Source organism: Stegastes partitus, unplaced genomic scaffold (assembly GCF_000690725.1).
Source record: "Stegastes partitus isolate 25-593 unplaced genomic scaffold, Stegastes_partitus-1.0.2 Scaffold31, whole genome shotgun sequence".
Taxonomy (NCBI): Eukaryota; Metazoa; Chordata; class Actinopteri; family Pomacentridae; genus Stegastes; species Stegastes partitus.
Genome location: NW_007577762.1, coordinates 1 through 231679, shown reverse-complemented (window position 1 = coordinate 231679; position 231679 = coordinate 1). Strand labels below are relative to the sequence as shown.

The 231679-nt window shown below is 40.5% G+C and overlaps 6 protein-coding genes across 8 annotated transcripts in view; 3 read left to right on the top strand and 3 right to left on the bottom strand.

Moving 5' to 3' along the window:
* The window catches only part of col24a1 (collagen type XXIV alpha 1 chain), a 96695-nt gene extending 52399 nt beyond the window's left edge, over positions 1-44296 (top strand). Inside the window, exons 20-60 of the mRNA XM_008299596.1 lie at positions 785-838; positions 925-978; positions 2154-2198; positions 2411-2464; positions 3358-3402; positions 7501-7554; positions 8846-8899; positions 10889-10942; positions 12363-12416; positions 15928-15981; positions 16167-16211; positions 17509-17553; positions 20284-20337; positions 21043-21096; positions 21250-21303; positions 21486-21539; positions 23328-23381; positions 23645-23752; positions 24454-24507; positions 24871-24978; positions 25723-25776; positions 26452-26505; positions 26646-26702; positions 27661-27714; positions 28681-28734; positions 29095-29148; positions 30504-30557; positions 31455-31562; positions 35209-35316; positions 35458-35565; positions 36737-36790; positions 36903-36965; positions 37256-37309; positions 37513-37548; positions 39178-39213; positions 39581-39607; positions 40442-40507; positions 40684-40852; positions 40952-41061; positions 41857-42093; positions 42855-44296. Of these exons, the coding sequence (XP_008297818.1) occupies positions 785-838; positions 925-978; positions 2154-2198; positions 2411-2464; positions 3358-3402; positions 7501-7554; positions 8846-8899; positions 10889-10942; positions 12363-12416; positions 15928-15981; positions 16167-16211; positions 17509-17553; positions 20284-20337; positions 21043-21096; positions 21250-21303; positions 21486-21539; positions 23328-23381; positions 23645-23752; positions 24454-24507; positions 24871-24978; positions 25723-25776; positions 26452-26505; positions 26646-26702; positions 27661-27714; positions 28681-28734; positions 29095-29148; positions 30504-30557; positions 31455-31562; positions 35209-35316; positions 35458-35565; positions 36737-36790; positions 36903-36965; positions 37256-37309; positions 37513-37548; positions 39178-39213; positions 39581-39607; positions 40442-40507; positions 40684-40852; positions 40952-41061; positions 41857-42093; positions 42855-43001 (2856 nt within the window). The 3' untranslated portion in view covers positions 43002-44296. The remainder of the gene's footprint in view (positions 1-784; positions 839-924; positions 979-2153; positions 2199-2410; positions 2465-3357; positions 3403-7500; positions 7555-8845; positions 8900-10888; positions 10943-12362; positions 12417-15927; positions 15982-16166; positions 16212-17508; positions 17554-20283; positions 20338-21042; positions 21097-21249; positions 21304-21485; positions 21540-23327; positions 23382-23644; positions 23753-24453; positions 24508-24870; positions 24979-25722; positions 25777-26451; positions 26506-26645; positions 26703-27660; positions 27715-28680; positions 28735-29094; positions 29149-30503; positions 30558-31454; positions 31563-35208; positions 35317-35457; positions 35566-36736; positions 36791-36902; positions 36966-37255; positions 37310-37512; positions 37549-39177; positions 39214-39580; positions 39608-40441; positions 40508-40683; positions 40853-40951; positions 41062-41856; positions 42094-42854) is intronic.
* Positions 44297-47766: 3470 nt separating this feature from the next.
* Positions 47767-89870, top strand: znhit6 (zinc finger HIT-type containing 6). The gene is made up of 10 exons (XM_008299584.1): positions 47767-47939; positions 48479-48544; positions 53263-53369; positions 53549-53634; positions 58497-58600; positions 72692-72760; positions 72930-73010; positions 75555-75635; positions 84732-84856; positions 89043-89870. The coding sequence occupies exons 1-10, from the start codon at positions 47824-47826 to the stop codon at positions 89399-89401; spliced, it is 1194 nt and encodes a 397-aa protein (XP_008297806.1). The 5' UTR covers positions 47767-47823; the 3' UTR covers positions 89402-89870.
* A 10857-nt stretch (positions 89871-100727) lies between these two features.
* ccn1 (cellular communication network factor 1) lies at positions 100728-103487 on the bottom strand. Its single transcript, XM_008299574.1, has 5 exons — positions 103265-103487; positions 102858-103101; positions 102172-102516; positions 101858-102060; positions 100728-101744 (listed from the first exon to the last, which is right to left on the bottom strand). Exons 1-5 carry the CDS (start codon positions 103310-103312, stop codon positions 101442-101444), a joined length of 1143 nt encoding a protein of 380 aa, XP_008297796.1. The 5' UTR covers positions 103313-103487; the 3' UTR covers positions 100728-101441.
* Positions 103488-112505: 9018 nt separating this feature from the next.
* On the top strand, positions 112506-201402 carry ddah1 (dimethylarginine dimethylaminohydrolase 1). The gene is made up of 6 exons (XM_008299563.1): positions 112506-113351; positions 175180-175279; positions 178463-178536; positions 185548-185667; positions 192502-192645; positions 198669-201402. The coding sequence occupies exons 1-6, from the start codon at positions 113058-113060 to the stop codon at positions 198783-198785; spliced, it is 849 nt and encodes a 282-aa protein (XP_008297785.1). The 5' UTR covers positions 112506-113057; the 3' UTR covers positions 198786-201402.
* A 919-nt stretch (positions 201403-202321) lies between these two features.
* On the bottom strand, positions 202322-211941 carry mpl (MPL proto-oncogene, thrombopoietin receptor). Of its 3 annotated transcripts, XM_008299550.1 has the most exons (13): positions 210850-211424; positions 209755-209875; positions 209100-209275; positions 207649-207806; positions 207224-207371; positions 207003-207117; positions 205982-206151; positions 205382-205524; positions 204634-204787; positions 204265-204346; positions 203936-204023; positions 203645-203776; positions 202322-203566 (listed from the first exon to the last, which is right to left on the bottom strand). In XM_008299550.1, the coding sequence occupies exons 1-13, from the start codon at positions 211010-211012 to the stop codon at positions 203327-203329; spliced, it is 1890 nt and encodes a 629-aa protein (XP_008297772.1). In that variant the 5' UTR covers positions 211013-211424; the 3' UTR covers positions 202322-203326. The 3 variants fall into 3 exon arrangements, with proteins under 3 accessions (XP_008297772.1, XP_008297767.1, XP_008297759.1); XM_008299545.1 differs by lacking the exon at positions 210850-211424 and adding an exon at positions 211704-211941 and having other exon boundaries at positions 202322-203776; XM_008299537.1 differs by having other exon boundaries at positions 202322-203776.
* A 6930-nt stretch (positions 211942-218871) lies between these two features.
* Positions 218872-231113, bottom strand: LOC103370719 (tyrosine-protein kinase receptor Tie-1-like). Its single transcript, XM_008299854.1, has 13 exons — positions 230756-231113; positions 229960-230250; positions 228929-229122; positions 228623-228769; positions 228444-228507; positions 227465-227575; positions 224984-225174; positions 224490-224603; positions 223168-223238; positions 222128-222168; positions 221915-222011; positions 221735-221834; positions 218872-219911 (listed from the first exon to the last, which is right to left on the bottom strand). Exons 1-13 carry the CDS (start codon positions 231111-231113, stop codon positions 219840-219842), a joined length of 1851 nt encoding a protein of 616 aa, XP_008298076.1. The 3' UTR covers positions 218872-219839.
* Positions 231114-231679: the final 566 nt, after the last annotated feature.

The following is a 231679-nucleotide window of genomic DNA, read 5'->3' as shown; positions in this document are numbered from 1 at the left end:
TCTATCTGTCTGTCTGTCTGTCTGTCTAAATAATAAATGCAGCCTATTGAGGCTGTTTGTGTTACAGTTAAGTCCTGTTGGTTCATATTTTTACAATATTGTGCATTCGTATTAATAAGATCTCATGTTTTGTGTGATATAATGTTAAATTAGTCACACTTCACATCCAAATAGAATTTGAGGTTTGGCCTTGGACCCCAATACCTTACAACTTCAATCTATTGAATTAAAAAAATATTTAGAATTTGTCCCTTGGTTCTCCGCTTCTGCCATATTCCTCCAGCAGTCTGTGTTTAGATGGAGAATACCTCACCTTTTGTCAAAGGGGTCAATGTTGATGCTGCAAAGCACGTGACAAGTACGGACAATGTCAAAGACACGTTGCACTCAAGAGTGCTAAATGACCAAAGGTCACATAGTTCACAGCCAGGAGCTAAATTTTCTGAAATGAGTGAGTGTGTAATGGCAGGCCCGTTTGAAGGTATTCAGCTTCTATCAGCTCAGAAGTAATCCATCACTATTTTTATATCTATTTTCTATAAGCCTGCCTCCCCATAAGCTCTATCTTCAGTGATTTGCAAGTAGGCGTTGCTATATTAACACACAAGTAAACCCATTATATACCTGCCATTTTAAAGAGATTGTTATCCCGTGTCTCGTATATTTTACCCAGAACCGCACTGATTTATGTACATGTTTAGCATGAAACTAAATAATGCCATGTAAGTCATGACAGGTGACATAATAGTATGCAATATTGATGTCTCTGTCTTGATTCTGCAAGGGATTTCCTGGGGACATTGGAGTGCCAGGGCCCAATGGTCCACCTGGACCAAAGGTAGAACAACATCTCTCTTCCTCTATTCATTCACCCATCCATTTATTTCATTATTTCATTAATTCATGCATTGGACTGTGTTTCAGGGTTTGCAAGGTGCAAGAGGACCCCAAGGCCCGCCAGGGCCCAAAGGAACCCAGGTGAGACAATCAAACACCCAACTCAGTGCTACATGTCTGCTCAGCCTTTGTTTCCATGGCACAGAGAAATGGAAAATATGGCTCATTAAGGGTTTTCCATTTGATCCTTCAACAAAGATAAGATTAATTATCACATGGCATCTTATCCCGCATCAAGTCAAATCGCAAACTGCTCAGATGCTGGGGGAGTGTTTTTTTCTGCGATATCTCTCGGGGCATGTTCCACCGGGTGAAGTCATGATTCACTATCGGGTGCTTATAAAAACAAGGCTGAAATTTTTTCCAGCCCTGGAAAAAGGAACAGAAGTCTTTGGAAGGTGTACAACACACACAGCTTTCTATTGTGTTGATTGTTAGAGTATTGACCTGGCACCCATTCAGAAAGGTGAGGAGTTGGCCAGTGTGCTCTACATCACACACACCTTCGTCAGATAAAAGTGCAGTCACAAGCCTTAATACCCAGGAGCTTAGAGGTGGAAAGTAACAAAGCACATTTACTTAAGCGCTTGTGTAAAATACACAAGCTTGGTGAGATCACAAACATTTTGAGTAGTTAAGTAGATTACATTTATCTGATAATTGTAGTTTCTCTTGTGGCTGTGGTTTCATATGCTGGGGGATCACAGCGAGGTATTTTTAGAAACTTAGAATTCTCTCACATGTATTAGTAGGAGTGCAGTGGCCAGATTTTAATTTTTTGAGTCATCCAATAAGTGTACAGTATATTCTAAGTTTTGAACCAGTGATGATGTGATCATATTGTACACATCTTAAAACTATATTACTATTTGTCTGTGGAACTCCTACTTAATCATGTTCATACCTGTACATACAGAATGTAAAGAAGGATTATTACTTTTTTACACCACATAAAGACATTTTTGTCACAAATTACACTCCCAGTGCACATAATGAATGCATGTATACTACTACTGAGTTGGTGTCAGTATGTGTCTTAGGATTTGAACTTATGCAGGAATTACGGTATAAATGTGGTTACTGTAAACAATGAGCTTTTTTATACTTAAACATTTTCTAATACATGTGTGCATTTTCTCTTTTTGTTTGATGCTCCAGCTGTATTCAATCAACAGTATTGTGTACAATTGAGTGTGTACTTGTGCGTGTCGCTCTGTTTGGGGAAAAATTGTGTTTAAACTGTACTGTTTCTGCAGGGTGATGAAGGACCACTTGGCCCACCTGGCAGCGCTGGCCCTACTGTAAGAACTCCCAAATTCACACAGTGGATATACACAAACACACAAAGACACACATGCTCATATGTTGAGCCTTTTGCAGGTGGTTTGAATGAAGCATTTCACTTAGAAGTTCCATCAGGAAGCAGCTGGGAGGAGATGAGATAAATGTTATGAGCTTTACGACTGTCTTTTGATCATTACTTGTTTGTATGTGTGTTTATGTGTCTTTGTAGGGGAGACCTGGAAGGAAAGGCTACATAGGTGAACCTGGCCCCGAGGGTTTAGAGGTGAGTCCACGTTTATAACTAATAACTTTTTTTTCCCTTAGAGATGTGTTAATACCTTACAATGTACTTAGTTTATAGAACGGGTAGTAATAACTAAAGTACAAGTAATAAGGAAAATTATGTTTGCTGTCAAGTTGTGTAGTGATCAAAAATCATTTCACAAGTTCCCTAATAATTTTAACTTCAGTGTTTTTATTACATACCAGAGTAGGTTGTGTATGTAGCTAACATATTTTGACACTGTAGGCATGTCAAATAGCCAAACGAAAACACCCCTTAGTGTTAGCTGTAACACCTAGCACTTGGGGTATATTTATTTAGTATTAGCTTCTGCCATTCAAATCCTAAATTATCCACTATATTTACTTTCGTCAATACTTCCATCTGTAGTACACGCTGATGACTGTACTTTTGCCCTCAGTTTATGTTATTTTACCCTTAGTTTCAAGGTCAGTAGCACAGCATTCTTGGCATAGCCCTCATTTATTGGCTTTTGTAATTGGCCTTTGAACCCGCCGCAAATGCTGTGCCATGATCAAAGTATCATGTGTTTCAAAATTGTATTATTCTGAATTACGGTCTGTCCCATACCTCTGACTACCAATGTCTCCATGTTTTTGAACCCCATATTGCCTATACTTAAAGTATTGTAAACATGCTTTTAATTAGGAGAGAGAATTATTTCTCCCAGGGCCATCATCTTAGTTGATGGCAAACCACAGTAAGAAGCAACATCAAATTATTCACAGTCCAATGCAGTCCATGTGTGTGTTCCTTTTTACACTTGTAATATCCTGTAAGCACTGCTCATGTAGCAGTGCAGGATGGTGGCCGAGATCTTCTGTAATTACAGGAAGCTAACCAGTATACCGTTTGATGTTGACTGCTTGCAGGGAGAGAAAGGGGACATGGGAAATGTTGGAAAAATCGGACCGCAAGTAAGTCGCTTTCACACTTCTAATGACATTAATTAACATTCATCAAGCTGGGAAGTTGTAGCTTTTCATTAAATCCATTTGCAAGAGTGCTGGGGTAGAGCCTGTGCTGCAGTTTTCTTTTTTATTAGTTCCAGTTCCTATCCTTAAACGTTTTTAATAGTTTACTTAAAATTAATTAGATTAAGATAATGAATACAGTGCTCTGCAAAGTGTATGACTTGCTCCAGTGTGGCAATGTTGGAGGAAGTCACAGGAGCACTTTTGGTGTCTTGATGTCTTCCTGACCCATTTTTATTGCTGAGAGAAATGTGGATCCTGTCCCACCAAGTCGTGTTTTCATCATGAAACTGGCAGAAGACCACAGCAGAATCACAGATCTTCTGTGGAAGTGACCTCATTTGGGTTTGCACATTTGTTTATGGCTCAAAGCCTGCAAAAGTGTGTTTTATGTATGTTGCCTAAGAATCATGATTATGTTGCTTGTTGTTAAATTATAAAAACTTAAGGTAAAGCTAATGGCCAAAAGATGTTGGTCTTTATCCAGTGGCTTTACAAGTGTCCAGAAACATCTGTGTTAGGATTATTTCTAAAGCAACCAATTGATTGTAAAATCATAATTTTATATACGTCTGTTTGTTTTATGCATCAGGTAATGCGTTTTACTCAACACAGACACGCTAGAGAAATGCTGGGACATTTCCCCTTTGTAAAATCCTCACATGGACACAACTGCTCTGAACATCCAAAGTATGCCTGTCCGTCCCAGAGGCCCCTTAATGTTAATATTTGCATTCTGTACATAGTGGAGGCAACTGAATGAGCCATGTCGGACTGTGTTGCTGCAGTGCACATATGAGAAGCATTAGGCAGTTACTGAGTAGAGGGGCCTTTGAAGCCAAACAGGAACCATGGGGCTATGCAGAGAGAGAAAAAAAACTCTAGAACATATGGTGACTCTAATGAATGCCATTACATCACTTTCCAGATAAATTAGACGTGTAAGAAACTGAGAAAGATTATTAACCCAGGGCTGATGCAATAAGGCCTAAGTCCACCTGTCTTCACTGAGTGGCCCTGCATCACCACCAGGCCTCACATAAACTGTTTCAAGTGAAATTTTATTGGACGATTTTAGAGCATCGTATATTTCAGCCAATTTAGATAGGCTGCTGACTGTTCCATTTTCATGTCACTTTCCAGTCCACAACTAATAAAATATTAATCAGACCTCAATTATCAAAGGCAACTGCAGGTGCGCTTTGAATTGCAGTTGACATGTCAGCCAGTGTGCTTTGATTTCATGTCACTGACTCTGTGTGAACTTCCATGGGTGTATGAGAAAGAGGCACGTGTGAGGGAGACCCTTAATACTCTTAGCAATTTGTGGTTCGGGTTGGATTTCTTCCCCAACTGTAAGGTTAATGGGTATAGCAGTACTTGTGTAACAGGGCTGTACTGGCTGAGAAACCAGATCACCTTTAAAACATTACTGTTAAAGCTCCAATGTCAAGGCCCTGTCACATGGAAAAGCCTGTAAAACCATTTCCTTCTGGTAAATGATACAGGGTACCACATTGTCCTACTTCATGTCCCAATTAAGGGATTTGAGGTCAATTTAGAGCTCCTGTTCCCATGCCTGCAGGCTCCATCCCTGCTACTAAACCAGTACTCAACTGCTTTACTTACATTCAGTTGGGTAATACTTTTAATGTGAGCAAAAATGAGTAACACTTTCCAATTATTCGACTTTTAGCTAAGTTAGCGAATAGGCAATGGAACAACATCGCATTGTGCTTTTCTGAGCGATCTGTTTCTTGTCAGTCACTTTGCTTCACTCTCTGATTTTTGTTTTCTCTCTAGTTCTAGATACATACAGGTATGCAAAAATAGATTAGTACTACGTGATTTTATGATGGTAGTAACAGCAGTCATGTAGACTCTTGTGACCTGTTCAAGATTAAGTGTGAATATATCAAGTGCAACATTGGAAATTGGTCCACACAACAGAAACAGCCACAGTCTGACCACAGTGGCTTTAGTGGTTGGCCACCATGGTCTGCCATTGGGCAGTCAAATAAATTATTAACGCTAAAAACAGTTACTCAGTGTCCTGGTGGCTTAGTGCAAAAGCTGTGGTGTTGTGCACTGGCGGTATTGTGGCTTTAGTTTGTCTCATGATAGGTGCTTGTGACTGTATTGCTTCTGTCTTTTCTGTTTATTGTCTCTGTTCATGCTTTCATTGTTTCCACACTAGGTTTTGTTTTAGAAATGTAAACACAATAACAATTTTAAGTTTTAAAAAATACAGTTGCCTTTTCTAGCTAGAGGTCTAACCAGCCACCCATAAATCTTCCTGTTGGTCCTGAACTCCAGATTGTCCAGTGGAGAGGCTGGCAGTGGTTCAAACCATAGCCCCTGTCCCAGATGACTGATCTGGAAATGGTTAAGCTTCTCTCATAATTTAAGCTCCTACATTTAAATTAGCTTGTGCATTCCCCATAGGGACTTCTTTACAGAGTAGTTAGCATGTTTTGGGGGGCCATCTGTTTTGAATTTTTGCATGGTGTGAAATTAGTAATCAAGTAGTAATTACCAGCCATTGTTATTGTGCCCATGAAATGTTTTTTTCCTTCTTGCCAGACAATTGTTTAGTCCCATAAGTCAAAACAAGGTTGCAAACTTTTCTGGCTTTATTGAATAAGGGCAGTTGCCCATATATTGTTTTTCTGTGGCAGGAAATTTCTGGCAGGATGCTATGACTGCAAGATCACGGCTAAAATGATAACCGCAATTATTTTGATCAAGACTGAGATCACAATTATTTCTAATGATCATACATTTTCAGTGGCAATTTTTTTTTTAACCTCATATTCACATGTAAACAAACCGAGCAAAGCTTTCTTTTCCATGTTGTTACATTCCTGCTAATGTACAAACCTGTGCATCAAAATGAAACTGAAAATGAGATTCATCTTCACCATCTTTTGAGGCAATATATAAACGAAACTGTACCCCAAACTCCTCTTTTGCTGATCAATAGATGTTACCATTTACTAATGTTCTAACTCACGTGCAGGCTATGGTAGAGGCTTTCTAGGTGGCTGTGCACAAAGAAGCCTCTAGTCTCCCCACTTAATTACAGTAGCACAGCTATTCAGACAGGTGTGTGACCAAATGTTTCGTTTATGAGGATCCCCATTAGCACCAGCATAAGCATTGGCTATTCTTCCTGGGGTCCACAAATGTTACTTTATAAGGAGTGAAAGAAGACGTTCTAATATTAGATTTACCCAAAATGGCACAGCGATTTTCTCTGCATGTGCAATGTTCAGTTTACTGAGTTGTCTGTTAGCGCAACATGCATTTTCAGTGACAGTATTGTATGTTGATTTAATTTTGGTCAACCAAAATGGGATAGATCAACATGATCACAACAAGCTTGTCTTCCAAGTTCTTGATTACCAAAGGGAACCTATTAGTCCTGCCCATATTATTGGTAGTCTAAAAAGGAAGGACCAGCACTTTTCTGAGAAGTTTTACATTTGAGATTTCAACCACAAACACTTGTTGCTGTCTAACAAAATAGAATGCTCTGAAAAAAGTGCTTTTTCAATGAGTGGCAACATGTGGCCACATACACTCTCTCCTCACTGAGAATAATTATAAAAAGATGCTGGTGCGCAGAAAATGAGACCCTATGGAGAATCGTCTTAATCGCTTATTCCATATGGGTTGTAAAACAGATTTAGACTCTATAAAGGTACGCCATGTTAACTGCCAAATAATCATGTGCTTACATTGGCTTTTTACTGTAAGAGTCGTAAATGTATAAAATATGTTTTTAGTATTGCAAGCCGAGATGTGAATCTTTGTTGTTCAGAAGTAGCAGCAGTGAAATTATATTCAGCCCAACGTACAGGTTTTTCCTTGGTCTTGCTTACGTAAGTGTTACATCGTCCATGACCTCTTGCATTCTAGATGTCATCACATGTTGAGAAGAAAACGTTTAATGAATGAAGATCAGGTCTTCACACTGACGTAATTTCGTGTGAAGTGTTTATGTTTCACAGTGTCTCTCCTCTCGTCTCTCCTCTCCAGGGTCCAGTGGGCCTGATCGGGATAGCTGGGGTGATAGGAGTTCCCGGTGAAAAGGTAAAGAGTGTGTTTCTCTGTCATTAAGCTGTCAGACAGCATCAGCTGCTTGCTTGTCAGTGGTAGACCCCTATAATTAGGCCTATGCTAAGCAGCCATGGCTCGAGGCCCCAGAGGCCCCAGAGGCCCCGGAGGCCCCGGAACACATGCTTGTATAAACACTCAACACTCTCACATCCACATCAATAACAATATTGTCAAATCCACGTCACCATTACTGTCTCATGCCCCCACACCTCTGCTGAAGCAAGTAATTTCAGGGAGGATTCAAAAGAAAATTTTAGTTTACTAGTTGACAAGCCTCTTGAGACAAGTTTACCTGTTAATATTGTCAAAGTATGACTTGTTTCTGACGAGTGTCATTAGACAATGGGCATTGCTGACTTGCTTCTCATACTGTTGCTTATTTAAGTTCATATTCACTTGTAAAACCTGAATGTCGATAGCAACACATTGGTAATGGCAGTTTAATAATGCTCAAGATGCTTTCCCCATGTTTGACTCCTGTTGTATCTCAGCTTAATAAAAAAAAATAAAAAATTTTAAATGCTACACGCAGTTGTGCAGCATGTGAAGTCTGGCTGTTGATTATTGACAGACCTCCAAAAGAAAAACCTTCTTACCATCTCCATTGTTCACTCCCTATATCCCAGCCTGTTGCCCTTTCCTTCCTATCCAGAAGGCCCGTTTGTCAGAACATGTTCTTGTGATGGGAAGCCATCTGCTTGTCAGATTCTTGCTTGTCCTCCTACTCCTCTTACACAAAATCCTCCTCCTGGTTCAGTCTTTCAGCACCAGTCATACCCTGACAGCCCACAAATTCCTTTCACATTATATATGTTTAATTCATTACCATGCCTCTGATTTAGACTTGTGTTTCCAACGCAGTGCCTTTAAACTGTTGCGCTCACTGTTTGATTGAAGTGCAACAAGAACTGGAAGGGTACTTGTACAGTCATGAATGTTACACAGTTCAAAGAGGATTAATGCACCACTGACACGAGTGTTGGAGGGGTTAAACTGATGACCTAGGCAGCTTTATTGCTCACCTAGAGTTACCTTTGCGTTTAACATTGTGCAGAGTGCCACCAAAGGAGTTTCATAGTACCTGCTTGCTTTAAACTCCACTCATCCAGCTGTCACTTTAATCTTCTACATTTAAGAAACTCCTCTCCAGTTTCATGGCTTTTATTAGGAAGGGTAAACATGAAGCTGTGTTGGAGTTTTCAGTGTTGAAGCTCCACAATTTAATAATCAGCTCTCTCTCTTTCTCTTTTACTGTTTTTAACAGGGGGACCGGGGACCAGCAGGTCCAACAGGTCCAGTTGGAGAGAAGGGGCCAAGGGTAAGTGCATCCACTCAGGATATTCTGCAGGCTCTGAATCTTTTCTGAGAGCTGGTAAACCTACGAAGCATAGTGTATAGGAAACAAGGTTTTCCAAGAAATCAGCAAAGCTACAGCAGTCTAGCTTAAATACACTTTATAGTAAACTAATGTCTCAGGAGAGTGAATATAAAACTGAACCACTAAGCAATTTTGGCTGTGAGTTTTGGCAGATGTTACTTAGCTGCAGGCTTTAGTTCATGGAAATGAAAGCAGACCTGCTAGAGGCCTGAGAGGTTTCAGACTCCTGTTACAATGACAATAAATATACAGCTTTGAAAAATTCATTTCAAATTATTTTTTCCACAGTTAGTTATGCTAAATTGTGTTGAGAATAGGTATGATTTTCTTGACGGCGACTCATCGAATGACTGTGTGGTTGAATAAATCTAATGACTAGACTTGCCTACCTAAAATCTCCTAACCCCAACTGGTAAAAACTATGTGACTGTTAAACCATGCCACAGCTTTATTTAATCATATATCTATCATTTTTGTTTTTTCTGCCTGTTGTATGTCTTTGCAGTTTTAACATTTTTCGTCAGTTCTTTATTTTGTTAGGATGACACCTTAGCGATTCCCAAAGACTTGTTAAAATCTACAACTTAAATTAAGAATGTTGCCTGTAATAAATCGAACAAACTGAACGGTCTGTGTGTTGTACTACACTCTGTTTGTACCTTATTGTAGCAATAAAGAAGTCCTGCGCCATACAGTGTAAGCAATTGGAGGTTTTTAATGGAGGAGTAAAAGCACAATCTAAAAGCTGTTTCAGATGTATGGTGTGAGTAAGATTGTGTTCCTGACGGTAACAATATTGTCTACAAACTGATTTTTTCACTTAACATCACTTAACGAGATTAGTGCCCATTGATTTTGTGGTAGACCAGTTTGCATATGAATGACTCACTACGTTTTGTTGTCATCCTAAAGCCATGCAGTGTGTTGGAGCTGGATCTGATAAATATCTGCGACTTTGTATTTACAGGTTAATGACAAGTTAATTTTGCAACATTTGCTCAATCACTACTGTGGAGAATGTGTTCCAGAAAAAAAAAAAAAAACATGCTGTTGTCCAGAGCAGCAGTGCTTGTGCTGTCTGCTCGAATGCTGCATAAGTCTTAGAAAGAGGCTGGCCTGCATCTCTTTGTCCGGGGGCCTTGGATTTACTCCATGTCTGTGGCTTTGGCCCCAGTCCTAACCTAACTGGCTGGCTAAGTGGCTAGCAGGCTGACAGACTGGCTGATTGGCTTGGCCAAAAGACAGGATGACTAATTTGCTAGCTGGCTGGATAGTTAGATGATTGAATGACTGTGTTAGTGTGTGTGCTTGTATGTGTATGTGACAGAGAGAGCACTTTGTGACTTATATAAGGAGCTGTCATGATTTGTGTGAACCAGTTTTGCTATGGTGTAGCCACACTGACAAGGAGTGACAGTTCCATGTGAGGGCTTTAGGCTATTTCATGACATACTGCATTCTAGATTGTCTCATTTAAAGACGATTTTGCAGGGATTTGTGTTTTCTGGCAAATCTTAGTCACTTTTATCTTTACTGACTTTCTTTTATATTGTGGTATTGTTGCCTATAGATTACCATAGGAAGAGAGTGGGTGTTTGTGATGAGAACCACAGCACCCAGCTGTCTCTTTTTTACTCGAGGGCCTGGAGCACATTCTGACAATGTAATATGAAACACAATTCAACAGGACTCTTGTAATACTTTCCAGTTGCGCATGTAGGCACTTTTTACTACATAGTCTTACACTGCTGCTGTGCTGGTACTCCGTTGTAATCACTGATAAATGATGACGCTCGAGTGCAGCATGGCTTGGGTAGTTTGTCTGATGATAACCACTTTTACTACCCATGCAGTAGATGCTATTAAACAGTGACATGGCTTCTTGTCTCCCCTTTCTTTACTGTTTTGTTTTTTCTGTTTTGGTAAAAGGGTTATCCAGGGTTGCCAGGAGGTCCAGGTGACATCGGCATGCAAGGTGCTCCTGTAAGTGTTATATTCTCACCACCATGTAATAACAAATAGTGTGTTTTGCATATTGATGCAAAAAAAGACTCTGCAAATCTACATTTACTGCATGGATTTAAAAGTTACATTTCTTAACTAGATTAGATTAGATTGATTAGATAGAACTTTATTGATCCCTTTGGTGGGGTACCTCAGGGAAATTGTTGTATTAGTAACAACACAACACTAACACAACATTAGTAATAATAACAACAATAATAACAATAATAACAACAGCAATATTGGATACAGTAACAGTGCCAAAGTGCCAAAATAGTGCACACCACCCGGTGATAGAGCATGATGCTCTGTCTCACCCCTATCTCACTACTTGCACATCTGCCTTTGTGAATATTGTTTAAAGTTACATTTCTTCACTGGAGTTTGCAGTTGTGTTTTACTTGAATATACTGACATTATCCGTAGATATGACTAATAGGTGGCCACATAATAGCTGTTAAGCCTGCTGAAAGACAGCAAAATGTTCCTGCCATGCACAACATCCATCTAATTATCCTTCAAGATTTTAGTTTTTCCCTGCGTTTGACCCAAGTCAGCTGGGATAGGCTCCAGCCCCCCCACTCGACTCTAGTGAGAATTAAGTGGCGTATAGGTAATGAATGAATGGTTTTTGATTTTTCTAGAAATGGGTGTCCATGTTGTGTAGCACCATGAGCCAAATGCCAAACTTGTCCAAACTTTGTTTATATTTGCCTACAAAGCTTTCATAATTACATTATGCTTGAGCAGGGAGGAGGCTGAAAACTGGTTAAGTGACAACAAAAACTGTGCAAATAAAAAAAAAAAAAAGAAGAAAACATAAGATGTTGAGTCAAGCATTATCACAGGACCTCTGTGGCCAAATGTGGTAGGTAATTTGTGGTGAAATTGTTACTTCGCTAAAATTACAGACATGGCAAGTTTGTACACGATTAGGATTGCAGAGATTCTGCGCAGTTATTTCAAATCAAGAGGTCCACAGGTAAAACTAGTCCCATATGGGGCTTTTCTCACATTGCTAATGTACTGTGAAGCTTGGATGCCATTAAATCTAATCTCCCGTACTCCATGTGTGGGTATTATAATTGCATAAATTGCAAGATTAACTCTAATCCTTCAACTGAGTTAGAGGAAAGTACTAAAACAACATATTGTTTTAAACACCTAAAATTTGAGTGGGTGATTTATCATATCATGTTTTTGTTTTCCCCACTTTAGTGTAGACCTTTTGTAAACAGTGTTGTCTTAACTGGCTGATTGTTCTGTAGTTCTGCTAAAGTCCTAATTTCATCAAACCAAGAAGTATTATAAAAAAAACTTCAACCTTTACCATGCAACCTAAATTTCCTAATTTTAATTTTCTCCGCTGCCTTCTGTCTTGTTTTTTTTTTTTTCACAGGGTCCACAGGGACAAAGGGGTATTTCAGGCATTGCTGGGCCAAAGGGTAGAATGGTAAGAGTTGTCTTTAACCTTTTAGGTGCCAGTTGTCCCATTCTTTTATACGTTATATATGTGAGACTACTCCAATTCAACAGTAACTAGAAGGACTTCATTTATCAGACTGTTGGTTGTCTGTTTCGAATTACAGCTCCAATCTGAGAGATTAAAGCAATTAAAAGACACATGCTTGTCTTTCCACTTGGCCTCAACTTCTTTAGGGGTGCATTTACAAGTATTTCATGAGTCCTCTGAATCTCATGTTAGAAGTCAATGTTGGAATGCGAAATGGTTGAGATAGGATAATCCTGGTGGGACACCGTGTGGCCGAGACAAGAATGACACCTACAGGTTAGGAGGCAAAGATAAATTTAGATTTCTGATTAAGTTGAGGTTAGGTTATTTGTATTTTCACAGAATTCCAACTTTAGTTTAGCAGCAGCAGCAACAACCGAGGAAGCAAAATAAATAGTTTCAAGAAGCTCAAATGATGAGATAGAACTCAAATGGACCCTGGGCAAACTTGATGTGTCTGCATACCACAATAATCCTATTATGTTTGCATCAGCCTGAGATCATTGCATGTAATGGTATAGAAATGATAGATATTTCTTTAGTGTTTGAAAAACAATAAAAAAAAAACATTTTGAACACTGGTGGAAATTTGATTAAAAGCCAGTAAAGGCAGTAAGCAATAAGGTGCAGTAACAACTTACATTAATAATTTTAGTTTTTTGTTTTACCCATGATACAATGCAATCCATTTTTTATGCTTGTTTGACAATTATTGATTAATGCACTAAAGTGTTCATCCATTATTATAACAGCATTATCTCTAACCCATAAATGTTTGGTAGTTCTTGAACAGTAGCCAAAATGTGGTTGAGTACCCTCAGCTCTGAATATTTATAGTACTTTTAATGCGTTACTATTTGGAAGAAATGCTGTCTACCTGAAAAATGATATGTTAACATGACAGCTGATATGTGAATATTGTTACCGACGCTTCCCTTTTATGATCATGCCTACTGTTTGTTAGCTAGGCAGTAGTATCTCTTGTACCGTCTTGGAATGCGTTGCTCTCCTCACCAGTGTTCAGGTCTTCGTGGGAGATTGTAGAGCTGTAAGGCAATGTCTGCCAGTTTAATTTCCCCCAGTTTTGCTTTGTTCTACATAGCAGCGCGTGTTGGACTGTTTACCTCTAGTTCTGTTTACATTTACTTTGCTCAATCTTTTCTAAACTGATGCATTTGCTTAACTCCAGTGCCAGACTGCCTAATGGTATCATGGCTAAAGCCCTCCAGCTAAATATGTGTCTATCTGGGGAGTAATTCTGGAAATGGCTGAGAAATACTGAGAAGTCAGTTCAGTAATACCCTACTACCAGACTTCTTCGGTTCTCACACATCATCACTCATCACCGCCTTTTATCCTTTGTTCACTTATTTTTCTCAGACTCAACATTTTGCCAACCAAAACATATGGCAACAGTTTCCATGCTGCGAGTTGCTCTGTTTACAGTAATCCACACGTGTCAGTATGTGGTTGCATTTCCTGTATGGTAGAGGGAGTTTATGGTTCTCCTCAGATCCTCCTCCCTACTGATCATGGTTTTTCTCCATTGTCCAGGGATAAAATCCCTCTTGGACCATCGGCACACATTTCTTATCAATCTCTTGTCTTTGGAAGAGATATTAAAAATTAAAGGCTGCTTTCTCAACACTGCTTTCAATAAGAAATTAACTTCAGAATGCAACATGAAGGAAGCAGAACTAATGACCAGGAGCACAATTATTTAATATTTGTAGTTGACACATATTTTTATAACTAGTTGTCATTGTGGAGAACAAAGTTAGCACATCCTCTGCCCCACACCTGTTGTAGAAATATTCATGTAGAGAAACTATGTATAGTAATTGCTTGCAGATAAACATTGATTGGTTAAGCCAGCTATTCTGTGGGCAAACAGTGTTTATAGTTAACCTTTGCCCCCTAGTTGTCAGAGTATGTCTACATTATACTGTCTCAATTTTAAAACTGCAATTACAGAGCTTTGTCTACAGTAAAATGCCAGAAAACCATAAATATAGCTAAACACCCTCTTCTTCACTCTGTCTTTACTCGGGAAACAGCCAAACTGTGCATCATAGCAAACATCTGGTAGGAGGTGAGACAGACAGACGGAACAGCTGACCAAATCAATGTGTAATGGTCGGGGTGTCTGAGAAAATCAATCAAATGCAGGTTAAAGGCAACAGCTGTGCTGTATATCCAGCTATTTTGATGCTCAAAATGTGTGATTGCAGAATACAGAGAGATGCCAGGAAGTTGTTTTAACTGTCTGCAGCATAGCACACACCGAGGCTACAGAAACAGTTAGCTATTATGTAGAATAATTCTTTTCTTTTTCTTTAGCCAAATTTATATAGTTGTTCTTATTTACATACTTTTCTGTTTTTGTTGTGAGATGGTTGAATAAGTATACATTAGTGATTTAATCACAGCCCATAAATGCAACATGTAAACTAGTCACTTCAAAACTGCTGCACTCTGGTGATAAAATCCTAATTTCATATTTGTAGTGTTATCTGACCGAATCAACATATGTACTTTTTCTGTTGTTTTTACAATAGCTATGCTGTGCATCTGGCTACATTGGCATTAAATATTATCACAATGAGCATTTGTGGCAACTAAAGTTTGTCTTTATCTTCCTGCCACACTATCCCTTAGTGCAATGACTCAGATTATTACGCTGGAAATACTCTGTTTATCCCATACACACTAAAATACCAAGTTGTCTTTTAAGACTTACATACTTTGGAGGCAGTTTTGGAAAAGTTTAATGTGGATATACTCCTTGGCTAACTGGGCCATAAATTTTAATGATAGTAAGACATTTCCCAACCTATGACCAGAAGCTGAAATGTGTTTAACACTGATAAGGATGAACCACAAGTTACAGTGGCATTCATCATCTCAAAAGTTTGGCAGAAATATTCCTCTCCATGACCTTTAAATCAGGATTGGAGGGAGAAAGATAAACTACAGGAAGAAACAAGGGGAGAGATGGATAAAGCCTTCACTTTCTGGAAGCTTGAAGGGAGCAGAGCGATATTTGAGGCATGAGGGTCCGTCTGAAAGCCGAAAGCTCAGGCAAAAACAGGAGCAGAAAGGTCATCAAAGGAAGATATAAAGAGACAAGGTGGAATGATAGGCTGGAAAGTCCTGTGGATGGGGGCAAAAGGGATGGGTCTCTGGCTGTATTGACAGATCTTCATCTGTCACCCTTTGTGTATGTTGCTACAATGCTGGGAAACCTGTGGAATGTTTGTGGGGGTGGCAGGCTGTGCCATCAGGGTGGAACCCACCCCTCGAAGCAGACGAGAATACAGACTGATTACTTTGCTACTGGTGGCATTTCACTACAGTGTTTACTGTACATAACTCAACTTGTTTGTGATGCCAACTTTACTGCTGATCCTTTGAGTGATTTTTAGAGGTGTGTCTTGTGTTGCTGTTGCAGGGACCTCGAGGTCCAGATGGTCCACTGGGAGAACCAGGTCCTGAGGGCACCAAGGTAAACATTCACATCACCCTGTGGAAAGCATCACTATGTGCAGATAGAATCAATACAGTAGTTTTGCATGAAATGGCTTCTTCTTCTCATATATTAGCCAAGGTAGTAGTGCTAGAGTTATCTGCAGGAATGCCTCAAATATTTTATTAATAATTTATTTAAACAAATGAGTGTTTTCTTTGCAGGGTGAAAAAGGTGGGATTGGACAAAAAGGAGAGCCGGGGTTCATAGTAAGTAGTCTTTAAATGAATGTGCCCTATTAATGCACAAGGAAAGAAAAACTTACCTTTAACTGCTGAATGGTTAAGATGCTGTAGCTGTTACATGTCCAACACATTTCTGGATGAAGACTTTGGGTTCTTAAGAAATGAAAAGGCAAATTTATATGTATCCTCATTTATCCAAAGCCAGGAATAATCACTGCCATAAAACAGGCATCATCCAGCTGCATCAAGTTAACAAGTACATCCTTTTTGAAGATGCACATTCGCCTCATGGAAAAGTCATTACCACATGGGATTTCAAACATTTCTTCCAGCATCTAGCATAGCCCTCAGGCCTCTATAAAAGCTCGGTGGGCCTTTAATCAGTTTTTATTTGCAGAGAGGGCCTTTGTTTTCTTGCCTCTGTATCAGGTTATAGTCAAATGCAATTCCTATGTCATGCTGCCAGTTATAGTAACAAAAGCTGTGCCACATGAGCTGTAGAGTAGCAGGATAAAGGTAAGTGTCGTATTTTAACAATCGAGCTGTGAAATATAGTCTAGCTAGAGTTTTTTTGTTGTGATACTTCGTTTTCATCAATAAATTTGGAAGCTCACCTTTTCAAAATGTATACTCAGCATACTCATACCCATTTTAAGGGCACCTGACCTCAGGTGCTCTCATATGCATGCTTGTGTGATTGCACACGGTGTTTCTTCAGATGCCATACATTTAGATTCACTGTAGTAGCTGGAAAGGGATATTTGTAATTGATGGCACAGATGGACCCTGTTGCTTTAATGTGAAGATTCCAGAATATCTTTTGATTAATTGTAATAATATCATTGTCAGTGTTGTTTTTTTATAGTATTGATTTAGCTGTATTTTCTGCCTCTCCCGGACAGCGTTGGTTGAAATATTGAAATAAAGCAGTCGTAAAATATTTTTATCATTGTACTTTAGAGGAAATGGCGTGTTACAATGACTGTTACACCCTGCATTTTAGCACGCAAAGCATGGATTTATAACCCTTTAATTTGCACCACATTCATGTCTTCAGTTATAACAGCTGCATTTTGAATTCTGTCGAAGAGAAATGACCTAAAATCTGAAGTTTGTCCTGTCTACCAAGCATGCCAATAAGCTAATTAACTTGTTGACTCCTAGGTAGCAATAAATATGGATTTATAAAACCAGCTCTCACAAAATCACCATCAGACATGGAAGTGTAATGCATTGTCACTATTCTTATAATGAATAGAGATTAATTAAGCTGATTTAAACTACCCAGTATTCATTCAAATATTGATGTTTGTCTTTGAAGGGCAAGGCTGGCAGTCCAGGAGAGAGAGGCCCTCCTGGAAAGTCTGTAAGTAATGATTTACCTGTACTTCTTTTTTCTCTTTCATAGCTTTAATTATCATTTGCACTTTTCCAGGAAGCATCACGATGTCTACAGCAGAGCAAGCAAACTTGTAAAACATGTCTGCATCCCTCTTTTCACCTGTATTATATATAATTATTTTCAAACTTTGCACCAATAAAGTCACCCAGAGGAAGTTGTGATGAATGAAAGAAAACACTGAGTGTGTTGAGCTGCGTTTGCATGTTATTTCCGGTAGTGAATAAATGATGTGTGTTTAGTAAGGTTTTTAAATTTCCCCTCCACAGAGACTGAATTTTAGAGTGTGATCACTCTCAGTGCAATAGCATTTTAAGAATCCAGAAAACATTTAAGATTTCTACAAGTATCCTTTCATCTTCAAAATCCTTTAACCTTTGAATTATGACCAAGACATGTATTGACCTGGACACTTGAGACGTACAATTGTTAGTGTACCCTGTGAGGGTTAAACTGTTTTTAAATTAACATAAACATATCCTTAGCTAATCTAATCTCATTCATTCTAGTTATGTTTTTTTTTTAAAAACCGACTCCTGATAACTTTCTTTCAAAATATGTATTAAATAGGACAATGTAAAGCTAAAATGGTGTTTTTGTTCAGCACTATTTTTTCTCTAGCAAGTATTAATGTTATGGAATATACCATAGTTTCAACTGTAAAACTGCCGTAGTTGAACCTAGAATCTAATCTAGTAATCGAGACAAGCATGGATATGTTGCCTATTTTCTGATCTGCTGATTATTGCTTTAGATTGTGACCCCTGGAGTAGATGTAAAATTGATCTGGTTCAAGTTCTTAACTGAACTCCAATGTGTTTTTCGTCCCTTAAAATTTGATGTGACTGTGGAGCTATGAGCCTGGAAATGCTGATTAAAAACAATGCAAATTAAAAAGCACAAAATTTGGACCCACACTTATGTACTTGGAAGCTATCAACGCTGAAAGATGATTGTTAAAAATGTATATTTTAATTAAACATGAAAAAAGAAAAAGGCATTTTCACAAGGTTTTGTGTTGGAGTTTGTGTATTCCAAAAGTTTAAAACCACGATTTAATTTTTTATTGCAAACAACCATTGGTACAAAATGGCTCATGTGTCTCCTAGTGTACTAATAATTGGTACTGTATATTCCTAAAAAAAAGCATATTAACCGAACCCTATATTAGTTCCAAACAATAGACGGGTTTTTGGCGCCTTACAGCACTTTTTAAAAAGTAAGCCTTTTGTTTGGCCTTTGCAATTTAGAAAATTATAGTTTGTAGTTTTGATATGTTTTTGAACAGGAAATGGATACAATAACTGATGTTTCACAGATGGTAGAAACTTTCAATCAAAAACAGATCCAAACGCAGACCCATGTGGGCTGTGTAATAGCCAAATGCTGATCACAACAATGTATCCACAGTGTTTTCGTTCTGTGCTGTTTCTGTCGTCCTTTGATGGATAGATTTTCTTACTTTCACCTGCATGCAGTGTTGGACTCATCCTCAGTTGTTTGACTTGTCCTATGTTCCAATGACAGATGAGCTGCTTTGCACTTTCAAGCACTGGCTTAATATTGAACATTTGAGGATTGTTGGTAATTACTCTTTAAAAGTTACTGAGTACCTGTTTGACCTGCTGTTGTTGCCTGTTGATGAAGAAGACTTATTCCTCATCATAACTCGCCTACTGTCATCAGTCACACTACTGTGAGAAACCTGCTCTTTGGTTACTGCCTCTTCTTTGGCTGCTAATGGCAGCAACACTTCCAGTGTCCACCTCTGGTGTCATAGCGCCATCTTGTGTCTGATAAAATCTTCCTCAGAATTTATCATGCCTGATTCCTTGTTCCTCTTTGCTCTCCCATTTAAAATTATTGAGTGATGGTGTGAAGATATTGCTATCTGTGATGTTAGAGCCCATTCAGCTCCGTGCTGAGGCCAATTTAATGAAATTGCCGTTATCAATAGTTGGTGTGACAAAGCCCTGTATTAAACTGTAACTTCCATGAATCTTTTCTTTCCCGTAAATATTTCTTACCACTCACTTCTAGTCATTAATCTCACTGGCCTTTTCTGTGATATGGGGACTGTGTGAGTGCTCAGTGTTTTTCTTTTGCTGTTTGTCCCATTTGACTTCGCTTCATACTTATATACTTAATGTCTCTGTACAAAAAGACCTTATCTATCGAGCTGCAGGCACTGAAATATTTTTCCTTTAGTGTCAGATCTATTAAATCAAAGTTATTTGAGAATTAATTATGATCTGTTATGTTCTAGTGTTCTACAGTACAATATACAGACCAATTTGTTCTATGCTACTGAACTCATTGCTGTTGCATCCAAGTTTGGCACCCAGCCACCTATCTCCTCCGCACATGAAAGTAATGTCCACCGTCAGTGTTGTATTACACACTGTTTCCAATTAAGGACTCTTGTCTAAACTTGGCAACGCCGTGTTTGGACTACAACAAATAGATCTGATATTGCAAGAAAGCAAATCTCTTTGTGTTGCATCAAAGAGTTTCTGTGTTGTGTCTGTAGGTGTCAGGCAATGCTGAAATATTAGCTTACTCATCATGTTTGTGGTTACATTGGTAATGATGATGAAAAGAGGACCATGAACAAAGTCAGTTTTTCTGGTGTTTGTTTTCTGTAATTACACAAATGAATCCCTGAAGCAACACTCATGATTATGTGTGTTTTTCCAGGGTAAACCAGGTATTCCAGGCAGCACTGGAGAGAGGGGGCCCCAAGGTGAACCCGTAAGTATGCTGTCTTCTGACTGCTGCATTGATGTGGTTCTTTCAGGAAACTACAAACAAACCACATGCTGTGGAAACTGACTTGACTGGAATCTGTAATGACTGTGGGGAGATTGCACAGAATCATAATTGCTTACAAAAGTTTCATGAGGAAGAAGCTGTCAGGTTTGGAATTATTTAATGAATTCTTCAGGAACCAGCCCAAAATAGAACTGTTTAGAAGGAAAAGATGGAATTATTTAGAGTTTTCTTTTTCTTTTTTGCTTTCTCCTTCTACATTCCTCACACCTGAAAGCTTCCTACCGTGTGCCTCCCTTGTTGGATTAGTCTTCAAATTCTTGATCTTCCTGGAAATCTGCCAACTCCTCCGGGACATAAAGAATGTCAAACAATCAGATACAGATATTTATTAGGCTGAGAGCTTTCAATAATGCTACAGGCAGGGTTTACGTTATGGGTCTCATCTTGTGTTTGGCTGCTTTGCAGTCCTCTTCTTCCAGGTATTCTCAGCTCTTGGCTTTCTTTTTCAAATGGCTAAGACAGTTGATTGTATGTGCATGTTTTGCTATTATATGCTGAAGTTGTGTATTGTTCCGATGTTTTATTACTTGATTTGGTGAGCTTTGCAAGTCCAATAATGGGATCACCGTATCATTGCATCAGTGTCCTTTAGGTGTCATATGATGATTGTTACTTTTCTTTCAGGGACCCAAAGGACCTCCTGGAGAGGCTGGACCTGATGGAGAGCAAGGACCTGAGGTACTTAAAATATTATTTTATGTAAATTATTCATAACTACTCAGCAACTCTTTATTCATTGATACTGAGTTTTATAGTTAATTTTCCAATGTATACTATGTTTGCCAAATAAACACTACTCCTGCCCTTTCTGTCTGTTTTCTGTCCATGTAGGGTGCCCCAGGTATAGAGGGAGAACCAGGTACCGCTGGAGAGCCTGGGTCAAAGGTCAGTATAACCTTCGTGTAATTGTGTGAGGGTACTGTAGTGTGGCCTTACTGAAATAGCAGCTGATTATAACACCACTTTGACTTAAGTATCAGTGGTTGGTGTAAGTTCAGAAGTGTTGATGCCAATGTAAGTGTGTGTTGACTCCAGACAGCCCTGTGTTATGTTTTGTCTCCCTGCAGGGTGATGTTGGGCCTCCAGGACCTGAAGGGGAGCAGGGACAGGAGGGAATGAGAGTGAGTGACTACAAACACTCCACTAATCCCTTCCTTCCTTGTGTTTGGATAAACCTAACCCAGTTGTATATTTACTCCCCCTCATTCTTAAAAGAATGCATTATTCTCCGGCCAGAAGAAAGCAGAACGATGGAGCTGTTTTTGTCTGATGAACTATATAAATAGAACGTGGACTGATGGGGTCTCATCTTTCTGCGCTGTCCATAAAATTAGATTGAACATTTTTTAACAAAATTATTCAGATACTGAGCAATGTGCACTCTTCTTTACTTGATTTGTATAAATGTTGCAAGATTAAAGAAATTAGATGATGTCTGAGAAACTCTCTAATCTGTCCACTGGAATTCTGTCATCTTGTCGGACTGCCTACAGCTGGACAAAGACAGCTAGATCATATGTTTTGCAGTCTAGCTGAAATTTACCAAGGACAGAGTGAAACTTTCAACCAGAGAGGGGAGTGAAGCACTGCTTTTCAGCCCGGTGTTAAGTTGCTTTTTAACTCTCACATGTTCCTTCACTGTGACTTAAACATGCTCTATTAACGTGCACTCAGTATTCAGTTGGTTTGTATATATTTAGTGATAAAAAGCTCTGCAGATAGCTTTGCCTTCATTGGATACTAACATCAATAGCAACAGCTCTTTCCAGAAACTGTGTCTCTGTTACTAAGACTTACGGATTATTTCATCATGTTGAAAATATTCCAATAAGCTACAACATTAAAACCACTGCCAGATAAAGTGAATGGCATTGATTACCTCATTGCAGTGACACCTGTCAAAAGTACGGGATATATTACGCAGCAAGTGAACAGTCAGTTGTTGAATATGACAAGTTTAAGGATCTGGCCACTGTGGCAACAGTCACATTTTATTGGCAGTATGTCTGGGTCAGAACATCTCCAAAATGGCAGGTCTTGAGAGGTGATCCTGGTATGCAGTGGTTGGTACCTACCATAGGTCTCTCAAGGAAGGACAATCTGCGAACTGATGACAGGGTCGTGGGTGCCCAAGGCTTACTGATGTGAACGGGGAGCGAAGACTGGTCTGTGTGGTCCTGTCCCATAAAATGAGCTATTGTTGTACAAATTGGTAAAAACCTCAGTGCTGGCTATGATAGAAAGGTGTCAGATCACAACGAGCGTCACAGCTTGCTGCATATGGAGCTGCATAGCTGCAGACCAGTGCTGATGCTGACCCCTGCTGTACCTCTACACATCAGGAATGGTTTTTGGAACATGACAACAAGTTTAAGGTGTTGACATGGCCTCCAAATTTCCCAGCTCTCAATCTGATTGACCATCTTTGGAATGTGCTGGAAAAACAAGTCCAAACCATGAAGGTCCCACCTCACAGCTTATAGGACATGTAGGATCTGCTGCTAACATCTTGGTGCCTGATACCACATGACACCTTCAGATGTCTTGTAGAGTCCAAGCCTTGACAGGTTAGGGCTGTTCTGGTAGCAGGAGGGGGACCTACAAATTATTCAGCAGCTGGTTTGAATGTATTGAAGTGGTTCCAATAAAAGTTTAAATAGCTGGGGAAAGATGTGTTGCACCACACCAGTACAGTGCAGACATACACTGTATGTTGTGGCGGCTGACATAAGTGCAACATCTCAAACTTGGACAAATGGAGCCAAAACAACGTGTAATCACAGTAATACGAAAATAACAATGGCACAATTCTTTTAAAGCTGACCTTGAGGAGAAAACTAAATGGCTGCTGTGTGTATCATTTTTAGAGCAGTGAAGAGGTTTTGTTATTAACTGTGATGTGTTTATAGGGTCCTCTTGGTCCTCCTGGGGAAGATGGCCCTCAAGGGAAAGATGGAGCTAAGGTAAACATGGAAAGTCCTCGTTTTTGTTGACCTTTAGTCCTTTCTGACAAAATCAGTCAGGTAGCTAAAATTAGTTTTTGATTTGTTTGTAGTAGGTTCCCAATATGACTAAGTAATTGGGGGGGTTTGAATAGAGTGATTTGCTTAGTTTATCCAAAGAATAGATCAGGATATAAAAACATCAATCCAAGTCATGCGCTGAATATTACTGCAATACACCAAGTATACCAGTCGACCATTCTGTGTCTCTATCACATTGTCAGGGGGAGCCTGGTGAGCGTGGGCCAATGGGAGAGCCAGGGGACAAAGGGACAGAAGGAGACCCTGGGCCCCCAGGACCAGCCGGAGAGCCTGGGAAACAAGGTTTTCGTGTAAGTTTATTTTTTGTTTCTAAATTTCAGTTGATAGATAATATAAACATTTCTAAAAATGTTCTTAAACCTTTCTTTAAATGAGAGAAAACAAAATTTTAAAAAAATAAAAATATTTTGCTGCTGCTCATTTGTGACACTCTGGTTTAAAAATTTTAAATACCTGCAACTAACAGAAACAAAGATCTCTTAAATAATGCCCTTGTATCCCAGTAGGGGTCAGCCTTCTCTTCAACAAAGACTTATTGCTACTGGGTCACTAAAAGGTACTATGTCATGGATTATAGATGTTAGCAATGTCTGATAGTTTTCAGTTAAAGCCTTCTCTAAGTGCTTGTTTGCTTTGAGATACAGTGCCATGTGTGGCTAGTGATGAGGGGTAGGAAGGTCACTGGTGTCAGAAGGAAAGGGTACTTCAGGTTACAGATACAGAACTCTTTTTTTTTTTTTTCAATTTAAAAATGTGAGCTGACAATTTTAAAGTTTTAAACAACATTGTAGAAAACTCCTGAATATAAAATTCTCTTTTGATAATGTCTAGAAAAATGGTGCTGTATCACGATCTGCTGGTTGGTGTTTAATTAATCAGCGGGCCACTAACAGTCTGTACATCCTGCAGTGAGTGAGGCAGATTCAAAACTATGGCTGAATCGGCATTCAATACAGAACATCTATGTTATTTAATAAGTTTTGTTTTACAGGGACCAGAGGGAAAACTGGGTCCCCAAGGGAACAGAGGTCGGCACGGAAAGAAAGTAAGGACCTTGTTCGTCACCACTTTTTCAAGACTGTTTGTCAACAGTGAAACAGTGCAGAGCAGCAAGACAGTCCAAGGCCCTTTGGCATTCAAGTGGTTAGAGAACTACAGAATTGCTTAGTTTAGACTGTCCAAATGATCATGATTTTGGTTCACTAACTCTTAAGTTATTACACCCAGCAGCGAGACAAATGTTCTGTTATATGTTTGTTTTCTTCCTCAGTGACAGTTGAACAGAATAGATGCTGCCTACTGTCAAAAGAGATGAATGCTAGCGTCATATTATAACGGCGGTCTCCATCCTGCCTTTTTGTCAGTGTTGCTGTTTGTTATCTGCACATTACATTTTGAATCTTTCCAGGGAGAAAGGGGCCCTCCGGGCGTAGCTGGTGAGATTGGCTCTCGAGGAGACATCGGCCAGCCAGGCGAGGCAGGGCTGAAAGGTGCCAGGGGAACTCGAGGCACACCTGTTAGTTCCCATTCTTTCTGTCTTTCCTCTTATACTGTCCAGTCCCAGAATCAGATGAAAACGTCTGTAAAGGGAAAAGCAATCGTATTCGTGTTTATGTGTAGAAAACTGTGAAAGTGTGCGTGATTGTGTGCCATCTGGCAAACTTTAAAGCTCGAAGGCAACGAAGTGACTACGGCATCCTCACTGTGTTTTGTTTTCTTAAGTTGTTCAGAATGCATCAGATTTTATTATAATAGTTTATGTGTAGAAGCAACCATATTATAATTAGTGCCCTAAACACAGAGTCAGTTAGATTGATATAGAAACATGTAATCTTAGAATTATTCTTCAGTACATAATGAAATATAGTCTCGTTTTTGAGAAGTGTGTCTGAAATACAGCCATTTACTAAGACAAAAAGTTACATCTCATTTTATTCTTTAATGTTAACACTTTAAAAAAAGCAACAAGGCCTGGGAAAGGGCAAGACAAGAGGGGGGAAAAACCAAGAGGAAGGCATTTTTACTCTTTACAGAGAAAGACAGCTTCCTTCTAGGCAGAGCCACTTAAGACTATTTTGTGATAGCTGTAAAGAAAGGATTTATATCCCTGTCTTAAAACAACTCTGGTAACAAAATTCAGTTGCACGTGTGTGTTTGAAGCGAAGGTTGTATTTGTCTGAACCAGAGAAAAGTATCAAGACAAAAGCACCCAGACTGATTCACTGCCTTATTTTATGAGCATTTTCTGTTTTGCATCTAGGGACAACCTGGCGTCATGGGGATCGAGGGACAACCAGGACTGGCAGGATACCCTGTGAGTCTTCACTTGTCCGTTTATGCAAAGTAGAATTAATAAGTTGTTTAGATACCTTTTGTGCAGAGAAAAACTTTGGGTCTCTTAAAGTAAAGTACATAGCTTGAAGTATAAAGAGCTGTTTCTGGTTTATCCATCTGACTTGATTGTACTTGAATTTTTTATATTTTCATTACTCAATTATGCAACAAACAAAAAAATAAGAGGGCATAACATTTACAAATACTTCACAAATGACAGCCAGAAGTGAAATTTAACACGTTGGAGTCTACAATCTAACTTTAAACGGCAAACATCACTGCCTGGTCAGTGCCAACAATGTTGCCTTTAAATTGCATAGCTTGAATAGTGTACCTCAAATTCATTTAGTCCCTTTTTCAGAATGTGCCTGTGCGTGTATTTAAAGCCTTTTTAGAATTGTCATACTTGACTCAGGTTGCAGAGTGATTTCTGAGTCTGTGCCGAAACACAACTCCTTAGTTGATAGAAAAAAAGAGCTTCTGTACAAGGAATTTAGTTTATATCAAAGAGTTCCGATTACCATGACAGCCTTTACAAGACAACTCATGTTTCTCAGAGAAACATGCTGCAGCTAGTCAGTGGAAGTAATGTGGTTTTGTTATATACAACAATGAGCTTCCTTCATTATTCTTTTTCTTTTCTTTTTTTTTTTAGGGTCACCCTGGCAAGCCCGGGCCCATCGGACCACCAGGGCCAAAAGGTGAAAAGGTAATGTGATACCTGAACTAGTGGAAATATTTCCATGCTTTGATTGGTAGGTGGATGCAAAGTGCTTCAATGTAGTCTCTGATTGCAAAATCTTGTTTGCATCCATGTATGTGTGATTGCCTGTTTTTGTTACATTCCAGGGTTACCCAGGCGAGGACAATAAGACCCCAGGACCACCAGGGCCCTTAGGTGAACCAGTAGGTCTTGCTTTCCTTTAAACTCTCCTTTCTGAACACTCCTCGCTCTGTTTAACCCAAGCCATTTAAATACCAGATTGACACTGGAAGTAACGGCTAATCCTGAACAAGTCCTGATTGTACCGGCAAATACGCTCATTGTTTGTCTGACCAGATTGATAATAATGTATCATTGTTGTTTTTTTCTGAAATCTGTCATGCACATGGATCCGATTATCAACATGTGTGTCCAGACTGAGCATTTACAGAAAAAAACGTTTATCAAGGGTTTTTACACTCCAGGCTAAAGTGAAAGCTGAGCTTTGATTGTGTTCTTTCCTGAGCCACAATAAAATAAAGGTCTCATCACACAACTGTTATGAACACAAAGGTTCCATTGTTAAAACTAGAACAGGCTTCATTGTGAATCTGTCCAAAACAGTTTTACTTTTGACAAGACCTAGACTGTCTGTGATTCACCCTAAGTTACCCCAACAATTCTGTATGCTTCACAAGAATAACAATGGCCAAGAAAACAAAGTCATATCAAAAGAGGATCAGGACAAATCAAAGAGTCTTAACAGCTTGGGCAAGCTTACAGTAATACAGTACGGTGGTAATTATGTACTTTGAGACACATTTCCCAGCAGTGAGACAGGCCTACACTGCCTACAGTCAGGGTTACTGTCTGTCTGCCCTGATATAGATAGCAAACTGCCATGTGCATAGTGTTGGATTCTCAAGTTGGCACAGAATTGCAGTACATAATGCGAGCAATACAATGACATCCTCAGTGTTTTTTGTACCTCCAGCCAAGACTGGCTGAATGCAAGGCTCAAAGGCCACATCTGTAAATTATGTTTCATGTGTGTTGACTTGAGAAGTGACTGTCATTAAGTTGCTGAGCAGCTGTGTAGGTAAAGGGAAGACATGCATATACAGTAGATGTGTTCATGTGTGTGCATTTGTGTCTACACAGGGGCCTCTAGGAGAACGAGGAGAACGTGGAGAGCCAGGGGATGAAGGCTATCAGGTAGACAAAAGCGTTAAATTCACATGAGACACATCACACAGTCAGGGCGCTTATCTTCTTGATCATTGTTCACGCTCCTGATGCTCTATTGAAACATTGCTTGGCTCAGATAAGGGCGGACCACACAGGTTGGAGAGGATTACCAAATTCCCAACATTAAGGCGGAGAAAATCTGATGATGTTGTTACTTCATGCCTTTCAGTATATGGACTCTTTGTTATCAAAAACAACACACACAAGCACACGTTCACTGTGTAACCAAGTTTGTATTTGGGTTGTTTAATTTTGAGAAGCTGGCATTCATGTGTCTTTAAACAGACCTATAAGTACCCTTTTTTAGGGAAAATGAATTGACCTTGCGGAAATATAGAGGTACACTTGTTTGCTGCGTAAATATTTTAACTGTGTTGTGTCTCGGTACATATTAGTTATACTGTACTTCAATAGAACCGCTGGGTAGCAGTTGCACTACTTTTGTAAGTGCAGTTCCATGAAGAATCATAATAATCCTTGATCCATTTCAGTCTCCAGCTGAGGGTTAAAAACTAAATACTTATTTTGGCAGTTGTGACATCATTCCTCAAACTGATATTAAATACCTCAAAAGGTCACTCTTGGCTTTGGTTGCAGTTCTTTCGGGTGGATAATTTATGGCTCCTGTTTAGTAAGAGCCACCTGTTGCCTGTGTTAATCGTATACATAAAAACCTGGCTTACAAACCAGTGTATGTTGTTTTGATCGCATGGAGCCTGAAATTGTGTCATTTACTGTATGTGGAGACGGGGTTCTGATAATATACACACAATAACATGACATTGGGTATAATGCTCTTCCTTTAGTAAAAACCAGGACAATGACATGTATGTCATTTGTCTAAAAAGACAAAGATCTCGTAGACATATCAGGGCTGATAAGGCTTAAGAGTTGAAGAGAAGAGTATAACTATACATTGAAATGTTGTTGTAGGGCCATATTGGTACCGCTGGATCTCGTGGGGCTGTTGGACCACAAGGCCCACCGGTGAGTCAGATCTCTGTTTTGCAGTAGCTACAGTATGTAACAATGGTACTTGGTGGCTTTTTGCATCTCTTTTGCTACATGCATGGTTTTGTATTAGTGGAGCACCTATAAACTATAAACAGTGATGTAAAATGATTGGAAGTGTTGGAAAGAGCAAATCAACACATTGACCATTACAGTTTAGAGGCTACATATGTGTAATATGTAAATGTGACAAGAGAGTGGAGTAAATCTAAAGGTTTTACGTCCAAAGAGTATAAATGGACTTCGTACTGCTTGATACTAATTGTTTGATTAGAAACTTGTAATTCCTCATGTTTTGTGTATCTGTGTGTTTGTCTTTTTTCTTGCATTGTGCAGGGATCACCAGGCTTTCCTGGAGAACCAGGTCCAAAAGGAGAAATAGGCGCTCCGGTGAGTCTGAGCAAATACTATTAGCAAAGCAAGCGTATTTTTTTTTTTCACTCGTGCCAATAAAATAGAGTATAATAAGTAATTAAATCTGCTCTCTGCTTTGTAAATGTTCTATTTCTTCCAACACCGTAGTTGAAAAGAAAACCTGCTTCTATTTGTCTTGATGAATGAGACCAACTACAGAAATTGGATTAAATCATTGTTCAGGTTGCCACATGAGTATGCTAGTGCAACAGTTGTGAGCTGTTTGTCTTTTGGGCCTCTCCTCTATGCTTATTGATTTCGGCTCAGTTATGATGGAATTTTAGTTAAAAGAGAACGAACTAAATTCTTCTTTGCTCACAGTATCAGAAACCAGTTGGAAGAAAAAGGCTTTGCACTACAGAATGAGATTTGGGCAGCAACTAGAAAAATACAACTTTTCATGGCAAACATAAAGTACAGTTCTTCTACTGTAACTCTTTATTGTTGACATTTATCAAAGATATGTTGCTTTTGTTCTTTGATCCTTGAATACTGAAGACATCTTTTAGTGAAACATGTTTTCCTGAACTTACAGGTTACAGGCTTTTTCAGCTGTCACGTTCTTGTGCGTCCTTAGACTTGTCTTGGGTCTTCTCATTACATAACTCAATTTCCCCTGTGAAGCAGTTTGAACCTTCTTGATGAGGTTCCATATAACCTTTGAATAGTGAAGCATCACAGGTTTCCAGATATCACTGATGTTCCTCCACATGTGAAACAGCTTGTATGGAAGAGTGATTATATAACCAGTTGATGTACTATGGGAGCACTCTGTTAATTTATTCTGCTTGGCTTGAGTTCAGACTGAGATTATGCTGTGAATTCACATGCAACATGTGTAGCCATCTGTTTAAAAACACTGATAACGTAGCAGTCTGCCAGGAAACACTGGAAACGTTTGGGATCTGCAGTATGGCTGTTTCAGATTAACTGCTTTGGTAAAGCATTCCTTGAAGGACATCTCTTGGATTGTGCATAAATACCTATCGACCCTCGATAGATTTAAATGTGTTTGGTTGTTATGGCTTTGGAGCATGTATTTATGTATGTATTTAAGAAATTTTAGGTTTTATTCCATGTGTTTCACCAAACCTTTAAACATCTCAATGTCATGTAACCGAATACCATTTGAGTTGTTGCATTTACCGTTAACAGATGTGTACATTTCTTTGACTGTCTGGACCAAGTAAAGAATAGACACAGTTCTCAATGTGTGTTGTGTTGGACTGTGTCTTTAACATTTTAGTTGGAGCAGAGTGTGATACATATGCTTTTGTGTTTTTGTGAATGCTCATGCATGTTTTATCTTTTATGTGTGTCTTGTTTTTTAGGGTGCAGCAGGAAAGAAAGGAGCAAGGGGTCTAACTGGAGCTCCTGGCACTGAAGTGAGTATTGCATCATCTCGGCCAAATGAGAGAAACAACAGCTTCAATATAGCTTAAAGCTACGAACTTTTCTGTTTTTAAATTCTGTGGAATGACGGTGTAGTTGCCATGAGCTGAGTACAATCAGCATCGCCCAAATATTTCATCCTTACAAATCAATCACCTCTGCTGCAAATAAATGGAGAGACAACAGAGCAAGTAGATTCATGCAGCTTAAAAATATATATTACTTCTATGCATTACTATTCAACAGTATTTTATTTAGCATTAGCAGATAAACTGTTAAAGTAACATGATCGGCAATTATCACAAAAGCTGGTGTGTCACCTCAAGAAAATACATTTTAAAAAAGGGACACATTTTAAGAATAGTCAAAACAGAAGGCATACTCAAATTGGGCTCAGATCTATCAAAATCTGGTCATACTGATTTAAGTTGATCTTAGTGCAGAGTGCAAATGATTGGTTTTAAGAAATACAAGAAAGCCAGGGTGTTTTTTTTGCCCCTGTTGCAGATTGATAATGAGGTGCAGCCAGACCATTCTCCACTGCTGACACAGTACTGAGAGGCCTGGCTATGCAAGACTATATGTAAAGTAATGGGTGTTCAGAGCAAACGGGGCTGTAATGATATTGTGCACCAATTGTACCACATATAAACTGAGCAAACATCAATAAGCATAAGGTTTGAATACATTTGAAGTAGTCAAACTGAACTTTCTTTAAATGTTAAAAAGTGCAGCAATATAATATATGGTAATACACCTTAACCTGTAGGTCAGGAGTAGGATCACTAAATTACACCTGGCCTGGCTGTGACAAAAGTGATGCAGTGATGTTATGTCTGTAAGTGCTCGTCAGCCTGAGACTGAGCTGGAGTGACATTGTCATTTTCCAGGGTCCAACTGGTTTCCCTGGACTTGTCGGAATGAAAGGTTACCCAGGACCGGATGGTCTCCCAGGACTGACTGGTTTACCAGGATTACCAGGAAAACAAGGACGACAGGTAGTCTGTGACATATCATATAAACAGCAATGTTTAACTAAATAGAACTGTTTCCTTGATGATTGAACCTTGGCCCGCTTGAGCGCAATTCACATTATAGCAAATGCTAACAAGGTTTAAGAAGTAAGTCAGCTGATTTGCTTGCCCTTTCTAAGCAATTGTGTATTTGTTAAATACATAAAAGGCAAAAGGCGTTCATGCTCAGCACCATAAATGTAGGGCACATGAGGAGTCAGAAGGTTTACTTGCATAACTGCACTGTCAAGAGGATGTTTCCTTTACTGTGCATAGCGTTAAATCTCCATAGCAGACTTGCGGTGTGTATTGGAAGGATTTAGGAAAGCAATGTAGCAACGCAATGGTCTACAAGTGGACTGATGAAATAGGGTCAGTATAATCAACTGAAGACAGTCATTTCTTTGGCCTTAGCACCTTCAGACAAGAGAGTACCTGAGGGCGCACCAACTAAATCTCATTGTACATTCACTCATCGTGCCAACCTGTGCTACATTATCCATTTAAGACAGGTATTTTATTTGACTGTGCCTGAATATATTTGAGGCCAAGTACAAGTAATCATTAAATACAGTTTTTGATTTGATTGGCTTGTTCTATTTGCGACACAGTGGGTTTGTTTCAATAAATGTGCTGCCAGAGTGGATTGTGATTTCATGCATGAAATGTCTGTCTTTTCGAGCCAAGTATTGGAAAGTCTTTCTGTCTGTCTTTCATTTACCAAATGTGTAAAAGTCTAGTAAGTCTAATTTTGAAAACCTGTGTTTAAGTCTCATAACAGTCAAACTGTGCTTCTGCTCCTAAATCACCTAAAACGCACAAATTGTAATTTATAGAATGTGGCCTCATTTCATTCACAGAGACCTTCTCGTATGTGTTAAATGTTTTTGCAGATACCAAATTTTGTTGAGCCTGCTGCGTCGATGGCCCCTTTGTTTTCAGGGCACTCTTTAACTGAAACGGGGCTTTTCAGAAACCACCCAGGCTTGTCTTAGCAGGAGAGATCAGCAGGACATTTTTCAGTTTCTCATTGCATGCTTCTGTAGTAGGAAAAAAAAAAAGCAGCTGGCAGGTCTCACAGTCCCTGCAGGATAATCTTCATCCTCTTTATCCTTGATTGTCATTCTTCCTATAATAATGATCATCTTCTAAATCATTCTTTTCCTAATTTTGACAGTATAATATTAGTGAGCAACAGGAAAGAAATGCAGCGGAGATCATCCCCTGAAATCAAACTTACAAGTTTCCAACAGCATCTGCGTAATCAGACTGTTGTTTTGTCATTCAAGTATTTGTCTAGTGTTTTTACTGGAGGCTCCTGTTTCTAGGTCAGCCATTCAAAAGAAGAAACATGTACATTTGATAGCATAGGGAACCCCTGATAAACACTAGTTCATATCAACAAGCCAAAGTTCTTTTTTTTTTTTTTTTCCATTTTGGGGGTCAGTTGTGTCAGGCTGTGCTGTATACAGACACAATCAGCCAAACTGTGCCCCGCTGCACCTCACAGACTAGAAAAACTGTTGAACTGAAGCACTAATGAACCTCGACTAATTTTGTGATATGCACATTATATTTCCTGTAACATTTTTAGGATAAAAGTGCCCTGCCAGTTCACCAGCTTTTCACCAGTTTAAAGAAACAACAGCTGGAAACGTTCGGTTTGCATTAGCAGTAACTTAACACAGCTTTGTACAAACAGGGACTCATGAGTTGAACTAATTCTCCCCATGTTTTGTAAATAACACAGTGTTTCTGTTGCTGTATTATACACAGACTTTGGTAGGAAGTAATGTTTTGAACTGGAGATGAAATACTTTTAACATCATGAAGACATGATGTCAAAAAGAGCTTATAACATGTAAATCAGATTTATTCTGAAACTATGTACCCTGTACCCCGCTACTCAAATTCCTACTTCAGCAGCAATATATCAGCAGGGAAGAAGGTACAAACAGTAACTCAGACCTTCATGTCAGCACGTTTTGGCAAGTTAGAATGCGGTTTTTGATTATTCTTATGTGTATATTTATTATAAACCAGATGTGTATGAAATTCGAGACAGGGTATGATATCTCATATCAGTTTAACAGGCCTCTTTTTACCTGTCATTGATTCTACCATCTGTTTTTAGGTTAACTTCTGCAGTGTTGTGTATGTACATGTCTGCATGCAGCAGCCCTGCTCAAAATGTTGGAATCCTGTTAATAAGAGGTCAACAGCAACTTTGAAAATAAATATTGATGATCCCGACCATGTATTCGGGCTTCTGAGCAGCTCAGTGCTCCTATGTGTGTAGTGCTTAATCACATCCCTGTATGTGTGAGAGACCGTGTGTTAGAGTTAAATGGGTCAGTCTGTGTGATCTTACTAAGCTTCTAGACAGTGGCTTTGTCTTACGCAAGACTTCCTCTGCACCTGCAGGTTGTGGGTTTGACCCAGTAAAACTACAGTGGTGTAATTCCAGCCTGATTTCTGACTTACCCGCTGTCCTCACAGTGTTCGAGGAACAGAAGCTGTATGTGTCACGACAACCCACTCAGTCTGTTATTCTAATATCACTTGCTTCCTTCTGCCTCAGCACACTGCCGATGAAGCAGGAAACCGCTGTAGTCTGCAACGTGAGATAGAAACTCGGTGACAGGCAGTCAGTTTAATGGGTGCACTTGAGGAATACACTGTCAAGAACAGCTATATCTATAAAACAAATTTAGCAATGTGTTTTCAGTGTGTATTGAAATACATGCTAAAATTAAAACACAAAAGAATTAATTTGATGTTTTACCATGCAGTATATATACTGTAGCTTGCCTTTTTTCCCCATAGAATTGTGCAGCACAAACGCATACAGTTATTCATCATTCAGCAAATTACCCCTGTCTGTTTTCCAAAATTCATGTACAGATTTATATTTTGCTTTTCTTTTTAACAGACCGTACTGCTGGTTTTGCATTACATGATATAGGGTGCCACTGACTGTTGCTGCTAGAGGCTCCCACATCAGAAGTTTTAACATCAGCTGTTTAAGAATACCTTTCAATGTTAACCTTAAAATGTGGATTTTGTCATTGCTACATGAAATGATGAAATTCACTAAATGAATAGAGCACTGTATTGTTTTTGTCTTGTGCACTCACTCAAGGATGCACACACAGTAGCCCCACATTCCAAATTGCATACTGCAGCTACCCTTAAAAAATATGCACTGTTGCGTGCAGTATGCTTGCAATTGGGGCATCTTTATTCATCATACTATTGCACCTTTAGCTTTGACTTCTGTATCATTCATGCTTAATTAAACTTTATAGCTTACTATATAGTTTAGTAGTGTTAATATTGGTATGCACTTTAAAAATAATTTCATGCTATTCTGCAGCTCAACGTTCCAAAGAGTTTAAAAAATCCGCTTTGCCAGTTCTCTATGAGGAAGAAATAAGTTTCACACATTATTCTCAGGCTTCAAGGATACAACCTTTGCTCATGAGAAAACCTGGCAACAGCATGCTTCTGCTTTAGGTCACAATCTATTAAACAAATTCTATTTAGAAAAAAAGCTATTTTGATACAACCATACTCTTAGTTTCATAGTTGTATTTGACATTGGAACATATTTTTTGTTGTGTGTGTGCAGGGTCAGAGAGGCTTGGTGGGAAATGAGGGACCCATTGGACGTCCAGGGGCAAGGGGAGAAGTTGGACTTCCTGGACCACTTGGAGAAAGAGGACCACCTGGTCAGAAGGTGAAAATGATAACAGTGATAAAGACCTAGCTTATTCTAACTTCATGCAGTGTGTCTTGACAGACGAAAGCGCCTCTGGCAAAAGAGCATTTTTTTGTAGGTTCAACTGATTTTCTTAATTCCCAAACTTTGTTGGCTCAGGGGGAACCTGGCCTGCCAGGGGACAGGGGAGTCTCTGGCATCAAAGGCATGGAGGGGGCTACAGGTGACCAAGGCAGGAAAGGTGACCTAGGAACTAAAGGACAAGCAGTGAGTACATATAAGCATTTGAAATTTAAAGCAAAAGTCGATGTTAAAATAGGAATCGTTTTTTTGTCCCTATCCTGAAATAGATGTTTAGCGATGTGATTGATGTGGAAATCTTCCTTTCTATATAATGTTTTGGGTGAAACCTATTCCACCCATTTTATCTCTGATATTTACCTAACTTATTTTATCCTTACATTCCTACATTTTTTTTTTTTTTTTTGATCACAGTCATTCAAATCTTATGTCTTTTACACATTCATGTTTTTTTGGAATTATTAAAATCATAACAGTAGAGGTCACTGCATTGCTCTCCTTGAATTATTACCATCCCTAGGAATGTTCTTGTTAAAATAGGATTTGGAAAGCTTATATACATTATTTAATGCCTCTCTATATATAGCTTGAGGGGCCTATGCATTTAATCTGTGGTGGGGTTAAAATATGTGTGTCTGACACTTTTCCACCCTGAGTGGAGTAACAAATTATCTGGGCGAGACCAGGAATGGAAACATTCCGCCTGGTAAGGCCAAGTTATGTAAGATCCTCACACTCCAGAGAGCTGAAAAAGAGGTGCTCCACTTTACTTATGTAACTCCTCAAAGAAGAAGAAAAAAGAAACAACATTCATTCCCTGGCTCTCCCCTCCCTTCACTAGTTATCTCCATTGACGCTCATGAAACAGAGAGGCGACTCGGGCCCTTGGGTCAGATCCCTTTACACTTTTTAGTGAATAGAGTTTCTCAGCCAAAATCGCCGGTTTGAAAGTGGAGCTGTCTAAAGGATGTGAATGACTGGCTGTGCAAACACAATGTCTGCCACCCTGAACGGCAGACATTGCTCAGACACAGTATAGGGTGCAGATATCCATCCCCACAGAGTGTATGTCTAGGAGGGTTTGTGGATACGTGTTGGGGCTACTGTTGATCCAGACGTAAAGCCTTCTGTGTGTCCCAGTGCTTTTGAAAGGGTCAAGGAGAGTTTTTAGGTTCATCATCCTGTGTCCCTGTTGTGTCTGGAGTTGTTAATGTTTAAATGGGATGGAAAAATCATGAAATCACACAACCACATACACACAAACACTTCACTCATTATTCTTATATGATAAACATGCTCAATTTGAAAATGGCAAGGGCTTTTGTTGCTATGATGTGAATATGTTTTCTGTTTGTAGGGGGAGTCTGGAGATCTGGGAATGGTTGGTTTACAGGGCTTTCCAGGGCCAAGGGTAAGGAACTAAATAATTAACCAATATTTAGAGTGTATGATAAAATATATTGAAAGACAAGGTGAGGAAATAAGTCCCAGCATACTGACAGGCCACCTTTTCTTTCAAACAGGGGCCAAATGGTGATTTAGGATTGAGAGGCTTTCCTGGCCCTAGAGGCCCTATGGGTGCTCTGGTAAGTTTAATAAAAAACTGAAATATTCATTGGTAGGCACTTGCTTTATTCCAATGTACTGCTGGTAGTCAAAGCTTGACAGTGCAATAAATTTAAGAAATATGTGCAACAGTTTCTTCTACCTAGCTCTGTTAGTGCATAATAAGACAGAGGGCAAGTAATAAATTGCTCAGGACACCTTAAAGCCTTTTGAGATGTACGTTTTGCAACTAACTTTTGTGCATTGTCACTGTTGAGAAGATGTAACATCAAACATTCCTATTTATCTTCAATCTCCTTGTTGGTTTTAGGGATTCGCTGGACCTGTAGGCCCTGAGGGAACAATGGGCCCTATGGGAAAACCTGTAGGTTTCTCTTAATACGTGTGTGAATTATATAATGACAAGGCAAACATTACAGGACAATGATCTGTAATCTTTGACATGTGCTTTGGCTTCTAATAAAGCTACTTTATTTACTGACCATGTGCTAATACAAGTGAGCAGTTAATACAGAGTAGGAAACGACGTGTGAGATGTCTTTACATTTTTATTTTTCTTTTCCACAGGGGCTACGGGGTCCAAAAGGAAATAATGGGGAAATGGTAAGATGTAGTTCACAACTGTAGTCCAAAATTGAAAGGCTAGTTAGGATAATCACAGGGATTTCAAGTGTGTGTGATTCCAGGCCAATATACTGTATGATTGTGCATGTAAAAAAAACACAGACTGTAGATAAGGAACTGTGCTGAAAGAATACATGAATGCAAGCTGGTGTTAAATACAAGTGTTGTTTATATGACTGTCAGAAAGTGACAGTAGATCGCTGTAGTTGAGTCACGGTGACTGTCGCTTGCTATGACGCCTTACAGCACTCTCAAACCCGCTTGTGTAAACACTGTTGAGGAAATGCCTTGTCAGAATGTTAGCATGGCAAACCACAGTACAATCCGCACAGTCTTTTCTATATCTGGTTCCACTCTGTAATGTAAACTGTTGCTAGATTCTCAGCTTAGCTTAAATCCATCTGCAATTTTCACTATCACACACAGAGACTGTGTACACGATGGGCCCTTCATTTTAGCCTCTCTCTCAAACATTGTGTCAAATATGTGCACATGCACATATGTATGGACAAGAAATCAACCTGAATTCTCACCAACGAACTTAATATAGTCCAGCTGCCCCCAGGAACTACTGCAAAACAGTATTATGTCCCTCATCAGCCAGAGGGGGCAGTGGGGGATCACATATATAAAATGATACAACTGCTGCTCTGCACAGCATCACTGAAAAGGGTGATGGAGGAAAATGAATCATTTGTCTGTACCTCCTTTTCAAAGAGCGATGTGTCAGATGGTGACTCTGGTTAAGTAATGTGTTGCTAAAAAAAGCAGAAATTGCTTTATATTTCCACTACAACAACATTGAGAACATGTCAGTCTTATATCCACCTTTAAAAACAAAACTTGTTTGTCATATCACATAAGGGAGAGAAGCCAAGCCAGGTCAGATTTGACATTAATAATTATGGATTCCAGCAGATTAAATTAGAAGTGTTCAAATAAAACCTGAAGACTTGCGGTGCACAGTTTCTATTTTCTTTGAGCTGAATCTCTGATGAATGTGTAACCATTACTGGTGCCAGCTGGTGCTGATGGAACTGAATAGCTGTGTGCTTGTACAGGACATCCTGTCTGACACTTCATTCTGTCACTAGGAACATCTTCTGTACTACAATGAGAACACAATGAGTACACAACTGTTTGTTCATTTCTGATCCAGCCTGCACAGAACTGGCCCAGGCACAAAAGCCAGTTAGTAAGAAAAGTGTGGACTTGGTGTCCCAGCAGGCAACACAATAATTCACCGTAATGAAAAATTGCAAAATGCAAAGAAATTAGTAAAAAAATACCAACTTTGTAAGTTACTTCTCCTTCCCACTTACTATTGCACATATGCCGAGGCAGAGACAACTCCTATGTGATGTAATGTTAAAGAAATTCAACTTGCAAGTTGCTCTTTAAGTCCCATTCTGTTCACTGTGATGCTTTACTTGAAGTTTCAATGCACAATATGTTGCATGCTCTCAGCTAACAATGTGTAGTAATCATTTAGGATGTCGTAGTTATCACATCGCTTAGAGCAGTAAAGTCTTTGCCAAGACAAAAAAAGTCTTTGCTGCTGCATCCTTGAAGCCCTTTTAACACATATTTTCTGTCCTATGCTTTTAGGGACCCCAAGGACCACAGGGAAGTCCAGGGCCTAGAGTAAGTATAAACTTCACTATTACATTTGAGCGTTATGTGTACCGTATTAGTGTAACAGTCGACCCGAGTATGTTTCTTATCATGAATAATTATGGGTGAGATTCATTAAAGTTCAGCCCAGTGTGAGCAGATTTTTACATTTTCACAAGATATACAATGATTTTCTCCTGATGTTGTTACATAACTTATCAAAGTCCAAGACTAAAAGACTATTTGTAATTCACTTGGTCAGCCAGGATACGGCAGTTCAGTGGTTGCACACTCAAACCAATTCATACCCAATAGACCAGAATGCTGAAACACTGCAACAGCAATGGGATTTTTTCACTTTGTCACTCATTTCGTCTTTTTCTTTCTCCCACCCCAGGGACCCCCTGGTGCTCCTGGTCCATCAGTAAGTCTTTGGTGTCAATCATGTAGACAGCATAGGTCCTGTTCCTACATAAAATGCAGAGGGTTTGGACATAGACATGTAGAGTGCTTGACTAATTTATTAAAACACATACCTCACCCTGTTATGTCGTTATCTCATTCTGGTTGAGGAGTAGCTACATAACATCTTTCCTCTTTCCTTAAACCTAAAATGTGGGCCTTTTCCATGCTTCAGTAGACTTTTCAGAGAAAATACAGTCTGTTTCTCTGACAGCAGCCAGGATATGATAGAGCCAGGGCAGATGTGTATTTCCTGTCTTACTGTAGATGAGCCAACAAATCATCCCTTTCGGTGATAAGAAAGAACAGTTGTGATTTTGCTCAGTAGCACTGCCAAAATGGATCTTTGATTGTTCTTTTTTGGCCCTTTCTCACTCTTATTTGTCGTGACTTGTGGATAATGTGTAGCTCATTACTCTCTGAATAACCTTTCTGTGTTTGAACAATTTTAAGATCCCAGAAAAATGGCTACAGTATGTCAGATGCCTTTTATGTTTACACACATTAAGTGATAACTGTGGTGTTTATATTGAGTGGAATGTGTTTTTCTTCCCCCTCCTGGAGTCAGGAATGTGACAGTTTATTGGTGCAAGACTTATTACTGCTTTTCTATGGTATTAGAGTGTACTCTGATTCTATTAAAGTTTTCTCTGTCAACTGAATGTATTGAAACAGCCATGTTTTCTATAACCAGTGGACAAAACTACTGATTAAAATCTTTCAGTTTAATAATGAACAAGGCTCTGAATCCGTTATGGTTTTCATTCAGCTGGCTATGTTGATTTTGTATCCGCAGAGGCAGATATATGATGACATGGCAGTCCACAGTTTATCTGACTCCAATGCTGCCCTCAGGACAGAGGTAAAGCACTTAATATGGACGGATGGATGGATGGATAAACTATGGATAAGCACATACGTTGGTAGATAGATGGTTGCAATGTGCCTGACTGTGTTGAAGGTGCTCACTGCCATACACTATTTTAGAGTTTTAGAGCTGACTGTGTTTTTTTGTTTTTTTTTACCAACCTTAACTAGAGTTTCCAGAACATGGAGATGAGCCTGCCAGACCAGAATACAGAGATACTTAAGACCCTCCGTTACCTGAGCAGTGTGATTGAAAGCATCAAGAAACCTCTTGGCACAAGGGAGAACCCAGCTCGCGTTTGTAAAGACCTGCTGGACTGTCAGCAGAAGCTCAAAGATGGTGAGTTCAGTTGCCTATATACAGAAGGGACGGGATAACTAAATGATGTCGTAAATGGTCTCACTCTTTCTGTTCTGTCTTTGAACGGCGACTTTTTAGGTTGGTTCTGGGTTGATCCAAACCTGGGCTGTACCTCTGATGCCTTCAAAGTATTCTGCAACTTTACTGCAGGGGGACAGACGTGTTTACATCCAGTGGCATCTAATAAGGTAACACTGAAGTTGTAAAAATGTGTTGCATCAACGTTCTAGGTGTTACATATTAGGTGATGTTTGTACTGATGGGCACCAAAACCCCGTATCAAATGGGCCATCAAAATGAATTTTTGTAGGACAGAGGACTGATAAGCTGACATATCCCCTCTGTCAGTACTGGAGGCATTAGGGGGAATAGATTTCAGAGATCAATTAATCTCATGTTAAACCAGGTATGGTATGCATGATACCAGGCTAGAGCCCACACAGGTAGCTACATTGTATAACTGAGCCGAGGTTAACGATTCAGAATAACCAGTAGTCAGCTTGTTGTTAAGCTAATGGGCATGTTCCCAAATTCTGTCTGAAATGGTCAAAGCATCATCTGTCATTAAGAAATTCAGAGCGCTTCACAGCTGCATACTAAATATACTGTAAAGAAGAAACAAGTCCTGCTTTCAGTGTTTTACTTAATAGTAAAGTTTGAAAGAAAGGAATTAATATAAAGCAATGTTAATTCTGATCTTCATTTGTTTTATTTTATTGATGAGCAATATATTAATTATACCCATTCCTGGGTGTTGGAAGAAACACTATTAAAGCTGACACTTTTAAACACAGACTTTAAAAGAATCAAGCTTTAATTTAGATTACTTTAGAACCTTAACTTGCAAAAGCACCAGTTTGAATTTTCCCATCCCCTTAATTCCAGAGACATTGTGTGACGCTGTATCAGAGTAAGTCTTTGTCCCACTGTGGTCAAGAAGGCAGTTATCACAGTACACACTGTCTGTCCTCTCTCCCCCTCAGATGGTGTTTGGTGCAGGTAAAGTCCAAATGAAGTTTCTCCACCTACTGAGCACTGAGGCCAGCCAAAGCATCACACTCCACTGTCTAAGTGACCCACCCTACGGCACCACAGACAGCTTCAGCTCCACCGGACCCTCACACCAAGACAACACCAGGCTTCGGTTTCGTGGCTGGAACAAACAGATATTTGAGAAAGACACACTACTTGAACCACATGTGCTACAAGATGATTGCAAGGTAATTAGCAGAACAGATGTCTCATCTGGACATCCTGACCGTATGGTCTCCATGAAACAAGACGAAATAACTACCTGGCATGGCTTTTTAAACCTTTATCTTTTTTTAATGGCTGTTTGATGCAGTCATGACTACTTTGTGTGAAAGTTTGTAAGAGAAAATCACTGGAGGATTTGTTGTTAAAACCTGCACAGCATTCTGTGACTTCATGGGTCTGTTCTGAGCATTTGAGCTGCCATTTTTATTTGATTAGTTGGTAAGTTGTCAGATATTAAATGAACAGTCAACTATTTTAATGATCAGTTAATCAGTTTGAGTTATTAGAAAGAAATTTAGATGTTCTTTGATTTCTTAAATTTAAACTCTTTTTTGATTTCTGACAGAAAATCAAATATCATTGTTTTGTGAACAGAACAAAACATTGAGGACATCATCTTGGGTTTTGGGAAACACTAATAAACATTTTTAACTATTTCTTGGAATTTTATAGACCGAGCAGCTAATCAATTAATCAAGAATATAACTGACAGTCAACAGGGAAAATCGCCATAAAGCCCTAATGGAAATTAACATTATAGCAGAGAATTATGTGACTAATACCTTAAATCTTTATGTTCAGATAAACTCTGGATCACTTTTGCTTAAATGAAAATGGAGTTTTTAAAACAGAATCTGAACTTTTTTTTCATAGTAATTAAATGTCTGGACAATGAACTACTGGACTTAAACTTCTCTCTTTTCCCTTCCTATCCTGTTTTCAGATCCCAGATGGCAGCTGGCACCAGTCACGTTTCCTCTTCCATACTCAGGACAGTCGTCAGTTGCCTATTGTAGAGATACAGGACCTTCCCACTTCACAGCTCAACAGTCAGCGACACATAGAAATCAGTCCAGTCTGCTTCCTCTGACACCAACGTCACCGTCCTGTAATCCACTCACATAAACCACTTAAGTCCACAGACGTTTAAAAAAGGCTTCCTACCAAAGAGATGGTTGCACAGCAAGCCGCAGCAAGCGTCCATGACGGTTTGTTGTGTTTGCTGGAGAGCGCTAACGGGACTTTATGAGAGTAACAAATGCCCTGTGTCCAATCGCTGGCAGACCTACATAGAGGACCTCAGTCTCTGTGGAACATCAGGGCCAAGAAGGCCAAAGGAGAACAGTGTATGCCAATATTTATCAAATAAATGTGTAAAGTTTGTTTTGTTTAATTTTCACTCAAACGGTGCTTAGGTCTGCTGCACATGGACCCACACAGAAGCAGGGCTCACGTTGCAGCCTGTCCAAACCCCAAGTCTCACACCTCCCTTCCATCCCTTCACCCCAAACACACCATCCTAATGAGCAGAGGCCCAACCGAAGGATCGTGCCAGGCCTCTGCTCAGGGCACTGTCAAACTAAAGGTTTATATGAGTGCAATAGCATGTGGATTATGTGTGACTGCTTTAAATATTTCATTTTCCAACCAGAGGCTATATTTTACATTGTTTCATGATATTTTTTGTCTTTGGTCCTGCCCAGTCGGACCCGTACATCTTGACAGATGGTGCTCTACCTCTACCCGCTTATTTGCTTTGTAGGATAGTTGCTAATGTCAAGTTAGTCATTTTTGCCTTTTCGTTGTATGTACCGGTTACATCAAGATTTGTTATATTGTTTAAGTACTTATGTTGATTCGGTCATTTCTAATTTATGAACCATTTGTTTTGATATCCTACATATTTTTGTAGCTTTTCCTTCTATGTGGTAGGTTCCTCAGGGGAAACCTATCAGTGGTGCTGCAACAAAGAATGAGTCATCAGTGACATTTCCTGTGTATATATTGACAGCATACTGTATGTTTATTTATAACCTTTTATTGTTTTTTGTTCACATTACTGTACCGCAGTAAGTTATACTCTCAGAGAACTATTTGGTCAACCACAACTCAGTCTAAAGAAGTATTTATGTTTAAAGGTGTGATTGTGCGCTCACACTTGTGACTGTATGTTTATCATACTGCTTTCTCAGTTCATTCTGAAGTGGTTCGGTGGACTGGCAGCTACAGTAGGCCAGAGTCAAACAACACAGAAAACGATGATACTCTTAACTTATATTACCTTTAACTTGTAATTACGTAAGTCTGTGGAGGATAAAGTTGGAAACAAATGTGTAAATAATAAATAATTTTACAAACAAATAAATGGAACATTTTATCCACAAATGGTTTGGTATTGTTTTATTGAATACAGCATGAGCACATGATCAGTTTTTGATGAGGGCAGTGAAGGACACTCTGATCTCTGTTAGACACAGATTGCAGGATAAATTTACCTATTAATTAATCTGTAAATAAGAAGTACAGATGTTTTCACACCAGTTTTCTTTTCTTTAGTGGCCAACAGATGGAGACCAGTTGTCCTGGGCTGCTTTCAGACGTAAAAATGTGAGCAAAAATACAAAACCAGCGTTGCTCCTGATGATACAATCCTGAACAAATAAGATTTAAAAGACAGTGACATAGTTTGGGTTTCTTGCAAAAATAACTTAAGACTTCTCGAAGAGCACAGATTTCCTATTTAAACTGTAGCAAACAACTAACGCAAGTTTTAGTAGAGAGTGCTGAACATGCACACAACTTAAATAAATCTTTGTCTCCCACCACCAGTGGTGTTGCTAGACACAAAGCTGTACTGGGGCCCCCCATTACTCAATTCACACTTTTTTTTCCTCTGAATTCCTGCTGTGTGTATGAACTGCCCTATAGAATATGAGCCCAACGTTGCAGCCACTATCACGTTGCAGCTGCTGAAACTGAGGCGACTTGTAAGGGTAAAAAAAAAGCGTAGAGATATTACTCTTTCTGAAAGTATTTCTTTCATCATACGATAGGAACATTGTGACCTGTTCAGGGTGCACACTGTCATCACCCTATAGCAGCCGGGAGGGTGCAACCCCTCCATGACCTTCTACAGGATCAAGGGTGTATAGCAAATGGATGGATGATGACAAACATTGTCCACAAGTTTCAAGACATTAAGTTTTTATGTGCAAGTACTAAAAAACAAACAAACAAAAAAACACTACTCAAGTGGTTTAACTTACTTTAAAGCGGGGTGGGGAGGGGGTGGGGGTCTCTGGTCTTGTTGATGAGACCAGTGATATTTCTTCTCACATTGACTCAATGTGTTACATTAACACACAGCTTTAGAAATAAATCAAATCATAATCAGTCTTGCACATTTCAGCTTGTATACACTAGATACTGTGAGATGTTGCACAGCGAACAATTTGCACATTCCTGTACAATCTGTACAGCCGTCTCATATACAGTGCTTAACAAATGTACAGACCACCACCCAATGAAAGGTTTATGCCACATGTTCTCTAAATGAACAGCATTGGTAATTACCAGAATCATTTCTTATGTTTCTGTAATGGTTAATACACCAGTATGTGGAAGCTCTTTAACCAAAGTGGTATTTTTTTGTGTGGCATTTCAGATTTACTGTTTTACAAAAAACTAAACAAAACAGCAAAGCACATTATTATTTCTTGATGAAGGTGTCAAATTATAGTCATTCACTTGCAATCCTCAACAGAAAAACATGTTTTAGTTTTTGAATGTTATGCTTGATTAATCTCTGACTTCTCAGAGAAGGCCAGTGACTCAAACTCCTCATTCTTGTTGAAAACGTTGAGAGCTGAGTGCCAATGAAAGCACTTCACAAAGCTGGATGGTTTATGTGTATATATGTATACAGTGCTTACCAAGTTCGACAGGTGGTCTAATAAATTTAAGCACTGTACATAACATTGTAAATATTTTTATTGCTTTTATTGTAGTTCTAATCTGCTACACTTGCTTTTAAGTTTTTATTTGACTTGCTTCTTAATTGAGTTGGAACATTTACTGTTAATTTACGTTGTGGCACTTGCTTGTAGTCATCTTTTATCTCCCTTTAAATATTCTACTTATCAGCGTTTATTGTGATGCAGCAAAAACAAAAAAGTAAAGAAAAAAAAGTCAGTAGGACTCTGATAATAATAGTAACACCCCCCCCTCCCAAAAAAAAAAAAAAAAAAATAAAATAATAAAAATTAAAAAAAAATCATTATGTTACCTAGATTCTAAATTGTCTGTAGGTGTGAATGTGAGTGTGCTGGTTGTCTGTCTCTAAGTGTGGCCCTGTGACAGACTGGTGACCTGTCCAGGGTGTCCCCTGCCTTCACCCTAAGTCAGCTGGGATAGACTCCAGCCCCCCGCGACCCTAGTGAGGATTAAGCGGTGTATAGATAATGGATGGATTATGTCACCTAGTCAACTATTTTAAATTAGATATACAGTCGTCCTCAAATGTATTCATACCCTCCCGTTAAAGAAGGAAAAAAACAGCTGTCACTGAAATAAGTTGAAAGTGACAAAAGTAATAATAAATAAAAATGTAATGAAAATCATGACATTGCTTTTGAATTGTGGTTCAACAGAAATAAAAAAAACAAATAAAAAAAAAACAAAAAACAAAGCATGATGGGACCCGTAAACTAATATTTTGTTGAACAACCCTTTGAACCAATCAAGTGTTTTCTGTAACTCTCAATCAGACTTCTGCACCTGTTGACAAGTATTTGGATTTTGGCCACTGCTCATCAGCAAAGTGCTCTAATTAGTCCTGAACATTTTTTTTTCTTTTTTCTTTTAATTATTCTTTTCAACCACAATTCAAAAGAAATGCCTTATTTCACTAAAGTATAATTCAGCTTTTTTTTTTTTTAGTTTTGCTTTTTTTCAGTTTCCAATTATTTGAGTGACTATTGTGAATTTTGCCTTTTTTTTTAATGAATAAATTTGAAGACGACAGTATATATTTTCTAAGTAAACAAAATAATCCTTAACTGTTTTAGAGTGTCTCTCATGTCCAAAGTTGGCTAATTCGTTTGAGCATTAAAATGTTTGACAGTGCATCTCTGTTTCTGAGTCCAAGTTCAGTTCAGTTTCAAGTTTTCAAATGATCAGACAGCAGGGTTGTGCAGCCTGTCCTTATTGTGGACCAAGTGTGAATCCATCTCAGCAGCGTGAATGAGCATTTCCATCTGCAGAGGAATCTGAATGAGCAACATCAAAGTCTTGTGCAGTCTGTTCACACTTTTACTAAATCAGCGTCCAAAAAAACAAAAACAAAAAAAAAAAACAATCAGCAGCTGAGCACAGAACGTTTACATCAACTATCCTTTTTTGTAAAAATAATTTTTTTCACAAAAAGATGATGTACAACAACAATCAACATGTGCTTGAGGTAAAGGAAATAAAAGAATGACGAAAACAAAATCATATTGCTCCCATAAGGCTAGGAGTTTCACAGCTTTAGAATTAGTGCAAAGTTTTACAGCATCCATTTAACAGTTCAGACATTAAAATTGGGTTTCTGTTTTGATAATTTACTAATATTGTTAACGAACTTAGCAAGTAAAATAAGAAAGTTAAAAACATATCTTTTATTCAGGAATTTGAACATTAATACATCAACCACCCTGCTGTCAGACCCGTCCATTTCTTTTCACGCAGTTTGACCTGACCGCGAGTTGTACTCACCGGAAGTGCTGGGAGTTGTAGTTCTCAGCGCGGACACCGGGAGGCGCTGCTGAGCAGCTCTGCGACAGGAACTCAGCTCCACGTGCTGCCACCGGCGGAAGACGGTTTGTTTTGATGCCGCTGGTGTCTTTCCAGCGTGGAGCTGCAGTGTCCCAGTCATGGCCTCAGTTATTATACCAACAGCAGCTCTAATGTCCGCCGCGGAGAGTCGAGCCGACGGCGGCGGCCTGGAAGAAGAGCAGAGAGGGACGAAGAGAAAGATGTCTCTGTCCAGGTGATCCGTTTAAACAGTCAGCGGCTAACTGCTAACAGAGCTAACACATTTCCTGTGAAGTTAGCTCGCTCAACTTTTCATGTTTTTCATATTCGTCGTATTAGTGAAGTGAGCAACAGATATCCCCGGTGTCAAACGAACGCCAGGTACTGAGAAACACTGCATAGCTACAAAGTTAGCATGCTATTAGCTAGCTAACTAAACTCAAATACTCAACAAAATTAATGAGTCTGGCTTTTATATTTTCAGACGGTTTTAATATTTTATTCCAGCTTCTCTCGTTTTCTCTCTTTCAGTCGTTAACTGCCTTACTTGTGTGTTTTATAATGGTACTAACTTTGAATATTAAAATTGTTATTGTCATACAAGTTTGTTATTTATGTGTCCACATGCCTTCTTACTGGGCCACACTGTTCCTCAGTTTACTTTGAGTTTGAATAAAGCTTGAATGTGTTTCTGTAAAGTTCTGTTTCAGTCAAGACAGTCGTTAATTAGGTTGATCATCTTTATCTCAGTTTGACATGTTGTCTGTCCTGCAGCTGTGGTGTTTGTGGATCAGAGGAGGCCAAGTACAAGTGTCCTGCCTGCCTCACACATTCATGCAGGTGAGATTATTATCCTCAAATGTAAAATACTTTCATTACTGTGTGGCAATCTGCAAGATCATAATCTGTTCACCATTATTTCAGTTTCTTTTTTATTGTGAAATACTGGATACTTTCACCGCTACAGCCTCCTAAATCCTTTAACAGTCTAAGAAGAAACAATATCCCTTAGTCAGAATCCCCTTTTCAGACACTTTCATGTTAATGTTCCTCGTGGTTTCATTCAGACACACAATATATAATTCACACAAGAGTGGACAGTACACCAAATAATGTGTATCTGTTTGGAAAATTCTTCAGTGGAGTCCTAGCTGCTCCAAATTAATGCACAGAGTCGTCTCTTAAGTCAAAGCAAAGTTTTACTTGCAGCAAGGAGCAACATGTACAGCACAGAGTCTGAACAAGTGGCTAAGTAAAAGCTTGAAGCATAGGTTCTTATATACAGAAAACAGAAGGCAAATGTGTGTGTTTAGGCATGGGGTTTTGACTACGCGCTAAGGACGTCTTGTCCTTATCTCACACTCACAAGGTGAAATAGAAGCAATGGACATTTATAGCATTCTCATACTTTTCACAAAGATCATTGGATCATAACATAGAATTATTCTGACAGTAACACATAATGATGCACTAATAAACAAGTCCAAAAAACTAATGGCTTTGTCACTTGAGGATTTCTTTCATCACCTAAAATTCTGTGCATGTATGATGACAATCTAACTACTTTACCAACATTAAAATAAAAATATCCAGAGAGCTGAAGCTCAGAATTTAACCTGAAGACATCCACTGTTTAATAAAAGGTTTAACTGAAGCTTAAAAACTGTGACTCTGTGACATCTCACCTGTGTGAGGAGAAGAAAAGTACACATTGTGACTTGCAGTTAGATCTTGATCGATCTCGTATCTATGTTGAGGCCAAGATATATTTAAGTAATTAATGACGTTACCAGCACTATTTTTTCTCCTTCTGTTTCCCACTAAAGACTATATCTTAAAGTATGAGTTGGTATTGTTTTTGGGGTACTGTAACTTCGTCCCAAACACAACCTCACCGTAGTGGTGGCTACAAGTAGATGTGGCTGCATTACAGCCAAAGTAGCAAACCTTTTTATTATTGTATTTTATGAGGGGTCATTCAAAACTAACATAAATTCCAGTTATCAGGAAAATCCAAATATTAGATCTGATAATCAGTCAGGCCAATAATCTGCCAACTTCTGTTATTTTATTGATGCATTTTCATTCTAGGAAACCATCTTTTGCTCATATAGACAAACATTTTAACTGTACAGGAAAGTGACCTTTCTCTGAAGTGATCGCAACTCCAGCAATAAATTTAAGCAGTGTCTGGTGTTCAACAAAAGTGTGCGTAGTTGCTTTTACTTCTTGCAATTCTTTCGGTTTGCATGGAGTACTGTGGGCTCCGTTGTTATCGCAGAATAGAACATATGCCAAGGTGTCGTAAATCTAGCATTGCATGAGTGAAAGAAAGCCTTCACTTGACGTGAGGCTTTTTTGCGTACTGCATAATTTGCATACTGTAAATGAACATATATCTGTGTGTATTGGACAGTGTGCTATAGTGGTCGTAAAGCAAGTAGAAAAAGTGAGCTTTAACCAGATTTTAGATCCGGCTCAGGTCTCCTGCTGGTGTGTTATGCACTCATGTGGTATGTATTAATTTTATCTATGTGAACACAGAAAAACACACATATCTTGTAACACTTGTTTACAGTTTTCACTAGATCCTTTTGCATGAGTTAACATTATTGTGTGTAGATTTTAAAACATCGATGCCAAACTTTATTGTCTCATCAGAAACAAATAATTATTGTTACAATGTTATTGCACTAAGATCACACGATGCTGTCAGTGAGTAGATATTGTATAATTTCATAAAACAAATATATTTTTTTCTGGAGGAAGGAAATATATCATAATCTATTATACATCTTTAAATTCTCTTTCCGTGCAGCAATATGTTTATGATGGACTCTTGGCCATGTTTTTATTTTTGCTAACTGAACTTTACTTTGACTCCTGGCCAGCAACAACATACCAGTGGAAGTCTTAACAATCCACGGCCTACTCCTCAAATTCTGTAGACGCTGAAGGATTTACAACATAACCATCAGATGCTAAATGGCAGAATAAAGGTCATCCCTGAAAATTTCATTAGGAGTTATCAAAAAAAAGCGCTGGTGAATGTCTTTTCCCTTCTCTCATTGTTGCCTGTGGTTTTGGGCATCACACTGCATTCCTTCTGCATAGTTTCTCCGGATACAGTCTCTGTCTGACCCCGGCCAAATACCTGTCTCTCAGCAAGAGTCTGAAAATGGGACTTTTCGTGCTTGGATTAAAACCCAGGGTTGTTGTTTTTTGTGTGTGTGTGTGTCTGTGTGTGTTCAGGTGTTTTTATTTTTAACATCCTTCAGAAAACCAACTACAACCCGACCCCTTCTTTTTTTTTTTTTTTTTAAATATCAGAATCAGTATTATTTGATGTCAGGACATTAAAGTCTGTCAGACGTGTGGGTAGCCAGGCGTTGGAGAAGTTTTTCTGTGTGTTAGTTAGGTAAAAGTAGTGATGCCAGTGTATAAAATAGTCTGTCACAAGTTTTATTATTACATTCAGAATCTGACTTAAGTGAAATACAGAAGTTGTATCGGCAAACTGTGCTCACTGCACTAGACAATGGCCTAAATTAGGTACTTTATGTATTATATAATTTGCAGAATTGGTCATATCTGTGTTTTCTTGCATTTTCCCCTGATCTAACCTTTAGAGGTGGTGAAATAAGTCATTCTGCCCACAGTTTGTTTATCTGTGTGTTGCTTTTTTCACTAAGAAATTCACAATTCACAGTCAAAGAGTGTTTACAGATTAGGTACAGTTGATCTGCACTTTGTGTGACTACTTAGAAAGAAATAATCTCTCTTTGCTAATACAAGTTCAGATTAATCTTTTTCTCTCTATATCTGGACTCACCAGGAAATTGTCAGAGGCAGCCAAACGTTTTGAGTCACTGCAGCCCTCTAAACTACAACTGCTCCACATAATATTCACATCACACTTTACAGGGCTGTTGCTAATATTGCCAGTCATCATCATTGCTGACATTTGACACATCATGCAGTCTCACCTGAACTATTTCCAAAAAGCATCCAGTAGCTACACATTTAGTGCAGGTGTCAAACATTTACTAAAAAAAGGCAAAGACTGATGTGAGGATTCTAAATCTAAAGAAGAGAGGCACTCTGTGGGATCCAGCTCATCTTGGCCTACAGCCAGCATGGATTTATGCACATGCTGTATGTTTTTTCTCCCTAATTGCAGCGAACATGAGGTTTCTCCCCCTGTGGGATTAACGTATTATTATGGAATACTGTTCTAATGTACACATATACAGGGCAAAATAAAAGTTTGGTTGGTACGTTGGTAGCACTGTTGCCTCGCAGCAAGAAGGTTGCTGGTTTGCGCCAGGTGAGGATACCCAGGATCTTTCTGTGTGGAGTTTGCATGTTCTCCCCGTGCAGCGTGTGTTCCCTCCGGGTTCTCGGGCTTCCTCCCACAAGGTCCAAAAACATGTTGAGGTTAATTGGTGATTCTAAATTGTCCGTAGGTGTGAATGTGAGTGTGCTTGGTTGTCTGTCTCTAAGTGTAGCCCTGTGATAGACTGGTGACCTGTCCAAGGTGTTCCCTGCCTTCACCCTTAGTCAGCTGGGATAGGCTCCAGTTACCCTAGTGAGGATTAAGCGGTATATAGATAATGGATGGATGGATGGATATTCACACAAAAGTATGAACTTAGCCTGAGAGGAATTATCCTGTCAGTGTTCATTTTGGACTAATGCCGATGACGGCACTGACATCAACATCTATCCCAACTGAAAGAGTCTAATTAATCAGAAAATTGTAATTTTTAAAATATTAGTTTGAAATCTTCTTCATTAGGTTTGTTGTCCAGTGTGAAAACATTTCAGTTCGTATTGGGAAGGAAGTAGAAAATAAATATTTTTCACTTCTTATTTTTCAGTCTTTATATCTGGGCTTGTAGTTGATGGATGAGATGAGATGGTTTCCTCTGAATCTTTCTTCCTAACACAGATATTGAAAATCTGTCTGAAATGATCCACCAGTAGACAAGGAAAGAAATACAAAAGTTTGTGTCTACCTGCAGTGCTAGTTATTTGTCTAAATTAGACAGAGGTATTTGCATTTTTGCAAGTGTTGTTTTCATCTTGTGAGTCTGTCTGTGTAGCCAGTTTGTTTCATCAGGATAACATATGGTCCTGGAGATGCCTGCTGTAGCAGGAACTACCTCAAAGATTGTTTTGAGTTCTTTGGAAGGTGTTGATTCCTCTTTCTGATTTTGTCAACACTAATATCTTGCAGTCATGAATCTTTGCAGATGTGTAGTTGAGATCAAAATGAAGGCCTAGTTTGAAGAGGAATTTGGTCTGAGTACAGAATACTCTCATGAAAGCATGTAATCATATCTTAGTGACTGCTGAGTAGGTCTGCTCATGGATTCAAATGTCACCATATTTGTGGATGTTTATGTGTTATGTGTCATTTTGAGCACTCTTCATGTTTTGGCATCCTTTAGCTTTACTTTGTGCACCGTGTGGACAAGCTGAAAAGGCACCGTATCTAATTTCCTTCAAAGAGTTGAAGCATTGCCTAACATATTGCATCTGTTTGTGTTTTCCAGCTTGCTATGTGTGAAGAAACACAAAGAAGCTTCAGGATGCAGTGGAGTCAGAAATAAAACTGCATTTGTGAACCTGTCACACTTTGATGAAATGACACTTCTCAGCGGTGAGCGTCTCCTTGACTTGACTGATATGCTGCGAACAGTGAAAAATGTTATCTGTGTTTTTACTATAACATTATTTATCTTGGCTTCAGGACATTTTTGTCAATGACTGCATTATAAAAAAATGAATGCTGCTCTTTCACTTAGTGTGTTCACTCGTTGTTCTTGGCCTGTATTGTAGATTACAGGTTTCTGGAGGATACTGGGAGATTTGCAGATGGTGCCAACAGAGACAACCTCATCAGGGCTCCTCATACCACTTTTAAAGTAAGTCCTTGGTTTCTAGATCCAGTTACAGTCGTCCTAAAATGTATTCATACCCTTCCATTAAAATGGCAAAATTCACAACAGTGACTCAATTAATTAGAAACTGGAAAAAGAAATAAGAAATAAAAAAAAAAAGCTAAAATATACGTTAGTGAAAGAAGACATTGCTTTGGAATTGTGGTTGAAAAGAATAATAAAAAGAAAAGAAAAAAAAATGTCCCAGAAAAATTAGAGCACTTTGCTGATGAGCAGTGGCCAAAATCCAAATACATGTCAACAGGTGCAGAAGTCTGATTGAGAGTTACAGAAAACACTTGATAGCAGTGATTGGCTCAAAGGGTTGTTCAACAAAATGTTAGTTTACAGGTCCCATCATGCTTTAATTTATTTTTTATATTTCTGTTGAACCACACTTCAAAAGCAATGTCATGATTTTCATTACGTTTTTATTTATTATTACTTTTGTCGATTTCAACTTATTTCAGTGACAGCTGTTTTTTTCCTTCTTTATTGGGAGGGTATGAATACATTTGAGAACAGCTATATGTAGCATGGTCAATGTAGGGTAATTTGACAGTGAGCTAAGATCAGTTCAGTGAGAATACATTTAAACTGATTTAAGCCTTTTTTAAAAAATTTTGTATTGCTTTTGAGAATATTTGTACAAAATCAAAATATATATCTGGGTATATCACATGGTTAGGTAAGGTTTTTACAAACAGCTGTTTCGTTTCATTCAAATAACACATGCATATTTCTCATGTGCAGTGTGTTGTTTGGTATATATACACTAAAATGTCATTACCCTCAATGTTCTTGTCCCTGCTGTCGATTGCTTGATTTTAAAAAGGGCAGCTGTTCATAGCTGTTTTTAGTCATGATGGCATTTGTTAGTTTAGATCGTAGAATTACTCACATGTCCAACTTTTTAACCAGTATGTCCCTCAAAGATAAAATGCTATGTAGTTTGCAAAGTAGGGTTAGAAATGTGTGAAAATAGCTTTGTCCGTTGAACAGTGACATCAGAATGGACCTCACAACCAAAATACTCACAACTCAGTATCTGTGTAGTCACAGCAGACTGGCATTGTCCTGCTGAATGAGCGCGACATTGAAGGAGAGAAATGGTTTGAGACAACTTAAAAACAGCATCTCTGTTGATTTTCAACTGTAAAATGTTCCGCTCAGTATGTGTCTCAGCCACTGACTCATCCACAAGACTAGTTTGTATGGAATGTGCCAATAAACTGGTATTGGATGAAATACATCTGTGTTGGCTTCATAAATCCCAAACCAGTCAGGCTACACTCATAAATGCTAAAAAGAATTTAGCACCAAATTTCAGTTAAGTGCAAAATGCTCGGTTGGGATTCATCCAACCTACAAGTATCCACAACATTTAAAGATCAGTTTGAAAGTCTAAAATCTGTAGTGACTGAACGGATTTTTGCTTCAATATGATTCCTTTTCAATATAAAGCTGAAGATGTGTAAAGTCGCGCTGCATGGCATGATGATCGTTTCAAGATTGTTTTATGAGATCAAGATTCTTAGAAATGCTCCAAATCAATGGTGAATGCAATAAAAGTATATAGTTAGCTTTCCAGCAGAAGAAACCAACATAATCTAAATGCCTTTCTCTTTGTGGTTTTAGTGCATCATTTGTATAATTTGCGGCTGCCGTTACGTAATGCCTACTGCTGCTGCTCCAAACCACAGACATCCATTTGTGTAAGAGTTCATACCACCTATTACCTGTGCTGTTACTACAACACAACTCAAGTGACTTTTGATAGCTTGGAGTAATTCATGTTCTTTTATGGGCCTTTTAGAGGCAACGACTGCTTCAGCGGTCACAAATCTATCAAAATAATGAGGCTTACTCTCAGGGAGAGATAAAGGCTTGGCACATGATGAGCTTTGGGATTTGGGTTTCCTCCAGAACACTGCAAGTGCAATAATCTGTTAATAGCCCTGTGTAGCCCTAACTTTTAATAAATCTCTTTTACCGTCTCTCACCACCAATCCAAAGTTACAAAGGTGCCAGAAAGGAAAAGCTTGTCCTTTCAAATTTAGATGAGGGCTGTAAGGAGCAGTTCAAGCCATCTTTGTTTTAATTGTTAATGAAACTTGCACAGCTGGATTTGTTGATGCAGACCAGATATTTGGTATTTAAACACATTTGTTCCTGGAGAAGATATTCCCCCGTCTGAATTTTCCACTGAACTGAAATGTCAGCCAGCATGTGGTCCCAACAAATCTGTTAAAGTCTTAGAATAAATGCTTTTTGTTACATCATGTTTCATTGAACAGTTGTTTTGTTTGAAGTATGCTGCTGTAATATATTTGTTGGAGGTCTGATGGCTGTTGGGCTGTGCTTGTTTGTGGGTTCATAGCAGTTTTAAAATGTTCTGCAGATCTACAATATTTTTGTCTGTGCCACTACTATAGATAAAATACACTCATCGGCCACTTTAATAGGTACACCTTGCTAGTACCAGGTTGGACCCCCCTTTTGCCTTCAGAACTGTCTTAATCCTTCGTGGCATAGATTCAACAAGGTACTGGAAACATTCCTCAGAGATTTTGCTCCATATTGACATGATAGCAACACGCAGTTGCTGCAGATTTGCCGGCTACACATCTATGATGCAAATCTGCCGTTCCACTACATCCCAAAGGTGCTCTATTGGATTGAGATCTGGTGACTGTGGAGGCCATTGGAGTACAGTGAACTCATTGTCATGTTCAAGGAACCAGTCTGAGATGATTGGTGCTTTATGACATGGCGCGTTATCCTGCTGGAAGTAGCCATCAGAAGATGGGTACACTGTGGTCATAAAGGGATGGACATGGTCAGGAACAATACTCATGTAGGCTGTGGCGTTGACACAATGCTCAATTGGTACTAAGGGGCTCAAAGTGTGCCAAGAAAATATCCCCCACACCATTACACCACCACCACCACCACCACCACCACCAGCCTGAACCGTTGATACAAGCCAGGATGGATCCATGCTTCTTGTTGTTGACGCCAAATTCTGACCCTACCATCCGAATGTCGCAGCACAAATCGAGGCTCATCAGACCAGGCAATGTTTTTCCAATATTCTATTGTCCAATTTTGGTGAGCCTATTCGAATTGTAGCGTCAGTTTCCTGTTCTTAGCTGACAGGAGTGGCACCCGGTGTGGTCTTCTGCTGCTGTAGCCCATCCGCCTCAAGGTTCGACGTGTGGTGCGTTCAGAGATGCTATTCTGCATACCTCGGTTGTAATGAGTGGTTATTTGAGTTACTGTTGCCTTTCTGTCAGCTCCAACCAGTCTGGCCATTCTCCTCTGACCTCTGGCATCAACAAGGCATTTGCGCCCACAGAACTACCTTTCACTGGATGTTTTCTCTTTTTCGGACCATTCTCTGTCAACCCTAGAGGTGGTTGTGCATGAAAATCCCAGTAGATCAGCAGTTTCTGAAATGCTCAGATCAGCCCGTCTGGCACCAAAAACCATGCCACGTTCAAAGTCACTTAAATCACCTTGCTTCCCCATTCTGATGCTCAGTTTGAACTGCAGCAGATCGTCTTGACCATGTCTACATGCCTAAATGCATTGAGTTGCTGCCATGTTATTGGCTGATTAGAAATTTGCGTAAACGAGCAGTTGGACAGGTGTACCTAATGAAGTGGCCGGTGGGTGTATACTACAGTAATGTTGTACATGAGGCTGAAACCAATCATTTTCTGTTAACAATTTTAGTCTGAATGCTTAAAAGGTCATTTAAAACCTAAGTATATTCACTTGAGACCCAAAATCTTTCAGTGAATATTTTTGTCGGTCACGCCGGTTTGCTTGACTTTTAGCAGATCTGTCTGTGTGTGTCTGGCAGCTTGCCCAGGTAGATAAAATCAGTCTGTTTCCACTGAGGTAAATCTTACATTAACATGCCGAACTTCACTGTTTTCAAACAAATTTCCTGGACGTTACATGTGCTGCTGCAACTGCGTGGGGACTAGAGGTTTCTCTGTGCCTAGTAGTTTCTACTGATGCGTGTGAGGAGTGTGACGACATTGATTGTTTTTGAACGTCGAATTGTAGCGTCTAGCTGGTCTCTGCATGTAAGTTGTTTAGAGAACATCTGTATCTTTGTAGCTCCAGAAAACAACCCAAGTTACACTCACGCTCTCTAAATAATGAGTCTTTGCATGCAAATCGTCTGTGATCAACAGTGAGCTGTGATAAACCTGCCAGCAATATCCAGTGCATTCTGTGCAGAGTTTGGCTGCGGTACAGCTTCGAACACTGCTTTTTGCTATCACAGCGTCAATGTTCAGAATTGAAACATTAAAAAAACACAGTGTCTCGAAGAAACTTGCCCTCTGCTTTGACAGGTGTGTAGCAAGCAGAGCAGCTCCCACATTCTGCTGCGTTTCAGTGCCAGGTAGCGGCCAATCCAAGCAGTGAAGAGTCAGAAATAATAATACTGATAAAACAATTTACCCCTGCTTATAATGTGGCAAAGAAGAGCCACATTTAGGGAGCTTGAGTCCCAAATAAATGGTGAAATGTACAAAACATTTGTCTGCACATTTTATTCATCTTTTCAATCATTGACATAATGTGCTTAAAAAATTACCAATACATATGGGTACCGACGAAAAAAGATCACGCTTTAAATTGTCATGGAAAAAGTGTAGTTGCGCCTAAATTATGCGCTGATGCACCCAGATGAAAAGAATTGGGCGTACTAGTGCAACCAATGTATACAGCTCGTCTTGAGCCCTGTTGATGAATGAACTAAGTTTGGCTCTCATACTGCCCAACAGTACCATATTAAACTGTGCTATCTGAAATGTTGTGTTGACCAGGCGAAGAAGCTGGCAGCCAGTGCCAGGAAGATGAACATCACACTGAGGTTCCTCCCCGTCAGCTTCACCAAGAGCAGAGAAAACTCTACCTTCTTCCTAAATAAGTAAGTATGCAATCTCTGAAAGGGATTAGACAATATGTTATGTATTATTACTTGTTCAGCGCTTAGCTATATTTGGACTTAACTACCTTTTTAGAGAGTACAAAATTACCATGTATTTGTAAACATATATTAATATAGCCAACGTCACACACGCAGGTTAACCACTCAGACTCATCACTGTCATTATCCTCTTATGGAATGAGTCACTCTTGGCACTATTAAACATGAAATATTAATATCACTACTATTATTATTGTTATTATTATTAGTATATATATATATATATATTTTAGAAAAGTCTAAATACATTAAAAGAAAAGTCTTTTTACTTTGTTGTTACCATCTTGAGATAATTTTGACCATAATGTTATGTTAGTTATCCTTTTCTGGAAGAACCTACCCTGGTGACTTAATGTCATAGAAAAGAAAAACATAAGTAACAGTCATTACTTGCATAGTTATTGATATTTATGTTTGGATATCAATCAAAGCAGCACCTTTAAAGTCCTTGCTTCATGTTACTTAGTCAGTCCAAGACATTACTTTAAGTCCTGCTTAATCTGCAGCAAAATGAGCTTCTGATTAGTGATGTTTTACTTTGCCACAGGATGGCACTCTTGTTAAGCCCTAACTGCAGTCGTATTAGGTTATCTCATGGCAGTCTTGTGCATGGTGATGAAACATGGAGGTCTACCAAATGTCTATGGAATATAAGCTACCTGAGCCAGTTTAGGTATCATTAATATTCACACCAATCTATGAAAACATGAGATGAGGTCATTATTGATTGGTTTCCTCGAGTTTCTTGGAGTTTACACTTTTGCTGTTAACGCTGTAGCTCTGTGATGTACAGGAGGGAACCGTTTCAAACCGGTAAGACTTAGCCATGTTGTTGGTGCTTGATGGAAACGTCAGTGTCAGTATATTTCCAGCCAGCACACAAACACACATGTACACTTGTTGCTGAGAATCTGTGGCCCCATAGTCCAACACTGCAGACACTGTGCAGGGCATTTCCTCCATTACACTACTACCCCAGTTAAAGAAACAGTCCATAAACTACTGTAGGACTGGGTGACTACAGACCAAGTGTGTTTGATATTTTGTAATGATATATAGAACATTTTAATCATTCATCAATAGACTTTTTGAAGGCAAGCTTTTTTCTTCCACAAAAGTTTGAACACATTAGAAATGTATTTGAACATCATTACATCGACCATCAGTCAGTCTGTCCTCTGCAAGCTTACATATTATACAGTCCACAGTCAAATAGACTTATTGCACTCTTACATTTGTATCAAATGGCCTGACTACAGATGGGTGACATAGTAAACAAAAAATAATATAAAAGGTCTTAGTAAGGTGTCAGCCCATGTGAACAGAAAAGCTTCAGTGCATTGATTCTCAAAGTATCGAACTCCACTGGAGGGATGACCACCATTCTTTCAAAAAGATGATCCCTCATTTGGTGTTCAACTGGTAGTGGCCAAGAGTGCTGTCTCAACAGCTATGTCCAAAATCTCCCACAAGTATTCATTTGGGCAGAGATCTGGTGACAGGGAAGGCCATAACATATGATTCTTATCATTCTTCTACTTATCAAATCATTCAGTGAATCCTCTTGCCTTATGGATGGAGGTACTGTCACACAGGAAGACTCCCTACAATCAGGATTTAAATGTTTTGACATGGGATGATATATAAGCTGATCATAAGGATGACTCACAGTGACTCTTCCCTCTGAGGGCTCAAGTGGACCCAAATCATGGCAGCAAAGTGCCCCCAAAGTTTAACAGAGCCACCAGATCCTCTCTCTGTAGGGGTCAAGTGTTTCCCTTTAATTTGTCATGCATATGTAGTTGCTAATAAACTTAGGATGAATTTTCAGAAAAGATTAGCCAACTTTGCAGACTTACAACAATTGAGCGTTTGAGACTCATTCCTTCCTTTGGACCCTGTAGTAATTCTTTTACATGGAATTTTTAAAATGTAGTCTCTGGACCACCTTCCACCGCTTATTATGCCTCTGCACTGGATTTCAGAATCTTGAAACTATCTTCAATGTGGTGATCGTAGAGATCCGCCATGCTGCCGGGTTGAAGATATGTGCGACGGATCTGTATTTTAGAATTTGTAGCTTCCTTGCAGCAGCAGCATCTATATTTTGTAGTTCATTGCATGCTGTCATGGTGACGACTTTATGTTCAGTCAGAATTTATTGGCCAAGCATGTGAACACATACAGTTAGTTTGGTGTATTTTTTTTATTTGTTTATTTGTCTCATCGAGCATACACACTTCATGTATTCGTGTGTTCGGACGCGCATGGATGTGAACTGCAACTTGACTGGTTGGCGGAGGCATACAACCGCGAGGCAGTAATTCTAGATTTACCGTTGCTTTTGAGACTGAGCCCTGCCACTCTAATCCCATGGTGGGAGAATAGAGGCGGGGAAGACGGGGAAAATGGTTATTGAACTGGATATTAAAGTTTTATGGGTCTGAAATGCCCAGGGACAACATTGGTGCCAATCAGGATTGCCACTAAAAGAAACCTTTGTCAGTCCCTCCAGCTGGTTTTATGTTGTTACTTTCCCTTTCACCACCCTCTTTTCTACCCTTAAAGTCCACCACGCTGTCATGTGAGTCTCTGGTGTTTTGCAGGTGCTGATACATTTGTGAACATTGCAGAATTAGACAACTTTATGTTAGGCTGTAGTAGCAGACTCCAGCCCCGTTCTCCCTGGTCCCAGTTCAGCGAATGACAGAAAGTTTTTGAAGGCTGTCTGTTAAGTCTTTCATAAAGGTTCATCACCTGGGAAATGTGTGAAATTCCCACATCTGCACCAGCAAATGATACAAGAATCTTTATGCCTTTGTTATTCTTGTCTCTAAAGAGGAATCATTGGCCAGCTGCACAGCCTTTCTTTGTTTAGTCTGGTTAGTCTCATTATGTCTCACTGTGAAGATTTTTCAAATAACCGCAACAGTGTCCCATTCACAGAGCAGCAAATGGACACAAGGGATGGGATGAAAGGTATACAATAAATAGCAAGGGATTGAGAGAGAATGTGCTTCAGAATGTACCAAGTACATAATATAAGAAGCAGATGTGTGAGCAGTGTGACTGCAGCTGGTTAGCGACATATTCATGCTACGCACTTGCCCTGCCAGAGAAGGATCATTACTGGCAGACAGCTGACTGGAGGGCTTTCATGCCTGGCGATGGTGTGTGTGCGTGTGAGCGCTTGTGCTTGAGTGTGAGTTAGTGAGCGCGTGTCTCTTTGATTAAATGTTTGTAGGCAAAATAATGGCTGTGCAACTACTTTCTTTCCACCTCTTACCAATGACTAATTTAAAAAACAAGGCACGAACAGTAAAGAGATTGACAAAAAATTACAGGCTGCCTCTCAGTCCAGCCCTTGGAGGGTAAGTATATAATAGCTGGCATTTGGCAGAACATTGGAAGTAGTTGTGTTAGGGTGGAATTATGTTTTCTACAGCCTCAGCCTGGCATGGCAGGGCATTTTCCTCAAAGACAGCTTGAGTGAACTGGACAACACATTGCAGGAACAGTTACTGTGGGTAATAACTGAACATATTTCTATAATAACTTGATATAATTGGTAACATGAGCTGGTGCGGTTTTGTGCCCTGTATATCACTTTCCCATATATTGGGAATCAGCCTCAATTAACCCAGCTTTCTAGCTTAGAGGAGACCTAATTTTGTTTCTAGTTATTGACAGGTGTTGAAGAACAGTGAACTCAAAAGTGAAGCGCTACTTGGTGATAGCAGTACAGAAAAATAACCAGAGATTTGTAAAGTGAGAGAAAGTATAGTAACCCACACATAGGTTCTGTGGACTCAGTCAACTGAGTCTTCATTTGTCAGACCTACAGTAAGATTCAAATCAGTTCAAAATGCATCACTTCATCCTTTGAATGCATTTGTCTCTCTACTGTCCTCTCATTGACGTTCATGCAATAGTGTGAACCTTCCCTGCTAGGAGAAACCCCAGTATAGCCACAGCAGGATGAGGAGATTGTCCTCTGACACCTTGTCACCTGCTTGTTCTTGCAGCAATCATTTAAAGCCTTTCTTGATTGCTGTGTGAAACCTTATTACTGTGTCAGAGGAAACACACACCCACCTAAGATTACATAGGTTCCCCACGTACTGCCAAAGCAGCTCAGACCCATTGGAGCATGAACATTGTACCTCTGTGGGTGTCCAGTGGTTTCAGTCTCTGGGATATTGGCAGCAGATCCTTTGGGTCCTAGGCGTTGTTGGGCGGCCTCAGTGTAGAGGGGTTGTTCGGTGATTCAAATGGATACTTGATCAGATGGGAACGCTTTGGACTCTAGGTCGTGTTTCTCGAGTCGCTCCTGAGCAGTTTTGCGGTGCAGCAGGGTGCATTGGTCTGCTGCGAGAGTCCACTACCTTGTGGGAGTGCTGTTGCCAGGACAGAAAGTGTGCTTGGTCTGGAACGATGTTTAGTTGGGTGGTACTTATCAAAGTATCATCCACATAAATACTGGGACCAAAGGTTTCCCAGCAGAATATTGTTTTGTAACAAAACGATTAATGTCAGTCGCTTCCGTTGTCACTGGCTTTTATGTTGTGGCAGAGCGGTGTGTGTTGTCAGTCTCTTTCTTTTGCTAGTGGCCCTGTACTGAATGGCATTTATCGCTAACTCGTGATTACCTCTTCCCACACCACTCAAATAGAAATGTATACACATGTACACGTCTCTGTGTGTGTCCATGAAACGCAGGGTGCTATAGGTAACACCTCCCAAATTTGAATAATTTGGACTGGTTGATGCAGCTTCTGTTGGAAAAGGGGCTCAAGACAAAGAAGAAAAAACATGTAGAATAACAGAATAAAGATCTCGTTAGTTAAGAAACGGCAACGTGAACATGAAAGATAGATGTACAGTGTTCTACATTCATTCTGGAGATTCATGTTCCCCATTAAGTCAGCCATTCTTGCAACACCAAGGGAAAGCCTGCCACTAATTTGCGGGTGGAAAACCTTTAATCTGAGGGAACAAATTTGTCCTACCATTAGCTGAACAGCCTTCACAAGGTTTCATTACAGCTCTAATATGTTGGCAAATGAGGTGGTAGGTGTGCTATTGAAGTATGTGCTATTTGGTCTTGCTCACTGCACGGTGAAAACAATCAGCACTGATCAGCACTTAGCCCTTACTTTGCAGCAGTTTTGCAGCTAAAGCTCGACTTTCTGAGACCATGGAAAAAGGGGTATAATTTTCGCAGTCCATTAGACCAATTAATGCAATTTTGAAAGTGCTGTAATGTAGCTTTACATTCATCACAGGTTTGTAGGAACCCAAGTGACGTATTAGCTATTGTATGTGATGAATGAATGCGCAAATGGATTACAGCAGAGAGAACCATATTTCACCCCAGATTTCGTGGTGGGGGACGACTATTCATCACTTGAAGCTCATGTGCAGCGCAACTTCTGCTTTCCAGAAATTAAGTTCAAATGAAACAATCAGCAGCAGCTTTAGTCAGATGTTTTTTAGACTCCAACAGACAGCCTTCTGGCTGTGTTTGGCTTGATTAACCACTGCTGATGCAGAGCAGAGTCTGTGTCGGCTGCCATCTGAGGCAAACCTCACATCAGAATGGCAAGCAGCAGTTTCATCAGTGTTGCAAACACTGTCATCACAATTGGCCATGTAACTGTGGCCTACATGCTGCTCTCCGGCTCTGAGTGAAATTCCAAACTGAAATAACCAGACACTTGATAGCGCTACATAGAGTCCAGACCATGAAGTGGCCATGTGCTCTGTTTGGTTGGCAAAATTTTTAAAATATGTTTGCATGTGTTCCTTGAATTAATTGCATAGTTTTGCACTTGGCCAGAAGAGCTTGAGTATTAGCAGGATTTTTGGCTATGAAACCTTTCTTGTTACTTTTAAGCCACACTAGTACTTTGGCAATGGAGGTGGCTACGCTGGAAAAATACAGTGACAACTTCTGTATATTTAGATTACCGTGAAATTTCTTACAGACATGCATGCTTCCGTGAGGATTACTTCTAATGACCTGGGTTATCCTCTGACATTTCAGCAAGTACACCAGCAGGTCCAACTTTCCAGACGTCCAACACGTGAGAATCCTAAAACGAATGACCAGGCATATCAGGCCCAAATTTACGTTTTGTCCCATTAGTGATGTTAGTCTAAGAGTAGAAAAAATGTCATCCCATTTTTCATCCTTTGGACAGTTTCTTCCTTTCAAATGCACTCATTACAGACTCATGGAGCGTTTTACACAACTGCAACTAGTTGTTTCTTCTACATTCACACACATACTTAGATCTACATGTGTTAGCATCTCTGTGTTCATAACTTGTCAGGAAGAGCAGACCCATGACTTAAGATTGCAGTGTTCGCCCAACAACAAGGGTTCAAGCCAGGACTTGAGTAAGAAGTCTTAAGATGCAGCTGTCTGTAATCTTTCGCTCCTCTCCCTTTCTTCCATCAGCTCTCTCTGCCACTCTACCCTCCTGAGGTTGTGGATCTAACCATTGCTTCAGATCCTGGATTTATTTATTGTATCTTATTAGAAAATCCCACAATCTTGTCATCTCATTCCACCAGCGCCCACTTGCCACCAGATCTTGGCATCTGCCTCTGATGTGCACAAAAACAAGACACACGGTTTCACATGTAGCGCCATTTTTGTTGGATCTGTCCAGACCTTAATCCAGCCAGATGGATTTCAGCTATGGCTGCCAGACCACCAGTCAGGCTCTCTCTCTCTCTAGTGTTGATGGCACAAGCAACTCCAATCACTTACTTAATCAACAGAGTGTGTTCTTGTTAATGAATCCATCCATCTTCCTCTGAGTCGACTTCATTTCTCTCTCACGGATGCAGACAGTTTAGATTTGGAGAAGCAGCCAAAGTTGCATCCTGAAATAGAACAGGTTCAGTTTACTTAAGACAAACTAGTACGCTATGTCCTCGATGAAAGACAAGAGGGTTTTCTATATGCTTTTTAACAGAATAGTAGCTGATGTAGATAAGATGAGTATGAAACCTTGTCTTTCTTTCTACACCTGGCCAATCAAAATGGGAATCACTGTTGGATTGTCTGTCTGAATGCTAATTTCTCCCGAAAACATGCTTGTCAGACTCGTGTAATAGACTTTCTGCTACCTTACAAGGCCAGTGTTAAGAAACATGTTTTCCCCTAAAAGGGGTTATTCATCAAATAGCTTGTTGGATGACAAAAGGCTTAAGTATATGAAGAAGGATTGGCATATGGCCAGAATAGAGTGGAACAAAGTATGTTGCAATAATACTGCGCCAGTGAACAACAGCATGCTTTTTGGGAATTTATTGGTTGACGACTGCGTTACTGAATGGGTGTCAATCATGAAAGTATGCGAGCTTGTATGCATGTGAGAAACAATAGTCATCAGATGAAAGATTTTGTTGGGGTAGTAAGAATAGTTCAGGGGTTTGTCAGAGTTTTGTCTGCTGAATCTGAACTCCTGATTCCTCATTTTGCTGTTGGAAGGAGGGCCATGTTAGACGTGCATAGTGAGGCCTTTAATGATATGTAGTTCCTGTTGTAAGACATTTATTATATATTGTAAAGTAAATGTCACCTTTTGATCACCTGCAGCTTTGTAGGCATATCTGTGGACAGATAGTACTCACCAAGGCCTAGACACCAGCTGTTGTCTTTATGGAGTGCTTGAAGGGAAAGATGACTAATTTAGTCATTAGCTGGAGTGACCAGCTTTTCCAGGAAGGGATTGTTTGCATGGAAAGAACTTTGACTAAATAGGTTATTTTGATAAACAGGGATGACTTTTTAGGGGCTTACTCACAAACCAGAGAGAGGCTTGAACGGTGGTGCTTTCTATAGAGCTACTTTAAGGGATACATTTTTCATGAACTTCCAGACCAGTGATTTAAGCTGTTTTATTCTGTCAGTATTGAGTATCCTAGGGAAGCAAACATAATACGATTGTGCTGCCAATTTGAGAAAAAAAAAAAAAACAGCAATCCTTGGGAAGAAGCAAACACTGATGGCCTTCATCCTCCCTGTAACTCAGGTTGCTCAAAATCATTTGAATTTTTTTTTTTTTACCCAAGACACAAAGGTTTCAGAAACAAAATATACTGAATGGGAATTGAAGTTAAGCATCTCTGGAGTCTGGAAAATATTCTTCCTAACGTGTTCAAACACTCAAATTTGAAGATATTTGATTTTGTTCCTGGAAACAAATGGTTAATCAGTTGTATGGTATTAATAATGAAACATGTTTACATTTTTTTTTCACTCTTTGCTCGCAGTGTACTAATCCTGTTTTATTCAGTCAGGCTTAGTTCTTGTTGTCCAACAAGCTGTTTGATGAATAATCCCTCATGAAGGGAAATGCCCTTTAATTCAGGCCATACAAGGTAGTCGGTAGCTTATTGCTTGGAATTCTGTTGAGGTTATAAACCTTTCAACATAATCTTTTCATGGTTTTAGTGCTTAATCTTTTTAAAAAGCCATGTTTTCAGGAGTATTGTATTCTGGTGTATATGAGGAAACTGTCCTGCACAACTAGCTTTTTAGTGTTTGTCGCTGCTCACCTCCACAGTTTAAATGCCTTGCTCAAGAACCATCAACAAAAATTGTTGAAGGATCAGGCACTGTGACCCGATCATTTTTAGCCGGTTCAGGTATTCAAAGCAGTCGTTCTCAACTGCTGCAGCTTCTGTTTTGACTTTCTTAAGTTGCTCTCTCCTCTTTTTTTTTTTTTTCTCCAAAAATAAATGATGGCACTTATCCCAGGTATGCACTGTAGCCTTGCTGAAATGAATGCATGCATCTTTGGGCAAGCCCATTTTCCATTGAAAGGCATAGTTTCCATTTGCTGTAATGACAGAATAATAGCATCACACCTGGTGCTCCACCTTCTTTTGCTTGCACATACAAACACGTACACACACACATGTCCCACTTAAACATGTGCACACACATACACACACTGACGCACCAAAGAAGAAACTTGGCCAAAACTAAGCAAACACATAAATTTCTCTGACGAAGGAGTTAGGGGTGTTAGGTACCTCCTACAGTTACGTAGGGAATCCCCTCCCAGTTTCTCTCTACACTCCCTTCCCTACCTACAACTCTACCTCCTCACCCTCTTCTTACAACCAGGTTGAAACTCATGATCTCCTTTCAATGGGTGTTCTGCACATATTTCTCCACTTTTGAACTCGTCCTACCCACCCTCTCTCTGTTTGCAAGGAAAAAAATGCCCTGTGTTGTCAAATGCTACCATTTAGATCCACATCAAATGGATTTTAGTTGAGCAGCTAGAACTAGTGTCTGAATAGATTGTTCATATTTTAAACATGTTTTATTTATTTGACCAGTATTTTAATGTGCACATTTACTTGCATACTGGTCAACAACAAAAACAACAACAGCACAGTTGTGACCTAAATAGAAGTAAGTCCCACTTCATCAGTAAGATAAATGTGAAACTGTGCCGCTCCTCTGTGGCAGCATATTAACATACTTTCATGGTGGATATACAGCGATAAACCAGAACAGCCTGGCCACCTGTTTAATATGTTGTCAGGCCTCTTGTCCTAACAAAACAACTCATTGAGGCATATACTCTACAAAACCTCTGAAGCCTTTTATTTTGTTTTTTTCCCAACATTCCAAAACATCCACTACACAATAAAAAAAAAATCCAATTAATGTTCATTCTCTTATTTTATATGTGCAAAATAAAGAAATTGTTGTGGCAAAGTTTTAAAAAACTGGTTGAACTGACATGGAATAACCCACCAGGACACAACATTTCAAACCTAGGAGAGGCAGCACTAGCCATCCATACTAAAGGAGCTAAGCACCAGGCTGCTGCTGCTGCTGCTGCTGCTGCTGCTGTGTGCAAATCAGCTCTTAAAATCATCACCAGCTTTTTCATCCCAGTGACCAGCATGACATCCCTGCCAACTGCAGTGCTTCCCCCTTGTCCACAAATAAACAAGGGATTATTTTGGTTACCGTGTTCAGAAACGAACCCCTACAGCTGCGGCTACTGTGGACAGGAAAGGTGACAAATTCTCATTATTCCTACATATCATGTGGAGACTTATAATATATTTTTTTTAGGTCATGTTACCTGATACCAGGATAGCTGCAGGTTTTGCATGCAGTGAACACAAGTGTATATACTTCTGGATTGGCTCCTTACTTTAAGGAACTGCATTTGTCCAAAGTATAGATTGAATGCCATGATGAAACCTTGAACTACTGTTGACAGACAAAACACTTGGACATGCATGTCAGGCTGTGGGATGGGCCTGCGCTGAGGACTTAATATTCAAGATATTATGGAGAAAATGAAAGACTTGCATTTAAAGATTGTGATCACAAAACTCGTCCAAATCTATATGGATGGACTAAATGTTAACTGTAAAGTGTTCATAATACTCCAGAAGTAGACACGCAGAACGACGTGGAGAAGTCGCTAATCAACTTCAGGTTGTGTGGGTTGCACACGCTGCACAATGCATTAAGGGATGGATGTCTGTACTGGCGGACCCACAGATGCCCTGCCCATCACAAGGATTTTATGACAGCAGTTTAATGTAGCTCGCTCATGTTTACATCGTGCAAGCGTCGGTAGATTGAGAATGTTAATGTGTCAGAAAGTGGATTGCTGCTCTGGCCGCACGTCAAACACTGCATCAAGTTGATAGGGAGAGGTGAACCACCCAAACTGAAAGTGAAGTCATTTGAGGAGGTTATGCTCCGCCGTGCAGATTCACTCTCAGTCAAAGTGGAGATATATTTCATTTCAAGAGAAATCAACTGCTTTGTACATTGCCGTCTAATAGAAACACACAACTATAAAAAGTGTGGCTGTTTTTCACTTATTTAAATTATGCTCCTCCCAATCCAGAGCAAAAAGTTGGTTAATAAGACAGCATAAATCTGTCATAATTGGCGTCCTGAACAGTCACAGGCCATTTAACAGCATTCTTGTCCATGACATTACCGGTAGAGAAATTGGTAACATTTTTTGTAGTCTCAGTAGATACAAACAACAATAAGCACTGTGGAAAAATTAACCCACCATGACAATGTGGAAATCACGCACAGTTTGTATTTCTTTTCTCTTTAAGGGGGATACATAGCAGTTAGTAGAATGTAGGATAAAGACAACGTGTGTAGTGTCATGCATAAGGAATTGTGTCTTTGTGTGGTGAATGATTAAAATAAATGAATCACTGTTTAACATACAGAATAGGATCAGCATTCTGCACTGCAATTTGTATCACCTAAGCTTTGAAAGGGAAATTTTCACTTATTTAATGTTTAACTGAAATCAAACGGAGATGCACATAATCTCTGGTTTGTAACTTTGCGAATTAAGAATGATCAAGCTGAAAAGTAGAATCTTTTCTTTACATTATTTGAGATGCTTATGGGATGCTTTCTGGAGGAAGAGCACCCTTTAAGAGGTCACATTCACTCTGAATCTCCTCCATGTACCCTTTTCAGGGCAGCAGTCTGCAAAAGGACAGGTTTCACATTGATACTGGATGTGCAGAAGAGGCCACCCTGAACCAACTCAAGTCTTCCAAAAACATTTCAGAGAGAGATTAGAGATTGAGATGGACTCCAAGATATTCCATGAGAGGTTCCAGTGCGTCACACAACCGTGAGAAGCATGTTGTGCCTCGACCCGGGACGCACGGTTAAGGATCTGTGCATAAGTCAAATGAAAAGAATGCTGCCCATACTTGTTGAAGCTAAACACATCATTTATGGAGTTTCGTGATCCAGCTACTCATAGACTAAATTCAACCCCAAAACAGATTTCGATGGACATCCTAATGTATGAGACAAAAAACATTATTTACCAGAATAATCCTAATAATCAGGAGGAAAGATCTCTGGTGACTTAGACACTCATTGATGATCACGTCCGGTATGTAGGGGTCTTAACAAAGCTACAGATCACAAAAGCAGCTGCGAGAGCCATGCAGAAGTACGATTGTTACCTCGATGAAGAGAAGGTAAGAAAGAAAGAACAGCAAGCTGTTGACTTGAACCGGGAGACCCTCACTAATGAACTAGACAATTTGAAAAGAATGGAGCGAGGATAGAGGCAGATATTTCTGCCTTTGAGAGTTCAGTGGAGGAATCTGTAGAAGCTTAAAGCAAACTGACTTTCATCACCAAACCCAACAAAATCTGTCTAACTGTATGCGAAGAAAAGAAAGCATATCTGATGAAGATTGCAAAGCATATTGATGAGACGCTTGGAGGAATTAAAAAAACAACAAGTTGCTGATAGTTTTTTGGGTGCTTAAAGAGGGGAGGTTATCCTCTGTTAATGCTCAGTTCGGTTAATCGTAAACAGGGGTCATAGGTTGTATAAGATCTTTTTACTTACAAAATCTTGTATTCTGAAAGAGATAATCTGGCTGACCCTGTCAGCTTCTAAAGTTAATGTCAGTGTTACTGAACATTTTTCTTTTCTTTCTTTTTTTTTTTTATTTTTTTTTATCATCGCCTCACTATAATTTATTGTAATTAGCACTACACAGTAGACTTCTCAGGGTTTAGGCCTGAGTCTAAACATCTTTATTGTGTATCTGCTTGAATACAGCTATATTTCTTATCCAGCCTCATAGCTTGTCATTCAGTTAAGATGTACTGTAGGACATTTTGACATGGATTTCTATTATTCTTTAATGTATAACCTTCAAAGAATAAATGGTCAAAGACACGGTAAATTTGTTTACCGTGTCATTGATCATTTATTTAGAGCACTTCATTGCTAAAAATGAGTATAAACCTTGCTAATAGATCCCAGACCTTGACATGTGCCTTTGTTACGAGATAATAAGCCTTATTTGCTACATCTATGAGTGGTCAGAATGCTTTGGCTCATCTGTGTATTTGTGTTTACTGTATTTTTAGCCTGATTTGAACTCTGTCTGAGTGAAAATGCAGAGCTTACTTTATAGATGAGTTTTTGAAAAAAAAAAAAAAAGCTACAAACTTTTTACATTACAGATATTAAAAGAAACCTCCAGGCCGTGCTCTGAATCTCTCTTGGTGAGTGCTAAAGCCCTAATAACAAGGTCTCTTGTCCGTGCCTTACAATTATACTTCTGCTTCTTTCTGAGGGTATGTTTCATTTTCATCCTTCAGCCTCAGTCCTTGAATCAGCACCACCCTATATATGGTCAACTCTGTGGTTTTGGTCAGTTCACGTCCTTGTACTTATGTTCAGCGCTCGTGAGGGGCATACTACTGTGGAGTGGAGAACTTATTGCTGCTTGTGCCAGTAGACTTTATTCTATCGCTAATGGTCAATAATATACTTCCTATATTTTCTTGGTTGTATCAACATTTCAGGAATCTTCCTCTGTATTGTTCAATCTGTTTTAATGTGACGAATTGGTCTATAGGCTTCTATAGTTCAGAAGACCAGTCAGATGTTTACTACAATTTGATCTACTGTATAGAAAAAATAAAAATGACTAAATTACATGTTGTTCTAATCTTCCCAACTGTTTGATATATTACATGTTCTTGGCTATTTCTCCCTACAGTAGTAGATATGAACACTGCAGCTGTTTAGGGAATAACTGTTTGGTTGTAGAGCACGCCCAGCAACCCAGAAAACCCAACTACGTTTAACAGTTACTGCCCAAAGCATTACCCCAGAAGAAGTGATTATTATGTGATATCCACCAGCTGGTGTCCTAGTATTGAGTGTATATATCATGGTCTCCATGACGACTCTGTTTTTTTCATTTACACATGCACACACAGTCCCACAGATGGACAAGATCTTGGAAGCAGTGAGGCGTATTGTCTTGGACAGATTAAGGCCGAATCCATGTTATGCTCTGAATTTAAACAAGGGCATTTGTGTTTGACTGTGAAGGAAATACTATGAGAGCTCAGATGACCTCATCTGTCTGTGTTGAAAAACAGGCAACAAGCACTACTGTTGTTGATAAGCGGAAACTAAAAAATGAGTTTTTCTGTGTCTCATTTAGAGAAAAACAGTTCCTGTGGCACCTGAAACTCATATTTCCTCAGAGCAGCTCAGAGTTCAGTCAGAGGAGGTAAGTTGCACAACAATACTACATTTCTTAAACTGTGGTTTGTGCTAAACCTCCGGTGTTTGTCTAGTGAGGCAAATTTATATCAGAACTGATGTTGTGCGGATGTTGTTGATCACATGGTTTCTCTCACATTTGCCTCTTGCTTCACAATATCTCTCTTTTGTTGCAGGGTGTGTGACAGGCAAACCTTGGAACAGATCTTGACCGCCTACATTCACCCTACAGAGTCAGAGCCTGTGACTCGTCAAAAGTGAGCTTTGTCCCCTTCACACTGAAGCTACTTCCACACTAGTCTGACTCACTGGATGTAGACTTCAGAGATACGGCTGTGATCAAATGTTTACATAAACATGTGAAGTCCATGTATGTCATGGTAGTCTTGAGTTTCCAATGACTCCTACAAATCCTAATTCTTTATGATGGACGATGCTCCTATGCCATGATTACAGTCTGGATGAAAACAAAGACATCAATCCTGACTACCAGTAGTTTAACATGGATAATGGTTGCTGGATGGAGATGACTTTTATTTTCACATGCTGTTTTAAAATGAAGCCATATCAGTGTGGATGTGGCCTAAAGTCTATCTAATATGTTGGCTTTATGCGTTTGTAGGGATAAATTAAAGCTTGTTCTCTCCTGAAAAAAATACTAAAACTCCAGGTGTTGGCAGAGTCCCGATCCTTTAACCATAAGTGGAGAAATTAATACAGCTCCATGCTTTTAAGGCCTATTAAATTTTATTTGGACCTTTTAAGAAGGTTTATGAAATCACATCATTACAAGACAGACACAACTTTCAGATCCTGGAAGTACCAGCGAGCTGCTATGTTTATCAATGATGATACATCCCTAATTGTTTGTTTAACTTTGTCCATTTTTATGTGGACAAGCAGCAGCTACGCATTGATGAATGTGAGATGTCTGGAATGGGGATTTGGACCTTGAATAGCTGAAACGAACGATATGTCCGTCATCTTGACAATAACTCAAGGGCATTTTGGAAATTACATGAACATTTGTTACCATGTCTGCTTTGTTATATCGAATTCTTTATTGCATTGACTACACTTCTTGCTGTATCGTGCAGCAAAGCCAGACACCTTAGAATTATGTGTTGCATTCAGTGGTAGAAATTCAGCTGCTCTGTTTTTCTGGTTCACTTACTCGACTCATGAATAGAAATAGAAAACTTAACAATGTGATAATAGACCTAGAAGTCAGCACCACGTTGATATATGGCCTGGAAACCCTCTAAGTTTAGGGGTAATGACTGCTGCTCAGTCCATTGTTTTCTCTTTAAAAATTTAAATGAGCAGTTTCACTGTTGGCAGCGACTATGAAGCTTTCTTCCGTAGATTCTTGTGTTCAGAACAACTTGAAAAAAAGAGTGGAGAAAACAAAGCTAAATGAAACACTCAGCTGTTGAAATTCCGATCGATCATACCTGTACTTCATGAACATGGTTTTATCTAAACTATTCAATTATAAGTGCTTAAGAAGTGTAATGCATTCTTATCATAGTGTCCTTGGCATATTACACACTATGCAAGCTTTTTATATCACCTGACGCTGCCTTGCACAGAAGCCGACATAATGGACTGTTGAAAGAGGTCTTTTTCTAGACTCACACTTTTATTCTGTAAAAATCCCATTGGTCGCCATGACTGTCGCTTTGGTCATGATGATCTGTTACAGGTCCACGGTCACCTGTTTGACAGACCAGAGCTCCTGTATTTGAGTCTGGCAGCAGGATTATGCCTCAGTTACAGACTTAGGACAAATCAATCTGTCCGTACAAGAGCCCTGAATGAGTTGAGCTGCAAATATAGCCTTCAACAATTTTCACTAAGCAGTTTATTTGAATAATTGCTATTCTCCTTCCCAGAGCAAATTTAAAATATATTCCTTTCTCTAATTAAAATTAACTTTACAATTATAGGACGCATGATTACATTTGACACTTCTAGAGCAGGTAAACAGGTGGATTGACTGCTTTTAGTGATTTTCATTGATGTCAGTGCAACTGAGGAGAAAAATCTGTAACTGAATGTACAAAAACTGTTGTTCAAAGGTTATCTTCTATCCTGTTATTTCAGCCCACTCAATCCAGTTTCAGTCACAAAGGATTTGGTTAAGGTCTTTCCATGTTCTGTCTAAGTCCCACATTTATCTTTGTAATTTTGCTCTTGCCTCACGTTCTCTCCGTGTCCCAGGCTCATGTTTCACCCAACATGAACTGCAGTCTTTGAACGAGGCAGGTTCTTTGGTTGCAGAACACTCTGTATTTCTAATCTGAACCTCTAACAGAACAGTGATCTGACTCCTCTGACCTAACCTTTATGCTGATAACAGTCAGCAGTAAGCGGCCTACTGTAAAAATACGGCGAGAGCATATTGTAGACAGGTGTCCCTCTTTATATAGATACCTGACTTGGTCCTGTGCCAGCCTTTTAGACACAGGCTCTGTCCAGATTCAAGTGGGTGAGGTTTAACGCTCCACGGCCCATTGGCTAGCTGTTTACAGCAGGCTCAGGTGCCGAGGTTGTCTGTAGCATGGAAGATTGTCCTTTGCACAGAAACCTCAGTCAGGGCCTATACATATATCAGTCAGCATACCAGTACATTTGGGTCTCTGCTGGGCTGCACTCAGTCAATGAGCCCTTTGTGTTTTGACCCTTACAACGACTACCTTAAAAATTTGCAGTCGGTGTACCCGCGTGCTTTGTTCTTCTTGTCTTTTAGGTGTTGTCGAAGTCGAACCTTTCTTTAATACCGTGAATTTCTGTTTCAGGTTGAAGATGTATGTGCACGCTCCATTTGATCACGTGAAAGTCTTCATGAAAGCCGAGGGGAGAAAGGCGAACTCTGTGCGGTGAGATCTTCTCTCTTTTTGTTGCCGTTTTTTATTTTCTGTGATTAATGTAATGTGACACACTGTTGGTTTTCAGTGGATTTATTGTTTGGCTTTCTATGGTCATTCATATTTAGTTGCGGGGTTAAAACAGAGGGCTGGTACTTGCTGATGCAGGATGAATCCACAATAGTACAGCTTTAAGTTCCTCACCAGTTGTTAATATAAACCCTCAAAACTAATTTCTGTGTATCAAAGTTATACATTTCGAAATTTTGTTGATATACATAATGTTGTCTGGCCTTAAAAGGAGTTAGACGTAACTTTACACCATCCCTCCACTCCCTGCAGCTGGAGCACACCTGCTCAAACACTTTAAAACTACTCAATGCTGCACAGCAAGTTGTAATATTGTAGTAATTCAGCTGTACATGTTCAAACCACAAACTGATTTTGAATACGAAGAATGATCAAGAAAGTCCCAACCTGCAGGTTGATTGGTTCTTCAGTTTTGTTATGAATCAAACTCTGGAAAATTAAATCATGTTTTTGAAACCGCCATCGGTACACTGCAGCTTTAAGGAGAAAAAACGGCACCATGGCATTGACAGTATTTCAATCATGATGTGTATTAATGCATTAAAAAACATAAAACAATATGTAGGTTTTGACAGGATGAGGTCTTAAAGGAGGGTCTGTTAATTCACCAGTTGTATGAATCTTGATTTCTTTACACCAGTTTTTCCCAACCACAGGGCCGCACAGAAAGAATAAAAACGCTTTATTGGTTTATTTGATTTCCGGTGGAGTCTGCAGGGTATCTCATCTTCCTGTCACTTCTGCCTGTGCTTGTTTCCCGCACTTGAGGGAGAGAATCAATGCTGAGACAGAAGAAAAAGTAAATACATATTTAGCAATAAAAAAGTAATTTTATTTGTTTATGACACTTTTTTAATAGAAAAAAGCGCTTATTATTTGTTATGTGATCCATCCGTAGAAAGTTGTCTTGCTTGAAACCGGTCCGTGGTGCAAAAAAGGTTTGGGACCACTGCTTTACACCATCGTGCCGGTTTCTTTTTGGAGTGTACTTGGTTGACTTTTGTTATGCCTATAATGACTATAAGACTTCACACAACTACAACCAGTCAGTGAATGTAAAAGATGGTGCATGAGTTGTAGACTCAACTTGAATTATTTAAAAAAAAATACTGAAACAAACTCCTATACAAGATGAATGTGCATTTTTCAAGACAGTATCTTCAGATGGCTTTATTTTAATCTTAAAATTTAGGGCTATTATTTATTTATGTCCCAGTTGTTTTTCTCTAATAAACAGTTTTTTAGCAGTTTTTCAGCATTTAGTCTACTTGATGGAAAGTGCATGTTTTAACAAGACATATTTGAATTGACAAAAAAAGACAGAGTTGTCTGCAATGTCTTCAGATTACGTACTTTCTAACTAACAATCCAAAACCCCAAGAAGGTCAGTTTATTAAATTTATTAAATATCACATTATCAGGAGAAAAGCCATAAAATAAGCCTCTCACACAGGCAATGCTGGAACAAGAGAATGTTGTTCTTTCAATTGAGCAGTTAATCTGATAATCTGATTTTCTGTTGATTCCAATAATCAACTAATTGTATTAACTGTACCTAAGATGTGTTTGCTCATTGCAAACTCAACACAAAGTTGGAGGCTCGTTTCTACTCTCCAAAAGTGTGTCAGAATCTCGTCATTTCTTCGGCATCCTGTTCGTGTAACCGCGCTGACCGTTCGATCAAGCTTGCAAGTCATAAGTAATTTATTCAGCGCGTATGAAATCCACATGATTTGTTTATGAACGTGATATCACCGGCTTGTAAATTCCTGCAAACCTACGCTGACTTTTGGCAATGAGTCCTCCCCCTTTTTTCTTCAACCATTGAAAAATGCCATTGATCAGTCTCCTCAGCTTTATCTTCCCCGTCCACCCCGTTTTTCTTTCAGTTTCCTGCTCTCTGACTTTTTCTTTCCATAATTCCTGCCCTCTGTACTCTCTCTTCCCACCTAGCACTCCGTCTTCCGTTTTTTTCTTTGTATGGAAGATGATGATGATGATCGCCCCCATTAGCCTCGCCTACTTTTGGATTCTTTGGCTGTCATCCACTCCTACTTAGTCATGGAGTGAATGATGATCCTTGGTGCTCATAATCATTACCCCCTGGCCAGGATGAAACGTCACGAAACCTCCCATCCCATCCTTCATCCTCGTAACACGCGTGCTCCTTTTGTTGTAGCACAGTGGGCTGGGCTGCCTACTTTTTCTGAGTGGATAATTTATATTTTATGACAGCATATAGAGGTGAATTACTGAGAGGTGAGTGAAGAGATGTGCCAAGATTTAGTATGAGCTGTCAGGCTGTCACCCTCCACCCTTGTGAATACCTTAAATAATGTCTGCTATATAATGGCAGTCATTACAAGCTGGTTTATTAATGTTCACAATTACAGGTTCATTGCGTCTGTCACATGTATATGTAAAAAATAATGATCTCTAATTATATCCAAGCATAGAATTTGTAATGGCACAAAGTTGCTTCTTAACATAAGTGCTATTAAGTACCATAATAAAACATCCAAACTATTTTAAAGCATTTGCTTTATTTGTCCTTATTAAAAACTGTTCATTAACTACTTTTTGCTTATGCTGTAGTGTGTCCTTGTCAGTCACTTGCACTCAGGTTTTTAGCACTTACTTATTTATTGATGCTGAAGAGGACTGAAAAATTTATCGAGATATAACAAATATCGCAGTATGGCCAAGTGCAATATCATTTTCTCAGGAGCTGCCATTTTTTTGATAAGTTGCACGATACCATTATAAATTAAGGTTTATGGTGCTACAGGGACGCCTTCGCCTACAAATCATATTCTCCAGGCGTGAGAAAACGTGCTTGGTCGGTGCAGCAAAAATCACATCATCATTTTTCTATTTTTCACAGTAAAAAAGAAATTTAAAAAAAACTAGCATTTGCATTAAAATTGTGAGACATATCGCAATATCTGCTGAAATAATTGTGATTTTTTTTGTTTGTTTTTTTATTTGCATGTTGTTCAGCATTAACACATGCTCACACATTCAGGGCACAAACAAGACATAGAAGAAGAACTGTGTAGGCAGTGTTTGGTACATACAGTCGTCCTCAATTGTATTCATACCCTTTCATTAAAGTAAAGGCAAAATTCCCAACAGACACTCAAATAACTAGAAACTGAAAAAAGTAATAATAAATAAAAATTTGCTGAATTATAATTTAGTGGAATAAGACATTGCTTTTGAATCGTGGCTAAGAAGGATAAATTTTTAAAAAAAAAACAAAAAACCAAAACTGTCCCAGACAAATTAGAGCACTTTGCTGATGAGCAGAGGGCCAAAATCAAAATACATGTCAACAGGTGCAGAAGTCTGATTGAGAGTTACAGAAAACACTTGATTGCAGTGATTGGCTCAAAGGGTTGTTCACCAAAATGTTAGTTTGCGGGTCCCATCATGCTTGTTTTTTTTTTTTTTAGATTTCTGTTTGAACCACAATTCAAAAGCAATGTCATGATTTTCGTCACATTTTTTATTTATTATTACTTTTGTCAATTTCAACTTATTTCAGTGACAGCTGTTTTTTTTCCTTCTTTGATGGGAGGGTGTGAATACATTTGAGGACGACTGTATGCATCTGTGTGTGTTCAACAGGAAACATCGGACGCATTATTTAAAGAGAATCTGCACCTTCATAAGGTTTTCTTGACTACCTTTGTGGGAATCTTTACTTACCTGCTCTCTGTCTAGTCTCAAAACATTTGGCCCAAAAACAGCATTTATTTATTTTAAAAGTAGCAACACAGAAGCCTGATTTTGGAATTTGCTGACTTCTGTCATAAAGCTGTTAACACAGACAGACTGAGTAGACATGCGTGTTATTATATAGACTCATCTATACAGGGAATGAACCAAATGTCACCCCATGTGTAAATCATCACAGTCACTCCCCCAAGAATGGCAAACACGCAACAGTCAGCAGTTTCCATCGTACTCTCAGAAGGAAACATGCATCACTGCTGAAATGTACAAAGCTGTTGTGAATGTTAACTGCATAAACAGATGCATGAAGAATTCAGGCAGAAGTTTTTTAGAATCTGCAGGCTAAAGAAAAGAAGAAACAGTATGAAGTGATGCTGTCTAACCGTTTGTATGTTTCCTAAACACACTCACAGTTTGGTTAAAGAAACTCTTGATAAAATCTGACTTATCAAACCAGTTCACGTACAACTAGAATATTGTTTCAGCTTCTCATGATTTTTATCAGCTTGTCAAAGTTGTGTTTTAAATGAGACCAAGTGAAGTTCCCACAGCAACGTATTGTGTTGCTCAGTGTAGCGTTCCTACATCTGTTCTGAGGTGAATTTATACATAAATGAATCAATAATCTGACCTAATTTTGACTACGTTTAAATGTACACTTTACTACCACTTTATTTTAAACCAAGCATCTGGCATTGTGTGTTGTTGTTGTTTGCACTCTGTTTTGGCGGTGTGGAGGGTATTATGATCATGTCAGGGGGGAAAGGTCTATAAACACAACCGCTACCTGCTGTTTTCTGCTCCGAGTGTTTGTATAAATGAGTCATAGGATTTGCTATAATTTGCGTATTGACTCTATTTCTTGAGAATGGGTTTCTATGTAACTCCGAACAGCTATTAGCGTGATACAGTCATGGCTGTGGAATAGGAAGTCTCGAGAAGGAATTTTTTGATTCTTGTCTTGTCACGTCTTTGGTAATGACTAATACGATGATATAAATCACTCTCACCCCATCCCACTTTCTCTCTTCATAGCTTTCTCCTGTCATACCTTAACAGCTGATTATATTGGGCTTCAGGGTAAAAGCTATTAAATTTGTGTTTCAGTTCTGAGGAAATGTTTGTTGTCAACATTAAATCGAATGCAGATGAATGGAAGTAGGGCAAATTCGGGATGCTTGTCCAAAAAGATTTACCTTACATTAAATAGGTCCAGTTACGTAACAGCATCAAGGCCACTGATTACAGCTCTAATAAGAAGAGAGAGCCTCTCCAGTATGGAGTTAAATCCCATTTTAGGAATCCCAACTAGGTCAAAGCATGCCAACGAGAAACGGGCCTCTACCTTTCAAATAATGCAGGCTTAGAAGAAAACCCCTCAATTTTGAGCTACATTTATAATCTTATGAAGTCGTGGATAGCAGTAGTCATGGCTATTTAGAGATCATGTGCTACATCGAACACAAAGGGTATGACTGCATGTTTTTGTTGTTGAATGTCTACTGGAATATAGACCCGCTCCAATAAAGAAGTTCTTGTGCTAAAGTAAACATTAGCGGTAAAACCAGCATCCACTAAATGGAAAGACGACAGACTGCATCAAAAGAACCATTCACACGTTTCTGGATGTTTGTTGGTGTTATTTTTTTATTCATTCCACTCCTGTGATTCTGAGGATGCCCTCTCCTTTTTTTTCCTCTTACCTCTGCCTTTCCGCTCAGCCAGCCAAATCCCACAGACAGCCTAAGCCTGTTGATGTGTCAGATGTACAGGAGCTGTTTTACATTTTTAGCCGCTGTCTGCATTCTGTTTTTAACCTGTGTTGTGGCCTCATAAGACAGTGATGTTTTTGTCCTGTCCAAGCTGTTGTTTCCCTCAAATATTTGTGGCAAACCTTTTCCTTAACCCTCGTGAGTCTGTCAGTCCGCTCTCCCTCAGCTTGCCCTCAAGCTACGTACAAGCATTTTTTTCTGTTCAGCAGATGCTTCCGCAGGTCTCCTGCAATGCCGAACTGGTTTTGGGTATTGTTACTAAAATAGCGTGGCATTAATAGCAGCAAATGCTACTGCATAGAATTGTTTGGTATTATGGTTAAACATATTTTATTCCCGTCAGCCTCAGCAGTATTTTTAGATTATAAGCAGGAACATTCTTGAAACAAACGTTTGAAATAAAGTGTTGTCAGACCATGTCAAAGGCAAATGTTTTTTGGAAGTCTCTCCTCAAAGTCCTTCACACTTTATTGTTTTGAAGGAAAAATATGCCACCTTGTTGATTTGTGTAGATCTTGAGGTTTTATTTTGGAACAGGATGGATGGGACACTCTGTGGGGGCAGACACATCACACCAAAAGTAAAACCCTGCCTGACCTCAGGTTTGTTCTGAAGCTGTTTTCAGTTGCTGTAACTTGAATTGTTGTTGTTTCACTGAGCCTCAGCAGCACGACATTTTCTAGAGTTACTGTTGCTTAAAAAGTAGCAACTGTGTGAAATACTTGAAGCTTCCCTCTCCCACATATTGGAAAAACTGCAACAGTGGGGTAAAGAAGCAGTGACGGTAGAAGGCGTGGTGATGTGGCTCTGTGGTGTGTGACGTGGACGGTCAGTGGACACTGGGAAGACTATCTGACAACCGCTCAGTGTAGCATGGACAGTAACCTAGGCCTGGTAGTCAGAGATAACCAGCCATGGGAATCTGCTGTTTGATTCTCTGTCACTGCTGGAACTTTGATAAGTCATTGGAAGCGCATTTGTGGGTCCTTTCAGTTTTGTCGCAGTGGACAGAGAATTCAAATAAACCAAGCTTCAAAATCCAAACAGACACATATAGTCTATTTTTGACTTTATGCACAATCTGAATTTTGTTGGGTAAGAGTTTAGGTTATTGATGATGTGTCCCCTGTCCTTGGAACAATGTTTGTTCGATGGAGCTGCCAAAACACCATGGAGGAAACAAAGAGGAAAGCTTAACAGTACAACATTTATTGTGTTGTAGCTTTATTACCAAAAAAGCTAACTTGGTTGGCGTTTTCCCATTTTTGTCGCTTTGTTCTCATGGTTAGTGAAATGGTTTAACACTGGAGGAGTAGGGAAGCCTGCCAATAACATGATAACCATCAGCCTCGCCTTGATAAATTTATTTCAATTCAAAGAACTTTATTTGTCCCCTTGTGGCATTTTAAGGACCGTAGAGCAGTTGGATCAACACATAACTAATATAAGGGTGCAGGTGGATTCAACATAAATAAGTTAAGTGCTGTGTCCTTGATGTATAGAATATGCAATGTCTCGATGCAAGGGGGGGGGATCACAAGCAGGATGAGGGAATAGTGTGAGGAGACAGGATGGCAGTGATGGTTGGAAGTTGATAATGGAGCTCACTCGCCTTCTGATTGATGATTGATACTGTTTGTGTGGGTTACTTTCAAATCAGAACAACAATCACATCATGAGTTAGACAACTGTTGTGCCGTTATACCATGCTACTTACAGTTACTGTTTGCTTGCCTCATGGATTTTAGAGATTACAAATTAATAAGGGATGTTTCGGTTTGTCAAAGGCACTATATTGCACTGTATTGGCAATAATGGGGGGAAAAAAAGGGCAAATTTTACCAATTACCATGGAAATCTGTAAACCTTTTGCGGTCAGCAGCATGCACTCAAACATACCTTTCACAAAACTTTTCAGTAAACATAGTTGGTACCAACTAATAAACCCTTATGCACAATTCTAATTTATGTTTCAGTTCATGTTTTAATCATTGTTTAATCACACTATATATTAATTTTCATAATATTTTTACACTGCTACCTCCCTCCTGATGGGTCTCAGCAGTGGAGGGGAAAACAACAGGAACCTCCCTGAAGAGAACATCAGTCTTGCCCTCTGTTCTGTTCATTCACGAGAACACTATATAGAGACCAGATGTGTGCGTGTTCCTGGCTGAGCCACCCAGTCGTGTTTCTAGAAATGGCCAGAGTTTTTAACAATGCCGTCGACACCACAGGGAGCGGCAGTCTGCTCTGCCATCTACCTTTAAGCTGTTGTTTACCAACACGTATGGTTTAGTTTAACTTGTATATCCTCCAGAATAAAAAACATCCGCGAACATTCATTTATTACAAGTTAGACATAAAAACAAATGACATGAAACGGAATCTGCCAGGTACACTTCTCGCAAATGGATGCCGTCCTTGTAAATATCCTGCTTGTGCTCGCTGCAGTGTTTTCTTTATTCAATTTGCACATAGCAGCTTAAGCTTTAAACCTATCTTTTCTACCATTTCCTGTCTCATCCCATATGTTAAATATTACGTCCAGTCTTACATATTTTCTTCTGTTTTCATGTGATGTGTCAGAAATACCATTTTGTTTGGCTGTAGGAGCAAGTTTCCCATGTGTTTTGAGACCCGCCGACTATCATGTCTGTACTTTACATTGTCTCACACATGTTGGCATTTATTTGTGGGATGATGTGAAATATTCTTTAGCCCACCTAAGTGAAACTCTTCTTGGATGGAAGCCTTTCCTAAAAGCAGTTCCTCCTGTAAATGTCACAAAGCAGACTGCGTGCATTGGCTTGGGGAGTGGGTGTCTACCCCAGGCGGCTCTGTCTCCTTGTGCTTTTAGCAAAAACTAACAATGTCTCAATAATGTTCAGTTTGTTAGGAGTTTGACGGGAAGTGGGGAGGGGGCCAGGACTGTATGTATCCAAAATATGTATCGTACATGTATTGTATTTTGATGATGGCAGCCTAAGCTTGATGGATTTGAATCAGTTGAGTGTAGAGGCAGCCCATGTCTCCCAAAAATCCAGTTAACTATTTAGTCTGGTGATTTATGACCATCTCTAATGCGTGACAGGACCACTTTGAGAGGAGACTAGACTGATGTCATCTGGTGCAGAGCTGGAGGAGGACTAGGAGAGCTGCTTCACGTGCTTGCGAGAGATGTTGTTGATTCCTGGTGAAATTGGTTTCCATCTCTCGAGACACCACCGAGCAGGATCTTCACTTTGCCAAAGCATGACTCAAATCCCTATCAATCCTTCAGTGATCCTCGGTGACAAATGCGCGACAGGCGCCGAGAAATGGAAAGCTGCCGTTGGCAGTTTAGCAGTTTCAACAGTAGTAACAGTTTTGTTGTGTCTTTGTTGCTGTTGCTGTAGCGCTTACGAGCCTAACATCTAATATTTAGCCACACTGTAATAGCAACTGTTCTTATGTTGTCTTGTAATCACCCTTATGTTTTTTTGTGCCTAAATTTGATCTGAAACAGGTACCATGAGTTGGACATTCAGAAGAGCCTAAGGGATAACCTGAGCTACAAAACATTGATTGAATATCCTGTGCTGCATGTTGTGCTCAGAGATCAGTGGAAGGACTATCCACTGAAAGGACCAGGTAAAACATGCCTTTATCTAACTCCCAGATTACTACTAACCTGCTGCTTTCCAACAAAAACATTTCTCCATCACTGTATTCACTTTCATACATCCTTTTTTGCTTCTCTGCTGATTTCCAAACAGACGTTTTTAATGACTAAACCAAACTGCTAATATATGACATGAGTCAAAACAATACATAGCCCCAAAACGAACGCTTCTCTCCACTCCTCCGATTCCAGCAGCATTGTATCATGTCCTGGTTTCTCCAGCTGAGCCTTTAAGACTCTCTGTTCCCTTATTTTTCACTATGGCAACATGCTACCCCAACGGAAATGAGCGTGTTCTGCTCAGCATCACACACACCAACTTAACCTCAGCAGCAACCGTGGCCAAAAAGAGGATCAAACATGGCTTATAGTTGAGCAGTGACCTCATGAGTAGTGAAATGACAGACGGCGAGAAAACAGGACATCAGTGTTTGTTTTTTCACACCTGACTGTGGGTTTCTTCCATTGTTGGGTGTCTAGAGTAAAGAGGTGTCAGTTATGTCAAAACAAGACTGCAAGAAGTAGCTTCATCGATTTGCTCCTTCCCAGATGTGTGTCGTACTGTGTATATCAGAGGAGGAGTGTTATGGTCACAAAAGACCACACAAACCCAGTATCATTATAATGTCAGACCCAGACGGGCTGAATGACGAATGGTGTAATTTTAGTCTGAGTGTGTGTGTTTTCAGTGATAAGGCCTCGGTGCCACACTGTTTTCCTATAATGTTAGCTATAGAAACATCCTGATAATTACACATGCCATGGCCTGGGAAGCTGGGCAGGAAGTGATAACAAGCAATCGGACACTGTGGCCTGCAGCATATCTACTGAGAATAAAGTGATGTTGAAGGTCTGGCAGGCTCCAAACATGCAGTATGCATGGCTTAAAGTATTCCAGCACCATGCTGGATTTCCGGCGTACAGTGCTTGGTTCTGAAAAAATAGTAACAATAATAATAATTATTAATATTTGGATATATTATTTAATGGCTGAATGCTTGTTCACATACGGGGATTCCCACTGATAGCCAATCAAAATGAATGTAACAGAAAGTCGCCACATACCGGAGCCGCTACACCGGGCTGCTGTGTTGACAGCGGCAGACCAGTATTGCGGGCTATAGTGTTGAAAGGGTTAAGCAGAGACGGCAAGCCCTTTGGTTGCTGGTGCAAAAAAACTAAAGGAGCCAGGTGCAGGCTTTCGTCCCATCTGCTCAAAAAAACTCACGTATGCAACTCACGGCAAAAAACCCAAAGTGCTGTCAGGTCACGACTCAGACCCCGGCCATAGAGCTGCTGTCTGCTCTGAAACTCACACCTTGTTTGCTGGGAGCAGCAGCCACTGCTGAGGTACCGGCATCAATGACGGACCGGGTTTGTGATTTAAAAATACGCGTGTGCATGTTCATTGCAGAACATGACTTGTCGTTCACCATATCTCAACCACTCGTTAATCTGTGCAAAAAGTTGGTTGAAGATAAAAATGTTTTGTCAAAACTGTTTGTGTCAAATCAGCATGCTGGTTACATAAATGCACGTGATACAGCACCAGCGTTTCAGAAAAGTCTTTCTGAAAACCTCAAAAGATTTGTGTTTTCATTGAGTATTGATGAAGTATTGTATTTGAAAACTGGAAAAGCCCTCTGAACAAGCGCCGACCTCCGCTAAGCAGCTCATTTCCACCATATTGTGATTTCCAGCCAATGTTAAAGTCCTGCGTTCATTTTATCTACACGATTAGATTCATGGATAATCAAAACATACCTTTAGCATTTGAATTAACATTGATATCATGAATAACAAGCTGACGGAGTGATGAAAACCTCCTTGGTGGAGGTAATAAATAGTGCACGTATTGTTAAGGTGAATCAATGTCCTTTTTCCGTGTCTTTTACTGAGTGGTTGCTAAACAATATATTTGCACCATGTTGTAGTCAGATGGAGTACCTACCACAACCAACTGACCTTCTTTGGTATTACTATAATCTGTAGTCTGAGTTTGGGAAGGCAGATATCTTAATATCTTACTAATTAGCGAGATTGTACCCCCACCCAAAAGCAAAAAGTTCAGGCTCAGGATTATTTTTCACTTTACGCCCTGAGTATGCAGGCAGTATTCTGGTTTAAACTACTTCTTACCAGTTCAGGCTAACTGACCCTAAGGCTACATCCATAATAACACATTTCAGTTTTAAAACACACAACCTCTGCGATCACTCTACTCGACCCCTTTAATCACACGGTCCTGACTCCGTTGCAGTTTGAAAACTCCAGTATTGCTATTTAGTCTGGACGAGCAGAAACAGGGATTTTTTGAAACTGACACGCATTTTTGCTTTCAAATTGGGCCTTACAGTCACGTGTCGTCCCTGATTCGTCGCACTCCTATCACATAACCATTTTCCAGAAGAAAACAAACACATCAGCCTCACCAGTGGGTAATTCAACACAGATAATGAATTAAAGGCATTGCTGACCTTGCTTGTCTCTGCAAGCAGCTGTTGTGCACTTAAGTAAATCTCCGGTTTTACTTTTTGCCAGTATTTTCTCCAACTAAGCGTCCAGCCTCCTGCTTCATGTTCACACCAACACCTGCGTGCTCGGTGTGCGTAAATTGTTATGTAATATGCATTTTTATGCATGTTTGTATTCACGGAGATTATTTCTGAAATGGCACTAAAACAGTTGCCTGGAAAAGATTATTTATGTTTTAAAATGAAGACGTTTGTGTGGATGGAGCTGGAGCTGGCGTCTCTGCTCTTGTCAGTTTAGTGAGTGAGATGACCTTTTAATACATCACTCTCTAAACACAGTTTGTGACTCAAAAGAAACCAACTTATTACTGATGATCTGTGCTCAACAAAAAGAGAAAGAGCTAAAGTAAATTCCTCTAAGGTTTCTGTAATGGCAATTACTTCTTACTATGGGATACATCCCTTGAAGATTTAGCCATGAAGCTTCTCTAACTTTTAAGGCCTATTCATGCTTTCTGCACCATCTTGAGGTGTAGTTTTAGTCATTTTCCCATGCGGGAGCACTCTGCAGACATCTGCATTGTGATTACTCAGACTGTACGCACTGCAAGCATCCCAACTATGCACGTGCAAGCGAATACATGGTGCTCAAATCAAATGCTTGTTATGAGGTATGACTGTGAGGAGATTCTCCATTATCCACATCTTTTTAATTCATATTTGTTGTAATCAAAGTACTTACTGCTGGACTTGGGAAGCACTTGTATTTGTACATCCACCTACAGCGCATAAACACAGCGGCAGATTCTAACTTCTCCAGAAATCCACCTCATGGCTGCCATGGATCAGTTCAGAGTTGCCTTAAATCAGGGACATCCCTAATTTGTTGTACAGAAGGTCCTCCAAATCATTTAAATATTTCTTTATTCATTCAGTTATTCATTCAGTATTTCTTTTAGGGCCTTTTTGTGTCTTCATTGACAAGAGCAGGGCAATGGCATGAATGACTGGAGGCTCAGGGTACTGGCACCTATGTGATATGCACCGTAACCACTTGGCTATCAGTTCACCCCACGTAGCTCAAATTTGTTTGGCAAAAAATTGTGTGTACTAAAATTTCTGGAAATAATGGTCCATACCAAAGACAAATAGTTAATGAGAGACAGACATGGATTTTTATTGTTTCACAAAGAAGAAAAGCTGGATCTTATTAATCCCTCATTTTAAGAGCTCGGTTAGATAACCAGGCGAAAATTTTAAAGGGATTTTTACACTGGGTTTATGCGCATGATTGCATGTGTTTTATAATTCATCGGACTGTGGGGACATCATGTTGGGGGATAATTGCTTGAGTCACAATTATCGTTTTACAGTCATTTATTCTGCGGCCTTTCTTTCACACATGTCCACCCTACTTTGTTGCATAACTAATTGCTTGGCATGTTGCCTCATCCTGGAAACCAGCTCAGAGCCAAACCATAGCATCATCACTCCCCAAACTGTCTGTACTGTCGTTTTCTTTCTCACCATTTCTGCCAAGCATGACCCCAGCTGTGCTCCAACTATTTGACTGCTGTTCGCTCTGATCACTTAAGAATATGTTTGGACATGTAAGAATTTTTACTCTTGGCAACAGCCGTGTTTAATCATGTTATATGGGAATGTGGTGATATTGTTTCAGCTGAACCTGCATCAGCCTGCACTGGTATTGCAACAAGGAATGATGGGATGGACCAGGAGAAGGCGGTTGCGACCCAAGTTTCACCATCACCACAAGGGTCTTGCACCCCAGCGGGAAGCAACTTCTGGACCCAAGAGGCCACTCCTGAAACCGAACCTCCGCAGGAGAAGCGAGCAAAAAGAGAGGCAGGAGGGGAGGAAGAACAAGAGGAAGGAGAGATCATGGACAGCAGTGATGAAGAGGATAGAAATGCTAATGTGAACACCTCATGCCCTGAGAGCTGCGATGGCGCCGGAAGCCCCGCTAATGACAAGGAGGTGATTAAAGGTGAACCAGCAGTCAGTGGCGGACAATGTTGATGATGGTGTTAATAAACACAGTGACAGCAGCGGGTATCGGTATATAAACGAGGACATTACTGTTCTACTGATGACAGTTCAGCCGCCAGAGAGAGTGCTGAGGTCAGCATGACTAAGGAGGATGCTGTGAAAGAGCCCAAGCACTTCATGCCCATCACTGTCGAGATGAAAATGAGTCAGCTAATGATGCTGACAGCTGGGGAATGGAATGATGATACCAGATGCTGATGGTGACATGAGTGACGGGGCAGACGTATTTGTCAGGAGGTCATCAGCATTGTGTCAGAAAACAGAGACCAATGCAAACTAGCAGGGTTTTTTTTTGTTTGTTTGTGAACAGAGATTACTGTAAGAAACAAGAACAATGGTTTTCCTGATGTATTGAAATCATTTAAATGTTGTTTGCATTTGCTTTTAGCTATTCGATTGTAATCATATTTTCTCAAATAAAGTCAGTGTTTGGAAATTAGTGTTTGCGTGATACTGCTGACACAACGATCAAACCAGATATACAACAATAACATTCTTGCCATCTGTATTTGTCCTTTAACGACAGATCAACCTTCATCACGCCACAGCTGATGGGAGGAAGATCGCTTCCTCACATCTGCTGATGTTGTGAAAATCCAATTTTAAAGTCTGTTTATTGGCTGTTTGGAGCTTTTATCATCTTTATTAGATTGCCTCTGCTCATCATGTGGAAATATGAATGCCCCCAATAACTTAATAAATGGGCCTTGAGTTAAAATTGTTTTGCAAACTTGTGTCACCACTTGTGCAAATTGAAACAAAAAGCCATTGAAGTGCTCAGAAAAAAACAAAAAGACATTTGATTTGATCAGGGATGATTCAGGGGCTGCTGGATGAATGCCTTCTTATCAAGTTGAAAGCTCCAGAACTAATATACTTTTGCTAATAAATGATCTTGAGATGAGGTTTTATTCCTCAGCAAAGGTGAGAACAGAGGTGAAGGAAGAGAAGTTTGTCTCAGCAGGATTATTAAAAAAAACTACCAAGCTGAATTATTATTACTTAGGGTAGTGATGAATCACAGGTACAGGAAGAACCCAATAAATGTTATATGAGAATATGCATCTTTCTTTTTTTTTTAAATTTGCAGGAGGGAACACTGGCCTTGGTGGAGGGCTGTCATCTCCAACAACAGTTCTAGTTAGTGAAAAGCCTGATTGTGAACTGTTTTTTTACAGAACTCCTAAAACTTTAAACTCTGAAGTACATGCCGTTCTGTTTAACACTCATTAGGTCATGTGTCCCTCTGTTGACTGTTTGTTTTAATTGAAAACTATGGGAAACCCGCCCGACGCTGTGCCTCCATCACCTTTGAAGTTCAGCAGCTCTCCCCTCTCTGTCAAGCTTCAGTAAGATCATTAGTCTCATTTTTCCATCAGCTAATAAAAGTTAATGTTGACATGCTCGTTTTTCTGACACCTCTGGGGTGTCTCCCTGTGTGAATGCGCTTACGTATGCGGTGCCTCCATGTACCGTATTCTTACCTAATGTTAGTTTATTACGACGACAGAGCGCCAGTAATAACTGACAGTGTAGCCCATTGGTGGGGCCCGTATTTATAGATGTGTTTTTATAACCCCTGCTAACCTCTTCTGGATGTTAACCCCGATGGACGGACGCTCTTTGATGTCTGGCGTGTGATGACGCAGTTTCCACCCTGCTGCAGTCAGGGCCAATGATCTCACATCTGACTGCGCATCCTTCACTCCGTGTCCTAAATGAGCGCTGCTGTTTTACTGTCTGTGTTTCAGTTTTGCCGTGCATTTTGGAACCACATGCTCATATCCGGCTCGGCCATCAATCAGCAAAGTGAGTAAACATCAACTAAAAGCGTTCAAATTTTGCTGCACAATTGTGGCCTCTCTAAACTTTATATTGAATCATATATACATTTGAAATCTTTGCACATTTAAATCAATTAGAAGGGACCAATCAATATCAGTCTGTCCTGTATACAAGGCCAGCAGCTGGTGAATGTATTTCAGTGTAAAAAGATGACAAAATGAACCTACAAATACCAGAAATTGTCACACAACACCCTACATACAAACACAAATTGGAATTATTGCACTTCATTTTTTTTAAGGAATCAACAAATACAGTACAATGTGTTGATTATTAACTGTTTGGAAAGCTGGTAGACGATATAGCAGATTTTGTTTTCCCCTTAGACCGTAACAGGCAAGCTGTTTCTCCCGGTTTCCATTCTCTGCTAAATTACTAGCTACTGGCTGTAGCTTTATGTTTACCAAAGAGATTTTAGATGTTACTCTCAGCAACAAAGTGAAAAAGCATTCAGCATTCCTGAATTACACAATGTGACGCTGTGTAAATCAGCCAGGCCAGGATGGTGCTGTTGCAGCGTATCTCATCCATTACTAATACTCAGTGCGTGTACAGTTAGATAAGGTTATACACTGCTTGCTCTGTATAGAAGCTGACGTAACACATCACCAAAATGGATGAAAGTGTTAAATAGCAGCCTCTTTTGCCTGCACATCTGTTCCTTCTTTTTTCATTACTTTGCCTGCGTTGAATTACCAGCCATTTTATTTTAGCAGTTCTCTTAATTGTCTATCCCAATAAAGTCACTCATTGAGACCACACAAAAGCTGTGCTTTTGTTTCTGTTTGCTGTTAAAACTAAATTGGAGCTGTTTTTAGTCTGTGGAAAGCGCAGGCTTTGGAAATAATGCCTCCAATTTAACTAAATTGCCCTTTGAAATTTCTGAACTTGGTTTACACTTAATTAGTCTTGATTTGGTGGGCAAGGCACAATTTTACTACACGCAGAACTGCTTTTTTATGAGACCATCTTCAGGGACGCGACTCCGCTGCGGTGGCCTTATCCACGATGACAGGTAGTGAAACACAAAATCGTGTTTCCAAAGCCTGATGTCATCCATTTTCACACAGAAGGCAGCGTGTCATTAGGCACACTGGGAATCATTCATCAAGCAGAAAATGGAAAACACTTCCAGCTTTCTGTAACCTGGTTGACAATTTTGCATTTATATTTCTCATTTGAAACTGACTTTTAACAAATATGTTTAGCTTATCGCATTGTTCCAAATATAGAGAAGTGCCACTAAATGAGACCTATTGTTGTTTCTAAAAAAGAAAACAAAACAAAGGTTATTATGTGACATTTAGGATGATTCCACCATAATGATTCTTTGTGGTCTGTCATCGCGCTCGCAGCATTATTAGTCGTACCACAAGCTGTCTTTGGTCAACAAAACAGCAATACCTTTTCAGCATTTAAGTTAGTTGCAAAGACAGAGCTTTATAAATTTTGTGAAGCCTTTAGTGAAGGTTGCACCCTGACTGACTATTACTAACTTATTAAATGGCCTCTGGGACAGATTGAGGCCAAATGCTCCAAAGCTTTGAGGTGATTGAACTCGTGCAGCGTTTCAAATAAGTAAGTGTCACTACCACACTTGAACACAAACAGGCCAGCAGTGTTGTCACTGCTGTCACCTCGGAGACTGATCCCCACTAAGTTGTATGCAGGAGGTGATTCACTTGTTCCCTTTCGCCTGTCTTGTGTCATTTTGACAGTCTGAACTAACAGAGCCTGCTTGATGTCTGTTATGCTTTTCCTATCTGCCTCCAGTTATCGTGCTGGAATCATTTTGAGTGCCATCTCATTATATTTTCTCTGCTACATTACAGTACCCACAGTGTCCTCATTGAATGCAGCTCTCGCTAAATTATTTTCAATTTTCCTGAACTCTCATTCCCTGGCATATAGCAGGTAGTTTCACAGACACCTGGAAATTAAAATGGACTGCATTTACATGGAACTTTATCCAAAGTGCTTCACAGTTTAGCACTCATTGACTCTTTTTCCTGCACAACCGTTACTATACAATATGTTAATGTAACTGTCTGCAGCGTTTTGGGGTTTCGTGTCTCATTCGAGGACACTTTGCATTTGGTCAAGAGCAGCTGGAGATTGAACCATCGACCCTGCACGGGTTAGTGTCCGACCTGCTCTAACTGCTGAGACAAAGACGTGCAGAACTTGAGCTGGTTGAGACAAGAATGCATATGCAGAATAATACAATTTATTAAACTGCTATCCTACACATGCAGCATGATTTATACTTGAAATGGACAGACTCCTTCAAAGCAAATTGGGAAACTGCAGAAACCACACAGGCTTTTTGGGGGGCCATTTCTCAGGGGAGAAAAAGTACCTGTTCTGGGATAGGAACTATTGAGTGGCACTGAAAAAACATTGTGTGGACAACTGGCGTATGGTAGCAGTCTGTTCCTCTTGAGCATCAACAATGTCAAATTCACCATATTGGTTAACATAACAAACCCTCTATTGTTCTATTTCCTATGTGTTCATAGAACCGAGTTATATCCAGTAACCACAGTTTGCCGTTGTTTTCATGCTCTTGGAGTTGACAGTCAAAGCTGTCGGACCCCACGCCACAATGGAAAGAGAAAGACTGAAAGGGCCGATAACAGGGCGGCTACTGTAGATGTCTGCACTGTTTCATAGGTGGCCCAAGTTCCTGCAGTGGAAATTCACCTAATAATAATAATTAATCAGTGACCTACATAGACTCTCTTTTTTGGGAGGAATTGTCTTCATCAGATCAATAAAACCAAAACCAGGTCTTCGAGAGTGGCTTTGGAGGGGTCCTCACAGGCGACCACCTGATAGCAGCGCCTGTACTAGGGAGGTGCATTCACATAGTTGTGACACAGAATGTCACTTCACTGAGATTGTAGTAGCAAGTAGTGGGAGCTTAGACCTACACACAGCACCATGTCTGAAATCAACCTCCTGGGTAGATGTTTAATTGTCTTTCTGTAGACATTCATTATCCCCTAGTTGTCTCCAGAGAACAACAGCATTGCCTCAGATTATGTGTCATGGTGGTGAAGGTGCCATTAAACTGTTCCAAGTGTGTGGCCTTCTTGAAGTCTCTGGGAGGTGGTCTTGGGGAGTGCTCCACCCAGGGACTCTGTAGTTCCACAGGAGGACTTGCTCGTAGACATTTATGTCTGTCATGAATTACTGAAATTTCAAGCCAAAAGTAATCGACAGACACTAATGATTGACTATGTACTTGCATCATCTGATCTGGTGTATTTGCGCCTCCTTTTAGCTGTGGTTGCTGTAGAGGTTAAGCTGCTGTGTCTGGTCATGTCCTCGGGTCATGTATGACTGAACGTGCAGCGGTTGGAATGAGACTCTCCCAGTGTCCTCGATGCTCCTTCGTGTTCAGTAGTTCAAATATTTAGAAGTCAGTGAATGCGAGATGGAGCGTGAGATTGACAGGCAGACTGGTGTAAGATTGGCAGTGAGCCAGGCATTTTACTAATATCCCTCTACATTTCAAGCCTCATTTATAGTCATGAATTCAGTAATAGTATGTAGTGCTCACACATCAAGATGAAGCTCCGAGTGAAACTCCTGCTCCTTTGCATTTAAAGAAGGAAAGGAAGTTGAGGTGTTTTAAGCAAGTGAGCAAGGTACCTCTTAAATGCCTCTCAGTGGAACTATTCTTGACACATCCAGATGTTCAGGGACCTCATGGCGGGCCTCGGTATTATTGAAAGGGATTATATGTCACATCTTGTCTGGGATGTGACATTGAAAAGGTTTGATATGTGCTAGAAACGTCTGCACTTGTATTAATATGTGTCATGTTGTCTTTACGAGATAAAAATGCCATGCCATCGTTCATTCTCATGCAGCATCACAAATGTCCTCAGTTACTGTCGACTCTGTTGAGTCTTTGTTTTGTTTTGTTTAAGGACAAATACGTGTTAGGCAGCATTTGGTTAAAGTGTGTTTATGTGCGTCTTTCCTTACATTTAAATCTTTTTTGGGTGTGTTTACTTAATTAGCAGTTTGTGACAAGCGGAGGCCAGCAGACACATGCAGTTTAATGCATGAAGCCTCGACTCATAGTTGCCACTCATTAGCTACTTTTCCATGGTACAACTATAGTTCCAGTTCCAGAGATCAAAAGATGTAGAAGAAATCAGAAATGGTATTACAGGGGAAAGTGGGTGGTGATATAATGACTAAGACATTACTAGCCCTTATCCCTTCACAATAGTGGAAACCAGGCAGCAATTACCCAGCATGGGGGAAACAAAAGACTTGGAAAATACATCACGCTTGTCACTTAATGTTCCATAGGAACATCAGCAAAATCCTGAGGCCCACCACAGCTCAGGAGTTCAAAGCATATTGTTAAATGCTAGCTGAGAAAATTGTATTTTATGACATCAATCATTGTGGTGCAGATTTAAATTATCTTTGAAAAAACGGTGCAATTATTTGTCCCACATTTGCTGAAAACATCAGTGTCAGTTATGACCATATCTGTATGGATCATCAAAGGCTGTAGCACTAGCTTTTGAAAAGTAGGGTCCACTAGTCTCAGTTTTCTAAGACTTGTACTTTTAATCAGCATAATTTTAAGTAATTATAAAGTCTGCAAGTGATACAACGCTCTGTAAGGTGGTCTATGTTCAGTAGCTGAGTTATTGTATGTTTGATGCACTGAATTTTTACAGATTGTAAATAGTGCAAAAATGTTTTAGACAGTTCAATAGTTCCACTAAAACATTTGTATTAAAAGATTATCTTAGCTTATTTCGATCTTCATATTTACATTTGCAAGCATTCCTTTTGCAAATAATAATAGATTCCAGTGAGATATCTGTATGCTATTGGAGACGCATTACACATGCACAGTGTCTCATGTAGGACGAACCAAAATCATCCAGTTGTGTAAGGGGAGTAAGACTGTATCTGGGATAGCCATATCCCACATAAGAAATCTTAAAGTGCCATCAGCAATGTCTGTAGACAGAAATTCCACAGCAGACAGGTGTTTTCAGGTGTGCTGTAAAAGCTCTTCTGCTGAAACACAGAAACAGCCAAAGCTGAGAGACGGAAACCGTTTATCCAACCAAGGAAACAGGAAATCGAAAGTAGTTCACCAACAATCTCAGCACAAAAATGGCAGTAACTAATAACATTTGGGTAAACCCATCCACAGTAGAGATAAGTGTGGTCTGAAGTGGAGCAAAGTAGCCGTTTCTCTGATGTGAAACCAAGGCCAGTCTTTGTGACTATCTTACCGAGTCTAAAGTTTGAAATACAGACAAGTGACAAATTAAAGAAAATAACAACATCAGGTGTCTTAATAAGATGTTGGGTCACCATTTGCTCTGAGAACAGCTTAATTATTCCTTGACCTGGCTTCTCAAAGTCTCTGGAACTTTGCTGGAACACCAATATTCCAAAAGATATCCCCTCACTTGGTGCTTTGGTAATGGTGGTGGAGAACGCTGTTGAATACGACAGTACAAAATTCTCATAGGTGTTTAGTTGGGTTTTGATCTGGTGGATGTAAAGGCCATAACATATGATTCATATCATTTAAACCATTCAGTGACCCCTCATGCCCTGTGGATTCATCCTAGTAGAGATCACTCCCATCAGAATAGAAATATTTCCTCAAAGGATAAAGGGGATTACTCAGAACATCTTTTTTTACTGATTTATAGTGACACTTCCCTTTGTGGGGACCCAAACCATGCCAACGAAATACTGTACACAACATGATGGAGCCATAGTATCAGCAGGCAGCAGTGCAGTATGGTGGACATTTTTGTTTTTTTTTTCCTGCAATTTCTGGGCTACATTTCTGAAAATAGAATGGGGGATTGGATGGATTTAGTGCTGAGAACTACAGGCAGAATTGTATCCATCGTGCAGTGCCATTAGGGAGGTACTTAATTGGCTGAAATTCATTCTGCAACGGGAGCCCTTATTCTACAGCCAGAGGAATAAAAGAAGCTTCAGGGACAAGCAGTGCAAGAAATACTGCATCAGATGGTGTAGCTCCCACAGAACCCTGATGTCAACATCATCTGCTGAGTCTGGGATGACATAAGGACACAGAAACTACCGAGAGAGCCTAAATTTCCCCAAGATACTCGGAACAACCCACCTGGAATAAGTGTTGCTGTTTGAAACATAAAGGGTTATCACATCAGATACTCCGGTTTACTGTATTTTGTCTGAAGATAAACTTTTCATTGTATTATTTTTTTAAAGCCTCCCCAGTGAAAACACATGCCTCCCACGCTTGCATTTGCATTTGTTGAACACTCGACCCTTCATGTAATGTGCTGACTTTACAGTTGATCAAATTCCACTTTCACAACTTCCTGCAAAAACAAACCAATAAATAAATAACTGTACGTTCAGCCACATATTGCATATTAATTGCTTCATTAACTGCCTCATTGATTTCAGTACTTCAGTCTTATAACAAAGAATGTAGTCTTGCATAATCAAACACAAAGTCAGTGGGCAGAATGAGGACATCCAGTGGCATTTTTGCATTTAACCCTTTATGTCACACTTCCACATTTTGCATCAGGGATAGTCACCTCTTTGCCTTTATAAATTTTGGAAGGCAACCGTAGTTCTGAACCCAAAGAATTTAAGGGAAGCGAAAACTTAAGCACAGCCTCTGATTACGTGACCTCACTGCTCTGCCCATGTCAAACAATAGGAAAAGCAGCAAATGCCAACATTAGCTCAGCTGACAGTTTTGTGCCCCCTTGGAGATTATTCAGTCCAACATTGTCTCCAATGGGCTGAGACTCAAGACGCCCAGACACTGAGTGCTGCCTCTCCCATCAATGCTCAGCTTGTTTGAGCAAATAATCACTGCAGTAGCCCGCGGTCCTCTGGGGACAGCCTGAACAATCCAACAGCCTGGGAGGGAACCGACTCTGATTTTCCCCTAAGCCTGCTCATCAGTTATTATTATGTAATTGCAAATGGGGATCTGATGGGTGTGTCCGAAGATTTGCATCACTGTCAGGGTTGTGTGTGTGTGTGTGTTCATGCTGATTACAACGAAACAGTCCCACACCCTGTCAGGACTTGGCACAACTATGTGTTTTACATCATTCCTTTACAGTGAGAAATTGAACATACCAGTGTAATAATATGTGGGATGTTGAGTCCATTTCAGCTTCACATTTGACCGCAACAAGTCAGTAAAACGTGCAGGTGTAAACAGGTGGAGATGGATATCACACTCAGAATGCTGTTTCCTCTTTTGTCCAGCAGATGGTACTTTATGAAAGAGGTGACTGCATCTGCTCTGTGTTGCCAGCCTCTAACCCTGCTTGCTTCCTGCCCCTGTATTCCTTATAACAGTGAATTCTAACCTGAGGTTATAGACAAGGGGGTCGTAAAATAGTTGACATCAGTGCTCAGCGGCGTCCAGCATGTTGTAATGGCCGCTCAATCCTGTTAGCTTCTGGTTGCACTGCATTACGTAGTGCTTGATGAAGCTTTAATGCTAATGTCTTTGTCATATAAACACATTTTAGGTTCAGGGAATGAGGTAGTCACTGAGTGATTTAATTGCAGGGGCGCCTGTGTGTGTGAGAGTGATAGTTTTTACAGGTTGGGGCTCTGTTTGCTGGAACACCGCGGTTTATTTCTGACAATAAATGTTTTTGGGTTCTGTGAGACAGTTAAGGGATTGTGAGCCTCACCACTGTGCTTGTCTGTACATTATAAAGGAATGCTATGGATGACCGAAAGCATTGCTCTCATAACATACAGATGCCATTACATAACCAAGTAAGCTGCTATCAAGACAAATGACAATCTGATTGCATGGCAGCTCCCAACCTATGAAGGGCAGAGATGGAAATTTTCTTCTGTAGGAAGCTACAGAAAGGGAAAGAGCAAACACAGGGCTCCCTGAAAGTGTTTTGACTGTAAACCCTGGCTGCAAGGGGTAGCCACACATCTTTGTGATTAGGTAAACCTCAGAAGCCTTTCATGTGAGCAATCTGTAAAACCTCAGTGGGCACATCCTGTGCGGTATTCAGCTCAATCAAAGACTATGTGCCCTGCTCAACCTCTTATTAAATACCCTTGATTAAGACTTATTGCCAGCAGCTATGAAGGAAGGTTGCGCAGGAGTGCCATGTAGTGTCAGATAGGCACGTTTTTATAGTTGTGAGGAGATAAAATGCCTTTTTTGAATACAAGCGGGTACTGGGGAGTGTTTGTGTATATTTGGAAAATCTTCTTAGCTAAAGTGAACATGTTGCTCTGAAATATTTTCCAACATCTGCTGCCCATCAGGATGTCTGCTTTCTGAGCCACTGCTGCATTCCTGAGCCGCTCCCTCTACCTGGATCAAAAAAGAAACCCTTCCCTGTCGTTGCCCCTGAGCTCTGCTCTCAGTAGCCCAGTTCAAACTGTACTGGTGGTATTTGTACCAGGTGCAAACATCAGACCCTGTGAGAAAGACAAATAACAGGAGGTCCTTTTTCAGACGGATACTTATTGTGCTCTTTAATCAGACAGTGCATATCACATGGGTTTCATGAACCCTGGAGTCATAAAATGTGGAGGCTAAAAGTATACGGGGCCAGTCAAGTAAACATCAACAACAAAAACACTGACGCATGAGTCAAGCTGTGTTAATGTGACAGTAGCAAAACACTGTTTCATTGGCATGAAAAGTGAATTTGAAGTTTCTATGGCCAAAAAAGCAACTATATTCCCCCTGTTTCCTGTACTTTCCCTGTTTCTATCTCATAATAGTATTTCTTGCTGCCTGTGAAACTGAAACCTGGACGGGAGACGTAAGCCCTCCCTGCTCTGCAGCACTGTTTACAACTGTTTAGCAGACCCCTGCAGTTTAAGAGTCAGCAGAGACTAATGCAACTAATTCACTTTTAAAGGCAACTGCTAATGAATTAGGTCAATTTGGTAGTGCTATTCCTCTGTGTGAAAAAAAGCTTCCCGGGGAATGCATTCATGGTATACGGCCCATTGTATACAATAATAGTCATTGTCCTTGTTGCATGGTGTCTAATCCCAGCCCATTCAGAGCAGCACTTAAGATTCTTGGCATACTCCCATACTCATTGCTACTCATGGACTTAATCTTTTTTCCCCCTTCTCAGAATCAGTCAAGTGTATGGCTTAGCCAGATCAAATAAAAGCAAGCTAGCTCGCTGCAGAATGGCATTCCAAAGCACAGAAAGTCAGGAGAGACAGCCTCCAAGGTTGTGTTATATAAGAACAGACTGACCCTCCTCAGTGTCTGTCTGAGAATCTGTTGGGTCTACAGAGTGATATAACAGGAAGGCTTTCTCTTTCAATATTGGCTTTAAATATCCTGCCCCAGCTCCGTGCATGTGAGCACTGTTTGTTTGCTCTGTCCTGCAGTGTAGTTTGAACAGACTGAACTCAGCCAGTGTCATATTTCATAAATAAATCAGTTTTATTGTAGCATATAAAATTAAATCATTTTACAATTTATTCCAGTATGACACATAATATCCAAATAAAGTAGCTACATTTTTTCGATAAATAATATTAATAACAATAATAAAAACATTCATTCATCCTTTGACATGTTTCGCTTTGTCTTTTTCATGAAGGGAATTCAATAGCTGCCACAAAACATGAACAATAATGCCCACGTCAGGAAGGAATGAAACCACACACTTGTTAAACAAGTCCAGAGGTTACATTTCGTTATCTTGTTCTTAAGATACAAGATGGTATGCTAATTGAAGTTGCGCATGTGCATATCTACATATACACACACAAGTCTACAGTCAGGGTCATGTCTGATGTAAAGGATCAAAATATACACAGTGAATTGATATCAGCAACTAACATAAATGTACAAATATTAATTACATCTTGCTCCATAACGAAGCTACTTCAGATGCTCCATTAATACGAAGCAGTTCTTATTAAGAATGCTGATGTAGTCACAGCAAACAGTGCACTTCATTAAGTCCTCATGATGTAAGCCCACAATTCCTTGGGAATCTAGTTACAACAAGAAGCTGGTAGTTGATTGGTGGTCTATTTACACCCCTGCATTCATCTCGACTGCCATTGGCTGCCAGTACTGCTGCTGATCTGTCTCTCGCTGAGGGGTTTGGATGTCGTTCACCAATCAGTCTCTGAACTTGTGGATGTCATTGGAGAGGCGGTAGAAGGGGTAGGAGGCTTCGTTGGCATTCGGACAGTTGTAGGTGCACTTGCAGGACTCGATCATCATGATGTTCTTGTTGAAGGTCTCGCCGTCCTCGCAGCGGAACTTGACGCGGATGGTTCTGGTGTCGTGGGGGCTGCAGCAGCGTCCGTCCACGCAGGCTCCGCAGTACCTGGGCCTGTACTTCTTCAGGCTGGAGCAGCCGGCGTAGGTGAACTTCACCGGCTGGCTGGACTTCTTGGTTCTGCTGCACTTCTTGCCTTTCTGCAGAAGAAATTAACAAAAGAGCCATTAGTTGTGCACTCAGACCCAGCAGTGATGTGTTTTCAGAGTCATGCATGTGTCCATAACACGCAGCCATGCTGGCCCAAGCTTACCTTCAGACTGGAGTAAGGTGACTGGGTGCATGGCCGCACTTCACAGATTCGCGTCTCTTTCACCAGCTTGCACTCGCTGTTGTGGTTGGTGACTCTGGTGGAGATGCCAGTTCCACAGCTCTTGGAGCACTGAGACCAGGGCGTGGTTTGGACGATGCACTTCTGGCTGTCAAACATGTGGACTTCAGGCTGTGGTCTGAATGCTGGGATTAAAAGAAGAAGTCAAAACATTAGCACATAGAAATGCTTTATACTTTACTTATATGTATCCAGAAAGAACAAATAACTTTCAGAATAGAAGACTGCTTTCTTACCAGCTTGGGATTTGAGTCCTCCCTTGAAGATTGCGATGAGTTCATTCCTGTTGGTGAGGTCTCTCTCCAACTCATCAGTCAGTGTGTCTTTGCCAAAGATCTTCTCAAGGATGTCTGTCTCCTTTCCATCATCACACACCCACTCTTCGCAGCACTGGCCTGCTACCTTCACCAGTCTGGGGTTGGCGCAGCCCAGGTTGGGCAGGGAGAGCTCCTGCGGGCACAGCGGGACGCATCCCACCGCCCCATCGATGCATGTGCACTGGTGTTTACAGTTGGGCTGGAAGCTCTCTCCGTTCTGGTAGATCCTGCTGTTGTACTCACAGGGTCTGCCCTCTGACTTGGCTGCAGCGGGGAGAAAAAACAGGAGGAAAGGAATGTTATTCTTTCCTGCTCTGCTCAAAGACGTCTGCTGAAGACATCACATGGCTGCCAGATAAGGATCAGTTAAACTGTGAAATTCTTCAGGCTGCCTGAGGAGTCTCTTTCCCTCCACAGTGGGCTGTCTGTGCTTTGAGGTTTAGACTAGTTTCCTCCTAGCTGCATTCCACAGTGTTGAAATCACATAGGTTCCCATACTCCTGAATAAACCCCCCCACCCCCCTTATTAAAGCAAAAAAAAAGCAAAAACTTCAGACTAATTCAAAGGCATGCACATCTGGAGCTGGATGGGTCTTTATACGTACCTCGGCAGATGCCACGAGTAGTAGCAGCAGCAAAACTGGCCCCAAAGTTACACTCCAGCCCTTTAGTGTGGTCACAAGGCTCGGTCAGGCTGCAGTCCTCGTTCAGCTGCCTGGCGCAAACTTTGCAGCAGCCGCAGCCGTCCAGGACGACGCTCACGCCGGGTGCGCACTTGGGCATCTCCAGCGAACACTCACACACGGAGGGGCACGAAGAGATGGAGGAGGAGATGGAGGAGGAGAGGACCTGCGGCCAACAAGAAAACCTTCTGTTAGAGACTTTTAAAAAAAAGTCACACAGAATTTCTCTAAACTAAAGAAAATCAGCATTTCATCCACCTAAAAGACGCATTTGCTCCTCTCCTTAAAGCGTAAATAGAGAAACAGAGAGAGAGAAAAAAAACACTCACCAGGTTGAGGCTTCCAAGGAAGGCAACGACAACAGTAAGCATCAGCATCTTGGATAAATTTCTTGTGCGCGTTCAAGAGGAATCCTGCTCAGGTTTATGAAAAGTCTGTCTTCGGAGGAGTCCTTAGGTATTCCCTCGCTCGGTCTTGGTTTGTTTGCTGGTAGTCTCTGCTGTTAGAGGCTCCTTTTAGAGTAGATGAGGCTCTCGGTAAAGCGGTTGCAGTCTGCTGAGGTCCGGCCACCTCCGGACTTTTATACCGTAGTGGGAGCTGACGTCGTTCCTGGGCTGCCTGCTGAACTGTTCCCAAACTATGCCAGGAATGTTTCTCGGCGCATTTTCCATCCAAGACCTAAGCTCCACCCTGTCTAAACCTTTCTCTTTTTTTTTTCTCTTCTCTTTCTCAAATGGATTTTTCCCCCCTGGATCCCATCTGAACACACTTTTCCGTCTCACATTTTTCCCTTCTTGTTTATCCCCCCTTTCATTTTCTTCCTCTGCTCGCTTCTCACATCTATCAACTCAGCTTCAATGGACTTTTCTGTTGCAGTGGTGGACTTTAGGGACTTTATGGTAACTTTTTGTCGTCAGCAAGTTAAATATTTTTGGGGGGTGACTTCGCACTTTGTGCTCCAAATTTCAAAAGAAGAGTGTAACCTTGTGTTTTAAAGTGACAAATGCCACAGAATGTCCCCCAAATCGAATTCCAGTGCGCATAGATCACACCAAGCGCTTATTCCACATTATTGTATCAGTACAGCCTTTCCTGACCAAAACAATGAGTTAAATACACTTTTCTAACATGCTGCAGTGTCCACGTTTAAAATAACTGGAGGTGGTTTTCTCTTAGTCTTAAAGGTGTGCGCAGAAATACGTTTAACAGAGTCTATTTCTGGCTCTCCGGTGCCTTTATTCAGAGGAGTTAAGCATTTCCAGATGCGCACCAGAGCTCAGACGTAACAATATTGCCATATTTGGTATGGCAGTAGCCTACATTATTAACATATTTCTCTCCCTTTGGCCAGCATTCCTGACAGCTTAAAGGCTTGTTAAATATGTTCTTCATGCAGGGAAATTCCTTTGCATTCATTCCTTGAGGCACTTTGACTTTTCACGCAATCTGTCCACGTTTAGTGGGGGAGAAAAGTGGGTCCCGTTGTAGGTGAAGTGTTCCAATTTTCCACAAGAGATGTTGTGGTGTGTTGGTGGGGGGAGACAAATACTTAGTCTTTGTCTAGTTTTTACAACAGGGGTCTCAATAAGTCCCTTCCACCTGAGGTTTCAAATGATTCCGATTTATGAAAACTTTTTACCAGAGGGAGAGGACATGCGTAAAGACGCAAAAGCCAAGCGTTACTGTCACTGCTATGAACGAATGGCACGTTCCACAGAGGATATTTTGCATGTGAGCAGAGTAGTTTATTTGTATTATTAAGGATCGGACATTTCCCTGCTTCTCTCTAGACTTTGTGTGTAGACTTAACATAACGACACAGTGAGACAGCAGCAGTGAACAAGACGGCTGAAGAGCCTCTCCGGTGAGTTTGGACTTCTTTTGTTTTACAGTTTATTCTACGAGCTCTGCTTGACTTTGGTGGCTTATGAATCAGTTTTTACTTGCAAAACCCTGAATCATCATCGTATTCCCTTTATATAAATATGAATCACAGCAGGTCGAATGTTCTTAAGAGATCATTCAGCAAAAGTTGAAAAAAAAATTAAAAAGCGAGTTTTTGGAGTCGACTCTGAATACTGATTTTTTTTTTCTTTTTTAATGTAATTTTATTTATTTTTTTTTTTTAAATCATCTGTAGGTTTCTCCACACTGACTGTCAGTTGTGATGCTGTGGTCATATTTTCACACTTCCACTTCCAGACAGCAGGTGATGTGTAAAGAATTTCTTGCATGATAAGTTTTTATTTTAGGACTGATTACATTCCTAAAGTCAGTGATCACATCATCTCCAAATAGAGCAGATCTTATTCCGATGATTACAGTGCTGATCGTACAGACTCTTACTCATGACTGTGTGAGTTTTGGGTCTGGAGGTGTGCCTGTGTGTGCAGCCTCTTTGGCCAGGGGGCGTGTCTATGTGAGCACATGTGTGTTTGCTACATTATGCAAATGTGTGTGTAAATTTGCCTGTGTACATGTCAAATTTAAGATTTTAAAGAGACATGTAGCTGATTTTACACATTAAAATCATTTTAGTCATGGTGTTAAGCCTGAGAAATCATTTATAAAATCCTTTTTTAGCTCTGATGCATGCTTTATCAATACAGTATAATATACAAATGTAATTCAGAGAGCCCACTTTAAAAACTGGGGCTTTAAAAGACAAAAGACAGTTATTAGGCAGGAGTACTGTAACACAAACACACTATTGAGTCCAATATGTGGAAAGTAGGATCCAGTTTTTGGCAGCTTTACCCATATAAAGAGGTAAGAGTTAGGATGTCATGAAACGTGCTCGATTGAGATTGACTTTGATCATTTGTAATGTGATTCTAAATTTGTTTAACTTTATCTGTGTGTGAATACTGAATTAGTAGAATATCCTCTTATTGTGTAATTGATGTCAGACATGTCCAGTCCTGTGCTCCCTCTACAGTCTTTCAACAATATGTGTTAAAGAGCCCACATTATTGCACATTTACAGGCTCATCATTTTATTTTGTGGGTCTACTAGAATATGTTGACATAGTTTAATGCTCAAAAAGCATTTTTTTATTCAAACTGTACATTGCTGCAGCATCTCTTTGCCGCCTCTTTTTGAAACGTTCTGTATTACCTCCTGTCTTATGAAGACTATCCTCTCGAAAAATCCAGTCTGCTCTGATTGGTCAGCTGGCCCAATAAACTGAAACAGCCTTGGTTACATACTGTAACCCCACATCTGTAGCTGTAGGAAGAGAGACTTGTGGTAGTACACATGGACAACTGAGGACAATGGACCTGTATTTGTTCTTGCTATACTCCTTTTTATTCTGCTTGGAGGGTGCTCAGTAGTCTGGCACATACCATAGACTGTTTAAAAGTTGAACTCCGCCACTGTGACATCACCCATTGGTTTAGCCTTGAGTTTGGCTTTTGACCATTACCGTCTTGTTCCTTTAAGACTACATGTAAACAAGAAATGGAACGACTGGAAGGTGACTTAAACGCTTGAGGACACTACGGTAGCAACCTGTCAATTACAAGGCAGCCCCACTATAAAACACCCCCATCATGTATTTTACCCTAATTCTGACCATAATTTACAAAATGAACACCATGCTGTCCTCCAAAAGCCTTGGAACTTGAGATTGAGACCATAAATTCATTTGGGATTGTTAACCGAGGGAAAAAAAATCAAGTAAAAAAGTAGGGTAATTTTCTCATATACTTCTATACAACTAGACTTTCTTTTTGCAACCAAAGGAGTCGCCTCCTACTGGCTCTTAGACAGAAGGAAGGTTTAAGGCAGTTCTGCTTTAGAAGGACTTTTCAGACCAAGAGGCTACGTCCATCTTTTCTACATGTATTCCGGGCATGCCCTTGTGACATAGTGGTTCAGTGGACATAAATTTCGGGCTTCAGATGTCCACAGAGGTCCCAGGCAGACTCTTGTGGATTTAGGCAGGTATGAAGTAGTGTTTTCTGTAGAAAAGAATAATTCTCTTTGGGCTTTGGCTAAGCTACAAGTTGGCAGACCTTTTAAAATGCTCAAAATGGTTAAAAAAACCAAAGTGAAAAGAGAGAACAGTGAAACTCCCTGAAGCATAATATGGGTCCTTTAATATGTCCTCATGTATGTGTGTGTTATTATGTGTGCGTCCAGCCATGTGTTCCAGTGATAGGAAACAGTGTTTTCATCGTACGTCAGTGGAGAATACCATGCAGTAATATTCATTCCATAATTACCCATTCAGCTCAGGAAACATTCCAAAAGCTGGAAATGCGTCTCAGTGTTGTAATTACTCTGGCATAATAGTTTCCACTAAGGCTGAAGAACCCCCGTCACGCATACAGTATACACACTCCGTCGCCCTCCAACAGAGAGGAGGGGTTCTCTCCGCTTTACAGAAATGATGATTGGATTGTTCTCATCGTCGGTATCTGAGCAGCTTCGCAGCCCCCCAGCTGGGATGCTTAAACGATTTCACTCTTGACCACAATTTGAGAGATTGTGTGTTGTCTTGTGGCTTGCTGTAATGGAAACCCATTGTCAGATCCCACCAGGAGCACTCACAGTTCAAGGTGCAGCGGCCCTCAGAATTGGGCCTTAAGAAGTCCGCGGCCAGCAGCCGTCAGCCTCCCCATTTATGTCTCAGTGACAGATGGAACAGAACAGGACAGCCCGGTGTGTTTAAACAACAGATTCCATTGTAGCATATTCACGATAAATGTCATAACTTGTATGCAGTGTGTAGCGGCAGCGCTTCCTTTCTCTGTCAGCTCATGGAGCAGCAGGAAGTCTGATGAGTTATGGCTTGTTCTCGTGTGAACGGCTGCTGAGATGATGCCAACGATTAAAACATAGAGTCAAATTCATAAGAAATATTGATCTGATGAGGGAAGACAGACCCTAGAGACAATATGCTCACACGAATTTCACTGGATCTGTTTACGCAACTTTTGTCAATAGGTTTTGCTGATTCTTTGAAAAGGAAAAAGTTCAAGCTGAGGTCTGTGCTCAAACATGTCGTCTTTGTTATCGTGACATAACATTGTTTCATCAGGTATATGTCTTATTGAGATTAAAATCTCTTTTTCAATAGAGACTTGGCCAAGAAGGCAGTAAAGTCATTGTTGCAACAAAAAATACTAACAGCAAACTGAACTGACATTGTTACAGCACATAATCTTCATTCACTGTGTTGTACCAGTCTTTGCCTCAAGATCAATTATGTGCACTGATACATTGTTGGTCTGTTCAATAGTATTGTATCTCGCACTGAGCTTGGATGTGGCTAACAAGATGTCGTGACTCCTAACATCTGCTACAACGTCACATGTCAGGAAGGTGCAGTAAATTGAATATACAGCATAACATTCTGCCAAATGAAGAAGTCATTTCGTGTGAAAGTATTTGTGTGTTGGGAAAAAGAGGAAAATAATATTACTCATTTGGCATTCTCGGCTAGTTTAGTCATCAGTAATGGGTCAATTTAGTGTAAAAAAAAAAAGAAAGTGCACATTCCATAGAAATGGCAATGTTTTACCGCAACATCACATCTGCTCAACTTTCCCCTTATGGAGTAGTTTGTGAATTTTAAAGACTGCCTCAGGTGACAGTCCGGTTGTTACCTTGTTAACATGTCCATAGGGTGTTGTTGTTTATATGCTAGGAAGCACACCATGAGCAAAGTAATCAGTCAGTACCATGGCTGAGTATTTCCACCTTGAAACTGTAGTTTGATGATGACAGTCTCAAAAACATGGATCCTTCTGAGGTTTCACATGTAACAAACCTAAAGAATCGATCCTGTCAACTTGCGGCGTGGAACTTCCTGCATCATTATTCTTTTTCAGAATCAGTTTCTAGTGTGAACATGTATGGTTGAGTTATTCCAATATTGCAGCTTCCCGTTGTGTAGAGTAGTTGGACAGTTTTTGAGCAGAGGGTGAGCTGGCGTGCCTGAGCTGCAGCGAGTTGGTAGATTTGGGTGGAAACAGAGGATTGGCACAGAAAGGAAGGAATTATTTTTGTGGAAAAAAAAACTCAGAAATAAGTTTGTAGGAATTGAATTAAGCATCAGAGAGGAACCTTAAGGTACTGCAGGCACATTTTCAACGTGAACAAAAGTTTGCGTATATGTCACATGTGTATCAACAGATGTACACGTTGTGAGCAATGTAAAGGACTTTAATGTCTCATCAGGAGGTGAAAACATCAAGAATCAGGGAAACTAACTGTGCAGCAGATAAACAATTGTGTAAGCCAGTTGAACATTCTGTTAGTATTCTAGAGTTGGTATATCTTCTTCAGATAGACTGCTGTTGTGTGATTCTGATAGGCTGGAGGCCAAAAGAGCAGGACAAGCAATATACTTAGCTGACTGTTGAAGTGTTAAGTGTCTGAAATGGGGTGTGAAGCAGCAAAGTAAGAGAACATGATAATCTTAGTGAAATACAGTCAGTTAACATTCCCATACCAAACCGTTAGACATCTGAGGAATCTGCTGGCTGCATCAACAACAGAAGAAGAGCATCCATTAATCAGTAGTTCTGATTACCTGAAAACACATCTGACATTTCTGCTTAAATAATTACAGTAAGAACAATGAAAACTTCTCTGTTTGATGTTTTGCCACAGTACCACCTATTTGTAAAGATTTGTGCATTCCAAAAGTTATTGTGTGATGAAGAGATTACATTTAATTTTGTGGTGTGTGTGATGTTGCTCAACCTGCCTGGTCTAGTTTTAGAAACTTCCTGCACAAATAAAGTCAAGTCAGGTCAAGGTTTATTCGTATAGCGAGCCTCCATGTGCTTTACATACACACAGTCCATAAACACATACACGTGTAAATGACAGGGAATTCAAAGTTTAAAAACGCCCTCTGGGGAATATTACGTTCTTAACCTTGGTATCATGTCCATTTGGTGTGTTTTTTAGATGCTGAACGACACATTAAGTCAAAAGTAAGTAAGTCAATGACACGGTTGAGCATTTGTGCCTTGAAAGCAGAGTAACAATGACGCTCTCAACAACACTGATTCCTACTTCGAGGGTTTTATAAGTAACAAACCTCAGGAACACATCCTGTCAACATTCAGGGTTTGTGGTTTAAACATGTATGCCAGAATTACTCCAATATTACATCTTGCCACTGTATTGTGGAGTAGTGCTACAATGTTTGAGAAGAGTCGTAGGTGAGCTGGTGCACTGGAGCTGCTGTGGATGGGGAGCGATGTAATTAGTTTATCAACTTGTGGAGATGCATGAAAACAATTTTAAGGCAGGAAGGGGTTATTTTATTTTCTAAAAATGTTAATTTGATACACAGAAATAAGTTCGTAGGGGTTTAATCAATAAGCTAAGGGGGACTTTAAAACATCCACAAGTACTTCAATTATTTGACAATGACTAAAGACAGAGTTTAAGACTGGATTTTAAAAACATGCGTGATGTATAAAGTTGGAGATATTTTACATTTTTCTTATAATTAACAAACCCCAAGAAAAGACTAAATGTTTTGCCTGTCTTTCAGTACTTTATGATTGGCTACACTCGAGTGTGAGTGACCCAACTGACGATGGGTATCAAAGTTACATATTTAGAAGTCCCTCCCCCACTCACAGCAGCTCGAGCACACCAGCTCACCTACGACTCTACACAATAGCAAGTAGATATTAAATAATTCAGCCACACATAGGTGAACTTTAAACTGATCCTGAAGCAGAATGATGATACAGAAATCCCCATCCTGCAAATTACCAGGATTGGTTCCTTGGCTTCATCATCAGCCATGAACTGCTTATTGAAGGTTTTTACAAATCATTTCCCCCAATGGAGGTGTTTAAATTATGATAAAAGCGACTGCATCCTTTCCACAAACTAAAACTTGTCTTTATTGATTTCTGCTGGATGTTGGGCGCTTCACAACAAATTGACATTCACTTCATATTTTCTCAAACAGCTGAAAAACAGCTTGTATTGGACGTCGTTATAACCGCTATTAAAAATGGAGCATCCATTCCTCTCCCTCTATAAATATTCTATTTGATCGCTTTATTTTCTGAGGGAATTAAGCTCATAAATTCGCCCGACTGCCTCAAGTTAAATATGCTCCATGCACCTGTGTAATCGTGCATGTCTGTGTCACTTCAGACGTCTAGAAGCTCATGATGAGCCCAATCACAGCAGACAAATAAAGTGGCGCCGCTCGTGGTGCCGCTTCATCTGCAGCTGGAGGACCGTGTCTGCTTTCACTGATTTGATTTTATAGCTGCACAATGTACCAGCCAGGTGTGTCGAAAGTATGAGGGCTTTCCTTCATCTGAAGTAGCCCAAATTCCTCCGCATGGAGAGAGAAGAGAGAAAAGAGAGGGTCTTTTCTTGGGCCATGTCCATCCATGATGAGGAATGATGGAAAAAAAAAAAAAAAGAAAGAAGTCTGGGTTGGTGGGGGCAGGTGTTAGTGCTGGGAGGAGGGTGCTGGTGGTTGGTGATCCTGGCTGGAGTGGAAAAAGGAATGCGGGGCTCCTGGAATGTACTGGAATGTTTAGAGCAGTCGGGGATAATTGAGTGAATCTGGAACAAGAAAAGACAAACCGAGGTCCCGCGGTGGAAGAATGTGCTTCTGGGACGTCTGAAGAAACATTCCATCCATTCAGACAGCTTCATTGGGCCCAGATCCTTCCTTAGATGGCACCGTAGGGAATACAACCTCCCTCACCCACCCACCCACCGGTCCCCCCCGTACACACACATGCACTTAACACTGGTCTTCCTCTCACACCCTTCTCGCCCTACACCTCACACAAACACAAAGCCTCTTTCTATACACATTTATTCTCTGCCCTTGAAGTTTGTGTACATTATTTGTCAAAGTCTGCTGCGAGCAAAGCAGATGTCTTTAAAAAAATCAGCTTCGAGCATGGAGATGTGCTTTCATTCTCTTTGTTTTGAAGTGCATTTTAACATAAAAGTGGGATTAAAGTAGCAGTTGCTCAGCTGGTGGGGTTTTTTTTAGCTAGATTTCCATGTGATGCTTGTTTTTTTTTATCATTTCTCCCATTTCCCTCTGTGAAAAATTAGATTTTCCATTACAAACACATGATACACCATATCTATTTGCACTTTTAAGTTGAAAATTTTCCTCCTTTTGTAGCCAACAAGTCAAATTTGACAGACAGAAAACTTCTCTTCTCTTATTGCATCATATATTATCAACCAACCCTAATGGTGTGGGCATAATTAGCTTCCATCCACCTCAGTATTAAAAAAAAGGTTCTCTGGTATTCTCAGCACTGACGTCACTCAGTTTGTTGCAGATTTCAGCAGCTCCACCTATTTCTAGAAAGTATCTTGTCATTAAATAGTATGCAGCAGAGATTCAAATGTCACCATGTGGACGGAAACACCACTATTGATCCCAAATATGCAAGACAACATTTTTGATTATTGATTTAAGAAAGTGATTGCTCTTATTGTTGAGTCAACCAAACCAAAACTTTAGAAAAACACTAAATATTGCAAATGTTGAGCTGGAACAAGGTTGTATTTTTTTTTTTGCATTTTCACTTGATAAAAGCAATACAGGGTTTAAAAAAAAATGATTGGGCTGATTCATGTTTGGCCATTTGTACATAACTGCAGAAATATGACAATATTATGGAATAAACAGTAACACAAGGGTATTTTTTAAAAGTATGAGTTGGGGGGTGCGGGCTCTGCTGTGCTGATCCAGTGTGCAGCTGCCTGATCCACAGCTCGGTGTGTGTCTGACTGTCACTTGTTGGGCTGAACGCCTCTCTGACAGACTCGTCGGCTACACGTGATGGTCGGTGCGCGTCACCGAAGCGCTGTCGCTCGCCTGGAGACCGGAGCAGGGCTGACTGACACTGTGTGCAGCAGGCTACTGTAAATAAAGAATTCAAAAAAACCCAACAAACTAACAGGCAACAAATAAGCAAGCCGGGCAGCAATCGGGTCAGCTGATAGTAGTTTTTTTTCCCTCATTCATTCGCTGAGTTGTCTGTGAGGGTGTTTTTCAGTCCTTTTTTCTTTTTTTCTTCTTCTTCTTTTTTTTTTTTGTTCCAGATTTGAGCGTGCCAAGTAAAGGGGAAAGCAAAAAAAAAAAAAACATGGCTGGTTTGATGGCAGGATTTGGTCACTACACCCACGCCGTCGTCCGGGGAATCCCTGCGTCCCTGGCCAAAGAAGCGCTCCGGACCGTCCAGGCGGAGGTGGACCTGGCCAAGGCGCGGAGGGAGCACGACGCGTACGTCGAGGTCCTGAGGACGAGGCTCGGGCTGGAGGTGGTCGAGCTCCCCGCGGACGAGTCGCTCCCGGACTGCGTGTTCGTGGAGGACGCGGCCGTGGTGTGCGGTGACACGGCGCTCATCACCAGACCCGGGGCAGAGAGCAGGAGGAGAGAGGTAGGGAAGTGTCAGCATGATTCAATACGGCGAAAATTACCAAAAAAGAAAAAAAGTTTGATGTGAAAGTGGAAAGGAAGGCGTCCTCTCCCCCCCCAACCTCGTTTGACTGTCGTGCTCACTTGGCATGCAATTAAGAAGCTGCAGGGATGGGCAGCATGCTGTACTGCTGGGTGCTAAGCTGCCTAATGCATGTCACACTGGAAAACATTATTAGACTGATTTGAAACATGAATTTAAAAAGTGTTGATTTTTTTTTCTAGTAAAAGCATGATTTTCCCTCGAAATCTGACTCAATTTTCCTAATTAACTTAATTAAGGCTCTCTCCAGCTGTAGTGCCAAATTAAATCTTGTGCAAAAAATGTATGAAACTTAGGATTTGGGGAGGGTTTAATGAGCAGAAGACCTGCATTTAAGAAAAAAAAACAAACCTTTGCATGTCACCAGCTGTGGCACATTAACCACATGCACTGTGCACCAGCCTTCACAAATGGACATGGTGATTACTTATATAAGGCAACGCCCATCAGAGAGACAATGCTTCTTTAAACAATGAGAGCTGCACCTTAGAGAAGTGACATTTCTTTTTTATTTATTTATTTTTATACATGTTTCTGTACTTTCCTTCATTGTCACTTGTCTCTTTACTTGTCAAAGCATCCTCAAGGTGTTACTTCATAACTCTTGGCTGATTAGGATCAAGAACCGAGGAGGAAGAGAAAAGAGTTCTGGAACTGAGAGGTTGTAGGACTAGTGAAATTAATTACTTTTTTCTTTTCTTTTTGAGTAAAACAAAACATCAGTGTGAGTGCACTTTGGTTGCCTAGTGAGGACAGCTGCACTGTAGGCTATTCGTGTGCGTTTGAATGACAATGAGGGAAACGGTAGGACGGTTTCTGTGAAAGCCCCTGTCATTTCACATCACAGTCACTTTGCTGGGCTCACTCGTGCTAATGGTCCCCAGCCTCACTGGCGGCAGGGATATTGATTGAAAAGCTCGCCGCTGCTACCTTCAGCCACCACATTTCATTTATGCCGAACGCGGCTGCAAGTCAGATTTGCATGCACATGTGCGCGCGGCGTCAACACTGTGCTGAGTCCCTTCATCACATGTAAATTGTGGAATTTTTCATATTTGGTACACAGGTAGCAGTGGTTGGGTTTTTTCTCGCCTGTTTTCTGCTCATGGGAGATGTCAGCTGTGATGAATACAAAATTGGCAGAAATAATATGTTTTCAAAAAAAAAAAGCAGGCTGTGTGAAAACCACAGCGAATCCACGCCTGTTGTTTCGTGCAGAATTGTAAATGACTGGATAGTGTGATTCATAATGAGATTTAATTTTCTGTGCAAATGACATTTCGTTGTCATTGTGCGAGGCAAAGCGCTGTTGGTGGCTGGATGCACAGAGAAAAATTAGCAAATGACTTTTCACGTTTAAGTGAGCGGAAATGCTTTCGTCCCACAGTTCATGTTATGAGGCAGTTTGGCTGCGAGTGATGAGAGATGATACTTTTGCACAGAGAAAAGAACTGTTTTCACAATTCAGTCTCTCACCTGTTTGTATGTGAAGCTGTAACCGCACACTCTTTCTCATTACACACACTGAATGCAGTAGAACACATCATAATCTCATGTTTTGCGTTATAGCTATTAAATTTGAGTTTCTGATCCCTGTTCCTGGAAATGCAGGAGATAGAAGGTGCGTTTAAACACCGTCAGGATCACCAAAGTACCCAATCATCTCAGGTTTTATGGCTTTTACAGCCTTTCTCGCTGCAAATATTATAATAATTTACTGCATGATACAAGATTCTGTGTATGCAGCTGGGAGGAAAGAGCTTGTGATTTACCTGAATGTTAATGTGTCACATAGAAATGCAGTAGGTGCAAGTAAGTGAGTTTCTAGTCTTGGTTTTATAGCAAAAAACATTGATATAGTTTACTTTATCATTAACCAGGGTAGTTATAGGTGCTGCCAGTGAAAAACTGGACTTTGTACGGATCCGTTGGACTGTCGGGGGGGAAAAAAACAACTTAGTTCTGAAGTTGAACTTGAAATCTGTTGATAAGACACCGCAGAGAGCAGGTGCGCAATGCAGCAGGAGAATTGATGTGGGAATTCAGAGGTGTGCTTATCTAAGTTAAGAGAAATCACTTGTTGTGCTACTGTTTATCCCTTTAGTCTGTTGAATGCGGTGGGATTTTATTTTTTTTTTTAGTATATTGGCCTCCTCCATCAGATTCCTTTTGCTTGGGTTGCTCTAATCATCTTGTAAAGTCACTAGAGGGGAGATTAACGAGTTGGTTCTTACAATTTGATGTTTTTGCTCTCGGCCTTTAAAAGATGAGACCTTCACTTTTTGTAATTGAACATATGCATTATAGGTTTTTATATTATTCAATTCCATAAGACAACAGGGAAAGGAATAAGTTATTAAACATTTCTTGGTGGTTGCAGGAATCGTATCCATTAGGCTGTGGCTTAAAAGCTTTATTATTGGGGGAAATGCTCGTCTAAATGGATTACATTATTGTGTACTGCACACTGGAGCATTGTCTAAAACATTCCCAACAAAGAGCCAGAGTTAATTTCTCCTTTATGCTAAACATAAGTCCGATAAGCTGAATGCTGCAGAATGTCATATAACCTTTTAATTTCTTGCTCATTGTGAACCCTTTTAAACACGGTAATGAAAATGCCACTGTTGTTTCACGCTTTAGTTACTTTGTGATAAGTTGAGATAGCACATTATTTATATAATGTCAGTCAAAATGTAGATAAAAATATTCTCTTGACATTGACAAGAACACATTTTTAAAGTACTGTTTTTAGCTTGAAAAGCATTTCTCTCTGATTCTAAGTGTTTGATTTGACAGCATACAATAGTGTGCTTCTTTTCTTACTGCACCGTGCACAGTGCAATTACAGGCAGAGGTACTAACGCAGTCAGTGTTATGCACATGTAGGGTTGACTTTTTAAGGTATACATTTTTCATCTGGTTTTCACAAACATGCTATTTGTCTGTTTCTTAAGTCTGTCCCCAATTGTTGCTGTTTCTCTGATGTAGATGTTTACCACAGCTGTTGTGGGTGACGTATTATCCCACCCCAGTGCTCTTGACTTGTGATAAGCAGCGACAGAGCTGAAGGGTGGCCTCAGCCTGGTGTGGAATCAGTCACCAAACCCATAGTGAAGCCTCTCTCTGGCAAAAAAACCATAGAGATTCCTTTTAACAACACAACCACCTCCCACATTTAACCGCATACACCAACAAAAGCCTATAGACAGTATAAACATGCATCTGCTTCGTATATATAAATACTCATGCTTGTACACGATTTCTCACTCAAGTGGGTACGATTCAGGTTTAGCTGTGGATTTAGTTAAAGCTCTTGCACAAAGTCTTCAACACCTGTAGGGATGAAAACCTACTTTGACGAGCTCTGAAAAAACAAGCAGTACAAAAGGAACTGCAGGCTTTGATGTCTCAACTAGGTTGTCGTGAGCAGAACACTTGTGACATAAGTGTCCTTAATGTGCTTATCTTATTTTTCTCAAGAGTAATTACCTTATGAGCTTTATCAGTAAATAATAAAGAAGTATATGCGAATCTGTTCCAGGTTTTGATCAATTGACAGTTACATAAAACAGTTAATGGCCTGAATATGAGCTCTCATGTACTTCTACATGGCAATCTGTCTGCAAAAGCAAATGATAAGAGTGAGTGACTGAGAAAAAGACTATTTGGCCTACAGTGATTTGTTGAAAAAACAAATTCATGAGACATTGTGCCACCTCAATGTGAGTAATGGTCTCAGCCCAGCAACCCACCACTGGTGATAGGTGTTGCACTGAAGGCTCTCTGGCAACTGAGCCACATAATTGAGTCTCACTGGGATGAATTCTGCACATTTTATTCTTCACAGAATGATTGACAGTCAATAAAGTGGAAGAAAATACCTCAGACCTGCTTTTAGTTTTTCTGTCAACCCTTTTGACTTTGTGCACTGGCGGTGTTGCAGCAGATGTTCTCAAACATTCACTTCTCGTGACCTTTATTTAAACTTTAAATGACTTGTCTATAAATTCAAAGAAGAGTGAAACCTGCAGCCTGTAAATGTCCTCATTAAAAAAGATCTTCAAGTATTTATGTTTAGCAGAACCGGAGGCAGTGAGTGAACTACAGAAGTGGTGTGGATACGTTCACAGGCGGTTTTATTGTTGAAGACTGTTTTGCAGAATGTTGTCACTTTTCTCAGGAGAAGTGTAATGCAGGTTTTGAACTGCTGCCGCTCCTCGTGCCAATCAAAACTTGCATGTTTTTGCTTGCTTGCATATTTTACAGATATTTTCTCAGCATCAGCTCAGGTACAGGAGTTCATCTTTATATATATGTATAGGAGGGTTTTTGCAACAGTCACAGAATCAGGGAGTTTATAGTAGGAGTTGACCAATCTATTTTTTGGGCCAGTACTGATTATTAGTAATCAAGGAGACCAATAACCGACATTGGGAACCCAAAGATAATTTTGGCACTTGACTTGGAATAAGTTTTATATTTTTAGTCTTTTGACAAAAATGTTTAAGTCACTTGATTGTCATTAGTTTTAGTCAACAAACACATTTTTTTTTTCTTATAAAAGTACTGTGAGGCCACTGCTGTTGCTATCTCGATGTGTGGTCACCATGGTTACATGTATTATTCTGGTCTATGGCAAGAAGTTAAAGAAAAAAGGCTTTTTCGCTCTGCAGTGATGTACGAGGTGTGTCAGAAAAGTTTCAGTACTGGTATCACAAAAGATATATTTCAAATCCAAACTACAAGCTACAAGTTTTCCCCTTCCAAGTAGTCCCCCTGGAGTCTACCACACTTCCCCAGCCTTCTCTGCCACGCTGCCATGCACTCCTGGAAGGATTCTTCCGGGATCCTCTGCAGCTCCGTCGTCACAGCCATCTTGATGTCATCCACGTCTTCAAAACTGGTCCCCTTGATGACCCCCTTCAGCTTGAGGAAGAGGAAAAAATCCCACAGAGCCAGATGGGGTGAGTAGGGAGGTTGCTCCAGCACGGCAATGTTCTTCTCAGCCAGGAACTGTCGGATGCTCAGGGCATTGTGAGCAGGCGCGTTGTCATGGTGAAGCAGCCACGACTTGTCCTGCCTCTTCTGGCGCACTGAACGAAGCAAACGCAGCACGATGTCTTTGTAGACGTGCTGGTCGTCTGAAGGGGAAAACTGGTAGTTTGTAGTTTGGGTTTGACATATATTTTTTTGTGACACCAGTCCTGGAACTTTTCTGACACACCTCATAGTCTGACCAGCGGGATGTAGACTGCGGGTGTAAGCCCACCATTGAGCTCACGTTACGCATTTTTCTCATCCCAAAATCTACTACAGAAAACATGAACAACAACCTCCAGGCAGCAAACTACACGTAAGATTTGCCAATATTTAGATGGTGCAGTTATGCAGCCCTCCTATTTTAGTTTGGTGAATTAGTCATTTCAGTGACAGTGCTTGAGTCATTGCATGCAAATGTAGCCCCAAAACAATCCCCCCATCACTGTTTTGCTGGAACACTGTCTCTGCATCCTTAGTTTAACTCTCCAACATGATACTAGAAATACAAACAAGCCCCAGAGAGTTTTTTTTCAACCTATAGCAGAGTGATGATGAGGTGCATTCTGTAGGACAGAATTGTCTGGCTATGCATGACTAGCAGTAATAGAACAGACAGTCTCCACAGTAAATCCAGTTATCGTTTCCAAATTTTAAAACCGCTCTCGCTCTGTCAGTCCTGCTCATCTACCGTTACTATTAGCATTAACACAGCAACACACTCTATCCACTGAAGAACAGCCGCTAGTTCAAAACATGATTCACTCATTTGTTTACCAGTAAATTGTGGTTTAAATGGTGAATGTACATTATATCTTCAGTGAACATCCAGACGAAGATTTAGAGGAAACACCGTCATTAATCCTGGATCTAACTCCGACAGAAACATGGACAACATCTGACTGACAGTAACATCACACATTCACATCACCTGTGTTCCATTAGCAGTGTTGAATTAACATTAGTGACCTTTTTATAAATGCTGGTTTATCTCAGCTACTTTGTTGATGCTTCTTGTTATGTATTTGTAGCTGAATCAAGTCCATTTACTTTAAACAACCACCAGAAAACATTCCTGACTGACACATTACAGCTCGAAACGGTGACTGTTAGGAGTGTTTTAATTAACGGCAGTACAACCGGTCAAACTGATGAACAAAAGAAGTGTTGGGTGTTGGAGGAAACTTGGATCAGAAACTGCAGTGTGTGATTCCACAGATGCTGCAGCTCGTTGAAAAACACTTAATTAAAACAGCGATTAGTTCATTTGTGCATTTGCAATATTATTTAGTTGTTATTCACTGATGAAAAGGATGAAACATTTAGTTCCCATCTACTTTTTAATTAAGTTTTAGTTTTGTTTTCGTTGACAAAATGAACACCAGTGCACATTTGCAGTAATAATCCAAATCTTGATGTCCACATTTAGAATAACAAACTCCAATCAAAACTTAATCAAAATGACATATTTTTAATAAAATGAGAACTCAACATTTGTCCTTCAGTGTTGATTGGTTATCACTCATGACCAATCAGATAACGCTTTCGGTGCTTTTTGAGACCACAGAGTAGTTTCCTCTCTCTCAGTCAGAGAGATGAGGCTGCATCAGTGTGTTGATTGTATTTGCAATATAATTAATTTGGCTAAAAACTTGTTATACTAATTGGAAAAATTCTGAATATCAGATCCAGTAACCGACTGGACCAAAAATCTGTTGGCCTCTAATTTATGATACAAATTTAGTGCAGTTTAGCCTGAGTCACAACGAGCACTTGGTCCAGTTTGGCCCCATGTAACACGGTTGCTAGACAGGTTATTCGAGGGTTGATGTCCTTGTTCACGTCTGATCTGTCCCTGAACCAAAGAGAGGACTCATTAACAAATAAATAAAAAAATCGGTGTCTCAAGATTTTTCATTACTTGCGATTCGTTATACTGTTCTATTTTGGTAATTTGTACAGGATTTGAAGGTCAGGACATCCAAACAAACACTACAACTCTACCTTTTCCTGCATGTGAAGCTGAGCCACAGCATCCTCACTGAATCATTTGGACTTCACTCTGACTGTGGTAGCAGCTTTGTGGTGGGGACTGAAACAGACAGGCTTTGGACACAAGTGAACAAAATGAGTTTTCCCCCACGGGATATCTGAGTTCATTCTCTGTGACAGACTGAAGAGCTGAGTAATCACAGTCAATCTGCTACTCTTCACATTCAAACCAGGCAGCTAAATTGCAAGTTCACGTAAATCACAAAAGATGTCTCCTCGCCCTCGGTGATCTAGTGTCTGGCAACGCAGACGGCAAAGTGCAAGATGCAATAATGATCCTGTATTGGAGACCACGGTGCGGTCAAATTGTACTTTTTTTTGCTTCTTCTTGCTGTAAGAGGTGGGAGTGCAATTTCATGCCAGAAGAGTTCCAGAATTACACTGCGTCCTCTAATCTGCTCAAACACAACCTTAGCTTTTGCCATTTCACCCACCGTCATACAAGCAGGTTGTTTAGAGCTTTGAAATTACCAGGCAAGGACAAGCACAGAAATTGGACTTGTGATGGAAATGGCATTGCAGCTGCAGCCAGCCTTGCATGATATTAGAGCCTAAAGACAGAAAACAGATAACTTCTGGAGAGAACTTTTGCCTTAGAATTAGCTCATTGTGATAGTCTTGCTCGAGGAGATGTGAGGTTTTAGTAATTTAAGAACTACACTGTGGAGTTGATCGATAGTTATTGCTTCAGAGCCAGAGCAGGGTGTGTTTAAATGTCTCAGGACGGATCCGCTATCTCTTACCGTTGCTCGAGATGCGCTTGAATACGAGAAAATGACAAGGTAATCAGGTGGAACAGGTTGAAATGGCAGCACCAATTTCCATCTAATGCCGTCTCTTCAGTAAATAATATTTGCATTCAAATAACCTCCTGGATTGATGACATTTCCAGTGCCTCTTCACAAACACATGAGATTCTCCCTCATACTTGCTGGTTCAAACCTTTTAACTTTCGGAAAACGTCTGGATAAATCGCTCCAATCTGATATTGAGATTAACAAGAGTTTTCATTAGCCGAGCTGAAAGGCTGTTTCTTTGCTGTGTTGTTGTTAGATAAAGTACGGCACTTTTACATTTTCATTACTGTTTTCGCAGTACTTTTAGTTAAAGCGGGCTCAATCCAGCAGCCGTGACAAGCAGTTATTTTGCTGAACTCTTAAACTGCTTCATATAATTTTAGCTGTCTCCCACTAGCTGCAGTTGGGTGGCTTTTTCTCCGCATTTATACCCCGAACATCAGGTTGTGCTGGCAGCCTCTCTGTCTGACAGTGAAGTCAAACTTAATTGCCTAGAAAGAGAATTCCTCTCTGATCCCCTACTCTCACTTTTTACTTCCCTGCCATTCTTTTTACTGAAGCAAAAAGAACTGAACTCCCAACAAACTGTTGCGTGTCTCAGTTTTATCTACTGAATAAACTTCTGTTCAAATCCTCCATGAGGTGATTAATAAACTTGACCGCTTTACTAGTTCTGCTCAGACACCGTGATGACTTAAAGTGAAGCCGTTAACTGTTCTGGACGGGCCACTGGATACTTACTGTATCTTATAATGGCATACCGCTGTAGGCTGTTACTGTAAGTTCAGCTTACATAGCCTGGAAAATAATGGTCATTAAAAAGTGCTAAAATCTGTCATAGCAAGTGTAAAACGCTTAGGTGTCTTTAGGCCTGGAGACAGGATGGAAAATTTTGCTCCGCAGACACAATATTTAGGTCATGTTTTTATAGACGTAATATTTAGGTTCAGTCCTCGCAGTTTATATGTCCATGTGGGCCTCTTTCCGGTCATGCCTCACGTAGCCACCCCCAAACGAACACCAGACAGCACAGAAGCCCTGTTTTGACTAGACAGCCTGCAGATGCTGATTCCTCGCCGCCCGCCCTGCTCTTATATGACTTTCCTGACGGAACCGTCCTGGTTTCCTTCAGGGAAACTTGACATCCGAGTGTGAACGTGGGAGGAGGTTGAGATACCTGGAAGCCGGCAGCAGCTTGTGGGACGGGGTCAGGCTGCCTTCCCCAACTGTCTGTCACATTCCTACCACATTTAACCTGCCCTTCCTCTTGCTGTTTGTCCGTCTGAATCCTCGTCTGGCTCGTCCATTTGTAACATCTCCGCCCGGCTGCCTCTCCCATCCTCTGCCTCTCATTTATTGTCTTCCAGAGGATATCGTCAAAGCGTAAGGTCCTCTAAGGTCAAATTAACTAGATACATTTATATTAACAGGCAGATGTTCAGGATCATTGCTGCCATGAATCACCCACTTAATAGTTTGGATGTTCTGCCAGTGAAACAGTATGAATCTGTCTTTGACTGAGCAATATAGGTTAACCTACTTTTCAATACAGGAAAAATAAATTATATTTCCAGTAATAGGATAATAGTGATAGTAAATTACTGTACTGCTGAGATGTCTTCTGTTGGCATGAACATTTACTCACATTGAAAAGACATTGAGAACCAGCAGTGGGATGGAAATGCATTCCACAATAAACAGTTTGGCAGTAAAGCAGACGTCTGGGTAACCCTGCCTTCTCATACGGGCAGGAGCTTACCTGTACCATATTAACTTTCACGTACCTGAATCGGAGTAAATAACAGCATTAAAAGGGGGCTGTTCAAAGTGCAACTAACATGTTTCACTGGAGTCAATATTAATAGTTACTGATTATTTTTAATGACCTATTTCAGCCTATTTATGAAGGTACACAGGTAGTAATTTTAATGTTAACACCCCAGTGAAAGCATACACAAATAAATCGATTCACAGACATAAGTGATGGTAAATAAGGACAAAGGAATCACACTTTCATACATATTCAATAAAGAAAGCAAGCAAAACCGCATTGATGACGATTATGGCGGAAACTACACTGAGAGTCATGATCCGAGTGGATGCCAGAACCGGGTCTCACAGGACAAAAACCCCCACAACAACCTCGACACTCACCCTGACGTCCAATCCGTCAGCTCTTGGAGCAGGCCGCCGGGAGTGTGTCACTTAGGTTGAGGTGGTGGCAGACACAGTGTCGTGACCACCTGTTCCTGCCGACTCTAACCTCCACCAGGGGAGACGCGTGGGCACAGATGGAGGTGAAATGAGGCCAAGACGGTTATGGACCAGTTCGCTGAAAGAGAACAGCACGAAGGCCGACAGAGAGAGTGACGGAAGCTGAAGACGCTCCATTATCAATTATCACTTGTTCATGTAACCAAACTTATAGTAGTTTCATTTAATCCATTTCAGTGAAACTACCAAACATTCTATCAGACAATTCTCTTACTACTATTGATGAAGTGTCTGTCGATGGTACACACCACTATCGTTTTGTTGCCCAGGCCGAGTACAAAGAATACAAGTCTGAATTTAACAGAGGAAAAAAAAAAGAGACCGGAGCAGGTTGCACTCCTGCTCTAATGTTCAAATTTGTTAAAGAAGTAGAGATAACGTGGATAAAATGCATTGCTCCACGCAAACGAGCTTGTACGGGGGGGGTTAGCAGTTTCTAAATATTTGCACTCATTAACTGCCATTAGCTGCTGTGTTGCTAATGTTAGCTTGCTGTTAGCTGTTAAAAGTAAAAGGACCAACAACATTTAATCACTTCAATAGCAATGTAAACAGGAAAATACTGTAAACAGGCAAAAATTTAAACCCACATTAAAAAGAAAAAAAAACACAACTATATATGTAAATCCATAAAAAAAATTACCTTTGACTGAATGACCCAGTTTCATTAGCTAGGTTAGCATATTCAGGGTTACTCATTCCAAACTGCATCATTATGCTAACTCTAAAACTTGCAATAAAACATACATATTTCTAAATTTATGAATATAAAAACAAGTTATTTATACATTTATGTAGGGTAAATAGTTAGTTTTATGTATTTACGACCAGAAACAGTCATTTTTGGCGGATATGTTGCAGCTCATGATGCTACAGTAACTCCTTGTTTATAGCCAGTTGTTGTTGACTGGATGGTGCTACAGATGCTTTCCTAGCTGCTAAACCCACAACCTGATACTTCACCAGTCTTTTCCTGCGAATTTGATGCAATTTATTAAACAACAGGTCTGATATTGCATAAATAAATTATGGATTTGGGAACAGCTGATCCATTTTTTTCTTGTTTTAGCATCATCACAGTGTGTTCTGTACGGGTCGGCCAACACGTGCCAGGGCTTCTCCACTCATGTGCGTTGCGTAAAGTCAGAATCGTATGAACAGACCAGACAACTCTGCCCCCATCCTGCCGTCACCTCAGACCCTGCCCCCTTTTGGCCCCAGGTTCACCCACCAAAGCCCTCCAAGCCAGCACAGTGTGGCAGCCTGTGAGACAGCTGCGGGAGACTCGCGAACAGGAACTCCTCTCAGCCTCACAGGATGACCCGGTCACGCTCAGCCGTCACCGTGGGTGTGTGAATGTCTGGTTTGGTATGTGAGACTGAGCAGCGGAAGACACAGGAAGTGGGCCAGGCATGGTGGTGTTGAGAAAAGTCTCGCTAAGGTCAGAAAGGGTGCAGCAGAAGCTGAGACAAAAGTCCTTTGTTCATTTAAAGTTTGGGGGGTTTAGTCCCATTTATTTCACAGACACGACTTTTCTGGGTGTTTGCATCGATTTGTTAAGTTTTGCATACTGTCAGAATCAGAGTCCTCAAAGTTACCCAAAGACACACTGATAAGTGTTTCTGCTATTTCAGAACAGAAATGTAGCTTATGTCAAGATATGAACAAAGGCAAAAATATTTTTATGCTCTTGGGAATTTTTCAGGGCTGTTTGTGTTTACATATTCTTGCCCTTGCATGGCTGAGCAAGTTGCGTGGTAATGTTTCACCTGGGATTAGAAATGATTGCTGTCTCGTGCAGAAACTAGTGCATTACACAGTACTTGCTGTTTTATCAGATGTAAAGGGGGCTCACTGATCTTTGATCGCAACAGCGTTGATGAGCCTAAACTGAGAGGATGGCTGAAGAAATTGTGCCTGTTTTGAATTTTCACTTTGAGACATGAATGAATATTGAAAATACTATGGTGACACAAAACTGGAAATAGTCAGGTGTGTTAATTTGTAACTGGTTTCAATGTTTGACTTATTCCATGTTGGACTTATTTATTTAGCTCAACCAGAACTCACAGATGTAGTTTGAAGGCAGGTTATGCAACAAACAAATCTAATGCTGAAAAGTCTGTGGATTCAGTAGGTTGGTATTTGTGTACTTTGTAGTGGCCCTCACTTAACCAAATAAATACTTCACTTGTAATACCATGATTGCTTCTGCCACATTGTGCTGCACTCTGTAAACACAGCAGAAATCAGTCAAGACTAATTGAGATAAATCTCTCTAAGCTTTTATAATCTTCCTCTTCACTTTCTCTCTCTTTGTCACTCTTTGACTTCTCACTCTCACCCTCCCTTTTGTTCTCACTCTTTAACAACAACAAACTCCGAGAGAGATACAAATCATCAACATCAGCCTCGTTGATTGCTGGAGATGCAGAGTGAACAGGAATATCTTACATCTAGCAGGCAACTGCCATCAGTCTTTCCTGTCAGTCCACATGAAAGCCATGGTTAATCCCATTTTTTTCTGCTGCCGCTGAACAACAATGGTTTTTACAGCCTTCTTTTTATCTCCAGGCCTGTTGATGGGATTTGGCTACCACCTCTGGTGGTAAAAATTGAATATATCTGTGTCTGAGGAGGTGGTGCACCAAGTGGCCTTACTTTGCATTAAAGTACAAGAATTTGTTGATGATATCCAGCTGTAATGCACATCACGTACTCTGTGTATCAGTACCACACCTCACAGAAATCCTCGGTTAAACAGTGTCGCTTATTGCATCTTTCCTGGTACTTGTGAGCAAAAACTCCGAGTGGCCCACTGTTTGTGAAATGCTGCGACCACAATGTCTTGTCGCTGTCATATAACATAAATTTTTATGCTTTCACATCAGTGAAGACCATGTCCAGAGGCATTATGTTTTCAGGTTGTCATATGTCTGTTCATCCGTACATCTGTCTGTCGCCTTCTCGTGAGCACGATATTTCATACCTTTCAACACCTGGAGGGAATTTCTTTAAATTTTGGACTTAAGAGTTAACTCCCAAGAGTATGTTGGTCAGAGGTCTCTGTGAGCTCACACAACACCATAATTCAAGAATCCACACAATAATTGCAACAAGTTTTCACACAAATGTCTAGGAAGTGATGACATTTTATATTCAAAAGGTCAAAGGCAAGTCTGTACAGACATGGCTGTAAACTGTAACTTGACTGGTCGCAAATACATAACCAACTACAACCTCCCAAGTAAATTCGTATTTTTTTGCATTTCAATTTTTTTCAACTTTCTGTGACAGAAATTCTTGAACAGTTTTCATAGTCTATAAAATGCTAGCTCTCCATTAGACAGTGCTTAACCACAATGGTGCTTTGAGCTACATACTAATATCAGCATTGCTCACCATAACAGCGCTAACATTCTGATGATAAGCAGGAATAATGTTTACCGTGTTCACTGTCTGAGTTTAGCGTGTTAGCATGCTACGTGTTGCTAGTTTTACAGGTATTCAGGAATAAACCAAAGTACTGGACAGATTGATAATCCAACCAAATGTTACATTGTCAAATCACCAAATTTACAATTTAACAGTATACTTTATTTCTTTTCCAAGTTCCATGACAATCCATCCAACAACTGTCCAGACATTTCACTGAAAAGCAAAAATATCTGCCTTGTGATTGGTGAAATTTTGGCGAATTACCAAAGGAACTATGAATGTGTTCAAAGTTTAATGGCAATAATTCCAGTGCTTTTCAGTATATTTTATTGCTTATACTAGTTGAAAGAGTTCAATATAATTTAGTTTTACTTACATAGCAGCAGTTTACAACATAAGTCATCTGAGGGCACTTTACATAACAAGGTGAAGACCTGACAATGTTATTATTTTGGGAGAAACACAGCAAAACCCAATGAGTGGGAAGAAAAAAGCTCCCCTTTAACAGTGAGACACCTCCAGCAGAACCAGGGTCAGGGAGGGCGGCCATCTGCCTTGACCAGTTAGGGTAAAGGTTAGTTCACAGAGCAAAGCAGGTAAAATGTCTACTAATGACCAATATATGCAGCTTACAGCTTCTCACTCTATAAACTTTTTGTTTTTATCTCTATAATGTCATTGTAATTAGCACACTTTAGTGTTTTGGAATCTTGATCAGTCAAAGTAAATATTGCGTCACTCATAGACAAAAAAATTGGCCAATAATGGAAATTAATTTATGATTGCAGCAATAGCTGTCTGTTTGCAGACTTGACAGGATTCTGACGTGCAGACGGATGATTTTTCTGTTTAATAAGGACGACTATCTGTGTCTGTTCACCTGAAAAGCTGGAGTGTGTCGTGTCTCCACAGTGGATCTACAGGTGCGAGCCTGTCAAAATGCTTCTCATATCCTTCTTGTAATTACCACCGGGGGTTGACGTGATTGTGTTTTTCCCCAGTTAGCAGTTTAAATTAACAGAACATCAAAGAAAAACTCCATCAGACTACTTACTTAAATGACTTTTCCGATGAGCTCACGCCAGCTGAAACAATCCGATTCTGCAGACGATCAGTATGCAGACATGTCGTGAAGGCCAGGCTCAGGGCCGCGTTGAAAGAACATGGTTGAAACTGTTTTGGTTTTGGCGCTCTGTTTCAGTGTGAGACAGTGCAGCGCTCCTGGTGACTTGGAGCTACATCAAGAGTGAAGTAAGTGATGAAATATTGAACATAACCAATTATATCACAATAGCTGGGAAAAAAAAAGAGGGGTGAAATAAGACACAAGTTGAAAATTAACTATCAGGATTTTCCATCATAAATTCCCCCCAAGCGCTACTGTAACTTTAGGCCCTCCAGTGTCAATTCCACTTGGGTTGCTTTCTGAGCCCACTGCCCTGTAGACACTGAGCAAATTATAAACTCTTCACCCCTTCGCCTCACATTACTTGGAGGGTCTGTTTTTTGTATTTACATGTCAAGATTAAGTCAGTGATGAACCAGAACCCCTGACACGAGACACACTGCTATGATGCCAACATCCGCTTCAACACAGGCCTTAAAATAGACTGGCCTTCACACTCTTGCAGTCATTCATGTTATTACGAGCCTCTGTGCAAACCTTGGAAAAGAAAAAAAAGAGACACTCGCACAGAGCTTTCCCATAGCGGTGCATATAAACGTGTATTCAGTTCCACACATATAGAAACACCTTCATCTGCAGACACATCTGCATATCACCTCCGATCCCCATCTATCTTTCATTGCTGCTATAGACAACAGGCACTCACTCAATCATGCCAATTTTGTGTCTCAGTTTTGGATGGCGTCCTAGGAGTACAAGCTAAAGCAAGGATCACTGCTATTTTCTACATCATTGTAGCCTCCAGAGTACTGCCCAGGCAAAAACACTGTTTTGACATCTGCTCTACTCTCAGCACACAGCCAATATTGTTTCAAAATTATCTTTCTGACTGGAACATGAAGTGATTTGTTCCTGCAGAATGTTCCAGTTTATACTTCATTCCTGTCGTCATATCTCGGTAGCGTCTTCTTATTTCTTGCCAGTGAAATTTACTTTTTTTCTTTCCCCACAACAAACATGTGTTAGTGCTGCAGATGTATACAGGTTGACCTGAAACAAAGACAGAACCTGTCTTATTCACTAATCACAAACTGATGATCGTTCATCATCACTGTGTAACTGATGCAAGGTTCGTGTCTTCTCTTAATTTTTGGCCGATCCATCACAGCATGGAGCAAGTGTTCCTGCCCCTGTGTGAACTTCTTCTGTTCTCTGCCTGGAAAAGCCCACTCATCGGTCTTTGATAAGAATGATATATCTCAGGCGTGGTTTTCACTCCAGGACCGCCCTCTCTGAGTTCGCATTTTTCTTTGCGCCATTATTCAGTCTGACTAATGCTGTTTGCAGAGTAGGTTTTAATTATGCCACAGTACAAGGCACTCTCAAATTGAATTTAACAGTGAGTGAACCTTGGCCAAAGTAATGAGAGAATCTCAGCTATTGAACAATATGTGCAGTTCTGTTGTACTCGTGGGTTTTATTTTCATGTTTCTTGAGCAGGGAAACGCGTTGCTATGCCGCTGTGATTCTTATTCCCATATGAGGAATTACATCAGACTCCTGAATCACTGAGCAATTTGAAATAAGTGGGATTAACAGAAGCCAGTCTAATGAGCCAGTGGTTTAGAAAATTTGGAAAGATAGCTTTCACCAAAGGCTTTCTTAACAGAAGTACCCACAGCTGGAGGGAGGAGCATTTGAGGAGTTTGTTCTTTTTTTGAGTCCTGAATATTGAATGTATATAAAAATAGATGAACCCTCCATGGCATCTCTGATAGGGTACCTGAAGAACAGTTTTGCAGCTCGGTGTGATGCCTCCATCCTTCGCCGTTTAGGCGGTACCTGACTCCTTAACCCTTTATGAGGCAAGTGACCATATTTGGTAACTTCCTTGGACATTCAATATGTCCACCCTGTGCCTCTCCTTGAGGTTGAAGAACCATGTGCCTTATAAAGGTTTAAAGCTGGATAATCCAAAAATGAGCAGAAAGGGAAATGCCAGTGGAGTTAACGAATTTCAAGCCTCAATAGAATTTAAACAAGTAAATGATCAATAAATAAACCTCTGTTAAATGTCATTAACATTGTAATAATTGTCATAAAAATTGGCTATAGAGACCAAAAAAACGTTTTTTGCACAAAGTTAAAAACATCTTTATTCCTGCTTTAAAGTTGCTCATTTTAATATGAGGTTCTATAGAGATTGACTCGCTTTTGAAATCAGCCTCAAGTGGGCATTTGAGGAACTGCAGTTTGTGGCACTTTGGACATTGGTTTCTGTTTCATCCTGAGCTGGAATCAGCATGAGATGATATCTGATACAAAAACTACTTAACTGACACCTTTACCTTTTTTGTTTTATTATCCTACACCTCTAACAGACTTGTAAACGGACTGTTGTGAATGATGTTTAAAATCGGTGTAGTTTCCCTTCAGTTTCTGCGATGCTGGAGCACACATTTTGGCAGTAAATGCTTCCTGCTTGTTGGTCTGCATGTAGTAATGACTACGCATATCTCCGTTCACACAAACGTGATTACGGTGTGTGCATGTGAGTCCATTCATTCTCAGACACAGGAGGTGAGACTCAGGTGTCTACTTTCCACATGAGGGTGAGTCAGGAGACAGTATGTGTCGACCGGGTGCAAAAATGTTCTCAGAGTGTCAGGGGGAGGCTTGGAGGCCATGAGGAGAGTGCTCGTCTGTGGCATCTCTCGCACCTACGTGTAATTTGTGCATGTGTACAGTAGTGTGTCACAGTCGTCTGTTCCGTGCGTTGCGGACATCAAACAAACACAAAAACACCTTTATCTAACGGTGTTAAGCTGCAAAGTTTTGGTTTCATTGTGCATGTTTCAAGATCTATAGAATTGCATGGATTTTTGCTGACTCCTCTTTAGATCGAGTGTTGTTTGAGTTTTGTCTTGCGTGGCTCAAAGCTTTGGGAAAATGACATTATAGAAACACAAAGAGCCTATATAATGCTGTTTGGATTTTTCTCTTTATTGTAGTGTTTTATAGCTTTTTTTTGTGCATGTAAAAGGTCTGCAAACGTATAAAGCCTGCTCCCTACCTGCCTGAAACACCTATTCAAACACTAGGCTTTTCTTCCATCACTTATTTAGGTCACCATGTACGCATTTTCATAACACCTGCCCGGCGACCAGTTTGGCATGCCTTCAAACAAAGAAGCTTCTGGAAGGGCCTTGTGTGTGTACTCCTAGACCTGAGGTTAAGGTACATAAACAGCGTTGACTTGCTGTCGTCAGACCAGCTGACCAATCAGAGCAGACTGAGCTGCTAAGGGCCGGGGGCTTAAAGTAAAACTAAGCATTTCAGACAAGAGGTGAGAAGATGTGCAGTGTACAGTATGAGAAAAATAATGTGGTTTTTGAACATTAAAGCACCTCAGCATAATCTGGTAGACCCCCAAAATATCGTTTTAAACCTGTGAATGTGAATAATATGGGCTGTTTAGCAACATCTCATTTAGAATCTTAGTTTCCCTTTATTTCTGGATAATTTGTAGACTTCGCTGTCAGCCGCTTTTATTGTCATTATTTTCTACACATGAATGAATTCCAAGGAAACAATGGAAACTAATTCATCTCTAGGATTCAAGATAGGATCTACAGCCCAAGGATGTTTTCTCACACTGCTACATATTGATCTGCCACATAACTAACACTATGATACAATGCCGTGCTCTGCCGGGAAACTGGCATTCATGCGGATGCTACTTTGACACAAACCACCCACATAAACATTATTACAAACCGTGCTCAGCCAACATCAACACTCCCTGATGGCAGCAGTCTCCTTTAACGGTACAATGCAGCCCACCACACCACAAAAGCTTCTCATGAACTGTTTGAGGAACACAACAAAGAGCCCAAGGTGTTGACCTAGCCTCGAAACATCCAATCTTATCGAGCATGTGCAGGATGCCGCAACAAGCCCCACCACGACTCAAAGGGCCCAAAGATCCTCTGCCAACATCCCGGTGCCCCACACCACAGGACACCCACAGCAGCATCATTTCCATTCCCTGACGGGTTAGAGCTGCGTCGACCGCAAAAGTGGGCCCTCCACAATATTAGGCAGGTTTTAATGTTTTGGTTTCGTCAGTTTCGTCAGTTTGTTGGTACGTCTGCAGCTCGGGGCTACATGCGGAAATTACATGTTGTTATTTATATGCATCCTTCACGTTTAGTGGGTTACAGTCAAATTAAATGCGTCTGCCAATATTGCCAACACCTCTGATGTCATCCTGTATTTATCTAATTGAAAAGCAGTGCACAGACTTGAAGAAGCTTTCTCAGCCAAAGCAGCCACGTGTCAGTCATTAACCATATATTTTCAGACGTGTTGGATACGTCTGACTGCAATTTCATAATCCTTTTATTCGGCAGCTTTGGACATGTTCACAGACTGTTAGAGGCTTCTGCGTGTCAAAATTCTGCATTCTCCTGTTGTGCAATAAGATTTAGGAACTGTTAATATCTGCAGTTTAATCTGATCAAAACTACTTACCAGTTTTTCCAAGAAGAACAAAACTACATGCATTTTGCACCACCGTAAACCTCTGATAGTTTGAATCTTGTGTGCATTGTTCAGGTTTATCCAGTCCTTTTTTTTTTATGAAGCAGAAAAAATGACTATGTGTGTGTCTGTATGTATTCACATGTGTATGATGGTGAGAATTTGTGCGTGCGTGCATGTGTGAGAGGGGCAGGGCAGGTATCAGGGCTGGGCAGGGAGGTGTGTGTTGCCTCTCCTGTCTGCCCTCGGCTGTCACAGTGTGGTGTGATGTCCGCTCTCAGTCTGTTCTCACGCCAAGGATCACACTGAAAACACACACTTCTTCTCTGCTAACCATTCTCTTCAGTCACGCACAGAGCTCCCGCAGAGGCAGCAGAAATGCGTCAGCACTGAAACGATTAATCGACCGATGGAGAGAAGTGGGAAGACTTGCTTCTTCACCCTGTTTTATGTTATTGTAAAATGAATATGTTTGAGGCTTGGACAAGATTTCAGGATGACACATTGGGTCAGTGAAATGATGATAATATCTGTCATGTCACATTATTGTTTGAATTTTATAGAGTCAACGTTTAATTATAGAATGGAGAGATTAATAAAACAATAGCTGTAGCCATACAGTGAATATAGGCGTACAATAAAAATGACACATGCATGTATTGTGTCAGCTAGCTACGATCTTGAAGCTATAGTTTTGACGCATTTTTTTCCCTTTCCCTATATTTTTTTTTTTTTTTTTTCTCCACCAACTGAGCCCAGTGGGATTGTTTAAGAGAAAACATGAAAGACTGTAAGTGGGGGAGTCAAGCCTGTGATGCTCCTCAACTGTCGCTTTTTAATGTTAATTTAATTCTGCAAAGCAAATTCTATCAATTTTGTCCCATGTATAGATTCCATTAGCTACAGATGAATATGTACTTTTACTGTGCTCAGAAATCTGCCCAGCCATCTATCGCTGCCAAAACATACTGCTTTACCGCCACATTAAGAATGTATAGAAGTGCTGGATCGATTTCCAATATAGGTCCTAAAATGAGAAGAAAAAAAAATGTCCAAAAGTAGTCAATAAAAAGCAGATTTCGTCACTTAAACTTCACCATAACACCAAGACGTATTGGGTTTTGAATTTTTTACATTTCAGGAAGCCCTCTGCGCCACACTGTCCTTTACGCTGCAGCATTTGCTAACTGTCAGCTCAGAGAGGTCTGCCCACCTACTGTTATTTTTTCTAGGGATCACTCAGTAATCCCCGCTGATAGAAAGAGAAAACACTCCATGTTACATAGCATGTTGATTCTGCACATACAGCTTGTGTGTGTATGTATGTGTGTGGATGGGGGGGGGGGTATTCAAGTTCAGGGCCGTGAAAATTGTTACATTTGGGCCACGGCATGGCTGGTGTTAGTTACATAAGACCCCCTTTCCATTGTGTAACTGTGTTTATTTAGTTTTCCAGCAAATACTTTGGTAAAGAGGTGAATCTCGTAGAGAGGCTCAGGAGGATACACAGGCCTCAGAGGTGGAGCAGATGAAGTATTTTGTTGGCACTGCACTTGGAAAAAAGACATCAACAGTGTTGGGAAATGCTCTGGGGACTGCACGGGGAGGTGCAACATAGATTTTTTTTTTTTTTTCATTCATGTAGCGAATGCTATGCTAGTGCCTCTACTGTGTATAAAGTTTCTATGTTCCTTGTAGAAAGGATTTCATTCCTGTGTCAGTCTGTGTCCAAATACCTCACTATTGTTTGATCCTATATTGCCTGTGTTGGTGTCTTTTGAAGCTGATGTTTGTTTTACAGACTCCCTCTGCAACGTGTGAGCACCTACAGCCTCCCACAGCACTTGGATCATGTGATGATAGACGCTTTGATGATAGATGCAGTGGATATGACAGGAGGCTCTGAGTTGGGGATTTTTATTGCAACAGGCAACACTTTTATTCAGTGCATATTAAATGTTATAGTAGAGGTTGTTTGACTAGAGCAGAAGTTGTGAGGAAACTTAGGTGCTGTGGGTTCATTTGTCCATGCATTAGTATCCCAAATCTGTAAGTGCCCCCTTTATTGGATGAAAATTCCTTATGTTGCCAGGCATCAAATACAATTGCCTCCAGCAGTCATGTTTTGACTCAAATCACTTAGCAACACAATGTAGTTACAGGAAGTAAAAACTGAATCACTGCAGGGTTCAGAAACGTTCCACTTCCCTCAAATCTTTTTCTTTTTTTTTCAAAAAAACACTGCCGTGGCCCACGTCCACCCTTGGCAACCCGGAGAGGTCGGCGTTTGGAGCGAAGGGGAAATCAGCTCTGACAGAATGACAAGGTTCTCCGCTTCTTAGCGCTTACCATAAACTCATCTAATTGCTGTGGGGCTCCAAACCCACAATAAGAACTCATCCGCTGGGGCCCAGAGCAGTGGGAGGCTCCAGCAGACTTCCGGAAAATTGGAAAGAGTAGAAAAAAAAGCTCCCACGTGTGCACGCACACACACAGGGGTCTTGTAAGTTTATCTTTAACAAAATGTAACTCCTTCCTTTTGCAACTACTTGTTCACAGATACACCCACGCTTGCTATTGGCTGATTCTGCGCATGTCTTCCCTTAGCAGATGCCTGATCGCAAAGAGCAAAGGAACGTGCGTGTCTTTCTGAAAGTGCATGTGCGTACGTGCCATTGTACCTCTGTCATAAGATCAGGTTAATAATAAAAGCACTGCGGGGGGGAAATCACACCAGTCTGGCCAGTCTCTCGCTTAGTCCGGCCTCACTGGAAGCAGTCTTGGCAGGTGATCACAGGTCAGGGGCTGCAGGGTCAGGACGCAGACTGATGAACTGGAAATCTGTTGGCCGGTGGAGGATGTTTCTATCAGCTGGTTAGCAGACTGGATCAGCACATTAACACTCCAGGAAGCTTGATTGCCAGTATCAGATTTAAAGGTCATGCAGTTATATCAGCAACAATAGCTGAGTGGCTGTGTAGTTCCTCCAGTTAGAGGTGTAGCTAGCTGGTGTTTGTCAGGTATTTGTACTAATTAGTAGAGGATAAAAGTGTGGAGTTATTACGATTGTTGAGCCTTGAGATGTTCCAGAGCCCAAAGCAACATCTTCGGGGAGCTTGTTGTGTCCTCCACCAACAGATATCAAACTGTGAGGTTTCCGTCTAAATGCAGCGCAAATTTAACACATATTTTCCGAAAGTCACCAAACGAGAAAGCAGATTAATGTGTTTCCATCCACTGCTGTGATGTGAATATTAGGAGCTCAGTACATACAGTATGTGATGCCTTGGTCTCTCTTTTTCACGGACTAGTTATTTTAAATTCCAATATTTCATGAGTGTATACATAAGCTGGTTTCAGTTGCTTATAGTTTTTGTGATGTCACAGCAGTGAGAGTTATAGCTGGAGGCATTATGGTTTACAGGTTTTCTACACATCCATCTTTCGTACGTGTTTATGTTCATCCCATTCCTGTGAACATGATGTCTCTTCAACCCCTTGATCTCAAGTGTGAACCAACTACTTTATAGTCGTCAGAAGATCACTGTGACCTAAAAAGACACATGTCAGGAGGTTCGGGTAAGGGGGTTTATTGAACTCAAGAAGTCACACCCTAATCATGACAAAAATTTCACACTAATGTCCAATCAGAAAAAATTCTGACATGTTGATATATCCAAAAGGTCAAAGGTAAAATCTAGACAGCCATGGATGTGGCGTTTCCACTCAGTTATTTTTTACACAACACTTGAAAATGCACATAGCAGGTAGATGGAATCACACCTTTTTGCTAGAAAGCAGAAAAAAATAATTTAAAAAAAACCCAAAAACACTTCACGTTTAGAAAGTCAGAGCTGAGCTGCGTTTTTTTTGGAGTTTTTTTGCATTTTTGCCCGATTACAAATAATTCAGATGATAAAAATGTGATTCAGTTTTCTCTCGACAAATTGAATAATCCGCTAATCATTTTAGCACTGAGTGGAACACGAGTGGTGAGTGTGGAGTTGGCAGCGGCGTTCTTTATAATTAGCCTGAAACGTGTCGAGCACTGGAACCTACTAACTGGTTATTAACTGACTAATTGCTCACATGCCTCAATTTCAGAGAAGTGCACATCACAACTTTTCCAGCGCCAGAGTTGATCTCTACAAATTGCCTGTCGGTTTGACGAAACATCCAAAACAGAGCTATTCAGTTCCATTCAGTGATGGAAAACAGAGAACAGCAGTGATTTGAAAAGCTGGAACTCCTGCTTCTTGGTTTTGCTTGAAAAATCACACAAAAAACAATGGATCAGTTAGTCAGCTATCAAAATTGTTGATTAAATTGCTGGCCACGGATGAATTAGTAAATCATTCTACATAATTGCTTTAGAATGTGTTGTGGTTGCATGATTTGGCTCTGTGACACGCTAAATAATTAGAAGGGCAGGGTTGCTACTGTGGTTGAAAGAGATACGGAGCCATATCGCACTCAGTCACTGTCAGAGGTAGGAAGACTCGCATGACTCAGGAGGATTTGTTAATGACTTGAAAGGTGGCGATGACTCAGAAAGCCTGGAGCCAAATAAGCTCTGAAAGCACTAAATTAGGCTTGTTGTGATCTTTTAAGCTCGGAGGTCGCCTTATCAGAGCGTTCACGATTCTCAGCAGAGGCCTGGCAAGACTGAGTGATGGCCAAGTAGCTCCAGTAATGTTTTGGAGACGGTACAATGTCTTGCAGATGCCAGGGTCATTACAGCAGGGCTATTAGGAAGATTCTGCCATCCTTTCTTCAGTCGTAATGGCTCCATTTCCCTTTTAGCACACTCTGCTGCTAAGGTTGCAGCACATGGGAACTATTGGGTCGAATAAATTTGAAATTACACTGTTGTCACTCTGCGGAAAGAGTCTAAATCCTCAAGCAAAGTTTACTTGACAGCTCCAAGATAATTACATAATACTGGCACATGCATGGCAATAATTGTCCATAAACAGACGTGTCAGACGCCGCTAAAGACAAGGCGTTTTTGAAATCGTGGCATCTGTTGCAGTCAATCCTGTGTATGAAAGTTTTTTTTGCTCTGCTACAAAATCAATTTATTTAGAATGGAACATTGAGAAATCTGCTCACAAACGGTTGTCTCAAGTCATCTATCACGCTTCGCAGCAAAACGTGTTCTGAGGGAGAACAACATGTGATGGAGAGGAGCGTGCAGGTCATGTTTTGGGTCTTGTTTGCCAGAGATAATGTGAACAAACCACAGTAAGAGGTTCGCTTGGGAGTAGCAGCTGCAAAAATAGAACAATAACTCAATATTACGAGGCTAAATCTATTCCAATGCACATTCAGGCTGCTTGACTTAGCAGAGGAGATTGCAGTGCAGCAGCAAGACACATGACAAATCTATATTCAGACCTACGCTGATGTTTTCAAAGCCTGAAAGGGAGGTATGGAAGGAGAGATGCGAGGCAACAATTGGGGGTGAGCTAAAAAGGACAAATATACGCTGGTGTTCTGAAAACAATTGGAAGTGAGTTGCTTTAGTTTGTCCTGATGTGGCCCACTTAAAGGCAGTTAGAGCTGCATCAGTAGCTGTGACACAGATCTCATGGAGGCATTTACAGTACTTTAAAACCAGTATCACAAGATTGCATTTGATATTAAACTGTTATGTTAAACTCTTTCTCTTAGTCAATATAAAAACACACACGTGAGCTGCATATTTTTGAACTCCCCTAACTGGGATACAATTATCTCCATTGCTGATCATGAATAAACATCTCTATAAAACCACTTCAAAGTCATTGAATAAAGATGCTGTTTGGTGAGAATCATCACATATCTTCAGTATCAGGGGAACTAAGTGGTTGTTACCTGCAGGTACTTTATAAACAGGAACTTCTAACAGCTAGTTTGGCATTAAATGGTTCCAATTTGCCAAAATGTTAACAAATATTGGCTACACAAAACATGGTTTCTTCCCCAATGTGATTAAGTGTCTCCATAGTAGACCAGTACTAGGAAGGTATCACGTACTCCGCTATTAAAAATGATACTGTACCTCATTTTATTACTGTCGTTACTTTAAGAATTAGTGTTTTAGTAGAAGCTGTATTTTTGTGTAACTACTACGGCAGCGTTAGTATGCACCGCTCTGCTTCCCTTTCTTAACGGGCACGCAGACCATTTTTTGCAAACTGCAGCTTTCATGGTGACAAAATAAGAGGCACAGAGTCAGCGGATTGTCCGCAAAGAAGACGCACAAAGCAAAATATGGTATTATTTTGCTTACAGCCACTGACACCACAAAGGCATGTCTGTAAAAGATGCTCTACGACCGAGGGTGCCAACACATCCAACTTGACAGATCATCTTGCCGGAAGACATGCCAACCTGTTTGAAGGCTTCAAAGAGCAAATGTGATAAATAAATACATTTGTCTACTAATCATAAGGTTGGTGGTTCAATCCCCCAGCCCCTCCAACTCTTAAAGTGTCTTTGGGCAAGACACTAAACCTGAAATTGCTGTGTGTGGATGGGTGAATGAGAAACACATTGTAAAGCGTTTTGAGCATCACCAAGGGGTATATAACTGCAGACTATTTACCATGATGGGACAGTGTTCAATTTGACTTTGTCTTTCAGCTAATCTACCATTGTGGCAAACATCTCTACATAAAAGCGTTCACAGCGCTGACGTACATTTTTTACATAAGACACATCACCAGCATCACTTATAAAGGATCAGCTAAATTTCCACAGTAGGAGCGAAAGTGGCTGATTCAAATGTTAACTAAAGCACTGCTGCACTTATCCCTGCAATTATTTATCCTTTTATAAGCAGCAGAGTGACGAGAAGGTGAAGAGACATGAATGTGTAAAGAGCTGATCTTAGTGAAGAGTTCCTGCAGTTCTGGTTGCATTTAAAAATGTATGAACACAGAGGTGAAATAATTCACTCCTGCTATTTCAAAGCTTCTTTTTTTTTTTACATCCAGCGCATTTGCATTGTAAAAATATATATTTTTTTCTTTTTAAATGAATAAAAACACAAAAAGCTGCTTATTCTGTCATCGATTATCTCATTACTTTTTCATAATGTTTTAGATTTTTACTGACGATCCAAGTCAAACTGATATAACTCGATGGTAACATTATATTGTCTGTTTGCATCCCCTAAAGCCCTCAAATTATAGGGACTGTACTTCCAAACCTCAAGTCTGATTATCCCTCAGATAGAAGCGTTAGAAAGAAAAATAACTGGATTAACAGAGTACATCAATATTAACTGTCTCCATGTTGCATCATCTGTGTTATTTGAACATGCTCAGAGTATCACATCCACATGGTTCTTATATTCCTGCAGCACCACCACCCTCCCTTATCTATTCAAATAAAGATTCCTATGTCAAAATTTGTGGCTGGGGGGGGGGTGGAGGATGCATTTTTCTCAATTTTTTTTGAGGGGAGGCCTCAGTGTGGGACTTTGAAGACCGCTGGTAGACTACACAAACAATCCTGACATAAGCAGTCTGGAAGGAAGTATTATAAATGTGCTCAGCTCGAGTCCATGACTCCTCTTCTTCATGTGTTGGATGAGGTCGGAGTCCCCCAAACCCCCTCAGACCCACACAGAGAAGCAGACAGACAAATACGCCCAGAACCAGACAGATACACGCACAAGATCAGATAAGAAACGAGTCTGCAAACAAAAGTCCAAGGACAGCACCACAAAGCTTGTTCCATTCCCCCCAAAATACAAATGAGTATACACAGACATCCCTTCGAGACGCGCACTGGTCGGTATGTCCCAGCATGCAGCGGCGAGCACTGTGTTTCCTCTTGAGTGAAAGCTGCATTCATTGTCCAGCCATAACAGACCGCACAGCTTCTTCTTGTCACTGCTCTGCTCTGGGACACTATTGATTGACCTTTTTTAAACCAGGCATGTCAGGTCAGCTGCTTTGTGCACAAATGCGTGTATGCGTTTTACATGCTACTGCACTGTTAACCTGAATAGCAATTCATCTGATCACTGGCACAGAGATTTCCACAGATCTGCCCGGAGGCGTCAGGAACGCTGATCCTCTGCTGCCTAATTCATCTGCCTCATTAGCTCTGGCTATGTAACAGCAGCAGCTACAGTGTTAGACTGCATTATATAATGTGAATGATCATGTAGTGGTCACAGAAGCATGGAGCAAAAACTGGAGACAACTTGTGAAAAATAGAGTAACAATGTACATCATGAAGCAAATATTAGATCAGAGCAAATATTCATGCATTGATTGTTGTGTCCCTAAAGAGTAGGGCTGTACAATATATGTCGTTTCAGCTTCAACATTGCAGTATGCACATGGACAATAGTGGCATGGCAGGAGGTGTGAAGTAACACAAATGAACTCAAACACGTGGTGCTACAACATTTTTTGCTGCTTGATAAAAAAAGAATACTTGTACACTTCTCAATTTCCACGACAAATCGACAAGTGAAAGTCTGTCTAGTAGAACTTGGTTTATATCAATTTAAGAGTTCTTGGATACACTGAGTGTTTTAAAAAAAAAATTATTAACAAGACACAGTGTGTGTTTATACACAGGCTCTACATGTGCACAGCAAGACGAGCAAGGAACAGGAGAGAAGCGCTGAAAACAAACATTTGGTTGCAAAAAAAAAACAAAAAAAACGCGACGTCACTTGTGTGGAAATATTTCAGAAAGCATGAAGCTGACAAAAAACAGCTACTCTGTGGTGGTATCATGCAGTTGTTGCCACTGCATTAGAGAACGCAATCAATTTGTTTGGTTATTTAAATCAGCACCACAAGTCTCTGCATGTCGACTGAAATGTCAGATCTGAATGTCATCCAATGCAAAAACAACTACTTTTGCCAGTGTCACACCATAAGAAAAATGTTCTAAAAAGCTTTTTTCCCAAAATCTTTTTCCCATTACTATGTTTTTAATGCAGATGCACTTCCCTAGAAAGTCACCTCTTTCTAGACTCATGAGTTCCTTCCAGACACATATACCCAAGTCATGTAGGGAAAATTCCTGCATTTTGTCATAGTGCAATATATACATACTTTTAAAGAAATGTTACAATGTAAGTTTTTCCCAATAAAAAAAATAAACAAAATAGTGTATTGAAAGATCTCAAATAATTTTGTGGTTTTTACATGTCAATATGTATCTTGTAGCCAAGAAATCAAAGTCTAACTTTGTGTTACTAATCAATGAGGTGACACACTTGTTGTGAAGTAAAACTAAAAGGATGAAATACATGTCCGTCGTTGTTTTGAGTAACTTTACTTGAACCCTATTGCGGACTGTGCTCGATTTCTAATTTGAATGTGCATGCTATTTCTGTTTAATGTTAATGGAAAGTCAGCCTATGGGATGCCGATGTTGTGGCACTAATGGAACTAATGATGTGGAAATTTAAATTATGCTGAGTTGACTTCGTCGAGAGGCTGGAACATGCCTCTCTAGGATGCATTTAGGTGAACATGCACGGGTGCTGTTGTTGTTAGAGTTTAATTGATTAGCCAATCAGCGTGTTTGACACTCAGGCTGCGTGATGTGTTGTAGAGATTTGGGAGCTGTTTGCTGCGGCTTTTCTGCTGGCCTCTGTAATTTACTGTCACCAGTAACACCCTTCTCTGTGTGGCCCTGAAGACTGTATGTCCAGAGAATCATAATGCCTTCCCCTGCTATTGCACTGCAGATACCGAAACGTGACCTTTGCATATTTGTTTGAACAGACTCTACAGTACGACTATTTTTGAACCATACTTAGGTTTCAGCTGAGTGTGTGAGTGCACTTGACTGCGGTTTCTATTACAACACGTACAGTAAAGCGACCTTGGGCAAACTCCAGATTTACACAACACACGGGTGACAGTGTGCAGGCCTCGGTGGTGGTGGTGGTAGGTCAGTTAGTGCAGCATTTCATTGGTTTGGTCCAGAGGGAAATACAATTCCTGTCAAGTTAGGTTTATGGCAGGATACTTGGCCAGCCTCCGCTGCACTTTGTAATATCATTAAATGTGAAAACTGAACTTTATGTAGGAGGCACTTTGTCTATGCATTTGCCACCTACTTCGGGTTGGTGTTTTCATGTGATCAAAGTTTCCTGCCACGTTTTCCACAATAAATCTTCGGTACAATCCTGAAGGACCGTGTGTTACATTAGAGAACTGATAATCACATCCATGCCTGAGTGTATGTTATTAATGGAGACCAGGTACCAAACGCCCATTCCAGCTCTGTTCTTCCTGCTTCAGGCCTCTGAGGAGTTGTCGCGCCAGCTTTCCTTTCAACACAACATGATTAAAGCCCCCAATGTGACTTTGCCCCCATCATTCAGTATTCACTTCGCGAATCCGCTATGAATAGCGAGGAGAGCAAAATGTATAAACTGAATAGCTTTGGTGCCACTGAAGGCTTTGCATTAATGAATACTAAATGAGAAGCAGTAATGTTTTTGTCTTGTTCTGACAATTTTTTTTGTAATTGAGAGTGTAGCACTCAGGGATTGTAAACGATCCTCTTATTTACTGAGATGTTAATAGATGTGACCCTCGCTGCCTGCTGTGAATTAGCGAGACAGAAGACAGTGATTATGTCTTTTTCATCACGGTGATTCATCTGAACTTTAAAGCTCATCACACGGCAGTTTTTTCTCATAAGGTGATGTATCTTCACTTCATCTGCTCTTAATTGAATTATCAACTCGATGCAGTCGCTGCTAACAACGGTTTGCCCTGATAGTTAATGACTTGGCTGTATGTAAACAGGAAGGACTGACGGTTGGTCCTTAAAATGCTTATCTGAGCTTTGAACTAAGAGCAGGCATTACATCAGCCGCTGACACATTCGCTCGCATGATTTCTCACACACACACACACACACACACATTCAAACAGCTTGTTCTCTTCATGCTGTCATCCACTTTAAATAGCGCCTCCTCTGGCGTGTATATTTAGTCGAGGTTATCAGTGAAGTAGCATCACTCTCTGCCCTCTGAACTCCACAACCACCAAACCCCTGACATCACCTTCTTTTGCTCCGTCCTCCGTTCCTCTTTGCCTTCACCTTGACTCACACATTGATTGTTTCTCCAGCCTACTGACTGTGAGGAAGATGACATCAGTCCCATATCTGCTGGAAGATACTTCCACTGCACACAGTACAGGCCAAATATCCCCGTTCTCCTCCTCCTCCTCCTGCTGCTAGTCTCCTCCTCTGCTGTGCCTACACATGATTACCAGTCTGAGCTTTAGTCAGTGAGAGCTCAGCTTATCTCCTACATTTGCAGCTGAAGCGAAACTACCGTGCAATATATTTTTCATTTTTGTATGTCTGCCAAAAGTTAGTCATGCTTTCTCTATGTTTATAAGATAACTGCAGTCTATTACAATTAGTCTTTTGTTGTTTGTTTTGTAGACATCATAATTAACACTGAGGCACACTCATTATTGCAACCTCCCAAGGTTTTTTTTTCAACCTTTTGTTGTGGCCTTTCATTTGATATTCATCATTCAAACATGTTTGCAGTTAAAGGATCCAAGCACTGCATGTTAAGGACATTTTCTAATCCTGTAGCATTCGCCGCACAGACTGTTTTCTATGCTTCCTTTGTACACTGCTTTTGTCCTCACCTTTACCCAGACTGGTTAATTAGATGCATGAACTGTCCGCCTTTTTGATGATAATAATAACTCATTAGCATTGTGCTCAAGTTTATCTTTCGCGGAGATCTGAAAACATGGCGATAAGCTAAAATTAAGCTCCTTCTCTGGTCATTAATTAAACCCCTAAAAAATCATCTTTGTGTATCAAAATTACATATTTCTAAGCTTTTATTCTCTGAAAATTAACCCGTCATGCCTCAAAATGATGTGACTCTACACTGTTGCTTCCTTTAAAACATGCAGATGAAGTCCTGCCTCTGTCTACACCTTTGTTTCCATCACTTGCTGCAGCCCAAGCACACCAACTCACCGATAACTCTGTTCAAAAACTGCAAAACCCCTCTATGCTACACAGTGACAAGTTATAATCTTACAATAATTCAGCTGTACATATTTAAAACTTGGCTGCGAAGTGGCTCGGTGGTTAGCATTGTCGTCTCGCAGCTAGAAGATCACTGATTCGTGTCCGTGGTTAGGACTTCCGGGATCTTTCTGCATTTGCATGTTCTCCCCGTGCAGCGTGGGTTCTCTACAGGTTCTCCAGCTTCCTCCCACACAGTCCAAAAACAAGTTGAAGTTAATTGCTGATTCTAAATTGTTCGTAGGTGTGAATGTGAGTGTGCTTGGTTGTCTGCCTGTGATAGACCGGCAACTTGTCCAGGGTGTCCCCTGCCTTCGCCCTAAGTCATCTGGGATAGACTCCAGCCCCCAATGACCCTAGTGAGGATTAAGCGGTGTGTAGATAATGGATAGATGAAACCAATTCCAGAATTATTGATACAGAAAACCCTTCCCTGCATATAGACAGGACTGGTTCCTTAAGGACAATTTTTGCTTTCCAAATCTGCGTGTTGAAGAGTCTGTGAAGGTCCACATTCTGTCATCCACTCAACTCTGCGAGGTTCGACATGGACCCCTCTCAGATGTCCATGTGTAGCCAAAATTTGTGTCTGCACTGACTGCACATGTGCCAAGAAAACAAATGCTTGTTATGAGGAGAGACTGCAAAGAGATTCGTTGTGATCCACGCCTTTGTCATTCATTATTAAAAGAGCTGCACTTCAAGGAGCTGCTGTTGGAGGTGCTTTGATTTGTTCATGCTTTCCATCAATGGCACCCAAACACAGCGGGACGTTCTAAATTCTCCACAAATCTAGTGCTCTGTCCGCCCACTCTGTCTCAATCCATGTCTCTGAGATGGTCATTGGTACACTGTGGACTAAAGATGGAAATGCTTAGCCATGGTGCTAGCTGCTTATTTTGCTCATGATGTGTCTTGTAGCATGCAAAAAACATCATATGGACATGTTGGAGGAGGTCTTCAAGTCACATAGGACAAAAAACATCATCAGATGTTTGTACAGGTTAGCCAGGCATATGATGCAAACTGCAAAATCAGTCTTTCAGTTCTAAGTGACTCTCATAGCGTATTTGTTTCCCCGTCACAATTTGTAGTAGCTGTGTTCATGTTTTCAGATGTCGTTGATAATTTAGGTGAGTTATCATAACTATACAAATCATGGCCAGAGCTACCAAACACAACATCAAGTTGTAACGAAGACGTGCTTTTTAAGACAAACAAGGTCAAAGTTCAGATCATTTGAACTGTGCTGTGTGAAGAGCCCGACTCTGCACTGGTGTGAGGTTTTGGCATCGCTGCTCCTTCTGTTGGAAAGCAGCTCGCTGCTCTTCTCTGCTCAACAGCTCAACAGACAGATGGATATACAGGCCAGGGGCATGATAGACTAAACCGTGATCAGACAGCAAAGGGAAGTGGAAATGAAAACTAATCAGACAGAGTTGAGGTTCAGTCAGGGAAATAGGGTCAGAAAGCTGTCACTGTTGTCGTTTGCTGCCCCCTCCTCTCGATTTCTCTCCGTCTCTTCTCTCACTCTCTGGCACAACAGCAGCCACAATCATAGCACCTGCTTTCCCCATCATCCCTTAGTAACCATCCCACTCGGTGCAGAGTGAGCGCTGTGCTGTTCTACGGCCCGCTGACTTCAAACATGAGCTACTCCAGGAATGATAATGACAGAAACATGCCTGGAAAAATAGGATTGTGCTCCAAAAATACACTCTGCTCTTTGTGTTGCTGGTCCGTTTCTTTTTTCTTTTTTTTCTTTTTTTTTTTTGTGGTGCGCGTGTAACTGGCAGGAGTCAGATCTCAGCGCGCAGAGTGATTGATGGCTGTTCTCTCCTACCTGTTTACCAGCGTGTGGATGTGATTGGCTGAGCGCGAAGCGGTAATAAAAGACTGGCCGGGCAATAACAGGGATTGTCGTATCCCAAGAAGCACACCTGTCTCGTGCCAGACCTGAGGAGTTACACACAGACGCATACACACAGCAGCCGAGAGACATTCCCACTGTGCTCCATTTCACATTCCAATCCTCTGACAGCATGTCTGCTTTTATATGATCATATTCGAGGTTTACAAAAAAATAAATGACACCTTCAGTTTGAAAGAGTTGTTTGTTTTGTTTGACGGCTCCACCGTTTGGAAAAATCCTGATCATTTTTCAGATGGTTGTTACTGTTTTGCAGCCCAACCAGGCAGATCAGTCTGAGGCTGCACTGTTGCATTGCTATTGATCCATTGTGCTATTAATTTTTTTAAAGATGGTTTTATGTCCTCTGTGACATTTTGTGGCATTTCATCAGGTCACACATAGAAATCATACGCGCCCTGAACGGAAAATTGGAGAAAGCATAGTAATCATAAACTACAATTAAATGCACCATTTCATGTTACAGACTCCAGCTCAATTGCTTTTGACTCTTTTAGTGCATAATGCAAGTCAGAATTGCATTACATAATGACTTGGTGGGAAAAACTACACAGTTGCATCTGCACAGATTAAAGTTCAGCTCATTGCAAAGAGCTGATGGTTGTTTTTGCTGTACGCTAAGATTTCTGTCTCATTTCTTTCTGATTCAGGGTCATTTTCATGCCGGTGCACCCATACGGAACAAAATTCTCCACCTACTTGAGTTTTTAGTCGTGTCAAAGTCGTAGTTAATATCATTCTTGCTCAGACGTCAGGATGTATCTTTGGTCTGCGCTGTAGATTATAGACCTACTGGTCAAAACTAAAATTTGCATGAAGTTTAGTTAAGACTTTTTGTAATGAGCTCCTGAATTTGTTATTTCAATGGAGCATGAATTTTAATAAGACATTTTAGCTAGTTCAAGGGTGTCCACACAGGCTGTTATCAATGTGTCCAAGTCTATCTCTGGACATTGATTAAGCGCCTAAAACATATTTCTGTGTATTAAAGTTACATATTTAGAAGTTCTTTCCATTAAATGCATTACTTAACTCCTAAAAAATCCACTCCTACCTCTCCGCTCATGGCAGCTCGAGCACACCAGCTCACTTACATCTCTTCTCTGACACTGTATTCTAAGCTACAGAATGCTAAGTCGTAATATTGGAGTAGTTCAGCCATACAAGATGGAACTGGGAGCTGATTGTGATGAAGAATAATGACACGGAAAGCCCCTCTTTTCAAGTTCACAGGACTGGTTCCTTGGCTTTGCTACATCTAAAACCCTGGAAGTCTGAATCTGTGTTTTTGAGACTGTCATCGGTGCACTGCTTTTTCAAGGTGGAAATACTCTTTTACTGGTACTGACTTCTTTTATTACCTCTGACATGTCCTCCAGCATATAAAAAACACCATATGGAAATGTTTACAAGGAAAAGCACTTGTTTTACTGGAAGGGGTCTTGGATCCCATCTATAATTGAGTACTCTTTATGCCCATCTGACTCAGGCTATTTGTTTTGTGTATTTTGATAAAATCAACAGGTAATATTTAGAACTCTTAAGTTAAAGGACTACCTACTTCTGTGAGTTTTGACACTGTGGTCTGGTCATTTGATGTCACCACATACAGCCATATGAAAGAAGAGTGCTAACCAAAGCTACACCCCTGGACTTTGTTTAACCCACACTACACTGAGTGTACAGGAGCTGCCAGGAATTCAGCAGATGTTGAAACAAACACGGTCGGCTCACTAACCTTACCTTTCTGAGTGAAATTCAAACTAACCAGAGCGAGAGATGGCTGAAATCACTAACTACACACAACCACCGCCTCTATGTGTAAACACCTTGTATCACTATCTGTAGGTCATAATGGGTTTGGTGTGCTACAGTCAGTGAAGTTCACAGCTTGTCTCCTAACACCCCAAGTATGAACAGAAAGTGAGTGGCATTCAAATTTCAGTTTGCATTTACTTTCTAATTAATATAAATTACAAGCTCCGAGTTGCATCAGAGACATTTATACTTTGCTTTCAAATATGATTATAAAGGGATTATCTTCACTTCACGCCTCAGATTTGTTCACGGTGGATCATCTGTGCTTGAAATATATTCGAGTCTTGAGATTCCCCCGCCCATCACCCTATTTCTGCAGTTACATCATGCCTGTCAGCACGCAGGCCACATTACAGATAAACCTGCAAACAGAGGGAGAGTCATGCAACGGGCCCGCAGGAATGTTCTTGTCATGGCGGCGTGGCATCAGGGTCTCCTCAGGAATGTCTCGGAGCTCTCAGCCGTCACCTGCTCGGCACAAGTCAGCGTGACCGGTAAACACAGAAATGGACACACTGGCCATGTAAGGCTCTGGTGCCAGTGTGGAACATGACTCAGTGTTGTATCTGTGGCTTCATTGTGCAGACTCATAGATTAGGAATGGATGGAGAGGACACCTGTTGTTCCCTTGATCTTTTTTTTTTTTTTTTAGATCAGTGTTTCCGGACCCTTCTTGCCTCGTGGCTCCTTAAAATAAAGCTGTGTGTTGTCGCCTTCCCTCACCGCAGGCTGTCTGAACACTGGTAATTCTTTCTGAAATTGTCACATACTTTTGATTGAATTTGCTGTATTGTTATGGTGTTATGGTGATAACATATAATTAATCAGGAGATGAAGGCCTGTGGATCCAGAAGCTCCAGAACAGCTGCCAAATGTTTTGTCAACTGTTTAACATGATATTTGTGTAGCAGCAATATTTTTAGTCTCTATTACATTAAACAAATAGTTTTCCGCAGAGGAAATTTACTCTCATGTCTGTACCCTCAAACTGAAGCTGGACCAAGACTTGATTATCTCCACATATCAAATATCACATCATCAGCACTGGTGACAGTCTGAAAGTCTGATTATTTTATTTTTCTATTCATATACCATTCATAGATTTGATTTGAACACTTGCACATCCATTCTGACATCCATATAAGAACAAAGAACAAACTGTTGGACCATTTACGGAGTCAGACACAGTGAGTTAAGCCTCAGCAGAGGAAGACAATGGAATGACTGATTCACCAGCTATTTTATGACGGCTACAGTGCACTGAAATGACACATATTGAATGTAAAATACTTGTGCTTTACAACTTGCAAAAGATGCCATTTTTGGTATTTGCCATCCAGCAACATATTTGATCATCGGCTGTACTTTTGTCCTTGGGAAATGTTTTGTGCTTTTAATTAGTTGTTTATCGTAGCTGATGCGTAATGGAAGTGGAATTGCAATAATGAGACTGCTCTTTTCTTCCACCTCAATTGTAATTCCCATTCAAGGACAATGACTAATGGAACACAAGAAAGCGAGTGCCTCGCATTGATTGTTCTGACTCAGAATGGCATTTTGCATGCGCCCGCTTCCATTGTCTCAGACTCGCTCTTTTTGTTTATTTCCTGACGCCTTCAGGAGGAATGTACTTTTGTGATAGGAAATACAACCACAAGGCTGAGCATTTACAATGGAACAATTTGGTGTCCGTCCAACCTTTCCCCGTAAGAAGGAAGAGATTAATGTGAAGCCAAATTCCTTGTCATTCTTCCCATAGTTTGTTAGAGAAATCCATATTTTCCTTGGGCTAAAACACAGTTCATCTCCTCCACCATCTGCGTAATCCGCTCAGATTGGGCCCATGACATCACTGGTTGATAACAACATGAGAGTCGGCGACTTCTTGGGGAAAACTCCTAAACAGATCAAATCATAACAAAGTTTAAAGGATTTGGAAAGGTTTTCCAGTGATGTACGGACAGATTGTTGCTGTCAGATCTTTTTCCTTTGTGGTAACTCTGTGCATGAGAGCATTTATTCCTGGTTTCCAGCGCTTATAGCAAAAAGGATAGAGCTGCTCATGCTTGGCTCATTAACTGAGAGCAGAAGTTCATTTGGGGTCCTTTGTTTACGGAGAACACCCTCCAGAGTTACCCATAGAGTCACAGACGCAGAATGTTTCCACTGAATTAGCTTTTCTTCATTTGCGGTCGTCTGTTAATTCTGTTTCAATTGTATCAAATTGAAATCTTTTCCTACAAATAGTTAAATTGTCAGTTTACATCATGCGATTAGGTTTCACGTTTTCATTTTGTAATCTACTGTATTATGCAACTGTTCAGCGGATTCTTCAGGCCATCCAGCGGGGGTTTTTGGTGTCTTTGGAGACAATGATGGAATAAGTGGAACTGAACCAGCAGGGTCACGATTAGTCACAGAGATCTGCCACGGTCTGAACTCATCATTTCAGCCATCTGAACTGAGAGCTTAACCGCAAAGGAATGATAAATTAAAGATGGAGAGGATAGGGCAACAACACACACAGGTATTTCTCATGCACACTCGCTGGCCTGAGACCTTTTCGACTGAGTTCGCGTGATTGTTGCATTTTTCATTGGCTTTGGTGCCTTTTTAATGTCATCGTATTACTCCAGAGCTCTGTCCCTGCAAATATTCAGGACTCTGCTATAAAGTCTCGTCATAATGAGAGAATTTTGAACATATCATCCCCATCAGTAATACTGGGCCTGATGTCAGGAAATTTGCTTTCTTGGATGTCTTATTGAACAGTGACTGTTGGGGATAACCATCTCTGAGAAATGTATTAACCTTGGAGGCTTGTATTGATTGTCAAGCATGTCAGCTTTAATTTAGAATTTTGTATTTCTGGTGAGGAGGCTACTTTTTACAGTTGCTCTTTATTTTGTAAGTAAAACTCTTGCTTTAGCTTTGGCAGTAATCATAGCCTGAGCTGCGTGTCAGAGTTTAGGCTCCTTATGCTCTGTCTTTGCAGTTTTGTGAATTACACATCACATGCGCTCACACTGGTAGAGACTTTATTGTCACCAAGTTTCAGACCAGCTGTCATTTGTGCCATGAGTGACTGCTACATGTTTATACATATGACGGTTATGTTCATTGTGAGTTCATCTGCTGATTATTCTGTCAATTAATTGCTGTTTTTTTGGTCTATAAATGTCAGAAAATGGTACAGAAAAACAGAAAATGTTTAGTGTCTCCCATAGCCCAAGATGGTGTCCTTTGTCCACCAACTAAAGATATTCCGTGTACTTTCATAGAGGAGGAAAGAAATCCCAAAATGTTTAAATTTTAGAGGCTGAAATCACAGAAATTAGACTTTTCTTAAAACATTTTGCAAGTGATTTAATGATTATCAAAATAGTTCATCATAAATTTAACAGTTAACAGCTAATTGTTTTATTAATTGTTGCAGCCCCGACCTGTAACACGGTATGTTTGAAAATGCACAAACCATACTTTACTCTGGGCAATGATGTCCCTGCAAATAGTGAAGATGGGGATGATTGTGTCACACTGGGTAAGTGGCTTTTAACGGCATCAGACAAAGAGGAACGGAAATAAATTAGGTTTCATAGGGAAACAAAACAAAGCACATTTACCCTCATCAGACTGTCTCCATGTTGTTATTTACTTGCAGCCATCTGTTGCGCCACTCGTCTTTGTCACTCTGTTTGAAATGAGACACCGCGAGTCACTTTGTCACTTGGTGTCATTGCAGGTGAGAGGGCACTAAAAAGTGTGTCAAGTGTTTTACACCATGCATGGAGATGCTTTAGACCAATGACTGCATGCCCTGAGTTGGGAGCTAAACATAGCTGGGACCCTAAATGAACGGCCTTTGTTCAGCACTCACAAAGGTATTTGTCGTCATGTGCAGCCGCGACCTGCGACTCCAAAGTGAGGTATTGCTCTTATCATTGGCATGAAGTCAACACACTTGAATGTGCACTCGGCAGCTGTCGAGTAGACAGTTGGGCTGCACTGATTATATTCATGCATGTCTGCGTGAGTCGTCTCTGTGAGCTGCTGCATGTGTCCGCTCTGCGTGCGACCTCAAGGTTGAACCCTGTGGCCTTGCCCCTGTAAGGAAGGACGCTAGGCAGGCTTTCCCCCTGCATGTTTGCCATAATGAGGGCAGTTTAGGTAACTTGTTATGCGTCAGGTTTATCCGAGGGTCTGAGTGACTTAATTAGTATTCCGTTTCAGACGTGCAGTTACGTGTGAACGACCGTACATTCTGTACGTTCACTTTCTTCAGCTTCCTTTTGCAGCAGCAGCACAGATGTGTCAATTTTCTGACAGCTTCTGCCTTCAAGAAGTGTTTTTAAGAGTCTAAAAATAGGCTTTTCTTCTGTGAACTCATCTTACACAAAGCTTGCCAACAGTACGTCCCTTATTTATATCAGTATGAGTCACGTTACATCTCAATCAGACCGCTGGTAGTAGTTTTGGCCAGTTTGATCCGTCTTCCTACAAAATTGTTGCAAATACTGTCAACGAAAGTCACAGGTCAGACCTCCAAGCCTCCAAGCAGACAACCCCGTTTGTAGACGTCTTTGAGCATCATTTCATTCCTAATCACCTGTATGCTTAGGATATTCACAGATGCAGCAAGAAAACAGTAACGTATTTTTAGAAAGATGGGAGGGACAGTTCAGGTACATTGCCTGTGATGTGTGGAGTGCTAAACAGTTTTCCTCCAGCGGGGGTGGAGCAGACAGCAGTATATATTAGACTTAATGGTGCAGAACCTTCAAGAACTACAGAGGAAAAGAGGCTTTGGATCGGAGGCTGCTAGAATTTCAACAATGTTCCATTTCAGACCTACCACCAGGAGGTTCTGTGTTTGTGTTTTCGTGTGAGCGTGTGTGTGTGTGTGTGTGTGTGTGTGCGTGTGTGTGTGTCGCTGGCATGGGCCGGTGGAATGAAAGGATGTTAGATCAAGTGGTAACCGTGGAATTTTTTTTCTTCATCTGCTTTAAGCTTTCCCAAACCACCACCGATGCTGCCAGAAGCACCATCTCTAGATGATAACAAAGACTCACCAGCTGTGCGAAATATTCCACCCAAAACTTAACCTAGCTCCTGCAGCCCGCCCGCCCACACACAGACAGACAGACAGACAGACAGACACGTATACACGTATACACACAACCTAAGGCCTCAAAGCATTCTAACCCTTATAAGGTAAAATCGCAGGTCGGTTTAGAGTGAATCTGTTTTGCAGCGTCCCGGGCTAACTTAGGTATTTGCGGCTGGGAAAAGCATCAAGTATGCAGAAAGGACATCCTTCAGTGTTTGTTTTCTCTGCTTCCCTGTATGCATCCTGTGGTTCTGACTGACTGGCTGCTGGCATTACGTAAAAGCCAGACTTCGTGCTTATATATTTTTTTCCACCTCACTTTTGGTAAATGATTCAGCAGAGCCTGACTAAATGAACGCTTTCAGAGCCTGGTTAAAGAGTATAAACATCGTTCCATTTTTCTTTTCTGGCTCCGACCTGCCGCTAGTTCCAAAAATGTGCGGTTCGTCTGCGTATGTGTACGCTGCACATTTTAGGCGACGTGACATTTGCCGCGTACATGTTTTTGCACACTTTCTAAGAATATTTCAGAGGTTTTGGTGAACTTTTCAGACATGTGCGAGTACATGTGTCCCTGTGCATGTCTCAATATGTGTGTCAGTGCATACCTGAGCTCCCAGCTGTGTAGTTAATCATGTCCACCGACGGTCATTCAATAAAACCCCTGGTAGAGATGGCGACTCACACCAGAGCTATCCCACAATGCCCCCTTCTCCTCTTTTTATCACCAGCTAGTAATTATGTGCTCCAGTGAGAGGCATGCAACTCACTTACCACACACACGTACACAAACACACACGCACTTGTACGCGGGGACACACACTCGGCTTGATTAGCAAACCTAATGGATCGCCATGCTCTGTATTCCAAGAGCATTCCATAAAGCAGAGAGCCATATAATTGCTTTCTAGCATCAGAACTGCGACAAGCATTACAGCACAACTGTTACCACCTCCTGTTCATCCTCCTCCATCTCGTCGTCTTCTGCATCCACCTGCACCTCCTACCTCATTCTGCTCCTTTTCATCCATGTCTTTTTTTTTCCATTTAGATCTCAGATGCCATGCAAACCTGTTCAATGCGATGCGTTTACGGCTGTAATTGAATTCACTGACTACATGTACTGTCCAAAGGGGCTGTTGTATCAAACCACAGAATTAATGTTCAATTCTGCAGCGCAGATGCTACAGAGCTGGGAAGTTGTAGACTTTTGATCAGCATCAGTTCAGTGATTGTTGTTCAGTGAGAACACTACAAAGACAATCTGCTAATTGCTAATTCAGCTTACTTTAATTAGTGCCAGTTCACCTAAATGTGAACAAATATAGCCTAAAAACAGAGCTCAAAATAGAGCACCAGTACCTAAATGTAGCACATTTGAAGAGCTTTTAGGAATCTTGCTCCTCTGATGGCTTTTCAGCTTTGATAGCAAATAGGCATATTTGTAAGTATTGGCATGCTTCCATCTCCTAGATTAGCAGAGACATTTTTCACTCCCTCCATTTTCACATAAAAGTCAAATTTCACACTGAGCTGACTCTAAAAAGTGGAAGGACAAGCAGCTGCCCTCACAAAAAAGACTCAGAGATCCAATTTGAAATACAAAGGGTGTTCTTGAGAGAGGATTTCAATTGCAGGAGGAGCAGCCAGTTCACAGAAAAATTGTAGGTAATTGCAGCTGTAATTATTACTGGGTTGTTGGTAATTTCCACACAGGATCAATAGAGAAATAAATCCAGTCTGAATGAGGCTTTAGTTCCGACAAGGTACAGAGAGCTGCAGTGTCAGTAAGTGTTGTATGTGCGTGCATGTAGTAGATGTATGTACTAAAATGGGTTCGTCTTGACACATAGAATGTTCACACTTGCATCTGGCATTTGCACCTACAGAATGACAGAATGCACGCTGAAGTGAAAACATGCTCACTTCGGAAAACATGTTGTTTTCACTCACAAGTGCAGCCACAGTCAAGTTTGCACATAGTCATGCATTCTTTGTTAGCTTAAGTTTCCATGTTGAAGCAAAGGCTCGGCCGGGGGCTATTTTCCTACCAGCTTCGTTCACCCAATGAGGTCACACCATCCAGAATCCCGAGAATGTGAAGAATGGCGAGGTTTAAGAGCTTCTGAACAGCACTATATGTTATCAGATGGAAGGGGGCTGATTGGGGGGGGGGAGGTCGAAATGCGATCCACTTCTATAACGGTGAAATGAAGGAAGGAGGAGGGAGTGACACGCAAATTCACCTTATAGCTGCTTCTCTAATCTGCAGTCTGCCTATAGCAGATGCCAGTACTTCACTTCAACACTGCTTCATTTACATTGTTTTTTTTGTTGTTGTTGTTCTTTTTAAAACTGATGTGGGCTTCTTGACATTATTACGGTTTCTTGACACCAAAAACCAGGAGTCAGGACAGCAATCTGTCAGTGTACTCTGAATCAGTTCCAGGTTATGTGAAGGGGGATGTCCTAATTTACAACATAAGTCAGTTGTAAATGAGACTGGACTTATACGAGATCCAAAGCTGCACCCCAAGTGAACTGATTTGACACAAATCCACATGTGTGCCGCCATTCAGATGTAGGTGAAACGGGTCATTTAGACTAAGTCGGTCAAATTCTGTACAAGTAAGTTAATCAGTCGTTTGAAGTTGCAGTTAGGGCCAATCTCAGCCAATAGGTCCTTGTTTTTCTGTGCACAAGCAGTCCCTGTTTGTCGTACACCATGAAATATGGCTGCAATAAAACAATTCTTTTCATTATGCATCAATGTGTTATTACTATTCTGTTTAATCTATTATTCCTCTAAATCCCCAACAGGTTTGAAATGCATGTTATCTTTTCAAAAACACCCAAATTACAACATTTATCTCGTCCTTGAACTATCTATGACAGACAACCTGACTAACTCCAAATTTAAAATCATGATATTTGATCCAATTCAGTTCAATGTCTTAAATTAAAAAAAAACAAAAAGAATGAAACAATTAACCATTTGGGCTAACCAAATTCTGTTAAAAAGATTAAAATTCTCCATTCAGCTGTGACCAACAGTCACGTGACAAAAATTCAAGAACTTTTCGGCTAAATTTGGCTGAACTGCAGGCTGTGCTTACATAGAGTAGTTGCAGTGAGAAATGAGGCCACATGGAGTGAAAAAGTGTTAGGAGGAAGAAAAAAAAAGCCCAGAAACTGCCTGGCATTCAGAGGGTTAATTATTTGTTCTACAAAATCAGAATGGGGTGCGATACTCAAACATATTTAGCTTGCAGTCATATAAGAGAAAGCAGTTAATCCTCCCTCACCAGAGAACTTTAGGCATTGTTGCTCGAGAAATGATTTAAATAATACATTGATATTTACAAAACTGTTGACCATAACATTTTCTGTAACTAATTGTTTGGCTCCGACCATTCAGCATGCTGATGTCAGCTGATATTGGGTCTGTAAGACCAAGAAAGCCATAAAAGTGATTGATTTGACACAGGGCCCTCCCAATCAGTTACACAAGAGACACTCTAGGAGCTGGCCACAGTGACCCGAGTTAAACCCATGTCAGGGGTCCTTCTATGTAGGTCAACACAGCCCACCCTCCTGCACGACCCTCCTTCTGACCAGAGTTGGACGTGTGCCTCACTCTGCCTGGTTTTAGTGACCTGGCCTTGTAAGAAAGAATGATTGATTGATGCTGACGTTTAAATGTCTCTCAACCGAGTGAGCGGTGGAGCGAAACTGGAGTCTCTGTTAATAACGTGAATCAGGGTGACAGCTGTCTCATAAATGGTCCAGCGTGGACCTAACACATGCTGGGTAGATTATTAGTAGGTCTGATGGCTGCATGTGGTAGATTCTTATCAGAATTTGTGTTTTTTCACAGTATTTAAACTGTCCTGTGAACCTTTGGGAAGTTTTAGACATCTTTCAATCATCTGTTGAATCCAACAATGATCAGTATGCAACACAGACTGCTGAGATGTGCATGTCAGAAATGTCTGCAATTGTGCAACACAACACAACATCACATCACTAAACTCACACCAACAAAATGAAAGTGTGCTATAATCTTCTGCTTGCTATTGAATTGTTGTGATGAATTTGTTTTTCGCCAGATTTGTTATGTTTAAAAAGTCCCCGGACATGAGGGTTTATTATCTATAATGCATTCTAATTATTATGAACCTGGCCACGCTATTTCCTGAAAGATGAGATGTTCTGTTGTCCGGACGAGCAGCAGCGGTGGGTGGGTTGAAGGGAGTCAGGGCTGATATTCTGTATGTGTTTTTTTGACAGGACTCAGGCGGAGATGCTCTGCTGTTCCCTCAAGAGTCTTGAAAGTGTGCCGTTTCCATTATAGTGTGTCTCGTTGTGCTGCAGCAGTGGCGATGTTTTTGCGTGGAGGCTCGTGGGTATGAGGCAAGCTCTGTGGCCCTGCGAGCCAAGACCTCGGCAGTACTGGGGGGGGTGGGGGGGCTGTGGCCTCTCCACACATGGGTTACATGTGGAGCTTCAAAGACATAGCTTGTCGGTCTGACTGCTGGCAGCCTGTTATCACTGACAGGAAGGCAGAAGGAGGCTGCCAGGGACTGGGTTGAAACTAGTTAGCCGGATGATTGTGCTGGCTCTGTGAAGGAATAACGGCATTACTGGTCAGCAAGATATGGGCCTTACTGACAAGGTAGTGGGCAGGTGTTCTATGTGGCACAGCAAGTGCACCAACAGCCATCAATTCCCAGTACATTTTGTACATTTTAAGTTTTTTTTGTTCAGTTTTAAAGTTCACAAAGATGACCAGCAAAATCTCAGACATTTTTGTTCAGCAGTTTATCAGCTTAGTCATCTTTAAACAGCTGTAGCCTGCATGATGTCATCAGCAGTGAGTTTTAATAAGCTGGACCAATGGAGGCGAACACGCAGCCCATCATACCATAAAAATATAATGATTCAGTTATTGAAACTTTTCAGTCAAGCAAAATATCAGCTGTTATAAAACTGTCTGGACAGTAAATATACACAGTCATTGTTGTATCGCTTCGCTGCTTTATTGACTGGGAGTAGAATTATGAAATGGTTTGCAGATGACCTAATGGCATATCAAAAAGAAACACTTTAATGAGTGCAGTTGGTTGAGAGACACCAAAAAACAAATCTTGTTTGACTGAAATCATACCTTCTCTTCAACCAATCAAATCAGTCACAAATCTGCACATTATCTGTAGAAGAACTGAATCACCACAGTGCATTCAGTTCACTCTACCTGCAATTTGTATTCGATGAAATGAACTGAATGAATTATTTAAAAAAAAAACATGATAAGTTAGTATTTGCAGCATATTAAACTATTTGACCATCTTATACTGAAGTGATAACAGACTTTGAGAAGACCAGTGTGCACCTGCTCTGAACTACACCAACTTGTGATCACAACAACTACTGCGGAAGAGAACACAGAAAAGTCAGCCTCCTGTTTTTTCATGGTATGCCGAGTTGACTGTTGAACTGAAATACACAAATTGCAAAAGGCAGCCACACTGACGACTTCATCGACATGGTGCCAGATAGTTTGCACTTCAAGTAAACGTTCAGTAAGTAACTCAGAGCAAGCAGTCTCCATTATTCTGGGTGAGGTTGTAGTTGAGAAAACATAGTGGTGTCGACAGGTAGTCTGTTCCACCTGTCACCAAAAATAATGGATTAATCCTAAAAGGCTGTTGATGCAGTGCCTTTGTTTTTATAAAAGTAACACCAGCTGTTGTCTGACCAATGAGAATTTGGTTTGAAGAGAGCACGTTGACCAACCTATCAACCTGGAGACTACAGCTCTACTATTAAATCCCAGCATTGGCACTTTGGCATGTCACAGCGATGAAGTGATGATCTTGTGGATTATCAGACTATCAAACAAAATAAAAGCTGTGCATAACAGCTAAGTGCTAAACTGCTCATGCAGTACAAAATGTCCTTTGTGGGTTCAGCTTGAGTACCGCTGACAAAGATTTCAGCAGGAGACGAGTGATAATCAAACCAAACAACATTACCGGAGTAATTTGTATGGTTTCATTGTCTGATATGGATCACAAGCTCACAACTGCTCAGTGTTCTGTAGCAAAACAGAGCGTGACAGAGAAGTGGCACATTAGTTACAACAAAGAGCGGAAAAATCAGCTTGTCTTTTAGGTGGGGGTTCCTTCTTTTCTTTTCTTTTTTCTTTTTACTGCATTATCGTTATGCGATGTGACAAAAACAAGTTTTAAGCAAATGTTAAACTTGTCACCACAACGGATTTCATGTGTTAGTCATTTATGTCAATCATACAGTTTCTGATTTGGTTCCTACTTACTTCTTACTCTCAAAAAACAATCTTATTCATAGCTGTTGCTGCTCACACAATGAGATGACTAGACATAAACACATGAGGTTTTTGCTCTCATACCAGATCAGATGTGTGAGTGCAGGTACATTGAGGCAATTTAACAGGTTTCTCACTACACAGCTGATTTGTTGGATTTAGCCTGTGGCACTTTGTGAAAGCAATGATCTGTGGTACCTTTGTCCTGACAGCAGGGACAGCTGAAGTTGCTCTCTCTTCACTGGGTCTGCACTTCTGTTGTGCTTAATTGCCTCTAAAGTAACTTTTAAAGTAGTTATTGACTCTGACAAAAACTGAACCAGGATTGACTCAGCAGTTCTGGGTTACAGGAAAGTTGTTTTTGACAAGCAGATATCAGTTTGTATCAGCAAGCCAGGAGCAGTCAAGATACCAGCAAATCCTGGCAACTATGTGGTGTGCCATCAAAGAACATGTTAGTTAATGTGCAACTAACCAGCATACTAACCTTCTCAATAGTTGGTGTGAAGCTGCAGTGCAGCCACAGTAACGGCTGTCTGGAAACATACCCAAGGCTTAACAGAGTGTACCTGTGTGCAAATGATGCTATTTCTAAAAGTAAAAAATGATTTCAGCTGCCTTGGCTTTTCTCAGATTTGTGTGCTTCTGTGGCAAAGGCCTGCTCAGTTCTTTTAACACATCATCATGCAAAGTTAGCTACCTCACTGCTAAATCCCTCCAGTGTGGTTAATTCCACATGGTTTTCTTCTATTATACTTGAAAGGCAGATCTCTGGATCCAGCCCTGCTGGTTAACATTAGCACCTGACCTCTTGTTTCATGCTGCAAGGAGGAAAAAAAACCTTTCTGGGAAAGCCCTTCATTAACATTTATGGGAAACCTTTTGGCCCATCTTGTTTTTTCCCTTTCAAGATTAAAACACATACTCCTTTTCCTCATTTTTCCATACCAGCCCCTCCCATACATCTAACTTCACATGGCTGTTTTGGGAAATCCCTCATAATGGGCAGTTAGTCTATACTTTGCCTGGCAAACTGTCGTTTTTTCCCCTTTGGGATCACATCCATTGCATTCTTTGGAAAGTGTGGGTGTAACTGTGTGGTATGATGGTGTTTTCTTTCAGCAGAACGCACTGTGTTTCCAGGCTCTTTTTAGTATCCTGGACAGAGCAAAGAGGAACAACCGCTGGAACACCTCAACAATGAAAAGAATGCAGATATGAAAATACATCAACAGATTTTCTTACAATCTAGACAGCATGTGTGGCTTCAAAACCCAGTCAGATACTGTAGTTGTATAAGCTCACAGCCAGATTCTGGTTTGCTCTTTTGCAGATATGTGGAACATCAATATGATTAACAAAAACTAACAGCAACAGAGCACATGGTGGGCAGGAACTCAGAGGGAACAGCTCTTGATAGTCGTATTTCACATATCCAGCGAGGTTCAAATTCTCTGACTTTTCTTATCCTCCCTCCTCACTTCTGAGGCTTTCCTGACCTTTTAGCAAGGACTTCCTCTCTGTCTCAGCACCATACACTAAGAGGACTCCCTGTGTGGGAGGAAGAGAGAGAGAGAGAGAGAGAGAGAGAAAGAGAGGGGGATGCCTTCAACAAGAACTTCATGTCAACGTGACTCACCCAAACTCTCCGCCTCTTTTCTTGACCCTTCACGTAGCTCCCAATGCACCAAACATATTTTTCCCCCGCTAGAAAAGGCCATGGTAGGTCAGGCTCCGGGCCACATAAATCCAGACAAACGTTCGCGGAGTGTGTTTGGTCGGACATTCCGTTCTGTGGCACACCTTGGGCCTCACAAATGTTGAAACAGCTTAAATATGTGGGAGCTCTGGGTATTTTTACTTTGGCTTTCCAGCAGCCTCAACCCATGGAACTAAAACAAACACAATGGGGATTCCTACTCAAATCATCTCAATTGAATCATCTTTGGTACACGTGAGACGGACGCCAAGTTTTTATTCTGTAAGGGTAATAAGCGTGGGTTAACCGCAGCCCTCGGAAAGCCTGACAGGTTATGGGAAATGACTCCTGGTGACAGTTGTCAGACATTCCAATTTCCATTCAACTTTTGGTCCTCGACCATATGTACTTCCATAAAACCTCCCTTGCACATGTCTACTGAAGCACATTACCATAATACATCAGTTCATTGTTTCCGAATGCCATTCAGGACTGTCTGATTTAAATGTTCAACAAGAGCTTCTAGAAATCTCACAGTTGCTTCCACACCACTGTGTCTGCAAGTTTTTGCTCCTCAATGTTTTGTTTCTCCCAAACTCTTTTGCAGATTTTCTCACTTCTCCCTCTGGAGCCGTGCCTTATCCCATTCGAGAGGATGTTGTTGTACAGATTGTAAAGCCCTGTGTAGCAATTTAGTGATTCTGGGCTATATAATTGAAACTGACTGTAGTGGATTTAAGTCATTTAGATAGTTACGGTTTTATTTTCTCTGGTCTGGTATTCCCGTCTGAGGTTTGTGTCGCCACTCTAATACAATAGACGAGAATGGAATTTGCTTGTGGGCTCCACAATATTATAAAATGACATTTGAAAAATGCAGCAGAAGCTTGTTTTTTTCCAGAGATGTGTCCCCTTTGCTCAGGATAATCCAATGAACATGTCAACAGCTTTCACAAGAGCTGCTTCTTTTTAAAAAATGTAATCTAATGAAAACAGTGAGGTCTAAGGATCACCTGCAGTAACCTCGGTGGGGTTTCTGGGGAGAAATGTTGCTCTTAACAACAAATAATACAAACTCTCATTGCACTCAGTTAGGTAAAAACGTCCTCAAACTATAAATCTTTTTTTTTTTTTTTTTACTTCCTTTCCTGACATCCCTTGTTTTATATGTATACAGCATGAAAATCTTTTGACTGGTGTTTGACTGAAAATGCTGAAACTCATTAGTTAATACAAGAGCCCAACAGATATATCAGTCAGCCAATATTATCGGCCGAAACACATATGTGTAAGTATGAAAACTTTATTCGCAGAACATGATGCAGAGAAAGATGCTTAGGGTATCTGGAAATGATGTCATTGTTTGTCCAGCAGAGCAGCCCCGACTCCATTGTTTACAATACTTTAAGCATCATCTGAAGCACATGTAGTAGAGTATGTATGTAGCAGAGGAGGCGCTGTTGTGGAGTCAAGCAGTGTCATAACAGTAACTTGCTAACTAGTCTGTAAAATACATTGCTGAAAGGTTAATAATACCTAATGACTGATATATTCATCCATTGGTATTCTATACATCGCTTTATCCGCTGTAGGGTCGGAGCTGACCTATGGTGAAGGCAGGGTACATCCTGGGCAGGTCACTAGTTTGACTGACATACTGACACTAGAATCTTTTATTCGCTAAAAATCGAGCTGAAGAAATGGCATAATCCTCCAAAATCCAGTGTCAGTCAGGCTCTACTTAATAATTGGGGCATTATTTGAACAAAAAGAAAGATGAACATGATGCTTAGGTTGATGGATTACACAAGCCATCACTTTCAGCTCATTTATTTTTATATTATGAAGAAATGAATTGAAACCAATGGATAGCTTGAATGGCCGTGAAGTACATTCAACATGGTTTGCATGGTCTTCAGCGTTAGTGGTGCTATATCTGTAAAGTATGCTGTAAGTGATCCGTAGTAGATGTGCTCAAACGTGCGAGGCTTCTAGAATTGTCCTTTAAGTCGCATGGACGCTTCAGGCTTATATGGCCCTGTGCACACACACAGAGTTTATAGTCACACTGTAGCACACGGAGGAATTGACACAATGTGCTCACCTTGAACTCCCACTTTACGGGAGATGTGGGTGGTCCCATGTCTGTCAGCCCAGGTAGGCCAAAGGTGACAGCGAGTAGGGTTTCCCACTCAGGTTTCCCTTGAGGAAAAAAAAGAAAGGAGGAAGAAAGGCCATACAGCTTCTGTTCTCTGTACATTCTCAGTGAGGATGGCTATATGTTACCCTGCCACGGCTATAATGTTGAAATATTTCCACTGACTTGGTATTGGGTGTAAATGCTTAAGAGTAAATCTCACTTTATCAGAGAAAAGCAGAGGAGCTTTATAGTCCTGCTTAAAATGTCGCGGGAGAGTGGAACGACCTTTAACCGAGCTAACGCTCACAGTGCTTACGTTACACCTCCTATCTTTACATATTTCACTATTTTCCAATTGATGTCATTCAGCACAGGAAATCTTGGTTGTAAAAAGCAGTTTATTGGCGAGCTTGTCTGTGGTATAGCGCAGAGTGACCCGGAGGGCGCGCATGCTGTTCCTCTTGAGTACAAACAGCCATTGCTGACGTCTGACCAGCCTGCGTTCCAGCTGCGCTTGCAGAAGTTGCCAGATTATTTCTTCCAAAAACAGCAGTTCAGTGTGAATTTTTTTGGTTGTGCATGTGATGTGTAATAAATCTTCCCCTCTGTGGTAGCTACATTTTATGTAGTGCTGCGTTATTGTTTTTTTTTGATAAGATATTGTTTTATCAGACCGGTGTAGCCATGCAGGCAAGGGGGTGAAATGTATTTCTCCATGAGGTAGGTGTGTTTATTGGCTTTTCCCCCTTGTTTGGGTATAGAGGTCCAATCTGTGGGGGTCAAACCCAATAAACATGGAGGACTCTGTGCCAAGTGGAGATGTATTTACCGAAGCCCCCACCACCACCACCACCCTGTTTTTCCCCACGATGGAGGCTCACGTCTATTCGTAACCAGCTGCCTCCATCTTTCTGCTTTCCAACAGTTCCTAGCCTGCAGCTCTCCTGTATTTGTGGAGCCATCACAGTGAGAGGTAGGCAGCAGACACATTCTTTGCAGCCCTGCTGATTGGACTGAGCACTTTATTTGCTCTGGGACAGACACTGGACTTGTCAAACAGACTCATATTTCTGTTTATTTTTGTAGTGCTCAGCTCTGCCTCGGTCTCCTATCTGTGTGAGCGTGCACTGTAACCAGCAAGGTGTCATGGTACAAAATGTTAATTAAGTCGGCCCTTCTTTGTGGATGAAGTTTCTCAACATTTCCTTTTCGCATTTGACTTTTCTTGAACTACATATTCGACAGACTTTTAATTCCTCTGGTGTATTTGCTGTCTCGCCCAGAAATGTACAGTACATTTCCCCCCTTTTCCTGATAGCACATAATCTCTGGGGTTAAGAGTGTTATCTAAGAGTGATTCTACGAGCTTTATTCAACAGAGGAACTCCTTAATCTGTAATCATGTCCAGGAACAATACTTATCAGTAACACAGCACAAATCTTTGAGGATGTTTAAGAGATTTTATAGTCGTCTCAGCTTAAGAATTCAGATGAAAAAAAAAAAGGATCCTTGATCAGTCTCATAATGGCAGATAGAGGGGTTGTTTTCATTAATAACCTTCGCTTAAAGCTTAATACAAATGGGATTAAGTACTTCTATTTCTCGGAAGACACTGTTTTGTGTGATCAGGGGGACTCTAATTGAGACACTAAAAAGTTCATAATGGGATGTAATTTTACTATTCTTTTTCAATTTGGGTTTTCTATCTAAAAATAATAAACAGCATAGATAATGAAGAGCATTAATAGAAAACCAATTACAGAGAAGCCTTTATTTCTGCTGAATGAGTCTCTAGTCAGGCAGTCTTTCCACCTTTTATGTGTAATTATATGAGGAGTACAGCAGCCTCTCTCAGCTCTCTGAAATGTAATTATTTTTCACACACACCACATGCTTCTACAAAGCTGAAGACATCCCATTTAACAATCAGACATAATTCCCTGCACTTTTACTTGCTCTCCTTTCAAATGGTTTGTGTTATTCTGGCCCTGCCTCTGTCTCCCACCATTCAGATGGCTGCAAATGTGTCCGTGCAGGCCTTACAGTGTGGCATTTTCCTCCTTGGAGCCCTGATATCCTGGGAGCCCCAAGTGAAAGTGGTCTGACAGTACAGCAGGTTTGGCTGAAACAGCTCTTTTACTAAGGCAGGCTGCCAGATCCCTGTGGTTGATGTGGTACGCGGGTCTCCAGATCTGCTACTGTTAACTGTGCACGCCTTCACATTGACCTACTTCTCAACATTTATGTAATCCTAAAGCTGATGGGGGGATTGCAAAAGAGGGGGAGGGGGGGGGATGTCATGACTTGGTTAACCACAGGTATGTTCCAACATACACCGAGGATTTGTTTGGATAACGCACGGACAGGCCGTGGAGGGTTTGTTTTCTCTTGACTGCTGCTAAATGAGTTGTTGTCATTTCATGCTATCGTTCCAGGCTGTGACAGTGCAAACCCTCGGTCCTCGCTGCCTTTAGGAATGTACCATTTGACCACCATGACAGCATCAAACTGGGTTGTTTTTTCCATGTACGCAGCAACCTGTGTAACTCATGTATGAGTGCTTTGTGCGTCCTTTGTGATCGTAGTTCCCACAAGAGAGAGAGTGGAGGGGGAAAAAATCATTAAATCGGATTTGCGATGTCAAAATTTCACACATTCATATCAATATTTTTTCTGCATGCCTCCTGAATGTGCTAAACGTGTGTGCCTGTTTGTTCACATGTGTGTGTGCAGTGGAGTGTAAGAGTCGTATGAATGTTAACAATAGCCCCGTATGAACCACATTACAGCTTCTGTCGATGTTCCTCCTAATGGAAGCCATTTATTCACAAGCGTTCTGCCGCTCTTTCTAAAGAAGCATTCAGAGAAACTGCAAATCTATAATGGAGCCATTTAATCACACTTGCTTCTCTCAGCAAACAAAGGGAATCATCTTTCTGTTTCTTACATGACGTCAGAGACTTAATACCTGAGAGGTTCAGATAACCTTATCCATTTAGTTGTTGCATAACTAATGAGATCTGTACATTCATTTTAAATTCCACTTGGTAGATTGCCCTGAAATGCGGTCATTATTCCCATTTTGTACACCACTGGTCTTTGAACTTTCTTTCCTCTGCATTAGGCCTCTGCTATCTGTTCCGATCATCATCTGTGTCCCGGATGTCCAGCCAAAGCTTCAGCTATGACGCACAAGGCTCACTGTTCAGACTTGTGTCCATATGTCAATACAAGCAAATCACTTTTCTCTTTCTTTGTTTCTGCACACAGCTCTTTGATTCTGAGACCGCAACTTCTGACTGCTTGTTTATTATGCTTTTAATTACGTTCTTCCTGGTTCTAAAAGAAGCCTTAAAGCTGCACTAGTCATTCTGTTTATGTTGTGGATCAAATTACTTTGTGATCATCTGACTGTGCAGATTCCCTCAGCTCTATGGAACATTTTAGTGTCTTTAAACTCTTTGTTTATGTGTCACAACTTTTTCTTGCAACTTTATGGTTTTGGTCTACTCACAGCTCTCATTAGCCCACTTTCCAGCAGGCAGCTGCTTTCAGTGGAGCTGGGGCACTTGCCTATTAAAGAGCCAGCTATTTCTTGCAGGAGGATGTGAAGACAAAGCAAAGCTTAAAAAAACAAAAAGAATATATTTTGGCCTGGGCGATAAAAGGATACTGTTATGCGCTGTTGAAAGACAATTGTTTGATGCATCAGATGCCATGAAAGAAAATGCAGAGTTTGATTACACGAACAAAACCCAAGCATGCTCCCTCTCTGACTCATACCAGCCTATCATATGCTTTGGTAGTGTCCTTTGTACTCTTTTGATCACTCCATCAATTCCATGAAGGTCTCCCAAGGCACGCTAATCTGTCACTGCCTGGACCTCTCATCACCCCCGTCTGCCCACGCAGACCTCCCCTGGTTGAGGCGTTGGTTGGCAGGGACCAGTGATCGTCCTTACAAGACAGGCATCATGGCCAAAAAACACCCGCAAAACTGTGTCCTCCATCACTTCCACCTAAACGCTGCACACCCATTGGCCTCCTTTGAGGACCCACAAACACAGAGGCAAGTGAGGGGTCCCAGGGTGGTGATACTCACTCTGAACCTTTAATAGCAGTTTCCCCCTGGTCGTCCTCTATGTGCCTCTGGATATTTTTTGCTTTCTTTAAGTGTATTAAGCTGAGATCACTTCTTTATTCTTCTTTATTTTTATTCATGTAAACATCTCTGAGTCATGACGGTCCTATGATGGCTCCCACCTGTCACTCAGGGTTGCCGCTTTAAGCTAAAATACAATTTACATGGAAGAGTTATATAAAAATTCACCCCTGTTCAGTTGTCCTGATTGGTTAAATTAGCTATAGAGACTAAAACTGATTTTTGTACCCAGCTGTAAACATGTTTATTTTTGCTGTAAAGTAGGACAATTTGTCATGGGGGCTATGAGATTTTACAATATTTTGGAACCAGCCTCAAGTGGCCATTTGAGGAACTGCAGTTTGTGGCACCTCTACATTGTCCTAAGTTTTTAGTTCCAGAGGTCGTTACTTGTTGCTAACACAATTGCCATGTCAACTTTATAAATTGATAATACGGGAGTGTAGTATTTCCAGCTTTCTGTGCTGCCCCCAAGTAGCCAAAAATAAGCGAATGCAGTTTGGTGTGCTGCTTTTGCCCATTGCCCGTTTTGTCCAATTTCAAACTGCTTAAATGAATCTGTAAAACCAGACAAAGTCATTTGAGCCAAGATGTTAGAAAACCAGTCATTCGTTGCCAAACCACAAACTATCTGGCATTATGTGACACTTTTTTTTTTCATGTACTTTTATAAATTGACAAACCATGGCAGTTAACTGTCATTCAAAGCGGTTAACCTCCTTGTGTGTAAGGCTCAGAGGAATGCTGTATCCCCATTATACTGGAGCGTGGGACTCTGTTGCCTGGTGTAGGGAGGCTAGGATGACCCTCAGGAATGCCATTGTTGTGTACTCTATTCCCTTTCCAAATGCACCGTGCTCTATCAGACTGATGGTCCTTTTTAGCAGAATGCGATATCCACGGGTACCAGGGGCGAGAGAAGGGAGAGTTGGTCCATAAAAAGCTCCAAATAAAAGGTTGTTCTCTCTGCTCTGTCTCCCCTGTCCTGTGCTGGAACGGCAGGAATGTGGCAGGCAGACCGACTGGCCCTCAGAGCCTTCAGACTCTAATGAATTTTAAAAGGCCTTTTTCATTCAAAGCAGGGTGCTGGCTAACAGCATGTCGCCTGGCCAAGCACTCAAGGAAAAAAGAGGAGAGAGGAGAGAAGAAGGAGCACTGGATGGCTGGAGGGAGGGAGAGGAGGAGGACTGGCAAAGTGAGTTGGCACCTACGCAGGGCTGGGTATTGGATGTCCCTCACAGTGAGAGATAATAGGCCACTCTGCATGAGAAGTCACTGTAGGAGCATTCTTGACCCTGCCACGAGGGTCTAAGGAGAATAGAGGGAATGCGAGGGACAAAAGAACGAAAGAGAGAGTGAAGAAGGCGAGGATAAGAAAAAGGGCGAGAGAGGAGAGTGAAAGATACTTGAACAAGGGTATAAACAGAGCCTCAAATTTGGTCAAAAGTCATCGTGTGCTGCTTTAAGTGTTGGCACTTGTTCAAAAAATAGTTCAACATTTTGGCAAATGTTGCAGTTAAATGAGATGTACAGCAACAAAAAACACCTATCAGCACCTTTAGGGTTTATTCATTTCCACATTAGATGGCATTTCATTGACTTTACACAGCTTTATGTGCTGACTGCATGTTGATCACCTCATGAAAAAACAAAACCTGTCAATTTTTGTACATTGCACTTTTTAAAATATGGATTAAACCAGCAACATTTAAGAAAATAATGAGTGAGCCACCCTTGGGGTACCGGTACAGAAAAGATTTTACATTTTGAACAGAGTGCCAGGCTGGTCAATATGAAAATACAGTACACAACAAAAGTGAGTACATTTTAATACACACTTCAACTGTGAGTACAGTTGCAATATCACTCAAATGCCAACAAAATTATATTCTTGTCAATAACTGCATTATTTCTAAGGTTAGTGAAGGTTCGTGAAAGTATTTTCTCTTATAAACAATCAAATACAAATACTTTAGCAGACTATATTAAAAATGCAACAAACATGAATAAACCTGTGATCACTGACACATGATATAAAACCTGTGATCACTGAAAAACAAATCGAGTACACCCTCAGCATCGACTGAAAATCAAGTCACAATCAGCTTCTTTTTTTTTTTAATTGAAAAAACTGATTGTGAGACTTCACAAATATGGAAAAGGATACAGAAAGCTCAATGGCCAACTACAAATCAGTCGAAATACAGTTGCAGCAGTAATCAGGAGGCATGGCCACGCCAACATGAATCAGATCCACAGGGGCTGATTCAGGAGAGAGTGAATGCATAGTCCTGACAGTGAAGCACAGTGGTGAAAGTGCGATAATACGAGGCTGCATGAGCGCAAAAAAGGGTTGAGGAGATGACATTTATGGATGCCACTATTAAAGTCTGTGACTATACCAAAATACTAGCTGACAAGATGACTCCCAGTCTGCAAGAGGCTTGGCAGAAGAGGAATGTTCCAGCATGATTATGATCCACAGGACACTGCCAAAATCACACCAGAGTTTCTCAAGAAGAAAAAAGTGAAAACTATGATCTGGCCAAGTGTGTCGCCTGATTTGAGTCCAACAGAGCACCTTGTTTTTTTTGTTTGTTTTTTTTAAAGAGAAAGGTCAAGCAACACAACCCCTTCCGCAAAGAGCAGCTGAAAAAAATGTCTCTAAAGATTGGCAGCACATCTCTCCACAAAACACTGGTGTCCTCCATACTGAGGAGGATTAAGTCTGAATTTTTGTTTTTTTAAATAAAAAAAAAACAGTGGATATATGAAGACTTGAATCTCAGTAACGACTGTGGTGCCTGTATTTTCAAAAAAAGTGAACCAAAAGCTATAGTTTTTCCATTGATATGAGTGCAATAATGCTCCTGTTCAACTTGAAAGTAATGCAGTTGCTGTATACTGTATGGGCTGCAATATCCATCTTCTCATCTGTGTGTTGACAGTAAAACAAATAAGCACAAAATGTATGTTGTTCCTTTAATGGCTGCCAGTGTTCTTCTGATGATAACTGAGTGTTACTGCAGAAAAGTACCCTTGGCCTGACACTGAACTGTACAGACCTCCGTTGGAAGCCACCGTTTGTAGTAATGAACACCAGAACTTCCACAAGCTCGTAAAGACATATCGCTAAAGAAATAAAATGTTAACTTGAGGTTTGTTGTGGTCTAATTGGCGGTGTTTTTGTGAGGAGCAGCTTAGGACCTGCAGCGGCATGCTAATTGTTTTCCAACCTTGCAGCAGCGAACAGGACTTTGTCAATCATGATTAAAGCTCTGCTAACATTCTGCCACAAACTGTAGCAAAACTCATAAAGAACTTTTCATTTAATTAGACTGATAATGTTGACGATGGCAGAAGAAAAAGAACAGATAATTAAATGTCAGTTATTTCCATTGGCCAGTTAATAACTGAAGCACACTTGTTTATGTCTCTTTGACTGACAGGGAATAACTCGGCTGTGACTCCGGTGCAGAGCAGCAAACAAACAGGGTTAAGAGGCTGAGGCACTGTTTGATGGCTTGATGTCATGTTACATTGTGCAAGATGTGTGATCTTAGTTTTGACACCTCATAAATTCTCTTGGAACATCGCGCTATCGGCTGTCGTCTTACGGACAGAAATTTGCGTGCCAGAACAAAAACCTCATTGGTCCTGGAAGTAGATGTGTGACAGCAGGGAAAAAAACAAGTCACATTATACTCCTGCCTTTGCACAAGTAAAGGTTATTTATCGAAATGAATCTGCTGCAACATGTTGATAGCAACTCTCAAAACATGCCATAAACAAGATAAAGAACGGAGACAGGTAGAGGTGTGATGGTGTCAAGATGGGTTTCTTGGCTCAGGTGAGATCTTTCGCTGCCAACTGAGAAGTGTTTAAACACCACAGCCCTCAGAGAGCTTGTAGCTAAACAGGTGCATCGGTTTATGGCCACTGTAGTCTTTCTTTTAAATGGATACTTGTAGCATAAACAAGATTTGCTCCAGTGGACCAGGAGAGTCCAAGGACTTCATTTGGCACCTGAGCATCATTTGGTATGACATGCAACAACAAGTTTTGGGCCTTTTCTGTGCAGCACCTGAGTGATGCTACTAAGTCCCTGTTGAGCATGCGTCAGATTTCAGTGTGTTTTAGGAGTAAACTTGACCAATTCCCTCAAGATAAAGTACTGCCCCTACCCAGGAATTAAATCCGGCACAGCTCATGCTTACCTGTCCAATTTTAATGTTGCCACAGGCCCAAAACCGGGTTGCTGCTTAGTGAAGCTGATCCTCAGCGAATTTACTGTACACCCATAAAACAGCCAAATCCTCAGTGTCACTCCTGACTTCACAGACAGCCAGAGAAGAATCAAGCTATTTGGGCTTCCACGGTCGTATGCAGGTTTAAGGCATAAATTAGAAGCAGCTCAGGCTTAGACACAGCGGACAAAACATCCCGTTTTGAGATGTTTTACTTCCGTAAGGTCTCTTCTTTTCAGAAAAGTATAAAAGCAAACATCTAAAATGCACACTTAGTTATTCATTTTTATCATGATTTGTTTTGCTTTGCCTGTTTAAACACATTTCAGAAAGTTTAAAATATAAAACAAAATTGTCTTAATTCTGTTAGTTTCAAATGTTGATCATGAACAGTTTTTCCAATACAAATTTAGATTTTTACAATATATATCAGTGAAGGATGTGTTCTAAAAATGATTTTTTTCTGTATAATTTGAGCTATAAATCACTTTAGTAGGACTTACATATGCCAAACTTTTCACTTTTATTTGTATTTATTTCTATATTCTGAGAGTTTCTACCAAGGGACTTATATCATTCATGACTTGGTTTATAGAACTTTTTATTCCCCAAAACATGGTGAATATATATATATCATTTTTTTTTTCTGTGGCTGTTGAAAGTATTTTCTGTAGGTATCAGTATTTGGCTTTATTTTTGACCTGGAACTTCAGGGAAATTAGAGCATTTATATGTATAATACCCCATCTGCATATTTAAACATAACATTTAGGAACACTTGTCCTAGAAATAGTCATTGCTGTATTGGAAGTAGTCAGCTGGGGAAGCTTCATATTGCGCCTGTACTGTCTCTCTTCAAGTGCTAGACAACATTGTGTATGTAGTTTGCGATCTGATTGCGAGTGACTATTCGTAAACTGTATATACTACATCTTGGCAACAGCATGCAATAAAATGTGATGACGTAGAACTCATTCATGATACTTTTTCAAGTCTCATTTTCCATTTGTGCTAAAGTTCTCATTCAAACATATGTGCTGCAGTTTTTGGGTCAGACAGCTTAAGTAATGTACCACACAGCAGACAGAGCAGATACCATACTGCCGCCTCTGCATGGGGGTTGTTACGTTTCATGTGGTGGTTGTGGGGAGCCTGAGCACCCTTTGGGTCACACCACCTCCAGTGATGTCAGAGGAAATACCAGAGTGCTGAGGTAAAGAGCTGCCTCATATAATTTAGCAGATTCCAGTGAAGGTGACCATCATGATAGTGAAGACCAGAGATAAGGAGAGTAAGGAGGGAAACATTGGCTGATGAATGAGGCCCAGTGGGTAAAAGTCTGACAAGTCCAATAAACAGACCCAGCTATTTACCTTTGTGGTACAGACCTGACCCCACTGACACAGACATGCACACAGGATTTTTTGTAAAATGTCTGCTTTGACTTTCATGACTGGTTACTTTCATCGCATATGATGAGTCAGTGATGGTGCAGGAATCGCTTTTCTGAGACCAGCTCAGATTCCACTGCAGTGACACACAAAGAAATCTTAACATGTGACTTGAACAAACATCAGAAGCGTAAATTCTCTCTCACCCATCTGGATCGTTCCTCAAAACCTGACTCAACCTTTTATTTCCCACCCAACATATCTGCAAACCGAAGTAAATAAAAAACAGAGAGTGGCTTGGCGACGCACAAAGAAAAAATGAGCAGGATTAGCTGCTACCTATACTTAATATGCTGCACGCTGTTACTGTCAAAGCTTTTAAGAAACCACTTTAAATTGTGAACCCAGTTTCTTGGAAGGACGCTGTGTTCTTCCTGGTTTACTGAAGCAGAAAGATGAGCAGAACGCCTACAGTGAAGATGAAACATGGAGGAGGAAAGTTTGATTATTTTGCGGGATTCCACTGTCTTATTTCTGGGAAGTGAATAGATTGGAAAGATGCCATTCTGGTTATGGGTCATGAGGCCATTTAAAGAAACCATTATCTAAATAACGGTGAGAAAAAATAGAGAGTTGTTATTTAATAACAGTCCTACTGTGTATGTATCTGTGCATAAACATGTTTGGGAAGATGACAGGAAAGTATATTTCTACAATCATCTGTGCTTGTGCAGGCCTCCACTGTGTTATCTGGTAGTGCGTCTACCTGGATGACCTCATGGTTCGGTCGTGCGTAGATGAGGAGAAGCAGAAGCATTATGTTTGCCAAAAAGCACACCGAGCAGGCTGAGGTCATAGTCAGATAGGGCTTGTGGAAACACTGATGCTCTTGCTAACATGACTGGCCTTGGAAACTACTCCTGCAGGAACCCCAAAAAACAGGACAGTAAAATCGCACTGGGCGGCCAGACAGGACAGCAGACCAGCCCGAGTTGGGCCAAAAAAAGACCTGCTCTTTCCTCAGGTTTCCAGTTCAGCAGAGAGGACAAGCATGTGAAATGTAGATTTCCCATAATTTTCCATAAGAGGATGCGTTTCATAATATATGCTAGAAATATCTGGGTTGTAGCCATCCCTGAGCGTACTTCCTATAAATGTATGGAAGGCAGATGACCCAGAACAGGAGGACAGGAAGAGGTATTTCCAGAGTTTGTGTTGGTCCTTCAGCGTACCTATTTTCCACAGCCACTGCCTTGTAAAAGTTTTAACATACTTCCTACGAAATGACATCATTTCATGCCTCATTGAAATGATGTCATCGCAACCTTTTGGAGAGAAAAGGTTTTGTTTCATTGCACTCAATCTCAGGAACCTGGGTTCTCTTAAAGACTATGCCTTACACAAATCCAGTGAAGATCCCAAACTGATTTTCATCATCTTGTTTACACATGTCTGATTAGAAGTGGACCATATCATCATATTCCTCAAGATAGGAAATGCTGAAGTAGCTTAGTGTATGTCATCACAGTCCAGTGTTTTGTTCAATGCCAGCAGATGTTTTAAGTGTATCTCTGCTTGTGTCCTTGTGTTTGTTCCAGACGGACTTAATGAAAGGGGCTCTGAAGGATTTGAATCTCAACATTGTGGAAATGACTGATGAGAATGCAACACTGGATGGAGGAGATGTCCTTTTCACCGGTAGGTTGCTCTGTCACTCTATTAGATGACTCGCCCATTACAGTTGGAGTCTGGAGAAGGATTGATGTTTAGTTACACAGCATTATTTAGATGGCCGTGTTGACCTCTCTCTCTCAATGATCCATCTTTTCACTCCCTTTCGCCTTGTCCTGTTCATGACCATGACCATGCATGAGCATGGACAGGACACTGGGATCGTACTGTGTGGACTGAGTCCCTTTGTTTATTTCCCATGTACGGTCCACACAGAACAGACAGCAAGCGGACTGTGAAGACATATTCACTGAATTTGACAAATGATGTACTTGATTAGAATCGCTGACTCAACCTTTCACTTTTGCATGATCCTGCCAGTCAAAACAGCAGCCTGAAGCCTTCCTCATATGTTTATTAGTCCCACTACAGGGCAATCATTAGTGAGTTTTGGGCTTAAATATGAGCTCATCAAGGCACATTATGTCTTAAAAAGGTATTACAGCCATTCAATACATCCAATCCAATCTAGATCCTAATATATCTAAACAGTTTTACTGGGGTGAGCTCATGAGAGAGGGAGGGCCAAGGGCCATCGTAAAATAAAAAACATTTTACAAACACCCCAGGGTACTTAAATTCTGTTTTGCCGTAATGGAACATATAGATGAAACCAGGAAGGTGTGAACTTTGGGTTTGCATCTACTGTGGCTTTAGAGAGCACAGTGTGGCCTATATCAGGAAACGTAGAAACTGATGTTAAGTACAAAGTATAGAGATCTTATGATATTGTTAATAAATTCACCCTTAAGTGTTTTCTCCTACACTATATTGTGCTGAACTGCAAGGTAAAGTCTCAAATACAATTTGGGTTAAATAAATGAGTTATGTTTCTTGCAGTTTATTTCAGACTAAAGAAGGAAATATTTGTATTTAGTATTTAACAAGAGTCTAAAACCCTTACAACAGACTTCAATGTTCATAATACCCTTCAATATTAAAACACTCAATGGTTCAACCCACATACTGATCATGTTTCTGTTCTTAAAGCCAGTAAACTGTCAAGTTTGTGCTCTAAATGGAGCCTGTTGGAGACCAAGCGATTTTTCCTGCATGTTTCTACCAATTCACAATATGTTAGCAACAGAACACAGCTTCTCAAGCTGTCACCAGGAAATAAATATTACTATGACAAGCTTTTTATTTTTTTTTATTTTTTCATTTTATGAAGCACTTTGTGCTACATTCTGCTTGTGTGGAAAGTGCTACATAAATAAAGTGTATTTGATTGATTGATTGATTGATTGATTATATGACAAGCCGGGATGCTTTTAGCTTGATTTCCAGCAGGGCAAGCTTTTAAGACATTCAGCAGTTTCATAAAGTAACATTTCTCGCTTAAGCCTGTACTATAAGTCTGTGGTTGCTGTGAGCAACTAAACAAAAACTTTACAGGAGGACTCTGTGCTCCACTTTTAAGTTTGGGTGTGTGGAGGTCCCTCTTTAGATTTTTTTGTGTATGGCCAAAAATGTGTCAGAAAGGCTCTGACTTTTATAAAATAGCTGTTGTATTTTACATTTTTTAGGCCAGGACCTTTGGAAAAACAAATTTGATTGGCTTGCAGACGTCTATTAAAATTGTATGAAAGCAGGCTTTGTTTTTGGTCTTCTTCACTTCTACCTTGTATAAAAAGGAAGAACCAACATTAAGTTTTAGTAAGGTGTCAGGCCAACATGTTCCACCAGAACTGCTTCAGATCCCCTTGTCATTGATTCTCCAAGAACTCAATTGGAGGGATGAATACCATTTTTCCCAAAGACTTTCCCTTTTTTGATGTTTTGATGATTGTAGTAGAGATCCCTGTGTAACACATTGGTGCAAAGTCTCCCATAGGTGTTGAGTTGGGTTGAGATCTTTTGAGTGTAAAGGTCATAGTAGATGATTCACATCCTTTTTATACTCATCAAACCATTCAGTGACCCCTTGTGCCTTGTGGATGGAAGCACTGTCATCCTGGAAAAGACCATTCCCATTAGATAGAAATGTTTCATTATGGCATAAAGGCAATCACTCAGAACAAATCTGTATTGATTTGCAGTGATCCTTTCCTCTAAGGGCACCAGTAGAGTAGCCCCAAACCACACCAGAGAAATGTTCCAACACCATAAGAGAGCCACTATAGTAGTTAAAAGTTCATTTTTTTTCTTTAATTCGTCACTCATTTGTTTGTTCTTGTTGTTCTTGATGTGTCTCTCTTGGTTACAGCTTTAGTGAAGGTTCAGGGACAAACTGTGTAACTGACAAACCACATATAAGTCAGGGATTTACTGTGTTCACTTCATGTTAGGACTGCTGTACCTGTTAGTCTTGTACAAATACCAGCATATAGTTGTAAACAGGAAACAGCAGAGAACAGTGAAATAGCAGAACCTCTACAGGTCATAGACAGTTGACTAAGTAAGCAGACGATTGCGTGTAAGTATGCATCTGTGTTTTGGGATCCTCCACACAAACATTCCTCTGCGTGACCTCGGTGACCCGGTGTCTCAGAGCACCCGGCAGAACTTCCCCCCAGTTAAATAATCTGTTGCAAAACTGTTGTGTACCATCCTGCAAGGCCTGCCACGGCCGCCATAGTCCTCTGGCATCAGGTAATAAAATTGATGAAGGCAGACAGACAAGAACAGGGTGGTCTTTATTAGATTTTCTGTACATTCTGTTACAGTCGTGTGGTGAGTGAAAATGTGGGTCGGTGTCTTCTACACTGCGCAGGCCACTAGGAAAAAGCATAGTACACTTAATTGGGTTTCTAGACACTGGCTCTGTGCTGCCGTTCCTTCCAGCTGAAATCGGTTTCACATGGCAGGGCTAGAAACATTTCCTGTTGGCAGGGCCTCGGCTAATGGCTCATATTGTAAAGGCTCAGCAGCAACATTAGGAGCCCATCCCTGAGCTCAGTGTGCTGCTGCAGCCTCGCCAGGCATTCAGGACCGTCTGTTTGTGCCCCACCATACTGACCACAGTTGGCCTCCCTCACAGGCATGCTGAAAGTACACACTGTGGTGCCGCAGTGTTCAGCTGCTGTAGCTCCACATGCTCGCAGTACTGCTGGCGTTTCAGGTCTTTTGACTTTATCACTGTAGACTTAACAAATTCAAATTTCTAGGTATTGTATTCATTACGTAATTTGAATTACTTTCTTTTGACAGGTCGAGAGTTCTTTGTGGGACTTTCCAAACGGACCAATCAGAGAGGAGCAGAGATCCTAGCAGATGCATTTAAGGTGAGTTCATGTGGTGTAAAAAGGGGAAAATAAGGATATCGTCTTGAAAAATGACTCCCAAGAGAGTGTAAGAAGCCTGTTACCTAAATTATACACGTCGATAAAGTTGGAAGCAACACGTCTAAAACACAAAACTTGGAAATTTTCACCCTAAGTCTTGATTATACTCCCTTGTAGATGTACACATGGACATCTGTGGACACTACAGACATATTGTTGACTTGTTGTTGTTGTTGTGTGACTTTCTAGTCCACTTGGAGGACTGTTCCAGACATACACACTAAAATAGTATGTACGTGTTCCACATGTGTACACTACTGCCCTTGTAGCACACAGGCCCTGTGGACACACATTTTGGACTACTCACAGTATTTAATTCGGGAGATGACGAAACTGACGTCATGCGGACATTCACAGACGAAGAAAGTGTAACACTGGCCGTATGCTGCTGACATGATGGATGACTACATAAACAGTTGCAACCTACACATCTTGCACTCCAATATTTACTTTCACGTCAACTTTATTTTGGTTTTCTCCATTTCCTGGGAGAAATATTACATAATGCTCAACCACGCTCACTAACTAGTCACTGATGTTGTTTGTCAAAGGTAGAACTACAGTGCTTTCCCACTGAAAAAGATGCTGCAGCTGGAAACAAGGTTGCTGAGAGTGAACCAAAATTGAAAGCAATTGACAGTTAAGTGTTCTGTACAAGTGAGTTGAACTGTAGTTCTTAGTGGGTCTGTCAATGCCTTTGCCTGTATATCTAAAGATGGAAGAAACCTCCGTAACATCAACTGTAGGTTTCCTGAAAGGAAGTCTCAGTGTGGTGACTCCAGCCATCACCATCCTGGCAGTACCTGACTCCTCCTAACTGCCAGCTAATTGATAAATGAGCAAAGAGGTGGAGCTAAGGCGGGCCATGCCAACATCCCTGGGTCATTAATTGTCATATGATGCTACTCACACGCTTAATTATGTCTAACTTTAAGCCTTAATACATGTTAAACAGATGACTAATATAAAATTCCCCCCCATGCAGGAAATTACTTACAGAGACCAAAACCATTTTTCTACCAGGCTATAAACATGTTTAATCCTGCTGTAAAGTCGAGCATTTTAACTTGGAGGTCTATGAGGTCTATGAGGCTTTTGGAGCCAACCTCAAGTGGACAATCAAGGAACTTTTGTTTTCAGTCAATGAAAGTTGCTGTGTGGGCAAAGCGAGTGATAGCTCTTGTATTACATTTTATCTAATGTTAATAAAAAAGCACTCATCAGTCCAGCTTTAGGGTAATGTGAAGGTACGGCACTAGAAAATTAAACAAAATGTTAAATAACCATTACATATGTATGTAAGTCTGAAAAAAGTCTAAAGTATGTCAAATGAATTTACTTGAAGTATATAAGTTGTGCAAATTGTATTAGAAAAAGATGCAACTAATAAAATGAATTTAGTTCCTGTCCATAAATGTAAGTTATTGATATTACATTATTATCATTATCAATGCATCCATTGAAATAAAGCAACTTTTGCTCCAAACAATCAATATAACCTTTATTAACCATTATTAAGATATTGAAATGGATTGAATCTATGTTCTGTGTTTCTGAGAACTCTACTATATGGGAGACGAGTGACCTCTTTAGCAGAAATGCGCTCCTTTAAATACGCAGCCACCGCTCTGCCTTCCTTCATATCCGTCTGAATCGTCGCTAAATGCAAGCCTTCTGCAAGCCTTCTGCAAGCAATCACCCATCGCAAACAAGAAAGGAATAGATAAATGTGTTATCAATCATAAAAGCTTTAGGCCAGGAAGGTAATAGTATCATCACTCCACTTATCTTGCTTTTTTCATTTTTGCTCTACCTCCCCTTTTCTCTAATTCCATTTCTTTCCGCATCCATCAATGCCTCGCTACACTCCCTCCTTCTGGTCCATTATATCTGACCTCGGCCCATCCACCTCTCCCTCCATGCCTTCCGTCATTCATTTGCTGTTCTTTCAGTGGCTGTTCGACTAACTGTCTGCGTCAAGGCCACGCATGTCTTTGTAGGCTACACACAGTACATAAAAATATATGAACTGTTGCTAGGAGATGTGTAAGTCCTTCAAGACATCCTGTTTGCTGGCTGTAGACAGAGGCAGATTGATGAAAAAAATGTAAAGCACCTTGACATTTTTTTTAGCTTTTTCAGGCAAAGCTGGTCTTTCAGGTGAGTTTAAAAACTCTTTGTGTCTTTTTTATATATAAGTACAGAAATACTCTCTGACTTAAAAGTGGGAGTAACCAAAAATAAAAATTCTTCTGCAAAGTACAATTAAAAAAAGTATTTCTGCTTTGTTATTCAGCACCACTCGAGCAGAGAACTGTGAGATTATTGATTTGCACAGATGTAAATAGTCCCAGTGGCAATTAGTTGTTAGTCCTTGAGTCCAGGCCTCAGCTGGCTTTGAGGCGTTTTTAATCAACTATTGATGCGAACCTCCATCACCTCTGTTAAACAACCGTTGAATACACTGATTGGAAAGGTGATTTGGGAGAGTAAACCTATTTCTCATTAATTATTTCATGGACTATTTCTCCCTATGTCATTGTTAATTAGTTATATCAACCTGTCCAGTTGTGACTGCTGTTTTGACTGATTGTTGATGTGTAAACCATAAGCCATATATAATAGTGTATATATATATATAGTAATTTCAATACGTAGATTGCTAGTACCTATACATATAGAGACTGGAATCTACACGTCAGGTATTTAGTGTTCAAATCTCGATTTTGACTTCTTACACCTAAATGAACTTGCATTATTGGCATATAAAGTATGCTCTGCTCATTGAAAACAGCTCCTGTAGATAAAAATCACTCCATTTCAACTTGGGTAAATCTAACATTAGAATACCTTTTTTTAATTTTTTTTTTTTATATCACTTACATGTCTGAGTGCCCTGCAGTTACTTCAGTGGTGAGACCATACAGCTGCCTGTCAGCATGTACCACAGGCTGCATTACATCAGTAAACTGTGTTGCTGTGTGACCAAATCGTGGTGCTGGCACTGGAAAACTTCATCTGGAACCCTGGTGAGGGATGCAGTAGATGTTAAAAGCAACACCTTGTTGGATGTGGGGGGTATTAGTAGCTGTAAAGGCCTGTGTACACTTCATAGAGTCGAGTTGTTAGGGACAGACAACTGGGTCAGAGTGTCTCAGAAATGCAAGACTTATGCTGCAGCGGCAGATATCACAGGGCTCCTTTTGGAGGTCTTGTAGAGTCGGTTATGTCAGTAGGTCAAAGTTGTTTTGGTAGCACACATAGGACCAACACCATTTGAGGCAGGGGCAGTCATTTGTTTTGACTGTTCAGCGAACAAGCCTGTTTCCTCTTTTCAGTCCTTGTTGATGCCAGTGTTTGCATCTTTTTATCAGTTTCACCATGTTTTCCTTTCTGACTAATTTCCCCTCGCTGTGGCTTGACCTTGATAACCACAGCCAAGCTCGCCAGTGTCCACTCCTACATCCAAAGAGAATATTCAAAAGAATATCCCAAGCATCCCTGAAACAACAGAATTGTTTGAAGGAGGATTTAGGCATGCAGCCTGCAAACAGGCCCACAGTGTGGGTCACAAACATAGACTGATCCTATCTGTCATGTTTGCTGTTATTGTAAAGTGAAGAATTTTCATTCTGCAGACTTATGTGTATCATTTTTGGATTCACTCTGAGCCGCCATGACAAAGCTGAAAAGCTGGCTGACACACAAAGTTCAGAGGTGGGTCATAACGTCAAGAGTTCAGTGCATTATGGTAACCTGAATGGCCCTATTGTAGTGCTTCCATCTTCCCATCTGTATCTGATTTGAATTCCTCAGTATGGATTCCTCTGTGTTTTCTGTTATCGTTGATAAGATGGGACTTAATGATGCGTCTCTGGCAAATGACACTAGGAAAAATCGCTTGAGCGTCAATTATTGTTTTTTCCGCTTTTTATCAGATTGATTCCCCCTGTCACTGTTGTTTTTTCCTTTCATTATCAAATTAAGGATCATTTCGCTGCCAGGTTTGTTTAGTACTCAACAACTGCGTACAGATGTTGAAGCTCTTTGCTTCATGGTCCTTGCAGAGGTCAGAACAATTGGTGTTATTGATGGAATCATTTTGTTCAGGAAGTAGTGTAGAGGTTAAACCACTTGTTTTCTGTTACAGCTAAGAAGCACCGACTCCTAATTTCTTCTAATCAGATACTAACACATGCAACTGAAGTTCAGTGTGCTTTGCTTCTGGGTTTGTCAATAGAGTCTTTTCAGGTCACAGCATGGCAGTGTATCAGCATGTCAGTACAGATGAAAAGCAAGTCTCTCCCTCTTCATTCCCTTAAGGGTTTGTCTTGATAAGGAGAAATGTATGAGTTTCTAATTTTACACAGAAACTTCCTGTTTATAGATAAGGAATGAAGAAAGCTCAGATTAAATAATTCCCAGTTGGCCGTGCTGGATCTAAACAAGCGCCAAGAAAAGAGTTCAGGAAAACATCCAGGACGGGGTAATTTAAGTTTTTCGCATGATGAACCGCCAAGTGGTTTTCTGTTATTCGGTCACAATAGCTATCTAAGTGAGTCATATCACTAAAAATGAGCTAATGATGCAGTACAAATATTGAGCTGAAAAGTGTTAACATATACTTGAATGGAAAATGTCACAATGGAGTGTAGCAATGGAAAATGTACACAATTCTTCATGAGTTTTATGAAGCTAAAAGCTATAAAAACCCCTTCAAAACATATTATGTGATTAAGAAAACACATGGATGTCAGTTAGAAGAGTTATTTTCTAGGCGCAAACCAGAATTTATACGGTCATCAAAATGTATTCACATAGATTCAGGAAGGAAAGGTCTTGGAAAATAACCTCAAAGTCTCATATCCTATCATAATTCAAATTACAGCTTGGTATCACTTCAAGGTTTACAAATCTCAGTAGGACCCGACTCTGGCCGTAATGATTCTCTGAAGACTTACAGTATGTCTAGCTGTCACAAAGTGTGAGTCCTTGCATCAACTGCTCAATCAATCAACTTTGAAGTGGGAAATTCCTCCAGTTGGTTAAAGCACTAAGTCAAAATCAAAATAAAGTTGACGGTAAAATAATGTTGTTTCGACAGGGCATGCTGTAATTCTTCAAATATGGCTTTAATTCTTGCAAAGAAGGCCGCCTTTAACTGATGTTTTAATGAAGGGGTCGGTCCAAAATCAACTGCTAAAGGCTTAAGGTAAATAAAACACTATAGGCCCCTATACAGCGCTGTACATATGATCCTGTTCTACATAACAGAGCCATATATCTGCCAATTTGGATGCAATTTGCTAGTTGAACACTGTTTATCCTCAGGTTCAGAGATTTAAAGGCCATGAAAAAATGGTGTTTTCTCAGGTGGCCTCTTGCTATAAATGATGGGTAGTTACATGAACACTAAATCCTCTCCTATGGCTTGAACGGCTTTAGTCATTTCATGAGATTTCTTTATTTTTGTTTTTGTCATTGATTTTCTCACAACTTTGAAGTTGCAGGATTCAGTGGAAAATTGTCATTATATGTATTTTCATGCACCAATCAGAGCTCAGTAACATTTCAAGCAAAATGTGGTGTCAGTTGTAGTGTTGTGTTTTTTTTTTTTGCTTCTGTTGTTAAAATTCTGATCAAATCACTCCCACAGAGTCATGAAGAAGCAGATTATCAGAGTTTTTAATGTTGAGAAATACTAATGGAAGATGTTTTGCAAGATTTTTTTAGACTGATGCTTGTGTATTTGTGATTTTATAACTTTATGGTGAGATAATTAAGACTCCAGGGGCTTTCTGAAACCTTATCAGCAGGCTGGCTCAGGTGTTTGATAGTGTAGTCTGATCACTGGATGTAGATCTCAGGTAGAAGCCTGCCTTTTCTATTTCAATTGGCTTTCTTCTCCCCTTCCTCTGGCTGCGTGCAACCCTTTTCAAAGTCTCATTTATCACAGGAAACAACCGCCTTCAAGCAGCAACCTGCATGCAAAAATATTTCAAGTTTTGAAGATTTAGATGCAGTAGATGTGAAATGAGGCAGGCCTGCGTGGTTGTTTTGGTGATTTAGCCATTTTAATGACAGGACTCGCCTCCCCTCATGAAAATGTTCCACCAAAACAAAACCCCCAACCACGATTTTGCATTCATCTCATCGCTGTGTCCTGCATTTAGTAGTGCATGACATGATGGGATTGGTTTAAAGAAATACAAACAAGCCAGAGTATTTATCCTTCTATAGAAGAATGACACTGATGTGCAGCTAAAACCATTCTCCAGTGCCGAATAAGTGCTGCGGAGATAGGTCTGGCTATGCGAGATTAGATACTGTATAACCTGTGTTTAGAACACTTCTAATGACAACTTTTGGTATGCAGACACCCTGCAGCCAGAGAAAGCGTCTCCAGTCAGCCTCTTACAAGTTGCTCTGTAATCTCCCCATGAGCCCCTGAGCTCAGTGACATCATCTATCAGACACTCCTGCTGTTTGCGCCCCTGAGCTGTCCACTACTTTATTTAAATGCCACTTTATACTCTCTCTAATGATACGACACAGATCACCGCAGTGCTCCTTGAATCTTTTTTTTTTTTTTTTAGAGAACAGTATATCACTGAATAAAGCTGTAGAACATGTTTGGAGCTTGGAGGGATTGTGAAGTATTGTCACTGACAAAAGAAGATTTGCACCAAGTTATTTCACATTTGGATAAAGGGGGAAGCATTATGTTCTCACCAGAGAGCTGCTTTAGTAGAATTACAATTGCGAGGGAACAGTGTGTCAGCAGCTGAAGAGCCAGACTCTTGAATGTTGAAACCACAAGCTCAAAGTGATTCACGTCACCGCTCAACAGTGTGACCCCAGAGAGAGGTGACAATGAGTGGAATCGTTTCATTACCTTGTCTTCGTAAAGCTTATCACACTGAGTCTGTGCGATGTGATTGTGTTTTACAGGACTACGCCGTCTCTACTGTGCCAGTGCTGGAAGGGCTGCACCTGAAGACCTTCTGCAGCATGGGAGGACCCGGCCTCATTGTCATCGGTTCCAGTGAACCAGCGCAGAAGGCCCTCAAAGTATGGAGCTTGTGTTTGCATGTGCCGTATGTACACCCTGGCTATGCTTTGTAGCCATGGAAACCACCGAATCAATGTATTGGCGTTGTTTTCATTACTATGACGCACATTGACGCAGCGGATTCATTTTGACTGTTGGCTTGATCCTGTTAGTACGAACAACCCCGTCTTTTTTTTCCCCGGCTGCTCTGCAAAGTATTCAGCAAGAATAACACTACAAGACAGGACATCGCACGTGTTGATTCAGAGCAGACTCCCTTACTTACAGCTCGATGGCGGTTTCCCACTGCAGGCACATTGAAACCACCTGTCACCTTAATCCTTCCTCATTAATTCATATTCTCAGCTAATCTGAGGGGATTGCCCCTGGCGCTCACACTCCAGCTTCAATTACGAAGGTATTGTCCTTCCATTAAACAGCTTGAGCTCATTACTGCATAAACGGCTTCTGCATCGATCAGGCTCCGTCGTAACAAAGGAAACCCAGGGGATGCCAAGGCTCAACATAAAGAGGGGACAGTTTACACCCTGACAGAGACAGAACGGTCATTTACACCAAGAGAGTAATAAAAATCTCAGCCCATCCCCATGATGGAATTAGCCCGACAATTCCCAGACATCAACATGTGACACTGGATATGAACTTTTTAATGGCACGCATGACTGAAATGCAATTAGAAAATGTATTTGCACAGCACAATTAATATGTAATTACATAAGTATGAAGACTTACACCATGAACACATACACCCTTGGCCCTGGCAGCTCCTCTCTGGCAGCTCTCCTCATTTGCCTCCCAGTGTGAGATCTCCCCCTACTGGCCCAGTGCTAAACAGGGTTATTTTAAGTCAAGTAAAAGTCACATCTTATGTCTCAGGGGCAATTAAAACTAGACCATCAGACAGCACGCTCTAATGAGGCTAAAGTCCTTGAGAATAGCTAAAGGTCAGACTTGTTGGTTTTGTAAGCATGTTTACATTGCTGAAGTGTACACAAGAAGCCAAGAATCTATGCAGAAGCACATAAGCTAATTAATTTTATACTCCAGCATCGACTCATTAAGATTCCTGCCTGTTTGATCACCCCAGTAATTAGCTACTGGAACGAGGAGTGGCCGTTAGCGAGACTTAATGACAGGCTGCTCCGCTTTCTAATTACGGCTTACGTCACCTTCTCTTGCAGCAATTAGCTCCTGTTTTAAAGGACTTTTAACAACCCCAGATTTGTAATTAGGTAATGTTCTCTTTGTGGGGGGAGTGAGATCTTATGAATGCAGTTTTAATGAATTCAAACTGCTTGTTTTGGATGTAGATGCAGCTCCTATGGCAATGAGGCTTCTTGTCTGTGCACCCTTGGAACAAAGGCACTTTGTACAAATTAAAGTTGGAGCCACGCTAATTCATTTTGTCTTTGGGGAGCTACATTTTTTGCTGCTATAGGATATTTACTGGCACGAGAGGGAGACATGACCTGATTTTATTAAAGGGTTTAAATAACTTATGGTTCATTTTAATTTAAAAAAGAGTGTAGAAGGTGTGAAGTAAAGCTCGCTGATATCAGATTTACGGGACTTTTTTTTTTTTTTTTTGCTTCTTGGCTTTGTCTCTGCTCAGGAAGGCTCAGCGCTCAAAATATATACTGTACATGTGTCTGTGTTTGGCTCTCCCAGGGATAAGAATGCACGTTGACCGGATGGATTTCGTCATCCATCTGCTGTTGTCACTGCCAAGCTTCACTCATGAAGTCATCATCCCGAAATACAGCCTCTGTCAAAGGCTGCAGCACCCACTCCCTGTACTCTCACACACTATTCCCTCCCTGTAGCCGACTGCCCGGCAGGCTTCAGATCACCAGTCATCCCTTTACTTAGCCTGGTTTGATTCATGAGGTCATTACTCATTGCTGGTCAGGGTTTGAGCTTCGCCTCAAGGATGCTTGTACCCTTCAGTTTTATAGATAATGAGGTGACAACACAGTGAAGGTCGTATTCAGGGGGATTTATCTTAGATGACCACATCCTGATCCCAAATCCCTGATGTCCACATACACCAGAGAGAGACAACAACATGAACATATTCTCCATTTATGATGACATTTGATGTTTTGGACCAGTTTTATTTGGTTGTCAAATAGAACAGGTGGCTTTTCAGCAATAGATTTCTTTGCCTGTAATGCGAAAAGGAGCCTAATATGCTTTTCCTTGTTTTCTGTCACATACATAATGTCAGATGTTCATATTAAACGTGACCAGAGTTTTAAATAACGAGAGCAACATCTGAAAAAGTCATCTCTGTGGAAAGAAAGCTCAGGCTCCAGGCGTTTCTTTCTACTTTTGTGGCAACCTGAAGTCATCCCATCATATATTTCTTTATACTGTCATCTGCTCCAGACACAACATGTCCACAAGTCCTGCTGTAGTCTTTGTTGCTGCAGATGTTTATACGATCTACTGTCACATTCTGGACCACGTTTGAGCTTGAACATGTAGGGTATGGATTTTAGGAGAGCCGCTTTTGACTAGGAAGGAGAAATGATGTAACTTAATAGGTTTATAGTTGGCTTTGGGAGCTTCTGTTCCAGTAAGAGAGTGAAGTGGTGCTCACAGGCAAAGGCTTCCTTGTAACCTGCCTATCAGAAGAAAGTTTTTAGAGAGGGAATAGAAAGCCTGGATGAATAAAATAAATAAAGATTTAAAAAGCTACTCTTGTAGAGTTCCAGAAAAAAAAAAAAAAAACTAGAAAAGGCGCATTTAAAACTATCATTCATTGAGTCTCATCTTCCCAGAACCACAATTTATACTCCAAATGTATTCATCACAGTGCATACAAAATTTTGATCGCCACAATATACTCAAAAATGTAATCAAAAGTCATTCACATTTTATACAAACACAGACTGATATGTGGGATGTTAGTCAATCAGATTATGACTGAAATGCTATGACAAGTAAACTTGCAAATTAAGAAAAAATTTCTTAATTTACATTTTGTCTTTTCACCACATCCACTGTTTATTTAAAAAGCTGCTCCAGTTTTACCTTGTTAACATGTCCATGTTTGATTTTTCGTATATGCTGAGAAACACCTCATGATGGAGATAAGCAGTCAACACTACGACTGTGTATTTCCAAATGAAGCTGCAGTCTACCGATGACCACCTCAGAAACACAGATTCAGACTTTCGGGAATTATATGTAACAAACCAAAAGAACCAATCCCGTCAGCTTCCAAAGTGGGGCTTTCTGCATCTTTATTCTTCTTCAGAATCTGTTCCCAGTTCAAACATGTACGTCCGAATTACAGCTTAATGTTGTGTCGCGCAGAGCAGTTTTATGGTGTTTAGGCAGAGTTGTAGGTGAGCTGGTAGCCGTGATTGAAGAGGGATGGATGAAGAGATCTGCACATTGTAAAGGAGGTGGCATTGTAGAGGTTCATTTTCAGAGGCAATAACTAAATATATGTATTTATTTGATGACCAGAGAGGCACTTTAATAATTTGAATAGTTTACAATTGTCCGACTAATATATTCATAATGCCAGTGTTAACATGTTGATGTTGAGCAGGTTTGCCGTGTTCTTGGTTTAGCCTTAGATTTCGTAATTAGCACTAGGCATGAAGTACAGCCAAGCCTGACGTGAATGTCATTACATTTGCAGTGGAAAGCAGCCATCAAGCTGTAAGAAAGAGGCTCTGCTCTGTATCACAGGGCAGCGTCGTTCATGCCAACGAGATCAAGTTAGTAATTAACAAAATAAAAGAAGTCAGGAGACCACCAGAATCAGAAGACTCCTTCACCAGGAAACCACAAATGTCTGAACATCGGATCATTTTTGAGATATTTTAGTCTAGACAAAATCGACCGACCAATATTACCATCTGGAGCTTCACTGCGAGTACTGCTGAGAAAATTCTTCAGTATTTTCTAGGTTACTGTTGTGTCCCTGAACCAGCTGCAAAGTCCGACAGCAGCAGCTGATAGCAGCAGCCTTAATGTGTAAGATAGTGAGAAAAAACATAAGAAGTGTGAATTGTTTCAGGGCACTATTCTGAATACTTATTTTCTCAATATTAGCAGAGATGTGATACATTCTCCCCTTTCCTTTCCACCCCCAAGCTCACGCCATCGTCCACTGGACACCTTTGGGTGCAGCAATAAACACTCCATGCAGACCAGCATTATTTCCAGAGTAAAATGTCTGTCAAGAAACAAAAACAAACATTTTCTGTACATCAACAAGAAGCAATTTCAGTCTCATTTCCTCTCTTGGGTTGGAAGCAGCCTGTGGTAGAATTTGTCTTGTACATCCTGCTGTTGTAGTGAAAAGAAGTATTGTAAAAGTTTTAAAGGCTTCCTGGGAAGGATTGCTAATGTGAGCATTATAAATATTCATACCTGGAGCCAAAACACAGATTATACTGATTACCACGGTGAAAGGCTTCAGGTCCAGTAAACTGTCAGTGTTTTTGTTAACTGGTCAAGATTGTCATTGCCCAGGGAGGATTTTATTACCTTCCAGTAAATATTTAGTTTTAGCAGCTCTGACGGAGCACATTTTGCTGCCCAGTTACCACTCTCTGTATTAACTGGACCTCGGCCATTGTCCAGGAGTAAGTCGCTGTTGATTTGCTGTAGATTTATTCTTGGTCGGGAGCCAGGATGACTATGGAGAAGCCCCGGCTATGCTTGAAAGTGATGCACAAATCTGAGGAATTTTTGAACAGATGTTAGCAAAAACAGAGCTACTTTGAAAGCTACTTTTCATTGATATTTTATTCATTTAGGTCTTAGTATCTCAATGAATTAAGAGATCTTCAAGCTAGAAAATACAAATAGGTCTGGCCTTGTATTGACCGGGTTCACCTTTTGACAATGAACAGAAAACCAACTGTTCCTCTCGTTAGGTGAACTTTCTCAGGACTTAATTGAATTTAAGGGATCAGAACTTCACATGAAGCATGAGGAAATCTTGCTGGAGGCCATTTTCCTTGCACCCCGAAAAAGTTCTCCCTCTTTATTTTTCCTGAGAAAACGAAGAGTGAAGTGGGAACAACTGTGATCTTTGGTGGAGTCAACGTTCATTCTCCCCTCTACCACTCTTAATCCCCCTGTGTGTGAGAGACAGTGTTGGCGGTCACGCACATGGACCGGAGTGTTTTCATTTAGGGCCGCTGCAATCACGTAACACGCCCACAAGTGACCTGGGAATGTGTCTGGTTACACACACGCAGACATACACACACACACACTGTACTCCAGCCTGAAGCCCTGCACTCTGAAACAGCATTTCCAGCTCCTGTAAAGTTTTAGATTTTAGTGATGTCAGTCATCTACAGGGCCTTTTCATTTATCATTTGTAAATTAAAAAATGACTTCTGGATGTTAGATGTGTGAAAATATTAGCTGCTTTAAGTTTAATGTGCTTTTAAAATGCATAACCTTCCAACTGTTTGTTTTTAACACCGCTGGTGCTAAAAGTTCATTACTGTGTTTGTCTTGCACTGCACTTCCCAGAGATCCCTCATCCACTTATCAACCAGTCCAGGCCTGTCACAATGTTTTCTTAAAGAATTCTGTTTAATGTTGGATTTACTCCTCATGCTAACCACACAATTGTTCTTCCATTTGTTCCAACTAAACGCTGACGGTGCTGTTCGATAAATGAGATTCGTCATTTCTTGTGTACTGAGTAGTGTTTCTCAGGAAAGCATGAACCAAGTACTCAGAACAGTCCATGTTTTATCCGTTGAATCATTTGATAATAGGTGACTACATTGAACTCGTTGTTTTTTTCTGCGGGGTTTGCGTATGTTCAGCGTACAATGCCAGTAACATAATGCAATGTAATGCATGTTTGTATATAAGCCTCGCTGGAACTGACCTTTCCCTTCTCTGTGAACGCCCTGGTCTTCCCTATTGCAGTGAACCCCGTCAGTGGGAAGTGAAATGAAAACATTTTCAGCCACAAAGCCCATTGTGCTCACAAACCACCCGTTTTCCTCCCACATTTGCAGTCGTGTGTCATCATATTCGCTCACAGCCACTCCTCCGAACCTATATGCGCGTCAAGCAAGCGTCACACTTTTTGGATGCCGTGTAGGAGGGCATTTAACTGAAGGAACTTGGGTTTCTTTTTTTCCTACTTTTAACTTTTAGTGGTGACGTTTTGACTGCTAATCACAAGCAGACAACCGACTCATTCTCTTCATCATTAAAGATGAAGACAATGAGCAGTGAAAAGCACAGAAAACAGAGAATTTAAAGATAGCAAATAGCAGACTGACAATCATGGAGTCTACATCTGGGGAAAATCTCACTTCTCAAAATACCTTTTCTGAATGTTGACACTTTGGATTTTTTTTTTTTTTTTTTTTTAACTAGCTTTCCACCCTCCCTCCGCTCCTCGTCTCTGAGGTATCCGTCCGCAGATGTTCTGCTCATAAACATTAAGAGGCACCTGCCTCTCTTTCTGGTCATAACATCCTCACCCCCCCTCCGACATCCACTTGGCAACACGGGCGTCTTCGCAGCCTCTCTCCCCCCTCCTCCCGTCCCACCTTCAGCTCCTTCAGATTACATAAATAACATGACATCTGCTGAGAAAGAATGTCTGTCTGCTCCTGTGTTCTCCATTAAGCCCCCCCAGGCGCCCAGAGTGGTTTGGCCAGAGAAGGATTGCGGTGCTGCGTTCGGTATTGTGGCCCTCTGACTCAAAATGTCTGATAGTCTGAATAACTGTTTAGTGTCTGTCTTTGTGAACAGCATGTGGATTCCCACAGTTTGTTTATTTACCTCAGTGTCTAAATCCTGTCTGTCTCTTTGCTCCGATTGTTTAGATCATGCAGCAAATGAGCGACCATCGCTACGACAAGCTGACGGTGCCCGATGACCTCGCTGCCAACTGTGTCTACATGAACCTGCCCAACAAGGGACATGTGCTTCTGCACTGCACAGCGGAGCAGTTTCCAGAGAGTGCAAAGGTGACGCTCAGCTCATTTCTCATCCACACTCGGTTACCTTGTCTCACCCGCAGTCACAGTCACACATTCATCCACAGTCCTGCGGTCAGACCTTTGGGAGGAACGACCACCGTCGGGGCAACCAGAGTGGTTCAGTGGCTTAAATTTAAAGAGCCCTTGCCTTTGTTGCTCTTCATCCTGTCCTGACCTCTGAGAAAAACAACTGGCTGGAGAAAGAGCCCCTACGTAAGCTTTGTGGTTGTTTTACACAGACCGCTGCAGGCTGACCGCAGCCAGGGTTGTGTTTTTTAACAAAGGAACCTGCAGTTTGATGTGAAGTGACCTTTTGTGGACATGACTCCAACCACAGACTCAGAGCCAGAGACACTGAAGTCGTGAGAAAAAACATCTTAGGTGCTTTTTTTTTTTTCCTCAGAACTTGAGTTAATCAGCAAAGCTGTTGAAAACAGCTCCTAAAGCTGCCATGACTAATAGTTTTCTAAAAACACTTGATATACTTGTATATGAAACGGGAGGCTTATAGTCATGAACCTGCAGAGAATTATCCCCACATTGCAGGTTGTCTGAATATAAAAGTCTTTTAGCTTCTTTTAGCGACGTTTTGCTTTTACATCATTCAGTTTTAGTGTTTTGGTTCAGTCTCACCAACAAATCTGGTGTGCACCAAACAGCATGCAAGCAAAAAGTTACCAGCCAGCTTGTTGACATAGCAGTGGGCTTGGCAACTTTACAACCAGACATTGACCTCAAGAGACATCAGAGGCTTGTGCTACAAAGCAAGTTCAACATACCCGGGATATGTTTTTGTTATCTGGCTTAACTAAACCTAACAACCACAGTCACGCTAAGCGGTCACGGTCATGAAGCTGCTTATAAACCCGGTAAGTCAACCCAGTTTCTGAATCTAGCAATGACCGCGTTCACATGAAAGGGCTGGTGTTGGCAACAGATAACCAGTCGCAAGTGTTGACAGCTCTAAAACGGCATATTTTTCTTAAGAAGAACAAACTAGAATCCTAAGCCAATATTTGAGATTATAAATATAATACAGGCTAAAAGCAACAAAGTCAGGAAGGAAAGCTGGCAACAGCTGCAGACTGTGTGAATGTATAGTACATATGCTTATCAATATCGCTGTCCCTTTATGTGTAAGCTGCTGAGATGTAGGTTTTCTTATTCAAGATTCAGTGTAATTATCATCATGCATCACTAGACCGTGTGATGAAACTACAGATGTTCCCTTCTTGCTCCTCACACGTTAGACATTTTTAGTTTCAATTTTCCTGCCCAACCTCGATGATGTTAATCAGTTTGGGAACAGGAACAAATATGAAAACATCATTCAAACAAATAAGGTGACTCACTTGTAGTGCAAGGCAGTGCAGTGTTTTAATCAGCGTCTGTTTTAGGATTATATCACAAAACAGAGGCTTCTAGATCAATGAAGTTTAGCTTTGAAATGGCTTTCAGCTCGGAAAAAACGGCTCTTCCTCTCATAGTATCTGCTCCCTGAGCTCCGCGGGATCTTCTGCTAATGGTAATGCTGTTTTCCAAGAGAATTGATTGGTCAGTAGGTGGTGATGTAGTATGTGTTGAATTGTTATCTTAAACACAACCTGCTTCGGAGCAGTTTAGGTGTTTTCAGCAGAAGTTGTAAGAGAGATGTTCCCCCAGCAAGAAGTGAACCGCCACTGTGGTACTAAAAAGCTAAACCTGATGGTGCCTCGCAAACCCAAATCCTACTTTGTTGAACAGGCCTCTAAGCTAATAGCAGATTTGTCAGGTATGTCTCAAACATTCAGTGACCTACTTACATACACCAGCAAGATGGGCCTTTCACCCACATGTTTGCTGCAGCAGCTTGACATGAATGACGTGTTATTGTTTCACTCTTTCTGTTGGGGTTTGGACAGACTGAGCAGTAGCTGTGTTATTTAGATGCTTTGGGGTCACTCCACATCACAACAAGTCAAAAGGATTCTCACAGGATTGAACCTGGCAGCCTACAATCTGCAGAGACAGTGCTCAGACCTCAAAATGTACTCTGTGGTTAAAACCCCAACCTCCGCCAGCTATTTTTAGAAGGAAGAATTCACAAAATTATGCGTCTTTGGACTTACATCCACGACGCAGTCTCAGTTTTTTCCAGGAAGATTAACTGAGGGAATTCACTTGAGGATAATAAAATCTATTTGTGTATGTCTCGCTTCCTGCTTTGATAGCACCTTTTAACAGAACTTTCGGAGCAGTATTCAAGAAATGTATGTTTCTTCCATAAACCTGCTTCCTTTATGAGGTTCAAACCCACCAGAACTTGGCCCGAAACCCACTTTTGGCCCCAAAGAAATTGTAGCTTAAGGAAAAGTGGAAAAAATATTAATAGCACAAGACATAACACACACAGTAAAATAGCAGGGGCAGTTATCACAGTTAACTATCATGTCTAGCACAGTCGGTCTAGAGCTGGAGAATGTTTCCCAAGGGAACTTGTTGCTTGTTCCTCCAATGAGATGTGGAGATTTGTCAGCACAATCGCTGAGACACCCTGCAAGACGTCTGCTGATTTCCAACTCTAAACACTGTCTGTCCTAATCTCCGGCCTATTTTTAGATTGCTCGTGAAGTTACATAAGAGTTCCGTATTAACGAAGGCAGGGGGTCATGAGAGAGGATTGGTGGGGTCGGAGGGGGCGGAGATGGGGCACCTTTAATGGCCTGCGGTGGCGATGGCTGCAGAGGGCTCTGTTTGGAGATAAAGAAGCTGAAAAGACAAAAGGTCCAGTGAAACATAGCAGCTCCTACTGTGTGGGACCATGCCACCCTGACCCAGCGTATAAATCTCTCCTGCAGTAATGAGAACTCAGCTGGAAATGATCAAAAACAGAGACTTTTGATGCAGAGGTGCTATGAATGGCAGAGGATGATCCCTGAGTAACCTGCTTTGTGTGGTCTAAGATAAAGATTTCTGGGGTGTTCTTTGGATGGTCCAGACTGAATTGTATAAATTAGTGTTGATGTTTATGAGACGATTGTTCCCTCTTACTTTGGTGACACCCAAACTTGGATAGATTTCCATGAAATTTGATGCACTCATTCATTGTCCACAGATAGGAGAATGCATTGTAATGACTGTTGGAATCTGACTTTTCATCGAGTGCTACCGTGATGTTAGCCTCTGTGGACTGAGTGACAGGTCTGTACAACTGTTGGATTGATTACCGTGATATTTCATACATGCGTGTATGAACTATAAACAAGTTTTGTCTGTGTGACACTTTACAGTCCATCAAAGTGAATAAAAGGAGCTTTTTTTTAAATTTTCATCATTAATTTTTTTGAATTATTTCACTAATTGATGTCTCTCAGTTTCATTTTTAATCATTCACATTTGGGTTGTTGCTTCAGAATTTATATTTGGATAAAAAATTTTTTTTTAAAAAAACACGTTGTCATAGTTTTTTAGTTCTGTGTTTAATGCTTTGATTAGACTACACACTTAGCTTCAGGTGGAGTTGCACATTTACATGTATTATCTGACCATGGAGTCATTTATCAGCTACGCGACATGTTAGGGTTATTTATAAAATACTATAGAAAATACACTGCCTGTAACTTATAATATTGTTACCTTCACTTTCATAGCCATTAATTTAATATTTTATCAGCTTATAGGCTGTAGTTGAGGATTTGCATCATTCCAGATTTAGAGCGGAGGATGTAGAGGGACAGGCATGTTCAGAAAGGTATTTGAAGACCACTACTCTATGCTTAATGTCAGCTGTCAACAACAACAACAATAATACGTTGGCCTATTGCTCCAATCTATGAATAATGTTCACGTCTCCAAACACTCCCCAAATAAATTCAGCAATGAATTATTGCATGTTCAGATGTGCTGTATAATACATAGTTTGACTGTGCTACAGGATCCATGGCTCCAACCACGAAAAACACAGAAAGAACAAAGTTACATTCTGATGGAACAACCAAACCTGAGCAATTAAAAATTCAATTTGAGTTATAGTTGGGGTAAAAATGCTAATAAAAGTTTAAAAAACATTTTTTATGTTTTTAATACTGCAATGTGTTACACGGAGCATTTGATGATCCCTTAACTCAGGGGTGTCAAACTCTGGCCCGCTTTGTAATTATATTTGGCCCGCGAGACAATACCAAATGACTACTAGAGCTGCCCCCGGTATTATACTGTACAGCGCATTCACCGATAATACTACAAATCCCATAATGCCCTGTTGTTGTTTTGGCGCATCAATCAGGACAGAACCCAGAAACTCCCTCTCCTCTGTGACAGTAGGCATAGCGACTTCACACTACAACTGTCACTGTGCCACTGATGTGTTTTTTAATTTATAATTTGATTTTGCATGTCTCCACTACTAAGTTATATATAATGTATGGTAATAAGCGTTGCTTGTTCCATATTCAATGTTAAAGCAAAATTTGTTTCGGTCCATATTAAAAGGTTCATTTGCTCAATGTTGGCCTGTGACTTTGTTCAGGTTTTAAATTTTGGCCCACTGTGTTTTTGAGATTGACACCCCTGCCTTAACTCATCCACCATCATCATCCATCCAGCCATTATCTATACACTGCTTAATCCTCACTAGGATCATGGATTGGGGGGAAAGGCAGGGCTGCATGGGAAGAACATGCAAACTCCACGCAGAAAGAGCCCGGGTGTCCTAACCGGGATGCAAACCAGGGATCTTCTAGCTGCGAGGTGATGGTGCTAACCACCGAGCCACCTTGCAGCCCCACCATCGTCAGCTTAAAAGAAAAAAAAAAAGCATTGTTCCAACATTTCAGTTTGAAACTGCAAAACAAGACTGTTGCACCAGTGTTCTCTGGATTTTGCTTTGTGTTTGTGTTCAGCATATATTACCATTCTAATAGTCTGATCTAAGATGATGAACATGGTAAGCATGACCTGCTAAGCATGTTGATTGTAAGATTTGGCTCTCAGCACCACTAACATCTTGTTTTTAACGGACAGCAGATGGGGACCCATCTTGATAGGAGCACCAACATATGCAGGTTCCTTCAGTGTGATGATATTACCAGTCTCACAAAAGCCCTAATGTGAAAAATTATATTGAAATCTGCATGAACACCATATTTTTAAGTGGTAGAATAGTGTTAGAGGAGAGCATGATGAGTGGCATTGTTGAAATGATTTAAAGAGCACTCTGCCCACATTACACAAAATGCCTTGAGTAGAAAAAAAAAAAAGTCAAGAGTTATGAGGCACTTGAGTGTTTGGACGTCAGGCATGGCATCTGGATCACCAGAGGCTTTGTCAGCCATATTGCATCACGAGATAAAAATTTGTTTAGCTGGTCCCTCTGGCTGTGCCACAAGGCCTCGCTCCGTATCACAGCAGGGTTGAAGTAAGAGTTTAAAGAGAAAAATATCCTGGTTTGGAAGTGTGGTCGGAAAACGCTGGTTTTCTTCTGGAAAATGTCCACAGGGTGACACACTACTTTACAAGGGTCTTTTGAGAATGTCGTAATAGTTCTCACTCCCATCTCTTTTTTTTACGTTTTGCCGGGAGACCAGGAAAGCTTGAATGCTTGTTCTCCTGCTTCACTTTTTTTTTTTTTTTTTTGTCTCTCTGCAGGGCTTTTCTATCACTGAAAATTACAAGCTGACAAGTGGAGTAAACAAACTTAAGTGTTGCATAAGTTCTCCCTTCAATTTAACTACTTCCTATTCAGTTGTACTTCAACCTTTTCTAAAGAGCCTGTGGCAGTGCTCTTGAATACCAGTAAAAGCAGCTCACAGGTCTTGTACCAGGGACAGCTGCTGCCATGACAATATCAATTTTGTATTTGAGCCTTTCTTTAAGCGACAGACTGACAGGCCCTGAACCTTCTTTTTTGGTGATATTTCAGTGAAAAACTGTTAATTTTCAACTGATAATTGCAGAATTACCAACAAGTTTAAAGCAGAATAATCTAAAAAAGTCTGTTTTTCCAATAATGCCCTTGTCTGTGTGTCCTGCAGGTGTTTGAGAAGTTGAAGGACCACATGCTGATTCCCGTGTGCAACCAGGAGAAGGTCAAAGTGGACGGAGCCCTCACATGCTGCTCTGTGCTCATCAACAAGAAGGCCAACATCTGAGCGCGCTCATTAGGGCTCTGTCGGTGCATGGTAACCAAGCAGAGCCTGAATCTGATCACCACAGATCCTAAGGTTTAACAAAACAGTCCTGATTCTTAGAGGGAGAAAATTCTAGCGTAATGATGCTGAGGTACAGATAATATATCACATGAAAGGAGTCATACGGTCTCACTTTTCACTAAAACACAATCATTGAAAGGTCTTAAAGTGTGTAAATAGTTCCACTGAAATAGAGGACAATAGTTTCAGATTATCTGTGTCTCTGTAAGAATTAGGATATTGCATTAAAATAAGTCTAATTTTGTTCTTAATTTTTGATACATTCTGCAAAAAGAGAAACACAAAAGAGCAGGCCTGCAGGTTTGATCTAATCTCTTGTTATTTCCCTGCTTCTTCGCTCGTCTGCAAATTGCTCTGATTAATTACAGATTTATCAGATGATTGAAGATCTGAAAATGAGTAGACCATGTGCCATGTTGAACCCCCACCACCTTGAACCTGCAGAACGCCTACCGCTCGTGCATAGACCAATCCTTCATTGCTCTCCAGTGATTTAAAGAGAACCACACAGAACGGAACCAGGTGGATCTGGCTGATAAATTAGATTTCTCTTGCCGTTGTAAAGTAGTTTTACCAACCTTGCGCTTCAGTTTTTTAAATTACGTGACTAATACAGACATCTACAGTGAATATAAACAAGTATGCGGTTGGTTTATACTGTTTACATGCAGCATTTTAACTGTGATTTAATTTTTCTGTGTTTGCAGTTGAGACGTTTGTGACTCATTTTTTCAAGAACTGTATTTTGGAGCAAAAATAAAGCAAACAAATCCTGCTGTTATATAGAATCTGAATGTCAGTGCTGCTCTTTAACATTTTTTCTTTCCACTTCTATGTTAAATTACTGCTGTTTCTTTGCAGTTGGTGCTAAAACAAAACCCACCTACACACCACTGTGTATCTACTGAAGAAAATGGCTACTTTGATTTAAAGCTTCTAAGATACAGTTCTTGAAAAGCTTTCCGGAGATGTGAGCTCTTGGTATGATCGCGGTGATGATTCTCTTTGTGTGATTTGTTATGGTTTTGTGATTAATATTGAAAGTTCTGCCACTGAGACCTGAGGCCCTCTTACTTTTCTGACTATTGCTTACTAATCATTGCCATTTATCACACAGTAGTGGAGCTTTTATGTTTTAGTTGTTGTTGCTGTTCCTCAATCCCTGCCACCAGCTAGAGAAGCAAACAGTAACCTGTTACTTGAGGCCATCGGTGGTTGCTGCCGTTTCTAATTCCTTCCTTTGTTAGATTTTTATGGGGATGCAAACTTTCCAAAAACTAGAAGGGTAATGACTGATCCTCATTAAAAAAAAATGTAGAAAAAGACTCGACACGCTTTGCCGACCCCGTTGATGTGGCAAATGTATGTTTTCATTATCCTAAAATGAACTAAGCTTCCATTTACTCCAACATAGCACCTCTCTTACTTTAAATATCCAATGCCTCTTTGGAAAATCAATGACTTAACTCCTGCTGAATGACTCTGAAGGCACTGTATTTTTTCCTCACACCATTGGTTCTGCCTGTGTTGTTGATTACACTGGGTTTTTTTTCTTCCTTCTCTGGCAGTTTTTTTTACTCCAGTACTGACTTTAGAGCATGCTGTGAAGCTGATGTCTGTTCCACAAAATCCAATAGAACCGAATGTGACTTCAGAACGAGCAAACAGCCCCCGTTTGGTGTGTTTCCATGTGTGTTGCAGTAGCAGTCGGAAGGACGTTGACCTGTTTCAGTGGCCTTATGTATATGTTGTTGCTTAATCCATGTTTGAGGCCTGTACACATGACAACATAGTGTATGTGGACATGTATACTGTTGTACTCTGTATACTGTACATGTTAAAGCCCGTCACAGCTAAAAAACCATGTTGTTTCTCAGTGTGATTGTAAGTGAAAGTTGAGGATATGACATCAGGAGGTGATTCAACCTCCCTCCGTTTGAGTATGGGCAAGTGGGCAGTGATGAAACATGGAAAGAATTCATGTTGGGAGGAGAGGCTTGTACGCCAGTAAACAGCGACTCTTTAAAAGTTTCTCTGTCTTTCTCTTGACGGTCTCACTCTCTGCACTTGCCTTCTCCCACCCTCTGCTATTGCCTCATGGACGATTCTGGGCTAATTTATGGCCATGATATCATACAGTCTGGCGAACGCTGTGGATGTGATGGCCTTAAAGTGTGACAGCAGTATATTTAACAGAAGGCGGCTGGCCGAACGCGGGATGATAACATACAGTAGTTGCAGAGCCAGTTCTCATTCTCACGCTGTGACTGCAGTCTTAGGCTGTCTAATTAGCACTGCTGTCAGCTGTTGTAGGACAAGTAATGTCATTTTATGTTAAACTGTCATCCCCTCTCACAGTGTTACCCATCAGCCTTTCTTTGGTTATACGTCTCTGAGACACCATAGCATTCATTAAAAATCTGAATGTTCCTCTAACAGTTATTTCATGATGTTGTGATTGTCCATCTCAGGTCTCTTGGTTTTCATACGAGTAACAATTATTTGAATCATCTTAAACTGAGCCTTTCTTTGTGTAATAAATTAACATCGAGCATTTATCTGTGTTGTGGATTTTTTTTGTTTGTTTTTTAAATAGCTCCTCTTCTATCTGTCAGTTCATGACTCTTACTAATGTTTAATTCATCTTTTGTTTATCAGCTCCTGACAGCACATTTACTCGTGGTACCTTTAAGGACAGGGTTGGTATAGATCACAAGGTTTAGCGCGTGAAGGTGTGATTAAATATTAATCTGAGTCTGGAAATGAATATAAATATTCTCTTATTTTCAGTGACGTAGAGTCACTTGTGTTGTCTTTGAAGGACTCAAAGTGGCAGCACACCTCTGCCTGTTGACCTCTGCTACCACCTTGTGACAGCAACAGTGTAAAACAGACAAAAACAAATGATGTGTAGACTCAGTACAGCTGATGTTTGTTTGGAGGCAAGAAAAGCTGCAAAAACCCCCCCTCCCTTAAAAATTCAGTTTTTCACCCTGTTCACATGTCCACATACTTTTTTTTTTTTTTTTTGACATGAGTAAAATAAACATTCAGCGCCATGAAAATTGCTGTGGACTGATGACAGGTTTAGATATCTGGCATAACAAACCTAAAGAACCGATCCTGTCCACTTTCTCCGCTTTCTGTATCATTGATCGTCTGAACTGATTTCCAACATGTATTGATGAAGTACTCCAATATAACACCTTGCAATTGTGTCACATAGTTGTTTTTTTTTACAGGGTTTGAGCAAAGTCATGGATGAGCTGGTGTGCTCGAGCTGCTGTGGGTCGAGAAAGAGGCGAGGACTTTGTAGATTGTTGCTTTCTAGATGAAACAAATGTATTCAAAGCAGGTATGACGAGATTATTTTCATGAAAAAAAAATATACTTATAAATAGACACAAGTCCTTGAGTACATTATCTATTATACTCGGACAACTACCGAGCAAAGTGGTTCAATGACGTCGCAGAAAACGGAAGCATTATGATGTTTATTGTCAAAAATACAAACTCTGATATGATAATGTAATGCATCATAAACACTTGCTACATATGTCATTCAAAAGGAGGTAAAAGAATCAGAAGTAAGCGTTTTGGTTACACCTCCCTCACATCCATGTCAACCGTCTCATCTCAGATTCTTGTAAAGTATAAAACATTCTTAAAGATATAATGTAATAGAGTATATGACAACAATGGCAAAACCTGCAATTCACTTTTAAAAAATATATACAAAATTAAATGAAGTACAATTTGAGAGAAAGTTACATTTAAATACAAGTTTTAAAAAAAAAGAATGTACAAACTAACACCTCATACATTTTGATCCCGACTACTCAAAGGTGTAGTGCTCACAGGAACCATCTGTGTTGCATACCGGCAAGGCTCTATTTAATATTGCAATTGGTGTTCTGTAAACCTCCCCAAAATTTGGAAAAGAACTCAAAATTATATAGAAGTATGGCTGCTACAGAACAAACACTCTGATCCCAAAACACTCCCGCCTGTGATCATGTCGGCGAGTGTTGGACAGAAATCCACTGATTCTTTTTATTGGTCGGACTATACAACGCACTCGTAGTCTCACAGTGAGCTGCTGTTCCACCAGACAGATGCAAATAGACACAACACTGTAGATAAATTGCCAGCAATGTTGTTAAGGAAACCTAATGTACAATTAAAACAATAACTATAGTACGCCTAAATATCTTGAACAGCATTTAAACCTGACATTTTAAAATTGTTGATTTTCCAAAGACTTCAGAGCGTAACCAAGGATTAGAAACTATACAACTATTATACAGTGAGTACACGGTAACACTCCTTTGCTCAAGCTTAAAGGTCTGTTAATTGTTTATAAATCACTATTCCTTTTTGGCAAGCTTGTATTTATTTACAGTGAGTTCTTAGGTCAGCATGAAGGTGCATCGTATTGATTAAATCTGCACCTCTAGAAGCACACCTGCTACACTGTGCATTCAGCTGTAGGGGAAGTTGGTGTAGAGGTTGCCTGGAGCCCTGACAGCAGTGACCTTATAGCTGAATGTGTCTGCAGGCTCAGCCACAGGCAGGTAGGAATGGTTGAGAAAGTCGCTGCATGAGCAAGATGGGAGACAGACTGAGCCCTCAGTGCAGGAACAGCGACATGTTTGGAGGAGCTCATCTCCTGCCTCGGGGTCTCCTTTCACTTTAACCTGATCGTACACGTAACTGTTTCTCTGAGGGCAAAGAACACCGTTTTCTTTATTCAGGGTCACATAGTCTGGATAGCCTTCAGTCCTGGGGCTGCTGTCTACCTGCTCCGGTGTCAGCAGCTCAGTGGATTCTTCTGTTGGCTTCCCCAACTCTGAAACCTCGTCCTCAGACATGATCTCCACCACGGATGAAGTGGTTTCTTCAGAGCACTGTTTAGCTATGGCTGGAGGATCCTGGAGTGTGAGCAGTAATTTGTTTTAAAAACCAACACATTTAGAACTACTGGAACTGAGTGCACTCCAGACACTGTTAACACGGTAAGTTCGGTGAATAATGGCATGTAATGTACTTTTGATCATAGCATTAATATGCTAATATCTGTGGTTAAATACCCATTTCTGCCTGTTGATCTCCATCAGATAGCCTTGCAGAACCTTTTGAAGGTTTGGAACTGGTGGCCAAAAATACTGCTTGAGCTTCCTAAAAAATACACAAAATATTAGACATGAAAAATCATTTGATAAAGGCAGAGAAAGACTTTTTTTGCCACTAATTAGTGATGTTTTTAATGGTTTTAAGGAAATGTAATGTCAGGAAAGTGAGGAAAAAAATGTTGGAGTGATCGTGCCAAACCATCCCATAACCATTCTTTACATTTGTGTCTCAGTTTTGAATTTCTTGTGAATGACTACAATCTGTATTATTTGGACAAACATTCTACCTGCGGTACGCGCAGCACAAGCAGATGAGGACGACTGCTATTACCAGCATGCTGATGGGGATACACACCATGAGCCACAGGCCTGAAAAGGTTAGTTGTACAGCATTAACATTTGAATGGTATAGCTTTTTTATTTATATTTAATTAGTGTAACACACAACATTACATTTGAATGCATAAATGAGCAGCAATGTGGGTTATACATTTATTGTATTCAAAGTTTAAAAAAAACAAAAGTTAAACAGCTGACTAAGAGTCTGTGAAAAAGCTGCAACTTTTTGGGTCTGATTTTTTTATTTTTATTTTTTTTTTTAACTCAAGGGGATTAGTAAATAAACAATTTTTTTTCTAGCCTTCATCGGCGCTCACCTATGTCAGTGGGGATGTCATCAGTGAGCACATCTGACCAGTCACTCCAGTAGCCTGAGTAAATGGACCCGGTCGGTTTAGCTCTGACTTTAACGCTGTACCGGCTGCCTGCTGGAACCTCTATACATGCATGAGTCCCGAAGTCCTTTATCATCTGGGACAGAAACGTTGATTCGATGTGCAGAAAGTTGAACAGTATTCTTAGTGTTGATCTTTCACATTCTTTCACAATAACTTTCTCTTAAAATATGCTCATGTTCCCTTTACACTGTGTTTTGATGCTACTGTTTGCCATTTTTCAATACTGCTATGTTGTGTTGGTTTTATAGTATGCAACATCACAATGTTAAATGTTAATAATGGCTCAATAATCTTGTTGATAATCTACTTGTAACTGTAGCCACATAGCCCTGAGCAGCCTGTGCTCTGGCACCACCTGGTGGTACGACCAGGAGTGACACTGTGCCTGCAGTGATAAAACCACCCACAGTTATTACTTGTCAAGGATCAGAAACTTATGCCATCATCATAAAACCTAAAAGTATTCAAATAAAGTTCAACTCATGGTATCTTAAGTACACAAAAATCTGAAAGTCGAGGGGTAAGAATTCCACAAATATATGAAACAAGTCAAATCACTATGAAGAGAAAACAATACATTCTAACACGATCCTAGTAAACCAGTAATATAAAAAAAACATATTGAAAAATGCATCGAGTTGTTCATCCACCGTGAATAACATCTTACCTTCCATCCTTCAGCTCCTTTGACGCGGTAGTCGACTTCATACTGCAGGTGAGGGGACAGAGATGGAAGAGGAGCTTCCCATTCCAAGCACAACTTGTCTTTCATCAGCACTCCTCTCAGACCATCTGGTGGGGATGTTTTCACTGTAAACAAAGAAGTTTGTCAGAAGACAAAGCCATGGAACGTTCTCTGAGGGTTTATCACTGAAGTTGAAGTTCTGTCATCGGGCTATTTGGGCTGTTAACAACTACAGTAACTGAAACTACACAAGTACAGTGTGCAACTCAAAGCTGAATCCACCTTTAACTTCAAACCTTACAAACTGGCCCAGAGGTGTTAAGAAAAGATGAGTCAACCAAGGTATGTGCCACCTTCACGACTCACTGGAGAATTTTGTTGTAGACGGAAATATCAGCAATACAGACTGAAACAGCAGTCATTTCATCACATGTATTTGGTTTAGTTATGAGACCACTGCTTAGTAATCGGCTGCTTAGAAGTTCTCTCACCAGGGTAAAACTATTCAACTGTTCTATTGAGTTTTAAAAGCAGACAAAGGTTGCAAAAAGAAGTGAGGAAAAAGTAGAAAAATTCTCTCACCAGAGTTGTTGAGCGTGAACTCTTGAGTGTAAAAGTTTCTGCTGGTTTGAGCTGAAGTGCTGCTGAGATGGACCCTGACTCTACTGGACGCGTTTCCAGGGAAAGAACACCGATCATTCAAGTTCCCAATAGCCAGACACTTCGTCCATTCTGTCCAACCCCAAGGTTCACTGCAGAGGTAGAAGAATTTAAGCAATCAAAAAGAAAACAAGAGCTTTAGCTGTGTATTTGGTTAACCCAAAGTTATGAACACATCTTTTTAAAAAACATTTTTTTGCAATAATGCAGTGTGGAATGAAAGAAATGATTAAGGGAGAGGAGATGGTTGCCATAACAGTTTGCAAAATTGGGCCTTTGTTGCTCAGAGTAGTTTTATGTGTTTGCTGGTGAGTATGAAATCTATTTTTTTCTGTCCTCGTCCTATCACAGATCTGAGGCTTTCATCAGCAGCTTTATTTTCTCTCCTCAGTTAAAGCTATTGTCACATGTACAGCACAGTTGTCTGCAAAAGTTTGTACCTTTAAAAAAATAAAAACTATAACCCCATTTAACTGCAAAGGATCTGCAGGAAGAAGTCTCTGACCCAGCAGTGGTGGTGCATTGTTCCACTGAATACAAATGTCATGCAGTCCAGAAAGTGGGACTGACAGTGATTCAGGTACACCTCAAAATGTACCAAGAAAGACTTTGGGAAACACAAGCTAGAACTTTAGGAATGACACTCACAGTCTCCTGAATTTAACACCATTAAAAATCTGTGGGTAGAACTCATCTCACTACTTGGAGTGAACTTGTTGAAGGGATTATTTTAACTTCTTTGTAATTTGCCCAAACCTTCTGCATATAGCTGTACCTGTCTGCATTTGACTTTGCTGCATTTTGCTTCCATCGATACAACTTTTCTACCTCAGACAAGCATTAAAGGCATCTTTAGGTAAATAAGAAACACATTTAAAGATTTCAGAACTATACGGAATTTATATCAAATCAGTGATCACATGCAGTGTGTGCTTTGGGCTACCTGAGACCGATCTTGTAGAAAAGTTTGTACTCATATCCTACACCATATCTGTTCCCATTCCACTGACAGGTGAATTTTAGCAGGTCAGAGGTGGAGCATATGAGTGAAATATCATCTGAAAATAGAGAAACACATGAGATCACTACAGTGTTGTATAAGGATCAGGTGCATTTTTTTTTTCTCACTAACTGACTTTCACTCAGTTGGTCTGCTGGGCTCACCTGTACTTTGGGAAACCACAGTTCGCATGGGGTGAGACCAGCTGCTCCAGTGTCCTCCATCTGAATGTAAGGAACATTTGACAGCGACCTGGACCTCAACCTCTTCGCCTGGTACCAGAGAATCCAGTATGTTGTCTTCTACTTTCACCTGTGGAATCACGAGCAACAGATTTTATGATACAGTTCGTGTAGCTCGCTCACTGTAATTATGATGAAAGAAACCTGAAACCATTTTAAATATTCATAGTTTTAATTGAGATTTTTCTGTTTCGGGGCTCCATGATATGGTTAGTATGATGGCACAACTTGCATGGACATAACAGGTTTTATGCTTATTGACAGTATGTGTTGGCAAAGTAGTTTTGTTGTTGTTGTTGTTGTTGTTGTTTTTTAATCTTATAGATTTATGCAAGCACTGTGTCTACCTCTTTTGTCATCTCTCCAAGAAGCCCAGAGGAGTATCGAATCTTGTACGCTTGATTTTCTTTCCAGCTGCTTAAGTACTTTGTGCGCCACGAAACCTGCAGCTGTCCCACTTGGTCGTTTGGACGTAAAGTCACATTGAAGGGGCGATCCAGAAGAACTACAGAAGATAAGGGGAAGATAAAGTTAAGGGGGGGCAACATATTACAGAAGGAAGTATACATTACAGGATTACAGAATCCACTGGTGGGAATAATTCATTGGTTCTTAGGTTTGGCTGCTTTTCTTTTAGCTAACATGCCTCCTTCCTTACTTTTTTCCTTGAGCTTTTATGTACTTCAAAGAAGGACGCAAGAAAAAATTGCAAGGAAGGAAAAATTAACTACATGGACTGTCCTTGTATGGTCTAGTCCAGGGGTGTCCAATCCTGGTCCTCGAGGGCCACAATCCTGCATGTTTTAGATGTTTCCCTCTTCCATCACACCTGATTCAAATGATAAGCTCATCATCAAGTTCTGCAGAAGGTGGGTGTGTGTGTTGGAAGAGGGACACATCTAAAACATGCAGGATTGTGGCCCTCGAGGACCAGGATTGCCCACCCCTGGACTAGTCTGTTTTCAGTATAACACATAAAATACAGCATCTATTCAGTGCTTGGTCTGTTTAGATAACAGGTGGAAGGTATGTGTCAAAACGAAAAATATCCACATAAATGCTGACACCCAAGGTTTACCAGGAGAACACTGTTTTTTGTTATTTATTTGTCACTTCACCTGTCAGTGGTTTTAATGTTGTGGCTGTTTGGTAAGGTCTGGAATGACTTAAAAAAAAAAAAAAAAAAGGCTGCATGGTGACTCAGTGGTTAGCATCGTTGCCTCGCAGCTAGAAGATCCTCTAAGGATCTTTCTGCGTGGAGTCTCCATGTTCTCCCCGTGCAGCGTGGGTTCTCTCTGGGTTCTCCGGCTTCCTCCCACACAGTCCAAAAACATGTTGAGGTTAATTGGTGATTTTAAATTGTCTGTAGGTGTGAATGTGAGTGTGCTTGGTTGTTTGTCTCTAAGTGTAGCCCTGTGATAGACTGATGACCTGTCCAGGGTGTCCCCTGCCTTCACCCTAAGGCGGCTGGGATAGACTCCAGCCCCCCATGACCCTAGTGAGGATTAAGCGGTGTATAGATAATGGATGGATGGATGAAAATATCTCAAATGAGCACTCCTTTCATAAACATGGGAAACATAGGAAGCAGAGGCAGCCAAGGCCCCAAACACAGAGGGGAGCAGGGATGGACTTACAGCTGAGACTAGCAGGAAAAGGCAAAGATCATAAAGAGATTAAAGCTGGAAGTCAATGTAGTCAAGACTGCTTAGAATGTCTAGTTTTCTTCTTTCCAGCAATCAATGTCTATCCCTTTGTTTGATGAGGAAGTAAATAATAAAAAACCCAAATGTCTTACTATGGTCCTCTATGCTGACAGTACGACTGTAGAGGCTGGTGTTGGTGGTACGTTCCAACACTTTAAGATGTATGTTCACAAACAGCCAGACATGTGAGCCAGGAAACGAGCAGATGTGGAGGAAGGTTCCTTCTTCTGTTCTCTGAACCGACATTTCACAGCTTTCTGTGGACTCCCTGATTGGTACAAGATACAAACACGACAGACATTGGGATACATATAAATCAATCAATGAACCATGTGTGTAGCATTGTTGGAATATAAACATTGAAGTGTCAATAAAAAAAAAAAAGCTAAAACTGAAATAATAAAAACTGAAATTTAAAACAATTCATTGAAACAAATAAATTGCATAATAATAATAAGAACAACAACAATAATAATAATAATAATAATAATTGTATAAATGACATGACTTTATTCTGTTCCACTAGACCTGTTGTTTATGTACTGAATGCAGGTTAGAAAATGATATTTAAAACGATGTTGTTAGACAATAGAACAATAATTCAACACTAGCATACCAAAAGCATCAAAAATGTCTACAAAATACGATTTAGTATATTCTGACAGAAGGTACTATTTATATGTTCTTTTTGACTCTGAGAAGGGCCTAAATATGCAAAAGACAATATATGTACTGAGTGCAACACACCTACTGAGTGAGTAGAGAAAATCATAAGTCTCATTGTGTGCAGTCTCAAAGAAGCAGGTGAAATCCTGTAACGTCCGAGTGAAGCACTTTGGATTCTGCTCATCCTTCAACAGCAAAACATCTAATTGAAGTATGACAAAGAGAAGACATGAAGAAAGTTGGTATAACTGGTAATGAAGAAATAAGAAACAGGATATCAGGAAGATATAATGTGACAGAGATTTATTGTCTTGATAATTGTTTTGTTGTGCAGAAAAATGTCACTTTGTGAGACTATTGCCCAGAATGATGCAGAATGTAATGGGACAAAGCATGGTTTAGTTTTTTCCCAAAAGGCAAGTTGTCTGCAGTATTTTATTAAAAGTCAATATGAAATAAAATTAAAAATTCTCATAATTGGACTGAATTTAATACAAACTGTTATTGATCCGTGCTGATATAACCCTGTACAGGGCTACTGGTCCAGCTCTCCGTTTCTAGGGTTAGGTTCTAACTCCCTACAGGCCCTTGACCTAATAGGATTCTATAGAACTGCTTAAGCTGGTGTCGAGGAAACTCGCCTAGCTTCTAACTGCCTTAATCCAGACGTCTACTCCGCTTCCTCCGATAGTTGACTCAACTAAGTAGCCTCAGTAGTCAAATCACTCTACTAGACACGCCTGTTAGTGGCAGCTTTCCTCTTAATGGATCGAGCACTTGGTAAGTTGCTAGGTTAGATTTTAGAGGTTTGGCAAAACTAACCCCAGGGATATGTTTGAAAATACTAGAATAACCATTAAGAACCACTATAAAGATATTATGCACACAACTGACTAACTTTTCACTACCATCAGTTACTGTAAATGACTTAATGAAAATTCCAAACCAAATAAACTTTAAATGCATGATCAGATATTTATTACAAAACCTTAGCAGGGACACAGCTACAGCTCTTGATTATTCACTCAAAATATTCCAAAAAATATGATTAAAACAGTTAATTTGAGATAAAATTATAGAACTGAGCTTTTCTAAAATAGTAACCTAATAAGTAATTTGGGGAGAGGGAGACTCGAACAGCCCGGCCACAGCTGGTGAACTCAGCCCTGCTCAGACCTGAGCCTGGAGGAGTCCTCTTCCAGTGATGCAGCAACCAAGTACAGAGTCCTGAACCCCGGACGAAACCCTCGTGTCTCAGGGGGAGATGAGAAGTCCAGACTCTGATCAGATCTGTAGTTCTTTTGCATCCATTTGGGGAAGGAAGAGAATACTTCTTCATGCAGAACACAGAAAGGGGCTCTGCTGCTCCTCTTGAGTAGAATTTGCAGACCCATCAGGACTTCTTCAGTTGGTGGAGGAGTGTTCAGCTCCAACGATGTCCCGTGGAGAACTCTGCGATCTCCACCATGAGCAGTCTCCAGGAGCAGTCTCCACGAACTCTCCACGAACTCCGTCTGAAGTCTCTTTGTCGGGCCTTTTTATAGTGTATTCAACTCTCCCCCGGCCACACGTTTACTGCTACCACACAGTTTTTATCCTGAGCACATACACTTGATTACACACAGACATTGTGTGAGGCACTTCCCATTTAGCCCATATATGTGATTCCTTTAGGATCTGATTCATGTATTTGGTAATAGCAAAGAGCACAGTCTGGCAATCACAAGATACATGCTGCTAAAAAGAGGAACCATTAACTGCTTTAGAAATGGGTTTATTCTGCAGCCTTCCTGCGGACAGTGGCCTCACATGATATGTCCAGACATCAGCTGTTTTAGGGACACTAGCCTTTCTTGATCTCTTGACATTGTCACCCCTTCACTCATCTTTAACTGTGCAACTTTGATTTAGTGGTTACACGAAATGACCTTTAATTCATGGCAATGTTAAAAATAACCATTTCATATTTAAACAATCACCAGATTACAGCATTTCTTATCATAGAGTCTTTTATATTGCTGAAGTCTTACCTTCCTTTGACAGATGACTGACAATTCCATTCTTGCAATGTATTCCAGGCACAACGCCAACTTGTATCCACAGGCTAAGAAGGAGTATCTCCAACCTGCAGTGCAGATCCATGGTCAGTGGAGGTGTTATGTATTCTAAACCACCATGGCACCGAAACTAACACAGCACGTGCATGTACGTTGTGTGTGTTGTGTGCTAAACATGGTTTTCATTGGGCATAGCAGTATATCAGGGTTGAGCAGTGCTGAGGGGTTGGCCTGGTGGGACCTGTTGTGCTGAAAACAGGAAGAAAGCTTTGTGTGATATGGAAGTAGGCACCAAATAAGGCAGCTGATTTTACATAAATTATAACAAGTAGGCACAATACAAATGGCTGCTGCAGATGAAAACTGTCCCACACATGTTTCAAATCACCGTCTGACTGGGTTTGCATCTCCTTCATACTGTTAAATCAAATTTCTCAAAACAAAAGAAAGATTTGTTAAATTAGACGACCCACTACAAAGACTTTATCAGCTCATCATAGATTTCAGGTAATTTAGGATTGAAGAACAATCAGTAGAAATGATTTGGAGCGTTCAACAAGCTTCAAGTGCGTTGATGTCCACACTCAGCAGACCCGCAATGCCTACTCCCTGCTGACGCACACACAAGAGTGCTAATGCCCTGTTCGAAAAACTGAAAAAGTTTCTGCTGATCAACCACATCCTGATCTACTACAAAGCAGCAGAGTACACCAGCATGGCTTTGTGCTTCAAAATATCTCAGCTAATTTATATTTTCATCATAATCCTCGAGCTAACTTTTTTTCTTTCTTTATATAGAAGCCTGGGTGTAACTGATGGATTATTTAGAGAGCTGTTTTGTTAATCCAAAATGAAGTCCATGCACTTATGAAAACTTTAAAACCACGTTGATGATTGGCTGTTGCAAAGAGCATTTTTGGAGCTGCACAGTAGTTCTTAGAAACCTGATGGACCTTTCTTTACTTAGAAATGTTCAGATAAATTAAAACCTGCCAGATGCTATCCTCTTGCAGATCATCTGACAGTCTGATAACAATCAGAACCTCCCACAACTGTACCAGTTTCAAAAGTGTCTAATAGGTACATTAACCCATACATACTGTTCACATTCTGTGCCCTCACAGTGTGGTTCAGTTCAGTTTTGACCCACCTATAGGCTATCTGACATTTTTTATTTTTTTTTAAAGGATGCATTAATGCTTAATGAATGCTTCTGAGACCAAGCAAGTGTATTCTTTAAGTTTTAGTATGTTTTCTTTAAACTGAAAATGACCCTGAACTGTGGGGTTTGTTATTCAACCATTTCTATATGTTACAACCGTCAAACTAGAGCCTGACCCATATATTGGTTGGCAGATATTATTGGTTGATATTAGCCACAGACAAGTCAGCATTGGTGTATATGTTGTTCAATATGCACTGATGTGTAAACAGAAGTTTTTACAAACATACTGATATCTGATTTTTTTTATCCCTAAAAATCTATATTAGCAATCCCCAAAATCCAGCATCAGTAAGGCTCTATATCTAACACTGTCCTCACCGCTATATCACAATAAAAATCATCACAGCTATTATCTAATTCTTACCATTAAATCAACAGTAACATTTAACTAATAAACAAAAATGAATTGCTGATGGAAAACTGTAGTCTTTACATTCAAAGCTGCCTGACTGGTCATCTTGGACGACCAGATCAGTCTCGCTGCTCTAACCTCACTCACAAAAACAGCAGATCTGCTACTATTATAGTCTTGTGACCCACCAACCCCTCTTTTAATTTCTGTTGTTTGTCTTGGAATTGGTGGGTTTTGATTGGTTTGAGGTTATTTTGTAACATCACAAGTGCTTGTTCTTGCAGGGTCTGATGTTGTGACGGTATCAAGGTACAATATGACCCCTGTTCCTTATGTTCAGCTGTAAGATACTCTTTTACTGTCTCGAGACAGGTGAAAACATCCATCCATGTATTACCTATACACCACTTAATCCTCACGAGGGTCGTGGCGCCAGCTGACTCTGGGCGAAGGCGGGGGCCACCCTGGACAGGTCGCCCGTCTATCACAGGGCTACACAGAGAGACAGACAAGACGCAAACTGGGAATCTTCGAGCTGTGAGGCAACGGTGCTAACCATCCACCAAGTGAAAACATGGTAGTTCAACTTCAAGCAACTGCCTGTCTCAGCTGGAACCGGCTCAGGTTAATGCAGGTAGGTCTCCTGAGGGTCCTCATTGAACTCTGGTATGACTGTTCCATAGAAAACATGTGTATGACATACAGTATGTCACAAAAGTGAGTGCAAATATTTTATTATATCCTTTCATAGGATAACACTGAAGAAATGACACTTTGCTACCATGTAAAGTAGTCATTGTACAACTTGTATACTAGTGTAAATTTACTGTCCCCTCAAAATAAATCAATACACAAGCAATTAATGTCTAAACTGCTGGTAACAAGCGTGAGTACAAGTGAAAATGTCCAAATTGGGCCCAAAGTGTCAATACTTTGTGTGACCACCATTATTTTCCAGCGCTGCCTTAACCCTCTTGGGCATGGAGTTCACCAGAGCTTCACAGGTTGCCACTGGAATCCTCTTCCACTCCTCCATGACGGCATCACAGAGCTGGTGGATGTTAGAAACCTTGTGCTCCTCCACCTTCCATTTGAGGATTCCTCACAGATGCTCAATAGGGTTTAGGTCTGGAGACGTGCTTGGCCAGTCCATCACGTTCACCCTCAACTTCTTCAGCAAGGCAGTGGTTGTCTTGGAGGTGTGTTGGGTATTGTTGTCATGTTGGACTACCGCCCTGTGGCCCAGTTTCTGAAAGGAGGGGATCATGCTCTGCTTCAGGATGTCACAGTACATGTTGGCATTCATGGTTCCCTCAATGAATTGTAGCTCCCCAGTGCCAGCAGCACTCAGGCAGCCCCAGACCATGACACTCCCACCACCATGTTTGACTGTGGGCAAGACACTTGTCTTTGTTTTCCTCGCCTGGTTTCTGCCACACATGCTTGACACCATCTGAACCAAATAAGTTTATCTTATCAGACCACAAGACATGGTTCCAGTAATCCATGTCCTTAGTCTGCTTGTCGTTACTGTTCAACTGTTTGCGGGCTTTCTTGTGCATCATCTTTCAAAGAGGCTTCCTTCTGGAATGACAGCCATGCAGACCAATTTGATGCAGTGTGCGGTGTATGGTCTGAGCACAGACCGACTGATCCCCCACCTCTTCAACCTCTGCAACAATGCTGGCAGCACTCATACATCTATTTTCCAAAGACAACCTCTGAATATGACGCATGTGCCCTCAACTCCTTTGGTCGACCAATCTTCTCAGCGATCTTCTTATAGCCTAGGCCATCTTTATGTAGAGTGAAGAAGAAAGCCATTTTCTTTTATTGTGATGGTCAAAGACCCCTGAATTCATTCCCTGTTGCCATGTGTTTTCCCATCACCTTTTGTCATGTGTTTTCCTACCTCCTGTCACAAGCACCCGATTCCACCCCCTGTTGTTCATTGCCTCCCTTACCTCCTGCCATTTGATTAGCAACTGTATGTTAATTTACCTCTATTCCCCTCTGTATTTACATACAGGCCCCCCCTACCCTCTGACTTACAGTATAAATGTGTGACTCTGCAGATGTTCAGGGTCGGTCCACCTTCACAGACTCATGCTCTGTGTTGGTGAGCCCACCGTATACCGGAATACTAATAAACACCCACTACAGCAAACTTCACATGAGGACTATGAGTAAAATTTCTTCAACAAGAGCAATAATTCTTTTTTTTGATCCTCAGAGAGTTCTTTGCCATGAGGTGCCATGCTAAACTTCCAGTGAGCAGTATGAGAGTTTAACACACCTGCTCCTCACTCACACCTGAGACCTTGTAACACTGTAACACTGTCACATGACACCACGGAGGGAAAATGGCTAACTGGGCTCAAATTGGACATTTTCACTTAGGGGTGTATTCACTTCTGTTGCCAGTGGTTCAGACATTAATGGCTGTATATTGAATAGTTCTGATGGAACAGTAAATTGACACTGTTATACAAGCTGTACACTGACTACCGTCACATTGTAGCAGAGTGTCATTCCTTCAGTGTTGTCCCATGAAAATATATAATAAAATATTTACAGAAATGTGAGGGGTGCAATCACTTTTGTGACACAGATTCCTTGAGTTCACAATTTTCCCCGATTTGACAAACAGTGTAGGATCTAAAATTCATGTCAAAAGATGTCGATGTAGAACAGTGTCAGTGTACAAAAAAATTAACACTTTCTTAAAAGCATAAAAAAATATATTCATTTGTTCTTTTGTTTTTGCAGTTTTCTTCACTTTAGGAAAAGACATCAAATGTCGGGTCAGAACAAGTGGCATTTAGGATGTTTTAGGGTGCAATACAGCCATCTTATTTGATAGAATGTTTTTGGAACTGTGTGACATGGGGTGTGATGTTTTGGTTTATCGAGAGCTGCTCATAGTATAGTACGTAGAGTGTGTGTAGAGAAACTATAGATTTTGTCTATACAGAAAGTCTGAATGTTCTTGTGCTATTTATCACACACTGATAAAGAAACGAGCATGAAGTTTGGTTTTAGAAAAACATATTTTTGAGTAGGTGAGTGCTGACCACACGCTGATATAATCTTTACCAGCACGGGAGCTTAGATGGTAAAATGAGTCAAGGAAACTGCCCTGAAAGTTGTACACAAGTTTCCCACAAGTCTGTATGTTCTTGTAATTTTGAGAACTCAAGAACTCTTCAAACAATACAGCTAACTCACCAAACAGCAATACTTGTCACTGCAAACAAGGATGCCAACTCAATCACTTATTTTATTTCAGCAGATATCTTGTCATGAGATCTGGGACTGACTGTGATACTTGGGCACATCTGTGGAGTTGTAATACAAAATACAAAAAAAAAAAAAAAGCAAATGCATGCAATGGATTCTAGGACAAATAGTGTTATGAGGTGGTCATTCAGTAAATGTTGGACATGTTAATACTAGTGTGCAGTTCATCACAAAATGTAATCAACTCAAATGACAAATTGCAGAAGGCTTATCAAAACTCAGCAGTTATCATTTATACAAGACTGAACAAAGAACGGTGACTATGAGTATGCAGGGTGTAGTTGAGAATGCAAACCCTAATGTTCCAAGTATTTCCCAGCAGAAGGGAGGATTTCACGGGAAAGAAATGACACTTTAAAAGAGGTGAAATAATGCAATTTTTGTATTATGTATTATATGTACATTAATAAACATTTTGCACTAGATTCATTTAACTTTTACCGCTTTAAAGTAGATAAAGTACATATTAGACTACATATCAGACTAAAGAAAAACAGCATAAGAAGGATACTGTCTCCGTAAAACCATCATTCATCACCATGCTAATTACAATGACACAACCGTATTTTCTTTATATTTTTTTTTGTTTTTATTCTCTTTGCTATTTGATCAGATCAGACAGCAAACAGAATTTAAAAAATGCATGTCAAGTAAGAGTTCGGGTCTTAAGAGGTTAAAAGAAATGGAAAATGTAGGTGGACGTTTGTATTGTTTTTCTGATGTTTTTTTGTCTCTTCAAATTAAGTCATTTGAGGTGACCTAAAGCCGTCTGTTCTTCCTTTATAACAAGTCATCTACCTTGGATGAGGTTAAACACACATCTTCTGATGCTTTGAAAAACAGCACCAAACTAAGATGGATTAAATAATTCTTGATAGCAAAACATGGGGTTAACTTGGCTACATGCTTTAAAGGGGCTTACCTCCAACAGCAGTAGCCGTGCATGCATGGACTTTGTTTGACAGGTTTTTACTGATGTTCAATCATATCTGTAGCTGTCAGGTTCCACAAAAGTGGTAACTTAGCTCGCAACAAATTTACCTGCTTTTCAAGCTAACCAACCTTCGAACAAAAAAAAAGTTTCATCTGTTATCTAGTAGCAGCACGGCTGCCTTACCAGTATGATTGCATGTATCTCAATGGTGGACAGTTATTAAAGCGCCTCTCCACTTCATGATTATGCCCCTAAAAACCCCTCCTTGTGTATCAAAGTTGCATGCATAGAAGTTTTTTTTCCCATAAAAATGATCCCTTTTTCCTGCCTAAATATGCTTTAAATGCAGCTCTACACTGCTACGTTCTTGTCATCATCCCTTTCTTAGCCACTACACCTCAAGCACACCAGCTCAACTAGGATTTTGAACAAGCACTATTAAATGCTCTACACTATGCAATGGCAAGTTGTAATAGTGGGCTAATGCAGCCATAAACATTTGAACTGGAAACCAATTCTGAAGAAGAATAACGATACAGAAGGTTCCACCCTGCAAGTTGACAGGATTTGTTCTTTGGTTAGTTAAAAATCAAAACCCTGGAAGTCTGTATCTGTGTTTTAAGACTATGATTGGTATCATTGGTTTCAAGGTAGAAATACTTAGCAATGGTGTTCACTTCGTACTGAAGGAAGTCTTTGAGATGGACCACAGCTCTAAAGTGAAGCTGTTGGCACATCAGGGTAATGGATGGTGCAGTCTGTAAACATATTCAACTTCAGTGTTGCTTGGTTCTGCCCTGGAAAACATTCCTACAACAATATATTAGGATGAAACCTGCTGCTGTGTGGCAGATTTTAAAAAAAATGTTTTGATTTCCCCCCAATGCTGACATGGGGAGAATTGGTGCTGAGGTCAGATAAGGGTCTATAGTCAAGCTGAAGTACTACATGCAAAACTTAGATCTTTGAGTTACATGGGATAAAAATACATCTAATGGCGTTCTAGTTCCCTTATTACACACAAGTGGGAGTCATCAGGAAGCTGGCCTAGTGAAACTGTGTTTGACAGACACTTCTGTGCTTGCGGTCGGTTTGTGGGGGAAACCCAGTGACAGATCAGCTCAGTGCAGCGGGCTGATCAGTGTTCCTGAGCTCCCCGAGGACACATGGGCCCCCAGTAGCCTGGCCGTTAGTTTCCTCACTCTGTTTACTGTTAAGTGGGTCAACAGTCCAACACAAACACAACAACTTCCATCCCTACTAAAGTCAGCATTATGAATGTAAAACACATCAGTGTCATTTAGAACTGCATTATACCAGCAAATGAAGATGAACTACTTGTGGTGATGAGACCAGTCACCACGCAACACCTTTATTCAACAAACCAGGTAATGAACACATACTGTACATTCTCACACGGTGGATATATTACCGCTAGTATTAGGTTGCATAGTGTTAAAGGTCATGTATAATGCTGATAGCTGGTAGAGTGGCTGCTCTGTATTAGTTTTTCATTTCATTTTCCAAACAACTACTCTTGCGGTGTAACTTTGCATATACAACACATGAATATCCACCTGGGTTGCATTTAAATCAGTCTGTAACTCTGACTACATTTGAATAAGAGGCTTTGCTACAGCTATATGTTCTTTTAAATGAGGCAAAAATACATACAGTAGTAGTTACATTCACGTGGCAGTGATAGGCAAATAGTAATAGACACAGATGGCACAAATGAGGCTGCTTTAAGTGCTACATCAGAATTAGTCTTGGTTTACTCTCAGACTGTTTGAGAACTTGAATGCGATCCATTCTGTGTCCTTTGAAAAACATTTTCTTCTCCATTTAGAGCAATGGAGAGAAAATTCCAGCGTTGACACCCCACAGACCCTGTGGTGTTTCAGCAAGTCACATAGCTCCACATTTGTCACTTTTTCTCAGTGCTCAGAGAAAAAGATCCACCATTGTAACCTTTGTCGAAGCAAGAAGTACAATGCTGTGTCTTTCTTTCTGAGACAGTTCTTTCATTTGATTGTGACAGGAGGCCATATTTCCAGAAAGGTTTGAAGGAGTTTCATCTTTCCATCGAAGGCCCGGCCATACTCCACATCTAATGCCTGCGATACCCCCAAACAGTGTCCTTTCACAGTCCTCCACCTATAACTGGGTGGTTGTGGTGGAGCGTCTACTCCTCCTGTCTTGACGTTGAGTGGCAGGGAGGTGGCAGTAACGGGGTGACTTCCCTCGCGACTTCCTCTTGGAGCTACGTGGCATGCTAGGGTCTGGGGGGGCTGGTAGTCAGGCCTCCTCGGCTGTGGCATCGATCCCAGCATAGGTGAAGTTCTCAAAGAGAGCCATGTTCACATAAGCCTGAAAAGATGGACAGAAATTTGTGATTTAAAAGTAAAAATGGAAATAAAAAAAGAAACATTTACGTCAAATGGGAATTTCATATACCTATGCCTGCACAATATAGAGTTCCACTGATTTTGTGTGTTCTCCTGACCCACAGATTTCATACAATTCTTAATGTTATTTTGTTTAACATGTGCATGAAAAAGAGTTCTTTGATGAAATCATTTTTCTACTGGAAAGAATGGAGCACGTGTCATCTCAACCCAGAGGTTCCAGATTTCTGCCTGTTTATGTCAGCATATCAGTACCTTGCATATGTACAGCAAAAAAAGTCCAATTTTTGTCAGTAACAACTAAGAAATTTGGCCAAATGTCTGACTTGCACTGCTTTGCTTTTACATTGTGAAAACCTGTTTTAATCTACTTCAGCTTCATTAGGTGACTTCATCCTGAGGGTTCTTGCTAAACCCCAAGACCTGCAGTTTATTCATGAATTTTTTTTTTTACCTCCCAACACAGTCAAACGTACTTGTGTAATATTAAATATTTGGTATGACTGTGTGGGTGTGACTTTACCAAAGAAGTGACCATTTTATCTCATCTTAAATCAATGTGTGAGCAACAAATTACAAAACATTGCCTACATTTCCATTGCCATGTAGATGTGTATCGATGAAACCAGACTTCAAGCATGTCTTACAAACATAAAGGCCTGGATGACCTGTAATGTTTCAAATTAAAAAAAAAACTGAACTTATTATAATTGGCTTTTAACAACTCAGAAACACACTATCGAACCATTAAGGTACCCTGGATGACATTGCCTTGTTCCTCCAGTTCTAATGTGAGGAACATTTGAGTTGTTTTGTGATCAAGATATGTCATTTAGTTCACAAATAAAACAAGTCTTTAAGACTGACCTGAAATGCTGCAGTGAGAGTTCTGACAGCAACCAGCAAGAGAGATCATATTTCTCTCATATTAACTTCTTTTTACTGGCTCCCTGTAAAATCCTGAATGAAATTTAAAGTCCTTTTTCTCACATACAAATCCCTTAATGAACAGGCTCCATCATATCTTAAAGACCTAGGAGTAGCATGTATCCCAACAGAGCACGTTGCTCTCAGACTGCTGGTTTACTTGTGGTTCCTAGAGTTTCTAAAAGCAGAATTTCTAGCAGAGCTTTCATCTATCATGCTCCTCTCCTGTGGAATCAGCTCCCAGTTTGGGTTCAGGAGGCAGACATCCTCTCTGCTTTTAAGATTAGGCTTAAAACTTTCCTATTTGATGAAGCTTATCTTCAGGACTGACTCAGGTGACCTAAACGACGCCTCAGGGTGCCGGCCTGCTGGGTTGCCTCCTATGATTCCCTGAGCACCTCTCTTCTCCTCTCCTCTCTTTCACTCTTTATACTTACATGCCACTACTGTGTTCAGTTAACTGTGTATTCTTTTTCAGTAGTTTATGCTTTGTTCTCTCTAACCTTTCTTTCCCTGTACCTTTCTGCAGGTATCACTAAAGGGCATTCCAGTTACTGACCTCACCAACCTGCTCCCTCCTGCCTCAACCAGTCCAGACAGGCAGTCACCTGACTCCTGTATCTGCTTCTGTTGGAGGTTTCTTCTGATCAAAGTGAGTTTTTCCTCCCCACTGCTACTATGCACTGCTCAATTATGAAATATTGGGTTTGTCTATACAACTGGAAGGTCTTGGCTTTACAATGTCAAGTGCCCAGAGATGACTTTATGTGAGTTTTGTGTTCGTACATTTGAATTGGACTGAATTGGATTAAAGAGAGCAGCAGGATGTATTTGTATTCTTCTCTTTCTTTTATTTACCTTCCTGGCTTCCTGCATCCTGTTGAGTTGGACGGAGATTTGGGAGAAGGGGGGTCTCTCGTAGGGCCGGTCCCTCCAGCACTGCTTCATTAACTCATAGCTGAAAAGGGAAACATAGATGAATGTGGTAAAAGAGATGTAAGAACGACAATGACTAGCTAAAAAATACTGTATACTTACACTTCATCATCACAGTTTTTGGGTTTCTCCATCCTGAAGCCTTGTGGCAGTTTTTCATACAGCTCAGCACATGTCATCCCACAGTATGGTGTGCCACCTGACATGCACACACACAAATAAAGTTAAAGGTGAGAAAATACTGATTACACACAACTTCACACCATGAGATGACACAAATAACGTATGTTCATGCTACACTGTATACTTACTTACCTAAGCTTACAATTTCCCAGAGGAGAACACCGAAAGACCATCTGGGAGAGAAGATACAAAGATGACACAGAAATCTTAGTGATGTAGTTCAGACTTCAGGGGAGATGAGAAGAGAAGACGACGGTTTCATTATTGACTCGTGAACACAGATAAATGAATCTGTTGATCGTATCTTCTGCCTTGCAAAGTGTTTTTGCAAGGCACCATTTTTACAATGCATGTCATAGGATAAATGCACAAATTCATTAAACGAATAAGCACAAGAATAACACAAATCTTTTTATGGTAACATTGCAGATCTTTTTCAACATTAACACGGAAACTGAAGAAGAACAACAACATGAAACCACCATCGTTCCTGCGATCTGATTAGCGGATTTCTCTGATGATAAATTGCACCAGTTTCACATGTCGTGCTGTACACTAGATCAGATAAGACGGCAGGTGTTGGTTGTGACGTCTGTCTGTCCTTTAATCTTGTCTCTTTTCTGCTCTGTGTCTCCCACTATCTCACACACAGTACAGTGTTTACAGTGTTTACAACTCTGTGACTCTACGGTCAGCCATCACACTTCTTTCCGTTAGCTGTCCTGAGCTCTTCTCGCTCGCTCTCTGCTTTGTATAAATAGGCTCCAGTTGACAGACCAACGTCTCTGTCTGTCTGCTATGTTGTACCCAAAGCTTCCTGGTTGTGCTTATCAGTTACACAGCACACTGTTATCACTCCGCCACTGACAGAGGCATGATTTGTTGTTCTCTGTGGCAAGGCCCTTTGTGGTGCACAACATTGAAACTTCACTAGAAGTTGAAATGTTTTCAGTAAGTGACACTAAAGAAGAAACAAGAAGGAAGCTTTATGATTATTGTGAGCTGTTGGCTATTGTTTTACAGTCACCATGTGCTTTAAATGCAGACAAAATATTAAACAAATATTTGTGACAAACAATGTAAACCTGGCCTGCCCTGAAGAAACTCCTGTTGCCGTAGATACAATTGTTAAAGTCAGTATTTATGTTAGTTGAGTTAAAACAGTAACTCACACGTCACTCTTGGATGTATACACGCTGTAGTTCAGGGACTCGATGGCCATCCAGCGAACCGGCAGCCTCCCCTGAAAACCAAGCAGCACATTCATATCAAACATTCTGCCATGTATATCGGAGTCAGAGTCTAAATATTAATCCTCTAAAACCTAAGCAGTTTTTTTTTGCCCCTGTCTTATTTTTACTCACTGCATGCTTAGTTTTTACTGAACTATAAAGTCTTGCACCTCTATGGAAACAGTGTGATGAAGAATTGCACTTCTTAGATCATATATTTTTTTAAATATGAAAGGATCTGGAATCAACATGTACAGCATTTTTCCAAGTGTCCTCATGTGTTACAAACACTAGAAAGAAAAGACTTCACATGCTGTAAGATACTTTACTATTTACATTTTTCATTTGTTTCCATACGTCTCCCTCTCTGCTCTGTGTAAACAGCGCCTGCAGTTCAGTCCAGTTCAGCTGAAAATCCCTAAATTTTTGTCACAAGACTGTTGATTGCTGCTGAGTTGCTAATGATTACACAGTTGCACAGAGGCGCTCGGAATTTTTTGGTTTTTACAGAATCTGATTTGAGCAAATGCTTTATTTTTTAGGCAACTTTTTAAATGAGACATGTAAAATTGAGTGACCTTGATGGAAGACTTCAATTCTATGCTTAGATACGGTTCATTTTTGCAAATTGCTACATGTCACAGATCACAAGTTAAAGACTAGCAGAAAGTCTAATAATTCTGTCTGTTTTCATGATTTCTGGCTCGAATAAATCAGATCATGTTGGTGATTTTGCTTCAAGATAACATGCTGGCAGATTTGGGGTTTAGGGGATTGAAAACATAACAAAGGAAGAAGGCATTAAAAAACTGCTTAAATCTGAATTAGTCTTCCACATTGCCTATTCGATCAATGTATTACGCTGCTCCCATACCACTACGCCACAGTTGACATATTTACACATGACTGCCCTCTACAGTTGATCCCATTTGTCTTGTTAATGAACTGACAGACTGAAGATATTACACTCTGCTAACACAAAATTACATCATGTGCTGCAATCTGCTGGTAAATGTCTGTGACTGTTTGTCTTTGCAGCACATTTGTCTTTTGCTATTTCAAATAAAAAAACTTTAATTACTATCATGATGTGACATGTGAGAGGCGTGTGCATTACGACAGCCGATGCAATCTGCTCTTATTAAAGTGAAAATTCATGCAGTGCAGAAGTACTTGTGTCTCCAACAACTAGTTTCCTCTGCAGGCTGAAGGCAAAACAGACTCTGAAACTTCTGATAACAGCACAAGACCCCACCACTCACCATTGTCTTCTTAACATAAACTTCCTCACCGCGGGACAGACCGAAGTCTGCTATCTTCGCTACAAGGTTGTCCCCGACAAGAACATTCCTCGCTGCCAAATCCCTGTGGATGAACTAGTGCCAGGAGAGTGGAGGAGGAAAACAGAGTCATTACTGGGGATTATAGTGTGTTTAAACAGAAATGCTTAAATATTTAACTCAATGTAATGCTACATGTTTTTCAAATGGGTCAACACAGTGAGTGGAATAGGACAGTTTTTCTTAGTAAAACACAGCATTTACTATTGAATTGCCTGACACTGTAATATCTGCACAGTGAAATATCTCAACAAGATAAGATTCCACTCTAAATACTCTAAACATATCAAAAAAAATCTGTAAATCAGATGTTTTGTAATCACAACACTAACTACCAAAAGGCAACTTAAAGAGGAATCAGATTTAAAATCATGTTTGGATCAGCAGCCACATGTGCATGCCGTTCCTCCTTCTACCTGTTTGTCGCTGAGGTAATGCATCCCAGTCGCCACGTCCACAGAAAACTGCAGGAGCTGCTGGGAGGTGAGGGTGGACGCAGTACCATGCTCTTTTGCAAAGGCAGGGTCGGTCTCCAATACACGACTCTTCCTCAGGAAGTCGAGCAGGTTGCCATAGGGAGCATATTCTATGGCTATGTACAGGTAACCTGCAGAAGACAGAGAGAGACACAAATTGGATTTTATAAGAACACTGTGTGATCATTTTTAGATAGTTTTCCAGTTTGTATTGAAATAGCTCCTTGTGAAATCCTTGTAAAGTCCCATAGTCATTAAAAGAAGTCATGGATCCTGCTAATAAACATTTCACCTTTTCTTTGTACGAGTTGCTAGTAGCTCAGCCAGACTATCACAATGACAATATCGTTTTAGTTTATCCAAAAACTGTGAGTGTGGCCTCGCTGTCCTGCTGGCATTAGCCCGGCAGGAAACCCAGCTCCTGCCGGTGAAGGACTTGGCCTTCAACAATTTGGTTTTGACACATCAGAGGTAGAGCAGAGCTTTTGTAAAATCTTAACAGAGCTCAAACAGATGGCTGAAGCTTGTTGATGAAGCCAAAGTCAGAGTTCCTACAGGTCATGAGTCATTTGTAGATATTGGAGGGGTTTCATGTTGATTTCACCAGGACCAGGAAGCGTGCCAACATAAGTTAGTCACGTTACTCAGAAACGACAAGAACCTCTGTTCTTCAAGGACATACTGTGTGTCCTACTTCAACTTCTTTCCAAATCAATTTCTCAAAATGAAGCAGTGATAAATCATATCCTTCATGCAGGGCGTATTTATCTTCCTCTTGACATTTGAGTATCTATCAAATATCTCCTCTGTTCATTCCCCCCTCCTCTATTATCACTCAGCAGCTCAGTGCTGAATTCCTCCAGGACACACCTAATTCCTCCAGTATGTTGATATGAGAGCGAGAGCAAATTTGTTCCAGATAGCAGTAAGACGACAAAGTGAGTGAGAAACTACACGATATTACCCATTTCACAAAAATGATAGACAGATGCTGAATGGATCAAGTGTGTAAAAACCCAAAACTGGGAGAGAAAAAAAATTGAGGCTGAAAACTCCCAAAATTCCCAAAACAGCAATTCAGTAACAGCTTTCACTGGAAGCCACTGACTTTTTCTTTTGCAATGAAATCCCTCTTAACAGCTTCTCCCTTAGAAGTTACTCAAAGCAAAATGGGAGGCAGCACAGGAAGAACACCTGCAAATTGCATGAGAAAGAAATATTACTTCCTGAAAGGATTTAGTACTTTTTCTTGGTCACATTCATTATTGTCTTATCTTCTAACATTTCTTCTTGCTTTCCTCCCTCCCTATAACATTCCTTTGTCCTCACCCCATCCCTTCTCTTTTGATCTTTTCACAACACTGAGTGAAGACTGCAGGTTTTCTCTGAATACTTGTAAATCTGTAGGTATTTATATGATTGTTCAAAGCTACACTAACAAGCATTGCTGCATCTGCTGCTTCAATGGAGGTATCTACCTATTCTGTGCTTGTATCACTGAATAAACCTTGAAGTTAACCAACAGATGTAAACACTGTGAAGTGAAGGCCAGCAGAGTAAAACGCTACTTGAAAGTGAGACCGCTGGAGAGACACACTGAACTAGTCAGATGTTTATTTTTCAAGGCCGATTTGGTTTTGTAATGTCCTTACTGATGTTCTTTACACACTAGATTTCCTCTCTCATGTTATCCATCTTTGATCAAACAAAAGTAATTCAATTATTCACTTTAGAGACCACTGGATGTAGCTGGTGAAAACTGATCCTTCATGGTAAGAAGTGGTTCCAAGGAAACCTTGTACAAATACATAAATACATGCCACAGCAGTTTAGTTGTGAGGCGCAAGGACAAATCAAACAAATGTGATAGCGCAAATGCTTCTGGCAAGCAAACATTATTTAGATTGGACGCATTCTGGTGCTTTCCAGGTGCAGATGACTGAGAAGCAGATGGGATGGGTGGGAGAAGAATTTAACCTGTTCAAGAACAGCGCTGCATGTTGGGGAGGAAGGAGCTCAATAAGTAAGGATAGAACTGGAATCTGCTCAGGATTTTTAGTCCTTGATAAAGACTCCTGACATACAGTATATTTAAAAAACAAACAAAAAAAAAACAAAAGTACATTTACACCCTTCAACTCTTTGGACAGACTTTGCATGTATTTTGTAATGCACACCATCATTTTTATTATGACAACAGGCTACCTACAAAAACTACAGATGAAATCACAAAAGCATCTGAACTTCTCATCTATTTCTATGACAACTGATCAAAGCTCTTGAACGACTCAGGAAGTTAACTTTAAACTTGTGACTTTATGCAACTTGTGGACTACCGTCGCTGCCAGCAGCAGTGGCTTAGAAATCCCAACTTGACAGAGACTCAATGTTCAGTACCACCACTAGATGTCGCTCACTCACCTCTGTTCTCGCATGCTCCGATGAGGTTGATGATGTTGGGATGCTGGCCTAGTTTACACAGCACCTCCAGCTCCCCTGCAAAGTCTCTGTGGTCATTCTCCGAGGCGAACTCTGCAGGAGGAACAGCACGCACGGCATCGTTAAACAAAGTGCAAGCAAAGCAATCTTCGGTCGGCGTCTTTGAAATGAAGTTTTCGCATCAGTCAGAGCGTGCTCTCCTCGACGGTGCTCTGTGGGTCAGTGGGCTTGTGTGTGATACATGTGTCTACACCGTATGTGTTTGTAAGTGTTCAAAAGTGAAGTCTCTGGTTGGGGAGAAAGCTTGTTGATATTTAGCAAGTTTGCATTTTTAGATAATTTGCATGCCCCAGATTTACCATCTCAGCACCCACTGCCCCTTTTCTCTACATCTCTCCTCCCCCTTACTTTCTCCCTCTACTATGATTGAGCAAGAATATGCACAAGACACACTGAAATAATAAGCCACCATTACACAGCCAGGGCAAAATCCTTAAAGGACAAGTCTCGCCACTGGGCAGCCATCTTGGTATTGACCCCAGGCAGTTATTTCAGGCCCTATCTGAATCAATGGGGAGAAAGTCATACTCTAATTTCTTTTTAAAGGCCACCAGGACATAAAACTGAATAGAATCGCCAGTTAAATCTGAATCTGAAGAATTTGGTGACTGGCCCACAAACAATTTATTTTTATAGCTTTACATCCAACAGGATACTCTCCACACAGTTGCATGACACCATGTTTGAGTCAGTCCAAGAATTCGACTGACCAGATTTATTTCTAAAGTAGATGATTGTCATTTTGGGGGTGGTGGCATTGGTCATATCACATCTTTCTGACCAGGGCTGTGCGCAAACACCAATTTTCTTGAGCAAACATATCAAATGCACAGCCGAAATGGACAGTGTATTGAATTAGACCTGTATACTCTGCCTTCAGGTGAATGTGTGCCATATTTACCTTTAAGCATCTTGATGGCTGCGCTCATTTTGTTGCCATCCTTCTTGATCATGGCTTTGATGACCTGATTTTGAAACTGTTGTTAGCTCAAATGTTTGACTCTATGCAAAAAAAAGCACAGCAGCAACCACGGGAGAATCATTTTACATATTTAGAATGTGCAGTAGGAGTCTAAAGACCTGGCCAAAGTTGCCCTCTCCGATGACATCTTCAAACTTTATGTCTTCCCATTCGAGGATTGGATAGGTGAGGGGCTCTGGTGTGGGTTTAGGCCTTCGTGTCAGAGTCAGAGTTCCTGAGTTAAACTGCAGAATAGTTTCTTCGCCCTGGTGATATAAACAGTCTAAAGTCAGCAAAAATACAAGACCAGACTCTCTCATCTGAGTTTTGTCACATAAATTGCAATTGACAACCACTCCCTAAGTAAATCCATCAGTTTTCCAAAAATTATGAATAAAAAATCTTAAGCAGTGGCGCGTTCTCACCGATCCAGACTGGTAAGTAAAGGTGCGGCGACGATTGAGCAGCGTCTTCCTGATGAAGAACAGAGCCAGCAGTGCCAACAGTATAGTCACACAGGTGACAGTCACCGAGCCCACCACGGCCACCAGCAGCTGGTAACTGTCCACAGCAGGCCTCCCAGTCACACCCTGGGTGGTCGGGGTTAAGCTCTGAAGGCCTTCTCAAGCAGACGGGAAGAGATGGAAACGGAGGATGGGGCGGCCAAGATGGAAAGAAGAGCCAAGAAGAAAGATAGAGATGATTTTCAGACAGTAGAGATAAATATACTGTTGTAGTGCAGACATATTATTGGAATGAATAAATCCCTGTTTCTGTGTGGGTGGTCCTGCTTAACTCCACCTGGGAAAAGAACATTATTGGCTACAAATATCGTAGTGAAGAGATTTTCCACTGGGAGCTATTTTTACTGTGAAAAGAAAATAAATGTTACATCAAAGTAACCATAAAAAGCTCTTAGTTTGTAGAAGTACACTGGACTATTTGGTCAATTTCTTTGAAAAGACAACTAATTTTAATAATGTACAACGTTTACATTTTTGCTGTCCTACAATTATATGATTATATGATTTTCACGTCAATCCAAACTTACAAAATACCAATATATCAGGCTTAGAAATGCCCTACGACTGCATTTGCAGCATAAGTTCTGTTTTAGTACTTGTACACAGTAAGAAATAAACAGAATATAACAAGATAAAAAATAATAAAAGCACATGATAAAGTATAACTTTACACGTAATCCTGAAAAAAACAAAAAACAAACCGCCCCAAACTGTTACATCCACATTAATAATGAGTATTTTTACAAATAGAAATCAGTTCTTTCACATAACATTTGACCCTTAATGTACAGTTTTACTGTATTTAAATCAGCAAAAATAACATTTTGCAGATATTTGCAGTTATTTAAAAAAATATATTTTTAGATATTTTTTATTATTTATACTTACAGTGTAGATAAAGGTAGCTGACAGGACAACACATTTCCACTCACCGTCCCCCTGTGTCATTGCCTGAGCAAACTTGCTCCACTCTCCGGGCACTTTGGAGAACGCCCTCACTCTGAACTGGTAAAGCGTGCTGCCATTGAGCGCCGTGACATCTTTGGTGGTCTTGTTCCCGTCGTCCGTGTCCACCCAAGGGTGAGGGCTCCCCTGGCCGACCGGCTGGTACTCTATGATGTATTTAATGATGCCTCCATTGGGATCCTCGGGGGGCTGCCACCTCACCTGGATGGCTGACACTGACAGAGGCAGAGCCTGGACGTTGCGAGGGGATGATGGTCCTGAGACAAAGAAATTATTCCATTACATTATATTCTAAAAATTAAACAGTTGATACCATCAGAGACTTTCAGCTTGGTTGCACTGACAAACATTTAACACCAACGATAAAAAAATGAAAGATTTAATTGTCATTCCAATAAATAGATCTGTTCCCGACTTGCTAAAACATATTCTGGATTCACAACTCTCAGCTGATAAACTTTTCCTCAATTCACACATAGTTTGTGGGCAGAGAGAGAGTCACCAAGAACTAGCAAGCACCAATCAGCAAGAATTTCTTATCAATGTTAATTTTCCTTCTCCTTATTGAGGTTAAATTCAATCAGTTTAAGATGATTACTGAAGTATTCATCATGAGCTTTTAATATACGATTTATTGCATTAACCTCGTGCTTTGCCAAACACCACTGTAAATACAATATAAACTGCTTTGGAAATCCTGCAGCACTTAAAAGCAGCCTTCCCTGTAGCTTGTTCCCAACCAGCAGCAGAGGTTTTCTTTACCCTGGCTGTTGATGCGAAAGTGGTAGGGTTTGGAGGGTGGCCCAAGGCTGCCACAGTTGATGAGACGCACCACCACGGTGTAGTCCTGCTGATACTCCAGCTTGTGGAACTTGGTGGAGAGCACATTGAGCAGGGTGGTCTCCTCTAGCAGTTTCTCACTGTCGGGTGGCGGCCCGAAGAGCCGCACTAAAAAGCCACTGGCCGTGGCAGCATTAACGCCACTGTTGGGAGGCAGTCGCCAGCGAACGGTAGCATTGCGGCCTTCCACCGAACTGATGTCAATCTCAGGTTGGACTGTAGGCTCTGCAGCGACAGAGAACACAGGGTGAGCTGAGGGGATTACCAGCTCCTTGTGCATTTTGAATGGAACTGGGTGGTTTCTTTAACTTGTATTTTGACCAGAGCTGCATGAAAGAGGGGGCAGCGGAGGCTTACACTGTTAGCTCTCAGGTGCTAAGGAACTCACTTGAAATTTCTGCAATGGGGCCGTTTCCACAATGTTATCATGTGGATATTCCAATTGTGTTATTTGCTTTTTAACTGACTGTTTTTTTTCCTGTCTCCTAGATGTGCCGGCTTCAATGCCCTTCATAGGTTTAAATAGCTCAATAAAAATGAATAGACAGCTGGTGTAAGTTCAGCATTTTTGAACTTGTACTGTGGTCCTTCTCAAGGTGCACTCCCACATAAACACAACAATCTCACTTCATTTCCAGCCAGCAGAAATGCCTCTTTTCCCACATTTACACTATTACAAATAGCTGGTGCTTGTGCAAGAGACCAGTGTTCCCTGGTAACAAATAAAAAAAGTTGTATTTCACACACGAAATTAACCACATGTTGCCAAAGAGTGACATTTACTAGACCTATGCACTTTTGCATTTTATTTTTTATTAGGGTCTGATGCGTTTTCAGGACATTCTG

What these genes read in the sequence shown, in the direction of transcription:
- znhit6 (XM_008299584.1), top strand. Translation starts at nt 47,824, where the DNA reads ATGGCCTCAGTTATTATACCAACAGCAGCTCTAATGTCCGCCGCGGAG. An exon ending in TCTACCTTCTTCCTAAATAA is followed by an intron (nt 58,601 to 72,691) that starts GTAAGTATGCAA and finishes TGTCTCATTTAG; the next exon opens with AGAAAAACAGTTCCTGTGGC. An exon ending in CTATCCACTGAAAGGACCAG is followed by an intron (nt 84,857 to 89,042) that starts GTAAAACATGCC and finishes ATATTGTTTCAG; the next exon opens with CTGAACCTGCATCAGCCTGC.
- ccn1 (XM_008299574.1), bottom strand. Translation starts at nt 103,312, where the DNA reads ATGCTGATGCTTACTGTTGTCGTTGCCTTCCTTGGAAGCCTCAACCTG. An exon ending in TACTCGTGGCATCTGCCGAG is followed by an intron (nt 102,517 to 102,857) that starts GTACGTATAAAG and finishes TCCCCGCTGCAG; the next exon opens with CCAAGTCAGAGGGCAGACCC. An exon ending in AGGACTCAAATCCCAAGCTG is followed by an intron (nt 102,061 to 102,171) that starts GTAAGAAAGCAG and finishes TTTTAATCCCAG; the next exon opens with CATTCAGACCACAGCCTGAA.
- ddah1 (XM_008299563.1), top strand. Translation starts at nt 113,058, where the DNA reads ATGGCTGGTTTGATGGCAGGATTTGGTCACTACACCCACGCCGTCGTC. An exon ending in TCCTAGCAGATGCATTTAAG is followed by an intron (nt 178,537 to 185,547) that starts GTGAGTTCATGT and finishes TGTGTTTTACAG; the next exon opens with GACTACGCCGTCTCTACTGT. An exon ending in CAGCGCAGAAGGCCCTCAAA is followed by an intron (nt 185,668 to 192,501) that starts GTATGGAGCTTG and finishes CCGATTGTTTAG; the next exon opens with ATCATGCAGCAAATGAGCGA.
- mpl (XM_008299537.1), bottom strand. Translation starts at nt 211,012, where the DNA reads ATGAAGAAGTATTCTCTTCCTTCCCCAAATGGATGCAAAAGAACTACA. An exon ending in TGTGGTTTCCCAAAGTACAG is followed by an intron (nt 207,118 to 207,223) that starts GTGAGCCCAGCA and finishes CTCTATTTTCAG; the next exon opens with ATGATATTTCACTCATATGC. An exon ending in AGATCAACAGGCAGAAATGG is followed by an intron (nt 203,777 to 203,935) that starts GTATTTAACCAC and finishes CTCACACTCCAG; the next exon opens with GATCCTCCAGCCATAGCTAA.
- LOC103370719 (XM_008299854.1), bottom strand. Translation starts at nt 231,113, where the DNA reads ATGCACAAGGAGCTGGTAATCCCCTCAGCTCACCCTGTGTTCTCTGTC. An exon ending in TATACATCCAAGAGTGACGT is followed by an intron (nt 222,169 to 223,167) that starts GTGAGTTACTGT and finishes CTTCTCTCCCAG; the next exon opens with ATGGTCTTTCGGTGTTCTCC. An exon ending in GGATGCAGGAAGCCAGGAAG is followed by an intron (nt 219,912 to 221,734) that starts GTAAATAAAAGA and finishes CCATCTTTTCAG; the next exon opens with GCTTATGTGAACATGGCTCT.